The sequence below is a fragment of the Cnephaeus nilssonii genome, assembly GCF_951640355.1.
Source record: "Cnephaeus nilssonii genome assembly, chromosome: 4".
Taxonomy (NCBI): domain Eukaryota; kingdom Metazoa; phylum Chordata; class Mammalia; order Chiroptera; family Vespertilionidae; genus Cnephaeus; species Cnephaeus nilssonii.
Window position 1 is genome coordinate 80,471,826 of NC_137075.1, and position 278,591 is coordinate 80,750,416.

General features: G+C 40.4%; 1 protein-coding gene and 1 pseudogene across 6 annotated transcripts; one reads left to right on the forward strand and one right to left on the reverse strand.

The window, feature by feature from the left end:
- Window positions 1-23,984: 23,984 nt before the first annotated feature.
- FUT8 (fucosyltransferase 8) lies at window positions 23,985-240,747 on the forward strand. Of its 5 annotated transcripts, XM_079767554.1 has the most exons (13): window positions 25,222-25,717; window positions 56,825-56,905; window positions 68,724-68,826; window positions 81,681-81,773; window positions 121,555-121,977; window positions 157,565-157,680; window positions 157,794-157,956; window positions 170,610-170,724; window positions 188,633-188,870; window positions 223,415-223,661; window positions 228,102-228,278; window positions 233,177-233,327; window positions 238,632-240,747. In XM_079767554.1, exons 5-13 carry the CDS (start codon window positions 121,775-121,777, stop codon window positions 238,947-238,949), a joined length of 1,728 nt encoding a protein of 575 aa, XP_079623680.1. In that variant the 5' UTR covers window positions 25,222-25,717; window positions 56,825-56,905; window positions 68,724-68,826; window positions 81,681-81,773; window positions 121,555-121,774; the 3' UTR covers window positions 238,950-240,747. The 5 variants fall into 5 exon arrangements, with proteins under 5 accessions (XP_079623679.1, XP_079623680.1, XP_079623678.1 ...); XM_079767553.1 differs by lacking the exons at window positions 25,222-25,717; window positions 68,724-68,826 and adding an exon at window positions 23,985-24,532; XM_079767552.1 differs by lacking the exon at window positions 68,724-68,826.
- On the reverse strand, window positions 26,413-27,312 carry LOC307098762 (oligosaccharyltransferase complex subunit OSTC-like; annotated as a pseudogene). The gene has a single exon. The product of its transcript is annotated as an oligosaccharyltransferase complex subunit OSTC-like (transcript).
- Window positions 240,748-278,591: the final 37,844 nt, after the last annotated feature.

Genomic DNA, 278,591 nt, shown 5'->3' on the forward strand with positions numbered 1-278,591 from the left:
ACAGAAATGTATTATCAAATAAATAAATAAATGTGCACACACACAAAAAAATAAAATCAATGGAAAAATATCCTTTGGTCAGGATTAACACACACACACACTCACTCACTCACACACACACACACACACCTAAAAAGGTGGGCTGCTAAGGAAGAGGCTGAAAAAGAACTGATGCTTGTTTCAAGCTAGTTGTCTATAATCCCAGCCACCAGGAACATGGGCCCAGTGGATAAAGATAAAAAAAATGAAATCTGCAATAAAGTCAAATTGTTGGTTCTATTTCTGATTTTGTCTGATTTTTGACCTTTTAGAATAGAGTTGAAATGAAAATGTTTGTCTTATATCTACCTGCCCAGGATGTAATGGAGAAGAACAGACTCTATGAGAGAAATGGAGACTCCCCTAAAGAAATGCATTAAGTAAATGTCAGGTGATATAACCCTTGAATATCCTCTAGCCATAGTAATTTCACTTGAAAGCTATTTATTTAGGAAACAGAGGATAGAAAGCCCTGGAGTTTCAGATTAATACTCCCTCAGTGCACCTATGTTAGAGCATTTCCAGAACTCTAGCAAAATAAGTCTATGGGAGGAGTAGGCAAATGTCTGCGTGTCTACAGAGTGACTCTTACAGCATCAAAATTTTTCTTTGACTATTCCAAGTAAAGAATTATGAAAAAAATAGAGTAGTACTTTTAAAAACACTATAGTGACATTTTTAAACAAATGAAAATAATATGTAGAGACACAAGAAAGCATAATCATATGAGCAAAGTTCAAATATTTAATAGCTATCTAGTGAGCTCCAATTACCTTATGTACTAGGCCCTGTCCTTGAAGCCAAAATCATAGAGATGAGCCATGTAAACCAGGATCCATTCTCCACAGAACTTAAAAGCTACATGCTGTTCTGGGTTCAAGAGGGAAAGGCCTGATCATCTGAAATCTGTCTTTTGTAAGTAGGCTAGACATAAATAATAAATGGGATAGGGATGGAATGAAGTTGTCTTTTGAGGCAGGGCTTAGCAGCCTATGGCAAGGAAACAATTCATAGTGGTTCAGTAGTCAAACCATGGAGCACCACCAAGTAGGGGTGCTATACCCTAACGTCATCCCAGCCATTCCCAGCCTCATGCAACCTCATTCCCACCTTCATTTCCATTGGATTCCTGGCAGCTGAAGGATTTCCTCTAAGGCCCTCTGAGGCTTATTCAGTCAGGTTGGTCATATTTCCTGCCTTTCTTTATACAGCTATACCAGCTGGGAAGACAATGAAGGAAATCCGAGGCAGCTACTTCTGAATTCACTGATCCCACATTGGAAAGTGTTTCCATGAGGAAAGGCAGCCAATGTCACACATTTCCCATGTAGAGGCTCCATTTGCATCTGGAAAATTGGAAGCCATCTAGCTTGCTAGGTTACTGGCCTACACCACAGGGCATGGATAATAATGGGAGGGTCTGGGAATGTAGGATGGCTCGATCCTCAGTTGATATCCACTGGGTTCACACAATTGCCCAGCCATTGTAGAAAGAGGTGGGACCGTCCTAGCCCTTGATAGATTTGTAATCTAAAGTTACATGTTTTACATTTAAAAGAGGAATTTAAAATATGCAGGTTAATTCCACTCCCTAAATATTTATTGATTGCTATTAACTTGGACCATTAAACACTATCTTTTGGAAACCCCATCTCACTGCCCTCACTAATGGAGTATTCTCAATAATAGGCTTTTTCTCTTAAATGTTCTTCTATAGCTTTTCCCTTTAAACTAAGGGAATATTATCATAACTGAAATCTTGTCCCATTCAGCTAGAAATGAGCATTTAACTTAAAACAAATTGCAGGCCAAGCTTTAAAGAGCCACTCATTAGTATTAGTATTAGAGGAGCAAGTTGACTAAATGGCTGAAATTGGCCAGAACAGGCCCATTTTGCTTCTTATCCCATCTGACAACATTTGTCCTCCAAAAGCACATTTAATTACTGATCGGGGTAAGTTGAGAGAATGTCAGCCTGGTGCCTGGCACATGGAAAGCTCTAATAAGTGTTTTCTGTCCTGTTTCCCTCTTCCTTCTACTTTCATCTACCTCATTATGATTATGGCTTGAACTCTTTCAACTTTTCTTAACTTGAAGCTTATCTGTTTGGTATTCCTTTCCTGGTCTGACTCCACTAATAATGATGTTACCCCCTCCCATTTTCTCTGTAGCTCCACTCTGCCAGTGACTCCTTCTCTAATGTGTATCTTCATTCTTTCCCAATCTAATATTTCCTTACTAGTCAACTAATGCGCTCTATCTCAAAATCAAACAAAACTTTCTCTTATCCTTCTTTCTTTTTAAGTTACTGGCTGTTTTCTCCTACCTATTGTGCCATGCTTCTTGAAAGAGTAGTTTACACTCCTTCCCTTCAAGTCCTCATCTGAAATCTGCCCCATGGCTATTGTAACTTGACTTATGCAGCAACTAAAACTGCTTTCCCAAAGATCAGTAATGACTTCTATTCACCCAATGCAGTGGCCTCCTCTCATTCTCTTCTACCTCCTTGACATGTGATGTGCTTATGTACTCTCCTGATAAATTCTTCTGACTGCCTTTATCTTTATCTGTCACTCTTTATCATCTCCCACATCCATACCTTAAATGCTGATGTCCTCAAGTGTCCATTCTTAGTTGCTTCTGTTTGCTCTGGATCAACATCTGCTTCTCAATATGGATACGTACTAGAGGCCTGGCACATGAAATTCGTGCGCGGGTATGGTCCCTAGACCTGGACTATGGAGTGGGAATATAGGATAGAGGAGGGTGGTTTTAGACAATTGGGGCCAGATTGTGGGGGTTTTACTAAAGAATTTGGACTTTATCCTTGTGTAAGAGTGATTCAATGGTTGTTATTGAGTAGATACAATCAAATCTGTGTTTCAGAAAACTCTTTCTACTACCATGGGGAGGATGAAATGAAGGGCCATCTTCCCCGGCTGCCACCCTCTGCCGCCACCCACCCCTGGTTCCCTGTTTGCCATTAGGCGATCAGAGCCTGATGGACGGGGGAGGGACGGAGAGGTCGGCTGTTCCACCTGCTCGTCGGCCCCACCCCTGCCGCAGGTCGCCCTCTATGTGTGGGGCGACCGGTGGTGGGGGCCTTGGCCTGGCGCCACCTGCATCCCCTGCCACCCACTCCCAGTACCCTGTTTGCCATTGGGTGATGGGAGCCTGCCGTCCAGGGAAAGGGACTGAGAGGTGGTCAGTGCGCCTCATAGTGACTGGTCGAGTGGTCGTTCTGGTCATTCCGCCGTTAGGGTCAATTTGCATATTACCTTTTTATTATATAGGATAAGAATAACCTGAGGAACTCTTTTACAATACAAACCCAGATTAACTCTGATTAAATACATAACAATTACATCTGATTTCTGATCCCATCCAGAAGTTGAATTTAATCGAGTTGGGGTTGGACCTTGGCATTTATTATCTAAATGTTGCTCAGATGATTCTCAATTCAGCCAGGACTGAAAGTCAAAGCTCTAGAATATCTACTTTTATCTTCAGTTATTACATTATTCCTGATACATATACCTACATTTCCAGCTCTTTGCTGAGTATCTCAGCTTGAATGCTCCATAGCACTTCACTTTCTAGGTGGTCCAAATTAAGCTCATGATCCCAATTCTAAGAACCTCTTCTTCTTTGTTTGTAGGGCTCCCATGCTCGCATTCTCCCAAGCTGGAGACCTAAAAGTCATCCATAAAAATTTCTTCTGCTTTGCCCCTCATTCACTTATTTACCAGGCCCTGTAGATTTTATTGCTGACCAATTTTAAATCCATTCTCCCATTTTAGATCTTTATTGCAATAATTTCTTATCTGGCCTCCCTGGTTTCAGTCTTTTTCCTCTTCCTTTCATCCTCCCCATGGTAGTAGAAAGAGTTTTCTGAAACACAGATTTGATTGTATCTACTCAATGACAACCATTGAATCACTCTTACACAAGGATAAAGTCCAAATTCTTTAGTAAAACCCCCACAATCTGGCCCCAATTGTCTAAAACCACCCTCCTCTATCCTAGATTCCCACTCCATGATGTTCCCCAGAATTTAGTTGTGAATCATGACACGTATTCCTTCTTGCTTTTACTTATACTATTCTGTCTGTCTAGAACTGGATTCAATTCAGATGGTTCAAATAAAGAGGTGGATTACTGAGGTACAATACAGTCAAGGTAAAGGGAAGCCACAAGAATGGTTGAGACATCAGAGACTAGCAGAGTGGGAAGCTCTTACCTTTCCTAGGGTTGAGGGGCCACGGGCATAAAATAGTTTTACCACAGCTCAGTGACAGCTGGAGCCATGAGAAAGAGGGTCATCAGTAGGAGCTGCAGGCAGGGCGGGCTGCAGCCACTGTTAAACCAGAGAGGGGGTAGTGAATAAGCATCCCAAACTCTCTCTCCTCCTGCCCTTTAATCTCCAGAAAATGTCTTTGATGGACCAAACTCAATTAGAAGAATGGTCAGATGAGGCAGATTACAAAGCAGCGAAGAGAAAGTCAGAGAATGAATGGTGGTTTGATGAAGGAGAATATTAAATGGTGAATAACTACATAATTCCCATTTATACACAGTAAAATCCTTTGTATCTTTTAGGACACAGTTCAGATGTCACCTTTTATATGAAGCCTTCCCTCATTTTCCTACCCTAAAATCCAGCAATTATTTCACTCCTCTATGCTCACTTAGCTGTTGTTATGTCTGTGTTATTGCAACCATCAGGCTGACTTATGATACAATTATTTGTGTATCTGCATCCATCTCCTGCATCATATTTTGTGCTGCTGGAGGAAAGGGATGGTACTTCATTTGCTACAGAGTCTTGCAGGTAACAGCCACTCAATAACTGTTGGCTGAATTTAATTGCATTTTCATGTTATCTCCTTCTCAGCCTCTGAGAGGGAGATTCATATATACTTGTAAACCATAGTCTTCATACTTTTTACATTCCTACTTTTCATAAGATTTCCTTTTTGGGTCCTGCTTCTTTTTTTTTTTTTTTTTTTACACAAAGTGCCAACATTTATTGAGTGTGTGTGTGTGTGTATGTGTGTTTATAGGATCTCTTGTGTTTTTAGTTTTTCTTTTCTTTTTTATTGTTTAAAGTGTTACATATGTCTTCTTTTTCCCCAATCGACCCCTCCCTGGCCACTCCCACACCCCAGGACAATCCCCCACTGCCCCAGTGTCCGTGTCCATTGGTTATGCTAATATGCATGCATACAAGTCCTTTGGTTGATCTCTTACCCCACCCCCCCCACCCTCCCTTGCCTTCCCTCTGAGGTTGGACAGTCTGTTTGTTGTTCCTTTGTCTTTGGATTTATTTTTGTTCATCAGTTTATGTTGTTCATTATATTCCACAAATGAGTGAGATCATGTGATATTTCTCTTTCTCCGAGTGGCTTATTTCATGTAGCATAATGCTCTCCATGTCCATCCATGCTGTCGCAAATGGTAAAAGTTCCTTCTTTTTTATAGCATCGTAGTATTCCGTTGTGTAGAGGTATCACTGTTTTTTAATCTACTCATCTGCTGATGGGCACTTAGGCTGTTTCTAAGTCTTAGCTATTGTAAATTGTGCTGCTATGAACATAGGGGTGCATACATCCTTTCTGATTTCTTGGGATATATTCACTAAGTGGGATTACTGGGTCAAATGGGAGTTACATTTTTAACCTTTTGCACTCGGATGTCAAGTGTGACTCGACACGGTTAACATTAGAATAAAGGAATCGAGAAAAAAGCAAGCGAGTGCAAAGGGTTAACTTTTTGAGGAAACTCCATACTGTTCTCCACAGTGGCTGCACCAGTCTGCATTCCCACCAGCAGTGCACGAGGGTTCCTTTTTCTCCACATCCTCGCCAGTACTCATCATTTGTTGATTTGTTGATGATAGCCATTCTGACAGGTGTGAGATGGTACCTCATTGTTGTTTTGATTTGCATCTCTCAGATGATTAGTGACTTTGAGCATCCTATATAATAAAAGCCTAATATGCAAATCTACTGAATGGTGGAACAACTGGTGGAACAACTGGTTGCTATGATGTGCACTGACCACCAGGGGGCAGACGCTCAACGCAGGAGCTGCCCCCCCCCCCCCCCCCCCCCGGCCTGCAGGCCCCAGGTGCATCAAGGCGGGTGCCAGCAAAGGCCCCCAGATTGCCCCACCAGTCACCCCACAGATTGGCCCTGATCACCAGCCAGGCCTAGGGACCATACCCATGCACAAATTACATGCACTGGGCCTCTAGTGTTTTCATATTTCTCTTGGCCTTCTGTATGTCCTCTTTCGAAAAGTTTCTATTTAGGTCCATTGCCCACTCCTTATGCTTCTTGCTTGATTTTTCTCCTCTGGCCTATATTTCTTAGGTTAGATACTTCAAACTGAAGCTCACCAACAAATTGTTGGGAACACTATCATCAATTATCCTGGTAAGGGTCTGAACATCTCTATCTTGATTTTATGTCCTAAGTAGTGCATATAACTTTTTCCTTTAATTTATGCATGAAACAAGCTTTAAAATGAAGTCACAAAACCTAATTTTTCATCTTCATTGAACATTAAACTTTTCTGAATAGAAATTACGTTTGGCTTAACATATTTTGCAAATAGTAAAGGTGTGTACTTTTTTAAAAAAAATATATATATATTTTATTTATTTCAGAGAGAAAGGGAGAGGGAGGGAGAAATAGAAACATCAATGATAAGAGAGAATCATTGATGGGCTGCCTCCTGCATGCCCCACACTGGGGATGGAGCCCGCAAGCCAGACTTGTGCCCTGACCAGGAATCCAACCGTGACCTGCTGGTTCATAGGTTGATGTTCAACCACTGAACCATACAGGTGATGTGCTTCTATTCTTTATAAATACCAATGGCAAGTACAACTAACATATTTTTACTATGCAAACACTATTCTACATTGATGGGTTTGAGGCATGTTGGTATGTGGCTTTAGGATTTTTATATGAAAAGGAGTATTTTTAGACCCAATGAAAATATTATTTTACTAGAGGCCCAGTGCATGAAATTCATGCCTGGGTAGGGTCCCTAGTGGCTGCTGGCTGCCGGCCAGGGCCTCCCTTCCCGCTGTTGGCTGGCCGGCCCTGCCCCCTGGCCGATCTCCTGGTCAAACTCCTGGTCCAACTCCTGGTGGAGGGGACAATTTGCATATTAGGCTTTTATTATATATAATATTTGAGATATTGCTAATAATATAATAGAATTAATGGCAAAAATTCTAATTCCCATAGCAATACTGAGTTTTCATCTCAAATACTGTATTTTTCATCTTAAAAAGTTCAACTTTAGTCTTTTGAAAATATCTTTGTTTTCCTTTCTTAATGTGCTCACTCCTTCCTCTACTTTGTTGAACACGTGGATTATAGTTATAATAGCTGTTTTAATGTCTTTGTCTATTAATTTAATCACCTGTATTATCTGGACCTGTTTCTATTGATTTGTTTGGTTTTCCTCATTATGGGTTATATTTTCCTGCTTCATTCTGCATGTCTGGTTAAAAAAAAGTACCAGTAGGACAATTGGATTCCAAGCATTGTGAACTTTACATTGTTGGATGCTGGATTTTTTTTGGGGGTTGGGGGGATAGTTTCCATTAAATATTTTTCAGTTATGTTCTGGGATATAGTTAAGGTAGTTGGAAATAGTTTGATCCTTTTGAAGCTTGCATTTAAACTGGAATAGGCAGGAGTAGAGCAACCTTTAGGGCTAATTTGGCCCAATAATGAGGCAATACCTTTCTGAATACTCAACCGGATGCCCAATGTGTTAGGAAGTTTTTCCATTTGGGCTGTGGGGAATACGAACTATTTCCAGCCCTGTGTGAATGCCAGTAATTGCTCTTTGCAGGTGTTTCTCTCCCTGGGTGCAGGTAATTTCCTCAAACATGTGTGCTGCTCAGTACTCAGCTAAAGACTCAAGGGGAAGCCCCTGCAGATCTCCAGAAAACTCTGTGTATCTCTCTCTCTCTGTTTTCTTCTCCCTCTCCCTCGCCCTCTCTCCAGCTTTCTCCTCTCTGGTGATCTACCTTACTAATTCTAGCTGTGTTAGCCAATCTGAATTCTCAACTCCATCTCTTCAGCTCAAGAAACTGCCAGGCTTTGTTGGGGTTCCCTTGGCTGTGCTGTAACCAGGAATCTCTCCAGGCAGTAAACTGGGGGAGATTATGGGTTCACCTCATTTGTTTTTATTCTTTTAGAGGTCACTGTTTTGGGCTGAATGATATCCAATATCTGAAAACTGTTGTTTATATATTTTGTCTGTTTTTCATTTGTTTAAGGTAAAGGGTAAGTTGTGTCCCTGTTATTCCATCATGGCCACAAGGGAATGTCACAGTTTTGATTTTTAAATGGGGTATGAACCAATTTTATGTCAGAAAAATAAGAGCGAGTATGACCATGATCCAGTCATTTATCCTCTTCTTAGCTTTAGTTTCTTCATCTGTAAAACAAAGAGGTTGGTTTAAATGATCATAAGGTTCTTTTCTGACTCTAAATTTTGCAATTCTAGAATTAAGTGTAGGTGTATTTTTGCAGAGAGAACTGATATATAGTCTCCAAAGTGATAATTTAAAGATTCAGAACTATGGAAGCCCCATATTGCTATAGTAAAGTAAATTTAGAAGAGAAGATTTGTGTTTTAATAGATGAAGGAGTCTTTCGTTACAAACTGGGAGCAACAACACAAATCCCATAGCACAGACATGTAAAATGACCAAATAATTTGAAGAAGGGAAAATGTATAGGAATATTCTTAGTTTCATTATTGTTTACAGGGCCTATGCATTGTGCATTGGACATGGTAGGTGTTTAATTAATATCTTTTGACTATCTCGGCGGTATCTGAAGCCATTTTCCTAACAGAGAAAAGTAATTTAAAAAGTTTCCACTATAGCAAAAGTTGGAAACGACTTTTTTTGGGGAGAACTGGTCAGTGGTACAGTCATATAATGGAATGATATACAACAATCAATAAAACTGAAGTAGTGTATGTACTAACACAGAATGCTTTCAAAGATATAGTGTTAAATGAAAAAAATAAGTTCACTATAATTTTATATTTTATAGATTTTTAATGTTTTATATATTTTGCAATAAAAGTATTTAAAAGGAATTGAAAAAGCAATGTGTATAAAAGCATGTTACTATATATCTTACATATATTATATATAAATAAAATCTGTTTTAAGGCATTATATAATACATGCTGGTATAGTCAGAGAAAACATATAGAAAGGTCTACAGACTGGTGAAACTGGTGCCTCAGGGTAGAAGGATTGGGGACAGTGTGGAAGAGAGACTCACTTTTCCCTGTATGCCCTTTTATATTTCTTTTGAATACTTTTACTCATGTGTATATTTCATTTAGTTTCTTAAAATGCTGCCACATACATATATATATATTAATGAAGTAACTGAAGTTCTCTTAAAGGGTTCAATTTCATTAAGCAGAAATTTTCCCCATCTGTAGATTATGTGCTTAAAGAAGGTAGACCACGTCCATACTTTCTACTATTACTTCAGGAAAGTACAGAGCACCTCATGGCTATGATTAATTCCCTATTCCTTATGAACAGAATCATCACGATAAATATTTAAGTGACTGACATCAGGAGGATAATGCTTGCTTAAATATGGGTGCTTGAGAGAAAGAACAAGGCCACATGTTTCTAATGATCTTATGTACATTTTATGGTATTTAATTAACCTTTATAATCTAAACCATCCATCTTTCTGGCTTCTAGAGAAGCTACCTAACCCTCCCCCCCCCCCACACACACACAAAACAACAACACAGGGTGCAGGAGCTAGATAGCAAGGCTATATGAGTCACAGGATGTTAACCTGTGGCCAGTATGCTACTTTCCAATTCTAGAGGTAATGTGTACATGTGTTTGGAAGAGAGTGAAATCGAGCACACCACATGGGGACACTACATTTTATGTTTTAGGGAGCCAGTTATACCTCTGGCAAGCTATCTTAAAATAATTTCTAGCCATAACCTGTATTCCTGTGAGTGTCTGATGTTCTTCAGGTAAAACCCAGCCAAGTATTTCCTGGAAGACATGGGGAGATATTTGAAAACATATGTGCAAGTCCAAGATTAAAAATCCATGGCTCATTATGCAACTCAGAAAAACTGCTAGGATTTGCAATTATATATGCCCAAGGCACTTTCTTTGAATTCTGTTATCTGCTTTAAAATTTCTGGCTCTGTTTCTGGTTTTGAATTCTTAAAATGCCAATGCAGCAAATAGATAATGCCAGAAAGATGCCTCTAAGATCTAGCCAGCCAATGAGAGAATATGAAGAATAGGATTCCTAGATTTGAGAAACTTATTTTTGTTATATGAGAAATATTATTGTGTGTAAGTTACTATAGCACATGAATAATAGGAAGGAAAACATTGCTGTTGAGGGGAAAATATTATTTAAAAGAGCAATGATCAATGCTCTGTCTCTGGATCTGTTTTCGTTCATCTGTTTATGTTGTTCATTATATTCCACAAATGAGTGAGATCATGTGATATTTATCTTTCTCCCACTGGCTTATTTCGCTTAGCATAATGCTCTTCAGTTCCATCCATGCTGTTGCAAATGGTAAGAATTCCTTCTTTTTTTACTGCAGTGTAGTATTCCATTGTGTGTGTTTTTTAATACACAGGGTTTTTTTTTAATCCACTCATTCATCAGACTGTTAAACCTCAGAGGGAAGGTAGGGGAGGGCTGGAGTAAGGGGGAGAGATCAACCAAAGGACTTGTATGTATGCATATGAGCCTAACCAATGGACACAGACACCAGGTGAGGTGAGGGCATGAGTGGGGGATGGTGGGGGGCAATGGGAGGATAAGGACACATATGTAATACCTTAATCAATATAGAAAAAAAAGAAAATCACAAAAAATAAAAATAATAAAAGAGCAATGATTTTCATGGATTACATTGACAGGAAGAGTCCTACTTTCAGCCCCAATCTGAGCCAAAGGTCAGGAATTTAACAAAAGGAGACCACTACTAGGGGTGCAGGTATAGCAAATAAAAATGCAGGATGCCCAGTTAAACTTGAGTTGTCTTACACAATATTTGGGACATACTTACACTAAAAAAATGATTTGCTATTTAGCTGAAAGTCAAACCTAAGTGGACACTCTGTATTTTATCTGCCAATCCTAATTGCTACCCAGAGTAGGAGTAGATGCATTATATGTTGTCTTTCTTTTACCTCTTGCTTCCCTCGTGGCAAGATAAATCGCTATTGACACCCTCCACATAACTAGGACCCAAAAAGAGGTAAGAGCACAGCTGAGTTCTCACTATGCTGCAGAGCCAGATGGAGGAACAGACTATGGAGTGAATTAACTCAAGAACAACTGGGAGATAAACCCTTTTACCGCCTGCCCCCCCCCCACCCCGCTCTGCCCCCAATAATCCAGATGGAGGTGACCTTATAATATAAATGATGGAAGTTGAGCCTTTTAATTTGGATATTAGAAGAAAAGGTGACTCCAGAAGGCTGAAGGACTTTAAAAAATTCCATAGTATGGAAATTCTTGGAGTGAGTGAAGGTGGAGGTTCCATAAGCTAGGTCAATGAATGCTGGATATGAGATGGGGTGCACCTGCTATGTGGCATCAGGCTGAGGGAGCTCCTGGCTTACGCCATGCTATCTTCCAGAGCTGGAGAACATGGGGTTGAAAAGACACATGTGTGCCTGGTCAGTGTGGTTCAGTGGTTGAGCATCGACCTATGAACCAGGAGGTCATGGTTCGATTCCTGGTCAGGGCACATGTGTGGGGTGTATAGGAGGCAGCCAATCAATGATTCTCATCATCTCTCCCTCTCCCCTGCCTCCCCTTCTTCTCTGCAATCAATAAAAATATATTTTAAAAAAGGGAAGGGTAGTGATTGGTATGCATAGGTGGATTTGTTCACGGAGTTGCAGAGGGTCTGGGAGACCATGTAAGGATTTTGGGCTTAATTCATGAAGTAGTGGGGCTCCTTTTGGGGTTTCTGTGCAGGAAATGACATGATTATAGTTGTGCCTTAGGAATATTAATCAGGCACCTCTTTATAGAGTGATTATGAAGGGAAGAAAGTGAAGACAGGGTAATCAGCTGAGAGGGGATACAGTTAGGGCTACTGCTGGTCCATATGGCATGTGTATGCGAATTACCAAACGCACCTTCCCTGGGGGGATGCAGATGATGGCACTCATTTGGCAAAAGACTGCGCCAAGTAACATGGTTTGATAACTAAATCAGAGGCTAGATTTTGCCCTTCAATGTCCTGTTGGTCAGTATAGTAGTTGGTTAATTAATACTAATGGCTTAATGCAATAAAATATTTATTTCTTGCTCATGTCCCAATCCAATGCCTGTAGGGTAGCTCTCCTCCTAGTGGATGTTCAGGGATTTAGGGTTCCTATTTTTACCTTATAGTGAGACCACCTAGAATATTTACCCTCCATGATCACCAAGCAGGAGAAGAAAGAGCTGGAGGTTCTCCCAGAGGCACTTTTGACCAGACTTGGAAGTGACTGCCATCACTTCTGTCCACATCCCGTGGCTAGAACATGCTCCAACCTGATTACCAAATAGGCTGGGAAAGCTAAAGGAGGACAGGAACTTGAGCTGCTCCAGGTTTCGAAAGCACTGGAAGATGATTCTAGCATCTTTGGAAAAGATTGTAGGGATAGTAGAGGAAATCAGATACACTCTTTTCAGTTTCCATTTTGACTATAATAAAAAGAATAACTTTTCTCTTGTGCAAAGCAATTTAATGAGCATTTACATCTAGCAGTTTGGGTTTTCTAGAACTGTATTTGTGCAAAATGATGACTCATAAATACAGGAGGGACTTGAAGACATTGTGTGGTCCATGCTACTCTGTTAGAGCATGACAGACATAAGCCTAAAGCCATTTTAAAAACATAGACATGAGTTAGTTTCTACCTGTTAAAATTTGTCCTACTCCATTGACTGTGATACTGGAGTTCTAGATGTGATGAATATAAAATTTACCCCAGGTCCTTTCATGAGCAAAATGGTTAGTGATCATTGTGAGACAGCGAAGGAAGGATAAAAACTTTCCTACCACAAAATCAAAATAATCTGTGTGCAACTCTGTTTACCAGAGCTTCAGTTAGCCTCCCTGTTACCAAGTGAAGCTCATGGAGGACAAAGATAGTCTTTGAATACTTAAAATACTATTGCATGGTCTCAGATAATCAAAATAGACCCTTGACCAATCAGAATTTTGCCATACTGGTGAACATCAGCTATGATTTATAGCCAAGGATATTTTACGTACAAGGTCATGAGGAATCATAACTATAAGGCAGAGTTTAAATAAATATTCCCGACTTATCAGTATGGTATCCATGTATCTTAGACTTTCCAGGAAAATTCAGATTTTAAGTATTAGATTTAGTTTTACTTCATTTGGTGAGAAAAATATGGTCCCCACAGCCATTTCTATATGGGATGAGCTGGTAAATGCAATCATTCTAAGTTGTGGAGGAAAGCTAATCAAGTACATCTTTGTCTTAGAGGCACACAGAATATTAAAAGTTAAAGAGCTGCATAAATGATTTTATTAGGCCCTTATTTTAAAAATGAAAAATATTCCTATAAAAGGGAAAACAAAGCTAATTGGATTTCTTCAATTATATAGCAATGTGGACATAAGTTATATAAGGTTTCCTCTGATGCTTGAAAAAGTAGCTATTAGAAGGTATTTGAACTTTCTTGGAATCCATTTGCAGTATCTAACAATATATAAAGACAAACCTTCTTTTATTTAATCAAATCCTCTCTGTTGAAAAAAAAAGTCCACTTTCTCCCGTCATTCATTTACTCACCCATTCATTCAATAACTATTTGTTGAGCATCTCCCGTATGCTAGGCACTATTCTAGACACTGGGGATATGGTAGTAAATCCATCTGATTCAATGATTCTTTGTTAGGATTTTGCTTTTTTGTAAATGAAATGTTGAGCCTGACAGATGAACAGAATATTGGGTTTGGGATAGAACACCTGAATTTTAAATGTGATTATACAAAACCATCCTATCTAATGAAAGAGTAATATGCAAATTGACCATACCTACGCTACACCCACAAGCCACTCCCACAAGTCACACCCACCAACCAATCAGGAGCGAATATGCAAATAAACCCAACCAAGATGGCTGAGGCCATGGAGAGCAGAAGGGAGGCTTGGGTTTCCTGGCGATGGAGGAAGCCAAGCTTTCCGTCTGCCCTTGCCGGCCAAGGCCTCCACTTAAGGCTACAAAGTTTCAATTATAGAAGGTAAATAAATCCCAACAGAAGTGTCTGCGGCCATGGAGCGAGCAGAAGGCTTGGCTCTGCTCCAGGCTACAAAGTTTCAATTGTAGAAGATAAATAAATCCCAGACACCAGGGCCTCCACTTGGGTTGCTGGGGGGTGTGGCTGGCCTGCAAACCATCACAGGCCCTTTGCCCAGGCTGCTCCATGCCCCAAGGGAACCCCCATCCTGATCCAGGACACACTTCAGGGCAAACCAGCTGGCCCCCACTTATGCACCAGGCCTCTATCCTATCTAATAAAAGAGTAATATGCAGATTGACCATCACTCCAACACACAAGATGGCTGCCCCCATGTGGTCAAAGATCCTGCCCCCATGTGGAGACAAGATGGCCACCACAAGATGGCCAGCAGGGGAGGGCTGTTGGGAGGGACCAGGCCTGTAAGGGAGGGAAGTTGGGGGCGACCAGGCCTGCAGGGAAGGGCAGTGGCGGGGGGGACCCTGGCCCGCAGGGGAGAGCAGTTGGGGGGAACCAGGCCTGCACAGGAGGGCAGTTAGGGGTGACCAGGCCTGCAAGGGAGGGCAGTTAGGGGTGACCAGGCCTGCAGGGGAGGGCAGTTAGGGGCAAATAGGCTGGCAGGGGAGCAGTTAGTCATCAATCAGGCTGGCAGGGGAGTGGTTAGGAGGTGATCAGGCTGGCAGGCAGAAGCGGTTAGGGGCAATCAGGAAGGCAGGCAGGCAAGCAGTTGGGAGCCCAGCAGTCCTGGATATTGAGAGGGATGTCCCAGATTGGAGAGGGTGCAGGCTGGGTTGAGGGACACCCCCCCCCCCCATGCACGAATTTCATGCACCAGGCCTCTAGTGAATTATATTAATGGTATCAAATAACTAGTTACCCAAACCCCAAATACCATTTATCTTTAGTTACTTTTCACTTAATCAGATGGCACATCCTTCACAATTTGACATTTGCCCCCAGCTATCCATTTTATCTTCCACTTATTTCTTGTGTAAATTATTGCATCCAAAGCCATGCCACATTTGTTTGTGTAGGTCATCTACTGCATGTAACAAAGACATTAGTGCCCAGCAAACATCCATGTGCTCCTTTATAGTTCCCAGACTCCCTTGTTGTTAATTCAGAGCTACATGACTTCTATTTATACTACTTATACCAGCATATTAGAGATTCATAAACTCTTTGTTTCAACATATGGTAGCATTAGCTTTTCATAATACTTGTCTAGAGATTAGCTTTTAAAATATTTGCCTCTCTGCCCTGGCCAGTTTGCCTCAGTGGATAGAGCGTTGGCCTGTGGACTGAAAGGCCATGGGTTTGATTCCAGTTAGTGGCACATACCCGGGTTGCGGGCTCGATCCCTGGTAGGAGATGTGTGTGAGGCAGCTGAACAATGATTCTCGCCCATCATTAATATTTCTACCTCTCCTTCTCCCTTCCTCTTTGAAATCAATTTAAAAAAACAAAAAAGCTCGTACCTCGGTTTCGGGCTCCATCCCTGGCTCTGGGGTGTGTCTGGGAGGCAACCAATAGATGTGTCTCTCTCACATTGATGTCTCTCCCCCTCTTCTCACTCTCTTTAAAAATCAATGGAAAAATGTCCTCGGGTGAGGATTAACAACAACAAAAAAGTATGCCTTTCATACGTGAAGACAGTTTTGTCCCATTATCATAGGGCTTTCACTTTTTTCCTGATTTTAAAAGGAGCAATTATTATTGCACTTACATAATTCATTATTTCTCCTGAGTTCACCTTGTGTAAGGGTGTTGACTCATTTAGTTGGTGAGAAGCTAGATAGTCAATTTGGAGAGTAACTCCAACATAGTCCACCTGACTTCATAAACAAAACCAGAACCAATGTTTACTGGAAATAACACATTGGAGAATTTACAAAGGCCAATATGAAGTCTGAGACTGAGTTGAATTGCTAAGTGCTGAGGGTGGGTAAGGGTGGTAAAATCTGTATGTGAATATTAGAGGGATGAAGAAAGTTGTAGAAAATTGAAGGGGAAAGCAAGAGTTAGAAGTATAACAGGGCATCTGAAATGTCAATTCTTATGTCTGCTCCCTCCCACTTCTACTAAAGAGTCTGCAATGCTCAAGCCCATAGTCCCTGCTGAAGGGGCAGCAACCATCACCTTGCCACAGAAGTCTGGAAGAGAATTAATACCTGACTGAAGGCCAGATGACCTATGATGTGACTTAGTAGAAAAAGATTAAGACCCAACAAGATTTCCCTCTCTGGAGAACGTGTACCAAGAAACTGAGAATTAGATAAGATTGTGTCATGCCATGAAAAAGATGAAATGATAAGAAAACAAAAATTACGAGCAAGCAAAAATCTAAAGATGGAATAAAGAATGGGAGTCTGGCCCCACCAGTGTGGCTCAGTGGTTGAGTGTCGACTTATGAACCAGGAGGTCATGGTTTGATTCCCAGTCAGGGCACATGTCCGGGTTGCTGGCTCAATCCTCAGTAGGCGGCAAGCAGGAGGCAGCCAATCAATGATTCTCTCTCATCATTGAGGTTTCTATCTCTCCATCTTTCTTCCTTTCTGAAATCAATTATATATATATAATTGATATAATAACCAACCCCTAAGTTTGGTTATTATGTATATATGTATATATGTGTATATGTGTATATGTATATATGTATATATGTATATATGTATATATGTATATATGTATATATGTATATATGTATATATGTGTATATATGAATGGGAGTTTGTTGGTATGGAGAGAAGAGCAGAAAATGACCTGGGGGAATGTGAGAAAGATGGAAACCTGGAGGAGCAGGTCTCCAGTTGCCTCAGTATCTGATGGCAGTTCAGCCCCAGGTAAGTTTCAGTTAATGTGTTTTGAACTGAAAACAGTTCAAAGTCCTCCTTTCTTTGAAGTAACTTGAGTTACTTGGTTCCTTGCACCTTAAAGAGCTCAAGTAAGTTGGATGGACTTTTCAGCCATTTGACATGTCAGTGTAAGAGCCCAGACAAGTAGGAGTATATTTTAAACTAAATGATCAGCCTTGAAATAAATATGTTAGCTCCACTTGACTTTATGTGAATTACAAGTCTACTTGTAAATTGTGTCAACACAATTTATAGTGGGTTGTTTTTAGGACCTTTACTCTTTGTTTTAAATACCAACAGTTGTGTTATGGCATGTACCACAGACCTGAAATGGCATTCAGCTTTTGGTCCCGGAAACCTTGTCAATCACCTATTTCTTTTTCATGTTATCTTGACTCTGGATTTAGATCAGATAGTAACAATAGTGTCCACAAAGGTTTGCTTTAGTTTAGGGTTTTGATAGAGCTATAAATGGTCCAAGAAGTCACCTGTCAGACATCATGTCCAGGCAACAGAATGGAGAGAAGTGGTAAGAAGGGTATATCCCCTTCCTTTCTTTAAAAAAAAAATATATATTTTTTATTGATTTCAGAGAGGAAGGGAGAGGGAGAGAGAGATAGAAACATCAATGATGAGAGAGAATCATTGATCGGCTGCCTCCTGCATGCTCTACACTGGGGATTGAGCCTATAACCTGGGCATGTGCCCTGACTAGGAATTGAACCGTGACCTCCTGGTTCGTAGGTCCACACTCAATCACTGATCCAGAGTGTCCGGGCTCCCCTTCCTTTTTATTATGTTTTTTAAAAACAGAAGTCCCACACAACATTTTTGCTTAGATATCAATAGCCCAAATTTAGTGGCCACACCCATGCAAGGTTACTGGAAAGCATTATATTTTAGCTGAGTGGTAATAGGACCATCTAAAACTTAGGGGTTGGTTATTATGGAAGAATAAAAGAATAGATATAGGTAGGTAATTTGAAGTTTCTGTCACAGGTACTTTACATATAGTTGGTATTTGATAAATATTTATTGATTAATTTTTATAAACTTGAACATATTCTTAGAGGTATCACTCAAGTTGTTAATAAAGATCATGGATCCAATAATTTTCCCTCTTCTTATTGTTTACTTTATAGTAACACTAATGGCCCAGTGCACAAATTCGTGCACATTGAAAGGAAATTATTTAGAAGAAATATTTTAATATCGCTATTCTCCCTTTCTCTATAATAGAAGTGTCAACCAAATTAACAATCGACAATGACAGATGGAAACATGTGTGCAACTGGCACCAGTGAGAGCTTTATATGTATCGCGCATAAGCAAGTCAACTTAGCCTTTTATATTATAGAATAAACTTGCTTAATTAGACCTGCTTTCTGATTTAGCAAAACTTTTTCCAGCCCAGTGAAGCACCCCAACTTCTCTTTCAGGTAACTGTCAGCAACACAGCAGTAAATATCAACATGAAGCGGATTATTATTGTAGATCATGCAGGGAGAACAAAGGGTAAAATATTTGACTGCAGCAGTGTTTGACTATAATCTGCGCAGTGAGAAAACCTGAAGTCATTTTCAAGATCCACCATTTCTTACTTCTTTTCAGTTGGGTCAAGTTTCTAAGCTTTCTAAATCTCCGTTTTCTGGCTAATGAAAAGAAAATAGGATTCTACCGAGTCTCCTATCTACCTACTCCAGGACTTCTGAGGATCAAATGAGATGAGGCACGTGAAAAAGCGTCACAGACATTTGGTTATAGTGTGAAGTGTTTCCACCTGGCTATAAAGCAAGTCATGTTCCTGGGGTGAAGAAACTGCAAGGAGGCTAGTCGCTAGGAAGAGGAAGTGGTGTTGCTATGTGACATCATTACCCGGATGGTTGGACAATTAGCATATTAGCCTTTTATATATATATAGATAATAAAACATATCATTGCATTAATTGCACCTCAAATAAACCCATCAGGAATTATTGGGGATTAATATTGGAAGGATATGGGAGAAACCCTTGGAAGAGACAAACCTAAGCAGAAAGAAAGACAGAGATTTGTCAATGGCCAAGAAAACCTGGAACTGAGATTTCCAGTAGGTGTCATAAAGATATATTCTTCACCTTCTCTGTTTCCCTCTGTCCATTGACTTTATTCTCTCAATACAAAATGTGTATTTCCACTTGGCAAAAAACATGTCCAGTGACATATTTCATATTTTATATCTAGGTGAGGCTTGAGATGACCTCTCTTCCAAAATCTAAAAATCTTGGAGGAATGGCTACACTGGCCCATCTTGGGTCAGGTGTTCTGCTCTTGACCAATTAGCTGTGGCCAAGGAACAATTAGTAGTAACATGGTTTCTTTTGCTGCCATAATGTAATAGAAGTGTAGAAATGGGAGGAGTTCCTATAGGAAAGGTGGATGCTGGCTATACAGTTGTGTAGGCTATCCTATAATTATACATGATGAAAAAAAAACACAGGTCAGTGGTCTGAATTATATGAACGATAAAGGAGAACAGGATCAATCTTAATGTAAAAAATTGACTTAGCTATGAATAAACATCATTTGGTAGAGCTGCAATATATAGAATGTTTACTATGTTAGGCATTATGCTAAGTGTTTTTTTATATGTTGAGTCATTTATTCCTCACAACTCTATGAGCTAGAGACTATTGTCCTCTATAGATGGAAAAACCAGAGCTTAGAGAGCTTAAGTAACTTGTCCAAGATCATATAGCTAGTAAGTAAGCTATATTTGTCTTAAGTTCGAAGTTTTTAACTACCAGGGCAATATACTGTCTCATTACTTCCCTACCTTGAGTGGAAAATTATGGTCATTTTTAATGAAACAATTAGTAGTTTTTATTTTTTCCCTCTCATTTCTGCCATGGCAAGCCATATGAACTTGATAAATCTTATACTGTGTCTGGGCTTTAGTTTCTTCATCTGTAAAAAGATTGGGTTGAATCAAACTACTTTTCCCCCTTGTTAGTGCAGGTAATATTTTATTTCTGAAGACAAGAGGGTGAGCTTTATATTTTTTTAATTTCAATTCATCGAATTTTTTTGAGTGCTTATTGAGCTAGATTTATGTTAGGAAACCTGATGAAATTAAAGATGTACAAAGATAAACATATATTTCTGCTTACCATGTTATGGAGAAACAAACAAACTGAATTATTAGTTTGCAGAATTAGAAGTCTAGAGAGGAATAGACTTCAAGAGCAATATAGCCATCAGCTCAATCATATCATCAAGGGTTTTTTCTCTGTTTGATAAATTACTCTTGTGTCAATCTGGGTTATACGCTGATTTGCTCATACCTGGTAGGAAAGAGAATCCTTTTCTCTAAGTATGGATCAAAAATCTTTCCCTTTGTCTGATTGGGCCAGTTTACTACAGGACTATAATGGTTTTCAGGTGTTTTAATTAGAATAGTCTAGGACCTAGCATAACTTATTTTCTAGGTCATACTGCAGTAAAAAAATAAAGAAAGAAAGAAAAAAAGAAAGAAAGAAAGAAAGAAAGAAAGAAAGAAAGAAAGAAAGAAAGAAAGAAAGAAAAGTAAAGAAAAGAAAAAAAATCCCTAAACAACAAAGATGTATTTATTACTCAAACCAACCATCCTGACTTGATGAGAGTGAGAGGTGGGCTGTTCTACATTATTCTTTCTTGGGGACCTAGGCTGACAAAAGCTTTATCATCTTCAACAATACTGTTCTTGAGGCTGTGGCAGAGTAAACACTGTAAGAACTTACACTTGCAATTAAATGTTCTACCTGGAAGTAACACATATCACTTCTACTCACAACCCACTACATACTAGCGACTATAACTAGTTACATGGCCCAGCCAAGAACAAGAGGGGGCGGGGCAGGGATGTACATGTGAAAATGTGACAGGGTAAGCATTACAAATCTCTGTCATACCAGGGAATTCATTTACTGATTGACTCAGGCTAACTGAGTTGCCCTTTTGTAGCTGGAGGTTGGATAGTTACCTAAAACAAAACAAAACAAAACAAAACAAAACAAAACAAGCAACTCAATAAGGAAAATTTAGGAGTGGATGTTGAATAAGAAATCAAGTGTGAACTATATGATACTTTATCCCAAAGGAGAAGAAAGAAATTTCAGCCAAGGAGGCAAGTTACAGGGAGGGATAGTTTGGCAAGTTTCATCAGCCTCTAAATCAATCACTTCATTTATTCTTCTGATTGGAAAGATTGGCTCTGGCTATTTAATGAGTGGGTGTAGATCAAGCATGTCAAACTCTTGGCCCGAGGGCCACATGCGACCCATAATGAATATTTTTGCGGCCCAGCCAACATAACAGTATGTAAGAAACATTTTAGTAAAAATTTCATAATTTAATTTTTACAATATCCTGTTATATGTAATTATTAATAACGAACTACAACTTTCACTAATGACTGATTACTATAATCATGTTGCATTCATTTCCATTACTCGCCTGCATCATTTCTCTCCACTAATACTAGCAGCAAATATTTTAGCAGCCGATGGCCACGTCATTAGTTTGTACTGACTTGTTTGGTGTGCGCAACAGGAAATATTTCGCTTTTGGAGAACAAGAAAACTAGGTTTATTTGTGTTACACTTATTAATTGGTGCAGTTATTCAGTGTCTGGTAAGTTAATGTTCAAGAAAAAATATTAATTTTTATTAAAATGTTCTATTATTTTATGTTAACGATTACTCATTTATTTCAGCCCTTTGAATTCAGCATGTCTCTACCAAAATAAACCTACATTTATATGAAAATTGAAGCTTTTGTTTTTTTTGTGGCCCACATAAACTTAAACCTTGTTTATTTGGCCCGTTATTAGCCTTTGAGTTTGACATGTTTGGTGTAGATAGACAATTTCAACTTAAAGAGATGGCTCAAAAGTAGCTTAAAACCTTTATTGAATTTGAAAATATAGGCTGTTTTCTTATATTTCGTTGTTAGTTACTGTCAAGCTAGCTAGATTTATAGTTTAGGACTGGCAAACAACTAAAATTTACCTAGTCTAATCCCTTTATTTTACAGATGAGAAAACTTAGAGCGAAATGGGTAAAATAATTTTCTCGAGTTCACACCTTCTTGTATGTAGCAAGAACAGTGCTGTCCTTTGGGTGTTCACAACTTTGGAAATGTGGTAGTGTTCACTAATTTTGACCTCAATAAAATGGCTACTCAGGCACTCAACTTTCATTTTGGTATTTTCCATTGTCTAATGGTTGACTCCTTGTTCCACCCACAAGACCTGCACAGCTCTGGTTGATGACTAAGAATTTGATGCAGGCTGTGTAAAAAAAATGTATGTATTTAGAAGTTTCTATTAGTTCTCAGTATAATGTTATAAAGAATATTTTTTGCAGTGTTTCGCTGAGCAGAACTTTGTAAGTTTTTGCATCAGCAAAAATAGGTCTCAAGCCTAGTTGGTGAGGGGGTGGTGGTGGAGGAAGTGGTGGGACAATTCTACTTTCTTAAGCAAATACCTGAAACTAGGAGTGATGTGAGGCACAGACAGACAGCTGGGCTGAGAAGAGAGAGTGAGAGGGCCCAGCAACAGAGGGAGGCTGGAGCTTGTGGAGAAAACAAACTTTAACAGAGATGTGTTCTGGAAGCCAGTGACATAGATAGAACCTTTGGGGGACACTTTCTGTCAGAAATTTAATCTGTTAAGAGAAATGCAGAGTTTTAGTAATATTCCTCTCTGGAGAGAGTAAAAGAAATGTGTTTTTTAAAAGCAGGGACTGTTGTGAATTTTTTGTAAATTCATTATTGGCCTGGAACTTAATGTGTAGTTCTCAAAAGTCAGCTATTGAACTAATACTTCCAGTTCTGAGGTGGTAGCTAAATTGTAGGCATGCTCTGAAAAGGGCTTTGATAACAGTGTTCTGTCACAGGCTGAGAAGCACATTGACTCAACAGAGCATAACTGAAATCGCTTAAGATCTAGTTTCTGAATATGTGCTAGAGACACTAGTTATTTGGTATTTTAATATATATTATACTGCGCTATAAAAATGCACTAAATCTTGAACAAACATTCCTTGGGCAGATTTTTCTTTTCTTTTTGAGCAGGAGTTTGAGAAGATAATTATTTTAATCCCTAGGTTTCTGGAAAGAAAAAAAATGAAGGCCAGATTTAAAAAAAACGATGTTTTCAGGCAAATGTAAAGCTTTGAATTTGGAGATCTTGAAATATTCTACAACGTAAGCTTTAAACATTCTTGCTAAAATACTTCTACTAGTAAAACTGCTGTTAAACTAAAAAGTGAATATCTGCCTCACTTCTGACTTCTAAAAATTATCTAGAGTACGACTGATAAGCCTTTGGCCTGTGATACATCTTACTCTGGCATAAGCCTAAAATTTCTGTTCCTTTCCAACAACCATAGCCTGCAACCCTTATAGCGGATTTTTGTTCTGTTTACTAGTATAAGCTTAGTGCAGAAACGGCCTCAGTGGAGGAGAGCAACCACACATTCAGTAAATGATTGTTGAATGACTAAGCTGAGCTGGAACACAATTCTGGCTCTGCCAGTGTATTTTTTGACCTTAGACTAGTCACTCTACTTTTTTTTCTTAATTTTCCCTTTTTACAGGGAGATCATAATAAAAATAACTGTAAACTACTTCGTGGAGAGCTTTTATTTTAAAGGGCTGCCAATAAATACCGGAGTGACAAGGTCTCACAATCCTCCCTCAGAAGTTAAGTTTATTGAGGGATAGGGTACCTTTTTCTCCTTTGAAATCAGCAGTATCTTATTTGTGTTTCTGGAGTACAGTTCCTGGCCTTTAAAAAAAATGACTCCGTAAATACTGTATATTTATGAATGTAGTCCACTGCCTCTTAAATCTCTTTTCTGCGATCCTTTTCACACTCAGCATCTTAAAGGCCGCCGCTATTTGCTCTAGGACATGTACCCAAGGCATTTACTTAAAAAACACCCACGTCCAGAGGAAGAATTCTTCTGTTTTAGGGCATCATTTCGCTTTTCCGCAGCACGGCACCTCGGGCTTGGGATCTGGGTCCGGAGGCACAGGGAAGAGTTCGGTAAAGGAAGCTCATCTTCCCGCCTTCTGATTGGTCGGCTGGCACTCCACTCACGCAGCTCGCGTCTTTGATTGGCCACCGTGGCACCCCCCCCGCCTCGGCTCGCGACTACTTTGTGTGCCTGGCCAGCGCGCTCAGGTCCTGGGTCCCAGCTCGCCGTCGGGGCTGGTGTGAACTAGCTCTTCGGCCCACTGCTCTGCATCGCGGGCGGCAGGACTTTCCCGAGTCCGAGCGGGTAGGAAGCATCCTAAGGAAAAGCCCACCCCCCCACTCCGTTCCGTGTTCTCTTTCCCGCACTGAATAAACTTCCGCCTCATTTGAGGGGCTGTCGCAGCCGCGGGCCGGGGGAGAGGCCAGACATCGCATTCGTGCCCTCGTGGGGGATCTTTACCTCCGGCGAATGTGGAAACATAGCTCTCACGAGAAAGTAGGGCTTCGCCAGTCCATTTTGGGTGCGTGCCAGTCTCTGTTCGCGTTGCAAGCTGCAGCCGGGCAGCAGCGATCATCCCTAACAAGTGGCAAAGAGTCTGCTTCCAATCTCTAGTACCTAAGGTGCTCCTTGGGGCCGCGGCCGAGCTGGCACGGGCCAGTCGGTCCCAGCGGTCGAAAATACGGAATTCCCTGGAGGTGGCGCTCCCGGGAATGGGAAGCCGCCTAGCCTCGCGCCCCCCTCAGCCTCCGGCCTTCCAGCGGTAGAGGGCGGCCTACGCGCGCGTTGGAGCCGGCGCCCGCGCGCGCAGCTGCTGCACTGCTGGAGCTCTCCCGGTCCGCTGTGGCCCGGGGCGCTCCTGCCCCAGGATGCTGCGGCGAGCGATCCAAGGGCGCAGCGAAAAGGGGGCGGGGAGAAGCCCTGGCACATGCCTGGGTCGCCGTAGGTGGCAGGGGCCGGCGCATGCGCGCCCTCTCCCCGGAGCCGGGAACGCTGAGGGGCGCGCGCCCCCTTCCGCGCGCTCACGCTTGCGCTATCCTGGGTTTCCCCGCCTGCTCTCGTTGTCGGAGCCGCCCCGGCGCGTGCGCGCGCTGTCTCCGGCCGACCGGAGTGGTCGGGTTCCCTCCGCTCCAGGCCCCCGCCCCTCGCCGCCCCCTCCCAGCCCCCAGGCCACCCGTCTCCTTCCTCGCCTCGCGGAATGGGGCCGGCGCTGCTCGGGGTCGCGCGCCCGAGACCCGGCTCGCGCTCGGTCTCGCGCTGTCAGCGACTGTCCAGCTCGCGCCGCCTCGCGCTCTCCCTCAGTCACTGGCGCCGGAGGCTCCGTTAAGCGGCGGCGGTGGTTCCTGTTTCCGTTTCTTCCTCTCCCTTCAGTCGGTAGTAGCATCCTCCACCCAGCCACTCCTCCCACTCCCCTAACGGAGGGCAGCTGCGGCTGAGGCTGTGGCGGCGGCGACTGGGGAACCGCGCAGACCGCCTCTGCTCCCGCCTCGGGTAAGGGGGTGTTTGGGGGCCGGGCCCCGCGCGCCTCGGGGTCTGAGGCTGGGCAAGCGCGGGATCCGACGGGGCTCCGGGGAGGTGACTGGAGGCTGTCGCTACTCTTTTCCCCCCAGGCGATCCCCGGGCCTGTTGCTGCAAGTGCTGCTGCTTATCCAGCCGCTCCGGGAAAAGTGGGGAGGGAGCCCCCGGGACGCTCCGGCGGGTGCCTTTGCGCGGCCGGGAGGGCGCGGGCAGGGGGTGAGGGGCGCCCGCCGCCCGGACCGGGACCCGGAGCGGTGCGGCCGCTGCCCTCGTGTCGCGCATCCTTGGACAGGGCAGGGGCTGAAGCCGAGGAGAGGGGAAGAGATGGGGGCGGGGTAGGAGGTGTCCCTCTTCTCCACACCTCCCTGCCCTTTCGCCGGCAGTTCTGTCCCTGTAGTCACCGACTGGGAGGAGGAGGAGGATGCCTGTGCGTTAGGGGCTTTTGAGAGGGGATCTTGGGCTAGGAATCTGGGAGTGGACCTATACAAAGATCCACTCCCAGCGAGGGGGTAATTAATGCCTGGGCATTTAAGGGCATGAGTGCCCCTGCACCTCCACACCCCCCCGCCTCTCCCCATTTGATGTGGAAACGATGAGCTGGTGGCTTTTGAGTATCTAAACTTACTTGGGAGGTTAAGTGAGTCTTGACTAGTTAAAGGAGGTTTGTCCTGAAAGAGTGGATAGATTGTAGGTCGCAGCACCTGTTCTCTCACAGTGGGCACTGCAATCCTTAGGAACACAGAACGTCAGGGACGCAGTGTATTTCTTAAGTTCAATGACAGTGTCGTGGTTAGCTATCCTTGGTGAGCTTTTAGCGTTTTGCCATATATTAGCTTGCATGCTTATTTATTTATTTATTTATTTATTTTAGTTGTAGAAATGGGAGTATATTTTCTTTAAAAATTAAAAACTGAAAAAGACTTTTAACATCAGTGGTGTGCCAGTATAGGTCGGCAGGAAAATAAAACACTGATAAGCTTGTCTGTTTGATACCAAGAAGGTAACTCTAGTCCGAGCTTGAATATGCTTCCTATGTTTTCTGCTGCTTTTCATTCTTTTCCATATTTCATATCAGAGGATTGATACAGTCTTTAAAACTTCATTAACAGGAACAAATCCATTATCCACAATTCTTCTCAAAAGGCACTCGAACCCATCAGATAGCCAGGCAGGTGCATTCTCACGAATACTCTATCCATGAAAAGAAACTCAATAAGACACAGACGAATCCAATGAATAGAAGAAGACATCTATTGAGTTTTGGAATGTTTGGTGCATTTGGATTGGTCTAGGTTTATGAAACCTAACCCTCCCAGTGTAAACAGGATTCGAGTCCTTCTATAATACATTGTCCGTTTACTCTGTAGGCCAAGAAAGCTACTGGTCTCTAATGCCATGTTCCTCAGTCTTAGAGCCAACACTCTATTTCTCTGGTGATGAGGAAGTAAGACCACTACCACTAGAGTGTACATTGTCATGGCCGAGGACATGTGCATACAGGATGGCTTCTTCAGCTTCAGGTTGGGTCATTCCAGCACTAAGAATGGGGGTCAGTACAAAGTCTCCATGTTGGTGGTGACAAGAGCAGCTCTCCGTCTCCATATTAGCTTTTTGATTGAGGCCTTGGGTAAAGGCAGGGAGAGGTGTCATTCTACTTCTTGCATTTTAAACTTTTCACAGGTAACTGACTCAACTTTATCTTGGCTCTCTTTAGAAACTAGGAAAGGTTTCATTATACTAGTTTTTTTTTTTTTCCTTGTTATTCTGGGGTTAAGTGCATTTTTATTTTTTAAATTTAAATACTATGTTTTTATGCATAATTCTTTTAAAGGGTACGTCATATAGAAATCATTTTAGGAGAGAAATTATTTAAGCACCACAGAGCTACACTGAAATAATGGCGTAAGTTGTATTCTTCCTTCAAGTTAAAAACAACCTAAAATGTTATGCCAAAATAATAAGGACCTGTATGTTGCTAGCCTTGTGAAATACACTATAAAATGTGATAGAAAGTCTTGATTACTTGATTTAGAAATACAATAGTAAAAATAAGGTGGGAATTCAAACATTTGAATTGTGATTTTACAGTTTAATATTTAAAAATGTAGGGAGTTAGAAATGAGTAGAAGGAAAATAGAAGGGTAGTTTGGAAGCATGGATTTTCTTTTTGCTGCATTATAAATTGAGAATTCTACTTGAATTGAAGAGCTGAACAGCTGGAATGAAACTTGCATAGACTGCAGAAACATGCTAACATGTATCTTTGATCAAGTATTGAGCTCACATGAAGAATATATTGTGGCTTATTAGGATAGTGGTTCAAAATAATGTCCATAAAACATACCACTACATAGATTTATTTTAGGATGTTCTTAAATTTTAAGAGTCACTTGAAGTTGTTTTCCTACAAGTCAGTTCTGTTTGAGATGTATAGGATTGAAAAAAATAATTCTGATTATATTCTGAAATGTTTGGATACAAATTTTAACTACATATTTTAAGGAGTTGGAATGTATTTAAAAGTGGTGAATTTTGAAATTTGCTAGTGGTTTGGAAAAACGTGTGTTCCTTGTTTATTTTTTTTTAAGTGCAGTTTATTAGTAGGTTGGTCTGGAGGGGGAGCTAGTGCCAAAGCAAAGCATAGCTTAATATGTTTGAACTTTTAAAATACCCCAAATCAGATTTTTATGACAAGAATAAACATACATTTTATTTTATTTTTTTTAGAGAGACTGGAAAGGAGGGAGGGGGAGAGAGAAAGAAAGAGAAACATTGATGTAAGAGAGATGCATTGATTAGTCGCCTCCCACATGCACCTCTGACCTGGGCGGGGATTCAACCTAGATATCAGCTCTTGAGTGGGAATTGAACCCATGACCCTTCGGTGCAAGTGCCCGTGTTCTAACCATGGAGCAACACTGGCCAGGGTGAATCATACATTTTTATTGAAAATAGTAAGGGAATTGATATGGCATATATCTGTACATAGTTGTTTGTGGAGTATATATATTGTGTATTACAAATTAGTTAAAATATCTTTTCGTGATCTGAAATAATGGAAAGTTTAATGTTTAAGGTTTGTTGAATTTCTCATTTAAAATCTCTTAAAAATATGTCCCAAACTTAGAGTGTGTGATAGTAGTTTCTTAACCTTCTTGTGCAGTCATCAGAAGGGAAGGAGTATATCTTGACTCTTTGTGCATGTTACATGTTCTTAAATTTTTTCATTGTACTATATACAGTCTTAAATGTCGAAAAAGCTTCAAGTAGAGTCTTATATGTGCAAAGATATCACTTAAGTAGTAACATAGATATTTATCAAAAGTAGGGGTACTTTCAATAAAGAAATAGATCCTTGAGACATCTGTAGAGCAAGGATCCCAAGATCACTTATTAACCTCTGTCTCCTGAAATATATAGAGCAGTGAGTCCAGCTGATCTACTAAATTCACGTTGTGCCTTTGAATATGAAGCAGTTTCTTTCTTTTTTTTTTTTTTATCTATGGTACTTTATTTAGATGTTTCACCATTCACATTCTTCAAATTATAGGCTACAAATTGGTAATGTGTATATTAAAATCATTAGAATATTTAGTTTCTGAGGATAGTGGTTGAGCTGTGTGTTCTCCATTACTCTTCATTATGTAAATAGAATCTCAATGCTGATAAAATAAAAAAATAGATTCTTTGAAAGGAATGATAATATCTGTAAGAGAATAGTGAGGTGTTTACCATACTTAAGGGGTTAATGCTATAAATTAAACAGTTTTATGAGACATGCCAGAATATTTTTATGTAACTTTTATAATGACTTTATTTTTTGGTGCCGAATCCCAGGAATGAACCATTACCATTTTAATTGTTATTTTTGATTTAGTAAAAACTGCATTTAGTAAATCTCTTGGTTTAATTAAATGGTAAATCATACTTTAGCACATTTATAAAAAGTAAGAGTCTCCATTTATAATCATAAGAGTAAATATAAACATGTAAATAAATTTATTTTCTAAAAATGAAAACAAAACTAAGATTTTTAAACAACTCGGAAACCAAAGATGTTACTATTATAGTACTTTTATAACCTGCATCAATACTGACCCTTTGGTACTTTTCAGCTGAGATACCTACTTTGTCTTCTATTGTCAATAGTAGTATAGTGAGGGTAGCATTTAGAGGACCAATACAAGATTTCCTTTTAAAAGATTTTCTGCTTATATTTCTTTTTTAAAAAAATATATCTTTATTGATTTTTAGAGACAGAGGAAGGGAGAGGAAGAAAGAAATGAAAACATCAATGAGAGAGAAACAGAACAGCTGCCTCTTGCATGCTCCTCACCAGGGATTGAGCACGAAACCCCGGGCATGTGCCCTGACTGGGAATTGAACCAGTGGCCTCTTGGTGCATGGGTGGACTCTCAACCACTGAGCTACACCGGCTGGGCTGGCTTATATTTCTTTACCATAAAGTATGTGATTTCATTTTTGCAATTTGAATTGTTATTAAATTGTAGTTTGTTATAATGAGATATTAAGCATGTTTAAAAGTAAAAGATATTTACAAATGATATTTTTGAAAACCTTTAAAAAATTCCCAATATAAGAAAATTATATAGGAATATATATACACTTAAGATGTATTTTTTTAACAGATTAGTCTCAAGTCTCAACCTTACTTTCTCTTTATGTTCTATTCTCATGCCTACATCTTCCCTTCAACCACCCTCCATCATCCCACAGTTTCTCTTTGGAGTAATTAAGAATCAAACCAGTGAAATGAACTATATCACTTCCCTGACATAGATTTTTCTTCCGTGATTAAATAACTTTATATCAATCTGTACAGTATTCTAAACATATAGCCCGTATAAACTTTATATGATACTGTACTTTTTTTTTTTAATAGAAGAAGAGCAAATAGGGCTGATGGGATTATATCATGTATTTCAATATAAGAGTTACTTATCTATATATATAAAAGGCTAATATCCTAAGTGTCTGTCCGGGTAATGACATCACGTAGCAACGCCCGGCTTCCTCTCCCTAGAGTCTAGCCTCCTTGCAGTTTCTTTAGCCAAGGAATACGACTTGCTTTATAGCCAGGTGGAAACATTTTACACTTTAACCAAATGTCTGTGAAGTGCCCATGCCTCATCTCATTTGATCCTCACAGAAGTCCTGGAGTAGGTAGAGAGGAGACTTGGTGGAATCCTATTTTCTTTTCATTAGCTTGAAAATGGAGATTTAGAAAGTTTAGAAACTTGACCCTACTGAAAAGAAGAAATGGTGGATCTTGAAAATGACTTTAGGTTTTCTCACTGCGCAGATTATAGTCAAACACTGCTGCAGTTAAATATTTTACCCTTTGTTCTCCCTGCATGATCTACAATAATAATCCGCTTCATGTTGATATTTACTGCTGTGTTGCTGACAGTTACCTGAAAGAGAAGTTGGGGTGCTTCACTAGGCTGGAAAAAGTTTTGCTAAATCAGAAAGCAGGTCTAATTAAGCAAGTTTACTCTATAATATAAAAGGCTAAGTTGTCTCCCACATGCGCAACACATATAAAGGTCTCCCTGGCACCATTCACATGCATGTGTTTCCCTCTGTCATTGTTGATTGTGAATTTGGTAGACACTTCTATTATAGAGAAAGGGCAAATAGCGATATTAAAATATTTCTTCTAATTAATTTTCTTTCAATGTGCATGAATTGGTGTACCGGGCCACTAGTACTCTTTATAAAAAGCAGAGCTAGCCCTAGCCGGTTTGGATAGAGCATCAGCCTATGAACTGAAGGGCCCCGGGTTGGATTCTGGTAAAGGGCACATGCCCAGGTTGTGGGCTTGATACCCGGTAAGGGGTGTGCAAGAGGCAGCCAATCAATGATTCTCTCTCATCATTGATGTTTCTATTTCTCTCTCCTTCTCCTTTCCTCTCTGAAATCAATAAAAATATATTAGAAAACAAAACAAAACAGCAGAGCTATAGCATTACTTTCATTTAAATTTTCTTTTAAAAAGATGTAATTTGCCACCCTGGCCAGTGTTCTCAGTGGTTAGAGCATCAGTCCTTGCACCAAAGGGTTTTGGGTTTGATTCCTGGTCAAGGGAACATAACTGGGTGGCAGGTTCCATCTCCACCCCAGTTGGGGCTCGTGTAGGAGGCAACCAGTTCATGTCTCTCTTTCACATTGATGTTTCTCTCCTCCTCTTTCTCCCCCCTTCTCCCTTCCCTTCCACTCTCTCTAAAAGTCAGTAGAAAAAATATCCTTGGGTAAGGATTAACAAAACAAAACAAAATAAAACAAAAATATTTTATTTGCCAAAACCTAATACCTTACTCAGATACTACTTTTAAAGATTACCTTTTGTGATAGAGTATTTTTTTTGGTCAGAAAATGACATGTGAAAGGAAAAGGTTTTGAATTTTAAGGATTTTTATTTTAATTGAAAAATTATACCAGTATGAGGCAAGTACTAATGTAGTTTAAACTTACCTTTGCTATATTATTCTCTTTTCTTTTGTATTGGTTCTATGTTATAACCTCTTTATTGAAGCACTGGAATAAAACTTTTAAGATCACTACTGAGCCCTAGCCCGTTTGGCACAGTGGATAGAGCACTGGCCTGTGGACCAAAGGGTCTGGGGTTCGATTCCAGGTAAGGGCACTTACCTCGGTTGCAGGCTTCTCCCCAACTGGGCCCTGGTCAGGGTGTGTGTAGGAGGCAACCAATCCATGACATTGATATTTCTCTGTCTTTCCCTCTCTCTTCCACTTTCTCTAAAAATCAATGGAAAAATATCCTCGGGTGAGGATGAAAACAAATAAACAAACAAAAGATTACTACTGAAATGCTCCCTATATTTGTTGTATCTTAGAACTTGGGTTTTTCATATTTATTTCTGCAATGGGATTAACTGAAATAATATGAAACATATTTATGTTAAGAAGATCAGACTTGCCTTAGGCTCTACAGCAGCGGTTCTCAACCTGTGGGTTTCGACCGCTAGCAGGGTCGCCTAAGACCATTGGAAAACATAGATATTTACATTATGATTCATTAACAGTAGCAAAAGTACAGTTATGAAGTAGCAACAAAAATAATTTTATGGTTGGGGGTCTCCCTCCCTCCCTCTCTTTTTCTCTCTCATCAGTGAGAAAAACAAAACAAAAAGCCAAAGGGGAAATCTATAATAATAAAAGTGTAATATGCTAATTAGACTGGACATCCTTCTGGATGACCTTCCGGATGAAGCTGGGGCTGTGAGGGAAACGCGGGTCCTGGGTGCCAGAGGGAAGCTGGTGCTGGCAGCAGGGGGAAGGAAGGCCTACACTTGCACAAATTTCATGCATTGGGCCTCTAGTCCTCTCTAATAAAATGGTAATATGCAAATTAACCATCACTCTGCTACATAAGCCACGCCCACCAGCCAAGCCACGCCCACCAGCCAATCAGGGCGAGTATGCAAATTAACCCCAATCCAAGATGGCTGCAGCCACAGAGAGCAAGGTTTCCCAGGTAACAGAGCAAGCCAAGCTTTCCATAGCCGTTGCAGGCCTAAGCCTCCACTCAAGCTACAAAGTTTCAATTATAGAAGGTAAACAAATTCAAACAAATGGTGGCAGAATGGAGCTTGAGAGAGCCGGCCAGGGTTGCCGGCGGCAACAGGGGAAGCAAAGCTTTCCGCACACCCTGGCCCGGCTCACCCGCTTAAGGCTACAAAGTTTCAATTGTAGAAGGTGAATTAACTGCCACAGAGATGGCTGCCGCCCCGGAGGGAGCAGCAGGCTTGGCTCTGCTCCAGGCTACAAAGTTTCAGTTGTAGAAGGAAAATAAATTCCAGATACCAGGGCCTCCCCTTGGGTTGCCAGGGGGCATGGCCGGCCTGCAAACCACCACAGGCCCCTCGCTCAGGCCGCCCCACACCCCAAGGAAACCCCCACCCTTATCTGTGACACCCTTCAGGGCAAACCAGCTGGCCCCCACCCGTGCACCAGGCCTCTATCCTATCTAATAAAAGAGTAATATAGCCGAAACCGGTTTGGCTCAGTGGATAGAGCGTCGGCCTGTGGACTGAAGGGTCCCGAGTTCGATTCCGGTCAAGGGCATGTACCTTGGTTGCGGGCACATCCCCAGTGGGGGATGTGCAGGAGGCAGCTGATTGATGTTTCTCTCTCATCAATGTTTCTAACTCTCTATCCCTCTCCCTTCCTCTCTGTAAAAAATCAATAAAATATATTAAAAAAAAAAGAGTAATATACAGATTGATCATCACTGCAACACACAATATAGCTGCCCCCATGTGGTCAAAGATCCTGCCCCCATGTGGACACAAGATGGCCACCACAAGATGGCCAGCAGGAGAGGGCAGTTGGGAGGCACCCGGCCTGCAAGGGAGGGCAGTTGTGAGGGACCAGGCTTGCAAGGGAGGGCAGTTGGAGGTGATCAACCCTGCAGGAGAGGGCAGTTAGGGGTGACCAGGCTGGCAGAGGAGGGAAGTTGGGGGCAAACAGGCTGGCAGGGGAGCAGTTAAGCATCAACCAGGCTGGCAGCGGAATGGTTAGGGGGTGATCAGGCTGGCAGGCAGAAGCGGTTAGTGGCAATCAGGAAGGCAGGCAGGCAAGCAGTTGGGAGCCAGCAGTCCTGGATTGTGAGAGGGATGTCCGACTGCCCGTTTAGGCCCGATCCTGGTGGGATCGGGCCTAAACGGGCAGTCAGACATACCTCCAGGAGTTCCAGATTGGAGAGAGTACAGGCTGGGCTGAGGGACAACCCCCTGCCGTGCACGAATTTCGTGCACCGGGCTTCTAGTCAATAATAAGAGACAAAATCACACTTAACAGTTTTTCTTGTCATAGTCTTGATGAGCAGTTAGTGTAAATAAAGTTCATGTTATAAAGCAGAGATTTTCAACCTTTTCATCTCATGGTACACATAAACTACTAAAATTCTGCAGTACACCAAAAAATACATTTTTTTACTGATCTGACAAAAAGAAAGAGGTATAATTTTGATTGATTCACACCTGATGGCTATTGTTGTGTTGGCTGTTGTCATTTTTTAAATTTGACAATTTAAGGGAAAAGAGGGCAGTGCCCCTGACTAAATGTGCAGGTATTGCATGTTTTAAAAATTTTTGTGGCACACCAGTTGAAAATTGATATTAGATGTAAATGGGGAAAGCTAATGTTTATTTTAGAATCTTGAGTTGAGATATATTACATGATATGAACTTTAAATGCTATAACTTTCTGATTATAAATAAATAAAAGAAAAATGAAAATGGGAGATTCTTCTGTTTGATTTATCTCAAAAATACTGTATAACTAAAACAAACCTGTTTTGTGTCTATGTAAATCTTATTCAATCAAGACTGTTAATGAACCATGAATGAATTTTAAATTTTTACTAATGTTGTGGCTGGTTATTTATATCATATCCCCTAAATGAGATATCAAATCTCATTAATACCTAGAGCCAGAATAAATTTGCCTTACTAAAAACAATATTTACAGACTATCAAATTGTAAAAGCATACCAGAGTTATTAAATAATGTAAATCAACATTTCATAAGCTAGTTTTTAAAATCTTTTTTATAACTATCCTATCTAATAAAGAGGGAATATGCAAATTGACCATCATGCCGTTGCAAAGATGGTGGTGCCCACAGAAATAGGGAGGGAATATGTTAATTGACTGCCACACCCTCAAAGATGGTAGCGCCCACAGCCACAAGATGGCGGTGCCGAATCCCCTCAGCCCCGCCGGGGCGGCAGGCGCGCGGTACGGCCAGGCCCGCCCCCAGGTGGGTCTGGCCGCTCCATGTGCCTGCCTCTGGAGTGCCCCCATCCCCTCAGTCCCCCAGCTCCCCAGCTGCCCAGGGCTGGCCCGAGGCACAGCCAAGCCTCGGATGTCAGCTGCCTAGAGGATGCCCGAGACACAGGCAAGCCTCGGATTGTGGCTGCCCAGCCACCTAGGGCTGGCCTGAGGTGCATGCAAGCCTCAGATGGTGGCTGCCCAGCAGCCCAGGGCCGCCCGAGGCTCAGGTAACCAGGGCTAGCCGAGGCTTGTGCTGCCGGCAGTGGCAGCAGCAGAGGTGTGATGGAGGCGTCACCTTCCCCTGATTGCCAGGTCGCCTCCCGCCCCTGAGGGCTCCCAGACTGTGAGAGGGGGCAGGCCGGGCTGAGGAACCACCCCTCCAGTGCATGAATTTTCATGTATCAGGCCTCTAGTAAAAATATAATTGATTATAATATCTTGATTGGTGGTAAAGGTGGAAAATATAATTTGTAGCTTTTATATTATTCTAGAGGCCCGGTGCACGAAATTCGTGCATGGGGTGGTGTCCCTCAGCCCAGCCTGCACCCTCTCCAATCTGGGACCTCTTGAGGGATGTCTGACCACCCATTTAGGCCCTATCACGGTGGCCTAAACGGGCGGTTGGACATCCCTCTCACAATTCAGGACTGCTGGCTCCCAACTGCTCGCCTGCCTCTGCCTGATTGCCCCTAACCGCTTCTGCCTGCCAGCCTGATCACCCCCTAAACACTCCATTTCCAGCCTGATCGACGCCTAACTGTTCCCCAGCCGGCCCGATTGCCCCTAACTGCCCTCCCCTGCTGGCCTGGTCACCCCTAACTGCCCTCCCCTGCCAGTCTGGTCACCCCTAAATGCCCTCCTCTGCTGGCCTGGTTACCTCTAACTGCCCTCCCCTGCAGGCCTGGCCCCCCCAACTGCCTTCCCCTGCAGGCCTAGTCCCCCCCAACTGCCCTCCCCTGCAGGCCTGGGTCCCCCCCAACCATCCTTCCCTGCAGGCCTGGTCCACCCACAACTGCCCTCCCCTGCTGGACTGGTCTCCCCCAACTGCCCTCCTCTGTTGGCCCGGTCACCCCTAACTGCACTCCCTGCTGGCCTGATCGCCCACAACTGCCCTCCCCTGCAGGCCTGGTCCCCTCCAACTGCCCTCCCCTGCAGGTCTGGTACCCCCCAACTGCCCTCCCCTGCAGGCCTGGGTCCCCCCCAGCTGCCCTCCCCTGCAGGCCTGGTATCCCCAACTGCCCTCCCCTGCAGGCCTGGGTCCCCCCCAACTGCCCTTCCCTGCAGGCCTGGTTCCTCCCAAATGCTCTCCCCTGTAGGCCTGGTCCCCCCAACTACCTACAACTTCCCTCCCCTGCCAGCCATCTGGTGGTTGGCCATCTTGTGTCCACATGGGGGCGGCCATCTTGTGTCTTGGAGTGATGGTCAATTTGCATATTACTCTTTTATTAGATAGGATCCATTCTTGCAGACCTCAGCTATGCTTGGGGTAGTCAGTGAGGGGAGGAAGATTGAGAGAGGCAGAGGATTGTACTGGCTGATGAACATGCCTTATTTGGAGGTGAGGGAGATTCTTTAGTTTTTCTCTCTCCTTCCACATTCTTTTTCTACCTGTTTGTCATCTTTCCTCTCCCAGCAGTGGTAGCAAATGTGGAAGTTGACCATCTTTATAGGATTTTTTTTCTTAGAGTTCATAGAACATGTCCTGGTAAAACATTAGCTTTTTATATTACAATATATTTATTCTAATGGTTTTATTTCCTATGGAGGCAGTAGGCAAGAGACTAGAAGAACCACAGTAGGTATAGGGTTAAAAATTTTTTTTTTGCAAGAAGGGGTTAAGGTGGGAGTGGAGAATGCGCACTGGGTCCTTTGTCATTTTTTCAGCATGCTTTTAAAAAAATTAATTTAGAGAGAGAGGAAGGGAGAAAGAGAGAGAGATAGAAACATTGATTGGTTGCCTCCTGCAGTTCCCCTTCTGGGGATCGAGCCTGAAACCTGCATGTACCCTGACTGGTGACCTTTTGGTGCATGGAACGATGCTCTACCAACTGAGCCACACCACTGGGCAGGGGGTAATATTACTTATTAAAAGAAAGATTTTGTACCTCAATATAAAAAGGGGTATGGGAGATGTTGGCTCATTGTTAAGGTGCCTGCATCACTCACATTATGTTCTACTTAATATTTTTTGTTGTTCACTTAATATTTAATGTTATAATCCCCTCTTCCAATGTCCTGGAATGCATTCTCTTTCCTCTAGTGTTATTTCTGTCTTCATCTATGGAGTTTCTGACTGTAAGGAATTGGTTTTTAGAACCAATTAGGAAGGTGGTAATTGAAATTATTAAGGTCAAAAGGTCCCTTAGAACATCTCTTCACTTTCTTCTGTGCCTCATTACAATAATATAATGTAAAAAAAAAAAAAATACTGGCCAGTGTGGTTAGAGAGCCCGCACACTGAAGGGTCGTGTGTTTGATTCCTAGTCAAGGGCACATACTTGGGTTGCAGGTATGATCCCCAGCCTGGTCAGGGCGTGTGCAGGAGGCAACCAATCGATGTGTTTCTCTCATATCTATGTTTTTCTCTCTCTTCCTCTCTTTTTCCCTCCCTCCTTCCCTCCCTCCCCCTCCCTCCTCATCCCTCCTTCCCTCTCTCCCTTCCTCCCTCCCTATCTTAAAAAAAAGCAGTGGAAAAATATCCTCCAGGTGAAGATTAAAAAAAAAAATACTGTCTTTGATGAGAACTAATTCCTGAAGTAAAATTAATAACAATGTTTTCCAATCATGGGAGTATTCGCAGGTTTAAGCCAGTTATTGTGAAAACTTCACAAGGAGAAAGCATGTATCTGATAATTAGGCCCCCTAATCATTTGGGATCTGACTGATTCAATTGCTCTAGGACATGGAATTGTACTTGTACATGAAAGAGAGATATATTCAATAGAGATTGTTATATTTTTCATGCCTTGGTTTCTTTGAATAACTACTTAATTCATACAGTTAACAAATGTCAAAAGATTGTAATTTTGAGAAAACCTGTTTAAAATTAGAGTTTAAGGGTAAACATTTTGCTTTCTTTTTAATAAGGTTTAGTGAAACTCTAGGGCTTAGGAAGGTGGTAATTGAAATTATTAAGGTCAAAAGGTCCCTTAGCCTTGGTAAACTGAACCTCAGCAGTATGAGAAATGTACATCCTGCTTCCTCTGACATAGTTACAGATATCTGGGCCTCCATTAATTAAAACTCTGTTTATTTTAAGGTCCAAACATAGAAGTATCAACTTGGTACTTCTCATAGGTAGGTGTAAAGCATTCATAGGATGAGAGACAATGTTATTTTTAGTTGGTAAGTAAACAAAGAATATACTGTCAGTGCTGAGTAAGCTGGAGATGTATGCTTACTAAGGTTGCAAAAATAATAACTAAAGAAACTTGCTAATATGCAATTAGGAATAGTTCCTCTTAATAAAAGACTCTATTAGTGTTTAAAATTATAATGGCATAAAGATATCATGAAAATGAAATAACCAAGGAATTTTGTTTTGGAGTAATTTGTCAGACCAGATAACAGATAAAAGGGCATATCTTCTATAACTTACTTAGAGAGGTACAGATATTACATAAAAGGAAATAATGATCAATATCTAAAGTATTTCATAGGAATTTTGCAAATTTCCTATGTGTATGTATATTTGTGTCAGACCTGTCACTTCTATTTCCATGGAAAATGTAAGGTTGGAAGGTAAGATACTTAACTTTTGGAAATTCTGAAGGGAAAATGATCTGAAGTTTGGAAAAAAACTGGTTTTCTTGTGTTTTAGTGATACTTTGACATATTCTGAGTTCTACAGGCTTAACATTAAAATCTGAGTTCCTTCTTAGGATTTTTAAAAAATAGTTTTATTAAAGTATAATTTACATACCATAACATTCACAGTTCAAGTTTTAATAAATTTATATAGTTGTGCAACAATTATCACAATCCAATTTTGAAATACTTTCATCCTTGAGAAAGCTCCCTCTTGCCAGTTTGCCCAATCCCTGCTTCTATCCTCAGCCTAGGCAACCACTGATCTGTTTTTTGCCTCTATAGTTTTGCCATTTCTAGAAACTTGATATTAATGGAATCATACAATATGTAGTCTTTTGTATCTGGCTCCTTTCATTTAGCATAATCCTGTTTAGTAATTTGAATGAATGGATAAGGTAGAAAACTTAGAATCAGGAGACTTGGATACTAGTGTTGGCTTTGCCATCAAATGTATGAACTTGGGTAAGCCACTTGCCCCTCTGGGCCTCTGCTTCTTTCTTCATAAAATGAATAATTTTGATTTTCTTCTATTCCAATTTTCAGCTGGGTAGATACTCACTGACTTTTTCCTAGAATGTATTTTAACTCTTCCCTTAAAAACAGTCACTATGTTGTGTTTTTTGTTCTGAGTAAAAAACGAGGTGTATGGTCTAATAGATAATTCAACAATGGACAAAGTTGGGATTGTTTTGAGGAATCAAGATGGCTAATTAATGTTTTCATTGAGCATTTCTTAGTTTCTGTGCAGAACTTTGAGAATAGAGAAAATCTTAAATGCTGAGTTAATAATAAATATTTTTGAAGAGAATAAAGGCCAAGTTGAATACTTCTCAGAGGTAGGGCTTCAAAAACGATTGAAGCTTCTTATGAACATAAGAAAAGACTATGCTTTTTAGTTTTGCTTTTTCTGTTTGTTTTGGGAGTAGAAGGTCGGTTGAACTGATTTTAGTTAAGTTTGAACCAAGTTGGCTCAAGACAGCTGAATGGGATTAGACTGTTTTCCAATATGAACCAAAGGAAATATATGGCTACCATTAGAAAGACTGTCCTAGGGCTCATCTGGAGGCAAAGCCAGCAGGTAACATTCAGATGACAAACTAGGAAAAATTACATATTTAGGGAATTTAAAAATAGGCATGTGCATGTGTGTATAATGTGTGTGTAATAGGAGTAGACAACTGACTAAGGTGGTATTGGGTATATGCCAAAGGGGTGATGTGTATTTTTAGTATAGTATAAAGAAAGACAGGGCATTGAATAACAACTAGCTAAATTTAAAAATGAAAGTGTTTTAACTACTTGCTAATATTCAATAATTTGACTCTTAGAAACCATCAGTTTCTTGTATTACCTAATAGTAAAAAGTATGGCTGTAAAATGATTGAACTTTTATTTTTACCCAACATACTAGAGTGTATGAGTGGTAAGCCACAGAGCAGACACTGTGGAGGAGAGGAATGTATTTATACTTTTAAAAAAATAAGTTTTTATTGATTTTTAGAGAGAAAGGGAGAAGGATAGAGAGATAGAAACATTGATGAGAGAAGAACATCATTGATTGGCTGCCTCCTGCATGGCCCCCATTGGGAATCAAGCCCGAAACCCAAGCATGTGCCCTGACCCGGATTGAATCCGGTGACCGGATTGAACCAAGAGCAATCACTGTTGGTTCCTGGGTGAATGCTCAGCTGCTGAGCCATACCACCAGACTACAAATATATAGTGTGTATATGTGTGTGTGTGTGTGTGTGTGTGTGTGTGTGTGTGTGTGTATGTGTATATACACAGTGGCTGCACCAGTCTGCATTCCCACCAGCAGTGCACGAGTACATATATTAATGATGGTGTCATTATAGCAGTGTAAGAAAATTTGTTTCGTGCATTATAGTCACACTTTTTGTTCAAAAGTGGTATTTCTAATTTAGATAAATTACCTTATGATAACCAGAAATAGCCCCAAATCAAAGCTATATTTAATGAATGAAGATTTGTGACTTTTGACAATATTATACAGATTGTGTTGAGACTTTAAAGAAGTTCCAAAAGTTGAATCCCAAAGCTTTTCATGCAATGGCAGCTTTCTAGGAATAAGTATAGAGCTTTTTTTTTTTTTTAATGTTTTTATTGATTTTAGAGAGAGAGGGAGAGGGAGACAGAAAAATTGATGTGAGAGAGAAACATTGATCAGTTGCCTCCTGCATGCACCCCGACTGGGGACCGAACCTGAAACCTGCGCATGTACCCTGGCTGGGAATTGAACTGGTAACCTTTTGGTGCACAGGATGATGCTCATTCAACTGAGCCACACTGGCCAGAGCAAGTATAGAGCTTTTTAAGGTGACTGTTTTTGTGGCAACAATATTATTTTGAATGTATGCTATGTCATATTTATCTTTAAATGTCCCACTGAATTTATAATACATATAAAGTACCTAAGCATGAATTATGTAATGGGAAAATTTTCAGTTGTAAAGGAAAACAGACACTTCTTTCTGTAACTTCTGAAGCTTCAAGATACTAAAGATGATCTTCATTTATATTTTCCTAGGGCATTTTATTTTTAATCATAATAAATGAGCAGCTGTCAGAAGATATAGCCATTTCTAGGTTTAGAATTGCTATTCTTTATATAGTTTTCTCAAATACTTGTCTTCTAGAAAATAGATATTAAGGATTTCTTAAGTAATCGATTACTACTTTGATATTTAAGCAAAGCATAAGAGCAAGACTAGAACCACATTAGAGCATTAAAATGATTAATTTGAAAGCTTTGTAACATAGCAAAGAAAAAGATGGAGTAATACACAATGAGAATGACTACAGAACTTCATTATCTATGATCAGAATACAGTTTAGAAGGCTGTCTTTACAAAAGAATAACAATGAAGTCAAATAGACTAAAGAATTTGTGCCCTTCTGCTAGTAAAGTGAAAATTAGATGAACAATTATTTTGGAAGTGTGCTCCAAAATACTTATGTTGGTTTGCAATTCTTTCTAATTGACTCACTTCAGGGGCTGTTTCAGACCTATTCTTCCTCCTTCCTAGTCCCGATTCCAGTATACAACTGGTCCCAACTTATAATGGTTCAACTTAGAATTTTGGAGTTTTTTCATGGTGCAAAAGCAATACGAGTTTAGTAGAAACCATACTTCAAATTTTGAATTTTGATCTTTTCCCAGCTAAGCAATGTGTGCTAAGATACTCTCTGGTGATGCAAGCTGCAGCTCCCACTTAGCCATGCAATCACAGTAATCACAAGGGTAAACAACTGATACCCTACAGTGTACGGTGTTGCCAGCATTTTTTGGATATTTGTTTTGTGTTCTTGCATCCCATCATATCTACAAAATGCCCATCTGTATTGTCTGCTTCTGATGAGAAGAAGAAGGCAGTTGCTCTTGATATGAAACTCAAGATACGTGCCCAAATGCAGGCTCATGTAGGTATTCTGTACAAGTTTGAAGTGCCGGTAGGCTAGGATAAGGTATGATGTTGGGTTGGTTAGGTGTATTAAATGCATTTTCAACTTAAGGTATTTTCAACTTATGATGGGTTTACTGGGACAGAACATCATTATTATTTTCAGATTTTATAGGTTGTTTCACTTTTTTTTTTTTTTTTTAAAGAATAAGAAGATTACATCAAATAGAATCTTCTTCAGTTTTGGTTTTCTTTATCTCTAAATTATATAATTGCTCTTTGTCTCTATCATTTGGTTTTAGGAATGTGTCCTTTAGACTTTCATGACTACTTCATGACTATTTCTTTTATCCATTTTTGTTTGTTTGTTTGTGAGTGGAAGGGACGGATGGGGGGAGGGGGAGAGAAAGATAAAGATCACAGTGAGAGAGACACATCAGTTGGTTGCCTCCCACACATGGAATGGAACCTGCAACCCAGGTACGTGTCCTTGACTGGGAATTGAACCCGAGACCCTTCCGTGGCTCAGGCTGATGCTCCAACCATTGAGCCATGGCCAGGGCTCTTTTATCCCTTTTATCTGTTGGAATATATAGGTTCATTAGTTAACACCTTTATTATTTTATTTCAAGCTTTCCTAACAACATCTTTAATGGCCTACCTCCTTCCCCGCAAATCCCAAAACACCTTTCTTTATTCTTCTCTCCTTTCCATGTTTTTTCTTTTTTTTATATTACACAACAGCTCAAAGGAAAAAGCGGTATGTCTATTGTTTCAATTTTGCTATGTTCTTTTTTACTAAAACTATTCTATCATTACCAGTGTCCTTTGAATTGCTAAATAGGGATTTTTGGGGGTCTTAATTCGTACTGTTTAATTCTTCAGATTTGAATTGTGAACCCCTTTTCATCCTCCCTTCTCCTTGTAACTTTGTAGTTCTCCTTGGCCTTCTATATATTCTAGCTGCTTTTTCATTTACAAGGTCAACTTGTTTCTTAAGTATTTGCCTTGCACATTTTTCTTAATTTAGATTCTTTTTCTTGTAATGTTATCTGGTCCTTTGGCTTCAGTGAGTACCTCTTTCAGATGACCCCTATACTGTAAGTGTCTGAAGTTCAGTTTCCAGCTGGAGAGCTCCATCTGTTTGTCATGCCGTCAACCTCAATATGCTGACATATGAATTGTCTTTCTCCTAAAATGTATTCTTTCTAACTCTCCTTTCTCAATTATTGGCTTATCCCTCCCATTTCCCAAACTTGATTTATGAGTCACCTTTGAAGTCCCCATTAGATCCATTCAATTGTCAAACTGTGAATTCTGTTACTACAATGTTTCATCTGCTCTTTCCTATTTCATTTCTTACTACAGAAGTTTAGGTTTTCATTACCACTAACATATAAATAATTATAACTTGATAGAGGGAGAGGAGGCAGAGGCAGTTCTAGGGTATGGTGGGAGGAAGCTGTATTGAAGGGAAGTGGCATTTAAGTTTAGCATCAAAAATAAGTAGGGACATTACAGGCAGACAAACTGAAGAAAGATTTATTATTTTATATGCTGTCAACTCCTAAGACTTTTGCTTTAATCCTTACTGCATGTGCATGTTTTTCCTTTTGGCATATACTGTTGCCTTTCTTCAGATATTAACGAAGATCAGTGAATGAACAATGGAAAGCCAGAGTGTACAAGTAACATATGTCCTTATTACCTAGCTTTGAGTGAGTGAAGTGGTTAAATGTAAAGCAGTGAAAAGTTAGCATTACCTGCATTGGAAACTTAAAATCCAACCAAAATTTACATTAAAAGTGGTCTTTAAGGTTCTTGGCACTTGGAATATAAATCTTTAGTAGGCAGCTATTTTCAGTCTAGTTATATATGGCTTTGTTTTTTATTTCTTTCTCTTTTCATGCATGTGTGATTCCGTACAGCTTTATATTAATTATGAATAATACTGAAAATAAATTAATGAAAGCCACTGCTAGTAAAGAGATAATTTTCTATTTTTGCTCCCTTAGAGAAACAAAATGTTACTGCTTTAAAATGGGAAGCATTAAAAACAACAACAGTTCTAAAATGGCTTCAACAAAAAGATGACTATGACTTATTGGCTCCATATGTAGGAAGAACAAGTAGAGCAGTCCAGGCACAGCTAGGTCCAGAAATTGAAATGATGTCTTCAGGATAATCTCCATTTCCTAACTTCACTTTTTTTCTCTGCCTTGGTCTCATATTCTGCTTATGTTAGAAGCCTTCTTTCATGGCAGAGACACATGTTTCAGAACACTGAGAACTTAAGTTTCTGGAGGAAGGTTTCTAATTGGGCTCATCCTTAGGCTTATCATTGTGGGGATTAATGACATTGGCATTGTCATCAGAACCACATAAAATATGGCAGGTCAGTTTCTCAAAGGAGGGGAATACAGTTGTCCCCCTTATCCACAATTTCACTTTCTATGGTTTCAAGTTACCCACTCTGAATGGTGGTCTAAAAATATTAAATGGGAAATTCCAGAAATAAACAATTCATAAGTGTTAAATTGTATGCTTTTCTGAGTAGTGTGTTGAAATCTCTCTCTGTGCTGCTCTGTACTGCCCTGTCCTGCCCAAAACGTGAATCATCCCTTTGTTTAGAATATCATGCTATATACACAACCTACCCTTTAGTTATTTAGTAGCTGTTTTGCTTATCAGATCTACTGTTGTGGTATCATAGTGCTTGTGTTCTAGTAACACGTATAGTAGCCTAACACTATGTCACAGTGCCTATATCATCTCATCATGTAGATATTGTATCATCTCACATCATCACAAGAAGAAGGATGAGTACAGTACGGTAAGATATAGTCATGTAGAAAATAATGATGTGGTCAACTGACTACTAGCATATAACAGTGGTCCGATAGGTTGTAATGGATCTGAAAATTTCCTATCCAGTTGCTGTAAAATCATAGTGCAACATATTACTCACATGTTTGTGGAGATGCTGGTATAAATCTACTGAGCTGTTAATAGTATTAAATTATAGCACAGACCATTATGTATAGCACTTGATAAGAAATGACTGTTACTGGTTTATATATTTACCATACTATACTTTAAAAAAATATATTTTTTATTTAAAAAGAAAGATTTTTTTATTGATTTTTAGAGAGAGAGAGAGATAGAGACAGAGAGATTGAGAGAAAGAGAGAGAGAGAGAGAGGAAGAGAGAGAGACATCAAAATGAGAGAGCAACATTCATCAGCTGCCTCCTCCATGCCCTTACCTGGCAAAACCCGGACATGTGCCCTGACCGGGAATCAAACTGGCAACATTTTGGTGCACAGGACACGCCCAACCAACTGAGCCACAGGGGCCAGGGCTATGTACTATACTTTTTATTGTTATTTTAGAGTGTACTCTTCCTACTTATTAAAAAAAAGTTTGCTGTAGAATAGTATGCCATGTTACGCCAGCCGCAGTGTCATACATCTTGTGTTTACCGTCAACTGATTGCATCATTTTCTCTTGTGCTTGATTTAATCTTGTGTTGTTTTGTTCATCATGGTCCCTAAGCATGGAAAATCCACTACTAGTGCTGCCAGTAAGAGGCCTTATTGAGTGACTGAATTGGAAATGAAATTAAAAGTGATTAAGGACTACAAAGGTAGAAAATCAGTGATGGTTATTGCGAGCCAGTCAGGCATATCTGTTTAAGGATCTGCTTCATTGAAGGCAATGAGAGGAACAAAAATTCGAGAAGTGCCTGTTTCAGGCATGGAGAAATTTCTAATGACCTAAATAGAAGACCAGACAACAGAAGCCTATCCCTCTCAGCACCATGACAATCATGGGCAAAGCAAAAAATTTATTTGTGATGTTGACAGAAGGAGGCTGGATCTGATTATGATGTTGAATTTACTGCTAGCTGTGGGTGGTTTAAATGATTAAAGCATTGTTATTCATTACAGAATGTGAAAGTGAGTGGTGAATCTCTAAATGCTCTCATGAAGGCAACTAAAGAATTTTTGTGCCCTGACCAGGTAGCTCAGTTGGTTAGAGTGTCAGGATTGCGGGTTCAGTCCCAGTTCAGGCATGTATAATCAACCAATGAATGCATAAATAAGTGCAACAACAAATCGGTATTTCTCTTCTCTCCCTTTCTCTCTCTCTAAAAATCAATAAGTAAAATTTGGGAAAAAAAAGAATTTTTGGAAACTCTAAAAATTTTGTGGAGGAAAATTACCCTGAGAGCAAATACTCAACATGGATGAAACCTACCTATTCTCAAAACAGATGCTTGAAAGGACTTGCATCCATAAGGAGGCCAAGTCAATGCCAGGTTTCAAGGCTCTGAAGGACAGGATAATAGTCTTGCTTAGGGGCAGTGTTGCAGGCTGCAAATTGAAACCCTTTGTGATCTGGCACAGTGAGAACCCCAGGGCCCTTAACACATTGCAGACCAGTAGTTTTATTGCTAGCTTTACCCAGGGGCCAGGTAAGTTTCTATTGAACGAGTACAAAAAACGTTTTACATAAATGTTAAACGCAAGCTTTAAAATTAAATACCCATTGCATTTTGAAGTTATTTAGTACATGTTCTTACAAGCTAATACCTTTTTAAAGAATTCTCGTGATTGGTCACAAGCCTTAGAACAGAAAACACGAGGATTCTCGTGATCCGTCCGCAATGTTAAGAACCTCAATATGCACACACTGCCAGTGTACTACAGGAGCAATAAGAAGTCATAGATGATTTGACTACTCTTCCAAGATACTTTTCTGAATTGCTATGCTAGTGAAATGGAGTACTGTTTGGAGAATGACATACCTCTTAAGATTTTGCTTATTATTGACAGTGCTCCCGGACATCCTCCTTGTATTGGTAATCATCCCAAAACCAAATTGTTCTTTCTCCCTTCAGACACCATCTCTTTGATCCAACTAATGGATCAAGGAATTATTAGTATAGTAGCGTTTAAGTGCTATTACCTGGCACTTTAAGTAGCGTTTAAGTGCCCAGGCAGTTGCTGCATCTCAACTGATGAAGACACTGAGAAGACATTGATACAATTCTGAAAGGCTTACATCATCTATGACTGCATCAAGAACCTTGCTTGGGCCCAGTCGGTGTGGCTTAGTGATTTGAGTGTCAACCTGTGAACCAAGAGGTCACAGTTTGATTCCCAATCAGGCAAATGCCTGCGTTGCAGTCTCGATCCCCAGTGTGGGGCGTGCAGGAGGCAGCCAATCAATGCTTCTCTCTCATCATTGATGTTTCTATCTCTGTATTCCTCTCCCTTCCTCTCTGAAATCAATAAAAATACATATTGAAAAAAAAAAGAGCCTTGCTTGGGCTTAGGGTGATGTCACCAAAGAGTGTATGAATGACAGCTGGAAGAAGACACCCACGGGGTTAATCTATGACTTCAAATGATTTGCCAAGGATGAAGAGGTTGTAAAAAGTTAACAAGGCTGTGGTTGAGATGGCAAACAACTTTAACCTGGTGTACATGAGGATGACATTGAGGAGCTCCTAGGGGTGGTTCCTGAGGAATTGACTGAGGAGTTGTTGAAATTGGAACAGGAACACATAGCTGATGAAGATGCAAGAGAAAAGTAAACTGTAGGAGAAGAAAAAAAGAACACTTAAGAAAATTCTTGGTGAAGAGTTTATCAGAAGCTTTGCAGACCTCAACAAGGGTCCTTAAAAAGTTTGAAAACACGGACCCCTAACCAAAAGGTTTTCATTAATAAAGAGAAATGCTTGTGCTGTATTGTCTGCTTACAAACATATATTATGAAGAAAAGTAACTATGTAAACCACCATAGATATACTTCTGAAAAGAGTGACACCTCCTCAACAAGAGTTCTTGGGAGGTACTCTAGAAGAAGGCATTGCTGTCATAGGAGATGTCAGCTCCATATGTGTTATTGACCCTTACAGTCAATAACAGTGGGAGATGTAGAGGTGAGAGACAATGATACTGGTGAGCCTGAATCTATGTAGGCCTAGGCTAATGTGTGTGTTTGTTTCTTAGTTTTTAACAAAAATGTTTAAAAAGTTAAACAAATAAAAAATTTTAAAAATAGCTAAAAGCTTATAGAATAAGGATATAAAGAAATTATTTTTGTAAATCTGCACAGTAAGTTTTGCATTTTAAGCTATGTGTTATTATAAAACAATCAAAGTTTAAAAATTAAAGTTTGTAAAGTTAAAAAAGTTACAGTAAACTTAGGTTAATTTACTTTTGAAAAAATAAAAGTAAAAAAAATAAATTGAGTGTAGACTAAGTGTACAGTTTTAGAAAGTCTACAGTAGTGTACAGTAATGTCCTAGGCCTTCACATTCACTCACTACTCACTCACTGACTTACCTAGAGCAACTTCTAGTTCTCTGTGCTCCCTTTATGGTATATGCTCCATACAGGTGTACCATTTTCAAATTTTTACACTATATTTTTACTGTACTTTATAATGTTTATATATGTTTAGATATCCAAATACTTATCATTGTGTTATAATTGCCTAAATTATTTATTCAGACAGTAACATGCTTCACAGGTTTGTAACCTAGGAATAATAGGCTAGACCATATATATAGCTTTGGTGTGTAGTAGGTTATACAATCTAGGTTATGTGAGTGCACTCAATGATGTTCCCACAACAACAAAATCACCTAATAATGTATTTCTCAGAATGTATCTTCATTGTTAAGGCACACATGACTGTATTTTGAGAGAGAGAGACCTCATATTCACATAACTTTAATACAGTATATTGTTATAATTGTTCTACTTGATTATTAGTTACTAGAGGCCCAGTGCATGAATTCGTGCATGGGTGGGGTCCCTTGGCCTCGCCGGCGATCAGGGCCATCTCGCCCAGTACTGATCAGGGTGGGGTTGGCCGGCTGGGGTGAGTGACCATGGGAGGTTGTGGGAATGCACTGACCACCCGGCCGGCTGGGGGAGAGACTGCGGGAGGTTGGCTGGTCATGGGAGGTTGGCTGTGGGAGCATACTGACCACCAGGGGGCAGCTGCTGCGTTGAGCATCTGCCCCCTGGTGGTCAAGTGAGTCATAGCGACCATTTGACCAGTCATTTGGTTGACTGGTGGTAATGGTCACTTAGGCTTTTATATATATAGACTAGAGGCCCGGAGCATGATATTTGTGCACTTGGAGGGGGGGGGTCCCTCAGCCTGGCTTGCGCCCTCTCAAGTCCAGGAGCCCTCAGGGGATGTCCAACTGACAGCTTAGGCCCGCTCCCTGTGGGCCTAAGCCATCAGTCTGACATCCTTAGCACTACTGCGGAGGCGGGAGAGGCTCCCGCCACCACTGCTGCGCTCACCAGCCGTGAGCCTGGCTTCTGGCTGAGTGGTGCTCCCCCTGTGGGAGCGCACTGAAAACCAGTGGGCAGCTCCTGCGTTTAGCGTCTGCCCTCTGGTGGTCAGTGTGCATCATAGTGACCAGTTGTTCCGCTGTTCAGTCGATTTGCATGTTAGCCTTTTATTATATAGGATTGTTGCTAATGTCTTACTGTGCCAAATTTATAAATTAAACTTAAGAGGTATGTACGTATAGGAAGAAACATAGTATAAGTAGGGTTTGGTACTATCTGTAGTTTTAGGCATCTACTAGGGGTCTTGGAATGTATCCCATGAGGATAAGGGTTGGGGGATTACTGAATTATTAACTAGAGAAATAGGGAAGGAATATGAAATAGGCAAAAACAATCTCTTGTCAATACAGAGGAGGAGGAAAGACAAGAAGGCCTGGCAGACACAAGAATGAAAAACTGTCATAGCCAAGGGGAACCTAAAGAGACATGACAACTAAATATAATGTGGGCCTGTCTGGTGTGGCTCAGCGGTTGAGCCTTGACCCATGAACCAGGAGGTCATGGTTAGATTCTCTGTCAGGCCACATACCAGGGTTGTGGGCTCCACCTCTAGTAGGGGCCATGCAGGAGGCACCTGATCAATGATTCTCTCATCATTGATGTTTCTATCTCTCCTTCCCTCCCCCTACCTCTCTTTGAAATTTAAAAAAAAATTATATATATATATAAATTTACATATATCCTGGATAAAACTAAGAAGATATGAATAAACTATGCACTTTATTAATAATATATTAGTATTGGTTTGTTAATTTTAACAAATATACCATATTAATCTAAGATGTTAATAGGAAAGGAAACTGATGAGAGGGCAGTATATTGGAAGTCTGTGCTATTTTCTAAATTTTTCTTTAAATATAAAACTGTCCTAAAAGAAAGACTATTTAAAAACATGAGAAAGTAGTTAATTTTTTAAAATTATGAAAAATGTAATAATATAAACTGTTGGAGGATAGATAATTTGACTTAGTAATATTTGTATAATTAAGCTCTAGCATATTGCCTAGTACAGTGATGGGCAACCTTTTGAGCTTGGTGTGTCAAACTTCGCCAAAAAACTGAGCATAACTCGGGTAGTGTGTCACTTTGAGGAAAAAACATTATTTCGCAAATGTTTCATCCTCAGGAGCAGCAAATGTTTCATCCTCGGCATGCGGCCGCCTCAGCGGCCACGTGTCATCAGAAATGGCTACGCGTGTCAGTGCTGACACGCGTGTCATAGGTTCGCCATCACTGGCCTAGTACAAAACAAGCACTTAGTAAATGTTGAGTGATAATATTATACTTAGGTTATTTTGTGGAAGGAACGATAAGTAGAAGGAAGTTGAAAATGAAGCTATTTAATTTCCTAAATTTTTATTAATTAAAAAGCTACAAAAACTCAATTTAATGCAAGTTGAATTAATTTGAATACATTTTATACCCAATGAATTGAAAATGTTTTCATAAACTTTGTTATTGCTTGTGAAGCCAATTTGAAATCTTCAGTGTTATAAATGACTAGAGGCCCGGTGCACAAAATTCCTGCACTGGGGGGGGGGGGAGGTGTTCCTCAGCCCACCCTCACCCTCTCCAATCTGGGACATCCCTCTCACAACCCGGGACTGCTGGTTCCTAATCACTCGCCTGCCTGCCTGCTTGCCTGATTTCCTCTAACCACTCTGCCTGCCAGCCTGATAGCCACTAACCGCTCCCCTGCCGTCCTGATTGACACCTAACCACTCCCCTGCCGGCATGATTGACACCTAACTGCTCCCCTGCCAGCCTGATCACCCCCAACTGCCCTCCCCTGCACGCCTGGTCCCCCCCAACTGCCCTCCCCTGCTGGCCATCTTGTGATGATGTGGGGGTGGCCATCTTGTGGTGGCCATCTTGTGACAACATGGTGGCCATCTTGTGATGACGTGGGCAGCCATCTTGTGACGACATGGAGGTGGCCGTCTTGTGATGACATGGGGGTGGCCATCTTGTGATGCGAGGGCATGAGGGTCAATTTGCATATCACCTCTTTATTATATAGGATTCTGAAAAGGCATTGTATTTAGTTTAGTTTATTAAACTATTTCATTCCATTAATAGGATGCTTGCTAAAATACTAAATGTCCTTTAATAAGTTGAATTAAATACTTTAGAAAAAAAATTTCAAGTATATTAGCATCATTAGCCATTAGGGAAATGCCAATTAAAACCACAAAGAGATACCACTATGTACCTATTAGAATAGCAAAACAAAAACAATCAAACAAAAAATGTTGACAATACCAAACTGGCAAGGAAATGAAGCAACTGAAACCCTTACATGTTGCTGATGGGAATGCAAAATTGTATAACTACTTTGGATAATAGTTTGGTAGTGTCTTATAAAGTCAATCATATTTAGTATAAAACCCAGAAATCCCACCTATAGGTGTTTGCTCAAGAAAAATGGGACTGTGTTACCTCAGAAACTAGTACCTGAATGTTTATAGAAGCTCTATTCTAATTGTCAAAACTCATTGATTCCATTTATATGACATTTTTGAAAATATAAACCCATAGTGATGAAGAACAGATCACAGGTTCAGAAGTTGTGAGTGGGGAGAAGGTGAGCTATAGAGATAGAACGAGGAAGTTTTTTGGTGTGATGTAACTGTTCTGTATACTGAGTATGGTGGTGGTTAGACAAGTTTATACATGTGTTGAAATTTATAGAACTGTATACTTCCTCTTCCCCCAAAAATCAATTTTACTATATGTTAATTTAAAAAAGTAAAGCCAAAGACATATATATGTGTCTGCTTTTTAAGGATTTGGTCTGACTACTGTCTAAATAATATTATGTAAGTGCTTTCTGATGTTTTTCCTATTAGATCTTTTTTAACTTTCAAGGATTTGCATGCAGAGTGACTGATAATGCCGAAAATCTTTTATATTAAAAGAATTAGTACTATAATCATTCTGTACAAAGAATTTGAGTGGTCACCCTGTACAACTTCACATTTTTTAATAGATAATAATTGTCATTTATTGAAATAATATTGTCCAGTTGTCACCTTGCTAAACATTTTTAACTACACTTTGCTCATAATTATGGTTAAATATTATTTTCCCTATCTTACACATGAGAAAGCTGAAGCATAGAGTTATTAGATGTCTTGCCTAGGATCACACAAGAATACAATAGTGCTGGAATTTCAACTATCTCTGTTAGGCTCAGAATTCTCTCTCTTTTTAAAAAAACAACACATTTTATTGTAAAATAAAGCACAGGTTTAGAAAACCACACAAAAGAAATGTATTTAATGTATTATAAAATGAATACCATTATAACTACCATCCAGGTCAAGAAGCAGAACTTTGCCAGCTGCCCCAACAGCTTTCCATGTACTCATCCCAATCATAACTGCCTTTTAATCTGTAAGTCCCCCCTTCTCATCTCGTTCTTTTCCCTTATAGTTTAGCTATTGAGCCCCGGACTGTTTGAGTTGTAGAGCTTCCTACAATTTGGATTCTGCTGATTGCATACTAATGGTGCTATTCAGCATGTCACTCTGTTCTCTGTGTATCCTGTAGATTTTCCTGAGGATCCAGATGCTTGATCAGAATCAGGTGTGATTTCTTTGTCAAGTTCGTATGTAGATTGTGTTGTGTGGAGATACTTGATATCTGCATTGAGGTTTTTATTTTGGTGTGTGTGATATTAGGAATTAACGGTATTTAATGCCTAGAACCATTAATTCATTGAGGGTTGCAAAGTAGTGATATTCTAATTTTTTTTCTTTTATTTATGACTTAGTTTACTTTCATAGAATACTCTCCTCACCTGCTATTTTGTTATCGAATAGTCTTTTGATTTAAGGGCTCTATAGAATAGAATTTGCAGAGGGAGTGAGTGATTCCTATGTAGAGGAATGCTTTCTCTTATGTGATCAGATTTTCTAACAGGTACTATTAATTAATCTTATCTTTGCTGAAAACCTGACTCTCTGCAAGGCTGCAATGCTACCATGGGTGTCAGGGACATCTCTGCTCTCATTGACAAACAAGGAGGCAAATATATTCTTAAGATCACAGTTTGGAACTCAGAATATTACTACCTCCCTCCACCCCCCACATATGTGCGCGCGCGCACACACACACACGCACACACACACACACAATTTTCCTGTATTTATAAATGGTAGCTAGATATAGTTGATGAATTACTATTTAAATGTGGGCTGGTCTGGGAACAATTACCATTTTTAGCATTGCTTTTGTATAAAAGGAAATGCATTCTGAATTCTGAATAGGTTTTGGAATCACCTGTTCATTCATGGTGGCCTGCCTATTTTTACATATGGGATCCTCATTGCTTGTCAGATGCCAAGCGTGAAATGTTCAGCACATTTACTAGCTTGTAGCCATCAGGGATTATATATCTGAGATTCGGGTTAGGCCATGTACTGCAGATAATTTACATTATTTGTGTAATTGAGACTGAATGGTACTATTACTAATATTTTATTAATGAATGATTGAAAATTAACTTTTAATCTAGATGGTAACTTGGTAGAGTGGAAAAAACTAAGGTTTTGGAGTCAGATCTGAGTTCAAATTCCAATTCCACCACTTATTAACTGAATTTGTTTCCTCAACTGTAACATGGAGATGATAATTACAGGATAGTTATGAGATTTTAAATGAGTTAATAGTAGCCCATGTAAAGTGCTTAATAAGGCATTTGGTACACATTAAACACTCAGTAGCATACCATTAGATCCTTAATTCCTTGCAGTTAGTTCTTTAGCAACTTGACATGCGTAACAGTTATCGTTTTACTGAGTTACAGCATAGAATTATGTTTTAAAAGGCTCATAGTAAATAGGTATGATAATATATTTTCATATCTCTTTGGCTATGTTAATTGAGGGTGGCTTATTTTATTTTTTCCCATTTTCACGGTGCATATAAAAACGTTTATTAAGTCCTGTACATCAATGTATGTAAAAACAATGAATAAAATAATGTGCTATTTATTTTTCAAATTATTTTATATAGTAATGTTTGCTTTGGCAGGAAGTCTTACTTTATGGGGTTGTTGGTTAAATTTTTATTTCCTGTTATGATATAATAAACATTTTTTAAAAATATGTTTTTATTGATTTTAGAGAGAGTGAGTGGAAGGGGGAGGGAGAGAGGGAAACATTGATGACATCCATTGGTTGCCTCCTGCATGCCCCCTACTGGTGATTGAGCTCACAACCCAGGATATGCTCTGACCCTGGAATCGAACCTGCTGGAGACAAAGCAGGAGACAAAGCTCAACCAACTGAGCCACACCAGCCAGGGCAAATAGTAAAGTTTTGAAATGTATACTTCTGAAATTCAAATATAGCTTATCAATGGCCAATACTGAGCTACAAGGTTATTTCAAATGAAAGTGAAGTAGAAACCTTAAAATGTAAATTAATTTGATAACTGTTCTTTTATGAACTTGATGATATAAATGTAAGAATTTAACTAGTATAATATGTTTATAGTCCATTTTCAGGTTAACAAACTAAGCACAATTAAAAAGAATAATGTTCTGCCTTAACCGGTTTGGCTCAGTGGATAGAGCGTCGGCCTGCGGACTACAAGGTCCCAGGTTCGATTCTGGTCAAGGGCATGTACCTTGGTTGTGGGCACATCCACAGTAGGGGGTGTGCAGGAGGCAGCTGATCAATGTTTCTCTCTCATTGATGTTTCTAACTATCCCTCTCCCTTCCTCTCTGTAAAAAATCAATAAAATATATTTAAAAAAAGAAGAAGAATGTTCCTGGCCTTGAACACTGAAAATGGTTTGTGAGAAAAATTTGTCTTATTTACAAATGCTTCAGTTTAATACTATTTGGCTAGGCCATAGTAAATATGAGAGGCCTAGATAAAATTTGTTAAATGGGTATTATGCTTAGACGATAGAGAGGTAGCAAGACAAAAAATAGGAGATAGGTCCTCTAATCAAATGAGATTATACATATATAATGTAGCAAAATATTCCAGCAAGGATTAATGGAGTACACAGAATTATTATATCAGCTCAGAAAGGAATGGAGGGGCTGGATTTTGAGAAAGTTGACTGAAGTGCATTGATTGACGAAGAGGATAAGGGAGAAAAAGTCTCTGTTCTAAAAAGAAGGAATGGTGTGTTGCAGGGTGACAGCTGAGAATGATAAAGTTGTTCTGTGGAAAGCAAGCAAATTAAATTGACTTGAATGGAAGTTTGTGTAGAAGATAGTCAGAAATTAGGGTGCACAGCTAATCTGAGTGTGGGGATGTAGAAAAATGTTAACATTAATTTGAAAGGAGAGACCTTTCAGATTGCTCTATATTTAAAAAAGTAGACAAAATGAAAGAATTTCGTGTTCACAAAGCAAGTTTTATAGGTGTCGACTTATTTTAAGGTGAACTATGAAACAGATTAAGACACTGAATGTTACTGCATTTAACTGTAATTTGCAAAATGAAAGTCCATTCATTCCTTATTGAGATATGAAAAGCACTGCTTGCAAAAAAATTGAATGTACAAAGAGTTTACATGTCATGATTGGCTACATAAGGAAAGAAAAAAGATTTTAAAAAAACTATATAATAAGGCTAAAATTTGAGTAGGGCTGAATTTTGTCTATTTTTCTTTTATTCTAGGTCACAACTTTTGTTAAGAGAGCACTCTTAACACGAGACACCGTGCTCTGTTGCCCTTATTGATTAATTGAACAAATTCAGGTTAGTACATTTTATGCACAGCACTTACCTGTGCCAAGTATATGTTAATATTTTGAGAAATGAATAATTTTGTGTTTGAAGCTACATATGTATGTACCATTGAAGTAGAAAGGCCAAGTGGATCGAGACCCTATTGAATTGTGTATTAGTTAACATTTTCTGACTACCTACTATGTGAGATGTGTGGTGCATATAATGAAAAACATTTTACTTAATATGTAATAGTTTTGTACTTTAAAGTAAGGGGCTGGATGAAACAAGTTGTGGGTGAATATGGTACATTGTATTTTTGGTGTTGTGTGGTGTATTTGGTGCTGAAAAATACTTAAAAAATAAAAGAATACTTTTATTGATGTTTAGAGAGGAAGGAAGGGAGAGGGAAAGAGAGAGAAAAACATCAATCGGCTGCCTCCCATACACATCCCCCACCGGGGATCAAACTCACAACCTGGGTATGTGCCCTGATTGGGAATCGAACCAGCGACCTTTCAGGGCACGGGATGATGCTCAACCAACTGAGCCACACTGGCCAGGGCTCATCTTAAAATTTTTGACAGTAGCTGACTTTTTTTTTTTGACAGCTGACTTTTAAAGGTTTCATTCTTGTACAGATTTAAGTCATACATTAAAATTTTTATTTGTATTTAGTGTTCAGTCTGAGTTTTGACAAATATATAATCATCACCACAATCTTCTAAATTCACTTATGTCCATTTCAATCCCCAGAAACCACTGATGTGTTGTTGTGTGTTTTTTTTTTGGGGGGGGCCCTATAGTTTACCTTTTCCAATATGTCATTTAAATGGAATCATTTAGTATGTAGCTTTTAAAATATGGCTTCTTTCACTTAGCATAATGAATTTGGATTCATCCATGTTGTGCATACTAGTAATTCTTTATTTTATTACTGAGTAGTGTTCTACTGTGTGGCTATACTACAGCTAGCTTTTCCATTCACCAGCTGATGGACATTTGGGGGAGTTTCTAGTTTTTGGTGATTATTGCAATCATACTTTTTTATTGTAATACTAGAGGCCCGGTGCACGAAATTCATGCACGGAGGGGGGTTGTCCCTCAGCCCAGCCTGTACCCTCTCCAATCTGGGACCCCTCAAGGGATGTCCGACTGCCCGTTTAGGCCCGATCCCTGGGATCGGGCCTAAACGGGCAGTCGGACATCCCTCTCACAATCCAGGACTGCTGGCTCCCAACTGCTTGCCTGCCTGCCTTCCTGATTGCCCCTAACCGCTTCTGCCTGCCAGCCTGATCACCCCCTAACCACTCTTCTGCCAGCCTGTTTGCCCCCAACTTTCCTCCTCTGCCGGCCTAGTTACCCCTAACTGCCCTCTCCTGCAGGGTTGATCACCTCCAACTGCCCTCCCTTGCAGGCCGGGTGCTTCCCAACTGCCCTCTCCTGCTGGCCATCTTGTGGTGGCCATCTTGTGTCCACATGGGGGCAGGATCTTTGACCACATGGGGCAGCTGTATTGTGTGTTGCAGTGATGATCAATCTGCATAGTACTCTTTTATTAGATAGGATAGAGGCCTGGTACAGGGGTGGGGGCCAGCTGGTTTTCCCTGAAGGGTGTCCCTGATCAGGGTCGTGTTACCTTGGGGCGTGGGGCGGCCTGAGCGAGGGGCCTGTGGTGGTTTGCAGGCGGGTCACGCCCCCTGGCAATGCAAGCGGAGGCCCTGGTATCTGGAATTTATTTTCCTTCTACAATTGAAACTTTGTAGCCTGGAGCAGAGCCAAACCTGGGGCTCTCTCCGAGGCCCGCAGCCATTTGTGTTGGGGTTATAATTGAAACTTTGTTGCCTTAAGCGGGTGGGCCCGGCCAGGGTGTGCGGAAAGCTTTGCTTCCCCTCTTGCTGGCGGCAACCCTGGCCTGCTCTCTCAAGCTCCATTCTGCCACCATTTGTTTGAATTTGTTTACCTTCTATAATTGAAACTTTGTAGCTTGAGTGGAGGCTTAGGCCTGGCCAGGGCTGGCAGAAAGCTTGGCTTCCTCTGTTACCTAGGAAACCTTGCTCTCTGTGGCTGTAGCCATCTTGGTTTGGGTTAATTTGCATGCTCGCTCTGATTGGATGGTGGGCGTGGCTTGTGGGTGTGTCGGAGGTATGGTCAATTTGCATATTTGTCTATTATTAGATAGGAAAATATGCATAACATATACAATTTACTATCTAACTTTCTGATTTCCCATCTGAACAATGAACATAAGAATATTTATCTAAGGGTTGTAATGAGGATTAAAAAGAATAAATTATATAAAAGGGTGAAGCAGTGGAGATAGGCTGTTAATAAATGTTTATCTTTCTTTCTCTTTATGCTTTTTTTAAATGACCACTGGAGACTTCACTTTTCTATTGCCTATTTCCCTAGTGAGTCTGTTTGGACACAGAAATAGTGCCCACTATTACCTTGGAGCCCATCAAGAAGCAAATTACTGCTGTGTTAACCTCTTGGAACTTTTCACGGTTTGAAAGAAAGTTAACCAGGGCACTGTCAGCATAAGACTATAATAGAAAATGCTGGGCATGAAAGGCTCTGGAGGAGAGTTCTAACTTGGGGAAGGCAGAATTTTTTATAGGGCTTTAGCAGGAGGGATTAGGCATAGTTCAACTAGTTTGGGGAATAGTTTGTCAATGATGGCTGTTAGAGAATTGATTTTGTAGATTATCAGCTGTTGTACAGTTTGGATTTTATCAAGTAGGTTGGGGAAAAGCAGCTGTGGGGAGCAAGGGCATGAGAAAGCCAATGTAAAAATTCTCAAGTTTTTAGTGTCTTCACAGTAGATTTTTCTATCATTGGCTCTTGCAGTCTTCTCCCAACCACCTCCTCCCTACTCGCCCATCCCTAGTAGAAAGACCCCTTGATTTTGCTCATGATTTTAGACTGCTTCTGGCTCTTGATCTCAGAAGGCAACATTTTTATGAAACTTCAAAGAACAAGGAATTAAGTATTTTGTAGCACTGGAAAGTTCTCTCAGTTTTTGCTCCCTGCTTTCTTTTCACTGTTTTGGATCCTGTTGTATAGGTACTTTGCAGTAGGGGAAATAGTAATGCATGATAATAAAAGCTTCGAAGTAGACATATGGCTGGAAGGGAGATTTGAATAGGATTTTGCAGCAGCTATTAAGTTGATATATTTTCAACTTAATTGCAATTGACTTTTTAAATTCTGCCTTATCTTTTTGTGATGATTCATGTAGAAGTCACATGAGATCATTTTTGATAGCTGGTTTGCAAACTTTGGTATGTGCAGCCAACCTTCCAAAGCCTTCCTATGCTTTTTCAGGAAGCTTGTGACTGAATGGTTAGTTATTTTTTAAATGCATTACTGGTTTCGAATACCTGAAATTAAATGGTCCTGCCCTGGCCATTGTGGCTCAGTTGGTTTGGCATCGTCTTGTGCATCAAAGGATTGCTGGTTCAATTCCTGATCAGGGCACATGCTCAGGTTGCGAGCTCGATCACTGGTAGGGTGCATGCAGGAGGCAGCCTATCGATATTTCACTCTCACTTTGATGTTTTTTTTTTTTTTCTCTCTCTCCCTCTCCCTTTCTCTCTCTCTAAAAATCAATAAAAACATATATAAAAAAAGAAATTAAATGGTCCTCTTTCATATGTAAATCTTATTATCTGATAGTTCACCTCTTGCTTTGTACTGGCTCCCTGAATTCCTCTTGTAATGCTTGCTTAGTTTTTAATTTAAATACAGTTAGGTAACATCCATGGAAAACATTGACCTATGCAGACATTAGTGAAATATGCATATTTGGCCACCATATTTAGGACTAGAGGCCCGGTGCACGAAATTCGTGCACGGAGGGGGGTTGTCCCTCAGCCCAGCCTGTACCCTCTCCAATCTGGGATCCCTCTCACAATCCAGGACTGCTGGCTCCCAACTGCTTGCCTGCCTGCCTTCCTGATTGCCCCTAACCACTTCTGCCTGCCAGCCTGATCACCCCCTAACCCAGTGATGGCGAACCTATGACACGCGTGTCAGCACTGACACGTGTAGCCATTTCTGATGACACGTGGCCGCTGAGGCGGCCGCATGCCGAGGATGAAACATTTGCTGCTCCTGAGGATGAAACATTTGCGAAATAATGTTTTTTCCTCAAAGTGACACACTACCCGAGTTATGCTAAGTTTTTTGGAGAAGTTTGACACACCAAGCTCAAAAGGTTGCCCATCACTGCCCTAACCAATCTGCTGCCAGCCTGTTTGCCCCCAACTTCCCTCCTCTGCCGGCCTGGTCACCCCTAACTGCCCTCTCCTGCAGGGTTGATCACCTCCAACTGCCCTCCCTTGCAGGCTTGGTTCCTCTCAACTGCCCTCCCTTGCAGGCCGGGTGCCTCCCAACTTCCCTCTCCTGCTGGCCATCTTGTGGTGGCCATCTTGTGTCCACATGGGGGCAGGATCTTTGACCACATGGGGACAGCGATATTGTGTGTTGCAGTGATGATCAATCTGCAGATTACTCTTTTATTAGATAGGATAGAGGCCTGGTACAGAGGTGGGGGCCAGCTGGTTTGCCCTGAAGGATGTCCCGGATCAGGTGGGGGTTCCCTTGGGGTGTGGGGCGGCCTGAGCGAGGGGCCTGTGGTGGTTTGCAGGCGGGCCACACCCCCTGGCAACCCAAGCGGAGGCCCTGGTATCTGGAATTTATTTTCCTTCTACAATTGAAACTTTGTAGCCTGGAGCAGAGCCAAGCCTGGGGCTCCCTCAGAGGCCGGCAGCCGTTTGTTTTGGGGTTATAATTGAAACTTTGTTGCCTTAAGCGGGTGGGCCTGACCAGGGTGTGCGGAAAGCTTTGCTTCCCCTGTTGCCAGCGGCAACCCTGGCCTGCTCTCTCAAGCTCCATCCTGCCGCCATTTGTTTGAATTTGTTTACCTTCTATAATTGAAACTTTGTAGCTTGAGTGGAGGCTTAGGCCTGGCCAGGGCAGGCGGAAAGCTTGGCTTCCTCTGTTACCTAGGAAACCTTGCTCTCTGTGGCTGTAGCCATCTTGGTTTGGATTAATTTGCACACTCACTCTGATTGGATGGTGGGTGTGGCTTGTGGGCGTGGCTTGTGGGTGTGTCGGAGGTATGGTCAATTTGCATATTTGTCTATTAGATAGGATTAGATAGGATTATTGGGGCATTTCTTTGCAACTTTTCAGAATAGAAAAAAGAAGTGTTATTTTTTTCCAATCAAGCTCACCAATAGAATTTGTTGTTTTTCAAACTAGCTTGAATGGAAACAGCATGTATGAAGAATAGTATGTCTGCTATTTCTACATAGCTATGAAAAATATATTTGATTCACTTTAAGGCTGTCAAGGTAAATGGGTCATGTAATCAATATTTTAGTATTGTCATGTATAATTAAATACTTTTCTATAAATTATGAGACATTTATGTTTCTTTGTTCTGCAAAGTATCACAAAATTTCAATAATATGGCTTTCTCTTTTTGATATTTAGAGTAGGTTAGGGAACAAATTTATCTATGACTAAATGGTAAGTCACTGGCGAGAATCTATTCTTTGTAATATATTACTTTGCTCCTTAAACCTCATTCAACTCCACTTGTTACATTTGCTAATATGAAGCAAATGTTACTATCCTAGCTTTATTTTATTTAATGGGAAATATCTTTTTAAGTATCTATATCTTTAAACCTTGGGAACCCTGAAAGGCTTCTTTATCCTTTTTTTTATTTCTTTTCAAGAAAATAGTATCTTCATTTACTCTTAAAAAACTTTTTAAATTGATGAGAGAGAGAGAGAGCGAGAGAGAGAGAGAGAGAGAGAGAGAGAGAGAGAGAGAGAGAGAGAGAGAGAGATTTGTTTTCCACTTAGTTATGCATTCATTGGTTGATTCTTATATGTGCCCTAACTGGGGATTGAACCTACAACCTTGGTGTATTGTTGATGCTCTGATCAATTGAGCTACGGCCAGGGCTATCTTGATGATTTTGTAGAAATTCCTGCTACCCACAGATAGAATTAAAAACATGCAATGTAATATAGCTGTTTAGGACATTTTTTAAATTAACAAATCAGTTATTTTAAAAGTTCCATATATATGTGATATTTTTTCCCCACTTTTTCAGCTTTATATAGGTACTAGAGGCCCGGTGTACGACATTTGTGCACTTGGTGGGAGGGGGTGATCCCTCAGCCCGGCCTGCGCCCTTTCACAGTCCAGGAGCCCTTGGGGGGATGTCTGACTGACAGCTTAGGCCCGCTCCCTGCTGGGAGCGGGTCTAAGCCACACTTGGACATCCTCAGTGCTGCTGTGGAGGTGGGCCGCTGCGCTCGCCAGCCATCAACCCGGCTTGTGGCTGAGCGGCGCTCCCCGTGGGGGAGCGCACTGACCACCAGGGGGCAGCCCCTGTGTGGAGCATCTGCCCCTTGGTGGTCAGTGTGTGTCATAGCGACCAGTCATTATACCGTTTGATTGATTTGCATATTACTCTTTTATTATATAGGATAAATGACACATAAAATTGTAATATATTAAAAGTATATGTATATCATAGTGACTTTATATACATACTAGAGGCCTGGTACGTGGATTCGTGCACCGGTGGGGTCCCTTGGCCTGACCTGCAGGGATCAGGCCAAAACCGGCTCTTCGCCATCCCCCAAGGGGTCCTGAATTACGAGAGGACGCAGGACAGGCCAAGGGACCTCACTGGTGCACGATTGGGGCTGGGGAGGGATCACGGGAGGGCTCCAGGGTGTGTCCGGCCCGTCTCGCCCAGTCTCGATCGGCTGGACCCTAGCAGCAAGCTAACCTACTGGTCGGAGCATTTGCCCCCTGGTGGTCAGTGCATGTCATAGCAACTGGTTGAACAGTAGAACAAATGGTTAGACACATAGCATATTAGGCTTTTATTATATAGGATACATTGTGCAAGGTTTCCTACCATCTAATTAATTAACGTATCCATCACCTTACCTATTTATCTTTTCTTTTGTGAGAACATTTAAGTTCTCTCTTAGCAAATCTTAAATATTTAATAGTATTATCAACTATAGTAACCATGTTTTATATTAGAGCCTCAGATTTTATTTATCTTAAGCCGAGAAAGTTTGTACCCTTTTACCAGCCTTTTCTTATTTCCTCCACTGCACAGTCCCTGACAACCACTTTTCTATTTCTTTGTTTCTATAAGTTTGACTTAAATTTTTTTTTTTTCCAGATTGTGCATATAGGTGATAACATGTAGTTTTTGTCTTTTTCTGTCTGGCTTATTTCATTTAGTATAATGCCCTGAAGGTCCATCCATGTTGCTGCAAAATAATATTGAATGTAAACTGTACTAGAAAAATAATATACAATAAAAATATTTTCTCCTATTCTGTAGATTTTACTTTTGGTAAACCCCAAATCACTATAAGACAAGGAGCTTACTTCCTATGTTGTCTTCTTGAGGTTTTAGGGTTTTTTGTTTTATGTTCAGATCTTTAATCCATTTTGAGTTGATTTTTGTCTGTCAGACAATGGGGTCCAGTTTCATTCTTTTGCCTGTGGCTGTCCAGTTTTCTCAGCACCATTTATTAAAGAGACCATCCTTTCCCTTTGGATATTCTTAGCTCCTTTGATGTAAATTAATTGACTGTATATGCATGTGTTTATTTCTGAGCTTTCTATTCTGTTCCATTGATCTGTATGTGTGTTTTTATGCCAGTATCTCAGTTTGAAATCAAAAAGTGAGATGTCTCTAGCTTTGGGCTATTTTGGGTCTTTTGTGGTTCCATACAACCTTTAGGATTTTTTTTCTACTTTTTGAAAAATGTCAGTAGAATTTTGATAGGGTTTGTATTGACTCTAGATTGCTTTGGGTAGTATGGACATTTAAACAATATTTGTCCAATTTGTGAGCATGGATTTATTTGTGCTTTCCATTTATTTGTGTCTTTATTTTCTTTCATCAGTCTCTTATAATTTTCAGTGTACAGATCTTTCACTTCCTTTGTTAAATTTATTCATAGGTATTAGTTTCCATGCAGTTGTAAATGGGATTGTTTTCTGATTTTTTTTGATATTTTGGTGTTAGTGTATGTAAACTGACTACCTACTATGATTTTTGTATATTGATTTTGCATCATGCCACTTTAGTGAATTTGTTCTAAGTTTTTTGGTGGAGTCTAGGATTTTCTATATATAATATTATGTCACCTGCAAATAGTGACAGTTTTGCTTCTTTTTCTGATTTGAATACCTTTTATTTCTTTTTTAAGAATAATTCCTCTAGCTGGAACTTCCAGTGCTGGGTTGAATAAAAGTGGTGAAAGTGGGCATCCTTATCTTGTTTCTGATCTTAGAGAAAAAGCATTTAGCTTTTCCCTGTTGAGTATGATGTTAGCAGTGAACTTGTCATATATGACCTTTATTATGTTGAGGTACATTCCCTTTATACCCACTTTGTTAAGAGGTAGTTTTTTTTGCTGTTGTTATCATTAATGTATATTGAATTTTGTCAAATGGTTTCTGTATCTGTTGAGATGATATATGATTTTTATCTTTCATTTTGTGTGTGTTGTATTATATCAATTTACATATCTTTTTCCCTGGAATAAATTCACTTAATCATGGTGTGTGAGCCTTTTAATGTATTGTTGAATTCAGTTTGCTAATATATGGTTGAGGATTTTTGCCTCTATGTTTGTCAACAATATTGGTCTGTAGTTTTATTTTCTTATAGTGTCCTCATTTGGTTTTAGTGTCAGGTATGCTGACCTTGTAAAATGAATTTGGAAGTGTTCCAGTCTCTTATGTTTTTTGGGAGAGTTTGAGAAGGATTGGTGTTAGTTCTATAAATGTTTGGTAGAATTCACTAGTGAAGCCATCTGGTCCTAGATGTTTCTTTGTTGGGAGGTTTTTGATTGCTGATTTAATCTCCCTACTAGTAATCAGTCTTTTCAGATTTTCTGTTTTTCCTGACTTAGTCTTGGTAGATTATATGTTTTTAGAAATTTGTCCATTTCTTCTAGGTTGTTCAGTTTTTTGTGTGTAATTGTTCATTGTAGTCTCTTAAGATCCTTTGTATTTGTGTGGTATCAATTATAGTGTCTCTTATAGTTTTGTTTGAGTCATCTATTTTTCTTGGTAAGTCTAGCTAAAGGTTTGTCTATTTTGTTTATCTTTTCAATAAATCAGCTTTCAATTTCATTTAGCTTTTTGTTGTCTTTTTAGTTTTTATTTCTTTTACTTTGCCTCTGATATTTGGGATTATCATGGTTATTTTTTGTTCTACTAACTTGGGGCTTCTTTTGTTCTTTTAAAATTTCTTTTAGGTGTAAAGTTAGGTTGTTTATTGGAGCTCTTCCTTTTTTTCTTCCTGTGGGTGTTTATTGCTGTGAACTTCCCCTTAGAACTGTTTTTGCTGCATGTCTTAAGTTTTGGTAATGTTGTATGTCCATTTTCATTTGTCTAAAGCCTTTTTTTAAAATTTTCTTTTAATTTCTTCTTTTACCGTTGGTTGTTCAGAAGCATGTTCTTAAATCTCCACATATTTGTGAATTTTCCAGTTTTCTCCTTGTAATTAATTTCTAGTTTTATACCATTGTGGTCTTAAAAGATGCTTGATAAGATTTCAACTTTCCTTTTTTTTTTAAAAAAAAAAATTCTTTATTGTTTAAAGTATTACATATAGTATTACACATGTCTCCTTTTTACCCCATTAATCTCTCCCCAGCCACCCCCACCTATCCTACACATGCCCTTACTCCCCTAGTGTCAGTGTCCATTTGGTTATGCTTATATGCATGCATATAAGTCCTTTGGTTAATCCCTAACTCTCCCCTCCTCCCCTGCCTTCCCTCTGAAGTTTTAATGTTCCCTGTCTTATGTTTAAGTCCTTTATCCATTTTGAGTTTATTTCTGTGTATGGTGTGAGTTGATGGTCTAGTTTCATTTTTTTGCTTCTCTGTCTCTGGATCTATTTTTGTTCATCAGTTTATGTTGTTCACTAGAGGCCCAGTGCATGAAATTCGTGCACAGGGGTGTGTGTCCCTCAGCTCAGCCTGCACCCTCTCCAATATGGGACCCCTCGAAGGATGTCCGACTGCCTGTTTAGGCCCGGTTGCCCCCAACTTCCCTCCTCTGCTGGCCTGGTCACCCCTAATTGTCCTCCCCTGTAGGCTTGAACGCCCCCAACTGCCCTCCCTTGCAGGCCTGGTTTCTCCCAACTGCCCTCCCCTGTTGGCCTGATCGCCCACAACTGCCCTCTCTTGCAGTCATGGTCCCTCCCAACTACCCTTCCCTCCTGGCCATCTTGTGGCGGCCATCTTGTGTCCACATGGGGGCAGGATCTTTGACCACATAGGGGCAGCCATCTTGTGTGTTGGAGTGATGGTCAGTTTGCATATTACTCTTTTATTAGATAGGATAGAGGCCTGGTGCACGGGTGGGGGCTGGCTTGTTTGCCCTGAAGGTTGTCCCGGATCAGGGTGGGGGTTCCCTTGGGGCCTGGGGCAGCCTGGGCGAGGGGCCGGCCACGGCCCCCGGTGACCCAAGCGGAGGCCCTGGGATCTGGGGTTTATTTATCTTCTGTAATTTAAACTTTGTAGCCTTGAGTAGAGCCAAGCCTCATGCTTGTTCCATGGCCGCAGCCATTTTTGTTGGGATTTATTTATCTTCTATAATTGAAACTTTGTAGCCTTAAGCGGAGGCCAAGGCAGGCCAGGGCTGGCTTCCTCCATTGCCGGGGGCAACTCAAGCCTCCTGCTCTCTCCAGCTCCGTGGCTGCCACCATTTTTGTTGGGATTTATTTATCTTCTATAATTGAGACTTTGTAGCCTTGAGTGGAGGCCTGGGCCCGCCAGGGTGTGCGGAAAGCTTGGCTTCCTCCATTGCCAGGGAAAGCCAAGCCTCCTGCTCGCTCCGTGGCCACAGCCATCTTGGTTGGGTTAATTTGCATACTTGCTCCTGATTGGCTGGTGGGCGTGGCTTTTGGGTGTAGCCGAGTGATGGTTGATTTGCATATTACTCTTATTAGATAAGATTATATTCCACAAATGAGTGCGATCATGTGATACATATCTTTCTCCAACTGGCTTATTTCGCATGGCATAATGCTCTCCATGTCCATCCATGCTGTTGCGAATGGTAAGAGTTTTTTCTTTTTTACAGCCGTATAGTATTCCATTGTGTAGATGTACCACTGTTTTTAATCCACTCATCTGCTGATGGGCACTTCGACTATTTCCAAATCTTAGCTATTGTAAATTGTGCTGCTATGAACATAGGGGTGCATATGTCCTTTCTGATTGGTGTTTCTGATTTCTTGGGATATATTCCTAGAAATGGGATTACTGGGTCAAATGGGAGTTCCATTTTTAATTTTTTGAGGAAACTCCATACTGTTTTCCACAGTGGCTGCACCAGTCTGCATTCCCACCAGCAGTGCACAAGAGTTCCTTTTTTCTACATCCTCAGCAGCACTTGTCGTTTGTCAATTTGTTGATGATAGCTATTCTGACAGATGTGAGATGGTACCTCATTGTCATTTTGATTTGTATCTCTTGGATGATTAGTGACTTTGAGCATGTTTTCATATGTCTCTTGGCCATTTGTATGTCCACTTTTGAGAAGTGTCTAAGTCCTTTGCCCATTTTATGATTGGATTGTTTATCTTCCTTTTACTAAGATGTATGAGTTCCCTATAAATTTTGGAGATTAGGCCCTTATCGGAGATAACATTGGCAAATACGTTCTCCCTTGCAGTGGGCTTTCTTGTTGTTTTGTTGATGGTTTATTTTGCTGTGCAGAAGCTTTTTATTTTGATATAGTCCCAATTTGTTTATTTTCTCCTTAGTTTCCATTGCCCTAGGACTGTGGTCGGCAAACTGAGGCTCGCGAGCCACATGCGGCTCTTTGGCCCCTTGAGTGTGGCTCTTCCACAAAATACCATGGCCTGGGTGAGTCTATTTTGATGAAGTGGTGTTATAAGAAGTTTAAGTTTAAAAAATTTGGCTCTCAAAAGAAATTTCAATTGTTGTACTGTTGATATTTGGCTCTGTTGACTAATGAGTTTGCCGACCACTGCCCTAGGAGTTGCATCGGTAAAGATATTGCTACAACATGTCTGATATTTTTCTGCCTATGGATTCTTTTAAGATTTTTAAGGTTTCCTGTCTTATGTTTAAGTCCTTTATCCATTTTGAGTTTATTTCTGTGTATGGTGTAAGTTGATGGTCTAGTTTCATTTTTTTGCATGTATCTGTCCAATTTTTCCAACACCATTTATTGAAGAGACTGTCTTGACTCCATTGTGTGCTCTTGCCTCCTTTGTCAAATATAAATTGAGCATAATGGCTTGAGTCTATTTCTGTTTTTTTTTTGTTTTGTTTTGTTCCATTGGTCTATGTGTCTTTTCTTATGCCAGTACCAGGCAGTTTTGGGAACAGTGGCTTTGTAATATAGCTTGATATCTGGTATTGTTCTTCTTTCTCAAGATTGCTGCAGCTATTCGGGGTCTTTTTTTATTCCATATGAATTTTTGAAGAGTTTTTTTCTAGGTCTGTGAAACATGCTGTTGGTATTTTAATGGGGATTGCATTAAATCTATAGGTTGCTCTCGGTAGTATGGACATTTTAATGATGTTGATTATACCAATCTATGAACATGGTATATTATTCTATTTGTTTTTGTTTTCCACTATCTCTTTTTTCATTGTCTTGTAGTTTTCTGAGTACACGTCTTTTATATCTTTAGTAAAGTTTATTTCTAGGTTTCTTAATTTTTTTGGTGCAATGGTAAATGGAATTTTTGTTTTTGTTTCTCTTTCTGTGAGTAATAATAACCTTAAACATAAATGGACTAAATGCTCTAATCAAAAGACACAGAATGGCTGAATGGATAAGAAAATATGACCCATATATATGCTGTTTACAAGAGACCCACCTCAGAACAAGGGATTCACACAGACTGAAAGTGAAGGGATAGAAAAATATATTTCAGGCAAATGGAAAAAAAGCTGGGGTAGCAATACCTATATCTGACAAAATAGACCTCAAAGTGAAAGCGATAACAAGAGATAAGGAAGGCCACTAATACTAAAGGGATCTATACAACAAGAGGGTATAACTCTGGTAAACATATATGCGCCCTCTGGTTCCTTTCGTTCTTTCTCCTTACCCGAGCATATGTTTTTCATTGATTTTAGAGAGAGAAGGAAGAGACAGAGAAACATCGATGTGAGAGAAAAACATTGATTGGTTGTCTCCTGTACATGCCCTGATCAAGGACCTGGGATCAAATCTGCAACCTAGGCATGTGCCCTGACCAGGAATTGAAAAGACCACCTTTAAGTGTATGGGAATGATGCTCCAACTAACTGAGCTACATCAGCCAGGGGCCCCTGCTTTCTTTTGATAATCATTTGCATGGAATGTCGTTTTACATTTTTTAAATTTTCAATCTGTGTGTGTCCTTAAATCTAAAATATGTCTCTTGTAGACAGAATATAGTTGGGCATTGTTTTATTTATTTTTTTACATAAATGATGACTTTTATTTCCATCAAGAATGATTACCACACCATTATTTAAACATATCTGAAAAATCCTGAAAAAATTTAAACTGAAGGGGGCATTGCTTTTATTTTTATTTTTAATTTACTCAACCAGTCTTTGTTTTGATTGGAGAATTTAGTCCACCTACATCTGATGTAATTATTGATACCTATTGTCTTACTATGGCCATTTTGATATTTGTTTTCTGGTTGTTTTGCAATTTCTCTTTTCTTCTTTGTGCCTTCCTTTGTGATTTGATGATTTTTCTGTAGTGGTATGCTTAGATTACTTTCTCTTCAGTTTTTGTGTATTGATTATAGGTTTCTGCTTGTGGCTACCATGAAGAGTATATAAACATCTTATATTTATAAGTCTATTTTAAGTTAATAACAAGTTATGCTCAAATGCATACTACAGTTCTATATTTTTATTCTGTCCCTGAACATTTTATGATTTTGATGTCATAATTTATAACTATTTTTACCACTTTTGTCTTTTAGCTTTCATATTAGATTTATGTGATTTACCCACTCCATTACAAATTAGATTACTCTGAATGTAATTATGTATTTATTTTTACCAGTGAGATTTATATTTTAATGTGTTACTAATTAACATTTTTTTGTTGAAGCTTGAAGAAGTCTTAACATTTCTTGTAAGGCTGGTGTAGCGTTGATGAAATTTTGTAGTTTTTATTTGCCTGGACAACACTATCTCTAATTTTGAAGGACAACTTTGACAGAAGAATGTATTCTTGGTTGGCAGTTTTGTTTCTTTCAGCACTTTGAATATATCATGTCAGCATCTTTTGTCCTGCAAAAATTTTTTAGATTTTATTAAAACTGTTGATAATTTTATTTCCCCTTTTTAATAACACTAGGGGCCCAGTGCATGAATTTGTGCACCTTGAAAGGAACTGTGGGCTGCAAGACTGTGGTGGGCACAGGGGTGGGTCTCGGCCTATCGTCCGTGCCCCTGCCCGGCCCCTCCTGCCGTAGCCCCTGTTCCCTATCTGCTGGCAGCCCCACTCCCACCACTGCTGCTCCCATGCACTGACAGCTCTGGCCCTGCTCACACCCACTGATGGTGCAGAGCGATTGGAGCCAGTGTCAGCAGTGGGTGTGAGTGGGGCCGGCACCGTCAGCAGGTGCGAGTGGTGGCTCTGGTGCCGGCTGTGGGTGCGAGTGGAGGCTGCTACCTCCCCAATTGCCCCTCAGGAGCAGGGGGAGGTTGAGGTGGAGAAGCCCTCAGGAGCGGTTGGAGCTGGCAGCCGCTGCTCGCACCTGCTGATGGCGCTGAGCAATCAGGACTGGTGCTGAGCACTAAGTGATTGGGACTGGCGCCGGGCACTGGCAGCGGGTGTGAGCGGTGACTCCGGCGTTGGCTGCGGGTGCGAGTGGGACCGGTATCAGCAGCAGGAGCAAGGAATTTTCAGTAACCACCAGAGGTTCGCCCTGATGACTGCGATTGGTGCCCCGCCTTGGTCTGGCGCTCCCACTCACCTGCTCCACCATCCCACCACGGCCGATGCCGGCCATGTTCCATGCTCTGCCATCTGCTGCTGAAGCCTGCCATGGTCCGTGTGCACCCCTGTTGGTCAGCGCAGATCATAGTGACTGGTTGTTCAGTTGTTTCTATTGTTTGGTTGTTCTGCTGTTTGGTCTATTTGCATTTTAGGGACATACACACACACACACACACACACACACACACACACACACATACACACACACACACACACACTAGAGGCCTGGTGCATGACGTTAGTGCATTTGGGAGGGGTGTCCCCTCAGCCCAGCCTGTGCCCTTTAGCAGCCCAGGAGCTCTTGGGAGATGTCTGACTGGCGGCTTAGGCCCGCTTAGTCAGACATCCTTAGCGCTACCGTGGAGGCAGGAGAGGCTCCCACCACCGCCGCTGTGCTCGCTAGCCATGAGCCCGTCTTCTGACTGAGCAGCGCTCCCCCTGTGGGAGCGCACTGACCACCAGGGGGAAACTCCTGTGTTGTGCATCTTCCCCTTGGTGGTCAGTGTGTGTCATAGTGACTGGTTGTTTTGCTGTTAGGTCGATTTGCATATTACTCTTTTATTATATAGGATAGATGTTTTTTCTTGCTGCTTTTAAGATTCACTTCTTGTCTTTAACTTTTGAAATTTTAATTATAATGCGTTTTGGTTTAGATTCCTTTTATTTGAAACTCTATAGGATTCCTGGATATCTTTTTTTCCCCCTAGGTTAGAGAAGCATTCAGGCATTATTTTTTTTTGGAATAAGCTTTCTGCCTCTTTACCTTTCTCTTCTCTTTCTGGAATCACTATGTGTATATTGGTGAACTTGATGGTATCCCATAATTCCCTTAATCTATAATCACACTTTTTTTATTCTTTTTTCTTTGATTGGATGAATTCTACTGCTGTCCTTTTTTCTGCTTGAATTAGTCTGCTGTTGTACTCTTCCTCTTGATTTTTTTCATTTCACTTACTGTGTTTTCTGTATGGTACTTTTTTTTTTTTTAGCAACTATCAATAATAACTTTATTTATTATTATTTTTTTAATTTAATAAGTCTTTATTCAGATTATTACAATTGTTTCTCCTTTTTTTCCCCATATCTCCCCTCCACCCAGTTCCCACCCCCCTTCTGCCCTTACCTCCCCCCTGCTGTCCTTATCCATAGGTGTATGATTTTTGTCCAGTCTCTTCCCGTACCCCCCACACAGACATCCCTTCCCCTCTGAGAATTATCAATCCACTCCGATTCTATGCCCCTGATTCTATTATGTTCACCAGTTTATTCTGTTCATCAGATTTTTAATTCACTTGACTTTTAGATTCACTTGTTGATAGATATGTATTTGTTGTTCATAATTTTTATCTTTACTTTTTTCTTCTTTTTCCTCTTTTTAAAGAATACCTTTCAGCATTTCATATAATACTGGTTTGGTGGTGATGAACTCTAGCTTTTTCTTATCTGTGAAGCTCTTTATCTGCCCTTCAATTCTGAATGATAACTTTGCTGGGTAGAGTAGTCTTGGTTGTAGTTTCTTGCTATTCATCACTTTGAATATTTCTTGCCACTCTCGTCTGGCCTGCATAGTTTCTGTTGAGAAATCAGCTGATAATCATATGGGTGCTCCCTTGTAGGTAACTTAATTGTTTTTCCTTTGCTGCTTGTAAGATTCTCTTTTTGTCTTTTGCCCTTGGCATTTTAATTATGATGTGTCTTGGTGTGGTCCTCTTTGGATTCCTTTTGTTTGGGGTTCTGTGTGCTTCCTGGACTTGTAAGTCTATTTCTTTCACCAGGTGGGGGAAGTTTTCAGTCATTATTTCTTCAAATAGGTTTTCAGCATCTTGCTCTCTCTCTTCTTCTGGCACCCCCATAATTCTGATGTTGGTACGCTTGAAGTTGTCCCAGAGGCTTCTTACACTATCTTCAACTTTCTGAATTCTCTTCTCTTCTTGCTTCTCTGGAGGAGTGTCCTTTGCCTCTTTGTATTCCAAATCTTTGACTTGATTCTTGCATTACTCTAGTCTGCTGTTGGGTCTCTGTATAATATTTTTTATTTCAGTCAGTGTATGTTTAATTTCTAGTTGGTCCTTTTTCATATCCTTGAGGGTCTCATTAAATTTATCGGTCTTTTCCATGAAATTCTTGAAAAACCTTACAACCATGGTTTTGAACTCTATGTCCATTCGTTTGTTCTCCCCCATTTCTTTCGTTTGTGATCCGTTTCCTTGCCTCCTCATTTTTGCTGCTTCCCTGAGTTGGTAGGGTAGCTTTGTGTACTAGGTGTCCTATTGGTTCAATGGGTCAGCTTCCCAGTTACCTGAGGTGGACACTCTTGGTGCACCCCTTTGTGGACTGTGTCTACAGCCTTGTTGTAGTTAAGTCTTGATTGTTGTTGGTGTCACTGGGAGGAATTGACCTCCAGGCCAATTGGCTGTGAGGACCCGCTGTGTCTATAACGGAAGAATTGCTGTGCTGGAGACACGTTTATGGGGCAGGACTTGTTCCAGTAGGGCTTTGGTGCTCACTGAGTCTGCCTCTTGAATGTGTCCCTTATGAGAGTGGTTGAAATCTGGTGTTGTCTCACACCGACCACTAGATACACTAGTTTCTGGATCTTCAGTGGGCTGCAGGTCAGCTACTGTCTGAGGCCACTCAGCAGGAGCTACAGCAAGAACTGCAGTTTTCTCCCTTTTGCTTGGACGTTGGTGGTTTTGGAGCAGTCTGACTGGAGTTGCAGTTCATTTGGTTAAGCTTCCACAGAACAGGCCATTTATATGCAAAAGCTGCTGTGTGGAGCCTGGGTGGGTTTGTAGAATGTGCGGGGTGGGCTCTCAGGGCAGGGCGGGGTCTCAGGGCGTCACTAGGCTAGGGCGTGGCAAACGGCGATGGCTGCCGTCAGCCGTCTCCACCTTTCTGCGTTTCCAAGTCCCTGCGTCCTGCGTTCCAGTTCAGTAAACAATGATTGCTGTGCGCACCTCTGCAAAAAAAATCACTCTCGCTTTCCGACCCGATGGCTGAGAGTCCAGCTTCTCCCCGTAGGCATCTGGGTCCCCGCATGTCCCCAGAAAATGGATTTCAGAGTGATTGGGAGCTTGTCTCCCTTCAGGTTGAAAAAAAGCTGCGCGCCCAGTCGCCTGCCACCAGCCCGAATCGTGCGCCTCCGTACCTCAGCTTTTCAGCGTTAGTGCTCCTTTCTCTTTCCTTCTTAGTTGTAAATCATTCACTCAGCCAGCTTTCCTGTGGATCTGGGTGGTAGACGTTTTGTCTTTTAGCTGTAGTTTTGAAATTGTTGTGCGAGGTGGCAGTTTAGTTGTTTACCTTTGCCACCATCTTGGTTTCTCTCTTTCTATGGTACTTTTAAAAAATATATCTTTTTATTGATTTCAGAGAGAAAGGGAGAGGGAGATAGAAACATCAATATAAAATGTGTTAACATAAAAACATTCAAACCTGTAAAGAATTTTTGTGGGTTTATTTGAGCCAAACTGTTGACAATTGCCAGGAAGCAGAATCTCAGTGTATTGAAATAATGCTCTGGAGAATGGCAGTTTTTCACCTTGTTTTATACATTACATTCAAAAGAGCAGACGTAAGTGGGTTACATGAAATCCATTGGTGATAGATTAGGGAGGTGGGAGAAAGCAAAGTGGGGAAACCTCTGGGATTGGATAAAAAATAAAATGATAGTCCTAACTGGTTTGGCTCAGTGGATACAGTGTCGGCCTGCAGACTGAAGGGTCCCAGGTTCGATTCCAGTCAAGGGCATGTACCTTGGTTGTGGCAGCTGATCGATGTTTCTCTCTCATTGATGTTTCTAACTCCCTATTCCTCTCCCTTCCTCTCTGTAAAAAAATCACTAAAATATATATTTTTAAAAATAAATTGATAGACATACTTCTTTTACTCAGGTGGATACAGGATAGTTAACAGTCAACAATTAACATGATAAAAATAACAATGAAGGAATTTATGGTCTCTGTCCTGTTTGGTGTGTCCAGGAGTAGGGGGGGAGCGAGTGGTGGGGGGGGGGGGGGAGGGAAGTTACACTGACATTACACAGGTATTTTATCTTAGATGCAAAAAGACAATAGGCTCAGTTAAGGTAAAGATTGACCTTGTTCAGGGAAGATACCTACCTGGGAAGTGACTGTCCACCATAACTGCTTTTAGTTAAATTTTAAATTTCAGACCATCCGTTGTGGTTACTTTAGGTCTTTGAGTTTGTAATACTGCCATGCAGGCCTTCCCTGCACTTCTGAGGTGAGCAAGTGTCCTCTTTTCTCCACAGATGTGAACTTCTGCAAAAATGCCAAAGCAAAGAAATGCAGCATCTTTTCTAATGTACATTTTTAGTGTTAAAAAATTAAGAACTCCAAAACCCAAGAAAGATGAGAATGCTTTTTGCATTTATATGACAATTCTGATCTATTAGTTGCAGAGCAAAAACAATAGAATATTAATTAATTATATAGCTAAAAATAGCTTTTAACTATGAAGAAGTCATCCTACTAAGTTCTTCAATTTATTAAAGCCACTGTTGGTTATTATGATTTAAAAAAATATATTTGGACAGTTCTAAGAAAAGCTTCAGAACAGCTGTAATTACAGCTGCAGATTTAGTCAAAATAGTGGTTTTTAAAGTCGCCTTACTCCTCTTTCGGATCTCTTTCCCTCACCCCAAATAACCCAAATTTAGTTGTAAAAGTTTTGATAAGCTTAGGATGCCCGAAACTGGATTGCCATGTGTTTTAACTTTTTGCAGATTTGATGATTATATGTGACTCTTTGTTAAAGTTTCCAGAACCTTTTAGTTCTCCTACTATACAGTTAAGTGATTTTTATCAGTTTGTTTCTGTGTTGAATTTTATAGGTATAGGCCTATGCTCTATCTGAGACTAGTTAAATCAGATCTCTGGCATTAATGTTCTAGGCATCACCATCATCATCATTGTTTTTATAAAAAAATATTCTAGGTCATTCTTATGTGTAAACAGCATGAAGAACTCTGCTTTGAAGGAGAGTCAGTAAGCTAAGAAGCTCCATTTTATATTTATTTACTTTACCTTCTATCATTTTAAACACTTGTAGGAATGATGAAGCCGAGCTGGTCAGAACTCTTAAACTGGTTGGCAGTTATTTTGTTGCCTTGAAATTTTCTTTACACTAGACTGGACTAAAAAGTACGACTCCTTGAACCTTTCTTCATAGATTCTATTTCCTATTGCTTTCATCATTTTTGAGATCTTTGAATTCTCCCTAATTTCTCAATACCTTCCTGAAAGTAATTCAAACTCAGTATAAAACTGCTTTAACAAAACTGAACAATGGCAGAGGCAGAAGAATAAAGTTCCTTCTACTTTTCAAACTCTGATTTGTACTACTTAAGGGTGAAACATTTGTTTCAGACTTTTTATTTGTCCTTTATTTATGTTTTTGGGGCTAAAATATCTTTTCTACTGTGGTATTTGTTTCAATATACAGTAGGTCCTCAGGTTACGTTGGAGATCCGTCCCTACGGTGCGCGACATAACGCGATTTTCGCTGTAAGTCGGAACCCACATAAGCACCTACGTCACTCACATGGAGTACATACACAGCAGTAATGAAGTGAAACAGTAAAAAAAAAATTAAAAGAAAGATAAAAATTCCTGACCTTTACTTGTGGTAAATAAATAATAAAAAACATAAAGCACATATGTACATATGTCGAAATGACGGAACTTTTTTTTTTTTTATAAATAAATGGGAGATGGCGAGGTAACCACGAAATGACGTACGTCGAACTGTAACCTGAGGACTGCCTGTATTACTTTCTTAGATTGTGTTCCCTCTTCCTTCTTTCCCAACTGTACTTCTTGCATCTGTTTTCCCATCTTGCACCTATTTTGGGGGAGTGGCAGTAAATATTTTTTTCATGGACTGTCATGTTTTGGAAAACCAGTTTTCCAGAGGGATCAAGTTCATGCTGAATTTTATTCCATCTAGCCATGATGTATCAGTAAGACTCTGGATAGGGAAACAATCCACACTAGGTACACTAACAAAATTTAGGATAGGCAGTGGGTTTCATAGGTGTTGGAGGGTTGAAAAAGCAAAAGAGGAACACTGGAGTAACACAGACAACAATTATAGAAAGCAGCAACCACCTGTAGGGCTGGGGGATCAAAGAAGAGCTTGGAGTAGATTTGGAGCTCAAAACCTCTGGAGGAGGTTACTGCCTGGATGTTGCTGATACTTCTGTGAGTGTCAGAAAACACTGGTGGCTGTCACCAACAGCTGTCAGTGGGATTGAGGGCCTATGCTGTAGCTATACTGACTAGGAAAAGCAAGTTTCTCTTTCTAGTACCCTTATTGGTAGTATGAGAAAGCTAGTTGGCAAAAGAGAAAAATGGTTTCTAGACTTCTAATTTTAGCATTACTGAGCTGAGTATTATGGGTGAATTTGGAGCTGAGAGACAGTAGTCGAATAACCAGCACATACAGCCTTCTTCTCTCTGCTTACAAGAAGGTATAGGCTTTTGGTTTTTTTTGGTCTCTTTCTCAGCCACTGGGACCCCACATGCTCTTAGTGTCTAGCATTTGGAATGAGAGGAATTATTATTATTTTAAAATTAACTTGTTTAGTTAATGTGATCTGGGAGCATGAGACAGAACCACTTACTCTAAGGCAACTCTGTCAGCATTTCTTAGGACCTGAGATTTAATCATTAGATACTCATTTCTCTGGGTCTTGAGAAGTTTCTGTGTTTCAAGGTACTTTATTAAAAAAAAAAAAAAACAAAGAAAAAATTGTGGCAGGAATAATGATGCTATAAATCAGAGGTTAAAGATTGGTTGCTTATTGGCCAAACATGGGCCTGCAGTGGGAACTATTCTTTGAACAGAATATTATACCTTCTCTCTCATTCTAATATTCTTCTTCCTAAAGAGCTTCTCAAATTTTAATATGTATATGAGTTATTTGGAGATCTTGTTAAAATGCAGATTCTGATTAAATATTTCTCTGGATAAGGCCAGAGATTCTGCATTTCTAACAAGCTCTCAGGGAAGTCTGAAGTTATTGGTCTCTAGACCAGACTTTTCTTCTCCCTTTCCTGCTTTGAGAACCACTGGTCTGGCTTGAAATCACTGTTGGACCTGGGTTTGAGTGGTTGATTGGTGAGTGATCATAAAGTAAGAGTTTTTGTAAGTCCGCCTAACCTTCTAGAAATATTTTGATAAATCTCAGTAGAGGTGTTAATAGTTGTTTCTTTCCAGGTGGGAATAGTCCAGCATACGCCTCTGAATAAGTTGACTTTTCTTACATAATATGATACTGTCCTAGATACAGAGTGTCTGTAATTGTGTATATGTTTAAGGGAAACTGACTAACAGGAGATAGGATAGAAGGACAATGAGCAAATCCATGCATCAGATATCTTGTCTTGATTAAAAGGGCTATCTGTGGATTTCAAAAATTGCATTTGGTTTGAATTTCATTCTACAGTTGACCTTTGAACAGTGTGGTGTTTGGAGTGCCTAACCCTCTGTGCAGTCAGAAATCTGCTTATAACTTTTTACTCCCCAAAACTTTAGCTACTGTTGACTGGAAGCCTTATTGACAGAATAACCAGTTAATTGACACATATTTTATACGTTATATGTATTATATATTTTATTCTTACAATAAAGTAATCTTGAGAAAAGAAAATGTTATTAAAATCGTAAGGAAGAGAATATACATTTATAGTATTTATTGAATAAATTATGCATATAAGCAGACCCATGAAGTTTAAACCCATGAAGTTAAAACTGTAATTGTTATTTCCCTTCTTTGACACTTTCATATACTTAAACTTGTTTTCAAAATATAGCTTCTTGTCTTGAGCCAAATAAATGGTAATCTATCTTAATGGAACTTTGAATGTAGCTCAAATTTATGAAGTTGTTAATTTTTCTTTGCATTTGGATTTTATTATACCAAGGCATATCTGATTCCATGAATAAAAAGTTAATCTCTTTTTCAGTTGCCATCCCTTAAGATCCTGTCTCTGCCCCCTCCCTCCACCACTACTGGGTCTTTCCTTTTGTGTTTACAGATAGATTTTCAAAGGTTCTAGGCACTTTTCTTTTTGTCTATTGATGCTTTATATGACTGTTATCCTTAAAATTTTAATTCAGGCAATGGATAATAATTCAGGCTATAAATAGAGCAATATTGGTCTCTTTGTTAGCTGAGGTGAAAAGAGTTAAAATGAAAGTTAAGGATTCGGAGGACTCCTACAAAAAAGAAGGGTGAAAAAGTAAGTTCAATTTTAGGATCCTATACAAAGCATTTTGATTGGCATACAGAGACCCTTGCATGCACATAAATGTCCATATTTGAATATTTATAGAAGGTAATCTGTCAAAATTACTGTTATTTTAATTTGCTAAGCTTGGCTGATTGCTACAGTTATATGTTAGTTGAATTCTAGATGAGGAACTGTAAATATGATTTGGTGTGGAACATGCTTTTTGTCTTTGAAGCTGTTTGGGATATTCCTGTCCTGGACCCTGTCCCCACCCCTTTAAAAAAAAAGTACAGTGGGGTCTTTTTGTATTACCTGATTCATATTCCTATTTAGGGAAAAAAATGTAAGTGGGGTAATAATGGTAAATATTAAAGAAAACTTTTAAAATTAAAAATAACCTGTTGATATTGAGTGATCAAGAATTGTTTAAATAGAGTTAATTATTTGTCCTGTCTTTGTTTCAAAGGAGTTATCCCTGGAGAGTTCAAACCTGGGGACAAGTACCTCATTTGAATGGCCTTATCAGGTTTTATAAGAGATACATAGTACTAGAGGCCCGGTGCACAAAATTTGTGCATAGGAGGGGGGATGTCCCTCAGCCAGGCCTGCGCCCTCTCGCAGTCTGGGACCCCTTGGGGGACATCCCTCTTGCAATCCAGGATCCCTCGCTCCTTACTGCCTGCCTGTTTGCTCCTTACTGCTCAGCTCGCTGCTTCTTAGCAGCAGGCTCCTTACCGCTCGGCTCACTGCTCCTTAGCACTGCCGCGGAGGCAGGAGAGGCTCCCACCACCACTGCTGCACTCGCCAGCTGTGAGCCCGGCTTCTGGCTGAGCGGCCACTCCCCCTATGGGAGTGCACTGAACACCAGGGGGCTATTCCCGCGTTGAGCATCTGCCCCTGGTGGTCAGTGTGCGTCATAGCGACTGGTAGTTCCAGTTGTTCTGCTGTAACGGTTGCTTAGGCTTTTATTAATAGACTAGAGGCCTGTTGCACGAAATTCGTGCACGGAGAGGGGAGTTGTACCTCAGCCCAGCCTGTACCCTCTCCAGTCTGGGACCCCTTGAGGGATGTCCGACTGCCCGTTTAGGCCCGAACGGGCAGTCAGACATCCCTTTCACAATCCAGGACTGCTGGCTCCCAACTGCTCGCCTTCCTGCCTTCCTGATTGCCCCTAACCACTCTGCCTGCCTGTTCGCCCCCAACTGCCCCTCCCCCCCTCGTCGGCCTTCTCTCCCCCAACTGCCCCCTCTGCCAGCCTGCTCTCTCATAACTGCCCTCCCTTCCTAGCCTGTGCGCCCCTAACTGCCTCTGCCTCGGCCCTGCCACCATGGCTTTGTCTGGAAGGACATCAGGAAGGTCTCCTGGTCTAATTAGCATATTACCCTTTTATTGGTATAGATGTTTCATGTTAATAACAAAGAAAATATATAAGTATAGATAATTAATATTACCCTTTTCTTTTGTCTCATTTTGAACAGTTGATTATTTCAGTGAACCAGATCAAGCAATAATATCTTTCTTTGGAAATATCATGTGGTTTTGTCAGCTTCTTATGTTCTAGGAGAAGAAAGGTAAGCCATTTTTCACAGTTAATATTGAAATAACTTTGTTAATAAATCAAAATGTTCTCTTTTTGAAAGTTAGAAATCCCTTTTCTCTTTAGAAAACACTGTATTGTTTGTTAATGCTCTATCACTTTCTCAAAAGATTCAACTGAGACTACATTATTTCAGCTCTGGAAATGGTACACTGACTTTCTAAACATTATGACTTTTTTTGGAGCAGGACTACATTCTGTGCTCTATTTGCTAGGCTCCCTTGTCTCTTTTACGTAGCCATTTTCACCCGAATAGTTTGTTTTTGCATATGTAACCACCGACATGATTAAGTAAGTCTTTTTTGGTTTTTGCTTTTGACATTTTTTCTTTATCTCTTGTGAACGTTTTTTCTTTATCTCTTGTAACATAATTGGATTCATTTTGTTGGTTATTATTTTAGCTAGAAACTATGCCAAATACTAAGTCCCAGGTTTACTTAGACATTGACTTTGTTTTGGGGTTTTAGGAATATATTTTATATTTAGCAGATTAAGAGTGGAACTTTTCTTTTAGAGCATTCTTTTCTTTCACAAGCATCCATCTTCCTTATTATTTGACATCTGTTTTTTGAGCAGATTAATCTTTTTTTTCTAAGAGCTTTAATATAATCTTTCACTTGTTACTGTGGTCACTTTTCCCATTTCTTTTTGTGACCATTCCCAAATCATCTCCCAGGTATCTCACTAAATTCCTCATTACCTTTGTAGGGAAAATTGTCCAAGTCTGTAGAGCAAGATTATTAATAATTCCTTAGGATGTTACCGTAACTCCTAATTTTGTAATGGTTCATCATCTGTTCACTGTATAAAGGGCTCAGAAATGTCTGTTGTACCTAATGCATTATAGATGTGGAAATAATAAAATAAAAATTGCAAATATGTAAAGTGAATTAATGCTAATATTAGTTCCTTTGGGTTTGGCCATTTTCAAATTCTTGTAATGTTTGAAGGCATATTTTGCAACATTCTTTAAATTCCTTAAGGTGAATTAGATGTGTTCATCTTATTTAACCAGCATGCTTTTGATTAAGTAAGTTAAAACTCAGTTGAATAAAATTTAAGTCAGTAACATAAAAAGCAATGAGTTGGCCTTGGCTGGTGGCTCAATTGGTTGGAGTGCCATCCCATGTACCAAAAAGATTGGGGGTTCAATTTTTGGTCACATACCTAGGTTGCGGGTTTGATCCCGTTTGTAGCGTGTTTGGGAGGCACTGATCAATGTTTCTCTCTCTCTCTCTCTCTCTCTCTCTCTCTCTAAAATCAATAAACATATCCTCTGGTAGGATTAAAATAAAATCATTTTTAAAAAGTAATCATCTGTTTTACAGTGTGATATTGCAAAAATATTTTAGCTGTATTTTTTGCTATAAGAACAGATAGCACTCTACAGTGGATGAAGATTTCCTAAGGATATTAAATTTGACATAGGTTTATTCCACAATGATAGCAAATGTTGGGAATTTGACACCAGAGGAAGAATCTTAAAATTTAAATTGTTTAAAAGGGATTATAATGCTACTAGAGGCCTGGTGCACAAAATTCTTGCACTTGGGGATTGGGGGGGTCTCTCAGCCTGGCTTGCACCCTCTCACAGTCTTTGAGCCCTCAGGGGGATGTCCAACTGCCACAGAGGTGGGAGAGGCTCCCACCACCGCTGCTGCGCTCACCAGCTGTGAGCCCAGCTTCTGGCTGAGCGGCGCTCCTCCTGCGGGAGCGCACTTATCACCAGGGGCAGCTCTGAGTTGAGCGTCTGCCCCCTGGTGGTCAGTGCACATCATAATGACCCGTCGTTACGCTGTTCGGTCGATTTGCGTAGTAGCATTTTATTATATAGGATTTTAGGACTTAAGAAACAGGCTTTCTTTTTCTTAAATTAATTGAGCAGTAAGGGTATCAGTGAATTGCAGTACATACTGATACATTTTTTTAAAGTCCTTAAGGGAAACAATATTTAGGTGTTTATTTAGAAAATAGTTTATAATAATGATTTCTACAAAATTTGATTGTCCATATGTTTTCATTGATTCAGAAAGAAAGAAGTGTATTGCTTAATAATTTGCATTTTAGCTTTATATAAAGGTAAACACTATGATTAATCATATTTTAGGCAATTTGTATGCCATTGAGACAAATTGAGATTTGCATTTTCCCCCTCTCTTTAATCTCATAAGAGTGTTATCACTTTATCAGTAAATGTGAAGGTAAAGATTGAAAATGGAGATTATTTTTGTGTGTGTGTGTGTGTGTGTGATTTTTGGTTCAGCATATAAAGAGCTTTTAGAAGTTATCACTCTGTTCTAACAACAAATAGGAAACTGAACAAACTGAAAATTCAACAAATCTTCGTAGGTGTATTATATGTTAGTGTAAGAAAACATTCAAACCTGTAAAGAATTTTTGTGAGTTTATTTGAGCCAAACTGTCGACAATTGCCAGGAAACAGAATGTCAACATATTGGGATAATGCTCTGGAGAATGGTGATTTTCATCTGTTTTTATAAGTTACTATCAAGGGTGGAGATATAAGTGGGTTACATGAAATCCATTGGTGATAGATTAGGAAGGTGGGAGAAAGCAAAGTTGGGAGTGGGGAGGGGAACCTCTGGGATTGGATAAAAAGTAAAATGATAGACACATGCTTTTTTTACATAGGTGGGCATAGGATAGTTAACAGTCAACAATTAACACCATAACAATAACAATGAGGGAATCTGTGGCCTTGGTCTGCGCCTTGGCGCCATTTGTTGTGTCCTGAGGGGCCCAGAAGAAGGAAAATTACAAGTTACCCTGACATTCCACAGGTATGTTATCATAGATGCAAAAAGGCTCAGTGAAGATCGAAGTTGATCTTTGTCAGGGAAGATACTGGCCTAGGACATGACTACCCACTATAAACTTTTTAATTAAAAGGTTTTAATGTCAGATCATCCTTTGTGGTTACTTTAGGTCTCTTGAGTTTGCAAAGCCACCAAGTAGACCTTCCCTGAGTTAGTCAGGTTAGCACAAGCATGTCAAACTCAAAGGCTAACTAACATGGGCCAAATAAAGAAGGTTTAAGTTTATGTGGGCCACATAGAAACAAAAGCTTCAATTTTCATAGAAACGTAGGTTTATTTCTGTAGAAACATGCTCAATACAAAGGGCTGAAATAAATGAGTAATCGTTAACATAAAATAATAGAACATTTTAATAAAAATTAATATTTTTTCTTCCACATTAACTTACCAGACACTGAATAACTGCACAAATTAATAAGTGCAATGCAGTGATGGGCAACCTTTTGAGCTTGGTGTGTCAAACTTTGCCAAAAAACTGAGCATAACTCGGGTAGTGTGTCACTTTGAGGAAAAAACATTATTTCGCAAATGTTTCATCCTCAGGAGCAGCAAATGTTTCATCCTCGGCATGCGGCCGCCTCAGCAGCCACGTGTCATCAGAAATGGCTACGTGTGTCAGTGCTGACACGCGTGTCATAGGTTCGCCATCACTGGTGTAATGCAAATAAACCTATTTTTCTTGTTCTTGGAAAGCGAAATATTTTCTGTTGTGTACACCAAACAAGTCAGTCCAAGACTAATGACGTGGCAATCAGCTCCTAAAATATTTGCTGCTAGTATTAGTGGAGAGAAATGGTGCGCCTGCACATAAGGCATAAGGCGCGTTAAGGGTAATGAATGCAACACGATTATAGGAATCAGTCATTAGCGAATGTTGTAGTTCGTTATTAATAATTACATATAACAGGATATTGTAAAAATTAAGGTACGAAATTTTTATTAAAACATTTCTTACATATTGTTATATTGGCTGGACCGCAAAAATATTCATTGTGGGCCGCATGTACCCCGCGGGCTGTGAGTTTGACATGCTTGGGTTAGCATGTGGCCCCTTTTTGTCTGCTCGGAGAAGTGAGGTCAAAAGGCAAACTGCTGCCCCTCAAATTGGAGAGATAGGAGAATACAGAGAATGACAACTTACCCCAACAGAAACCCAGGAGAGGAAACCAGTATTGGGTAGGAAAACCTAAACTGTAATTGGTTAAAAACTCTAGGGGGACCCAGTAATGGGGGACTGCCACACTTTCATAATTCTACCTCCAGGTCTTCACAGTTGAGTATCAGAGAAAACACTCTAGTGCTTTCTGTAGAGGGAAGCGAAAGTAACCATTTGGAAATATGCCAAGGCATTCTCTTTTTCTTAATAAGGTCTACCATCAGGAGAAAGTATTTTACCAGGCTTAACCTGTTAGGGTGTTTTCAGAGCCTAACTGACCTGGAGAAAGGGAAGCACTAAACTCTAGCCAGTTCTAGCCATCTTGTTCCTCTTAACTGTGGGGGGATAGGAGTGGATGGGAGACTGTACAGAACTTAAGTTCACAGCCTGGGAGCACAGGCTCACTAAAAGACTGAGACCTACTTATAGACTATAGAAACTTCTCCCCTCATTACTAAATACCTATTTGCTTCAGTCTGTTTTACTCAGTGCATTATATCTGGCTTCCAATAACAACAAAAAATATTACAAAGCATTTAGCGAAAGAACAGTTTTTAAAGAGACAGAGCAAGCATCAGCATCAGAATCAGACTCAGATGTGGTAGGGATATTGGAATTATTAAACCAGGAATTTAAAACAACTATGATTAATATGCCAATGGCTCTAATGGAAGAAATAGAAAACATGGAAGAACAGGTAGATAATGTAAGTTAGAGAGATGGAAATGCCAAGAGAAAATCAAGAAGAAATGCTAGATATTAAAAACACTGTAACAGAAATAAAGAATGTCTTTTATGGTCTCCTTAGTAGACAGGACACAGCTGAGGAAAGAATATATCTGTGCTTGAAGATATATCAATAGAAACTTCCCAAACTGAAAAGCAATGAGTAAGAAGACTGAGGAAAAACAAACAAACAGTAAAAAAATATCCAAGGACTGTAGGACAACTACAGAAAGTGTAACATATGCATAGCAAGAATACCAGAAGGAGAAGAAAGAGAAAAGGGAACAAAAGAGTTATTTGATGTAATAATGACTGAGAATTTCCCCAAATTAATGTCAGATTTCAAACCACAGATCCAAGAAATTCAGAGAATACCAAGGAGGATATGTACCCAAAAAACTTCAAGTAGGCATATCACATTCAAACTGCAGAAAATCAAACATGCAGATGATTTTGAAAGAAGCTAGAGGGGGAAATCTACATTTTCTATAGAGGAGCAAAAGTAAGAATTAGGGTTTTGCAGTTTATTAGATGACTGTAAACTGTTTGGCTGCTTAACTATGTGTCCATCCCTGAAATCTTTTAGGGGTGATGAAGGAGGACCATCTGTCTTCAGTAACTGCTTCCTGCTGACAAGGGCTATGGACCTTGCCTGTAGAGACTATGGAAGTCTCCTCCTGCCTGATCTAAAGAAGATGAGGGAATGGGATTTGAGACGGGAACTCGGAGGCTATTAGCTGATTCTTCCAAAGTAGGGCTAGGCTGGAATTCCCAAAGCATCATCCTCTTATATGGAATTACTGTGTTGTTCCAGAAGCGAAGTTGGTAGATTGCTTCATATTTCATTGACTCATTTATTTAGTCCTGAAAATAAGTCAGTTCAGTTACATTGTTGAGTCTTACTTGAGGAAGTGGTGATGCAGAATGGGCTTCCAAAGTGAGACCTAAATTGTGTAAACAAGCAATCGGGTATTTACTAAGGAGTATTGAAAACAGTCGAAACTGGTTTGGGTCAGTGGATAGAGTGTTGGCCTGCGGACTCAAGGGTTCCAGGTTCGATTCCGGTCAAGGGCATGTACCTTGGTTGCGGGCACATCCCCAGTAGGGGGTGTGCAAGAGGCAGCTGATCGATGTTTCTCTCTCATCGATGTTTCTAACTCTCTATCCCTCTCTCTTCTTCTCTGTAAAAAATCAATAAAATATTTTTTTTTTTTTAAAAAAGGAGTATTGAAAACAAAAGAAAAATATAAAGGTTAATGATCACAGCAAATTATAAACCAGTTTCTGAGTCTATAAGACTGTCAGTCGAGAAGGGTTAAAGTTTCTTTTGCTGGAATGAAAGCAAGCAGTGACAATCTGATAGATCATTTTTTTTTTCATATTTTGATTGATTTCAGAGAGGGAAGGAGAGGGAGAAAGAGATAGAAACATCAGTGATGAGAATCATTAATCGGCTGCCTCCTGTATGCCCCCTGTTGGGGATCAAGCCTGCAACCTGGGCATGTGCCCTGGCCTACTGGTTCATAGGTTGATGCTCAACCACTGATCCATACCAGCTGGGCTGATAGATCATCTTTATATGTAGTTTAAACATCTCTGGTGATGTCATCAGGTGCTCAGTTCAATTTTATATGGTTGACACTGCATTAGTAGTTCTCAATGATTCCAAGTTAAAGGATTGGGGAAAAAATGAAACATAAGTTTGGAGAGTTGTAGCCAAATATTTAAGGGAACCAGAAAAATTCAGGGTCAAGTTCAGTTTATAGGTGAAAAATAAAACTTTAACTAGAGTCTTATATCTGCAACTGTGTATTATAGATTGTATTGAAATACAATTTTCTCCCTAAAATAAAGACTAGGGGCCTGGTGCACAAAATTTGTGCACTGGAGAGGGTGGGGGGCGTTCCTCATTCCGGTCTGCACCCTCTCTCAGTCAGGGATCCCTTGCTCCTTACTGCTCTCGTGCTTGCTGCTCCTTACCACTTGGCTCTCTGTTCCTTAGCGCTTCCGCAGAGGCAGGAGAGGCTTCCACCACCACTGCTGCGCTTGCCAGCCGTGAGCCCGGCTTCTGGCTGAGCAGCACTCCCACTGTGGGAGCACACTGACCACCAGGGGGCAGCTCCTGCATTGTGTGTCTGCCCCTTGGTGGTCAGTGCGCATCATAATGACTGGTTGTACCGTCGGTTGTTCCCCTGTTCAGTTGATTTGCATATTAGGGTTTTATTATATAGGATAGGATAGCCAAATCAAGACTATTTACTGCATTAAGCCCACTTTCAATTTGACCTGATGATTTGCATAAATATAACAAGAACAATAATTGATCACATAGGCTTTCTTAAATCTGCTTTGCTGGAATATAATAAGAAATCTCAAGATTGAGCTTTAATTAGCACCTCAGGGCAAAGAAGTTGCCACATAGTTGCCATCAGGGTTTTCCAGCAATACCTATAGATTTGGGTGAATTTCTCAAGTTCGAGGTCCCCCAAAAAGTCTTGAGGTTCTTTCTTTGCCATCTCCCAGGAAAGCAACCTTTATTTCTTACTTGGAAAGACTGCCATGAACCATGCATTCCTAAAGCTTTCTGGTGACATCCAGAGTCCAGGCATGTCTCTCTCAAACATGCCATTCCAGTCAAGTCTTGGTTAATAAAACCACAATTGGAAATTGGTTTTATGTGTCCTATTATGAAGAAAACAAATTCTTATTGGATTCATGCAAACAAACATATTGCTATGAAAATAATAAAACATTAAGAGTTGCCTAATTCTGGAAGAATTAGGTAGGGAGAAAAATATAAATGCCTCAATATTGCTTATGAGGGTATAATTTACCAAATTGCTCTAGGGAAAAAATTAAGCTTCCTTATTTTTAAAAATAAGCAACGTTTTGAACAAAGTCATAAAAATATTATTCTCAGTTCATTCAGTCGCATATAATCAGTTTTTGTTTATTGTAATTATTTCAGTAATTTCTTGATTCCAGTTATTTCTTAGAGTTTTATAAATCTTTGTCTATTTTGAAGATATGATCTGCTTAGAAACCTGTACTTTTAGAGTAAGTCAGAGTCCTTTTCATGGATCTTTCTAAGGATGTAGCATATTTGCAAATGCATCAGAATAAAATAATGACTGTTCATAAATGGCAGAACTTAAAATGACATGGTTACAGGTTTGATTATAATGCAATTGAAAAGAGTCTTTTTTTTTTCCTGTAAGACATAACATTCCAAGATAACAATTTCTTGGTGAATAATAATTACTATGAAATAAAAAACCACAAAGCCCACATTTTTAGATTCAACACACAATTTCAGTGTATAAAGAACAAATAATATGTGAGATTTTATGATGTTGTACATGGTTCATCAGAGGTGTGCATTGAGCATTGGAAACGATTCATAAATACCCCAATGTGTGAGCCACAAATATCACTGCCCAACATTCCCACAGGGAATGGTCACTCTTGGCTTGCCCGGTGTCACTGACAGGACAGCTGACTACCCCTGTGAGTTTTGTCTTTGAACTTGTCTCTGAATCTTTGCAACTTTCTCCCTAGGGCAGGCTGAAATCTCTGGAACATCCATTTTAATAAAAATAAATGTATACAAATAGAACATAGTTATTATTCTTTTTGGCAAAGCTTCCCATATAATTTCAAGCATATCAAAATAGGCCTCATTAGTTTAAAAATTCTCCTTTGCAAGAAGAAAGAACAAATCCTTGAAGTATTCCATGGGCCCATTGAAATAATTCAGTCATTTATTGGTTTCAAAAAATTCTCTTAAAATTCAAATTTTGGAAGCCTGTCAAACAAACTTAACCAAGAGATCATAGCAAGAATATATATTGTTCCATAACATTCCTTTGGTGGAAGGGAACAGGTTCTGATTTTAAAATAGACAACTGATTAGATATCCCTTTGTACAGAAGCTTTACTCCTAAGGAGAAGACCATTAGTTGGGTGTGGTTAAGAAGAGGTCAGGTGGCCCCCAGTATCTACAAGGGCCTTACTGGCTTCCCCTTTTATGATAATTTCAACTTCTCCCAAAGTATTAGTAAGGAGAATGGGAAACATATTAATTGTAATAGGTTAGAATAGCTAGCACTATATTCTCTAAAAGTTAAATTCCTTTGCAAACACATCAGGGTCCCAGAGAAAGGAAAATACATAATAGCTGTTTCTCCTCTGCCTGAAACCAGTTTTTCTGGCTTTCTGATCTGTGCTGCTCCTGGGAGCTTCTGTTTTGCAATTAAGATAAGCTTCCTATTCATTCAGCTTAATTTTAGAGATGGCATTTTCTAATTTTGCATGCAGAAATTGATTTAGGCATCAAAAGAGCTACATTTTGGACATCTTAAGTTGATATCACTTCTAGTTAAATCTTCCCATTTCTGTAAGTACTTGCAAGTAAAGGCTTCCTGTTAATTGTATATCTGCAGAAGTATTAATGGGGGCTAGGGTCTGGGAGTTTCCAGGCTTGGAGGCACAATTTCCCATGTTGATTTTAGTTTTATTTTGAGATCTGTAGAGTCTGAACAGATTTCTTTGGATATTATGTAGCAGGTTGAAAGTGTGCTGTTTGTGGGTTGAGCTCCAAGGGGTTGTCACTTCCTGAGCCATTTCAAACCCTCTTACGTGTCTTGGTTTCTCTACCTGGCTGTCTAATATAGCCATGAGGACTCGGAGTGCTAGGTAACCAACCTTTATCTGCGCATGTCGGGATGAGTCAATTATTTAATTACAGTTCAGTTGGAATTCCCTATGGGGCTCCTGCATGACATGAAGTATACCCTCTGATACCTTCACAGAGATTCTTAGTCACCTATAATTACCCAGGATTTGAGCTGGAGGGAGGAATTGCCCCTTATCTTCAGAGCCAAATGAGTACAGATTCTCATTTATGCAGTAAAGGTTTTGTTCAGTTCCTCAGAAAGCAATTCCAATTGAAAAGCCAAAGTAAAAAACCAGCCAGCAATTTTTTTTATCCTTTCCTTAGTTATCTGAACCCTTATCTATAGTCTAGGTTCTCTCAACCCTTAACCTTTAGCTCCACCTTGAGGATTTAAAAAAAACAGCTCAAAGAAAGTCAGCCTGACGTCATCTCCAGACATACTAGGAAAAGAAGGAAGAAAAGGGAAGAAAAGATTGTCCTTCCAGCCAAAAGGCAACGACCTTTCTCCATTGGAACTAGTAACTTGATGGGGAAAACCTCGGGGAGAGCTTCAGGGAGGGCCTGGTGTGATTTTCAGTGTTCTTGGGCACATGGACCTTGTCTTGCAGTCAGTAGAGTGCCTAGTGCAAGCTTCCCCGGTCCGTGATAGACTTATTCTGTCATGGGAGTCTTCAAGTGGTGACTGCCCTAACAGCTCTTAAATGCTCGTCCTGTGCCACACAGTGTGGCAGTCTGCAGAGAGAGAGAGAGAAAATTCCAAGCCTGATGAAAAGATGCAAGGAGGATGAAAACACAATGACGTCTTTCAAGCCAAGGTGACGAGGACAATTTTCTTACCAGTGATGTCTTATCAAAGATGTCGTTAGTGATGTTGACTTTGAAATGGCACCAGGTTTTACCTGCAAAGTTGAAAGTTATGGAGGGTCCTTGGAGCTTAGGAGAGGGAAAGGCAATGTTAATGTGTCTGCACCAAGAGAGGGGCGTAGAAGAGGGGAAAGGCAAGCACAGGCATGCTCCTGGGTCGCCATCTGGAGGTCCTGTCTGATGTACCAGAAAATGTTACCTGAAACGGGATCTGGCCCTGAGTAGGTCTGCCTAGGGCCGGCTGATAGTGTACGGGTTCTTGACTTCGAGCGGGAAAGATTTCACAAAACAAGTCCAGGTGATATTTAAGAGGACATTATTAAGGCTAGGAACAGTGAAACAAGGAAGGGCTTAGGATAGAAGAAGAAACAGGGAAGGACTAGGTGGGGAAATGAGCCTAGGCAGGGCTGCTTTTCACTAAGAAGTCAGAGAAAAGGGGCCTTTGGGGACAGGGTCGTGGGGTGAGACTGGATCGAGCTGCCGCTGCTATACTGGTTGCAAGTCTCCTGGGGACCCTTAGAGCTTAGGAGAAAGACAGCAAAGATATAAGACCTGGGCATGCTGCAACAAGAGCGATCCAGGGGTTATTAAAGCTGCACAAAGTGATAGAAAAAGTAACAGGGGAGAGCCTAGAGTATTGTTGGCAAATGAATTTCTGCTACCTCCCTGAGTAGGGGGTTTAAGCTATCTCCTCGCTGGTTGGTGGGTAGTGTTAACCATCCTCTCTTAAGTGTCTCTGGTTTAGGGAAGATAGGATTTTGCGATTTACTAGATGGCTATAAACTGTTGGGCTATTTTCCTATTTTGCTTGTCCTGGCTTAGTAGCCTGTCTCATAGTATTATTTGAAAGTGGACTTGGATTAATTATAAATTTATAATGCAAATTTTGGGGCCACCATTAAAGGGAAAAAAGAAGTATAAGTGACATGCTAAGGTGAGAAAATGGAATTATATAAATCCCCAATTAAAGCCAAAAAAGACAGAAAAGGTATGAAAGATAAAAATAGCAACAAAGAACAAGGCCAATAGAAAACAATAAAAATATAGTAGATATTTACCAAACTATATCAATAATTACTTTAAATGTCAGTGGTCTAAATACACCAACAAAAAGACAGAGACTGTCTGAATGGATGAAAAGGCTGGAGGAAGATATTCTGAGACAGTAGACTTGGACCCAGCAATGGAATAATACCGTGTGGCCAGGAAGCCAAGTTAAGACAGGTGAAATGTGGATAAACTGATTGCAAGAATGTCACCAGCCCTCTACTTCCAGCTAAAACAAAAAAGAAAAGAAAAAAGGCAAAATTATATCTTCCTTCTAACTGCTTGCTTTTCCTACCTTGATGTGGATAATTCCACAAGCCTTCCTTTTTTCAAAATGCCTACCTTTTTTAAAAAGCCCATCTTTTCCTGCAAGGCCACTTTGTCCCCTTATAAAAACAGCCAAACAGAGCTAGCTCCAGGAGCTAGTTGAGAGGACCTTCCTTTCCTCTGTGCTTCCTCCTTTGTGCTTGAGCATAAGCTTAATAAAAACCTGTCTGGAAATTTCTCTGGGGTTTCCTCTTAATTTCTATCTTGGGGAAACCAAGAACTCTAACCCCAGTAACAATACCATGCTACCACTAATCAAATGAAAGCTGAAGTAACTAGCTCTATTAATACCAGACAGAGGAGACTTTAGAGCAAGGAAAATTTTCAAGGATACAGAGGCGCATTATGTACTGATAAAAGGGTCAATTCTTCAAGAAGACTTAACGATCCATAATGTGTATGCTACCATTAGGAGGCTAGGAACACTGAAAGAAGGAAGGGCTTAGGATAGTAGAAGAAACAGGGAAGGACTAGGTGGGGAAACCTAGTTATCAAAATATGTGAGACAAAAATCTGATAGAATTTCAAAGAGAAATAGATGAATCTGTTGATAACAGAATGGTACCAGGTGTTAGACTGGTGGAATCAGACCGGACCTGGGTTAGCAGCCTCAGTACTTGAGTCCTGGCTAAGAAAAAATTGAGAGCCAAGATTCAAACTATAAGGGAAAGTTTATTTAGAAAGTCACAGAGGTTTTTCCACACTCTGGCCAGGGTGGAGTGAGTGTCCTTTCCCCATGGCCGGGGTCTTGTTTTATATATGCAAATAAATCACTTGTTTGGGATCCCTCCCCCCAAAAAAGAAAAAAAGAAAGTCACAGAGGTAAAAGAAGTGAGTGGTAGAAGAAATAGGCTCAGGAAACAAGTTACAGAGGCAAAAGAAGGACCCTTGGAGCTTAAGGAGAAAGAGAAAAATACTCCTGGGGGAAGGGAGTAGGGAAAGACGTGGGCAAGCTCCATAGAGAGAGCCAGACTGGGTCCTCTCTCTTGAAGGTATGTAACTGGAGGTCTTGGAAGGATCCCAATAAAATATTCAAGAGCTTTCCAGGTATGTCCTTTTAGGGTTTTGGTCTCTACTTGACTGGTCAGCAGCAGGTCAGGGGGTCATTAGTCAATGCAACTGGTCCTGATATCAGCCATAGCATCACTTGTCCGGTTTTGCTGCTTTTCTGGGCCTGGAGCTGAAACACTGAGGCCTAGATGTTAGGGTTAATGCTTAAGAGAGTAATCGTGGTAAGGCCCACATGTGAATCACATGAGGCCATTCTTCAGCCCCTTGATCTTCCTTTACACTCTGGCCTTCACATTGCATAACTAGGGGAGGAAAGGTGAGGGGAGGGTCCAAACTGCATGACCAGTGTTTGGAAAGGTTGAGGGGTCTAAACTGTATGACCAGTGATATGCTAGGGGAGGAAAGATTACTCTGTGGGCGAGATCATTGATTTTCTAGTTTTGCCTGTTGCTAGGCACTGGGGCTTTCTGACCTGGTGACCTTCTGTATCTGGCCCATCGTTTTTGCTCTGCTCATTTCTGTGTAACTGCCTACCTCAAATGTACTCTATAGTTGGATATTCAGCACTCTTCTATCATAAATGGCCAGATCTAGCAGGCAGAAAATCAGTAAGTTTGAACTCAGCAGCACCATCCATCAATTGGACATGATTGATATCTATAGACTACTTTATCCAACAACAGCAGATACATGTTCTTCTCAAAAAAAATGAAAATAGAATTATTAAGAAACTTCAAAAAATTTTTAGACTATTTTTCTGTAGGATTTGCATCATAAATAAGTGATCAGAGAAAAGAAAGATGAACTAATTTTTAAAAATGCAACAAATCGTCACCTTCTTCCCCTCTACCTATTTACCTATGCTAGGGTAAGAGTTTTAGAACTGATTTTTCTTTTTGTAATACTTATATTTTATTTTTCTTGCCTCAAGTTTGGAATAATGAATGAAATAGGTATGGGAGTTACATACTTTTACAAATGAAACCTAGTTGGCAATCTTTCATTTATGGACTACTAGCAATACCTCATCAGCTGTTTGGTTCCATGTAACAGAATTTGAAAGCTACTGTGAAATATGAATTCCTCATAGCCTAGCCAATATTTGATAATTATTTACCTTTGCTCTTGAATAATAGAGCTCGAGATGTGTCACTGCCTTATTATTTTGAGTGCTCTAGAGGAAGAGCAGAAGCAGATGAGGATTAGGAAAAATTTGTAATGGAAGAGAAGGTTACCTGTTGGGAGAAGTCCTCGTCCCCACCTGTTGCTTGTGTGGGTAGATTTCTTGTGATATCCAGAGAAAAGGAATTTTCTGAGCTCATATGGGAGGATGAGATATCGTAGAAAGCTTTATTTCTGTGGAATTAAACCCTTGAGTTTCCAAGGTCCCATTTCTCTTTGTCCCGCCAAGGAAGAAGTGTAGATATTGCTTCAGAAGGGCTAGAATCAGGGTCAGTGTCCAGAGATTTCATTCCATATTGGAGCAATGTCCAATCCAGCATCAGGCTAGCTTATCTTGTGTTTCCCGGTACAGTCCATTAGTCCATTGCGTGTGATGTCCACACGGCCATGGGCCATATGGGCAAATGCAAGAGAGCCAAAAGCCTAGAACAACAAGAGTCACAAGAGAGCAAACTCTTTTGTTTAGGGGATTATGCACTCCCAAATTTCCATGTGCTTGCTGTGGCTCTGCCTATTCTGGCCAATGATCTGTTCCCAGGTGTGACTGACAGACACCTTCTTTATGCCAACCCAACTTCACTGCACATGTGTCTATCTCCCCTTTGTTGGGCCACTTCCCTTGGTGTTTTGCAGGGAATGGACCAGTGGTTCCTTGGGGAATATGAAATTGCAGCTTCCTGGTGAAGCTGCCCAAATGACATTCTGGCTTTCTCTTTTTTCCTTTTCTATCTATATATATAAAAGCCTAAGCGACCGTTCGACCGTTCAACTGGAAGCTATGAGGCGCACTGATCAACAGGGGGCAGATGCTCAACCCACAGGCATGGAAACATGGAACAGACTAATGAATCTCAGAGGGAAGTGGGGAGAGGGGAGGGCAGGAAGAGATTAACCAAAGATCTCATATGCATACTAGAGGCCCGGTGCACGGATTCGTGCATCGGTGGGGTCCCTCAGCCTGGCCTGTGAGGATCGGGTCAAAACCTGCCCAATGCACGGGTCGCTCAGTCTGGCCTGTGGGGATCAGCCGAAACCGACTCTCTGACATCCCCCAAGGGGTCCCAGATTGCGAGAGGGCGCAGGCCAGGACGAGGGACCCCACCGGTGCACAAATCCTTGCACGAGCCTATAGTTATTAATAATTATCTAATTATAATGGTGTCAAGAATATCCTGACTGAATTTGGAAGACAATTTTATAAGTTAGCAGAAGACAGACACTTTGTATGATAAATTGCTGAATTTTTTAAAGCAGAGATAAAAATTACTTAGGTTTGATTTTTTTTTTTTTAATTGAAACAGTGTTTTGAAGGGTACCAAAGTTTTTGCCTTTTGCAATATTGATTTTAAGCTGGTTATTAAGAAACAAAAGACTTAGAAAGAACCTTTGACCCTCCCCCCTTTCCTGCCTAAAAGATTGAGAGGGGAATTTTCTCATGCTCTCTTTGGCAGACTAATTTGAATTAATTAAGGTAGATAAGAAGGTGCCCAAACAGGAGCCTGTTTACATTCCCTGTGTCTGATTGTTTCTGGGTTGTTCTTCTTCAACTACTTGTAAATTGCCTACTTCCTTTGAAATCTCTGACCCTACCCCCCCTTTCTCCTTTGCCCAAAATGATGTGTATATCCAGTTTTACCAGACCATCTTTGGAACTTTCAAGAGTATATGAATTCCCTGTGCCAGTATATTAAAATTTGATTTTCTCATGTTAATCTTTTTGTTAATTTGATTAATAGTCCATCTAAAAAATTTAGAAGGTGGGAGGAAAAGCATTTTGCTTTTTAGTCCCCATAGTTTCTTTCCCATTTTAAAACCACCCTTTTCTTACCGCTCTTCCTGTCCTTTAGAGTTATGCTTGTGGGGAGCGGGATCATAGGCTTAAATTAGTAGAATGTTGGGGATACTGGGTAAAATGGGAACAAGTATTTCAGCTTGTTTCAAGAATTGGCACCTGGTTCAAGAGGAGGCTAATTCGTTGCAAAGCTATTCTAAAGACATGAGGTAATCACGGTTTTTTCCTATTGGATTATTGGGTTAATATCGGGTAGACATCTATTTGCATGCTAAGTGCTGTTATCAATATTATCTTTTTGTCTGCTGGGGATGGGGATTCTTGATAGTTACCCTACAGGGATTACCAACATAGATGATTATCTCAAGGAATTAGAAATTTTGTTAAAATTGATTCAGTGAAATTGTTCCTTTCTTTGTAGGAACAAAACAAAACCAAAAACAAAAATTAAACAACACATCATTCCCTCCTTGGATCACAAGTAGTGGTTTGAGGTAAAAAAAATCTATCAATGTGTAATCCCAGGGTTTCTGTTTTGTCTTTACTGTGACTAGCTATAAAAACCTTAATTACTTCTTAACTCAGTTTCCTCATCTTCAAAGTGTACATAGTGCCTAGCTTACAAAACAATGATAAGAATTAAGTGAGTAAGTGTGTGCAAGTACCTAGCTCATAATTAGCATGCAGTAAGTGTTACTTCTTTTCCCCCTTCCTTTTGGCATCAGTAATATCTGGATTTCAGTCCTTGAATTCACTTGTTACAAGTTGTAGGAGCAAATTATTTACTCTCTCTGAAAGTCATTTGCCTTTAAACATATGGCCATCAATACCCTTTTTATACAGTTGTGGTTGGAATTTAGTTCCTAGTATAGTCTAGGAAGTTTTTGTTGAATCTGAATTTGAATGTTAAACTGCTAAAAAGTTATATAAGTATGTGAGTTTTGCTGGAAGATCTCTTGGATACCAAATCCACAATATATATTTTTAGGAATATATAGTAGGAGAAATATAAACAAGAAAAAGTAAATCTATCGCTCTCCCCACTTTTTTTTTTTTTTTTTACATGGAGGACTCTACAGTAGGTTACTTAATTTTAACTTAATGTAATTTGTTGGGAAAGTAGGGAAATTATGGATCCAGGGATTTATTTTACTTGAAATAGCTACCTCTAGAAGGACTATGCATAGGGCACTAAGGAAGTCAAACTCTTGAATATACCTCTTTGTTTTTATTATTTTTATTTTAGGTGGCTTTCGTTTTTAAATGAGAAACTTTAGTATACACAAATGATTTTGTGGGCAGATCTTGGAAAATTTATCAGTACTGAAAATTTTCTAGTTAGGTAATTGCCAGAGAAAGAACTAATACATCAGTATTAAAGTTTAGTTTGGTAAATTAAAGTCAAGACTCAAGAATGAATCATGTTAAATGACTTATGAATTAAATCAATATTATTATTGAATTTAACTGTGTGTTAAATCAATATAATTTCTTTCACATAATCATAGAATTAAAATTGAAGTCTGTGGTATATTGTTTTGAAGGTTTGGAGAGTGAAGAACTAGGGCATTTGTAATTTTAAGGATGTTATAATTCCATGAATTTTAGTTAGATTTGTTTGAATCTGAATCATTTTCATAAATAGCAAAATATCTCTGCATTCATATTTTGTAGAAGTTGAGTCAGCGCTTGTGTTTATTCAGATAAATGTAGATTTTAACTTATTTTATATATATTTCCCAAAGTTTAGGAAATAAGTGGGCATGCAGAGTATTAATCACTTTTAAGAATTAATTTTCTCTGACACGCTACAACTCTTTATTAGATGTTTGTTACCCACCCTAAACATTTTCTCTTGCATAGTGGGGTTTTTCTCATTAATCTTCTAATTTACTACTCATATAGACTATGCTTTCCTCTTTTTTTTTTTTTTTAAAGGGAGTTATTAAGAACATAGGACTTTGGAATTAGATATACTTGGGCTCAATAAAAGCTTCTTAAAGTTGTTTGTTAACACGTGTTAACGTTTTATGTAACTAATGAGGGGAATAATCAAGAAGACAAAAAATTGCTTCCAAGAGTTTTTGAATATCAGAAGTTCATGTATTCATTTAGGAAAGGGATGCCTAGATAAAATTGCTAACATAGGAAGTTGCTGGGGCTGACCAGCAGACCCTGCACGATGGATGAATAATTACTCTGACACACGTTTCTGTGAAAGAGAGGCTAAGGGGCTAGTTGGCATAAGGAGCCTAAAAAGCCCCTATTGCTTACCTCTTTAGGCTTTTTATTGTAACAACAGCTTGAACTAAAATTAACCTCTAGATACAATCATCAGGGTAAGCATCATTGAGAAAGCACATGCGTCTGTTGTGTCCTTTAAGCAAGGACATGTCTAAGTAAACACCTGGGGGCTCAGACTTGTTTGGAAAAGTCAAGGCAGGGGCAGGTGCCTTCAGCCAACTCCTGTCCTATGCCTCCCCACATAAAGTGGTTAACTTTCTAAAGTTCAGGGAAGCACTATCACCTTTGGGGTTCATCCTCAGAAAACTTGGAATATATTAGATATCATCATGGTCTTTCTCATCATATTCAGTATTATCAAACTGGATTTCAGCATCAAATGTGTCTATCTCTTTGATGTTAGCATGTTTCGGAAGCTTGCCATATGCCTGCAGATTTACGTCTTCGTCTGTATTGTATTTTAAAATTATATCTGGCAGATCAACTAATATAAAGTCTGAGATATTTATTCAAACCATTTTCTCAAATTTTTTTGATATGTCATAACCTTTTTAAACCATCAAAACATACTGCTTCTAATCTTTTCCCCAACATTTTGACTACCTTAACATACTCTTACTAGTAGTTCGCTTTACACACCAAATCCTTTTTTTTCGGATTTATTTTCATTCTTACCCTGCACCTGTTTTTACCTCCTTTACCTTTATTTGTAGGCCTGGCAATGCCTTGCAGTATCTCGGAATTCTTTTCTGTTGGCACACAAGACAAAGTCCCTTGTGGTGTGAAGTGGAATTTGCATGGGTGGGAGAGTTTCATAGACTGAGATTTTCTGAGACATGCTCAACGGTAGCAAATTTCTTTCCTCCCCTCTTCCCTTTCCATATGTGTTAATGTTTTTTAAGGTGTTCTAGAGCAGGTCTAGAGTAACCTTTACTCTTGTGCTTTCTTAGTCTAGTTGCAAAGTAGACCTGTTTTCTTGGATCTTTACTGAACGCCCTACGGATTCAATGAGGAGTCTTTATCTTGCATGTGAGAACTTGAATGATTCTTGGCCCTGTGTAAGCTCTAGGAATTATTCAGTTTTAGCTACCTATTAATTTTTCTTTCCAATAAGTTGTTTTTGCTCGACTTCATGGGTTTTCACCCTATATACGTGCAGATTGGTATTCAAGGGTCCTTCTCTCCTCTACCCTCCACCCCTCTCTCCCACCCTGCCATAGGTATTGGTGTAGCTCTCTCACTTCAGGTACTTTTCTCCTCAAATAATTGTTACCTTGGCCTTTCTGTACAGTGATATCTGTCTTTTCAACTAGCAATGCACTGAATTCTATCTGGGTTTCCTCTCCTACATACTGCAGTCCCAAAAATGCTTTCAGAAAGACACCCCAGGTAATTATAGAACTCACCTATTTTGTTTCCCTTTTGTAGGAGTCAGTTTTGAGCTGCTTGTTGTCCAAGGTCAGATACATAGTTTGTTTAGTTTTCTAGTTGTTATTGGAAGTTAGTTAATTTGGATCCTATTTCTTCCTCATGGCTGAAAGTAGAGATCTCTTAACACTTTAAAATTGAACAGTGGTATTCTTAGCAAGTGATACAATCTATCAATTTCAAATTGTGCTCAAATAATATTATTTGTAAAAATCCATTTTTAAATGTTGACTAAATTAATCTTTATAACAATATTTCTGTTATTCTTTCACACATAGTTGTAAATAAAACCTGCTTTGGTCACTTTTCATCTAATATTAGTTGGAAGTTAGCTGATGCATTAAATTAATATTGGTGTGTAACTCTAATGATTTATAATAGCTTATTCTTTTTGGTACTTTTATGCCTCACTGAAGATTACTGGCTGTTTTATGGTACTTAAAAAACCCCCACACAAACCAACAGATTCAATATAACTAAAAAAACAACAAATCTTACTTAGAATAGGAACATTTTATTAATAAAAATGTCTTATATTCCATCTTTTGAGGTATAGCAAAATAGTATAAGTTTAGTACTGTTCATTATTATTTTAAAATTCTTCCAATTAGTTTAAAAATGTAATTGGAAGTAGAATGTAAACATATAAATTGGTGTGAGGTTAATTGAGAATGTCTCATTAAGATTGGAATTATGAAAAAAGGATGTGTTTGGTGAAGAACACACTGGCTTAATGTGTTTGAATGTATTCATGGAAAAGTTAATGACTTATATATAGTTGACTTAATTGATCATTGAGCTTTATTCTTTATTATTAGTGCTTTCAGTATTTTAATTACTATACTAGGTGCAGGGTATCCTTCCTGATAGTGTGTCTGTGATGCTCTTGGAAGTGAGACTTGAAATTCTTAGAGGAATGTTTGAAAATAAGCCAGTAGTATATTGTGATTTATATGTTATGTGCTCAGGTTTAACAAAGGAATTTTTAGCTCTGGTATCAGAATTGTACATTATAAATCTTTAAAAAAGCACTGAAGAAATTTATGGCTGTAATTTACATCTCTCTTAAGGGATGAGGGTTAGGGTTGTAATTATAGGTGAGAGAACTATAAATGCATCAATTCTGACAGATAACAAAAAAAAATCTAATTTGATTCTATTACTTTTTATTATTTCTTTAAAAATGTTTCTGATACCTTTAAAAATTACTGCTTCCAGATATGCCTATTGATTGGTGTTTACGCTTTACTTTTTTTTGGATAGTATAAAATATCTAGATGTAAAATATATTCAAGATCTTTTATATACTAATGAATATTTACTTGTGAGAAAATTCAAACTGATAAATGACATTTACTAGATCTGTTTGCCAAAGCTGCTTTCGTTTTTGGTCTGTTATTACTAAAATTAACTCATCTACCTGTAGTGTTGCCTAGATAAGCAACATAGATGCACTACATTTCATTCTCCTAAATTGCTTACCATTGAAATTCATCATAGTGTGTATGTAACTCTGTCTCTGCAGAGTAATAACTCCTTGGTGAGCCAAGTCATATTGCTTTGATTCATTTGGAGTTTAGAACAACTCTCCATAGTTAAATAGATCTGGGCTCCTTCTGGTTTTATGATCCTAGGCAAGTTACTTACCCTCTGCTGTTGTGTAGTTTAATAGTTGAGTAGACTCTCGAGCCAGTATGTGAGGATTTGAATCTTAGCTCTGCTATTTTTAAAGGCTGTGTGACTTTGGGTGAGTTACTAACTTTTTAGCATCCTCTTTCTCATCTGTACATTAGGGATAATAATAGTATTTATCTATAAAACACTGTGAGTAAAACTGACACATAGTAAACAGTCAGTAATTGTTTGTTATTATATTCAATAAAATGAAGATAAAGATAACATTATAGGGTTGTTATGATGCCTAAATGAGTAAAATAAAGAAAACACTTTGCACAGGGACCTAGTACATGTTCAGTAAATGATGATACTACAATGGGATTGATGACATTTATGATGATGTAGTAGATATATCTGTGGAATACCTGGGTCCTCACTTTTTAATGAATCCTATGACACCAAAATAATTGACTTGACACATTTAATTTAGTAGCTTTGGTAAGACACATGTTTAGATGTCTAAGTAGAGAATTTTATAATTTATTTTTAAAATATATATATTTTAAAATAATTCTTTATTGTTGAATAAAGAATATGTCCCCCTTTTTCTCCCATTGACCTCTGCTAGCACGCCACTGCCCTCCACCCTAGGCCCTCACCACCTCACTGTCTGTGTCCATGGGTTATGCAAATATGCATACAGAGTCTGGTTGATTACCTCCCTCCCACCCACCCTCTCCTGTCTTCCCTCCGAGATTCTGCACTTTGTTCTATGCTTCCAAGTCTCTGGATCCACTTTGTTCATCGGTTTATTTTGTCACTTTGATTCTACATATGAGTGAGATCATGTGATACTTATCTTTCTCTGACTGACTTATTTCACTTAGCATGATACTCTCCAGGTCCCTCCAAGCTGTCTCGAAGGGTAAGAGATGTTGCCTAATTTATGATTTTTTTTTTCCTTTTAGGTATTTCATGTTTTTATTTTTATTTATTTATTTTTTAATTTAATAAATCTTTTTTGTTCAGATTATTACAGTTGTTCCTCATCTCCCCCCCCCCCCCCCTCATAGCTTCCCATCACCCGGTTCCCACCCCACCCTCTGCCCTTAATGCCCCCCATTGTCCTCATCCATAGGTGTACGATTTTTGTCCAGTCTCTTCCCACACCCCCCACACCCCTTTCCCCCTGAGAATTGTCAGTCCACTCCCTTTCTATGCCCCTGATTCTATTATATTCACCAGTTTATTCTGTTCATCAGATTTTTAATTCACTTGATTTTTAGATTTACTTGTTGATAGATATGTATTTGTTGTTTATAATTTTTATCTTTACCTTTTTCTTCTTCCTCTTCTTAAAGACTACCTTTTAGCATTTCATATAATACTGGTTTGGTGTTGATGACCTCCTTTAGCTTTTTCTTATCTGTGAAGCTCTTTATCTGACCTTCAATTCTGAATGATAACTTTGCTGGGTAGAGTAATCTTGGTTGTAGGTTCTTGCTGTTCATCACTTTGAATATTTCTTGCCGCTCCCTTCTGGCCTACATAGTTTCTGTTGAGAAATCAGCTGACAATCGTATGGGTGCTCCCTTGTAGGTAATTAACTGTTTTTCTCTTGCTGCTTTTAATATTCTCTCTTTGTCTTTTGCTCTTGGCATTTTAATTATGATGTGTCTTGGTGTGGTCCTCTTTGGATTCCTTTTGTTTGGGGTTCTGTGTGCTTCCTGGACTTGTAAGTCTGTTTCTTTCACCAGGTGGGGGAAGTTTTCAGTCATTATTTCTTCAAATAGGTTTTCAGCGTCTTGCTCTCTCTCTTCTTCTTGCACCCCCATAATTCTGATGTTGGTACGCTTGAAGTTGTCCCAGAGGCTCCTTACACTATCTTCAAATTTTTGGATTCTTTTTTCTTTTTCCTTTCCTGGTTGAGTGTTTTTTGCTTCTTTGTATTTCAAATCTTTGACTTGATTCTTGCGGTCTTCTATATAATATTTTTTATTTCAGTCAGTGTATGTTTAATTTCTGGTTGGTCCTTTTTCATATCCTCGAGGGTCTCATTAAATTTATCGGCCTTTTCCATGAAATTCTTGAAAAACCTTATAACTGTGGTTTTGAACTCTATATCCAGTCATTTGCTTTCCTCCATTTCTTTCATTTGTGATCTGTTTCTTTGTCTCCGCATTTTCGCTGCTTCCCTGAGTTGGTAGAGTAGCTTTGTGTGGTAGGTGTTCTATAGGGCCCAGTGGCTCAGCCTCCCCCAGTTACCTGAGGTGGACACTTTTGGTGCACCCCTTTGTGGACTGTGTGCACAGCCTTGTTGTAGTTAAGTCTTGATTGTTGTTGGTATCACTGGGAGGAATTGACCTCCAGGCCAATTGGCTGTGAGGATCAGCTGTGTTTATGCTGGGAGAACTTCTGTGCTGGGGACACCCTTATGAGACAAGACTTGCAAAATTGCAAAAGCCTCTGTGCTCAGCTTGGATGGGGCAGAGTCTCAGGGCGGAGCAGACAGCCTTGGCTTCCTGTCAGCCCTGCCCCTATGAGGCCCCCGGGTCTCAGTGTCCCGCGGTAATCGCTGCAAGCACCTCTGAGAGAAAGCCGCCCTCGAGTTTCACCTGCTGCCAGACAGTTCAGTTTCTCCCCTAATGAGTCTGGGTTCCCAGAAACTTGCCCGGAACTGGAGTTCAGCGCAGTCGGGAGCTTCTGTCTCCCTCCCTCTTTAGAAAGCCAGCCACGCACTCAGCCGCCCATGCACTCAGCTGTCAGTCCTCTCTGCGTGCCTGCGCCTCCGGACCTCTGCCTTCTGCAGCTCCCCTGAGTCTCAATGTGCTTTCTCTTTTCCTGACAGTCCAGATTCCCCCCGAATGGGTCTGGGCTCCCAGAGTTTGCCCGGGACTGGAGTTCAGCACAGTCGGGAGCTTCGTCTCCCTCCCACTTGAGGAAGCCAGCCACGCACTTAGCCGCCCGTGCACTCAGCTGCCCATCCTCTCCACACGCGCGTGTCTCCATACCTCAGCCTTTTGCAGCTCCTCTGAGTTTCGATGTGTTTTCCTCTTTCCTTCTAGTTGTAGAATTTCCACTCAGCCAGCTTTCCTGTGGTTCTGGATGGTGTTCGTTTTGTCTTTTAGTTGTAGTTTTGATACTGTTGTGCGAGGCAGCAGTTTAGGTGTTTACCTATGCCGCCATCTTGGTTTCTCCCCTATGATTTGGTTTTATTTGGATAATTCGGAATTCTAGGCCTACAAAGACTACAGGTCATGTGTTTCATTGTAATTTATCAAATGTGGTTCTTATGTAGTTTTTCTTTCTCCCCCATTGTAGATCTGTTCACTCTTTTCCATATATTTGTGACCATTTACACTTTGTAGATGGACAGGTTGTTTTCATGTCTTGGCCATTGTAAATAATGTTGCAATGAACATGAGGGTAATGGTATCTCTTTTAAGATAGTAATTTTTTTTCTTCAAATAAATGCCTAGAAATGGAGTTGCTGGATCATATGGTAGTTCTATTTCTAATTTTTTGAGGACCCTCCATACTGTTTTCTAGAAGCTATACCAATTCATATTCCTACCAAGTGCACAAGGGTTCCCTATTCTCCACATCCTCTTTAATACTTGTTATCTCTTGTCTTTTCATGATAGCCATGCTAAGAAGTGTGAGGTGATATCTCATTGTGATTTTTATGTTCATTTCATTGATGATTAGTGATATTGAGCAGCTTTATATGTACCTGTTGGCCATTTGTATGTTGTCTTTGGAAAAATGTCTGATCAGATCCTCTGCCCATTATTTATTTATTAATTTTTATTGTCTGAAGTTTTACATATGTCTCCTTTTTCTCTGCCTATTTTTTAAAATGGATTGTTTGCTTTGTTCTATTGAGTTGTATGAGTTCTTTACATATTTTAAATGTTAAATCCTTATAATATATATGACTTGGAAATATTCTCTTTCATTCCATAGGTTGGCTTTTCATTTTTATGGTTTCCCTTGCTGCACAGAAGCCCTTTTTAAAAAAATATGTTTTTATTGATTTCAGAGAGAGGAAAGGTGAGGGAGAGATAGAAACATCAATAATGAAAGAGAATCATTGATTGGCTGCCTCCTGCACACCCCCCTACTGGGCATGGAAACTGCATCCCAGGCATGTGCTCTGACTGGGAATCGAAATGTGACCTCCTGGTTCGTGGGTTGATGCTCAATCACATTGTCACATAACTAGAACCACACGGGCTGAGTAGAAATACTTTTTTGATGTAGTCCCACTTGTTTATTTTTGCTTTTGGTGTTAAATAAGAAAAAAAAATCATTGCCAAGACTGATATCAAGGAGTTTGTAAGATCTACAGTACAAAATCTATGGGATTAAGGAAAGTCTATTCATAACTTTTTTATTTACTAATAAATAATTGTAGCTTTCATAGATGCTGGTCACCATCACTAAGGCTTTACATACATATTTAAGTTTTATACTAATTTATTCATTTAAAGTAGCAAAAAAAAAATAAGGCTAATAGTCTGATACAATCAAAATATAATCTCCTACATACATATAAAAGCCTAAGCGACTGTCCGACTGTCTGACTGGTAGCTATGACATGCAATGACCACTAGGGGGCAGACACTCAATGCAGGAGCTGCTGAGCTGCGGTGACTTGGCAGCTGCCATTCTTGGGTGACGCACTCAGAACCAGAGAGGAGGGAGCCCGATTCTGGGGTGCGTCACCCGAGAACCACCCTCTCACAATCTGGGACCCCTCGGGGGATGTCAGAGAGTTGGTTTTGGCCCAATCCCCGCAGGCCAGGCTGAGGGACCCCACTGGTGCATGGATTGTACTGGGCCTCTAGTAGTAGTATAATAATTGTAGCTAATATGTTTTAACTATAATTGATCCAAAAATGAATGTTATTAACTCTAATTTACCAAGAAGTTAACGTAATTTAGACATAGTCACATAACTAGAAAGTAGGAGAAATGGGCAAACACTCTTCTAGTTGATTCTAAAACTCACTGTTAGACATCCAATGACTATATTGTTAAATATTAACAATACATTACACAACCTACTGGTATTGCTGTTTTACCAGTTTGAGTGAAGTATAGAAACTTTACCTCTCTAAGTCCCATTTTCCCTTTTCAATTGATCTAAATATTTCCCCTACATATATTTAATGCCATAATCTAGTGTTACATTTTTTGCATCAGAGACCTCACTGACATGTTGTTCCTTAAGTTCCTGGATCCCTAGCACATCTGCTTTTTCACCTTTTGCAGTCTTCTTGTATTTGTCTTATAGAGAATGTCCAGGGTTTCTAGCTGTTCTTAGTGGAAGGGATATGGAGAAGTACATCTTCTCTGACTTGGTCTGGAACCGAAAATTGCTTCATTGTGTCTTAAATGTAAAAAAAATGAAGTCAAATGAAATTTATATTATCTATTTTTACTAACAGTGTGCCATTTGGGAGGAAATGTTTGAGGCTTATTTAAATCTTTGGATTGAATTATACTTGACATATCTTAGTTATATAGTTGCCTGTCCTTGGTTTAAAAAGTATGTGTAGAAAATTTCTTTCCTTACAATTCTTATAGTTAGCAGGTTCTTCTTAATAACAGTGTTTTTAAAAAAATACCTATCATTGATTTTGGTTCTGCCACTTATTGGTTTTACAACCTTGGAAAAGTTATTTAATCTCAATATGTCTTAATTTCCTCCACTGTAAAATGGGGATAATAGTCCTTACATCATAAGGTTGTTGAGAAGATTAAATAATATTATAATTGTGAAGCAAGAGAAAAGTACCTTGCATTCAGGAAGCATTTAATAAATGTAGTTATTGTCATCATTAAACTTAGAATGATACAGGTTTATATGATAGGAAATATTAAAGTCATTTTAAGGATAAAAAAATTCAGGCTCACAGAAGCTAAAATTCCCTACCTCATTCTTTGCTGGCCCAAATCTATATTGGTATTGCCAGGATGTACACCCAGTTCTTTCTGACCTTACAGCTTACACTTTCCAAGAATCATGCTACCTATGAACATTATCCAATTCCTCTACATACTTCATTTTAACCTACATTACATTGTGTGTATTTGTTTTCATACTTAACATTTTAAATTGAGCAATAGCTCACCAATGATTATACCACAATTTATCTTATTTTAGGATATATAAATTGTCTCTATGCCACCCATCTATCCATCTGACACTATTGGTGAATCGAATGCTAGTGAATAATATAATTTTAATATTCTTTATAAATGTGGTAATGAAGATCAGCCTTTATAGGGATATCATGCCTCTTATATGAAGATGGAAATGTGTGTTTTTAAAAAAATAGTTCCCACTAAAATTTATAGCATAAAATGCTTATTATACTTTTGAATATGTTGTTCTGTAGAACAGTTTTAACCCTGTTTGAATATGAATTTTTGAATCTATATTGTTCTTTAGAAAAAATTATCTAGAAAGATTGTGAATTTTATTCATTATTTGTATTGTATATGGCTTGGGATTTTTGCAATACATTTATCGCCTTCTAGTAACTATTAAATGTAATGTTTGTTTAAGGAATCAGCAGCTTATTAAGAATTGGCTTGGCCCTAGCTGGTTTGGCTCAGTGGATAGAGCGTTAGCCTGGGGACTGAAGGGTCCCAGGTTCGATACCAGTCAAGGGCACATGCCCAGGTTGTGGTCTCGATCCCCAGTAGGGGGCATGCAGGAGGCAACCGATCAATGATTTGCTCTCATCATTGATACTTCTATCTTTTTCTCTTTCTCTCTCTTGCTCTCTCCCTCTCCCTTCCTCTCTGAAATCAATAAAAAATATTTTTAAAAAGGTTGGCTTGAATGCAAGATTTTGGTTCAAAATTATATTTGGAAGTAATTCTTTCTGAGCATCTACTGTTGATATTTCTTGCATATAAAAATAAATGAATAAACATGAAAATGACTTTGAATCTTAGTTCAGTTCTTCTAAGGCTTGATTTTATTTTTATTTTGCCTAGGATTTTGACTATAGATATTAAATATGTGTGCATTTGGGTGATAGTCATGCATTCACTTTTTCTTTCACCAGTATAAATAAGGGACTTGCTCTTTTTTAGGCACTATGTTCTAAGTCCCTGCTCTACTAGTACGTATCTTTTAGTATAGGAAAGAAATCCTCCTATGTAATAAAAGGGTAATATGCAAATTAACCATCACTCCATCACAAAGATGGCGGTGCTCATAGCCACAAGATGGCGGCGCCCAGTTCTCTCAGCACCGCTGGAGTCCCCCAGTCCCGGCCTGGCGGAATGCTTGCTTTGAGGCAAGCATTCCACCCCGGCTGCGAATGGGCCTCTGGCCAGGCCGGGGCGCGGAACGCTTGTATCGTCGCCCTGGTGACGAGACAAGCGTTTCGTGCCCAGCTGCGGATGGGCCTTTGGGCCTCGGAGAGCCTCTGGGCAGCAGGCGTAGAGCGGTCAGGCCCCACAGAGAGCTACTGGCGCATGGATTTGTGCGCAGGGTTACTAGTAAGTCAATAAGTGTTGTGATAGGGAATAATGGGTGATGGTGAGTGCTTTTAAAAAAAGATAAGGTGTGTGTAACATTCTTGCAGAGTCTTGTAGTCATTCTTTCAGGCTCTCAATTTTGTTCTGGAGCCTACCCTTAGGAATAAATTCTGATTAGCCTAAGCCATAACAGTAATCTCATTCCCCTTTTCAGTGTTTGGTTTTGCAAGGGACAGGTGACTTAATCTTAGCTAATAAAATGTACACATTTCCTCTCCCTTAACCTTTTGCACTCGGATGTCGAGTGTGACTCAACACGGTTAGCATTAGAATAAAGGAATCTAGAAAAAAGCAAGCGAGTGCAAAGGGTTAAAATGAAACAGACCAGAAGACATTGCCAGTTGTTCTTTTACACATAATTACATGTGGCTGGAATTGAGGCAGCCAACTTGCTACCTTGAAGAGAGGTTGCCTGAGTAAAATAGCTGACATGCTGAGTGCATAGAATAGAAAGACACAAAGATTTTTGACTGTTTCACAGAGTGATTGATTAGCTACATTTTTCTTAATTGAGTAATTAAAGTTTTCTTATTTTTAATGCCATTTTGAGTTGGGTTTCCTCTTACTTGTATCCTGGCATGTTATAATTGATGCAAGTTGTCAGAGATTGTCTCTTAAAAGAGTTGACATTTAAGTAGAGATCTGAATTATAAGAATGAATGAACCAAAGGAATTGCAGTTCAGGTAGAAGAAACAGGAAGAAAGAAGACCCCATGATAGATAAGAACTTGGCCTTTTCTGGAAACTGGCAGAAGATGATATACCTAGTTTCTAGTGAACAAGGGAAAGATAATAGTAACTGATATATTTTTTTCTTAAATATGTTTTTATTGATTTCAGAGAGAAAAGGAGAGAGAGAGAGAGAGAGAGAGAGAGAGAGAGAGAGAGAGAGAGAAAGAAATAAGCATCAATGATGAGAGAGAATCATTGATGCACTGCCTCCTGCACACCCCCTGCTGGGGATTGAGTCCACAACTCAGGTATTTGCCCTGACTGGGAATTGAACTGTGACCTTCTGGATCATAGGTTGATGCTCAACCACTGAGCAACACTGGCTTGGCGTAACTGATATTTTTACACTGTGGTACAGTTTACAAAGCACTTTTACATATATTATTTCATGTGATGAAGATATATTATTATTCCCATTTTATTGTTGGGTAAACTGCCCAACAATATGTTTATAGCTAGTGATTGATTTGCAATGGTTGCTCTTTCTATTATTCATGCTGCCAATCAAGTACATATTAGTGTACTTGATAACCAGATAAAATGGTAAAGTATGTATTTTATTTTAACTTATTAATATTACCATTTGGGGGGCAGTATTAATTTATTCAGGACCAAAGGAAATGTTGCCAAAGCAAGATTTTTGGATCCATTTGAATAGTATAAATTAATTGCATCAGTAAATACAACCTGGTGTGTTATCTTGAGTTAATGTGAATGAGATACTCCTGATAGAAACCTCATAAATGTGATTATGTGTTTGTACTTCGCAAATAGGTTGATTAATTTCTAAGATATCGACTGGTTTCAGGGAATAAATAAGAGTACTTTTGCTCAATGTATTCAGGATGTCTGGCATTTTAAATTCATATGTGTATACACTGTGACCTTACTGATAAGCAGTGTGAAAGTATGATAGATGACTCTGTAAGTAATGAAAGAAAATTGAATTTTATAATCTTGGTAGGAGCTGTGCAAAATTTTTTTTCTCTCTTCTCCCGCCCTCCCTTCCTGTCCCTTCTTGTGCCCCTCTTTCCCGAACCTTTCTCTCCCACCATCCCTCTTCTCTACATTTCAGTTTAGTTGGTTTCACCTAGCACTTTTACATAAGTAAAAGTTGATTTCAACTAGCATTAAAAGGCCAGATTAATTTGTGCTACTGTAGGGTATTCCCAAAAATGTATACACACACTTTGAATAATTATAAAGGCAGTGCTTATTAAAATACATTTCATTTTAAAAATTGAGCTGTTAGCTGTTAAAGTGTATATACAGTTTTTTGGGGACACCGTGTATTTTTACTTGCTTTTTTCCTACTCTCTTAAAATAATAAACATACAATTTTATCAACTATTATTTTTCCATATACTAGTATGGAGGCTGTATAGTAAGAAAGATTTTAAATAAACTATAATACATAGTTTGAAAATGAATTGAGATCAAATGAGAAACTAAAGATATAGTGTTGGGTGTATGTTAATCTAGAATTGAATTATATATATATATATATATATATATATATATATATATATATATATATATATATATGGCTCTTTAAATAATTGTACTTTATAATTGACTAGAAGCCCAGTGCACGAAATTCGTGCACGGCGGGGGGTTGTCCCTCAGCCCAGCCTGTACCCTCTCCAATCTGGGATTCCTGGAGGGATGTCCGACTGCCCGTTTAGGCCCGATCCTGGGGCGTGGGGCGGTCTGAGCGAGGGGCCTGTGGTGGTTTGAAGGCTGGCCACACCCCCTGTCAACCCAAGGGGAGGCCCTGGTATCTGGAATTTATTTTCCTTCTACAATTGAAACTTTGTAGCCTGGGGCGGAGCCAAGCCTGCTGCTCCCTCCGGGGTGGCAGCCATTTATGTGGCAGTTAATTCACCTTCTACAATTGAAACTTTGTAGCCTTAAGCAGGTGAGCCCAGCCAGGGTGTGCGGAAAGCTTTGCTTCCCCTGTTGCCGCCGGCAACCCTGGCTTGCTCTCTCAAGCTCCATTCTGCCGCCATTTGTTTGAATTTGTTTACCTTCTATAATTGAAACTTTGTAGCTTGAGTGGAGGCTTAGGCCTGCAACGGCTATGGAAAGCTTGGCTTCCTCTGTTACCTAGGAAACCTTGCTCTCTGTGGCTGTAGCCATCTTGGATTGGGGTTAATTTGCATACTCACCCTGATTGGCTGGTGGGCGTGGCTTGGCTGGTGGACGTGGCTTATGTAGCGGAGTGATGGTTAATTTGCATATTACCATTTTATTAGAGAGGATAGTTAGCTTTTCTTTAAAAGTTTTATTTATATTTCCCTTTATTAACCTTTAGCCTTTAGAACATAACAGTCTACTTAACCTCTGTTATATTATAGTAGTCATTTATTAGATTTGTTGAATAAATGATTATATTTTTCTGTTAATTCTTTAGTTTATTCCACTGCATCGAGTCACACTGGATAATAAAGTGTATTTTTGTCATATTTTTGTATTTTAGTCATTTAAAAAAATGTTGTTCCATTGTCCTAGCATTATTCTGATTAGAAGTCCCTGGACATGCTTTTTACCTTTTATGTATTTTCCCCTGTGACTATTTTCTCCTCCAAAGTATTTGTATTTTAAAATACATTGGGGATTCTGTACATGCTCATGACTGAGCTTATTTTCAGTATTAACTTAAGTTTGACTAGTATTATTCCAAGAAATCTTTATTCAAGCTGAATGTCAAAATGGGGAAATGCTTGTAGATTTCCAACTGGCCCTGAAGCCAATGATGTAAATTGCTTTCTTACTAATGCTGATGGATGACTTTTATTTGAATTTTATCATCTGAACAGTTTTCAGTTCATGATGATAGAAAGCTGTAATATACTGTATCTGAAGATAAGTGCTATAAACAGTGGCTGCTTTAAAATTTTTCTTTTTTATCAACAATCAGATTTTTTCTTTCTAGATAGTTTTCTCTTTGGAAAAAAATTTAAATTGACATAACATTGTATTAGTTTCAGGTATACAATATAATGATTCAATATTTGTATATATTGTGAAATGATCACAATATGTAAGTCTAGTTAACATCTGTCGCCATTCATAATTACAAATTTGTTTTCTTGTGATTAGGATATTTTCTATTCCTTTGTCTTCAAGTTCACTTAACTTTTCCTCTACAGTTCTACTTTTAATCCTCTCCAGAGACTAACATTTTTTCAAATTTTTTTGTTATAGTTTTTATCCCCCGACCCCCGACATTGTATTTATTTTTAAATTTAAATCCTAGTGCATATTTTTAGTAGTTGTTTTAGTGTCCTTGTTGGTTAACATCATCTCTGTCTACTAGGTCTGTTTTAAAATGACTGCTTTTTGCCCTGACCAGTTTGGCTCAGTGGATAGAGCATTGGCCTGTGGACTGAAGGGTCCCAGGTTTGATTCCAGTCAAGGGCATGTACCTTGGTTGTGGGCACATCCCCAGTAGGGGCTGTGCAGGAGGCAGCTGATCAATGTTTCTCTCTCATCGATGTTTCTAACACTCTATCCCTTTCCCTTCCTCTCTGTAAAAAAAAAAATAAAAAAAAATCAATAAAATATATATTTAAAAAAATAAAATGAATGCTTTTCTTATTGGTTGTGGGTCATATTTTCCTCCTTTTTGGCATCAGAGTAAAAAATGCATTTTTAGAAAAGTAATTTATAATTTATTCTACATATTTTTATTGATGGGTAATTATGAGTTCCCCTTCTCTCCCCCACTTTGGAGCTATTGCAAACAGCTTTGTAATGAATAGCTTTATAATTCGTTTTGTTCACATGTTAAAATGCATTTTAGTATAAATTTTTGCTAGTGGAATTTCTCATCAAAGGGCATGTTTATGTAAATATTTGATATATAATGCCATATTGCCTTTACATAGGGTATACATATTTATATTAGTTATATTAATCCTGAATTATTTTGGAGTTTAGGAGACAAGCCTCTTATGAACATAGTTCATAGCAGGACAGGTCAGATTATTAGTCATTTGGTTCTATAGCAAATTGTCACATGCTCATTTTTTTGTGCTTAGCATTAAAGCGAAGCCTCTTGAATGTGATTCTTAGAAATATCATTTTCACATGCTAAAGAAAGTGGCTATTGCGCTGGCTGGGTGGCTCAGTTGATTGGAGCATCGTCCATATTGGAAAGATTGTGGGATCAGTCTATGTTTCTCTCACATTGATGTTTGTCTCATATTCTCTCTCTCACTAATATTAATAAAAACATATCCACAGGTGAGGATAAAATAAAGTGGCATGGCAATTGGTCATTTTTTTATAAGAACAAGAACAGTCAATCTAATCTACATAATAGTAAAAGCATAATATGCTAATTAGACCAGACATCCTTCCAGACGTCCTTCCAGACAACTTTCCTGACGAAGGTGCGGCTGCGAGGGAAGCCTGAGTCCTGGGTGCCAGAGGGACTGGCAGCCGGAGGAAGGAAGGCCTACCCTTGCACGAATTTCGTGTATTGGGCCTCTAGTAGTGTTATAAGTGGTATTGTACCAGTCAGTATGTTAGATACTGCAAAAAGAGGCTTTTTGGGAAGAGGCTTTTTTAGAAATTAGAATCCACTAGAATATTACCTCTTGAGGGCAGAGATATTTGTCTGCTTGTTCATTACTATAACCCCCAGTGCCTAGGACCGTGGTCGGCAAACTGCGGCTTGCGAGCCACATGCGGCTCTTTGGCACCTTGAGTGTGGCTCTTCCACAAAATACCACGGCCTGGGCGAGTCTATTTTGAAGAAGTGGCGTTAGAAGAAGTTTAAGTTTAAAAAATTTGGCTCTCAAAAGAAATTTCAATTGTTGTACTGTTGATATTTGGCTCTGTTGACTAATGAGTTTGCTGACCACTGGCCTAGGACAGTGTCTTTTATGTAATAGGGACACAATAAGTATTTTTTGAATGACTGTATAAATGAATCATGGTTTTGTATAGAATCAGGTAAAATACATGGTAGATTTGTGCTAGATACTTTTCATTATAAATATTGATAAGAACCACGCTGTACAATTTTTATAGTGCAGTTTTGCTCGCACAGAATATTTTTCAACCTTTTTTTTCTGGAAAAGTTTTTGAAAGATTGTTTTCACTGGGTATAGAATTCTCAGTATGGTAGCTTAATATCTTCACAGGGAATAAGCAGAGAGAATGTGAAGTTTCAGTCTTTTGTGACCTTATCTCAGAAGTGAAATGCTATCATTATATTCTAAGAAGCAAGTTATTAAGGTCCAGTCCACACGCAGGGAGAGGAGATTACATGAGGACATGAATACAGGACACAGGGATCATTGGCAGCAATTTTAGAAATTGCCTACAATAATACGTAGTATATAATTATGTAAAATATAGTTGTGTCTATAAAATAATGTAGCATTGTTAACATATGGCATACTAATTATGTGTAGAATGCTTCCCATATATTATTTTAGGTCTCTCCCAATATTCTGTGTGAGAAGTAGTATGTATTATATCCATTTTACAGATAAAGAAAATTGAAGCTCCATGAGATTGCCTAGCTATGATGTAGCAGAACCAATACTCTAAGCTTTGCCAATTCTAGCACCCATAGTTTTAATCTCCATATCTTGTCAACATCAAGGTAGGATTACTTTTGCCCTAGCGAGATAGCTCAGTTGATTAGAGCATTGTCAGGATACATCAAGGTTTTGGGTTTGATTTCTGGTCAGGGCACATACAAGAATAAACCAATGAATGCATAAATAAGTGGAACAACAAATTGATGTTTTTTTCTTTCTCAAATCGATAAATTAGATCATATGATATTCATCTTTCTCTTACTGGCTTATTTCATTTAGCACAATACTCCAGGTCCCTCCATCTGTCACAGAGGGCAAGAGATATGTCTTTTTTATAGCTGCATAGTATTCCATTGTGTAAATGTATCACAGCTTTTTTTATTCACGCATCTGCTGATGGGCATTTGGGTTGTTTCCAGACCTTAGCCAGCTATACTAATAAAAGGGTAATATGCAAATTGGTCACAACACCCTCACAGTAACAACGGAATAGCAGGCTGCGTGGGGCAACCAGGCCGGCAGGGGGGTTAGCGAGGGACAACTAGACAACTGACCAGCAGGCTGTGTGGGGCGACCAGGCTGGCAGGGAGGTTAGCGAGGGACTACCAAATGACTGGCCAGCAGGCTGCGTGGCGTGACCAGGCCCACAGGGGGGGCAGTGAGGGGCGACCAGGCTGGAAGGGAGGGCAGTTGGGGGGGCAACCAGATTGGCGGGGGGGGGCAGTTGGGGGTGACCAGGCCGGCGGGGGGGGGGGGCGGGCAATTAGGGGCAATCAGACTGGCAGGCAGAGGTGGTTAGGGGTGATCAGGCTGGCAGGGGGGACAGTTAGGGGCGATCAGGCAGGCAGGCAGGCTGGCCACCGGTCCTGGATTGTGAGAGGGATGTCCAACTGTCGGTTTCGGCCTGATCCCAACCGACAGTTGGACATCCCTTGAGGGGTCCCAGATTGGAGAGGGTCCAGGCTGGGCTGAGGGGACCCCCCCCCACGTGCACAAATTTCGTGCACTGGGCCTCTAGTTGTAAATAACGCTGCTATGAACATAGGGATATATATATTCTTTCTGGTTTGTGTTTCAGGATTCTGGTTTGTATTTCTAGAAGTGGCATCTCAGGGCCAAATGGCAGTTCCCTTTTCAATATCTTGAGGAGTTTCCATATAATTTCTTGAGGAGTTTCCACTGTTTTCCATATACTATCATTTCCACTATTTCCATAGTGGCTGCATCAGTCTGCATTCCCATCAGCAGTGTACTAGGGTTCCCTTTTCTCCACATCCTTGCCAGCACTTGTTATTTGTTGATTTATTGCTGGTAGCCATTATGGCAGGTATGATATGATACCTCATTGTTATTTTAATTGGCATCTCTCTGATGATTAGTGACATTGAGCATTTTTTTTCATATGTCTCTTGGCCATGTGGAAGCTAATGAACAAAATAAACTGATGAACAAAAGAGATCCAGAGTTATGGAAACATGGAGCAGACTGACGAATCTCAGAGGGAAGGGGGTGGGGGGAGGAGAGATTAACCAAAGAACTTACTAGTATATGCATATATGCATAACCCATGGACACACAGAATAGTGAGGTGAAAGCCTGAGCTGGAGCAGCGGGTGTGGGGTGGAGGGGGTCAATGGGGGAATAAAGGGGACATCTGTAATGCTTTTAAAAATCAGGATACATTTTTTAAAAAGATACAATAAAAACATATAAATAAAAATTTTTAAAAATTACTTTTGTTGAACCTCATGTCAAATATTATAGTAAATGCTTTATATATATTAACTCCATTTAAGTAACTCAATTAAAGCCCCTGAACTTAGTGATGATGTATTGCAGCTTCCAGATTTAAGAAATTGTTTTGAAAAATTACATTTTTGTTATAGACATTAATCAGATATAACCCAATGCGTCTATAAATACCAAAAGAAATGAATCATTTAAATACATACTACCTTTAAAAATGTGGTATCACTAATTAAATAAATGTGTGGAAGGAAGCCTGACACATTTTAATCCATTTAATATTCTGCAGATAAAGGGTAGTACGTGAATCCCAAATAGGAATGAATTAATAAATACTTGAAAACAATCCACTCTGAGAAGAAATCTCAACAACACTAGTATATAAATTATAGTCAGAAATTATCTCATGCAGTTAATGTTTAAATATTTTTTACTAATAAATTTGAGATATTTTCACTAATAAATGCTTCCACAAATAAATTAAGTAGCTTTCATATCAAAGGCTATACATACTTTCTTCCAGATGAGGAAAATAAGACAAGTAAAGATAAATTATTTTCTCATGGTTAAAAGGTAACATTAGACTGCTGATCTTATGGCCTTTTAGGCCAGTATTTTAATCATTTAAGGGGGTTATCTTGGCAAGATTTATGTTGACAATAATACATACTAAAGTTTATGAATAACTTTATTTTTGAACTGTTTTCCCTACAAAAATAACACTATCTCACTGTCTACATTCAGATTTGCTTTCTTAAGTGGGACATAAAATGCAATTAAAGCTAATGTGCTTGGATTCTATGTCATTTGTCAAACTAATATATGTTATGTATCGTAAACTCCACTCACTGATTTACTTACTTACTCATTTAAAAGTATTTATTAGTATCACTAAGTACCAAACACTGCTCTAAGTACTTGGCATACATCAGTGAACTAAATGGACAAAAGTCATGGAGTTTACATTTTTTTAGGCATGGTTCAGACAATAAACATATACATAAGCAAGCATTTATTATGGATAGGGAAAATTTTTATAACTGCTCTTTTAAATCATGCTAAGGAAAATTACATAGACAACGACTTGGTTTTTAACTTGATTTATTTTTGTTAATGCCATTTTTACTAGAACAATAAAGTTTGGGGAAACATTCTCTCCAAAAAACAGAGTTAAAATGATGCTATTAATTAAGAAAGTGACCATTTTTGCTCCTACAATAATTTCTTGCTTTTTACAACTCATCTAATAGCAATAGTGCTGCGAAATATAGTAATTGAATATTTTGGCTTTTTGATGGTGGTTTATAAAAACCTAAAGTACTTTGTGTAACAAAATTTATTTTTCTGTAAACCTTTGTTTGTATTCAATTTATGTTATACTTTCGCTGGCTTTGAATATTTATGATAATTTTTTGGTTATAATTCTAAGTAAAATGTTACAGCACATCTTTTTATTATTTAAATGATTCTTGTTTGGAAACTCTTTATTTTCCTTTATTACAGTTATCTTCCTAAGTAAACTTTTACTGTGAAGAGAAAGATTTTAAAAGTTTTAATATCTTATTGGTATAGCTTGGAATTAAGTAGGGTATATTTTCAGTATACGGTATGATAGCATTTTATAGTGTTAGATATGTTGTCACAAATATTATTAACTCAAATTTTAATACTTAACTTCTTTTGTTAACGTAATTAAATTCATCCCTTATCATCAGAGTGGATTCATTTCTTAAATCTGTTTTTAACCAGGAAGCCCTGAATATCTGCATTTTTTCTATATATCATGAAAAGTAGACTGAATCTTTTACCTGGGACGTTGAATAGACTTACTTATTCTTACATTTTAGTAAATAGATGGGGGTACCTGTGATTAGAGGAGAAGGGCTTTAGAAAGAATTTTGAGACAGAATAGCAAGTGGTCCATCAAGAGAGTGTTCTCAATAGACTTAAGAATAGTTATTAAAACAACAAACAAAACAGCAAGTTTTCACTTGGATTATTGCTTTTTTACTTAGTTTTCAAACAATTCTCAGTGAATATAATTCTTTTTTATTCTTTGTTTTAGCTAGTGTGATCCAGTAACAATGAGGAAAATAGTGTAGGAATAAATGGGAAGGAAGTAGAATGTTTCTAGAACCTCATTTGAAGAGATTTTCTTCTCTTTAAATATTTAATCATTTAAAATCAATTGAGATTTGAGGTTCAGAAGTAGAAAAATGGCAGCTCTGTGCTCTAATTTTCTAAGCCTCTTATCCAACTTTTTTATCTAGTCTTTCATAACTGTTTAATTAGTGGTCAAGTTTCCATCATAATCAATCTTGTATATAGAAAATATTTATTTTCTCTCTTTTGTTTGCCTGGAGATAAGACTTTTTTTTTAATGTAGCCCTGGAAGTATCAGATATATCTTTGCTTGCAAGTTTTTTCTTTGGGGAGAAAATTGCTTTGTTTCCAAAGGGAATTCTAAGCCTAATCCTGGAGAAATGACAAATGAAACCCATAACCAGGCTTGAGAAAGCATGTGCATTTGTAGTTTAAGATGGATAGTTACTAAGATTTAACTGATATTAGACTTCTATTGCAATTGTTGGTATTTTTACTAGTAAATAAATTTGAGGAAGGAGTAATCTAGCCTAATCCATATGAGCCTTTGTTGTGATGTTTGGAGTGGTTGCCAGCTTTTTAATGGCCCTGATAACCTTTGCTTGGCTAATATGTATGTCATTTTTAGAATTTATCCTAAAAGTGACAATTTGCCTGTCACCTGCAAACTTAAGTGGTAAAATGGCTGCTGAGCAGGGAGATGAAGGGAGAATGGAGTTGAGATCTTATAGGAATGAATTCACTCATAAAGAGAACATGTTTCTTTTTGAGATAATGGGAAGATTAACTAAAATGATATGGTTGAATACATTTTGTTTAGTTTGATTGATTATTCAAATGTACAATCTTTTATTCTTCAAACATGACCTGTTGCACAATGATATAAATAAGAAAGTAAGGTGATAATGGAGCTTAGAGGACTTTCAGGCTTAGAGTTAATTAATTTATCTGGTAGAGCCCTGGTGTACATGGTTGATTTAATATGCAAACTTAAAAGCTTTTGCTTTTTACTTCTTATTATTGGCACTTAAGTTATTTGCCAGCTTGTTGGCCAGTCAACACCAATGTGTTTTCTTTAACTCCATGAATCTCAGCATATGCTATTTCTATATATCCTAAATAAATACGTGTCTTACTCTTTCCACAGCATAGAGAGTCTATGAAGCACAGGACAATAAAGCTTCCTACTCATACCAGAAGACATCTTTGAAAGATTCACTACAGGACTACCAGAGACACTAATTTGTCTGAATCATCATGTGTTGAAACAGCAGAAGGCTACTACCTTTGCACTAACAGGAAACAGTTAAGATGTTTGCGATTCTTTGAGCTCCAGAAAGCCAGGGGAGTGAGTTGAAAATCTGAAAATGCGGCCATGGACTGGTTCCTGGCGTTGGATTATGCTCATTCTTTTTGCCTGGGGGACCTTGCTGTTTTATATAGGTGGCCATTTGGTACGAGATAATGACCACCCTGATCACTCTAGCCGAGAACTGTCCAAGATTCTGGCAAAACTTGAACGCTTAAAACAGCAAAATGAAGATTTGAGGCGAATGGCTGAATCTCTCCGGTAGGTTCTAAAAAACTGAAGGAAGAGTGATGAAATATTGTAATTTGCTTTTAGGTGCAGGGCTTCATTTAGCTATTAAAAAATACTTAATTTCTATAAACTATTTTTGCAAAAATTTAACTATCTTAATAAGGTACTTTTTATACCAATATCTCAATAGTGAATTTCTCAATAGTGGCCAATCTTATTTTACATATGAATTTTAATATAGAAAAACTATGCCATTTAATTTATATACTTACATTTAATTTATAATTATCTTTGGAATTTTGATACATTAAATGTAAACTTTATATGATTTAAATTAGTGTCTATTAAATTTTTTATCATATGGACTATAACAAAAACATTATCATTGAGAGGCTGAGCTACTCTAAACTATAACACTAAAATAAAGAAACAAAAAATTTATCCTTAAATAAAATAACTGGATCTAGAATCTAGAAAATTATTGTCATTGCTACTTCTAGTCTATTAAAAAATATGACATATATCTGTTAGAAGACAGTCCAGATGACCTTGTGTCCAAGTTTGGTGATTAGTTTGGACCATCAGCTGGTTCCCTCCCATATGGCTTATCCAGCAGGACAGCCCAGGTTTCTTACCTTAAAAAGGCAAGAGCAGGAACTGAAAGTCCTCTTGAGGCCACGCATCAGAAGTTGCACACTGTCACTTCTGCCATATTTTGTTAGTCTGTGTTAGTCAAAGGGCCACTCTACATTCAGGAAATGAAGGGAGGAATTGCAGAGACTTTGTAGCCATAATTAATCCACCATTCTCATCTTCAGAAATAATGTTGGATAGATTAAATTAGGACAAATCATAGTGGTCCCGAACAACCAGAGTTTAGTTTAGACTTGGTTGATAGATAATAGGGAGCTATAGTGTCGCTGAGGAATGACACAGTGAAAATGTTTGAGGAAAATTTAGATTTTTGAAATGGATTTGAGGCATGTACCTGACTGTAGTGAAATTAACTGGGAGACACAGTATTATTCTAGGCATGAGGTGATGCTAATCTAGATTAAATTAATTATTGAATATGTTTGCTTTTGTACCAAGATATATGAGCTTATTTACTCATGTTTCCTACTTGATTTTATTTGGCTTTCCCCAGATAACCTTTCTTACTTGTTAATTGCCAGGATATTAAGTATACATGCAATAAGCTTTCTTTTTAAAATTTAGAAATCATCACATTCTTGGCCTGCTATTCTATAGAATACTTTTTCATGCTTCATGTTTGTTTTGTCTTAATGTTTAGTAATTGTTTTGTCTTAATGTTTAGTAATTGTTTTGTCTTAATGTTTAGTGAAATTGCTATTAGTTCACAGAATCTTTGCATTTGGGAATTTGAACCTGCCACTTTGCCTCTCAGTTAGAATTGAAATTTAGCAGAAAACATCTGGAAAATTATCGAAACTTGTTCAGAAACCCCTTGAGTAGTGAACCTTAAACTGTACAGATGGCAGAACTAGACAGGATTTATAAAATATAAAGAGCACTTAATTGACAGCTTTCCTCTTAATTTAAATCCTCATTTTTCTAGATTCATTAATTTTGAGAATACCACTTTAAAAAATTCAAATTTGACTTCATGGCCTATTAATAAGGATTTTTTGTTTCTTTGTTTCTTTTGTTTTTTTTTGTTTGGTCCAGGAAGGTAGAAGAATTTTTTTCTGGAATTTAGTTGTCAGCCCTAAACTGTAAATTTACAAACCACAAAGAATGCATAATTAACTTATGATTACCTGTTTTTCTAAGTTATGTAGTAATCTTTCCAAGCATGAAGCTTCTGGTGGGAAAATTTGTCCCAGGCAATAGAAATATATGGAACAGTGATGATGGGTAGAAAGAAAACTGATGTGGTTTTTCACAACTCATATGTTACTTGCTCTGTTTGAGAAGCTGGTATTGGAAAGTGGGGGGATGTCTTTGTTTCTGTTGATTGATTGGAGAATTTACTCTTGGCTCTCTTCTGTGTAACTGTTCATCTCTCATGTCTAGAGTGATGAGCAACTGAATGGATTGGAGTGCATAGAACACTTGCCATCTATCTAAAACCTTTCATTATATATGGTTTTATTTTTGCAACTCTGCATCCATTATTCCTATTCTATCAAGAATATCTTTCCCTGGTATGGCTCAGTGGTTGAGTGTCTACCTATGAACCAGGAGATCATGCTTCCATTCCTGGTCAGGGCCCCTGCCCGGGGTTGCAGGCTCAATCCCCAGTAAGGGGTGTGCAGGAGGCAGTCTATAAGTGATTCTCTCTCATCATTGATGTTTCTATCTCTCTTCCTTTCCCTTCCTCTTAGAAATGAATAAAATTATATTTTTAACAATGAATATCTTAATTTTTTTAGGTGATAATATTGTAGTGAGATTTTTAGTCAAGATCCCTAGCTTTCCCAGCCTGATAATTAGGTATTTCTTCCTGGAGTTTGTATTAACGTTTTAATATGTTGCTGGATTAAATTTGCCAGTGTTTTATTTTGGAGTTTTTCTATGTTAACAAGACATGTTTAATGTAATTTTTCCTTCTTATAATGTCTTTTGGGTTTTGCTATCAAGGTTACACAGGTTACACAGTCCAATTCTATTTTCTAAAAGGGTTTGAATAAAATTGGTATTCATTCTATTTTAAATCTTTGTTAGAATTTCATAAGTGAAACCATCTGGGCCTGTAGTTGTTTTTTTTGGGGGGGGGTGTGAATTTGGGTTTGGAAGGGAAAGGGAACATGTGAGAAGGTTTTAAATTATGATCTTTTTAGTTGTAATTATACTATTGGATTTTCTATGTTTTTCTTCCATTAGTTTTTGTAAGATGTATTTTTTCAAGGAATGGGCCCATTTTATCAACATTTTCAAATTAATTAGCATAAAGTTGTTCAGTAATGCCCTTTAAATTTTCTTCTCCTTACCTGTAATATCTGTAGTAATTCCCCTTTTTCATTCATTTGTGTTTTCTCCTTTTATCTTGCTAAGAGTTTATCTACTTACATACCTTTTCAAAGAACCAATCTCTAGTTGTTTTTCTCCTCTTGTATGTCTGATTTATTGATTTCTACTCTTAGTTTGATAATTTTCTTTCTTATAGTCTTTTTGGGTTTTATTGCTGTTCTTTTTGAAGTTTATTCAGAAAGAATTTTACATCATTGATTTAAAACCTTGCTTCTTTTTAAATATCTCTCTAATCAGAGCTTTAAGTTGTATCCCACAAGTTTGACAATGTCCTATTTTAAATGTCATTCAATTAAAAGAATTTTAAAATTTCTATTATGGTTTTTTTTCTTTGACCCACAGTCTATTTTGGAGTGTGTTGCTTAATTTCTAAGTGGGTTTATTCAGTTTATATTTCTAATTTTTATTTCTATTTTGTTCTTCAACCATCTAACCTTGTATTCTGTATCATTTTAATTCTTTGAAATTTATTAAATGGCTCAGCAAAAGACATGTTGGTGAATGTTTTTGGGAAAATGTATATTCTGCTGTTGTTTGGCCTGCTCTTCTGCAGACCTAACAATTACGTTGGTTTGGTTAATTGTGTTGTTAATATTTTCTAAATTAATATAGATTTATTTACTTCTATAATCTGCTTCTTCTATCAGCTAATGAGTAAAGTCTCTGACATTGGGTGTATATGCACCTCTGTATTTATTTGGTGAATGTAAATTACATGTATTTTATTTTCTGTGAATTGACCCTTCAATTATTATTAAGTGTTTTTATTAACTGTCATAATACTTTTTTGGATATAAAGTTTAATATATTTGGTATAAATATTGCCATACCAGCTTTCTTTTGGTTATGGTTTGCATGGCATATTTTCCTTATCTTTTTAATTTTAACCTTCTTGTGTCCTTAAGTGTTTCTTCTAAGAATAGGGCTGGATCTTATTATTTTGTCCAGTGATAACCTTTTCTTGTTCACTTACATTTAATATAATTGCTAGATTTAAGTCTGCCACATTATTTCCCCCCCCATTTGACCCATCTTTTAATTTCTTTTTAGTTTTTCTTTGTTGCCTTCTTTTGAATTGATGGAATTTTTTATTGTTATTCTATTTTTTCACTTATAATAGACTTTTAGTTATACATTTTAATTTACTTTCTAAATTTATTCTTTTAATCTCATATCACAAGGCCATGAGAAATTTCAGTCTGTTTTAACAGTTGCTCTCTAGCCTCCTTTGAAGCCCCAGAATTCATTAAGTGGTCCATGGAGAAAACTGGGTATGTGTTTAGTGCGTCTGCAGTTTCCAAATTTTCACACTTTCTGTGGGACCCAAGCCTGTGCTTCACATTGTATCTGGAATCAGCAAGTGTTCCCTAAGCAAGAACATGGCTTATTACAGACTACTGTCCTGTGGAATTTTAGTTAATATAATCATGCACTTAGATACCTCACATGGCTTTTTTAAAAAGTTACATTTAGAAGTTATCTGTTTGTTTGTTTTTGTATTGTTGTTGTTATTACAGCAAGAATAGGGTTTGCCATTACATACTACATTCTACTTGGAACTAAAAGTACTCTACCTGGATTGAAAACGGTTGAACTGATGTTGCTGCCATAGAGGGATTTCCCTTAGTTCCTGAACCTAGATCCCTGGAGCTGTTCTGGTTCTTGCCCTTTCTAAGATCTGGTTCTTCGGGTTTTAGCTTTTTCTCCCATTGTACCTCCCTTCCCCGCCACCGTCCCCCCCCCCCCCCCCCCCCCCCGGCCTCCAGTTGAGTGGTAAAGAAAAGGAGAAATTCAGTTGAATTGGAAGATTTTAACCATCACCGTAATCTCTGCTTCATTGACTGATTTAGTGAATCTATTAAGAGAAAGAGTTCAAGATGAGATTTAGAGAGATTGAGTTTGATGTGTTTGTTGAACCTATCTATTCAAGTAGAAAGTTGGAAAGTGAGTCTAGCCGAAACCGGTTTGGCTCAGTGGATAGAGCGTCGGTCTGTGGACTGGGGGGTCCCAGGTTCGATTCTGGTCAATGGCATGTACATTGGTTGCCGGCACATCCCCGGTGGGGGGTGTGCAGGAGGCAGCTGGTCGATGTTTCTCTCTCATTGATGTTTCTGGCTCTCTATCCTTCTCCCTTCCTCTCTGTAAAAAATCAATAAAATATATTTTAAAAAAGAAAAAAGAAAGTGAGTCTAGAACTCAGGATGAGAAGGAAGGATACCTTTGAGGATCATTCACATAGAAGTGATTGCCAGAAAATGTGTTGCATGAAGTAAAAACTCCTCCATTCATCTTAGATGATCCACAGTTGTCATGGAGAGGAGTAAATGTGAGAATAGTATTAATACACCCTTACTTATAGGACCAGCAACAGTCTAACATGAAAGGATATTTCATTTTTCTATGAATTTGCACCTGTAAAAATAAACTGCACCTGTTTTATGGTTATAGCAATTGATTATGTGGCACATTGGCATAGGATCACATTTTTTTCCCCCACTATTGTCATTGGTGGGGGCTGAACCTTAGTAAGAAAACAGTGCATTGAAAATGTATTGCTGCTGTTTTCATCATCATGTATTCTCACCTTAATTTTCTTATACCCAGACACACACACACACACACACACACACACACACACACACACACACAGCATTGCTATATAATATTTAAAATCTTAAGTAACTAGTTGAAAAAAATTTAAACTTTTAAACATGGAAGAACATTTTTTTTCCAGATATTGATGCCATATAGGCAAAGTGAATTTACATTAAATACTTTATAAATTGTAAGTATTTGAGTTTAGGGACTTGATTGAATATTCTTTACATTTTATCCTTTATTCTTTTATCCTAGTATTTATGATAATGGCTCCAAGCATTTCTTAATCATTGAAGTCCCTCCCTATCCATGGTTTCACTTTCCATAGTTTGTTACCTATAGTCAACCATGGACAGAAAATATTAAATGGAAAATTACAGAAATAAACATGTATGGTTTTGAGTAATGTGATGAAATCTCATGCTGTCCTGCTTTGTCCAGCCTGGGATGTAAATTTTGTCCTACATATGCATACTGTATATACTACCTGCCCATTAGCCATTTCAGTTACCAGATTGATTATCAGAGAGAGAGATAGAGAGACCATATTCACATAACTTTTATTACAGTACTAGAGGCCCGATACATGAAAATTCATGCAAGAGTAGGCCTTCCTTACCCCGGCTGTCATCACCAGCTTCCCTCTGGCACCTGGGACCTGGGCTGCTGGCACTGGCTTCCCTCTGGCACCCAAGACCTGGGCTTCTCTCCTCCGGCTGCCCGCACGCACCTGGGGCCTGGTCTGGCTTCCCTTGGGCCACCCGCAGGCACCCAGGACCCAGGCTGGCTTCCCTCCAGCCCCAGCTTTGTCAGGAAGGACGTCCGGAAAGACGTCTGGTCTAATTAGCATATTACCTTTTATTATTATAGACTAGAGGCCCGGTGCACAACATTTGTGCACTGGAGGGGCATCCCTCAGTCCGGCCTGTGCCCTCTCACAGTCCCGGGACCCTTTGGGGGATGTCCGCTGAGGGGTCCTTAGTGCTGCCGTGGAGGCGGGAGCTGCGTTTGCCAGACTGTGGGAGCGCACTAAGCACCAGAGGGCAGCTCCTGCATTGAGCATCTTCCCCCGGGTGGTCAGTGTGCATCATAGAGACCAGTTGTTCTGCAATTTGGTTGATTTGCATATTAGGGTTTTATTATATAGGATACTGTTATACGTATTTGCATTTTATTAGTTATTTTTGTTAATCTCTTACTATGCCTGATTTATAAATTAAACTTTTTCGTAGGTATGTGTGCATAGGAAAAAAACATAGTGTATATAGGGTTTGGTAATACCCCCAGTTTCAGGCATCCACTGGGGGTCCTTGAACATATGCCCTGTGGTGGGTAAGAGGGGGACTACTGTAATTTCAGGAAATATGCCCTTGGTGACTCATCTGTTTCAGTGTCACTTGATTTATAGGTGACACATAATCTGCTAAATGTTTAGAAAAAAAACTTGCCTGGACTATTTATCAAATTTTCTTTAGTAAACTTTCATTTCATTATGAAGTTATGTGGTTGTGTGTGTGTGTGTGTGTTTTGTTTTTTTTTCTAAAGTTCTACATTAGTCTTCTTTTTTTCCAATTGAAACCGCCCCCCCCCCCCCAACCATTCCCACCCTGGGCAAGCCCCCACCACCCCAGTGTCTGTGTCCTTGGTTATGCTAATATGCATGCATACAAGTCCTTTGGTTGCTCTCTAACCCGCCCCCTGCCCCCCTGCCATTTGTCTCTGGATCTATTCTTATTTATCAAATTATGTTGATCATTATATCCTACACTAGAGGCCTGGTGCACAAAATTCGTGCACGGGGCTGGTGTGTCCCTCAGCCCAGCCTGCACCCTCTCTAATCTGGGACCCCTCGAGGGATGTCCGACTGCCCTCTCACAATCCAGGACTGCTGGCTCCCAAACGCTCGCCTGCCTGCCTGCCTGCCTGATTGCCCCTAATCGCTTCTGCCTGCCAGCCTGATCACCCCCTATCCACCCCCCTGCCAGCATGATCGACACCTAACTTCTCCCTTGCTGGCCTGGTCACCCCTAACTGTCCTTCCCTGCTGGCCTGGTCACCCCTAACTGCCCTCCCTTGTAAGCCTGGTCGCCCCTAATTGCCCTCTCCTGCCAGCCTGGTCACCCCCAACTGCCCTTCCCTGCAGGCCTGGTCGCCCCTAACTGTTCTCCCCTGCAGGCCTGGTCCCTCCCAACTGCCCTCTGCTGCTGGCCTGATCAACCACAACTGCCCTCTCCTGCTGGCCATCTTGTGGTGGCCATCTTGTGTCCACTTGGGGGCAGCCATCTTCTGTGTTGGAGTGATGGTCAATTTGCATATTAACTCTTTATTATATAGGATATGAGTGAGATCATGTGATATCTATCTTCCTCTGACTGGCTTATTTCGCTTAGTATAATGCTTTCCAGTTCCATCTGTGCTGTGGCAAATGGTAAAAGTTCCTTCATTTTTATAGCGGCATAGTATTCCATTGTGTAGATGTACCACAGATTTTTAATCCACTCATCTGCTGATGGGCACTTAGGCTGTTTCCAAATCTTAGGTATTGTAAATTATGCTGCTATGAACATAGGGGTGCATATATCCTTTCTGATTGGTGTTTCTGGTTTCTTGGGATATAGTCCTAGAAGTGGGATTACTGGGTCAAATGGGAGTTCCATTTTCAGTTTTTTGAGGAAACGCCATACTGTTTTTCATAGTGACTGCACCAGTCTGCATTCCCACCAGCAGTGCAGGAGGGTTCCTTTTTCTCCACATCCTCGCCAGTACTTGTCGTGCTGTCACTCAATTAATATTTGACAAAGGAGGCAAGAGCATACAATGGAGTCAAGACAGTCTCTTTAATAATTGGTGTTGGGAAATTTGGTCAGATACATCAAAAAAAAAAAAAATGAAACTAGATCACCAACTTACACCATACACAAAAACAAACTCAAAATGGCTAAAGGACTTAAATGTAAGACGGGAAACCATAAAAATCCTACAAGACTCCATAGGCAGCAAAATAGCAGACATATGTTGTAGCAATATCTTTACAGACACAGCTTCTAGGGCAATGGAAACTAAGGAGAAAATAAACAAATGGGACTACATCAAAATAAGAAGCTTCTGCACAGCAAAAGAAACCATCAGCAAAACAACAAGGAAGCCCACTACGTGGGAGAACATATTTGCCAATGATATTTCCAATAAGGGTTTAATCTCCAAAATTTACAGAGAACTCATACAGTTTAACAAAAGGAAGATAAATGATCCAATCAAAAAATGGGCGAAGGATCTAAATAGACACTTTTCAAAAGAGGACATAGAGCAGGCCTAGTGATATATGAAAACATGTTCAAAGTCACTTGAGAGATGCAAATCAAAACAACAATGAGATACCATCTTACACCTGTCAGAATGGCTATCATCTACAAACGACAAGTGCTGGTGAGGATGTGGAGAAAAATGAAGTTGTGTGTTTTTTAAGATTGTCATATAGACATTTATAATTCATTTAGGTAAAATCATGAAACAAAGTAGTTTAGTTTGATAGATCAGTATTCTAAACAAAGCTATCTGAAGGGGAATAAGTATAAAAACATTTCAGCATATTAGAGTTAGCTTTTAAATTACAGTAGCCAGAAGGAAGTATAGTATAAATTAGCACACTATGCTTTTCTTGTTATTGTTTTGCTGATTGAAATAAAATAAGTTTGATTTTAACCCAGTCCTTTTGTGATTTAAAAATGTATGCAAAAGCTGTTGCTTGGCAGAGATGATTTACATTAGAAATTCATGAGTTTCTAATAAAGTTTAGAGAGAAAGGTGTACTTAATAAATATAGAATGCTATATGTGCAAATAAATAAAGACAAAAGGGACATTCAAAAGTATAGTTTAGTGTTAATTCTCATTTACATTCAATGGCACTTCAAAAATATTCTCTTTTACCACATGATATGTACAGAAGCTGAGTCATTTTTCTGCAAGTCAGTGGCAAAAGCAGAAATAAAATCTTCTGAGGAATTATTAAGTTGTATCTAATTTTCAGTACACTGCCAACAACTGTCATTTTTTATACCTTCTTAAATTTCTCTTGCTTTAAGAATTAACTCAGTACAGTATGTTTTTCTAGCCTACAGAGAATGACAGAATATGCTGTTTCATATTACAATTACTTTTGGTAATTATTAAGTGTGATCAGAGGTTTCCATATATCAATATTAGAAATGGCCATTTGAAGCATTACCTCTTTTATAATACACACACACACACACACACACACACACACACACACACACACACATATCCTATATAATAAAGAGGTAATATGCAAATTAACCCTCATAAGATGGCTGCCTACAACCAGGCCCCCAGGGCTGTTAGTGAGGGACAACCAAACAACTGAGCAAGCAGGCTGCGTGGGGCGACCAGGCCAGCAGGGGGGTTAGTGAGAGACGACCAAACGACTGAACAGCAGGCTGCGTGGAGTGACCAGGCCGGCGGGGGGGGCCATGAGGGTCGACCAGGCTGGCGGGGGGCAGTTGGGGGCGACCAGGCTGGTGGGGGGGACAGTTAGGGGCAGTTAGGGGCGACCAGGCCTACATGAAGAGGCAGTGAGGGTGAGCGATTAGGAGCCAGGAGTCAGACATCCCCCAAGGGGTCCCGGATTGGAGAGGGTGCAGGCTGGGTTGACAGGACCCCCCCATGCACGAATTTCGTGCACTGGGCCTCTATATATATGTGTGTGTGTGTGTGTGTGTGTGTGTGTGTGTGTGTGTGTGTGTGTGTATACATACATGCATTTCAGAGAGGAAGGGAGAGGGAAATAGAAACATCACTGGTGAGAGAGTATCATTGATTGCTTCCTGCATGCTCCCCACTGGGGATTGAGGATGTGTCCCCAACCGGGAATCGAACCATGACTTGAACCATGATCTCCTGGTTCATAGGTTGACACTCAACCATTGAGCCACTCCAGCCAGGCTGAATCATTACCTCTTTAAGTTATATAGATATACATGTATAAGCATATAGGGATTATGTTTAATATTTCTTGATATAAACTATAATAATCCCTTAAAATCTGTATAAATAATTACAAATGGCATATTTGACAGAGATGTTTGCTAGGATCAGTACTTGTACCATTTAATGTGGATCATGGTTCTTTGGGAATAACCACAAACTATAAGTTTAGATTAAGTTCTCAATTTATTTGGCCAGTGTTACATAAGCTCGTAGAATACAAATAGATGTAATATTACTAATTGTACCTTCCCTTGGTGATTTAGAGTCTCTGATGGAGTCACAAACTGTCTGTGCAGTTGTCTACCCAAGGTAATGACTTGCCAGACCTAAGTCAATTTCTTGTTATACCATAATCCTTTTATACCTGGGGCTAACATCACCTTTTTGGTAGAATGTAGACAACAAACAATTTGTACATTTCCATTTAAGGGAATATGTACATACTATGGGATCTATTAGTTTTGGAGTGAAATATAACATCATGATCCTTGAGAAGAAAGCAAAAGGTATCTCAATAAGTATGGCTCTGGCTTCCCAGCATTATGGAGAATACACCTCTTCACAAACGTGCTGTATTGTACACACACACACAACCTAAGCCAGTTGATCAGTTATTATTATTTGATTATTATTTTTTAATATATTACTGATTTCAGAAAGGGAGGGAGAGAGAGAGAGAGAGAGAGAAACATCAGTGATGAGAGAGAACCAATGATTGGCTGCCTCCTGCATGCCCCCAACTGGGGATCTAGCCCACAACCTGGGCATGTGCCCTTGACCGGAATCAAACTTGGGACCCTTCAGTCCTCAGGCCGACGCTGTATCCACTGAGCCAAACCAGTTAGGGCTATTTGATTATTTTTAACTAGAGGCCCGGTACACTAATTCGTGCATGGGTGGGCCCCTCAGCCTGGCCTGCGATTGGGGCCGTCTGACTCAGTTCCAGTTGGGGCCAATTGGGGCTGGCTGGCCGGGGGGAAGGACTGAGGGAGGTTGGCTGGCCGGCCCTGATCGGGGTCGATTGGGGCAGGGGAGGGACCGTGGGAGGTTGGCTAGCTGCAGGAGGTTGGCTGTGGGAACACACTGACCACCCGGCCTGCCGGGGGAGGGACTGTGGGAGGTTGGCTGTGGGAAAGCACTGACCACTAGGGGGCAGCTCCTGCATTGAGCATCTGCCCCCTGGTGGTTAGTGCACATCATAGTTACTGCTCGACTGGTGGTAACGGCTGCTTAGGCTTTTATATATATAGACTAGAGGCCTGGTGCAAAAATTTATGGGTAGGGTCCATAGGGCCTGGCCGGCGATCAGGGCTGATCAGGTTCCCCACCTCCCCGCTTCTCCCCACTCCTTCCCTCGCTGCCTATTGGGGCCTGCTGGCCAGGGGCAGGGGCTGCGGGAGGTTTTGATCCCCAGTTTGGAATGTGCAGGAGGGAGCCGATCACTGATTCTCTATCATCATTGATGTTTCTATCTCTATTTCCCTCTCTGAAATCAATCAAATATATATATTTTTAAAATGCAAGGTTTTTAGATGAAGGTAGGGCAAGGGGGCTATTGAAAAAAAAAAAAGGACGGGGGCATTTGAGTCTTGCTAACATTTCAAATAAGGTAACATAAGGTGGTCCTTGTTTGACAGGTGAGGAGTGGCAGTGGGTGGAGCAGGGCACTGCAGGCTGAGGAATGGGCTGTAATGACTGGGAATGTCTGTGACAGTGACACCAAGTGTGTGTTGGGGCCATCACTGGGATCATTCATCCCCACGAAGTTTTGATTCTGGATGGGAGGAGAAACACGGAGATCAGCGGGCCTTTCTTAGCCTGGAAGGTGATGTGGGTGGCAGGAGTGGGCTGCCCTGCTTCCCTACAATTGTAAACACTTAGTGTAACTGGACATGAACGTCAGTCATGCAGCCAAATCAATGCCCTGCCAGCCCTGGTGGCTGTGTCCTGCCACTCTCTGGCTGTGCTGTGGCGCTATTGGCCAGGGAGGCCAAAGCCACGCCCCTGAGCACACAGGCAGGAAGCCGGAAGCCAGAAGCCTGAGCTGACATGGTGTGGCCCAGCAGTGCTGCATCTGCCATGGAGTGGGACAGGGAGCAGCTATTGGCGCAACTGGCTTTGGAGTCAGAGGGGCTGTGCTTACTGCACGTCACCGGGGAGTGCTGCAAGCTGTGGGACCAAGGGGCAGGAGGGTGGGGGGCGCCACCATGGTCATCGCACATCAGCCAGGCTGGGTGGGGCCTGGGGAGGCTTTTCCCTCCTGGAGACGCTCTTCCCAGGGCGGTGGCGTCCGGCTGCCTTTTTCCCCCCAATTTTTTTTATTGGAAAAATAGCTCTGGGCTTGCAGTTCCTGGGATCCCTGGGCCATAGCGTGCACCTCCAGGCCTCGCTGCACTCCCCTCCCACTCCTCCTGCGTTGAGTGTCAGCTCAGCCTGTGTCTTCTCATAATCCAGGACCCCTTAGGGGATGTCCGACTGCCGGTTTAGGTCCGATCCCAGCAGTTGGACAACCCTCTTGCAATCTGGGACCCTTCGGGGGATGTAGGAGTGTGCCAAGCACCAGGCGGCCAGGGAGGAGCCCGAACCGGGGCCAGGCACTGCACTGCTCATGCTCATCCTGGCCTGTTGCGCCTGCTGCTACCACTTGGTAGTGCTGTGGCGGTGGTGGGAGAGGCTCCCGATGCCACTGCAGCTGCGCTCACCAGCCATGAGCCTGGCTTCTCTGGCTAAGTGGTGCTCCCCTTGTGGGAGTGCACTGACCACCAGGGGCAGCTCCTGCGTTGAGCGTCTGCCCCTTGGTGGTCAGTGCGCATCATAGTGACTGGTCGTTCTGGTCCTTCTGTTGTAACCGTTGCTTAGGCTTTTATATAAAAAGACTAGAGACCCGATGCACAAAATTCATGCAAGAGTAGGCCTTCGCAGCCCCGGCTGCCTCGGCCGCCCTCGCAGCCCCGGCTTCGTCCAGAAGGTCATCCAGAAGGTCATCTGGATGGTCGTTCTGCTGTTCAGCCGTTCGGTTAATTTGCATATTATGCTTTTATTATTATAGATAGCTATTGGTAGCTTCTAAAAACTAGAGGTCAGTGAGGATGGTAGACTTTTCCCATAATTTGCTTACATTTTATATGGGATAGTGAAGGCAAGACTCAGATTGAATTCTGCTGCACACAAATAATAGTAAGCAGGTGCAAAACAGTCACACAATCTGTTCTTTAACTGTGACCAAGTCCATGTTCTCTGTCTGTTGAGGTGCTCTTGTATATCTTGTATAAACGGTTCTTTTGAGGTAGTTGTGACATTCTAATAATAGGATTTGGTCTACCTTTGGCTCAGGTGTCTGAAATAGCCCCTGGACACTATGGTTTTGGAACTTAAGCCTAAGGCTCCATTCTAAATACTATAAACTACTGAATTTGCTAGATTCAAACACATTGTTCACAAAATTCTTCTATAACATTTTCCAAGTTCTCTACATTTTCATATATATTAAATTGATTTTACCAATGAAATAATATTTCTAGAGTCTATCTAGCCAATAACAAACTGCCTTTGACTGGAAATGAAGCTGGCTTAATACTGATGTTGCCTTTGGGATATGGGATAGTCCCTCAGCTTTACTGAGATATCATTGACACATAACATTATGTAAGTTTAAGGTGTGCAACATGATGATTTGATTATATATATATATATATATATATATATATATATATATATATATATACTGCGAAATGTTCACCATGATAAGGGTAGTTAACATATCCATTGCCTCACATAGTTACCGTGTGTGTGTGTGTGTGTGTGTGTGTGTGTGTGTATGTATGGTAAGAACTTTTAATATCTGCTCTATCAGCAACTTTATACAATCCTACCTATAAAACAGTAATATGCAAATCATCACTCCGCTACACTCACAAGCCACGCCCACCGGCCACGCCCACTGGCCAATCAGAAAGGGAATATGCAAATACACCTAACCAAGATGGCTGCAGCCTCGGAGAGCAGTTGTTGGAACTGGGATATTGGAGCCGAAGATCAGAGGGGAAGATCGGAGCCAGCGGGGGTCCCCCACAGGTGATCAGAGCCAGCTGGGGCCCCCTGCAGGCGATCGGAGCCAGCTGGGGGTCCCTGTCCAGGGCCCGAGCCTCAGCCAGAGGCTTGTATAATATAATACAATAAATACAATACAATACTGAATTGTTAATCATAATCACTATGTTGTACATTAGATCCCCAGAACTTATTTATCTTATAACTGGAAGTTTTTTCTCTTTGATAACTTTCCCCACTTCCCCCATTCCAGGTAATATACTCTCTGTTACTATAAATTCAACTAAAGACTCCATATATATGCCTGGCTGGGTGGGTTAGTTGGTTGGAGTGTTGTCCCATACACCAAAAAGGTCGTGGTTCAATTCCTGGTCAGGGCAAATACTTAGATTGTGGGTTGAATTCCCTGGTTGGGGCACATAAGGAGGCAACCAATAGATGTGTCTCTCTCACATTGTGTCTCCCGCCTCCCCCAATTAACAAAAAAAAAAAACCACACCCAAAACTTCTTTTTTTTTTAAGATGTTTTGTCATTGTATAGAAACACAACTGATTTTTGTATGTCAGTTTTTATTTTATTTTACTTTACTGAATTCATTGATAATAGTTTTTTGGTGGAGCCTTAAGGATTTTTAATATCAATCCTTCATATGCAAACAAAGACAATTTTACTTCTCCCTTTTCTATTTGGGTGCTTTGTATTTCTTTTTCTTACCTAATTTCTCTGGCTAGGACTTCTCCTATTAGCTATACTAAGAATAGAGGAATATGCAAATTGTCCAGGACACCATCACAGTAATGACTGTACAGCAGGCTGCGTGGGGCGACCAGGCCAGCAGGGGGGTTAGTGAGGGACGACCAAAGGACTGAACAGTAGGCTGTGTGGGGCAACCAGGCCGGCAGGGGGGTTAGTGAGGGACGATCAAAGGACTGAACAGCAGGCTGCATGGGGCGACCAGGCCAGCAGGGGGGTTAGTGAGGGACGACCAAAGGACTGAACAGTAGGCTGTGTGGGGTGACCAGGCCGGCAGGGGTGGCAGTTTGGGGCAACCAGGCCTGCGGAAGGGCCAGTTAGGGGCAGCCAAGCCAGCAGAAGGGGGCAGTTAGAGGCCATCAGGCCAGCAGCAGAGGTGGTTAGGGGTGACCAGGCTAGTACAGGGGGCAGTTAGGGGTGATTAGGCAGGCAGGCAGGTGAGCAGTTAGGAGCCAGCAGTTCCAGATTGTGAGAGGGATGTCCAACTGCCGGTTTAGGCCTGATCCCTGGGATTGGGGGTAAATCAGGAGTCAGACATCCCCTGAGGGTTCCCAGATTGGAGAGGGTGCAGACTTGGCTGAGGGGACACCCCCCCATGCACGAATTTCGTGCACTGGGCCTCTAGTGTTAAATAAGAGTGGTGAGAGTGAGTACCCTTGTCTTGTTCTTCATCTTAGAGGAAAAGCTTTCAGTCTTTCACATTGAGTATGGTGTTGTCATATGGCCTTTCATATGCTGAGATATGCTCCTTAAGATCCCAATTTGTCAAGTGTTTGTTTTTTTAATCATGAAATGATGTTATATTTTGTCAAATGCTTTTTCTACATCGATTGAGATAGTCATACAATTTTTACCTTTTATTCTGTCAATATAATATATTACATTTGTTGCTTTGCATATATTGAACCATCCTTGTAGGCCAGGGATAGATGGCAGTTGATCAGAACCTTTTAATCTTATTGAGTTGGATTTCTTTATATTTTGTTGAGAATTTTTCATCCATATTCATCAGAGTATGTAGTTTACTTTTCTATAGAATCTTTACATGGCTTTGGTATCAGTGTATGCTGGTCTCATAAGATAAAATACTATTTAGGATTGTAGGGATTTTGATTGCTTGACATATCTAGGTTAAATGATAAAACTTTAATATTTCTCCAGATATCCAGAAAGAAGGTCATGTCATTCCAAAGGGGTGGAAATCACTCTCAGTAAACACCTTCCTGGAACTGGAGACCAATGTAGCAATGTCTATTCATTTCTGGAAGAAAATGTGTTCCTAGCCAAGATATCATTCAAGTATAAATTCAACAGGCAGACATTCCTAAATTCCCATGAGTTCTTCTTGAAAAAATATCACTTATGAAATCCAGCCAATTAAAAGATAAAACAAATTAGTAACAAAGTTGGCAGTGATGTCATATTATATAAAAACACTAGACATTTATACAATTTATGATTATAGAATCCAATACATTTGTTATAACATGGACAGTGTGAAAAATAACATCAATAGTATTTGTAGTTGGAAGGAAATATGTATATTCTTTTTCATGTACTAGTTAATAACACTTATAATTTAAAATGTGCTTAAAAGACATAATTACTCCAATCTATTTAATATTTTTTCATGAATTTTTAACCTTAGATCTTTTAGAAACTACTTATTTGAAATTGAGGAATTCATATATTTTCACTGAAGTTTTACTTTTATTAAAGTAAAATTAAATATATTATATTTTAAAAGCACAAATATGATCATCCAATTTTTATAAAAGCTTCTATATTTTTCACATGTGCATTGAAATAGCTAGAATTGTGTTAATTTAATGTAAAAGATAGCTATTTCTATGTGGTAGTACTTGAGGTTGTTTCCTGCATAATCTTTAATATATTTCTTTCAAAGAGTATGTATAGACTTTTACAAAAATTAGTAAAGTAGAGATTTATAAACTTAGGGAAAGTTATTTATAAAATAAAAATTTTCATAGATTTAAGAAAAAGTCATGTCTCTCACAGATGGAAAAAAAGTGAGATACAGGAATGACATGACTTAAAATATTTAGTTTGATTTTTAACCAGACCAAGATTCTTTATCTTCTCCCCTTTTTACTCTTTTACACAAGTAATAATAGATGGAATTAAGATGTTTCTAGGGTTGTGGTATAGATCCACAGTTTATAACAAAGAGAAAATAATAGGCTCGTGTGTACACACACGTGTGTATATGTGTATAAAACAGGCTAAACTTTTTTAGTAAGGCAAACTTATTTATTTTAGTTATGTTCTGGTAATATTTTGTGACTAAGATTATATTGTTTGGTAACATTTAGAAAACTTTAAATAGTCATAAAATGTGGTAACACAATTTTAACACAGAATCTCAAGGATTCTTGGATTGTTAAAATATTGCTAAATGTAAATATTACTGGGGCTTAGATTTGCACAATTAATTTGTGTTTATGCATGCCTGAGTTTATAAAAGCAAATGTGCCCATGTGTTAGTTGTGTCATTAAACATCCGTAATTTGCTTGTTTGGGGAGAAAGTAATCAATCTGAATTAATTATAATTGTGAATTATGTATCATATTTGATGATAAATACAGCTGTACTGCTTTTGAGTTCATGTAAACCGACATAAGTCTCACAAGTTATTTCCAAGTAGAGAGCCCACTGGACCTGAGGTAATTAATAGATAAGGATAATTGGTAAATAGAGCCATCCATTTATATACCAATAATTGGTATGTTTGTGTTCTGAAGAAATTTGTTTTTGTAAGTTAATATGCTATCATCAACTGTCACCCCTGTGACTATTTATACAATTAATAATATACTGTTTATATATTATAAATTATAAGTATTAAAATATATTCAGATATTATATAATTATATATTAAGTAATATACAATTAATATTAACTTTAAATACAAAAGTATTTAAAGTTAATTTTTTATGGTTTAAGAAAACTGAACCTAAAAAAGAAAACTGACCCTATTCACTCTTGTAGCTTAATTTCCCACTACTCTTGTCTTCCACCTTATCCTCCCTTTTCATTTTTAGTTTCTAGTCTTCTGTGTACCATATACTCCGGCCATATAAGATTATATTCATGTTTCCTGAATACAGTGTGCTCTTTCATACTGCTGTTCCTTTGCTCATGCTCTTCCTTCTGTTGAAATGTCTTTCTCTTCATCATCCTACCACCTCTTCCTTAAATTTTAGGATGGCTCAGGTGTGGCTGCTCTTGTTAAGCTCCTAAGCTACACCAGGTGTCTTTTTTATTTTTTATTTTTAATCCTCAACCGAGGATATTTTTCCATTGATTTTTAGGAAGAGTGGAACAAAGAGGGAAAGAAAGAAATATCGTTGTGTTTCTCTCACATTGATATGTTGCTTCTGCAAGAGCCCCGACCAGAGCCCAAGCCGGGGAGGAGCCTGCAACCAAGAATGTGGCCTTGACCGGAATCGAACCAGGGACCTTTTGGTCTGCAGGCTGATGCTCTATACACTGAGCCAAACCGGCTAGGGCCAGATGTCTATTCTTGCTTTAATCCAAAATCTCAGACAGAATCGTAACTGTTATTACATGTAGTTTAATTCCTCTTTCACAATTTGTGTCTCACTTTTACAACAGATTATGAACTCCTTAAGGATAGTAGCTGTTGCTGATTTACGTTTGTGTCCTTTAGGTGCATGGCATGCAGTTGGAAATTTTTTTTTGAATGAATGTGATTCTTAGTCCTACAGAGGACATGTTATCAGATTTTCTTTTCACTTTCTTCTCCTTTCTATCCCACTTCTTCTTATCACTCTCCAACCCCTCTTTCATCTTCTCCCTCTTTCCACTCTTCCCTCCTTCTCAGTTTTGTTCTTTTCTTTGGAATATATAGAAAAGAGGCAATTTCAGTAGTAAGTGTTTGCCAGGAAAAAGGTGTCATAAAATCTACCAATGGATACAAGTTTCTTGTTCTTACAGATAATTTAGGTGGGTTTATTTATGCTAAAACATCATTTAAAAAAAGAATACTGATTTCACTAGAAACTTCCTCATTAAACATCAGTTTATTAATAGCATATTTAACTGTATGCACATAAAAAGAATAAGGAATCATTGATCTATATAAATTTGAAAATAAGAATTTGTCACAGAGATAATTCCACACCGTGATGCTTCTCAGATCTTTGATATTCACTCTTTGCTTGTTAAGGTCCTTTCCTTAATGTGTTGACTCAAAGTTGTTCACTTTCACTCATTTAGTTTGAAGACCTCTCTTCTCATTTCTTTCCTTTCTTCTCACAGTAATAAAGGTATAACTTAAACTTTAATAATTTTTTGACACAAGAAAAGATTCAAATTTTTTAAAAGGTGACCCATAAATATTGTAAATACATACAAAAGAGTATACAGTGGCAAATAAGTTCCCCCACTAACCTACCCTCTAAACCCCTCGCCATAAACAATTGCCTATTCATTTTCTTATACATCCTTTCATAGATATTCTCCCTGTGAGGAGAAAAGCAAATACATGACATATGGATCTCCTCACTTGTTAGAGTAATCTCCAAACTATGCATTCAGTAGAGTTCATGGGCAGAAATTTAATATTTTAATAGCCATTTAAAACATGAAAAACATTAATTCTAAGACTTTGGAATTGGAAATGACTTTGAAATGAGTCTTTTTAACCCAACATAGCCAGTTCATTCATCACATGGGATTAAAAAGAGACAGAAAAGTTTAAGCTTTTGTTAGAATCTTTTATTTGTTTTTACTATTTGTAATACTTTATTTTTTTAAATAAATCTTTATTGTTCAGATTATTACAATTGTTCCTCTTTTTTCCCCCCATAGCACCCCTCCACCCGGTTCCCACCCCACCCTCTGCCCTTAATGCCCCCCCCACCGTCCTCATCCATAGGTGTACGAATATTGTCCAGTCTCTTCCCGCACCCCCCACACCCCTTTCCCCCCGAGGATTGTCAGTCCACTCCCTTTCTATGCCCCTGATTCTATTATATTCACCAGTTTATTCTATTCATCAGATTTTTTTATTCACTTGATTTTTAGATTCACTTGTTGATAGATATGTATTTGTTTTTCATAATTTTTCTCTTTACCTTTTTCTTCTTCTTCCTCTTCTTAAAGAATACCTTTCAGCATTTCATATAATACTGATTTGGCGGTGATGAACTCCTTTAGCTTTTTCTTATTTGTGAAGCTCTTTATCTGACCTTCAGTTATGAATGATAGCTTTGCTGGGTAGAGTAATCTTGGTTGTAGGTTCTTGCTATTCATCACTTTGAATATTTCTTGCCACTCCCGTCTGGCCTGCATAGTTTCTGTTGAGAAATCAGCTGACAATCTATGGGTGCTCCCTTGTAGGTAACTAACTGTTTTTCTCTTGCTGCTTTTAATATTCTCTCTTTGTCTTTTGCTCTTGGCATTTTACTTATGATGTGTCTTGGTGTGGTCCTCCTTGGATTCCTTTTGTTTGGGGTTCTCTGCGCTTCCTGGACTTGTAAGTCTATTTCTTTTACCAGGTGGGGAAGTTTTCTGTCATTATTTCTTCAAATAGGTTTTCAGTATCTTGCTCGCTCTCTTCTTCTGGCACTCCCATAATTCGGATGTTGATACGCTTGAAGTTGTCCCAGAGGCTCCTTACACTATCTTCATATTTTTGGATTCTTTTTTCTTTTTGCTTTTCCGGTTGGGTGTTTTTTGCTTCTTTGTATTTCAAATCTTTAACTTGATTCTTGCGATTCTCTAGTCTGCTATTGGATCTCTATACATTATTTTTTATTTCAGTCAGTGTATGCTTAATTTCTAGTTGGTCCTTTTTCATATCCTCGAGGGTCTCGCTAAATTTATCGGCCTTTTCTAGAAAATTATTGAAAAACCTTATAACCGTGGTTTTGAACTCTATATCCAGTCGTTTGCTTTCCTCCATTTCTTTCATTTCTGACCTGTTTCTTTGTCTCCGCATTTTGGCTGCTTCCCTGAGTTGATAGAGTAGCTTTGTGTGCTATGTGTCCTATAGGGCCCAGTGGCTCAGCCTCCCCAGTTACCTGAGGTGGACACTCTTGGTGCACCCCTTTGTGGGCTGTGTGCACAGTCTTATTGTAATTAAGCCTTGATTGTTTTTGGTATCACTGGGAGGAATTGACCTCCAGGCCAATTGGCTGTGAGGATCAGCTGTGTCTACGATGGGAGAACTTCTGTGCTGGAGACACCCTTATGAGACAAGACTTGCAAAAGCCTCTGTGCTCAGCTTGGATGGGGCGGAGTCTCAGGGCGCAGCAGACAGCAATGGCTTCCCATCAGCCCTACCCTAAGAGGCCCCTGGGTCTCAGTGTCCCGCGGTAATCGCTGCAAGCACCTCTGAGAGAAAGCCGCCCTCGAGTTTTGTCCAGTTTCTCCCCGAATGAGTCTGGGTCCCCAGAGTCTCACTGGGAACTGGAGTTCAGAGCCATAGGGAGATTTTGTCTCCCTCCCAATTGAGAAAGCCAGCCGCGTACTCAGTTGCCAGCCCTCTCCACGTGCACGCCTCGGTACCTCTGCCTTCCGCTGTTCCTCTGAGTCTCAGTGTGCTTTTCTCTTTCCTGACAGTCCAGTTTCTCTCCATATGAGTCTGGGTCCCCAGAGTCTCGCCCGGAACTGGAGTTCAGAGCCGTCGGGAGCTTTTGTTTCCCTCCCGGTTGAGAAAGCCAGCCGTGTACTCAGTTGCCAACCCTCTCCACACGCACGCCTCGGTACCTCTACCTTCTGCAGCTCCTCTGAGTCTCAGTGTACTTTTCTCTTTCCTTCTAGTTGTAGAATTTCCACTCAGCCAGCCTTCCTGTGGTTCTGGATGATGTCCATTTTGTCTTTTAGTTGTAGTTTTGAAATTGTTGTGTGAGGCAGCAGTTTAGGTGTTTACCTATGCTGCCATATTGGTTTCTCCCTCGCTAGAATCTTAATATCTTGACCTGCAGAATATTTCTTATATCTTAGCAAAACAAACAAACAAATAAAATGATAGAGACAAGTGGGAAAATCCTTGAAGTGTCTCTCTCCTTTTTAACAAATTCGGAATACTATAATGGAAAAGGTTTCACTGTCTAGATGGCAGCATAGAACCTAATATGTCATTTATCCATTTCCTAAGTGTGGCTTAGTGTCTGGAATCTGTCAGGTATATGGGAGAAGTATAGTCCTTTTGTGAAGTGGGAACACAGTAAAAGCCTATGAGTCTTACCTTTAGACAGAAGGTTTCAAGACACTACTATGTAACTTTAGGATTCAGTACTTCAATGAAATCTTACTGTAAACATTGTTTTCCTAGTCTTGCCATTAGTTGGAAATAGGTTTTATACTTCAGGCTGGATTATATACCTGAGGGCAAAGGATAGTAATGTTCTTTCACTTCCTTCTGCTACTCCATCTGCCTTGATAAAGTTTTCTTGCAGCGAAGAGGTGGTGTTACTACTGTCTTTTGGGAATGTTTACACATTTGTCTTTTCATTGTGGTGGGGGGCATTTTCATATTAACTTGGGCAAATGTTGTATCTTGCTGGTTGAGTTATTTTTACCTATATTTTTAAAAAACACACAAATATATACACTAATAAAAGAGAAAGATGCAAATTGACCATACCTCTGTGACGCCCACCAGCCAATCAGGAGTGAGTATGCAAATTAATCCAACAAAGATGGCGGGTTAATTTGCATACATAGGCACCAAGTGACTGGGGGCGGGGCGGTTCCAAGCAGCCTGGGCTCCGGGGACAGGCATCAAGCCTGCAGCCTCCCGGAACCATTGCTGCCCCCAGGAGGTGAGGGCGGCCCCACCAAAGCAGCCTTCCTGGGACCATCGCCGGCCCCGGGAGGCCAGGGTGGCCCTGCCAAGCAGCCTGGGAGCACAAGCCGCGGCCCAGCACAGGCCCGGAGTAAAACATTGACAGCAAGTCCTTTCAGTATAATTGGGGCATTAGAAGCCCACAGAATGATCATTTCCTTTTCTATGAAACACATAATTCTGACACACTATTTACAATTAAATAAGTTCCATATATTTTGACATTTTACAGCCATGGAAAGTTACATATAATGATCAGTAAAGTAAGAAGATGAAAAGAATTTGTAGGCTTTTAAAGATATAACTAATTTCTATCTAGAAGACACACCAATTGAAAAAGTGATGGTTTTATTGTCCTATAGGACATTAGCCAGATTGTATCTAATTTAGCAGTTTTACTTTAGGCTGCAGGCTCCTCCCTGGCTGGGGCCCAGGTCAGGGCTCATGCAGGAGGCAACCAATCAAAGTGTCCCTCTCACATTGATGTTTCTCTCTGTCTCTCCCTCTCTCTCTCTTCCACGTTCTCTAAAAATCAATGGAAAAATATCCTCAGGTGAGGATAAAAACAAGAAAGAAATGTCATATTCTATGAAAGAGACATCTTGAAAATGCCTAAAGATAGTTGTCATTTTTTTGTGGTGAAGGGACTGGAGTCCATGTTGATGTAAACACCTTGGCAACTGTGGTGGCCAGCAGTGGCAGCAGCAGTGGGGTGATGGAGCAGTGCCTTGCCCTGATCAGCTAGATTGCCTCCTGCAGAGGGAGGCCTACTGACAGCTTAGGCCTGCAGGGAGCGGGTCTAAGCCATCAGTAGGACCTCCCCTGAGGGCTCCCGGACTGTGAGAGGGGGCAGGGTGGGCTGAGGGAACCCCTCCCCCCCGTGCATGAATTTTATGCACCGGGCCTCTAGTCCTATATAATAAAAGCCTAATATGCAAATCGACTGAATGGCAGAACGACTGGTGTAATGATGGGTCGTGATGACGCTCACTGACCACCAGGGGGCAGACACTTAATGCAGGAGCTGCCCCCAGCCTTCAGGCCCCAGGCCAGCCAAGGTGGATGCCAGCAGGGGCCCCCCGATCGCTCTGTTGGTCACTCTGCAGAGGGAGGTGACTGGCGGTGGTGGCAGGAGGCAGGGCCGGCCGGCAAGCAGGTGGCGGTGGGGGGGCGTGGCTGGCGAGTGGGCGGTGCCAGGCCTGCCAAGGCGGGTGCCAGCAGGGGGGCCCCCCAGTTGCCCAGCCGGTCGTCCCACAGATTGGCCCTGATCTCTGGCCAGACCTAGGGACCCTACCCATGCTTGAATTTTGTGCATCAGGCCTCTAGTGTAGCATATAACATAAAATAATGGAAGTAAATACTTTGTTGATACTTTCTAAACTGTTAGGGTTGCTGAAGGAGGAATGCATGAGGCCAAAAGGTATAAAGAATTATGAATTCATTAGGTCATCTAGAAAACCTGATGGGCTGAGCCCCCAAAATGGTGCCAGCCCCCAAAGGCTGGGAGTCAAAGGTTTGTAAAGGACTCTAGGCAGGCTTTTTCTGGGCAGAGAATCTCTGTGCAGGTCCAGATTCTGGGAAACTCTGGAGGGGAGAGATAATGGTCTTAGCAAGTAGATGTGGTCTAAGCAAGTGGAGTGTCCATTGTGAAGTGGCCTAAAGGTCATTTCCCAGGGGAGGGGGTATTGATTCAATTATTTTCTCAGACCTAACATTCCAGCCTTTTTGTTTGATGCAGTAGGGACGAAGGTCATATCTCTCGTATTTACTTCCTGCTGAGGGGGGAACATTGAGATCACAGGGGAATGGACTTTGATAGTAGTTGGCAGCAGCATAATTTCCCCAAGAGACTGGTTGGTGAAGGCTTGAAAACGGTCCTATTGGGTGACTTGGGAGGTAAAAGCTAGTCCTGAGGCTGCCACAGAGTCCCTTGTCTGGTTTTGCTGCTTTTCTGGGCTTGGAGCTTAAATACAACTGAGGCTTAGATGTTACCTTCAGGGAGGAAAAGATTAGGGGTCTAAGTTGCCTGACTAGTGATATGAAAGGGGAGGATAGGTTACCCTGAAGGTGAGGTTCTTATTTTCCCAATTTTGCCCCTTGCTAGGTATCTGGAGCTTTATTCCCTTGTGAGTTTCTACATCTGTACCTGGCTCATAGTCTTTGCTCCGGGGACCAGAGGGATGATGAAGCCTAGGCACAGAAGGAGGTTGTGATGGTGTGTAGGGATGGTATTTCCTGAGTACAAGTAGGGCTTGTAACCTGGTGTAGATAAACTGTTTTATGATTTTAGTATTATTGAGGTAAAAGCTAGAAGAACAAGAATTATGACAAATGGTCTGGTGGAGGGAAAGAGACATTAGTTTGGAGGGTTGTAGTCTAATATACCAAAATGAGGTTTATTCTCAAATCATTTACTCTTAAGTGTCCTTGGTTTAGGGAAGATAGGATTTTCTAGATGGCTACAAACTGCTTGGCATCTTGATTTTCTAGATGGTTGCAAACTGCTGTTTTACTATCTCAGTTTCCCTATTCTGCTTGTTTTAACATTTCTCCCTACAAACCTTCTTTAACTTTCACAAACCTTCTTACAACTTTCACAAACCTTCTTATAACTTTCACAAACATTCATACAACTTTAACTCACTTTCTTTTTCCTTCAGGATGCATGCCCATGCCTATGCCTTCTATTGTCAACTCTTAGAAACCTTAATTTTCCAATGATAACCAAAAAGTAAACAGCCAACATTTCTTAGACTGACATTTATGAACATTCTCACTTTTAAGAAACATACCTTTAATAAAGCACAAGAATTACATTAACAGTTTCAAATCTACTTTATAGATTTTTCTGTAACAAAAGCTAAAATCAGGTGAATTTAAAACTTATTGAAATATTTAGATGTTTATCATTTAACCCAGCAATGCTCCAAAGCTTTTAAGATGCCAAAGAACACAGTGGAAAATTATGTATAGGCATATGAGGCTGGAGAAAAGGCTGAGGGGGGTGGGGAGCAGGCCCCACAGCCTGTTCTAGGACTGCAGTTTCCAGGCCTCCAGCCGCTTGGATTTAAAACTGCCACATTTTTCCTTAGAGATAACATGCTAAGGTTTGGGTGATAATGAGTTCAGTTTCTGCTAGTAGCTGCACTGTTAAGTAAGCATTTGCAGTTTTAGTAAAGAAACGGTTCTTTGGTAGCGGGGAGGGTAAGAAGGCACTGAGGTGAGAGCAATTTTTAGAGCATTAAAGGGGTGAGAATGCTGGCCTTGGCATCTAAAGGCTCAGTGAGGGTCTCCTCGCCGTATCCTAGAGGGGCTTTGTGAGAAGACGAAAGTTGGGAACTCAGAGGCAAAAGTACTCAGCGAGCCCAAGAAAGGAGACCATTTCTTGTCCAGAGAAGGGGGCAGTCATGGAGGAAATGAGGAGATAAGGCTTTTACAATCCAAGGAATGGCTGGGCCTTATAGGCTGAGAGAATGAAACTGAGGTGGTTGACTGTGGTTTGGGACAATTGGGCTTTATGAGGGGATGTGCAGTAACTCCAGTTGGGCACCAAGGTAGAACAAGGAAAGAGTGGATAAAGTGGGTGTCTTGTAAGATGCAGTATACTGGTAGAGGTGAGGTGGCTAATGGTTGTGAGATTAATCTAGTCAACCCCCATAATAGAGACTGAGGAGGGGACAAGGGTCCCAGTGAATTTGGGAAGGGCAGAATAAGTGTCCTCAGTGTCAATTAAAAAGGACATTGGCTTACCTGCCACCACAATCATTACCCGAGGCTCTGTCCTATTGATGTAAGTCTGTGGGGCCCTGTCAGGGCCTGGGCAGCTTCAGTCTTTGGTGGCCAGACCCAGGAGGTCTGGGAGCTCCAAACTGGATTCAGAGGGTGGCCTTGCTGAGATCCGACCTGAAGGGGCCAGACTACTGTCTAATTTCCAGTGGCCTTCCCTTCTGCAACTTAGGCGGGGCCCAGGTGGAGGTCCCGGGTCTCAGCACCAAATGTTAGGGTCGCTGAAGGAGGAACACATGAGGCCAAAGTGGTAAGGGATTATAAATTTATTAGGTGACCTCCTGCATTCCTCCTTCCATGACCCTAAGGTAAACAAAGGCTAGTTTTTGGGCAATACATTGAATTGTTCCTTCATAAGAATAGCTGTGTTGAATACATTAGTTATTTAAATGAATGTGGAGTAAGCTTTAAATTTTCCTATTTCAATATGAAAACATTTAAATTTATCTTTGAACTTTATTAATAGTCTGTGTGGCTTTTTCTTGGCCTATTACTTGTCCTTGTTTTCAATGAAAGGCAAAAATAGTTTAGATTGAAGTATTTAAGAACATGAAAGGGGCATAGGATTCTACTTCTGAAAGCTTAATACATTTTTGTCTATGAACTACAACTTCCTTGTTCTGACAGTTGTGTTATACCTCATCCAGGCAGCAAGATGATATACAAAAAAACACACGTCCAAGTCTTTCTTTGAAAAGGTTAACCCTCAGTTGTTGATAATACTCACCTCACAGGGGTTTTGTATAGCTTAGTTAACATTAGCAAAGCAGCTTTATACCCTTGGATGAAAGGCAGTTATTAAGGTTGGGTAGTACTATTATGATGGTAATTTTGCAAGCCAATGATCATTTTTTCATTGGTTACAGGAGGGGAAAATAGCTGAGGAGAATCTTTTGATCTTATTCTCTCAGGTAGTGTAGTTTAAAGCTAGAATTCTTTATGAAGTAGGTCCCATCTTTACTGTGTCAGCTGAAAATTAGTTGTTGCCTTTTTCTTAAATTATTCTGGTACATTAACCAAGAAAAATGTGCACTGTTAAAACAGGCTTTTGGCGTGTGTGGGTGAGTGTGTGTGTGGGTGTGTGTGTAAGAGAGAGAGAGGGAGGAGAGAGAGATATATTGAGAGAGATAGAGAAAGAGATAGAGAGAGAAGGGATGGGGAGTGAGAGGGAGAAAGGAGTATGAAATGTATAATCTAGTGGCAGTGCACTTTACTACTTTACTGATATGGTTAACACTGCAGGCAAACAAGTCACAGATTGATTATAACACATCTTTGCTTGACTTGGTTGTAACTAAAATGGTGTAAAATCTATTGCAATATAATATAATATATATGAAAGAGCCATTATTTCTTTATTTTTGCTATTCGAATAGGGACAAAATGGTCTGTGATTTTGTTTGGCTTTTGCTGATTACTAATGAGATTGGATGTCTCTTCATATATATATATATTTTTTACCATAAGTGTTTTTCTTTAATCCTTTTTAAATAATGGGGTAAAAAAAATATTTTTAACTGGGAATAAACAAAAGGTCATTGCTTCTAGATCTCACCCTTTAGCTCTTCAGGAAGTTTCCAGTTTCTTATTAACTGAGGGATTAATTATGAAAATTTTTCTGCAGCTTTGAGCATTTGCAGCCTTATGTGCAATTGTTTTTTTGCTAGCTCCATTAAAAAAAAATCATTACTCTTTTTTAAAAAAGATTATTCTTTGGAGAGGGAGAGTGAAACATGGATTGGCTGTCTTTTGCACTTCCCCTACTGGGGATCGAGCCTGCAACCAGGGCATGTGCCCTGACCAGGAATCGAACCATGACCTCCTGGGTCATAGGTTGATATTCAACCATACTGGCAGGGCTGTTTCTTTATTTTTTGAGTGAAAAAGTGGAGTAAGGAAAATGTCCACTATTTTAATAAAGAATAATATATCTTAACTAAAATGAATCTTGAAGTTAAGTGGAGAACCTACTACATTTATGTTATTTTTTAGGTTTTTATTATTGATAGGATTACAGATATCTCCCATTTCACCCACTTTAATCCCCCTTCTCGCCCCCCCCCCCCCAGGTCTTCACTACCCTATTGCCTGTAACTTTGGACTATGCATATCTATATATATATAAAACCCTAATATGCAAATAGACTAAATGGCAGAAAAACCGAACAGTCGGTCGCTATGATGTGCGCTGACCACTAGGGGTCGCGCACGGAACATGGCAGGCATTGGCAGAAGTGGCAAAGCACGGAACATGGCAGGCATCTGCCGCGGTGGGATGGTGGAGCAGGTGAGCAGGGGTGCCAGACCAAGGTGGGGCCCTGGTCGCTGTCATCAGGGCGAGTATCTGGTGGTTACTGAAAATTCTTTGCTCCTGTACACCACGATCCCGCCGGGCGCTCACACCTGCTGATGGAGCTGGAGCCACTGCTCACACCCGCTGCTGGTGCCCAGCGCCGGCCCCGATTGCCCCTCAGGGCTTCTTCACCTCCCCCTGTTTCTGAGGGGTGATTGGGGACAGCAGCCACCACTTGCAACCCCTGCCAGTGACCACCACACTCGCACCCACTGCTGGTGCTGGCCCCGCTCGCACCCACTGCTGGCGCCAGCTACAATCGCTCCACGGTGTGGCGATGGCGGGAGTGGGCTGCTGGCAGACAGAGGATCGGGGACTGTGGCGGGGGCACGGATAATAGGCTGAGACCCGCCCCTGTGCCCACTGCAACCTTGCGGCCCACAGTTTCTTTCAAGATGCACGAATTTGTGCACTGGGCCCCTAGTCTATATAATAAAAGCCTAAGCAACCTTTACGGTGGAACGACCAGAACAACCAGTCACTATGATGTACACTGACCACCAGGGGGCAGACGCTCAATGCAGGAGTTGCCCACAGGGAGAGCTCTGCTCAGCCAGAAGCCGGGCTCATGGCTGGCGAGCACAACGGTGGTGGCAGGAGCCTGCCTACACGGCATTGCTAAGGAGCAGTGAACTAAGCAGTAAGGAACCAACAGACGACTGGTAAGGAGGGAGGAGTCCCAGATTGCGAGAGGGCACAGGCCAGGCTGAGGGACACTCCCCCCCCACCAGTGCACGAATCTCGTGGATCGGGCCTCTAATCCTATATAATCAAGAGGTAATATGCAAATTAAACCTCACACCCTCACAAGATGACTGCCTATGACCAGGCTGCCAGGGGGGTTAGTGAGGGATGACCAAATGCTTGTAATTGTTGGCCTTCAAACTTTTTTGGTGACCTGGACATTCTTTGTCTTTCACATCGAAATCATCACTTTTAAAGTGTTTAAACCAGCGTTCACAAGTATCTTGAGATGGAGTATGTTCAACATAAGCTTCCCGAAGTATTCAGCAGTACTTTTCTTCAAAATAAAGTAATGAATTAAGACTTCCCACAAATGCTCTTTTTTTGTCACTAAATTCGATATTTTTTAAGTGTAAAAATATCTATGAGAGAGAATCATTGATTGGCTGCCTCCTGCACTGGGTATCTAACCCGCAACCTGGGCATGTGCCCTGACCGGGAATTGAACCCTGACCTCCTGGTTCATAGGTTGATGCCCAACCACTGAGCTATGCCAGTTGTTCTTAACTTTAAAAGGAATACTTCTGCTTATTTGAGCAATGGAATGTGATATTTACTATGAATTTTTTATAGATACTCTTTATCAAGTTAAGATTTTACTTACCTTCCATTCCTTGTTAAGTGTATTATAATAAACAAATTTTGTCAAATGATTTTTTTTCTGTTTCTATTGAGATTGTAACTTTATTTATTTTCTTTAATTTATTAAGACAATAAATTTACATTAATAGCTTTTCTAATCATAAACCAACCTGGTATTATTGGGGTAAAGTCTAGATAGTCATGATGTATTTTTAAAGCATTGCTATATTTATTAATATATCACTTATGATATTGAAAATAAGTTTTTAATTGAACTGACCTTTAATTTTCCTTTTCTTGACCTTATATACTAATTGCAGGAATGAAATTTTAGAAATTCCTCTCTTTTTATATTTCCAAGAAAAACTTTATTCCGGTAGGTATTTTATGAAAATTTATAAAAGTCAGTACAGTCATGCTGGTCAGTACCATAAGCTGGGCTTTCAGGCTGCCCAGGGTCACTGTTTGGATTCCCAGGTCAGGCAGAGCCAGTGGCCATGAGCCACAGCAGGGCGAGGCTGCTGGCATGGCTCTCTGCCTCAGTGGGGCTGTGGATGGACTTCAGAGTTGGCCACAGCCTCTGGTTGGGCAACCTCGTGAGGCAGAGGCTGAAGGCTATGCTCACCTGTAGGGTAGTGCTGCTGGCTTGGCTTTCTGTCCGGTGGGGACTATAGCTCTGTGGCTGTCTTGGGTCCCTGGCCAGGTTTCCTTGTTAGGTTGGGCTGAGAGCTATGCTTCGCTGTTGGGTGGAGCTGTTGCCTTGCTTTCCTGTTTTAGCAGGCCATAGGATGTGCTGTGTAGCCACATGGCATCTTTGGCCAGTTACTTGCTTCCCTACTTGTTGGGCTGTAGGATGTGCTACATGGTTGCCTTGCATCTCAGACCAGGCTTCCTCCTTCAGTGGGCTAGAGGCTATGCTCTTTCAACAAGACAGCCTTCTGGCAGGTGACCCAAACCAGGCAGAATTGCCAGTTAAACTTCTTATCCAGTTGGGGCCACTGGCTCAGCTATGCAAATGATCAGAGCCACTAATTGGAATCTCCTCTGAGGCCCCACCTCTGGCAGGAACACAGTTTGCCAAGATCCCTGTACTTGTTGTGAGCTCCTCCCCCTTCTCTATCTCTAGCTGACTTTCCCAGTTATCTCCATGAGGCATACTTAGTGGGCCTCCCAGGAATCATCCAGAATGCTAGAGAAACTTGATGTCCAGCTTGCGCGCTCCTTTCTTACCGGAGAAACTGCAGGTCCAGGGGGACCTCCTCCATGCAGCACTGCGCTGACCTGGGGGAGGAGCAATGTGGGCAAAGTGAAGCTGCTCCTCCTTCCCTTCTTAATGCTGTTTTCCTCGGGTTTTGTAGTCCAAGGGATTGCTTTAGCCTTACCCCTGTGTGCTGGGATCTTTACAAAGGTATTGTGTCTATGAATAGTTGCTAGTTGCTCTTCCCCTGAGAGGGAACCACCTATTTGCCATCTATGTGACATCAGTTTCCTGGTTCAAGTTTTATCAAACTCTTGTGCCTAGATTTTCAGTTGTTTCAGGCATAATAGTATGATCTCTGTTATTGCATCTAGGTCAGAAGATGCTCTATATATTTTTTGCAGTGAGTATGATTAAAAAAAACAAAAAAAACATAATTCTCTAAATATTCACATAGAGACTGTTCTTGCAGATTGACTCTTCTCATTGGGGTTTGGAAAAAACGGTCCTGTGCATTTTTGTTTTTTACATTGAAATTTCCATTATTTTTTAATTTACGGTTTATCCATAGTTGGATTAGATTATTGTATATACTAATGTAATATAAATCACTGATGCACTTATGTTTTATTAGAATTAGATTATATTTAGTACTTAATGGAACACTGCTGAAAAGATCTTATGCTATTTTTCATGCTTGTTTTCCCCTCTTATTACAATAATATATGAAGAAATGAGATAAAAAGGAGAACTTAGACATATTTTTCTATTGCCTGAAATTTTGTATCACTAATTTGTGTTCTGGAAAAAAGGGCATCCTTGTCCTATGGCATATTGCTGCCAAAATAAATTTCCAGAGTTAATAGTTTTATTCTGTTTTAAAATTATTTCTTAGAAACCAGTCATCTAATTCAGAAAGAGAGGAAGGGCCAAGTTTTAAAAACTATATACTAGGAAATGCCTCATTTATAAATGTATATATATTTGTGCTCACAAATTGGATAATTGTGCGCCTAACAACTCTATTCATTTTATCATTACTCACTTTGTGTGTATAAAAATTAAGGCTTTTTAAGTCAAGTTCTGTGGCCTGAGACACTCGTGATTGGGGCATGGTTATATTTCATATTTCTGTTCAGTGCTAATGCATGCAGTTTCATGGAAAATTATAGAATACCTTATTTACTCTGGTATAGCTATAACAAGGGGTTCTTTACTTAACATGTATTCTGAAATGGTATAAGTCAGTGGTCGGCAAACTGCGGCTCGAGAGCTGCATGTGGCTCACGAGCCGCAGTTTGCCGACCACTGGATAAGTAATTAAGAGTTAATTTGGCTTCATCTGTTTTATAAAACATGTTAGAAAAGCTATACAAAAATCTGTATTGGAGTCTTTGCATCAGAGGACTAAGTTGACATCTGAATTGAAGTTCTTCCAAGTATAATTTAAAAATTATGTTTCCTTAAAATGATTGTGATGGTTAAAATAGATATCCTAGACATTTTCATGTTACAGCTCATCTCTAAAATGACTGAGCCCAGATACAGTAGTCCTGATTAAGGTTATTGACAGACACTGTGCTAAGTAAATAAGTTTTAGAAGAAAAATTAGTCATTATTTAGTCTAAACAATAATTTTGCAAAACTATACACACACACACACACACACACACACACACACACACACACACACATATATATATACTAGTAGCCCTGTGCATGAATCCGTGTGCCAGTAGCTCTCCGCCTGCTGCCCTGCCCTCCTGTAGCTCCCCCCATACCCCCTCCCCCTTCCCCCCGCCATAGCTTGCTGCCCTGCCCACTCCTGTAGCTCTCCGCTGCCCGCTTGTAGCTCACTGCCCCATCCTCCTGCTGATCCATGCTTCACGGCGTAACGACCATTTGCATATTACATCTTTATTATCTTTATTATCAAGGATATGTATTAGTTTCCTATTGCTGCTGTAACAGATACCACAAACTTTGTGGTTTAAAACAATATAAATTTATTCTCTTACTTTTGGGGGCAGGGAGCAGAAGTCTGAAATGAGTTTCACTAGGGCAAAACCAACCTTTTTAGCAGGGCCACAGTCTCTTTAGCAGGGCCACAGTCTCTTCAGCCTTTCTAATGCCGTGACCCTTTAATACAGTTCCTCATGTGGTGATGACCCCCAACCATAAAATTATTTTTGTTGCTATTTCATAACTGTAATTTTGCTACTGTTAATGAATCATAATGTAAATATCTGTGTTTTCCGATGGTCTTAGGCTCTATAGCAGCGGTTCTCAACCTGTGGGTCTTAGGCTCTACAGCAGCGGTTCTCAACCTGTGGGTCGTGACCCACAGGTTGAGAACCGCTAGCAGGGTTGCCTAAGACCATCAGAAAACACAGATATTTACATTATGATTCATTAACAGTAGCAAAATTACAGTTATGAAGTAGCAACAAAAATAATTTTATGGTTGGGGGTCACCACCACATGAGGAACTGTATTAAAGGGTCGTGGCATTAGAAAGGTTGAGAACCACTGCTCTAGAGAAACTCTATGGGAGAATCTGTTTCCTTGACTTTTCTAGCTTCTAAAGGTGCATTTCTTGCATTTGTTGCTCATGACCCCTTTCTCTATTTTCAATGTTAATAGCCACACTAACTTTTCCTTTTTTGTAGTAAAATCTTCATCTGTGCTCATAAATTGGGCAATTGTGCACCTTACACTTGTAATTACAACTTCATGATTCTTCCCCAGACCTGCAGTCAAAGAATTGAAAGGATCAGCATTTCCAATACTTTGTGATAGGAACACTTGTGATGACAATTTTACCTGGATAATGCAAGACTGTCTCCCCACCTGAAGATCCTTAACTTTAAATTTTCTTTTAAATTTAAAGAAAGCCTTCCAGGAATAAGATGTAGATATCTTTTATGGCCCAAATGGAGGACAAAATACTGCCAAAAGTCACATAAAACAAAACATGTTAGAAACCAGTACAGTTGGGAAAGAAGTTTTATGGATGGATTGATAATATAGGCAAGAGATCCTGGAGTTCCTCCACTATGTTCCAAAATTTTGTATTGTTGGCTGATGTTTCTTTTTTGTTTGTTTCTGATACAAACAAATGGGACATTAATCTTTAATTTTTTTCTGATATACTTCATCTTCTACTCTTGTCTTACCCTATAAAACCAATACTTAGTAATATAAGGTCATGCGTTCATGAATTGGAGCACAGATTTACACAGCCTGATATTATGCTTAGTTTAGAAATAATTTACATTTGGTATTTGAACATAGACACATGTTCAGATATGTACTTTCATATTTCCTTTAAACCTTTTCGTCACCCTCTCCTTCACCTTTGTTATTCTCAACACCAATAATGGATTGACCACTTTGCCACTGATGGCAAAGTTTTTCTAAGCAATATGATAACAGTTTTTTTTTAGGAGAGAGTTCTAAAGGTTCCTTAAGTCCTAGGAGATCTCAGAGCTAGATTATTTTTTGCTGTTATTGTTCAGTATCATTCCAGTGTTTACATTTTATTGTATACCTTTGGAGAGAAAATTTTACTTGGTACTTCTAATTTATTATATGGCTCAGTGACTTCTACAGTTTCTAATAAATATGTTTTAACATGTAACTTCATTAAGCATGTATTTTGTTGCATAATTTATGAGGTAGAGGTTTATATTATTCTTTCCTGAACTACAGGATACCAGAAGGCCCCATTGATCAGGGGCCGGTTTCCGGAAGGATTCGTGCTTTAGAAGAGCAGCTTGTGAAGGCCAAAGAACAAATTGAAAATTATAAGAAACAAACTAGAAATGGTAGGTATACAGTATATTTCTCTCCTCAGTATATTGATATTAGCACCAATAATTGAACATTTTCTTTCATCAAAATATTGGAAATGCTGATCCTCTCAATTCTTTGACTGCAGGTCTAGGGAAGGATCATGAAATTCTGAGGAGGAGGATTGAAAATGGAGCTAAAGAGCTTTGGTTTTTTCTACAAAGTGAATTGAAGAAATTAAAGAATTTAGAAGGAAATGAACTCCAAAGACATGTGGATGAATTTCTGTCAGATTTGGGGCATCATGAAAGGTACCCTTTTTACTTTACATTTCATTTGGGCTTTAGTAAAGATTATAATCTAAGAATGGGAAGCTGGAACTTTTGGTAATTTCCCTGTTGAATGGTAAATGATACCTACCATAGTTAGGAGTAGGAGAATACCTAAGATCTCAGATGTACTTCATCAACTAAAAATATATCACGGGATGATATTATTTAAAACATATTTCTAGTCTGGCCCATTGTGACTCAATGGTTGAATATTGACCCATGAACCAGGAGATCAAAGTTCAATTCCTGGTCAGAGCACATTCCTGGGTTGTTGGCTCAATCCCCCTTAGAGGGTGTGCAGGAGAAAACCGATCAATGATTCTCTCTCATTATTGATGTTTCTGTCTCTTTACTTCTCTCTTCCACTGTCTGAAATCAATAAAAAATATATTTAAAAAGTAAATAAATAAAACATTTTTAGAAATCTCTATACCCTAAGTAAATTCTGAAGTTAGTGTTATCAGCCAACAATACTTTGGAAATCTTCCTGTAAATTTCCTTCATATACAATTGATATTTGAAGTGGAGTCTGCAGTTTTATATTATAACTAGAGGCCCGGTGCACGAAATTCATGCACAGGGGTGTGTGTGTCCCTCAGCCCAGCCTGCATGCTTTCTAATCTGGGACCCCTTGAAGGATGTCAGACTGCCCTCTCACAATCCAGGACTGCTGGCTCCCAACTGCTCGTCTGCCTGCCTTCCTGATTGCCCCTAACCGCTTCTGCCTGCCAGCCTGATCACCCCCTAACTGCTCCCCTGCCAGCCTGATTGCCCCTAATTGCCCTCCCCTTCAGGCTTGGTCACCCCTAACTGCCCTGCCCTGCAGGCCTGGGTCCCCCCCAACAGCCCTTCCCTGCAGGCCCAGTCGCCCCCAACTTCCATCCTCTGCCAGCCTGGTCATCCCTAACTGCCCTCCCCTACAGGCATGATCACCCCCAACTGCCCTTCCTTGCAGGCCTGGTCCCTCACAATTGCCCTCCCCTGCTGGCCATCTTGTGGCAGCCATCTTGTGTTCACATGGGGGCAGCCATCTTGTGTGTTGGAGTGATGGTCAATTTGCATATTACTCTTTTATTAAATAGGATAATTGAAACTTTGTAGCCTTGAGCAGAGGCCAGGGCTGGCCAGGGCGGGTGGGAAGCTTGGCTTCCTCCATCGCCAGAGGCAATCCAAGCCTCCAGCTGGCTCCAGCTCCGTGGTCACCGCAATCTTTGTTGGGATTTATTTATCTTTTATAATTGAAACTTTGTAGCCTTGAGCGGAGTCCAGGGCTGGCCAGGGCAGGGAGAAGCTTGGCTTCCTCCATTGCCGGGGGCAACTCAACCTCCAGCTGGCTCCAGCTCCGTGGCTGCCGCCATATTTGTTGGGTTAATTTGCATATTTGCTCCTGATTGGCTGGTGTGTGTGGCTTGTGGAGGTACGGTCAATTTGCATGTTTCTCTTTTATTAGACAGGATATATTGTAACTCAGGCTGAGGCTGGCAATTGCTAGTATGTTTCTAATTCAGACATTAAAAACATAAAATAGCCTCTTTTAAGGGTTTCTAATTAAAGATGAAGTTTTTTTTATAAAAGGGATCATTCTGTTCCATTTAGTTGCTAGAAAGAAGAACCTGAAATCTGCCTAATTCTTCTGTTTGCACGTTTTTGAAAATATGCAGTTTATATTACACTAGAGGCCCGGGTGTGTGAAAATTCATGCACTGGAGGGGGGGGGGGGATCCCTCAGCCTGGCCTGCCCCTCTCACAGTCCAGGAGCCCTCAGGGATGGGAGGCAACCCGGCGATCAGGGGAAGGCAACGCCCCATCATACCTCTGCTGCTGCCACTGCTGGCAGCACAAATCTTGGCTGGCCCTCATTACCTGAGCCTCGGGTGGCCCTGGGTGGCTGGGCAGTTGCCATCTGAGGCTTGCCTGCACCTTGGGCCAGCCCTGGGTGGCAGGGGGGTTGAGGGGACTGGAGGACTCCGGAGGCAGGCGCGTGGAGTGACCGGGCCCACCCAGGGGTGGGCCCAGCCTTGCCGTGTGCCTGCTGCCCCGGTGGGGCTGAGGGGACTGGGTGCCGCCATCTTGTGACTGTGGGCACCACCATCTTTGAGGGTGTGACAGTCAATTAGCATATTCCCTCCTTATTGGCTGTGGGTTCCACCATCTTTGAGGGCAGGACAGTCAATTAGCATAGTCCCTCCTTGTTGGCTGTGGGTACCGCCATCTTTGTGACAGCATTAGGGTCAATTAGCATATTCCCTCTTTATTAGATAGGATAGAAAAGAAAACATTTTGATGCTGGTGTGTTTATGCAGAGCAAAATGTATCTGAGAATCATTATAAATACTGTGAAAGCTGTCCTTAGCCCTATTATATTTATGTTTATATTCCCAGTAGGATTGTAATGGCAATTACTGTCTCATTAGTGAACAATAAATGAAAAATTGTTCTATTAACACAACCTACCACTGTGAAGAGGAAAAGAGTTATCCTATAACAATAAGATTCATATATATTAACATCATTAGCAATATTGCAGTGATTTTGAAATACTGACCTGCTGTTTTATTTAAGTGAAATTAAAGTCTCTCAGTTTATTTGAATCATTTTAACATTAATGAATCTACAAAAGTAAGACAGTTTGAAATCAAGGGACATTGAATTATTATGCCATTGGATAGACCCTTTGAAATTTTTAGCCTAGTTTGCAATCAAGTAGTAGTTAGAGCATTAGACCTAATTCTGCCCTTAATGCTTCTCTACCTTCAAGCTAATTCTGAGTACCAAGATTCTGTTCATTGGAGCTGTGTGTTTGCATGCTGTACTTATTGCAGTTTTATAGGGAAATCCAACTCTGAAGAGGATTTGAGTTCGGTAGACTATGGTATTTAAAGAAGAATTTTGATGGTTGACTTCTGATGGAATGTTTAAAGTTTGGGTGATTTAATTAAATTCCTTGAGAATTTAATTTTTACATCTTTTCTAAATCAAAGTAATTATTTAAAGAATTGTTTTGTACATATATTTTGTTACCAAATGTAGAAACACCATACAAATGAAAAACGTTAGGCCCTGGATACTTAATGTATGGTAAATGAATGTTACATTTTTGTAAGTTGAATTATGATTCCTGACACTACCTTTTAGTATATGTTAAATAATAACATTGAACTAGATTAAATATTATAATAATACTAGAGGCCCGATGCATGAAAATTTGTGCAAGAGCCTTCCTTCCCCCGGCTGCCAGCACTGGCTTCCCGCTGGCACCCGGGACCTGGGCTGCTTCCCTCCTCGCAGGCACCTGGGACCCAGGTTGGCTTCCCTTAGGCCGCCTGCAGGCACCCAGGACCTGGGCTGGCTTCCCTCTGGCCCTGGCTTCGTCAGGAAGGACATCTGGAATGATGTCTGGTCTAATTAGCATATTACCCTTTTATTACTATAGATTTCACAGAAAATAATGGAAAGGTACCCAACGTACAAAGACCAATTTCTTTTACTGTCATTTGCAAAAATTATAATGAACTTGGGATACAACTTCACAGAGTAGTAATTTAACTCTAGGCAGCCAGATTAGAATGCAGTGGCACAAATAATGAGCAAAGCACCATCAAACACTAGAGAAATAACCTTTAATGAATGTTCAAGTACAGAAGAGTTGTGTGTGTGTGTGTATATATATATATGCGTGTGTATGTGTGTGTATATATATATATGTATATATATAGATTATGCCATTTTACTGATAATTTTCAGGGTTTTTATGTGTAAGAATTAAGGCAGACATTTAGGTTTGCCTCTGATGATTTACACAAAAATCTTTATTTCATTTTTATACTTGCCCAAATGATAGTGTCTAGGTTGTCTCTGGACTGAAAGCTTATGTTCTCTGAGAAATCAGAGGTTAAGTTTATCAGTTTTCTTGTTCAGATTTCTCTATGAATCACTCCTCATTTTTTTGTTCAAAAAGACATCAATTATAGGGGGAAAACTTAATGGCTTTTAAACTTTTTGAAGTTTCTTCAGAAGGGGTTCTTTCTTTCTTTGGACTTTGTCTGATAGAAACACTGATTCTCTTTTTTTTCCTCTCTGAATCAACTTTATTGCAGCATAATTTATGTATGATAAAATGTGCATATTTTAGTCTATAGTTCTATTAGTTTTGACAAATGTTCATAGTTTTGGAACCACCACCCTAGTCAAGATTGAGAACTTTGCTACTGCCCCAAGAAATTTCATCATGCTGCTTTGTAATCAGCACCTCCCCCACACCAGTCCCTGGCAGTAACCAGATCTGTTTCCTGTCCCTATAATTTAGCCTTTTAAGAATTTTATATAAATGCAATCATACACTAGGTAGTTTTTGAGTGTGGTTTCTTTCACTTGGCATAATGCATTTAGAATTCATGCATGTTGTTTTTGTGTATTGTTAGTACATTTCTTTTTATTGCTAAGTAATATTTCATTGTATGGATGTATCACAGCATATCCATATACCAGTTGAAGGGCATTTGGGTTGTTTTCCATTTTTTGGTGATTATGAGTACAGCCACTATAAACAATACCACACATATTTTTCTGGAAACATGTTTTTATTTATTTTGGGTTAATATCTAGGAGTGGGCTTGATTGGTCGTAAGTTGAATGTATGTTTAATTTTATAAGATACTGCTAAACTGTTTTCCAAAGTGATGGTACTATTTTGCAGTCACCAGCAATGTTTAAGAGTTCCTGTTGCTCTGTATTTTTGTCTGCACTTGGTATTCTCAGTTTTTACATTACCCTTACCCCTTACTACCATTCTGATAGCTGTATAGTGGTATGTCATTGTGATTTTAATTTGCATTTTCTTATTAATGATGTTGGGCATCTTTTAATGTGTTTATTTGCCATACATCTATCATCTTGGTAAAGTGTTTATTTAAGTCATATGCTTAATTTGGGGGGGGGGGTGTTTGTTTTATTATTGAGCTTGAAGCATTCTTCATTTATTAATATATTAGAGGCCCGATGCACAAAATTCGTGCAAGAGTAGGCTTTTGCAGCCCCGGCTTCATCTGGAAGGTCATCCGGACGTTTGTTCCACTGTTCGGCTGTTCAGTCAAGTTGCATATTATGCTTTTATTATTATAGACAAGTCTTATTGGTGCATTTTAGAAAGCTTATTTTGAGGGCCATGTGAAAGAAAGCCTGGTGCCAGGAAATTAGAAGAATTTTGCAGAAGTGCACCTAAGTGATAATAAGCTTCTGGACCAGGGTAGTTGCAGTAGGGATAGAGAGAAAGAGATAAATGTGTGAAAAAATAGAAGCTACCGGACTTGCTAACAGATCTGATGTGGGGAGATGGTGGAGTCAAAAGTAATTGAGGACTTGTATTTTGCTAGGAGAATAGCTTTCATAAATGGAGATTATTGTTTCTTGTGTACTAATTTGGCTTTTCTCTGTGATAAATTGTAATCCTCTCAGAACTGGAACTCCAGCTTAAACATCTTCTCTATCCCACAGTGCTAAGCACTCACTATTTAGTTAAGAGTTCAGTAAACTCTGTCTTTTTTATTGGTGGGAAGGCAGGTATGTGCATTCTTTGACTGATTATTCCATATTCTACTTTGGCTTTTTTGTAAAAAACAAAATCTTGTTCCATTGAAGGATTTATGAAAATTATTTAACTAAAGAAAATTATGTAATTGAGGTCAAAATATTCTCCAGCAATTGAGATTCCTGAGTTGTGAAGAACACGTCATAGGAGAAAAACCATTTGTCCTGAATAAACCTGAAAGCTCTAGTTAGTTTCAACAGTGGGTTCTACAAAAGAGAGTATTTGTTAGAAGTTCACTAGTGTATAGAGGAGGAAATAGAGGGGGATCATCCTGATAGGAAGCATGGGATTAGAAGAAACCTGACATTGAAGGATTTTCTGTATTAGATACTCTTGACTTCATGTTTGACTCACTTTGGAGGACTTAGTGATTTCTGTATTTAAAAGTAGTCTTAAGACACAGTTACACATGAATCCCCAAAAATAACAGTGTTTCTGATTTGGAGTGTAATTCTTATGCTAAGCAATGGAGAAGGGACTTTATTTTAATTGAATGTGCATGTTAAAAAATATTGTTACTGCCCGGCTGGTGTTGCTCAGTGGTTGAGTGTCGACCTGTGAACCCGGAGGTCACAGTTCAATTCCCAGTCAGGGCACATGCCTGGGTTGTAGACTCGATCCCCAGTGTGGGGCCTGTGCGAGGCAGTGGATCAATGATTCTCTCTCATCGTTGACATTTCCGTCTCGCTACCTCTCCCTTCCTCTATAAAAATAAATAAAAATATATTTAAAATATACATATATATATTGTTACTGAATATATCTAATCACTCATTTACAGTTCATGTGACATTAACTTTAATAATTATCAGTTACTTCATTTTGGGATTTTCTTGCTTGAATTACATCTGTTTGGTGCTGGCCCTCAGGGAATTTCTCTCTAACATTTTGAATCAGGTATAAGCAAAACATCAGTGGCATAACTGAGATAGAGTAGGACATTTAAGAGAAGTTTTGTGAATATTTAAAATATAAAAATAGGAAATTTAACAGAAAATACAAAGAACATAAATGTAGCCCAGCTTTTGAAATAAGAGGATTTGTTGCCTGGCATAGCTGGCTTGCTGTCAGAGGCATAGATTCTGTTCTGTTCTACCATTGTTTTCAGACACCTGCACTGTACCCTCAACTGACTAGACCTAGTCTGCTGGTACTTTGCCTGAGTTTGTATTTCCCAGGCTTTGACCTGGCCTCATACCAGGCTTTTAGATTTACCATCCACCTTCTAAATTTTTTGTATCTTCATAGTCAAAACCAAGACAGCAAGATTTCCAGCTTTTGGGTCACTTTTAGGAGATTTGATTTCAGAGTGGAGTCACTGAAAACCAAGTAGATTTGTTTTCAGTTACTATGTTTCCCAATAATGGGCCAAAACTGAAACTTTCTGTTTGACTATTCTCACGTCTTTGTCCAAAAGATGATAAACTGTGCAGGATGGTAACTTCTAAATCATTATTGAATCTTCCAAGAACTAGTTTGAATTTGATGTCATTTTCTGGGCTTGTCTTCCTTACATGATCTCCAATGGGGAGTCCAAGAAAAAAATACTTGAAAGCAAACTTAATTTTAGTTGACTGTTGTGTTTTTTTCATTTGTATGTTTTGTTTGCTTGTTTGTTTTTGGTGTTTGGCTTTCTAGTTATAAGCTTGGCTGTTCCACTTTCTAGACAGATTGGGATGGATATGAATAATTGCCAAGGCTTAGTACTGATGTAACTTGGTAAAAACATTCACTTTTATGTTTTCAATGTTCTAATTTATTAAAAAATACAGAGATGGGCTTTCATTCCCAATGGTAATGGATTGACTACTACAGTATGAAAGCATAAACTATGCCAACTTGTATATTTCAAAGAATTTTTCTCTCCAAATTAGATCTAAAGTAGTTTTAACCTGTTTGAGGCTATATGATTATTATTGTCAATGAAATGTAGTGCTATTTGTCTTATGTTTATGTATATGTTTAATGCTGGTAGACTTTTTTAAAAATATATATTTTATGGATTTTTTTACAGAGAGGAAGGGAGAGGGATAGAGAGTTAGAAACATCAATGAGAGAGAAATATCGATCAGCTGCCTCCTGCACACCTCCTACTGGGGATGTGCCTGCAACCAAGGTACATGCCCTCGACCGGAATCGAACCTGGGACCCTTCAGTCCACAGGCCGACGCTCTATCCACTGAGCCAAACCGGTCAGGGCTATACTGGTTATTTATCCCACTTTACTACAGAAAGAAACAATATTGCCATTTAAAGTTGAGATTTACAACACGTTTTGTAATCACTTCTTATTGTATGGATAGGAAAAAGCAAATGACCACATTTGGATATGATGAAATCCATGAGCTATAAATAATAATGAGTGTGATGAGAATGGTAGGAAAAAGGCTTATAAAAAAGACTGCTTATGTGTTTCCATGATCAACTCACACAGTTTCCTGTGGGTGATGACTTTTCCCCCAGTAACTGGAGGCTACATAATAGTTCATAGGAGCCTCAGTTTTGTAATTTGGAAAAACTTAAAAGTTGAACCTCTGTTCAGTGTATGTGTAAGACTGCAAGTTAATTTCTTAAGGAAGCAGTAAGTTGTAGGTTTGTGTTTTTTTTCCAACTAAAATTTTTTTATAAAAAGAAAATGTTTTGTATCTTAGGTGAGAGTAAGAAATATTAAAAAGATAAAATACCAAGTATCTTGCCCTGTTTAAAAGGGTGCACATGGAAATAGTAAAGCTGTGAAGTATCCTGTGTGTGGATAATATTGACACATTAAACAGACACCTAAAAGGCTTCATAACACATGACCCTATTGTCCTAAACCTTGTGAAAGCTGTTCTACTGTAAGTTGGGTGAATATTCTAAAGTGTGGCTATGATTCTTAATTTTATATTAATAGTTTTGCTTTATTCAAAGGGCCTGTTATCAAGTGTTCTCTGTTAATTGTATATAGTTCTAGTGGTTTTCTATGATAGTGAATAAGACTTTAGTTTTCCTGCGGTGAAGAGTGTTTTGTTACTAAATGGTTTAACATCTAGTTAAGTAGTAGGAGTAAAAGAGAACTGGGACTATGTCACGTATGCTTAGATAAGTTGCAGTTGTTGAGGGCTGGTTTCATCATCTGCTAAATGAGTCCTCGCTGATCAATCTCCTTCAGGGTATATAAGGCAGTGGGTTTTGGATTATTTTTCTGACTGGCTTTCCACATATTACTGTCACATCCAATGGGTCCTTCCTTTTAGTTGTAGAATTATTAGTAGGTACTCTTTACAAACAAGATAAAAACTCTGAAACAACTCTGAGGCATCCTAACTATATAATAAAAGCCTACTATGTGAATTGTTCCACTGGGAGTTCGATTGCTCGCTATTACATGTGCTGACCACCAGGGGGCGGCACGCAACATGGCAGGCTTTGGCAACGCAGGGGTGGCAGTGGAGGCACTGCCAGCCCCAATGGGCCCCAATGAGAGCAGGACCATGGCGGGATGGTGTAGCAGGTGATGGGGCGGTGCCAGGCCACAGCGGGGTGCCAGGCGGGGCTGCCAGGCTGGGGGCATGAGCTGAGGCTGTGAGCCTCGGGGCGCGAGCTGGGGCCGATCCCCACAGGCCACCCCAAGGGACCCCACCTGTGCACGAATTCGTGCACTGGGCCTCTAGTTCTAGTATAAATAGTAATGTCTTTGTCTGTATAGGCTGTTATAATAATAATACCAAATACTTATACACTACAAAAATTTATTTCTCAGTTTTGTTTGGAGTCTGGGAAGTCCAAAAACTAGGCACCAGAAAATTCTGGAGGCTGGTGAGGGCCCTCTTTCTGGTTCATCCACAGCACAGTGCCTTCTCATTGTGTCCTCATGTGGTAGGAGAGGCTGAGGAGTTCAGTTGGGTCTCTTTTATAAGAGCATTAATCCTATTCACAAGGGTTCTAACCTCATGACCTAAGCACTTCCCAAAGACCTTGCCTTTTAACCTTTTGCACTCGGATGTCGAGTGTGACTCGACACGGTTAGCATTGGTAGCAGCTCTTTTTATACTCTTTGAATGTATCAATAATTTGAAATATAAAAATATCCAAATAAATAAGTTTGTATGAAAAGAAACTCCAGTTTTTTATTCTACTGCTGCGCTTTGTAAAATCTGGGGTATTTAAAAAATTCAATCCCGAGTAGAATAAAGGAATCGAGAAAAAAGCAAGTGAGTGCAAAGGGTTAATACTATGATATTAGGTTTTAGCCTTTTTTAAGATATGAATTTTCGGGGGAGACACAGATATTAAGTCTATAGCTAATCGCCACCAAATATATTACTACTTTGTGTGTATTAACATTAATCATTTTACTATACTTATTTTAAAATGAAGTAACTTAGTCTCAGAGATGTCGAAATAACTTTCCTAGGACACAGAGTCAGTTAAGAGGTAGAGCCAAAATTGGGAAATAGGTCTGTCCAACTCCCAATGCTCTTTCTCTTCCTATTTTGCATAGTTACATTGAACAGAGTCCACATTTTTGTACTCCTGATCCCATACTTTGATGTTTGTTAGTGCAGCCGTTAAAAGCCTAAATTTCAGAATCACACTGCTTGGATTTGAATTCCCACTCTTTGTTTCTGAACTTTATGATTTTGAGCAAATTCTTTAATCTCTTAGTGCCTCATATTCCTTATCTAATTTATAAGGCAGCTGTGAAGATTACATGAAATAATGTAAAGCACCTAAAATAGATATCTGGCCCATAGTAAGAGCTCAATACCTGTTAATTGTTGTTCTTATTATTTAACATTACATCTATTTTCTCTAAGTATTTTTTGAACCTCCAGCTAATGCTTTATGCTTTTTACTTAATATCATTTTATAGGTGCTTTCTAGAAGTGTATGTATGATAAACTTTATTTATATATATATACTTTTTTGACAAATAGAAATAAATTTTTAACTTTATAATTTTCACAAGCAAAACACACATCCTTATAAGCATTCCTTGAACAGCAGAGTTAACACAAAGTTTGGAGAAAAGTGTAGAGAAGGGATGAAGCTGGAGCTGTAACTAGTTAAAGATAACTCCCCAAACTTTTCTACCACAAAATTGGATTTGTAAAAGGTAAAAAAATTATCAATTGTCTCATTAAAATTCTTAAAATTTTCCTTTGCTACTGTTTTATTCACTATCTAGTCAAAGATACCTACTGGTGCTAAACATTTTCTATGTGGCTGGTTCTATTCTAAATGATGATTTTAAAGAAAACAGTTTAAATAAACATCCCTGCTCTCATTGGGCTTAAATTTTAGTAGGGGAATAAAGATAAAATAAAGAAGTAACAGTGTTTATTAGAAGATGATAATTACTTAAAGAAAATAAAGCAGGGAAGAAAGAAGGAAAACCAAGAAATGGTGATGATGATTGGGTGTTGGAATTTTTAAGTGAGTAGTATGGGAAAGCCTTAAGGAGAATGCGACATATAAGCAAAGATTTGAAGGACATCTGGGTGAGCCATGTGGATGGGTGTCTGGGAAATGAGCATTCCAGGAGAAGGAAGAGCAAATGCAAAGGCCCTGAAGTAGGAACATGCTTGGCATATTCAAAAGTTAGTGTTATTGGCTGAAGTAGAGTAAGCAAGGAAGAGAGGGCCATATTGTCTGGGGCCTTGTAGGTCAAAGTAATAACTTTGGACTTGACTGAGATAGATGAAGATCCTATTCAATATTAAGAGCAAAGGAGTACTGACTGACGGTTTAATAGGATATGGCTACTCTATTGAGAGTAGACTGTAGAGGTAGGCAAGGGTGGAAGCAGGGTGTACTGTAGACCTATTCAAAGGTTACTGAAATAATTCAGATGAGAAAAGATGGTGGATCAGTTGATGGCTCAATGCTCACTCATAGCAAACCAGGGGTGATATGTGGTTAGAAATTGACTAAATATTTGCTGAAAGATTGGTGGGGAGTGTTAGATAAAGAGAAGAGTCTTTTTTTTTTAATGGTAAAGGTAAGTCATGGCTTTTATTTAGTGCATTATAAATAAAACCATTTGCACCAGCCCTGAATTTTCTCTTGTTCATGTACTAGGTATTTTAGTTTACTTTGTAGGAAATCCACCATGTTATAATTGAAATTACTGATGCTACAGAAAAATGGGAAAGTATCTTAATAATTATTTTATTAGTTTACACCAAGAATTGTGAAATTATGACCCAGGGGCCAAATCTGGCTCATAGCTTGTTTTTGTAAATAAAGTTTTATTGGAACACCCATACATACATTCATTTACATATTGTCTATGGCAGGCGTCCTCAAACTATGGCCCGTGGGGCCACATGCGGGTGTTTTTGCCCTTTTGTTTTTTTACTTCAAAATAAGATATGTGCAGTGTGCATAGGAATTTGTTCATAGTTTTTTTTTTAAACTATAGTCCGGCCCTCCAATGGTCTGAGGGACAGTGAACTGGCCCCCTGTTTAAAAAGTTTGAGGACCCCTGGTCTATGGCAGCTCTCCTGCTTTTAAACAATAGAGGCCCACAAATCCTAAAATATATACTACCTGGCCCTTTATAGAAAAATATTTGCTGACCCTTGGTTTAGATTACTGTTTAAGAGCTGTGTCAAAATTTTTCTCTGATCTTTTTCCAGCCACTCAGCGTTAAAGTATAAAGATAAAATTTAAGAGAGGATAGGAAATGACAGTAGAGAGAACACAAAGGAAATGTTCAAATACTGGCACCAATTTAATTTCTTTATTTTATGTTAATCTCCTTGTTTGTTTGTTTGTTTGTTTGTTTGTTTATTGCTATAAGTATCTACTTCCCCCTAGTCTCTGTAGTACTCTGTGTTGGAAAATAAGTACAGGTGACTGGCTGGGGTTGGGGAGAGGTAGGTTTTTCTTACCAGTAAGACTAATTGTTGGATTTCACAGCCTTGATAGAAAATAAAAAATTAGTACTAGCATTGGTGTGAGCATCAATCTTTATGAAGAATTTGACTCTTCTTATGTTTGTGTAATCCTATGAGAAAGTACAAAAAAGTAAGACGTCCAATGTTGTTTTCTTTTATAGGTCCATAATGACGGATCTATACTACCTCAGTCAAACAGATGGAGCAGGTGATTGGCGGGAAAAAGAGGCCAAAGATTTGACAGAACTGGTCCAGCGGAGAATAACATATCTTCAGGTAAGAAGGTTAGGTTAAGAAATAAACTTGAGTGAAAAAGAAGGGAAATCATAATAAAACTAAAAATGAGAGTTGCTGTTCGTTTCTAGTCTTCCTAGCCCTTGCTCTTTTGAGAGTCCTTACTCATTTTACATATTTATTCAGACGGACTCTCTGTGATGCCTCAAGTGGAATACAAAGATGGCTAAAACAAGGCCTCTGCCCTAAAGGGGGCTACTTCTTATACACACCTGAACATGCGCGCGTGCGCACAAACACACACACACACACACACACACACACACACCACACATAACTATGCAAAATAGAAAGGTGTACATTTTATATGAGAAATATAGATGAAATCCTCAGTGGAGAAAGAAGATGTTAGGGATAGTTTTTTGAAACAGGTATTATTTGAACTAAGTTGTAAAGGGTAATTAGGTAGGATTTAGACACTGAGTGGAAGAGAAGAGAACACTAGTTGGAGCATATGATGTGAGTAATGACCCATAGCTGGGAAAGGGCACGATAGGAACCCAGTGAGATAATGAATATTTTAGTTTGCCTGAAGTTTGGGGTTATATGAAAGGAGGGATGAAAAATAAGCTGGAAAAAAAGGTAGGTTTGGGAGCCAGATTGCAGAGGTCCTTGGGTGCAGGTTAAGCTTTATGATATACTAGGGGCCTGGTGCACGAAATTCGTGCACTGGTGTGTGTGGGGGGTCTCCTCAGCCCAGCCTGCCCCCTCTCACATACTGGGAGCCCTCAAGGGATGTCCTACTGATGGCAGTCTGGCCTCCCTTTGTGGGAGACGACCGGGCTGATCAGGGAAAGGCACCAGCCCCATCACCCCGCTGCTGCAGCCACTGCCAGTCACCGCAGCCACCAAGGTGTTTTCATCAACACGGATTCCGGTCCCTTCACCATGAAAAAATGACAACTTATTTTAGGCATTTTCAAGATGTGTCTTTCATAGGATATGCATTCCTTCCTTCCTTCCTTCCTTCCTTCCTTCCTTCCTTCCTTCCTTCCTTCCTTCCTTCCTCACCTGAGGATATGTTTCCATTGATTTTTAGAGAATGTGAAAGAGAAAGGGAAAGACAGAGAGAAACATCAAAGTGAGAGGAACACTTTGATTAGTTGCCTCCTGCATGAGCCCTGACCTGGGCCCCAGCCAGGGAGGAGCCTGAAACTTAGGTACATGCCCTTGATCAGAATCTAACCCAGACCCTGTGGTTGGCAAACCTAGGCATTATCCACGGAGCCAAACTGCCTAGGGCAGGATATGACATTTCTTAGTCCTCCAACAGCAGACCTTCATTTTTTCTCCAGGAGTGTGGTGGAAAAGCCCTAGATCACCTTTTTGGATTCTTATACCCAAGTTACTAAGAATATTACCAGTGGCATACAGGGAGCTTAGCCAGTGAGCGGTCAGAAAAGGTGTTTCCTCTGTAGTTTATACCTATCTCCTCCGATCTCCGGCTACACCCCTGCCAAGGCATAAAGCCTCGGGGACTGGGCAGGGGGCCCCCAGTTCCCTCCAATCGCTGGCTCTGTCCCTGCCAAGGCCTAAAGCCTCCGGCCCTGGGCAGGGGACCCCCAGCTGGCTCTGATCGCCCGGCTCCGTCCCTGGCCAAGGCTGCAAGCCTCTGGCTGAGGCTCGGGCCCTGAGCAGGGGACCCCCATCTGGTTCCGATTGCCCGGCTCTGCCCCCGGCCAAGGCCAGCAAGGGCAGGCGGAAAGCTTGGCTTCTTTCATTGCCGGGGAAACCCAAGCCTCCCTCTTGCTCTCCGTGGCTGCAGCCATCTTGGTTGGGTTTATTTGCATATTTGCTCCTGATTGGCTTGTGGGCGTGGCTTGTGGGTGTAGCAGAGGTATGGTTAATCTGCATATTACTCTTTTATAAGATAGGATAAGTAGTAAGTGGTTACTGAAATGTTTCATTTATTGCATAAAAATCACTTTAACATAAATAGCAAAGAAAAAATCAATGTTAAACCCCAAGTTCCAGATGCTTTTAAATTTATTCTCTTCGTTTTTTATTGTTCTTTTTTAGTTATTAATATTCATACCCAGTCTTACATATTTGTGGGGATAGGATTTATTTATTTATTTATTTTTCTTTATCTGCCAGAAGTTTTTGAAAGGTTTTTACACATACCAGGTAAGAGTGACATGATGAGAGTGCTTTAGTGATATTAATGTGAAAGTAGTATTTTGGTTAACTCTGTTAGTATTGGAAGAGACTGGAGCAAGGAGACCATTTACAGGGGTCCTCAAACTTTTTAAACAGGGGGCCAGTTCACTGTCCCTCAGACCGTTGGAGGGCTGGACTATAGTTTAAAAAAAACTATGAACAAATTCCTATGCACACTGCACATATCTTATTTTGAAGTAAAAAAACAAAACGGCAAAAACACCCGCATGTGGCCCCGCGGGCCGTAGTTTGAGGACGCCTGATTAGGATATGAGGACCATACAGCAAGTGAGAAATATTGAGGTATGTGGTCTTTTGCATTGGAAGTGAAGAGGCAAATTTGAGAAAGACTGGGAAGATAGAATTGATAGGCCCTTCGAAGTAGCTCAAGAGATGAAGTGACTGGGGATATGGAGGCATCATTAACTGACAGGAACTTACAGATGGAATAGTTTTCAGGGGAATACAGTATTAGTAAGTAGAATTTTTCAACACTTGAGTTGAAATTACCATGGCTATCCTTTTCAATACTATTGATCGTATACTTTCTGTGTACAATCACTGCTTTCCTTTTAAGGTTAAAAGCAGCGAATTAGCCAGGACTGGGTTCTGTATATTTTAAGGTGCACATTTTCTTATACTTAAATAGAAAAAAATAGAAAAATCAAGTGTTTAAAGAGATCATTAAAACCAAACTGATCTTGGCATGCTGTCTTGGTCTCCTACTCCAGAGGCCATTCATGAGAGGTGTCTGTAGAATGAGAAAAGCTTGCCTCCTGTAGGGAAGAGGTAATTATCTCCTATCAACTAGAACCTCATTCAATGAACTGTAAACAGCTGGTGGTGCAGAGCTATCATCCTCATTTAAAATGGAAATAGCTATGGTTTCTGAGTTTCTTACATTTCCACGTTTTTATTAAATTTTTACACAACAAAATTTTATATTTAAACTATGCTTTGCTCATGCATGGTTCAGCTTCCCACACTGTAGCAAGAAACTGCTTTAGTTTGTGTGTGTTTTTCCCCTCTTGGTTTTTAAGTGACCAAGTGCTTTCACCTGTAGTGCAAATTTGATCCTTTATGTGCTGATTTCCCTTTTTCTATATTGGAGAATTTCACTTGTAAGTCATGTTAATGAATTAAAACTACATTGGCTTTGTTAACCTTTTAGGCTATAGCAAAACAGCATTTTATTTCAACCTTAACTTCAATTTCAAATATTACTATTTAACAAATATTTTATGCTTTTTTTTCATCAGAAGAAAGAAAAGTGATTTTTAATATTCAAGAAGACAGTGGAAGTCTTAGTAAAAAAAGGTTTTAGAAAAATAATTTTCTTTATTTATTGTTGTTAATTATTTAATGTATTCATGGTCATTTTAGCTATATTTTTAACATCTTAGATGTCACTCATGCTTCATCTTCTCTGGATAGAGGTGAATAAGAGTCCTTTCTCTCATTCCCCCAAAATTAAACATACATATTTTTAAGGAATGCCTTCTATAACTGGAATATTTATTCCCAGTGTATTTTTAAGCATGACAGCTCTTTTAAAAAGAATGCTTTTTCACTAGTTAATGAAATGGATTAGAAAATTTAATCAGAATAGTGGAACTATTTATGTGGATTTTAAAGTGATTACATTATCTTGGCCAGTGTTGCCCCGCTCCTCTCTTTCTCTCTAAAATCAATAAAAACATATTTAAAAAATAAATTTTTAAAACAAAAATATTATAATAATTTGTATCTAAGTAGGAAATAATAGGGGGAAAGTATAATAAAAGCAAATGTTTTTCTCTTTGGGAGACTTTAGTCATTTAAGTACCTAATTATATTCCTGTTAAATAATTCAAGACTTTATAATTTACTTTTAAGGAGTGATTTGGATGGTTGAAAACATTTTCAATTTTACTAGATTTTTACTCATACTGAAATTTATTATACATACTGATGTATGTATGACTCATACATCAACAAGCATTTTTTAAACTCCTATTTTATTTAGAGTAGAGCGCATCAATTGAGATGATCATATGGTTTCTTCTTTTCTCTTATTGACTAGAGGCCCGGTGCACGAAATTTGTGCACGGGGGTCCCTCAGCCCAACCTGCACCCTCTACAATCCAGGAGCTCTCAGGGGATGTCCTCCTGATGGCTTAGGCCCACTCCCCATGGTTCTCTGCTCTCTGCAGGGCCTGGAGGTTTCCCTGCAGCCATGGAGATGAGGCCCCTATGTCGTGCTGTCCACGCTCTGCCTGCTGCTGCCATGCGCCATGCGAAGGAAGCCCCAATGCCCTGCAGTGTGCTCTGTCTGCCAGGCCTGGGGGCTTTGCCGACAGGGACACACTAAGGAAGCCCCCCCTGCTGTCTGGGCTCTGTCTGCTGGGCCTGGGGGTGTTCCCGCTGCCTCTGCTCTAAGGAAGCTGCCATGCCCTGCTCTCCGGGCTCTGTTTGCATGGCCTGGGGCTTCCCTACTGCCACGCTTAGGAAGCCAACATGCCCTGCTGTCCCGGCTCTGTTTGCAGGGCCTGGGGCTTCTTCGCTGCCGCGCTGAGGAAGCCGCCATGCCCTGCTGTCCGGGCTCTGTTTGCAGTGCCTGGGGCTTCCCCACTTCCACTGAAGCCTCCATGCCCTGCTCTCCGGCCTCTGTCTGCAGGGCCTGGCGGCTTCCCCGCTGCCGCGCTGAGGAAGCCGCCATGCCCTGCTCTCCGGCCTCTGTCTGCAGGGCCTGGCGGCTTCCCCGCTGCCGCGCTGAGGAAGCCGCCATGCCCTGCTCTCGGCCTCTGTCTGCAGGGTCTGGCGGCTTCCCCGCTGCCGCGCTGAGGAAGCCGCCATGCCCTGCTCTCCGGCCTTTGTCAGCAGGGCCTGGCAGCTTCCCCACTGCTGGCTGAGGAAGCCGCCATGCCCTGCTCTCTGGCCTCTGTCTGCAGGGCCTGGCGGCTTCCCCGCTGCCGCGCTGAGGAAGCCGCCATGCCCTGCTCTCCGGCCTCTGTCTGCAGGGCCTGGCAGCTTCCCCACTGCTGTACTGAGAAAGCCGCCATGCCCTGCTCTTGGCCTCTGTTTGTTGGTCAGACAGGCCAGACACTCCAGCAGCGGGGCTGAGGTGACTGGGCACCGCCATCTTGTGGCTATGGGGGCCGCCATTTTGTTGCGGAGGTACGGTTAATTTGCATATTACTCTATTATTAGATAGGATGTGGCATATTACATTGATGAATTTTTATATGGTGAACCACCTGATTGGATAGAGATTATATCTGAATATATAGAGACAGGTCATTATACTATCCTATATAACAATCCTATATAATAAAGAGCTAATATGCAAATGATCCTCCCACCGTTGTGCCCTTACGCTGGGGCCAGGGGACCTGAGGCAGTGCCGGGGAACCTGAGGCCGCACCCCCCACCCTGGCGCCAGGCTGGGGGACCTGAGGCTGTGCCCCCCTCCCGGCGCCAGGCCTGGGGACTTGAGGCTGTGCCCCCCCGATCTTGAGGGGCTTGACGGGGGTGGGGCCGGCTAGGTCAGGGTCTCATGCGATTTCGAGGCTCCCGTGGGTGGGTGGGCACTTGACTTTGGGTCCCGCTGCTCGTCCCAGACTCTAACAGGAGGGAGATTTTCACATACATTCTACTGATTTTCTTTCATCTCTGACACTTCTATTATAGAGAAAGGGCTAATAGCAATATTAAAATATTTCCTCTAATTAATTCCCTTTTAATGTGCACGTATTTCGTGCACTGAGCCAGTAGTATCACCTATAAAAATCCAACACTTTTACATGCACACACACCATCATTTCTTCTATCGAGTTAATGCATATCAGAGGCTAGCTAGGATTGATGGAAGAAGTGTAGTTAACATTCTGCCAATAAAATAGCCCTGTGGTTTTGGGTTTTTCTCTTCTTTAGATCTGCCTGAGGTTTCTGGGTTTTTGTTTGTTTGCTTATTTGGAGGTGTGTCTTTTGTTTATTTGTTTGTTTTATTTTAAATTTTGGTCTGAATCATCTTCCCCTGGAGTGATTAGAGTGGCTGGGCTTGGATTTGGAAGTGTCAGGGCTAGTAAAGGAGACCATATCTTGAGGCTGTAAGTATCATTGGAAATAAAGAGAGGGTTTTCTTTTTTTTTAACTTTTTTTTTTTATTGATTTTTTACAAAGAGGAAGGGAGAGGGATAGAGAGCTAGAAACATCAATGAGAGAGAAACATCGACCAGCTGCCTCCTGCACACCCCCTACCGGGGATGTGCCCGCAACCAACGTACATGCCCCTGACCAGAATCGAACCCAGGACCCTTGAGTCCGCAGACCGACGCTCTATCCACTGAGTCAAACCGGTTTTGGCGAGAGGGTTTTTATAGTATGCCATATGAGAGGCTATGTGTTTAAAAGGTTAGGGATAGGATAGATAGATACTATCTACCTATGTTTAAAAGGTTAGGGATAGGATAGATGCTATTGGCTTTGCAACCAAAGGATCCAGTACCTTGCCCTTTGTACTTTTCTAATAGGTGAAAAAGTAAATAAAGCTGAACCCTTAGAGAAAGTTGGTAAATATGAGTCGTTCCTATGTTCAAAGCCTGTATTCCATAGAGGCTTTAAATAATCTCTTTAAGTGATCTTTGTTAGAGTTCAAACAAATGTTATGTTTTCCTTTTACATAAAAAGATAGTTCTATATTGTTCTTAGGATTTGAATTGTTGAATAAAAGTTGGCTTATCATTTTTAAAAGGAATTTATATGAGCAAATGTCACTGGGAACACAAAATCATTAGTTTTCCAATAAGCAAGTAGCATTATAGATGTGAGTTAAATGTGCATTAAATGTTTGAAAATGTGGTAGGCTTAAACTACAGGCTTTTGTTTCTGGATAAGAAGTAGTGAAAACATGATATGCTATTCTTCCTGCTAATTACAACAAAAAGAAGTCCTGTACAGAGTGAATTTCCTGTGCTTTGTTTGTTTGTTTTGCCTCCTATGTATCTTAGAATCTTCCAACCAGTGGATGGAACAAAAAACAAACAAACATTTAAAAAAAATTTTTTTTATATTTATCTACCCTATTCCAGTGGAACATCATGAAAAGTTGCTTCTCTGCCCTCCTTGGGTGTCACAGCTGTGGAGATTGAGCACATAGCTTTGTCACCATACCTGCCCTGACATAATGAAGGCACCCCTCCCTCTCTCAACTGGTATTAGCATTGCAGAGACTTTGGACAAAGCCCACCATTGCCACACTGCAAATTGAGGCAGTTCCCTTCCTACTCCAGCTTGAGTTGAGGGAGGGTTAGGATGAAGAGGGAGTTAGAGAAAGGGATTTTTTAAATCTGTGTTTGAAATCCCAGGCAGACCTCTGAATGTCATGCATGAAACTGATTAGAATCACTACAGAAAGAGGTTTGATTGTTGAACTCTGGTATAATATACCATTCAGGCTTCAGAATGGCCACTAGGTAGCCCACAATTGGGGCAGAACAAAATACCACTGAAAAGGCTTTTAACATATAATTGACATTTGAGCCATAGTCCATAAAAGTAATCTAGGAATCTAAAGTTTGACTGCCTACTAAAATGGAAAGCAGAGTTTCATAACATAATACTCATCATCATACCAGGAAAATCTTAATTTAGATAAAAAAATATAATCAGCAGACACCACAGTGAGATGAGACACAGATGTTGGAATTATCTGACAAGGATTTTAAAGAAGCTGTAATAATAAAAATGCTCCACTAAGCAATTGCAGAGTTGAAACAAATGAAAAAAAAAAAAAAAGAAAGTTTCAGAAAAGAAATAGATACAAGGAAAAAAAATGAAAATTTTAGAACTAAAGAATACAATAACCAAGGTAAAAAATTGTCTCATAGTAGAATAGCTATGGCAGAAGAAAGAATTGGTGCCCTTGAAGTTAGATCAATATAAATCATCAAGTCTGATAACAGAGAGACTAAAAGTTGAAAAATATAAACATAGCCTCAGGGACCGTGGTACCTTTGGGGCAATAATAATTTTCTTGTGTTTGTATCTAGACTCCCATAAGGAGAATGAGATAAGAGTGAGGATTTGTAGAAATAACTGAAAACTTTGTAATTTAGTAGATCATTTAGACATAAATTTAATAAGGAAATAATAGATTTAAATGTCATTTGAGACCAGATTTACTTAATAGACATTTATAGAACATTTCATTCAATACACATTTTTTTTTCATGTGTACATGGAATATTCTCTAGAATAGATCACATATTATGCCACAAGCAAACCTCAGTAAATTCAAGAAGATTGAAATCATATCAGGCATCTTTTTCTGACGATTGTGGCATTAAACTAGAAATCAACTACAGAAAGGAAACTGGAAAACACACAAATACACATGCTCCTAAAAAAGCCAATGGATCAAAAGTGAAATCAAACAATAAATCAGAAATTGTCTTGAAATAAATGGAAATGAAAACAACTTTTCAAAATTTATAGGATAAAGCAGTTAGTAAGGAAGTTCATAGTTGTACAGGCCTATCTCAAGAAACACAAAAAGTCCCAAATAAACAATCTAATTTTACACCTAGAAGAACTAGAAAAAGAACAACATACAAACAGAAGAAAATAATTAAGATCAGAATGTAAATAAATGAAATAGAAATTGAAAAACACAATTAAAAAGAACAATGATACTAAGCTGGTTCTTTGAAAGGTTCAACAAAATTGACAAAACTTTAACCAAACTTATTCAGAAAATAATAGAGAGAGCCCAAATACATAAAATGATAAATGAAAGAAGAGTTTACAACTGACAAAACAGAAATACAAAGATTTATTAAAGGATACTACAAACAATTATATGCCAACAAATTTGACAATCTAGAAGAAATGGATACATTTCTAGAAGCATATAACCTCTTAAGACTGAACCAGGAAGAATTAGAAAATCTAAACAGACCCATTATTACCATTGAAATTGAAGTGATAGTAAAAAAACTCCCAACATACAAAAGTCCAGGACCAGATGCCGTCAGAGCTTACAGGTTTTATAAACAATCTATAGGTAACATCACCTTTAGTGATGAAAGACTAAATGCTTTTTCCCTAATATTAGGAATGAGGCAAGGATGACTACTATCACCACTCCTATTCAACACAGTATTGGAAATTCTATGCAGTGCAATAAGACAAGACAAAAGAAACAATGGCATATGTACTAGAAAAAAAAAATCCCTATTTGCAGGTAACATGATTGTCTGTCTACAGGTAAATCCCAAGTAATTTACTAAGCAACAATAACTACATGACAATAAACTCATAAAGCAAATAAGTGAATTTAGCAAAGTCAGGAGATATATGATCAGCACACTAAATCAATCATGTATCGACATACTAGCAAAAACAATTAGGCCCTGGCTGGGTGACTCATTGTGTAGACAAGTGCTATAAGTACCAGTAGTACCACGAAGAATAGCACTTTGCAGAATGGAAGAGCTGGCAAAACACTGACTTTTATTTAAAACTAGAGGCCCAATGCACAAAATTTATGCAAGGGCCTTGGCCCCTGCCCCCGCCCACCTCCACCATGGCCAGGGGCCTCTGCCACAGCCCCCACCCACTGCAACTTTGTCTAATTAGCATATTATGCTTTTATTATTATAGATTATTATAGATAACAAAACATCTGCAGCAGCCTCTGCACAGGAGCAAAGTTTCAACCAGGCTTTCTCTGTTGTGTCTGCTATCTTCTTCATCTTTTAAAAAAATGTATCTTTATTGTTGAAAGTATTATAGATGTCCCCCTTTTACCCTCATGACCCCCTCCACCCCATCCTTCATCTTTTGATCCTGTGTAAAACAGGGCTAGCCATTCTGGAGCTTGCTTTTACTTTTCTCCTTCTTTCCCCCTTCTCCCTTCTTCCTCTTTTCCTGTTTCCCCGTTTTTTCTCTCTTTCTCCCTCTTTTCCCCCCTTTTCTCCTTCCTTTCTTTCCCCTTTTCCATACTACTTCCTCTTCACCCCTATTTTTTTAAAGAGTATCTGCCATGCCATCCCGTGTTTTGGTTTTGAGGAAGGAGAGCCTACTGGGTCCTGTTAAGTAAAATGATAGTGGAGGAGCTTTCTGAAATTCAACCTTAATTTTTTAAGCATGCTATTTTTAACATGACCAGTTAAGCTGGTTCTGAGATCTGGGTATCAGGCTGTAAGCTGATAGAGAAAAATTGATGAGATGTGCATTTATGTAGAATTGGCAGAATCTAGCTCCTCCAGTAACTAAACTTTTCTAGCATTGGAAGGAGTTTTATTTACATTAGATTCTTGAATGGGTGAATTAGACTTGGATGCATCTCATTCTTTCTCTGCCTTTCTTTTGTGGTGTGTGTGGTAGCTGAAAATATTACCAAGTTTGCTCTAGTGTACACATCTATTGACCCTGGGGTAGAGGTTTTTTAGAGACCTCTTGGAACACCCAAAGATATTGTCTCAAAGACCCTGAGTGGAAGAAATGCACCACATTTATTTCTTGCATTCTACTGAATTTGTAGAATTTTTTTTTTTTTTTAGTGGCTTTAAAATATTCAATAGAGACTTTTAGGCAAAGAGCAAAACAGGCCAATTATTGCAGTACTTACGAAGATAAGCTCTCCTCTGTAACTATATAGTAACTATCTGTCTTTGCTTCATCTGCCAGGACAACAGTCTGTAAAATATGTATCTTGATATCTTTTCTCCATTAAGTTTTCACACTTAAAGGTTTATAAATACCCACAGGGAAATGGATTTCCTAAAGCACTTAGTAACTTACTTGTGCCGCAGCTATTGTGTTGTCCTTACTATTTGCAACCCATTGTTCTCTGCTAGAGGGGTGGAAAGGACATCTTAACTTTGCTATGAAAATATTCCTGTTTAATATGTTAAGAGACAATAATTTCCGGTCTTGGCTTTTAAAAATAAGAATGCTTTTCAAGGTGTGTGTTTTTTCATGATTATTAACTATGCCCAGAGTCTTCATTTTAATTACCACAATGTAGTACTTCAGTTCTCTTATTTGCTTTATTACCTTTTCTGCTTTGTTTCTGAAAATAATTTTAGAGAAATAAAATCAGATTGTTTCCAATATGCTGAAATGCTTTCACCACTGTTGATGAATCTTTTCTTCATTACCAACATAAAGCTAGATATTGTAATTTTAAAAAACAAGTTAAAAATTGTTTAGTCAAGGCAAAGAACATGTTAAAATTTAACTTACCTGGCTCATTCCTTTGTTTCTTTCCTGACCTCTCTTTGTTGGAAAAGGAGCTATCTATCTAGGGCTTAACTCTTCCCTACGGAAGGAATGTTGTTAGAGAGGAGCTGAAAGGATTCCCAAAGTTCCAGTTTTTAATCTTTAAGTGTAAGTTCTTCAACCATAAAAAGATTAGAACACATAGGGTAAAGCTCCTTGACATTGGTCTTGGCAGTGATGATATATATATATATATATATATACACACACACACACACACACACACACACATCACTTCATGTGTATATATATACACATCATTCATGTGTATATATATACATATATATGTATATGTATATATATATATATATATATATATATATATATATATACACATAAATATATATATATATATATTCATGCACACATATAAACACCAAAAGTACAGGCAACCAAAACAAAAATCAACAAATGGGACTACATCAAACTGAAAAGCTTCTGCACAGCAAACAAAACAATGAACAAAATGAAAAAGTAACCTATGGGATGGGAGAAAATAAATATTTGCAAACCATATATCTGATAAGGGGTTAACATCCAGAATATATAAGGAACTTCATATTAAAAAAAACTCACCATAATGAAAATATGGACATAGAAGTGGTCAACAGATTATTAAGCATCAATGAAATGCAAGCCACAATGAGATATCACCTTATACCCGTTAGAATGGACGCTATAAAAAAGACAAAAGATAGCAAATTTGTTGAGAATGTGGAGAAAAGGGAACTCTCATATACTGTTGGTAGGAATGTAAATGGGTACAATCATTATGGAAAAATATAGAAGTTCCTAAAAAAAACTTAAAAATAGTACTACCATATTATACAGCAATCCCACTTCTGAGTATATATCCAAAGGAAATGAAATCACTATCTTGAAAAGATATCTGCATCCCTGGTTTCATTGCAACATTATTTACAATAACCAAGATATGCGAACACCTATGTGGTATACCATCAATAGATGAATGGATCAAGAAAATGTGTGTGTGTGTGTGTGTGTGTGTGTGTGTGTGTGTGTGTGTGTGTTGTGTGTAAGGGAATGTTACTCACCCATAAAATAGAAGAAAATCCTGCTATTTGTGACAACACAAATGAACCTGGAAGACATTATGCTAAGTGATACAAGACAGATGGACAAATACTGCATGATCTCATTTACATGTGTAATCTAAATGAGTCAAATTCATAAAAACAGAGTAGCACAGTAGTTACCGCAGGGAGGTGGAGGAAATGGGGAGGTGTTGGTCAAAGGGTACAAGGTTCAGTTATGTGGGATATGTTCTAGAGATCTAATGTACAGCCTGGTGACTAGTTAATAATACTGTATTACATACTTGAAATTGGCTAAGAGTTGATTTTAAGTATTCTAACCACCAAAAAGAATGGCATTGTTTTTGTCAGTGTACATGAAGTTCAGTTGAACTAATAGTTTATTAAGCATTTACTACTTGCAAGAGATGCCTGGAAATAGTATGTTTAGCTTATTTTGACGAAATTTTTGTTGTTTTTAATTTAGCCTGTTTGTGCAATGTTTTACTTTATAATTACTGGGCAGAGAAATGAGGGAAATTATATTGTGGCTGGAAAATTTTCCTCTGTAGAGGCTTTTATTTGTGTGTACAGAAAATGTAAATATCATGGCAAAAGGCTTTATCTATGATTTAATTTAAAAGCCATGGAATCAGTGCCATTTTGTAATATTACATCATTAACTTACAATTACTACTAATTTACTAAGTGAAGGCAGTGGAAACCTCTAAATCCTAGCAGTGCCAAAGTAATATAATAATGGCTGTTGTTTACTAGTCAATTCAAAGTTATTATTTTTTTAGCAAAGTAGAAATTAAGCTGGCTTCCTAATTTGAAATATGTCCAACAGTAACTTTTAATATTTTAAAGTAAAAGAGTAAAACAGTTCGACATTATGATACCTTTAGTGAATTAGTAATCATTTAGGTTTAAGAGATGCTGCTTCCCTTAATGTGCCATCTTAGTTGGAGTCAGATTGATTTAAATGTACTTCCCAATGTTGATTTATTAGTATAGGACAGTGAGAGCCAATATAGCTTTCAGTTCTGTTGAGATAGGGTCATTCTTGGGAACTAACAGTATCAGAAGAAATGCCTCAGAGATTGTTTAAAAAAAATACAAAACTGAAGAAAAGGAAACTGAATACAGAAGAACCCTTAAGTCCTCACTTTTTAATTCATATATACTATGGTGATAGCTTTGTTGCAGAATTATAACTGTAAAAATGTTACATAATACTTAGCTTATAAGGGCTCATGATTGGGCCACCTTGTAGCACTAAATACAAAAGGTATTGTATTTATCCACTGTGAAATAATATTTCTTAAGATTGTGAGGATAAATGAGATATGTTTGAATTAGCTTTGGGCATATAGTATGTCATTATTTTCATATTACCTTTGAGAAGGAAGGATGGGTGAGCAGGGGGCAAAGATTGTGGAGGGAGGTCATTTTTGTCACAATTTTAAATTAATAAATTGAAGCAAAATCACAAAATTGAATTAATAACAAAGCCTGAATTAGAGAAAACTGTCTCTCAAGCCTCTCTTTGCAAAGTTCTTTAACTAGAGCATGCTGTCCCAAGTTTGACAAATTTGCCTCATATTTTTAAAACTTTAATAGTCATCACCTTGCAAGGAGCAAGAATGTATATGCCTTTTGAGGAGTCTGACTTTAAGACCCTATATACAAAAATCCCACGTTATAAATACGATTTATAAAGTTCATAGTTTTACTTTGCTCTTCACAATTATTTTTTACAATATGGACTTCCATTGACTAATGAAAATAGTACTTTTTTCTTAACAATTTATAAACACAATAAATTATATCTTTCAAGGTTTAGCATAAATGCAGTTTTATTCATAACTATTTACAGTCCACCTGAAAGTGATTTTTCCCCCAATGGAAGTCCCTACTGTTCCTTAATTTCTTATTTATCACAATTTCAAAACATTCAAATAGTCTATTATTGTAGTTATTGATACATATGATTTCTTATTCTATTGGATTATCATGTCCCATGTTTCCTTGTATATATTAAGTGTTTAATAAATATTTATTAAATGAGCAAAAGTTTACCCTGGTCAGTGAATGAAAAAACTCAAGGCAGAAGAAGAGAAAAACCAGTGAGATTCTCTCCCAGTGGACTAAAGTGGGGGTTACATTTTTAATCTGTATTTTCCCTTCTTTCACTCCCAAATAAGAATTACTTCCTAGTGATCCTCCTTTTAAAAGGACTATATTGTAATCTATATATTGCACATAACAATTGTGTGTGTGTGTGTGTGTGTGAGAGAGAGAGAGAAAGAGAGAGAGAGAGAGACAGAGACAGAGACAGAGACAGAGAGAGAGGAGGGAGTGTCATAAAAGGCAAGGGAGGGGAAAGATAAAAAGAATCACAATATAGAACAAAACAATATGCCTGTGTTCTTGCATAACTGGTAGAGAAATATAAAAAGGAGTGTGCATTAGAAACAAAACTAGAAACACACTAGAAACAAAAACAGATTTTATAAAAAATAGCTACCCTATTAAAGCATCATTAAAACTTCTTTTAGTATGGAGGCCCTTCTGTATGTTCTTTTTTTCCTTTTTATTGACTTATTGGGGTTACATCCTATCTAATAAAGAGGGGATATGCAAATTGACCATCATACGCTGTCACAAAGATGGCTGCACCCGCAGTGCAGGCGGGGTTTCCGTAACACAAGATGGCTACACCCACAGCGGAGGCCGAGTTCCTGTAATGAGCCTTAACGAGCAATCGGCAGGGACCTGAGGCTGCGTGGCACTGGGCCGGGACAGGGGACCTCAGGCTGCACCCCCCACCCGGTGGGGCTTGACAGGGGACTTCAGGTCATGCCCCCTGCCCCGGCACCAGGCCAGGGGACCTCACGCCACGCCCCCTGCCCTGGCGCCAGACTGGGGCACCTCAGGCTGCGCCCCCCGCTTGGCAGGGCTTGATGGGGGACCTCAAGGTGTGCCCCCCCCCCTGGTGCTGGCCCAGGGGACCTCAGGCTGCTCCCCCAGCCCCAGCCCCAGGCCAGGTGACCTGAGGCTGCGACTCCTGCCCAGTGGGGCTTGACAGGGCACCTGAGGCTGCACCCCCCACCAGTTGGGGCCTGACGGGGGCCCTGAGGCTGTGCCCCCTGCTTGGCACCAGGCCGGGGGACCTGAGTGTGTTTTGGGGGACCTGAGGCTGTGCCCCCCCAGCTGGCACCGGACCGGGGGACCTAAGGGTATGCTGAGGGACCTGAGGCTGTGCCCCCCGCCCGGCAGGGCTTGACGGGGGACCTGAGGCTGCGCCCCCCACCCTGCGGGGCTTGACAGGGGCCCTGAGGTTGCACCCCCTGCCTGGCACTGGGCCAGGGGACCTGAGGCTGTGCCCCCCACCCCACCCAGCAGGACTTGACAAGGGTGGGGCCAGCTGGGTCTGGATCTCTCCCAATGGGTGTGGGGCTGGCTGGGTCTGGGTCTCATGTGATTTTTGAGGGGCTGCGGGTGGGCGGGGACTGGACTCTGGGTCCCATGTGCACCCCAGACTGACAGGAGGAAGATTTTCAGATACATTTTACTAATTTTCTTTCATCTCTGACATTTGTATTATAGAGAAAGGCCAAATAGCAATATTAAAATATTTCCTCTAATTAATCCCCTTTTAATGTGCACGAATTTCATGTACCGGGCCACTAGTTGGTTAATAAAATTATATTTTTATTATAGGTTTCAGGTGTATGATTCTATAATATGCTATCTGTATATTGTATTGTGTGTTAACCACCTCAAGTCAAGTCACTCCTTCTATATATTCTTGCTTATGAATGAGACATGCTTTCAAGTTTTTGGCAGACATCAACCAGGGTCAGTGGTAACTGACAAAAACTAGCCCCTTCCCTCTGGTACCCATCACACTGTTGTCTGTGTTCATGAGTTTCAGTTTTACATACCACATACTAGTAGATTGTCAAATTTAAAAAGTGACACCAGTCAACACAACAATAGCCAGATGGTATGAATGAATCAAAATTATACTTTTTTTTTCAGATCTGCCAAAAAACATATATTTTTTGCTGCAAAATATTAGTAATTAGTTTACGTGTGCCATGAGATAAAAAATGTTAAAAATCGCTGGTATAGGTTCTGCTTTGATAGAAAAAGGCTAGCCTGCATGGCACGTTGGAATGTGAAAAATCTCTTCTGAAAGTAACTATTGCATATTCCCTTCTCAGCTTTTCCTTCAGAAACATTTTATAGCCTCGCTGTCTTAGTCTTTGTTTCTAGGGATCTCTTCTTGACAAAACAGATAATATCCTTAGAAAACAGTGATAGATTTGTGATTTGTTGACTGCTTTATTCAAGGCTCATATAAATTGAGAACTAGTTACTTTGCTTCTTGATGTGTGGGAGAGAAGATTTTGTTCCTGAAGGAACCCATTCTTTCTCCTCCCTTTCAGACAAAACAGCTTCAAAAACTTCTCAGGCTAAGGAGTCCTTGTCAAAACAATTTTTATTTAAAGACCCAAGATGCTTAGGGATGTTTAGCAGCATCTCATATGAATTACAGCAGAATTAATATATTAAAATGGAAAAAAGAAATTCTCGAATTAGCTAAGACCATTTTACCTACTGTTAGATAGTATTAAGTGTACATTATCCAGATAAAGCTGGATTCTTTGCTTTATAAAATATACTGCATCAGTCCTGGCTTATATGATTTATGCACTTTCTATTCACCTAAGAGCAAATATAAAAATAGGTAAATGAATCTCCTAATTAAAAAGTGGCATACCACATTCTCAAGACAGTTAATATAGAACATGTCCTGCATTTTATTGTGAAAATTACTAGTAACTATCAAAATTGGTGTGTTTTTTTAAGTCCCATGACTGATATTTTATAATTGTTGAACTCAGATATCCTTTTACTCAGTGGCTTTACTTCCATAGTGATTTTGTTCATGACATCTAGAACTCTGGAGATAGGTATAATTAGTAGGTATATTATAATTTTTCCTTTAAAATGACTTCAATTTCATCAGGGAAGGTAAGCTCAGAATGCTGAATTGCAGCTGAAATAAATGAACTGTTTTACTTCCTTCATAAATATCTCAGTGTACGCAGCTTTGAGTTCAGAGATGATCACACTTGCATTATTCTGCATGATAGAGAAGTGAAAATAGTATTCGTTTAAATGTTACTGCTTAATTTCACGTTTGTTTTGTGGTGTTTCCTGAGTAACTGTTCTTTTTCACTGCCATCTCCCTAAGTGTGCACATAAAATATTCAAATTTGATCTTTAAAGCTCGATTCTTTGCCTTATAAAATATACTGGATCAGTCCTGGCTTATATGAGTTATGTACTTGTCATCTCTGAAGAGAAGTTGCTCTGTATAGCTTATCTTCACCTTGATTTCTCTTCCTCCCTTACAGAATCCCAAGGACTGCAGCAAAGCCAAGAAGCTAGTGTGCAATATCAACAAAGGCTGTGGCTATGGCTGTCAACTCCATCATGTGGTCTACTGCTTCATGATTGCATATGGCACCGAGCGAACACTGATCTTGGAGTCTCAGAATTGGCGTTATGCTACTGGTGGGTGGGAAACAGTGTTTAGACCTGTAAGTGAGACCTGCACAGACCGATATGGCATCTCCACAGGACACTGGTCAGGTAAGAAGCCTGTGTGCAGCATGTCAGATTCTCTGGGTTGAACTGCCACATAACCAGATCATCAGATTTCTTTGTACAACTTCATGGCTCATAGTCATCTTTTTCTCTGGATCCATGAATGCTGTACATTATCCAGATAAAATCTAGAACAATATTTTATTTTAAAAGTGTTTCATGATCTATTTCATTTTTCATGTTTATTTCATCTGGATTTAGCAAAATCACTAAGCTTATTCAAGGAATGCAATTTACTCTTTTGATGATGATGATGATGATGATGATGATGATGATGATGATGATGGTGGTGGTGGTGATATACCTTTCACTTTTCAGAGTGATTCCACACTATTGACTTCAGTTAATTCTTATCATTATCTTGTAAGTAACATTAACCTGAGGTCTTAAAACTTCAGCATGCCTGAGACTCACCTGGAAGGCTTGTTAAAACAGTAGGTCTGGATGGGGCCTGAGAATTTGCATTTCTGACAAAGTTGCCAGACCCAGGGACTAAACTTTGTGAACCAGTGAGGCACCTTTATCTCTGTTTTACAGTTGAAGACAGTGAGGCCTAATTTGATTATGCAATTTTACATTTTATTCAGGAAACATTTGATAACAAATAGTGTGATTAAGGTACTATATTAGGCATTATAAGAGATATAAAGATCAATAAGAAATTTCTCTCCTAAGTTCTAGAGGGAATAGAATATATAGTTTCTAATTGCAAGTCTATTTCTACAATGGTGATCTTTAAACAAGGTCTCAAATTGGGCTACCTTTGTTAAAAATACTGCCTTTATCATTTTGTAATTTTGAGCAAATTACTTAATCTAGACCTTAGTTTCCTCATCAGTAAAATGAAAAGTAATAATTTACTTACCTCTTTGAGTTGTTGTAGGAGTAAATGAAATAATACATGTGATATACTTAACACAGCACCTGATATATGAGCTCTGGTAATTGTTAGCTATCATTAATAGCCTTTATTCATTGAACAAATACACATTGAGTGCCTACAGTGTGGAAAATACTGAACTAAGTTATTAGGTGAAATGCTGAGAAAGACAATAGACTCTCTGCACTCACATTTTGTGGGAAGTCAAACTTTTCAAAAGGCTGAGAGATTTCAGTTAATATAATTTCTCACTGAGCTGACCATCTTTTTTCACAAGTTAAAACACTAGATGTGGAATAAGGAGCCATGTCATTGGCAAAATGATAACTTTAGTTCCTTTGTTTCTTTTTGCCTCCTTTGGAAAATATCAGATAACTAGTAGCCCTGAGCACAAATCTGTGCTCCAGTAGCTCTATGTAGGGCCTGGCCACTCCACACCCGCTGCCCAGAGGCTCTCTGCGGCCCTGCGGCCCAGAGGCCCATCCGCGGCTGGGCGTGGAACACTTGCCTTGTCGCCGTGGCGACAAAGCAAGCATTCTGTCAGGCCGCTCACGCTGCCAGCTCTCAGTGGCCGCCCCCGCGGGACTGGGAGACTCCGGCGGGGCTGAGAGGACTGGGCGCTGCCATCTTGTGTCTGTGGGCACCGCCATCTTTGTGATGGGGTGACGGTTAATTTGCATATTACCCTTTTATTAGATAGGATACTTGACACTTCACAGAAGTGATCAGAAAAGCTAATTGGATAATTTCTATAAAGTGCTTTAAAAGGTTCTATATGGATTTAAAGTATTATCTTGTGATGTGAGTTTTGTCTTCATTAGGATGATTTAACCCTTTGCACTCGCTTTTTTCTCCATTCCTTTATTCTAATGCTAACCGTGTCGAGTCACACTCGACATCCGAGTGCAAAAGGTTAAGAGCCTATTCTATTATCAAAAGGTGAAAAGTTGGCCTCACTAGACTTATCAAATTTAGTGTATAACTAGGCCTTGCCTGTATGCTACAACTAGTTATTTGGTTTGTTTGATCTTTAACCCTTTGCACTTGCTTGCTTTTTTCTTCTACTCGGGATTTAATGCTAACCGTGTCGAGTCACACTCGACATCTGAGTACAAAAGGTTAATCCCTACATATTTTTTGTATGTACAGGATATAAAAATTAAAATGACTTGAATTTAAAACATTCAGAATTTCTAATGTTACAATTAAATAGGTTCTAGAAATCATCCTTTATTTATGTGGAATCTAAGACTAATAGATAGTAAGTTACTTATACAACTTATAAATAACAGAACTCTGGTTAGTACTCTTGCTTGTACCTACCTCCAGTCTAAGTCCTTCCCAATATACATATGCCAGGCACCTTACCTAGCAGAATAATGATCAGAAACATAGAAACTCCTAAATGTTTTGGAACTAAATAAAATGACTAATTGTAATATCTCTACTCTCTTACTTCCCCTATCCTGTAACTTTTTCCAAACCTTCCATATAATTTCCAGTACTGAAAAGTTGTCAGTGGTATTTTACTCTGTCATTTGCAGTTCTTGATAAAAGAAGTTATTTTATCATGGTAGCACAGGATTATAAGTTTATTAAATAGATCTTTCCTTTATTACTATAAGTATTGTATAAAATCATATATTTTTCTTCATGCCAGTCAATTAAACTGCCTTTTGGACACATTTAATTAAACTAGTGATTATTTTCAATATGCTTGCAGAACTGATCATAACTAAAATAATTTAGATGATAATCTTGAATCTAAAAGAAGGAAGAGATTTATGTTTGAGCATAGCAAAGTATGGTTGCCATCCACTTCTGTTTCTGTTTATATACATTATCTATGTATACACCTTTTGGAAAAACTAGCCCATTTCTAGATTTAGAGAAAGAGAATGAAATTTAATAAGGTCTTTGACATTAATTCTTTAGTTAACCATACATCAATTGTATCTGTTATTGTTCTGACTTGTACAAAGAATCTTGGGATATTTCCCCTGGCACAACTGTCACGAAATTATTATTGTTCATACGTACTTGACATGATGTGCCTGCAGGTGGAATTTAGTGTTCAATTTCTGTTCAAATCTGTCACCAGTACAGGAATTAGTATGCACATCTGATTATTTTAGTAGCTAAATCATACCTTGAAGGTGGAGTTCTGTTTTTCTTCTTCATTATTTTATATTTGTATATGAAACCATATCCTATATAGTAATTTGGTTAAGTGAAGCAAAATATTAAAAATTATGTTTCCCATTAAAAATTATCATAATCTTTCCCATTATCTATTGATGTTTATTCTAACGTTGCTGATAAATTAGTCAATTTAATTTCTTATATCAAAAATGTTTCCTAAACCTAAACTAACTATATATAACAGGTGTGATTCTTCCTAATAGATTACTTACGATAATTCAGAATGGGAATCTTGGTATTTAATGGTTTGAAGTATCTTCCAGCAGTTACCAATTTGTTTAAAGTATATTGACTGTTGTAGGCTATGTATGAGGACCAGCTTCCGAAATGCTTTTATAGTGGATAAAAACACTCTTGAATAGATGATTTGGCAATAGAGAACCTCAACCATTTAAACTTAATTTTCTACTGTTGCTTTGCTTTCTTTTTTAATTCTAAAATTTGAACATTTACTTAGATTAGAAATTAAACCACTTTGGCTATTTTGTATTTCCTTCTCATCTTTTCCCACTGTCTTAATAAATATCTAATACATTGAACTGAATTACTTAGTTTGATAGTTCTAATTGAAAAACTTTCTTTTAAATGAAAATAATGAATAGTAAGAAACAGTGTTTGTAGATATGATAAAATCTAATGCCCTCGAAGTGTCTGATTTAAGTACCTGTTTAGGTAGATTGCCATTTGCTATAGTATTTAGTTATCTAAACTGGACGGTTACTTTTTCTCCATACCTCATTTTAAAAAGCTTTTGCTCAAAGAGTTTTATTTGGAATCTTTATATGGAGGAAGCCTTAAAATAATAATTTTAGAAAAGAACTTGCTATGTGCCAGGCACCATGCTGGGCTGCATAAAGAAGAGAGGCACAGTCCCTGTCCTGTCAGGAGCAGGCTATGGGGGAAGGCAGGCAGCTGAATGAACAATTAACATATATTGAGATATAGGTAAATTGATAGTACTCTATCAATAAATTTAGTTAAATCCATCCCCTCACATTGTTACACATTTTTTCTTACAATGAGAATTTTTAAAATTTGCTCTTAGCAACTTTAAATTTATAATACAGTATTGTTAACTATAGTCACCATGCTGTACATTACATCCCCAGAACTTATCTTTTAATTGGAAGTTTGTATCTTTAAACCACCTTTTCCCTTTTCCTGAATCCCTGCACCTCCCTGCCTCTGGCAACCACTAAACTATTCTCTGTGTCTATGAAATTATTATTACTTTTTAACTTCCACATATAAGTGAAATCATACAGTATTAGTCTTTCTGTTCTGACTTATTTCACTTAGAATAATGCCCTCAAGGTCTGTCTATGTTGTCACAAATGGCAGGATTTTCTTTCTTTTTCATGGCTGAATAATATTGCAAGATAGATGCGTGGACGGATGCATGGATAGATAGATAGATAGATAGATAGATAGATAGATAGATAGATAGATAGATAGATAGATAGATAGATAGATAATGTGGCTTAGAATCTATAGACATAATATGCTAGTTAGGATAGGCTATGGATATGCTTCTATGTAGTATTTTTACAGTAATATTTTCAACCTTTGGTGATTAATTAATAGAAACTTGAAATAAGTGCATGTAATATTTTAGATTCCTTATGCTGATGAAACATCTTGATTTCTCTGTTAGGTAATGTGAGAGAAGGGAAAAGTACACTGGACTTTCCATATTTAATCTCAGTTCTATTGTTTTTAGCTTTTAAAACTTCAGTAATTATAGTTTTTGAACCCCAATTTAGCTCTGAAAAAATAAAAAACTCATGATACTCAATACCTACCTCCCTATCCACTTTTATAGGGCTCTAATCACAAGGGAAAAATGATTAACAGATATATAAGGTATTAAGATGATTTTCACATACAGTTTATGTTCTTTATCTGTGTTCAGTAAAACACTTTAAGAAGCACTGTTCTATTGAATTTTTAGCTGTTTATTTTACGTTGAGGGAGCCTCCAGATGGCAACAGGGCCTGGGTTATTTACACAATGCCAACCACTTGACCACAGCACAATAAATGCAATAAAAGAATCACATAAAACCCACCTTTCCTGTATTCCAGTCTAAATCTCCAACGATTACTCTGTAAGCTATGTCAGGCACTTTTACTAAGTTGTAGATTTTTTGCCTGCCCTGTGTAGCTCAGTGGTTGAGCATTGACCCATGAACCAGGAGGTCATATTTCAATTCCCCATCAGGGCACATGCCTACTTTTGAGCTCAATCCCCCAGTAGGGGTCATGTAGGAGGAAGCCAATTGATGATTCTCATCATTGATATTTCTATCTATCTCTCCCTCTCTCTCCCTCTCTCTGATTTCAATAAAAACATTTTTAAAAAATTGTAGCTTTTTAAAAAAATCTCTTAAGATTGAATATTTTTAGCAATATATTCTTCCCTTTTTGCACAAAGTTCTGGTAGAACCAGTTTAAAGATAAAAAGAGGTATGATTTAGGAAATAGGAATATGTAATTAGCATCCAAGTCATTATGGAGTAGAAACAATTTCATTTGAAAAGTTTTCTAAATCCTTTCAGAACCTATTTAAAGTTGCTGCCTTCTATATATATAAAAGCCTAAGTGACCGTTCGACCAGTCACTATGACGCACACTGACCACCAGGGGGCAGATGCTCAATGCAGGAGCTGCTCCCTGGTGGTCAGTGCACTCCCACAGCCAACCTCCTGCGGCCAGCCAACCTCCCATGGCCCCAACCCCAACTCCAGCCGGCCGGCCTTGATTGGGACTGGGCGAGATGGCCCTGATCGCCCCAATCACCAGCCAGGCTGAGGAACCCCATTCGTGCACGAATTCGTGTACTGGGCCTCTGGTATAATATAATTCAGGTGCTCTTATTTCCTGTGGGATGTCTGGGCCTCAAGCTTTAATACGTGCCTCAGAAATTATCAGTGTTTTTGTAAATACTGATACACCTTTTATGTTACAAGTGGGTTTCTTAAAGAGTTGCTACACATTGAGTTATTAAATATCAAGTCATGTTTTAAACATTCTAGTGGTGCTATATAAATGATTCCCAAAGGAAATTCTTTCATAAAGAATATTTTTTCTAATATAGGCTAGCAGTCTCCTGATTCATCACTAGTTTCCTCCTTCCCTTCTTTAAATGTTTTAGATTTTTCTGTTTTCCTGAGACACACCTATGTAAGTCTTTGAGGCTCAGTCACATTTGACTTTTGATTCAAACAAAGTATATAAAAATAAGAATGCAGTCATTCAGTAGCATTTTGATAAGTCTTATTGTTTACAACACATAGATCACATTCAAGAATGTTTAGAATGATTCTACAAATAAGATAATTTTATAATATTCTAAATCACCCTGTATGTTATTACTACTTTAGTTTTATGGGAACAGAGCAAAATAACAAAAGCATAATTGGGTCATGGGATTTCAGCCAGGCTTCTTTTGAGAAACTTTACAACCAACATTAATGAAACTTGGAAATACCTGATGGCTTTTTTTGTGAAATTCATTCAGAATTGTAAAATGAAAAGAGGTAAATTATGATAGAGGAACAAGCTGAAGATAACCATTTCCTTTGCTCATCCTCCCACGGAGAGACAGCTTTAGCTCCCCAGCTTCCTCAGCCCACAGGAGGGTCATTCCCCCTTCTCTTAGGTGTTATTTAGATTGCTTAAGAAATCCCAGCGTCTAGACTGATAAGGCACCAGAAATATGCTTCTGTCAAGGGCACTTGTCCATTTCCCTAGTTTGAGGGACTGGATTCCTTCTTAACTTGAGCCATCACTGACCCCTGTGAGAGAAACCTCCTGACAAGCAGTTAGTCTTCAGTTAGTTCTTTAGCTCTCCAAGGTGATAGGATGATGATTTGGGGAGGGAAGGAGGGAGGGAGGGAGGGAGGGAAGAAGGGAGGGAGAGAGGGAGGGAGGGAGGGAGGGAGGGAGGGAGGGAGGGAGGGAGGGAGGGAGGGAGGGAGGGAGGGAGGGACTTGGAATAAAACATGCTGTCTTGGAGCTTTAATATGTATGTACTACTAAAAGAAACAAGAATAAATTCCCGTGAAGGTTCTACTCCATGGGAGCTGTCAAAATTAATGCTTATGAATCTGAACATACTCAAGACATGTTAATTTCCAAGTAACTTGCTTAAAAGTGGAGAATGGACTTCAATGAAGACATTTTTTCAAAATACTGATAATGGCATTTGAGCAAATCTTAAGGACCTGAATATTAGAAATACATGAAAGTGCAGAAGGCCTTGGACCATGCCTCTGGTACCTGTCTATTGACTGGATGGAACTACATGTGCCAGGCCAAAAGAGATTGTACTTAGGTAAGCGACCCAAAATACGTATAGTGTTGGAGCACTATGGTTTGCTCCTCTCCTCTCTAGTTTTTGGCTAAGTATTAAATTTGAAACTATTTTTTTTCTGGGAGAATATAGTATGTCTAGGTTGTGCCTAGGAATAAACCAGCCTAGAACGGGATTTTAAGGCATGGTGGAAAGAGCAGATAAAAGAGTAAATCACCAGTATTTTCCTTTTTCTGCTGTCACTGCCCATCTTGCTGTGTCCACTGAAATTGTACAATAGGATAGCAATTGGGGGATAGGCTGGATTAGTAGCTGCTTCTGCTGTACCTCTGGCCAATTTTGATCCATGCAGTTCAGAATATCCAATAATAGGATTGGCAAAAGTATACATTGTACTCAGTGTCCCCTTTTTCTAGATTATGGCCCATAGCAACCATGGGGCCACTACATTTGAGATTTTAGAATGTATAGGGCAATCCATCTGCATCCTTTGGAAATGTCTAGTCATTAGTACCTGGATTGAGTTCAGAGGGTTAGATAGCCTTTTTTTTTTTTTCAATTTTTTTATTAAGGTATTATATGTGTACATATCTTACCATTGCCCCCCCCACCCCACTCCCATATATGCCCTCGCCCCCCAGAGTTTTGCATCCATTGGTTATGCTTATATGCATGCATACAAGTCCTTTGATTGATCTCTTATCTCCCCCACCTCTCCCTAACCTTCCCCCTGTAATTTGACAGTCTGTTTGATGCTTTACTGTCTCTGTATCTATCTTTTTGTTCAAGTTTATAATGTTCTTTATTATCCATAAATGAGTGAGATCATGTGGTATTTTTCTTTCATTGACTGACTTATTTCACTTAACATAATGTTCTCCAATTCCATCCAGGTTGCTTTTTAAGAATATGGTACCAGCCCTGACCGGTTTGGCAAGGGTCCCAGGTTTGACTCCGGTCAAGGGCATGTACCTTGGTTGCGGGCACATACCCAGTGGGGAGTGTGCAGAAGGCAGTTGATCGATGTTTCTCTCTCATCGATGTTTCTGACTCTCTATTCCTCTCCCTTCCTCTCTGTAAAAAAAGTCAATAAAACATATTTAAAAAAAAAAAGAATATGGTACCAACTTATTAAATATGTTAATATTTAATCACCCTGTAGGTTAATAAGTGGATATTTCATTCATTCACCTGTTATTTTTTTTTTTTCAAAATTGATTTCAGAGAGAAAGGGAGAGGGAAAGAGATAGAAACATCTATGATAAGAGAGAATCATTGATTGGCTGCCTCCTTCACCTCTACTGGGGATTGAGCCTGCAACCTTGGCATGTGCCCTGACTGGGAATCAAACCGTGACCTGGTTCATAGGTCGATGCTCAACCTCTAAGCCACACTGTCCAGGCTCACCTATTGTATTTTATTGTATATTTGTGGCATGATTTATATATTCCTTCACTGATGGACATTTAAATTATTTCAAGTTCTTACCATTATAAACAGTGATGAAATGAATATTTTTGTGCATGTCTTCCTGCGCATGTGTTGTTTCTCTAAGGCAGTGCTTATGAAACTTTTTCACATCATACCATATAATAAAAGATATTTTTACTGCCCATAATTACCTGGGAGGTGGTAATGTATAGTAAAGCCACAAAGATCTCTCCGGCAGTGTGTTTCAGGTAAAATCTTAGGCTCTCGTAAAGGGGCTGCCAAACTGTGGTCCTCAGTGAAACTCAGCCTGCCGCCTATTTTTATACTAAATGCAGTTTTATTGGACCACAGCCATGTCCCTTTGTTAGCTTATTGTCTATGCTGCTTTCATGTGACAATGGCAGAGTTGAATAGTTGCAACATAGGCCATATAGCCCTCAAAACCTAAAATATTTACTATATGGCTTTTTACAAAACAAGTTTGCTGATGCCTACTCTAAAATAATAATTATTGAACAAATACATAGTTTCAACCATTGTAAATTTGTGAATAGTATTCTTTAAAATTTGCTTGCCTCAAATTAATAAGCTCCTAATCTAAACAGGAAATTAACACAATCATTTAAAAATTCTCCCTTATAAGACAAAATGTGGTTAGTGATGTTATAGAGATTTAAACAAGAGCCCCAAGGGGTTGGGAGGTACAGTCAGTCCAGCCAGAAAAATTAGAAGAAATGGCACTTGAACCTGTCTTGAAAATGTTGTAAAATGACCAGAAATCTTAGGTATAGAATTCTGCACACTCAGAGTACTTGGCGGATGATAATAAAAATGCTTATGTGCCTGTCGTATCTTATGTAGAATAGTGCCCAAGTGTCACAACTCCTAGGCATTATTTTTCCTTCTGCCTCTGATTTCCTAAATTATGTGGGAGAAAGTATTAAACCATCTGCTTCTCAGTTATCCCTTAGTAGAATGTGACTAGAAAAAACAGTCTGATAGACTTACATTTCTCAAGGGACTCCAAAACAGATCTGATAGAGGGTGCTTAGGTACAAGTATTTTTTTAGCTGTAAAAGTATGAATATGATAGTGCTTTAGTTAAATAAACCTTGTGTTTTATATTCATTCTGAACTGTCATTGAATAGATTTATGATAGGTTTCTTATTCATAAAAATTTAACATGTAATTTTATAACATAATAGCAATAATTTGGGGAAGACAGTAAATAAATACAATCATGCCTTTGAAGAATATCTGCAAAAGATAGTCAAGTTAATAAAGAATTGCTTGTTAGGAAATTTTTTAATTGAATTGAGGAAATGACATAGGATTGACATGGTTATTGTTACTCAATCCTTTTTTGTAAAGAGTGGTAAGTATATAAACAATGAATGTTACCCTGAAATATTTGTTCTTTTTAAATTAAGTACATAGAAAAGTTTTAAATTACATCAGGAAATGCATTTTCTGCTAAGATAATTTAGAATGTGACAGTTAAATAATTAATCAAAAGATTGGATATGAAAGAACTTTTCTCCAAAAAAAAGAAAAGGGGATAAGTTACACCATGTCAGTTGAACAATATTCTGAACACCAAAAATAAAAGCAGGGAAGCATAAAGATTCCAGAATTTTGTAGTTTTTGCAGGACAGCATCCATTGTGTGAGTAATAAATGTTATGTTTATATTCATGGCAGTTTTAAAAATCTGATAACAGCTTTTAGATACTTTTTAAAATGTCATTCTATCCTATATAATAAAAGCCTGATATGCTAAGTATCCGACTGTTCATTCGACCGGTCGCTATGATGCTCACTGACCACCAGGGGGCAGATGCTCTGACCGGTAGGTTAGCTCGCTGCTAGGGTCTGGCCAATCTGGACTGGGCCAGACGGGCCAGACACGCCCTAGAGCCCTCCTGCGGTCCCTCCCTGGCCCTGATCGTGCACTGGTGGGGTCCCTCGGCCTGGCCTACGCCCTCTCACAACCCAGGACCCCTCGGAGGATGTCTGAGAGCTGGTTTTGGCCTGATCCCCACAGGCCAGGCCGAGGGACCCCACTGGTGCACGAATCATGCACTAGGCCTCTAGTTAATTATAATATGTAATTATTGAACTAATTAATGTATATAAGAACAAATAAAAAACAAAGAACAAATCAATGTTCTGTGGTCTGCTGTGGATATGTAATTTAAATTATGCCTCTCTTTTGATTAAATGAAATCTCTTTTATGACATTTTTCTTAATCTAAAAAGAAATATACATTACTGATAAATAGTAATTTTAATTTCAGTGATTTTATATGAAATGGCTATGATTTTTAATAAAAATATATATTTAATGGCATTTTCAGTTGTTTAACAAAAAAACTAATATATGTTTTTCTGTAATATGCCCTTAGCTACTTATTTATGCATGCTCCTCTATTAAAGTAATGAAATTGGCTATGTAATTGAGTAAAAATGGAGTGGCCACAGAGGCATAAGAAAACACTTATGTGCGTTTGCCACACCATTTAAAAAAAAATGTTTTTATTGATTTCACTGACAGGAAAGAAGAGGGAGAGAGGGATAGAAACATCAATGATGAGAGAGAATCACTGATTGGCTGCCTCATGCACACTCCCTACTGGGGATCAAGCCTGTAACCGGGCATGTGCCCTGACTGGAATTGAACTGTGACCTCCTGGTTCATTAGTCAATAGTTAACCACTGCGCAACACTGGCCAGGTGACACACCATTTCTTAAAGACCATCTTGTAGTTCTGTCTCTCGGAAATGAATTGCTTGGTTCTTTAGAGTATGCTGAGCAGATTAAAGAAAAGGGCAGGAGAGAATCATTTGGAGAAGGTTTGAATGCAGTCTTTGCATTGTGGCTAAAACACTATCTAGCCATGTCATTCTTTAAAAATAACAAGGAAAGAAATCATTCCACAGCTCTGTTTTGATTAAATTACCTATCGTCAAGGACAAACTAGCATTTTAAAGCTATTGCTTTTTTAAGTAAAATATAACATGTTGTTATCCAGTTTTATGTTTAAATTAACACAATACTATTTTTTATTGGGTACCACAGGTAAGAGATACTAACAGAAAAGGACTGTTCTGTTTGTGGATTTTTTTTTTAAAGGGCCATTGCTCCTTCCTCTGTCTTTTTTCCACTCTATGTTTAGGTTAGTGACCACCAGAAATAAGGAAGGAAATGCTCAGACTCTTTTATTTCCTTACTTATAATTTTACAATCTCTTTTGTGATTGGAATGTGGGACAACACATTTTTACAACTGCCGCTCAATATCCTAATTCATATAGAGATTTGGACACATTTTTCTTTAGCAGCACTAATGGAAGAATTCACTTTCTCCCAGTGGCCATCCCATAGAACAGTAAAAATGATACTGTTCTCTCTCTCCAAAATTAATTAAAAGAGATTCTGCAAAATTAATTAAAAGAGATGTAATTGTAGATCATTTCTTCATTTTGAATAGTTTTATGCCCATGCTATGGTAACTTGACCCAGGTTATTGATATGATGTGCAGAAGCTACAGTCCATGAATAAAACACACCTCAAGAAATAGTGTTTCGTTGCATGATGGTGTATAGCTATAACCACCAGCAAGCTTGCCCTTTTTGACAGCTGGCTTTATTTAGCATTTTAAAAATTGCATGCTATTTGCCTCTGGTGCTTGGCATTCTTCAATTAAAATTGTAAATGTTTTCTTATCATCCCCTAACAGAAATCTCACTTATGCCCTGAATCTAGCCTGAGACACCTGTTCTTGGGGCCATTTTTTTTTTTTTTTAAGTTCCATATGAAGTATATTTCTGTGCCATGTCATGCTGGAATGAAAGAAAGCACATATCATTATATTGGAACCTGATCAATACTTAGATGGGCTTAAGTGAAAATTTGAGGCCTATTAAGGATATGAGATATTATTACATGAAAGCCATTTCAATAAATATTGTATTAACTAGAGGCCTGGTGCATGAAATTCGTGCACGTGTGTGTGTGTGTGTGTGTGTGTGTGTGTGTGTGTGTGTGTGTGTCCCTCAGCCCAGCCTGCACCCTCTCCAATCTGGGACCGCTCGAGGGATGTCCGACTGGTAGGATGGGGCCCAAACGGGCATTTGGACATCCCTCTCATAATCCAGGACTGCTGGCTCCCAACTGCTCACCTGCCTGCCTTCCTGATTGCCCCTAATGGCTTTTGCCTGCCAGCCTGATCATCTCCTAACCACTCCCCTGCCAGCCTGATTGATTCCTAACTGCTCCCCTGCCAGCCTGATTGCCCCTAACTGCCCTCCCCTGCAGGCCTGGTCCCTCCCAACTGCTCTCCCCTGCAGGCCTGGGTCCCCCACAACTGCCCTTCCTTGCAGGCCCGGTCGTCCCCAACTTCCCTCCTCTCCCGGCCTGGTCACCCCTAACTGCCCTCCCCTGCAGGCTTGATCACCCCCAACTGCCCTGCCTTGCAGGCCCGGTCCCTCCCAACTGCCCTCCCCTGCTGGCCTGATCACCCACAACTGCCCTCCCTTGCAGACCTGGTCCCTCCCCTGCTGGCCATCTTCTGGCGGCCATCTTGTGTCCACATGGGGACAGCCATCTTGTGTGTTGGAGTGATGGTCAATTTGCATATTACTCTTTTATTAGATAGGGTAGAGGCCTGGTGCATGGTGGGGGCCGGCTGGTTTGCCCTGAAGGGTGTCCTGGATCAGGGTGGGGGTTCCCTTCGGGCGTGGGGCGGCCTGGGCGAGGGGCCTGTGGTGGTTTGCAGGCTGGCCACGCCCCCCAGTGACCCAAGCGGAGGCCCTGGTATCTGGGATTTATTTATCTTCTATAATTGAAACTTTGTAGCGTTGAGCGGAGGCTAGGACAGGCCAGGGCAGGCAGAAAGCTTGGCTTCCTTCATCACTGGGAAAACCCAAGCCTCCTGCTTGCTCAGTTGCCGCAGCCATTTTTGTTGGGACTTATTTATCTTCTATAATTAAAACTTTGTAGCCTTGAGCGAAGGCCAAGGCAGGCCAGGAAGCTTGGCCTCCTCCATCGCTGGGGAAACCCAAGCCTCCTGCTCTCTCCAGCTCCATGGCTGCCGCCATTTTTTGTTGGGACTTATTTATCTTCTATAATTGAAACTTTGTAGCCTTGAGTGGAGTCCACGGCCAGCTAGGGTGTGCAGGAAGCTTGGCTTCCTCCATTGCCGGGGAAACCCAAGCCTCCTGCTTGCTCCATGGCCACAGCCATCTTGGTTGGGTTAATTTGCATACTTGCTCCTGATTGGCTGGTGGGCGTGGCTTGTTGATGTGGCGGAGGTACAGTCAATTTGCATATTACTCTTTTATTAGATAGGATATTGTTAATTTTAAGAGTTTTTATTTTGTTAACAACAATTTGGAGGTAATAAATAGGGAAAGAGGCTTGCTATATCACTTTGATTTCTTTTAAGCCCTGAAATTCCACCAATTAGCAAAGAGTAAGAAACTGTTATGAGGGCAAATTTAATGTATCTGTTTGCCATAAAAGAAAGAGGATTTTATAAAGGCTACACTTCTATTTATATCGAATTAAGGTCTTCATATCAATATTGACCAGAAAATTCTTACAGTTTTGTACTTGAAAATATCTACATTGAAGTAGAAATTAAATACATTCAGATAGAATAAGTTTCTTACCAGGGGAAGAGATATCAGGTAACCTGTGACTCATGCTCTATTGAATGTAAGCTGTTTCTCCAAATACTAGTAGCCTTACAGTTGGACTGAAAAAGCCTTTGATTCCATAGAAAACTCTCTTTGTGTTTCCAATTTGTGATCAGCTTAGCCTTTGTTGGTTGGTTTAGAGGTTTCATTGGAACCCTTTCTTGGCCTAGCTCCCTCTACGGTCAAAGGAAACACCTTATCTTTTCCCATCATTAATAATTTTTATAAGTTTCTGTGGTATTTTTTCAAAAATTTTAAAGACTGTCCTACAAAATAACCCTGGAGGGTGGATAGCATGATTTTTAATTAATATATGACAAGAAAAGAAGGATTAGAGATGTATTAACTAGATAGTGGTGTCAGAGATCACAATTTTCCAGATTTAATTTCATCTGGATCATATTGTCATTCTGTTTGGCATAATTATTTTAAGATAGTTTTTTTAAAGATATAAAACAATGACTACCTATTGCTGAAAAAAAACCAAGAAGTGTAGAAAATGTAACAAGGAAAATAAAAATACTTTAAATATATGTGTATGTGTATTCTTTAAGTTTTTTTGAATGCATGTTTTTTTTAATTAATATGCGTTATTTCTTAGAGCAATGCTAGGTTTACAGAAAAATTTATTAGAAAGTACAGTGTGCCCTGGCCAGGTAGCTCAGTTGGTTAGAGTGTTGTCCTGATATGCCAAGGTTGCTAGTTTTATTCCCCCATCAGGGCACATAAATAAGAGGAACAGTAGATCATTGTTTCTCTTTCTCTCTCTCTCTCTCTCTCTCTCTCTCTCTCTCTCTCTCTCTCTCTCTCTTTCTCTCTCTCTCTTTCTCTCAAAATCGGGAAATAAAAATTTTTTAAGAAAAGAAAGAGAGTACAGTGTTACCATATGCTCATATGCTCCCTCATCATCATCTTCCTTCTCCCCTCCTTCTCCATGGCCCAGTCCCCCTATTATTAACATTTGCATTGGTGTGGTACATTTGTTACAATTAATGAGCTGATATTGATTCATTATTATTAACTAAAGTCTATAGTTTAACATTAGGATTCAGTCTTTGTGTTATATAGTCCTAAGGGTTTTGCCAAATGCATAATTTCAAGTGTCCACCATTACATAATCATACAGAATAGTTTCACCGCACTAAAAATCTCCTGTGTTCACCCCTGTTAACCTCTCTTGCTTCCCCCTACCTGTAGCAATCACTAATCTTTTTTTGTCTCCATAATTTTGCATTTTCCAGAATGTCATATAGTTCAAATCATACATTATGAAATCTTTTTTGACTGACTGCTTTTTTAAAAAAAAGTTCCTCCGTGTCTTTCTCTGGCTTGACAGCTCATTTCCTTTTATTGCTGAATAATACTGAGTTGTATGGATGTGTCACAGTTTGTGTAACCATTTACCTATTGAGGGACATCTTGGTTGCCTCCAGTTTTTAGCAATTATGAATAAAAGCTGGTATAAATATTAATGTTTTTGCATAGGCATATGTTTTCAACTCATTTAGGTTAATCCTTAAGAGGTGATTGCTGGGTTGTATGGTAAGGCTATGTTTAGCTGTATAAGAAACTGCCAAACTGTCTTCCAAAGGGGCTGTCCTAGTCTGCTTGGGCTGCCATTCACTGGGTGGCTTAACAGGCATTATTTTTCAGTTCTGGAGGCTAGCAGGTTCGGTTCTTGGTGAGTGCCTTTCCTGGCTTGCAGGATGCCTCTTGCTGTATCCACACTTGATAGAGTGAGGAAGCTCTGGAATCTCTTCCTCTTCTTTAAGGGCACTATGCACATCATAGAGGCCCAATCCTCATGACCTCAGCTCAACCTAATTACCTTCCAAAGGCCCCTCCTCCCAATGTCAGCACATGGGGGATTAGTGCTCCACATAAAAATTTGGGGAGGACACAAATATTCAGTTCATAACAATAGCTTTACCATTTTGCATTTGCATCAGCAATGAATGAAAGTTCCTGTTGCTCTATATCCTTCCCAGCATTCCATGTTGCCACTCAGTGTTTTAGATTTTAGCCATTCTAATAGGCATGTAGCGGTATCCTGTTTTAATTTGCAATGTGCTAATGATCTATAATATTAATCATCATATGCTTATTCACTATCTGTATGAATTGGTGAGTTGTCTGTTCATCTTTCATCCATGTTATAATAGGGTTCTTTGTTTTCTTATTGTTGAGTTTTAAGAGATCTTTTTATATTTGAATATAAATCCTTTAGCAGATTTGTTGATACTGATTCTTTCCTTGGTCATGTTTAGCCTACTGATAAGTCCATCAAAGGCATTCTTCATTTCTGTTACAGTGTTTTTTATTTCTAGCATTTAGTTTTGATTCTTTAGTAGAGTGTCCATCTCTTTTCCTTACTCATCTTTTGTTGCATATTTTCCACTTATCATATTAATCATAGTTATTTTCAATTCCCAGACTGATAATTCCAAAATCTCTGCCATATTTGAGACTGGATCTAATGGTTGCTTTGTTCCTTAAGTCTATTTTTTTTTTTTTTTGTCATTTAGCATATCTTGTAATTTTTTTTTTTTGATGAAAGCTGGACTTGCTGTATCTGCTAAGAAGAAACTGAAGTACATAGGCCTTTATTGTCAGGTTTATGTTTATCTGGCTAGGAGGTAGGCTGTGTTAACTGTTAACTGTAACCATGGTGTCAGATGCTAAGTTTTCTTCTAGTATCTTTTTTATTGCACTGTTGTTTTTAGATTTTCTTGAAGACTTCTTAAATAGGCAGTTCTTTTAGCTGTAATCCTTTGTTACTACTCAGTAGCCCTATATTGATATGGTGATATAGTATGGGGGAAGGGAAATATTCCATAATCCCATGATTAGGGGTCTATCTTTTAGAAAACCTGAGGTTGTATATGCCTTCTCCCAGATTGTTAGGATTTGGTAAAACCTCTTCAGTAGGTTAGGCTCTGGTAAAATAGTTTTCCTTGAAGGCAGGTCTTACAGAGAACAGAGAGCTCTGTTGCAAATATACTGAGCTAATATGTGAAAATTATCTGAAAATGAAAAAGTACAATATGTTTTATTATAATTGTAGTAATGATCACAAACAGCAATAACAAGGGATATGAAAATATTAGTTTTAAATAACATTTTTGTATATTATGTTATATAAGTATCCTAACTGATATTCTTATAAATTATTTTCATTATTTATTTTAAGTTAATATACTATAATGTGAAACAAATAAAATTCTGAAAGAAAGGATAAACTTTGTTCTAGCAATAAAACATGCCTAGCATAATTTTCAGTTTCATCAGGCTCAGTACATCATGTAAAAATTAACTATAAATTCTGATATTTAATAACTAAAGTAGATTCTAGAGTGTTTGTAACTCTCAAAGATAATTCTTTTGGCTTGGAAACCTAGATTCAGCTCCCTGGAAAAGTGTACAATGAAATCATAACAAAAAAAAAACAAACCCAAAAAACAAAAGCAAGAATATTATCTTCTTTCTGAGTAGTCTGCTAGTTAGGTACGGCCTTTATTTAAGAATTTTTCTAGTTTCTTAGGTAACACATACCTGGAAAATGATACATTATTACTTGCTAAGCTGTATTTATGTAATACCTTTATTCAAATTTTGTATCTTAAAGCAGTAAAACTGATGATAGTTTCAAATCTCAAAATTCACCCTTAACATTGTGTTTGTAATGCTGAGTGGTGGGCTCATCTACTAACTGAATGATTATTTCCTCAGGAGATGGTGGCATCCATGCTAATTATAATACTTAATATATTTATCCATTTAGTTAAACACTTATTTTGTGCTTTCTATGTGCCTGGGATAGTTGTGGTTGCTGAGGCAACAAGATGAATAGTTTAAGGTTTATATCCTCATTTCAGACTTGAGTAGGAGACAGATATAAACAAAAACGTAATTATTATAATACAACTTGGTAAATGCAGTGATAGTACATGCATGGATGGTTCTTAAAATTACGCTATTTTCTAAGAGTTGAAATCCTAAAATTTTAAATCTCTGAAAGCCAAAATTTTGTTAAATACTAGTTATTAACTTACCACAGCATCTAGTAGCATCCATTTGGGGAATAGAGCCCTTGCTGTCTTCTGTGTATCATGTAACTACTCCTTATTTCTCTCTCTCTCTCTCTCTCTCTCTCTCTCTCTCTCTCTCTCTCTCTCTCTCTCCATACATACACCTTATCCTTTTATCTCCATACTGCAAGAAAAAGACATAATAGTTTGTTGGTACACAAAGAAAAAGCATTCTTTAGAGCCAAAATGTAACACAGTCTTTTTGTGCACTGAAGCCTAAGAAGGGCATTTTGGGTCATATCACTGATTCATTCAGTTCAATACTCTGATTTAACAGTAGTTCTTAGTGACATTTTGTGAGAGTTATAGTTGCCATTCTTGTGTCAAAGTCTAAACATTCATGTTTTCCCCCAAACATATCATTTCTGGCTTTTATCTTTGCTTGGAATAATGAATTCTGTGAGCATTCTACTTATAGTATAAAATTAGACTTAATTTTTTTCTTAAACTACTTCTTTCAAGCACCAATGAAAGATTCCTAATTCTAAGATTTGGTGAACACATTCTTGGACACCATGTCTAAATCTTTCATGATTCGACAGGTTTTTAACATATCCACTTTCGACTGTCATCTTTTTATATAGAAGAGAATTGTCCTATTGTCATTTGGAAGATCTCCTTCTTCTTAAGTAATATTATGTCTCTTTATTCTTGAGATGTAGTAGCTGAACTGCACAAATTTATTCAGATACTAGAGGCCCAGTGCACAAATTCATGCACCTTGAAAGGAACTGTGGGCCATGATGCTGCGGTGGGCACAGGGGCAGGTCTCAGCCCATCCTCCGTGTCCCTGCCAGGCCCCTCCCACCGTGGCCCTCGGTCCCCTGTTTGCCGGCAGCCCCGCTCCCACTGCCGCCGCTCCCAAGTGCTGATGGCACCTGCCCCGCTCGCACCCACTGAAAGTGCGGAGCAATTGGGGCCAGCGCCAGCAGCAGGTGCGAGCAGTGGCTGCTGCCCCAATTGCCCCTCAGAAGCAAGGGGGAGGTGGAGAAGCCCTCAGGGCAATCGGGGATGGCAGCCGCCGCTTGCACCTGCTGACACACCCGAGCGATAGGGGCTGGTGCCGGGTGCCGGTAGCAGGTGCAAGCGGCGGCTCCCACGCCTGCAGCAGGTGCGAGTGAGGCTGACATTGGCAGCAGGTACAAGCGCCCAGTGGGACCGCACCGTGCGGGAGCAAAGAATTTTCAGTAACCATCAGAGGCTCGCCCTGATGACAGCAACCGGCGCCCCACCTTGGTCTGGTGCCCCCGCTCCCCTGCTCCACCATCCCGCCTGCTGCTGACGCTCGCCATGTTCCATGCGCATCCCCTGGTGGTCAGTGCATGTCATAGCAACCAGTTGTTCGGTTGTTCTGTCATTCGGTCTATTTGCGTATTAGAGTTTTATATATATAGATAAACACAATTGTGATAATCCCCATTCATGTATGTTCAATTTAATCTATTGAATTAACTTAATTACTTTGTATCACCTCTAAAAGTCCTTTCTCTGATATTTATTTATTTATTTATTTATTTATTTTTAATGGAATTTATTGAGGTGACATTGGTTAATAAAATTATATAGATTTCAGGTATACAATTCTATAATACATCATCTGTATATTGTATTGTGTATTCACCACCCCAGTTCAAGTCTCCTTTCATCACCATTTAAACCCCCATGCCCTCTTCTGTTTCCCTCCATCCTCCCTCCCATCTGGTAATCATCATACTGTTGTCTGTATCTGTGAGGTTTTTGTTTTTTGCTTATTCCCTTCACCTTTTTTACCCAGCTCAGCAGCCCCCTCCCCTCTGACAGTTGTCAGTCTGTTCTCTGCATCTATGAGTCTGTTTCTATTTTGTTTACTAGTTTATTTTGTTAATTAGATTTCACATAAGAGTGAAATCATATGGTACTTATCTTTCTCTGACTGGCTTATTTTACTTAGCATTTTTAATATTTTTAAAGTTCCACTGACATGAATAAAGCTAATGATTATAATAAGGCTGAAATTTGTTTCGGAAAGTATAAAATATTTATATTTATTGTATGATCCATTTTAGGTGACATCAGTTATTATATCCTGAATTTGGGATCTTATCATCCATCAGGAGTACTTTAATTTTTTTAAAAAAATATGTTTTTATTGATTTTGGAGAGAGGGAGAGAGAAATAGTAACATCACTGATGAGAGAGAATCATTGATCGGCTGCCTTCTGCATGCCCCACCCATGATTGGGAATTGAGTCCACAACCCAGGCATGTGCCCTGACCGGGAATCGAGCCATGACCTCCTGGTTCATAGGTCAGCTTTCAACCACTGAGCCACACTTGCCTGGCAGGAGTACTTTAATTTTTAAAGTATTTATGAAGAAATTGAAATTTATTTTTTCTTATTCCTAAATATACCACTGAACAAATTAAAGGAGGAAATAATTTTTAATGATAGAAGTATTTCAGATTACAAAATATTTTTGCTTTAATGTTTAATAGTTGAAAATAAGTATGTAAATAGATAATAGGGAAAGTGGTTATAAGTTTAATAAACCGCTTTATGGTAACTTTGCTTCCAGATCCTTTGTTCTGAAGTAGGCTGTTTCTTCTTCATGAAAAGCTTATTATAAATTATTAGGAAATAAGCCTGTCATAGGTTGGTTTTAATTCATATTCTCAAGTTCTGAAGGCATTATTAACTCTTAACCATGAGCTTTAACTTGACTAAAAAGCACCCAAATTGTTTCATATAAATAATTTAAATTTGAGATAAGCTGCTTTAGCTTTTATTTTTGTTTCTTCCAGGATCCCAGTACGAACCCAAAATGACAGTGAATAAAATTGTTTTGTTAAGCCACAATTCACAGCTAACTAATTGGTTTATATGGGCATGTATGATCAACATTTGAAGTTTATGTCCTTTACTGAATATTAAATTCCTAGATCTAGTGCATACTGCAGAGTGATCTAGGTTTTGGCTTCCTCTGAAACTTTAAAGTAATAGAGTAAGTATGGAGTAACACTTCAAATTCTGGAATCATAATGTCTGGGTTCAACTCCTGTTTCTGACTGTTAGCGGGGAGACCTTGAAAAGATTACTTAACTTCATCTTGAATAGGGATAAGAGAATACTCACCTCATCACAACTTTGTGGGTTAATTAGAAAATATATAGAAAATGTTTAATGTAGTACCTGGCATGTAGTGTTCAGTAAAAATTCTTAAAGTTGCTGATAGGGAGGTGGGACTAGGACAGGGTGGATGCAGGAATTATTTTAGAAATGGCTTATAGCATGGGTCATGGAGAAGGAGTAAAATACATGGAAGGAACAGACTCTGGACCTTCATCCCTGCCCAGGATTTTATGATTTGGGATGAAAATAGAATTACTGTAAAATGATGGCTTCTGATTTGGAGCTCTACCAGGTAAGACTCTGTGGCCTGTTGATAGATAAACGTCTAAAAAGATGTTGTATATGATGAGGAATCCTATCTAATAATAGACAAATATGCAAATTGACCATACCTCCGACACACCCACAAGCCACACCCACCATCCAATCAGAGCGAGCCTGCAAATTAACCCAAACCAAGATGGCTACAGCCACAGAGAGCAAGGTTTCCTAGGTAACAGAGGAAGCCAAGCTTTCCGCCTGCCCTTGCCAGGCCTAAGCCTCCACTCAAGCTACAAAGTTTCAATTTTAGAAGGTAAACAAATTCAAACAAATGGCGGCAGAATGGAGCTTGAGAGAGCAGGCCAGGGTTGCCACCAGCAACAGGGGAAGCAAAGCTTTCTGCACACCCTGGCCGGGCCCACCCGCTTAAGGCAGCAAAGTTTCAATTATTACCCCAACACAAATGGCTACCGGCCTTGGAGGGAGCCCCAGGCTTGGCTCCACTCCAGGCTACAAAGTTTCAATTGTAGAAGGAAAATACATTCCAGATACCAGGCTCCGCTTGCGTTGCCAGGGGGCGTGGCCGGCCTGCAAACCACCACAGGCCCCTCGCTCAGGCCGCCCCACGCCCCAAGGGAACTCCCACCTGATCCGGGACACTCTTCAGGGCAAACCAGCTGGCCCCCACCCCTGTACCAGGCCTTTATCCTATCTAATAAAAGAGTACTATGCAGATTGATCATCACTGCAACACACAATATAGCTGCCCCCATGTGGTCAAAGATCCTGCCCCCATGTGGACACAAGATGGCCACCACAAGCTGGCCAGCAGGAGAGGGCAGTTGGGAGGCACCCGGCCTGCAAGGGAGGACAGTTGGAGGTGATCAACCCTGCAGGAGAGGGCAGTTAGGGGTGACCAGGCCGGCAGAGAAGGGAAGTTGGGGACAAACAGGCTGGCAGCAGAGTGGTTAGGGGGTGATCAGGGTGGCAGTAAGAAGCGGTTAGGGGCAATCAGGAAGGCAGGCAGGCAAGCAGTTGGGAGCCAGCAGTCCTGGATTGTGAGAGGGATGTCCCATATTGGAGAGGGTACAGGCTGGGCTGAGGGACAACCCCCCTCCGTGCACGAATTTCATGCACCGGGCCTCTAGTAGTAGATAACCTTCTTGGCAAGGTGGTGACAGAATTTTTTTGCAAATTTTGGTGAAGGTTCTAAAGAAGGTTGGGGTGATACTTTCTCTGTTTTAAGCATAAACTTAAAACGTCATGGAAACCATAGTGTAAAGCAGGGGTCCTCAAACTTTTTAAACAGGGGGCCAGTTCACTGTTCCTCAGAGAGAAGGAGGGGAGTCGGAGAGTGAGGCGCACATTCCACACATGCGCACTGCGGCCCTGGACGAGTCGGCTGCTAAGCAGGACAGGCAGCGGCGGCAAATACACCCGGTGGGCCAGATAAATGTCCTCGGCGGGCCGCATGTGGTCCGTGGGCCATAGTTTGAGGACCCCTGGTGTAAAGTATCAAATCTGTACAAAGTATTAAATTTTTTAAGCAATAACAAGCAAAAGACTACGTCTCCTCATCTCACACATCTCCTCACCATTTGCTACATTTATCTTCTCCCTTTACATTCCTCTCCTTCCCATGCTCTGTTAGGTAAGGTTTCATGTCTTTTGCCTCAAAGATCTTTTTCTTCTTTTATGGATATCCCCTGCTCTTCCCCCTGTTAAACCAAAAAGGGTAAAATAGAGCCACTTTTTGAGTAATGTCTTTACAGTATTTATCTTAGCTATGCCACCACAGGCTATAGATTGTCAAGTATTAGCTCTCTTTCTAGTTAGGTAACACAACCCAGAAGAGGAGAAAGGGAGGGTCAGGTGACTTTTACCAGATTGGCAGCAGCAGTGACAATAGGAGCTGTAGCATGGCACATAAAGCCATCCCCTACTGCTCATCTTCTTTCTTCCATGGTGGAGGAGGAGGCAGCTGGGAGAAAAGACGTATTCTGCAGTTTGAGGAGGCAGGAAGAGTTAAAGATGGGAATGGTGGCAGGTGACCCTTGGAGCTGCTGATACTTTGTGGATTTGTATGAGGGACATTGCTGCTCAAGTCCCTGCCTTAGTAGGCCGAGATGTTTGTCTGTTTTATCAGCATTTTGCATAGTGCTGCACAAGGTGCTGCACTTGATTAATTGTCTTTTCTCCTCAAATTCCACAAGTCTTAACTGTTTTGTTATTATTTCCTTTTTCCAATATGACTCTGTATTTTTTTTTCTCATGGTATAGCCAGAATTTCTAGTGATAACTCTTGTATCTTAAGATACTAGGATTGACCTTTATGCTATCAGGAAACCCAAATTAGGCCTTCCTGATATACCATAATTGGATCGTAACTTACCAGAGAAATTACAAGTACTGTAAATCTAACACGAAATGTTGCATTCCAACTCTCCAGCTATGTGCTAATCACAGTGGCAGCTGTAAAATTCCCCCAAAGCAATAGGGAACGCAGCATATGCCAAGTGACTGATCTGCCCTGTGAGATCCTGATGGCACACCTGCTCACCAGTCACGTCTTTCAGGAATTTTCAAGGAATTAAAAGGCCATTATTGCCGTGAGGTCCTCCCTCCTGGCTATTTCTTTCAAGGAGATATGACATGTGATGAAGGAATAAGAGGAATATGAAAGTGGGATTGTGATTTTTCACAAGAGGTGGTAAGAGAGGTTGGGGTTTGGCTCTTCAGTACATTTGATGAAATAAAGCCTTGTCTTTCTTTCCACTCCTCTACTCCCTTGTTTCTTGCCAATAAGGAAAGCTATTCTAGGATTCTTTAGGATCCTTTGGGGTTGGAAGAAGATTCTAAGTTAGAAGAAAATACTAAATTATTAAAACACAAACAAAAAAAATCCCCTAAACCTCTAGCCATGGAGTTCTTAGGGCCTATGCAATGTAAATCATCAAAGAAACTGTTGATAGTATTCTCTTTATGAGCAAGCTGTCTGCGGACCATATGAAACCGTTTGGCAAAGTAACATACTAGTATCTGTATATAAAAGTTAAATGCCTAAATTTGTTTCAGAAACATTAAGAATGACTTCAGGGAGCCTTCTGTTTAGTGGAGTGATGCAAGCAAACCTCTTTGATCTTTTTACTTTTGACCCTGTCCTGCTTGCCTTATTCTGGTCTGCATAACTCACTAAGATACCACATATTTTACACTAGCTGTTCTTTTAGTCCCCTTTCCAGAGTTCAGTCCGTCAGAATCTCATGGAGGTCAGTGAACCCATGAGTCTAGTTGCCTTTGCAAGGCATTTCTCTTTCTAGTAAAAGCAGCAAGCACCTCATAAGAATGCTGCACAATTATCCCCATCGTGTGATATGCTAATTCTTAAGAATGTTGCTAACACTGCACTGTGTTTCATATGATTGAATTTAAAACTTTCACTCGGTTGAGGCTTCAAACTGGCAGGAATAACAGTCTTTGAGTTGTTGCTTAAGTAGAGCGGTGATGGAATTCATATGGCAGTCAGCAGTTGCTTGTTCAAGTTCAAGAAGAGATCAGCTGCAGTGGTTGAAAACAAAAAGTCTGCCAGATGTTCAAGTTTTAATAGTATATCTTTTCTCCATATTTCAAATGAGAACAGAGATCAGTCATTAAATGAGGGTATAAATATTAATGTCATCATTGTTAAACCCAAAAGAACAGACCTCGCACATTTATGTGATTTTTTTTTAATGGGTATCATTTGTGTGCAAGTAAAATCAACAAAGCTCCCCCATGCCTCTAGAGGTCTCATGACAGCTAGTTAGATTGCAATCTTGCTCTCCTTTTACTTTTGTCTCCTCTAACAAGTTTCAGAGAGTTTAGTAAGAATTTAATCAGAGTCATATTCGGCCACACAGAGTTAAAGAAAATATAAATCCTAGAAGTCCAGATAGTCTTTGTGGGTATAACTTAAGGATACCAATTTTTTTGCCATAATATGAACAGGAAGTGTTACTAGTTTAGACAACTTACTGCTATTCTGTGCTTTTAGTGTAGAACAGAATTTTGGGTCAGGTGAAGTTAGTGATGATAATTCTATCAGAACTTTCAGATAGCTTGCAGTCACTGCTCTTCAGTTTGAACATTTGTTGAGTATTTTGAAAAATAGCTGCTCATTGTTCTATTGACTATGGTAAACAATATGAATAAGATTTACTTTGAGTATATATCTTATATTCTTATATCTAATATATTTGGATATATCTTTGACTCACTGAAATGGGGCTTACTTTGAGTATATATCTTATATTCTTATATCTAATATATTTGGATATATCTTTGACTCACTGAAATGGGGCACTTTTATATATTTTTCAGAGGCTGTGTTATTTTGGCAAATAACTTCTTCCTAGATCAAACTGTAGCCAGCTTCTTGAGAATTATGCAGCAGAATTATTATGCATTAGGTTTCATGCTTAGCTTTCTTCAGACAGTACCTCAACCTTAAAATGACTCAATGAGTAAGATACTTTTATTAATCCCATTTTGATGATAAATAAGGTGCTATTATCAATGCCATTTTCCAGATAAGAAACTGGGGCAAAGTTAAATATAACCTATTCAAGTTCACACAACTTAATGATAGAGGATTTGAACACCAGTTTTTGTGACTCCAAAGCCTATATTCTTAGTCACTATGCACTACAGTCAAGGTACTATATGAATAAGCATTTACCTTATTATATATTATTTTTAAATAGTTTCCTTTTGTTTGTTTGTTGTTGTTGTTTTTTTGCTTTCAGAGAGGAAGAGAAAGGGAGAGAGAGAGAAACATCAATGATGAGAGAGAATAATTGATTGGCTGTCTCCTGCACACCCCACACTAGGGACCGAGTCTGCAACCCAGGCATGTGCCCTGACTGGAAATCGAACCAGGTCCTCCTAGTTCATAGGTCGATGCTCAACCACTGAACCATGCCAGCCAGGATGCCTTATTATATTTTGTTTGCTGGCTCTCCCTGCTCCAGCCTCAAATAGGGCCATGAGTCTCAGCAGTTGGCATAGTCCTTGGAATGGCTGTTACGTGTCATGACACCTAGCAACTATAACCATTCAAGGCAGCCCTTAGGAAGGGAATTACAATTTTATTCTTGCCTTGGCTCTTCACCTATGTGGCTCAGTTGGTTGGCCATGTGCACCAAAAGGTTGCCGGTTCAATTCCCAGCCAGGGCACATACCCAGGTTGCGGGTTCAGTCCCGAATGGAGGAGTGCAGGAGGCAACCCATCAATGTTACACTCTCAAATCAATGTTTCTATATCTATCTATCTATCTATCTATCTATCTATCTATCTATCTATCTATCTATCTCTGTCTCTCTCCCTTCCTGCCTTTTTCCCTCCCTCCCTCCATCTCTGTCTCTCTCTCCCCCTCTCCCTTCCTCTCTCTAAAAATCAATAAATATATTTAAAACAACAACATTCTACCCCTCTCCTCCTATTTGGGGGAAGTCTGGACCTATGGAAGATTGAGGGAAACCTCTTTATGAGGCTTGAGTTCAGAAAGCAAACAGCTTTCTGGTTTCATAATCTCCAAAATGTTACTAATAATCCCCTCCTCTCCACAAGTGAAATTTAAGTTCTAGATAGTGATGTCTTATTAGATTTTTTTTTTCAATTGGCAACACTATTCCAAACCTCTTAGCCTTGACAGTTCTGAGCTCTGTGAGTTCTGTCTTCAGGAGAGTTCCCCCTCCTGAGTTCTGCTTCTCTCACAAGTCAGTGATACAGTTGCTTAGTAGCAACTGAAGAAAGAAGACTGTAAATGCAGAAGAAATCTCATGGACTAGGAGCCAAAATCTTCCCTACCCTTGAAACATTTTTTTGTTATAGCAGAACCTGTTCATTTATGGTGGATGTTAAGCTTCTGAAGCCCTTTCTATAGAGTCTACTGAAGAGTAATAATTGAGTAGCTCTGGGGCCAGTATGTCTGTCTTATGTCACATAGAAAGATGACAGAGTAATGCTTTTAAATGGGGCTCTTAGGAATTGACTAGGAGGGAAGGTGCTTCTGTAGAGGTACTTGCATGCAGCTGTGGAAATCCTTCCTTCCAAAGAGCTGTCTGTGGCCCTGGCAGAGAGCTCTTTGTGTATAACAAGCCTTTTGAGTATCACCTGCCCAGAGCAAAGAGAAATCACTTTATAAAACAGGATTATCAACATGAGGAGGTAGTCTTGAAAATGAGTCCCTGAAATAATTAATAATGATCATGTCCATTCCAGTTGAACTGGGCACTCAATTTTGTAATGCCTAGGCTACTTTGCACTGATTCTTTACTAATGAATAGTGTATGACTTACTTATGCATGTCTTATACATATAAAACATTCTCTTGCTGGAAGGTTGATATAGTACTTTTTTTAACAGTAAAGTCTTAAGAGAATGCAGGGCACTCCTGATTGATCAAAGGGGCCATACTTAAGTGATTTTAAAAATCCTCTCTAATAAAATGGTAATATGCAAATTAACCATCACGCCACTACATAAACCACGCCCACCAGCCAAGCCACGCCCACCAGCCAGTCAGGGTGATTATGCAAATTAACCCAAACCAAGATGGCTACAGCCACAGAGAGCAAGGTTTCCCAGGTAACAGAGGAAGCCAAGCTTTCCATAGCCGTTGCAGGCCTAAGCCTCCACTCAAGCTACAAAGTTTCAATTATAGAAGGTAAACAAACTCAAACAAACGGCAGCAGAATGGAGCTTGAGAGAGCAGGCCAGGGTTGCCGCCGGCAACAGGGGAAGCAAAGCTTTCCCCACACCCTGGCCGGGCTCACCCGCTTAATGCTACAAAGTTTCAATTGTAGAAGGTGAATTAACTGCCACAGAAATGGCTGCCGCCCTGCCCCGGAGGGAGCAGCAGGCTTGGCTCCGCTCCGCTACAAAGTTTCAATTGTAGAAGGAAAATAAATCCCAGATACCAGGGCCTCTGCTTGGGTTGCCAGGGGGCTTGGCCGGCCTGCAAACCACCACAGGCCCCTCGCTCAGGCCGCCCCACGCCCCAAGGGAACCCCCACCTGATCCGGGACACCCTTCAGGGCAAACCAGCTGGCCTCCACCCGTGCACCAGGCCTCTATCTTATCTAATAAAAGAATAATATGCAGATTGACCATCACTGCAACACACAATATAGCTGCCCCCATGTGGTCAAAGATCCTGCCCCCATGTGGACACAAGATGGCCACTACAAGATGGCCAGCAGGGGAGGGCAGTTGGGAGGCACCCGGCCTGCAAGGGAGGGCAGTTGAGAGGGACCAGGCTTGCAAGGGAGAGGGCAGTTGGAGGTGATCAACCCTGCAGGAGAGGGCAGTTAGGGGTGACCAGGCTGGCAGAGGAGGGAAGTTGGGGGCAAACAGGCTGGAAGGGGAGCAGTTAAGCATCAACCAGGCTGGCAGCGGAGTGGTTAGGGGGTGATCAGGCTGGCAGGCAGAAGAGGTTAGGGGCAATCAGGAAGGCAGGCAGGCAAGCAGTTGGGAGCCAGCAGTCCTGGATTGTGAGATGGATGTCCGACTGCCCTCCAGGAGTCCCAGATTGGAGAGGGTACAGGCTGGGCTGAGGGACAACCCCCCGCTGTGCACGAATTTCGTGCACCGGGCTTCTAGTACATATATAATATTATATGATTTATGACAACTGTGTGTGTGTGTGTGTGTAGGTTCCAGAAAGCAGAATGTAATGTAAGTAATGAAGTTAGCTCTAGCGTCTGATCCTAGCCCATTTATTAGCTGTACTAGTATTATCTTTGAGAAGTTCATTTAGCCACTTTGTCTATTTCCTGTGTAAAATGAGGGAGTTTAAATAAATCTATGTTTTCCAAACTCTGAAATTTATAACAGATTACTACAGATTATTTTAGGTGGCACGTGAGATAATTTCAGGCAGTTTCCTGATAAAGTACTAAAAAAATATTGAATCACAGTTGAGAAAGTTATCCCTTTCTCAGTCTTATTTATTATGTCCAAGACAAAGTCTCAATTTGGTATCATGATATGTGTAATAGTTCTTTAACGCTGGATAATTGTTTGGGGTTGGGGACAGAGGTGGATGGGGAGAGGCACTGTAAATCCTTCATTTCACATGAGTTTCCATATGTGGGAAGTAAATTCCATTCCTTAGAAGGGAAAGTACAGAAGTGCTTGTTTGCTCTTTGTGACTGCCTCATTTCCCTTCCACTTGCAGTGGAAGTAACGTGCTATACAACTGGTGAGCTTGGGCAGAGGCGCCAAATGTGACTGGCTTCTCTCATGGCGTGACCCATTCTCAGAACACATATTCCTCCTCCTCCACTGTGAAGTAGGGCTTGGTTGACAAACTCTGCTTAGGACTTGGTAGGAACTATTAGGAAACCTATGAGACCATAAATAGAAAGAAAAGGAAAATAAAAAACCTACATTCTCTAATTCATCCTATTGTTAATCAGATTGATACATTTTGATTGCCATTTTATTCCTCTCTTCATGTCTCATTTAGGTTTAGACTTATAGGAAATATAAGGAGAAAAGCAATTATTACCCCTTAAAATCTCACTAACAGTCTCCTTTTTTAAAATAGAAATCTGGCTTGAGCACCGTGCCCTTTAATAAGCAATAGTATATATTTAATAACATGGTTTTGTTTTCAATGAAGTTATATTTATAGTTACCATCTATAAAATAAGTTCATTTAAGTTTTAAAAAGTGAATTTTTAAAACATTAAATAGTGCAAATGATACATGGATCTGATAAAAACTATAAAGGTGGTACATAAATGACTAAAATTTAGGAAGTACTGAATAAGATTATCTCTAGGATCTATTCCCAATTTAAATTGTTTTGGTTGTGTATTTCAGTAGATAAAAAACGCTATGTGGTAAACTAAGTAAAAGAAGGGACGTTCTAACAGAAAATGTACTGTTATTTACTTTCATTTTGGAACATAACATTATTGAGGAAGCTGAACTTTGATACTATGCCTGTATTTTTATTTATATATATAAATACCCTTTTCTCTTAATATTTTACTACGCAGTGAATTGATATCTTTTTGATAGTATGATTTTTGGTGATGATGTTTGAAAGCATTCTAGTTCTGGGTGAGATTTTTGAGCAGGAAATCACGGAGGCAAGAAAGAGTCATCACTGTATACTCTGCCTAGTATAGTGTTTGCCACATAGTAGTGTTCAACAAATATTTGAACAAATGAGTGAACAAAGAATAAAATAAAATTAACTAAATTCTCTGTCTTGAAGGTCTAGGCATAGTTTTCATTTCTTTCTGAAAGCTGTCAATAAGGCTATCTGTAAGGAAATGATGCCTGGGGCAGTCATGTAAGAACAATTTAACTTTACTGAGAAGAAAATCACAAAAGGAAGGTTGCCCTACTAATTTTGCTTTTGTTTATGATCATATATGAGAGGCTAGGGTCTTCCTTTTTTTTTTTTTTATAAAAAGAACTACCTTTCTCCCTTCCTCATTTTCTGATTCATGTATTACTCTCTTATCTCCACATCAGGGAAAGCACCCCGATTTTCCTGGCCTTAAGGAGACTATTAGAGTTTAATTGAAAATGTGGCTCACTCTTTCCCCACACACGCTTAGTTACAGTTTCCCATATAATAAGTTTGCCCAACTTTTTCTTAACTGGCACTCTAGGTGAACTGCCATACTGATGATAAATTTATTTATTGCCATTTTTTCTTGCAGCAAATGTCATGTTTCAAGGGCTTTGTTCTAAGAATCCTGAAATGAGTTTTACATATCAGAATATTAGCCAAACGTTTTTAATTCTTAGTTATATCACTGACTTTCTAATAACTATATAGTTGGTTTGAGTGATTTCATTCCCAGATCATGTAATGTATTTTAGAACATTCTGCATAATGCAGAAAAACAGAATTTGAGGACTGTGTATTCATTCTGGTGAATACATTTTAAATGTATTCTAGGATTAGTCTCTACAAGTACATTCTTTAATGGTTTAATGATTAACTGTGATTCTAATTCATTATATATAACTAGAGGCCCGTTGCACGAAGATTCGTGCAATAGGCCTTCCTTCCCCTGGCTGCCAGCACCGGTTTTCCTCTGGCACCTGGGACCCAGGCGGAGAAGCCAAACCTCGAGGCTTCTCCGCTCCTGCCACAGCGAGGCTTGGCTTCTCTGCTCTGGCCGCAGCAGAGAAGCCAAGCCTCTTCATTCTTCAGTCATCTTCAGTCTTCACTCAGGCTGGAGCCTTCAGTCTTCGTTCCTTGCCTGTGTATGCAAATTAACCCACTATCTTTGTTGGGTTAATTTGCATACTCCTGATTGGCTGGTGGGTGTTGCAGAGGTATGGTCAATTTCGATATTTTTCTTTTATTAGTGTAAACTAGAGGCCCAGTGGACGAAAATCGTTCTTGCCTCCCAGTAGGATCGGGCCTAAATGGGCAGTCGAACATCCCTGTCACAATCCAGGACTGCTGGCTCCCAACTGCTTGCCTGCCTGCCTTCCTGATTGCCCCTAATGGCTTCTGCCTGCCAGCCTGATCACCCCCTCACCACTCCCCTGCCAGCCTGATTGATGCCTAACTGCTCCCCTGCCAGACTGTTTGCCCCTAACTGCCCTCCCCTGCAGGCCTGGTCACCCCTAACTGCCCTCCCCTGCAGGCCTGGTCCCCCCCCAGCTGCTCTCCCCTGCAGGCCTGGGTCCCCCCCAACTGCCCTTCCCTGCAGGCCTGGTCGCCCCCAACTTCCCTCCTCTGCCGGCCTGGTCACCCCTAACTGCCCTCCCCTGCAGGCTTGATCGTCCCCAACTGCCGTCCCTTGCAGGCCTGGTCCCTCCCAACTGCCCTCCCCTGCTGGCCATCTTGTGGCGGCCATCTTGTGTCCACATGGGGGCAGCCATCTTTGACCACATGGGGGCAGCCATCTTGTGTGTTGGAATGATGGTCAATTTGCATATTTCTCTTTTACTAGATAGGATAGGGGCCTGGTGCATGGGTGGGGGCTGGCTGGTTTGCCCTGAAGGGTGTCCTGGATCAGGGTGGGGGTTCCCTTGGGGCGTGGGGCGGCCTGGGCGAGGGGCCTGTGGTGGTTTGCAGACCGGCCACGCCCCCTGGTGACCCAAGAGGAGGCCCTGGTATCTGGGATTTATTTATCTTCTATAATTGAAACTTTGTAGCCTTGAGCGGAGCCAAGCCTCCTGCTTGCTCCGTGGCTGCAGCCATTTTTATTGGGATTTATTTATCTTCTATAATTGAAACTTTGTAGCAGAGGCCAAGGCAGGCCAGGGCTGCAGGAGCTTGGCTTCCTCCATCGCCAGGGGCAACCCAAGCCTCCTGCTCTCTCCAGCTCTGTGGCTGCCACCATTTTTGTTGGGATTTATTTATCTTCTATAATTGAAACTTTGTAGCCTTGAATGGAGGCGTGGGCAAGCTAGGGTGTGCGGGAAGCTTGGCTTCCTCCATTGCCGGGGAAACCCAAGCCTCCTGCTCGCTCCGTGGCCACAGCCATCTTGGTTGGGTTAATTTGCATACTCGCTCCTGATTGGTTGGTGGGCATGACTTGTGGGTGTAGCGGAGTGATGGTTAATTTGCATATTACTCTTTTATTAGATAGGATGACAAAATCTTAACTTGAGTTATCTTATATGTTCAGGTTAATACTTTTTGTTAATGAAAATTTAATTCAGTACATTTTATATTTATGAAATCTCTCTGCCTGGTATCTTTGTGTCTTCTAGTTATTACTATGTGATCTTTAATATGTAAATTAAACTTTAGGAATGCTGGCTATCACATTTTGGTTCTTCTCATTCATTATAATATTGATAGAACAGTAATATTAATGACATTTAGAAGTTGGATTCTGAAACTAATCACCATCTACAAAAATTAGTATCTAATCTCTATTGTAACTTTATATCAATATCCAGGTAAACACAGATTCTATTGTTATCATAATCTTGAATATATAATAGGCCTATTTTGGCCAAAGAAAAAAAAGACTTTAGAATAATATAATTTTTTTCTTAAAAAGATATAGATCCTTGGTTTATAATTGTATAAGGTATCTTCAGAATCATTTGCTCTGTCATGAAAGTACTGCAAGAGCCATTTGCTATAATGACAAGCTGCACGTTTTGAGAATACTTTATGTCTAATTTAAAAAACACACAACAATAATTACAAAGAACAGGACTTGGCCTGGGTGGCTGTGTCCACTGGCAATATGGTCATTCTCTGATGAGCTGCTTTGACTTCTGGATACCATCCTTATCTGGTGTGGAGGTGTTGCTTTGGCAGCATATTATGATAGAAAAGAAAAGCTATGGACTTGAGAGGCACACCAACCCAAATGTGAACTTGAGCTCTGCCACTTTAGTACTAACAGGTTGGGCAAGTTACTTAACTTCCTTGGTAAATGAAAATTATACTTCTCTAGGGATGCTATGAAGATGAAAGCACCCAAAGTGAGTTCTTATTAAATGGCAGTAGTTGTATGAACAGTACAGTGTGGTGATGATGATGTTTTGATATTCTTTCAGGTGAAATAAAGGACAAAAATGTTCAGGTGGTCGAGCTTCCCATTGTGGACAGTCTTCATCCTCGTCCTCCATATTTACCCCTGGCTGTACCAGAAGACCTTGCGGATCGACTTGTTCGAGTTCATGGTGACCCTGCAGTGTGGTGGGTGTCGCAGTTTGTCAAATACTTGATCCGCCCACAACCTTGGCTGGAAAAGGAGATAGAAGAGGCCACCAAGAAGCTTGGCTTCAAACATCCAGTTATTGGGTGAGAATCTGATTTGTTCCTCATAAAGTGATATGGAGTAGCAGGTATATATACCTTTACCATATATTGGGAACTTTACAATCTATAGTTTAGTTTTCATTGCTCCACTCAAAAACAGGTTCTAAAGTTCACCTGAGGCCCCAGGGAGATTAGTCTTCCTTTGTTTACTTAGAATGGCTGAGTCATCATACTTTGTCACCCTTGTTTTATTTATTTACTTGACAAATGTATTAAGCCCATATTTCAGAATTTAGTTGTCTCTCCAGGGGAAACCAGCAAGATGTCATTTTATTGGGAGTATTTTGGATATTATACATGATCGTGTCGTACCCCAACAGGCCATGAGATGAAGCTGTCACATATATAGCTTTCCGATTGCACCTTATTCTTAGGCTTCATTAATTGCCACGGGTGATTATTTTGCTTTTTTGATGTTCTGTTTTCTTTTCTGTCCTGGAAGCTATTTTGAGAACAAGGATATCATTTGTACTGTAAAGTAATGCTAAAATTATTATTTAAAATGAATCTTGACCCACTTGGAAGTTACAATGTATATATGTATTCAGTATGGTGCTTATGTTACGGGAGATATATTAGGAAATCCTGGGAGTAAGAAATATCTAAAAGAGCATTTGCTGACAAGTGTGCGCTCCTATACACGCAAATAAAAAGTTATGGGAAAAAGGAGTTTTCCTGGGTCCTGATGCCAGACTTCACACTATGGAAAATGTTCTTTGCACAATGGAAAGAATACTGGACTGGGAGTTAGGTGGCATGGGTAATAGTCCTGACTTTTCTCTATTTCTGGGCCAAGTTACCTAATAGTAGTATTGGGTTTTGATTTTTCCATCTGTAAAAACAGAGTACCTACTATACTTAAAATACCTGTCCTTAAAATGATGAATTTGATAATATTAGGATTAAAAGAGGATTTTGGTTCTGTGGGGAAAAAATGCACTGTAAAATATTATCACCTTTCAGAGAGACTAATACTGAAAATAGACTTGTAGACTAGACTATGGCATTCTGTTGCTTATGCTGTTTGTGATAAAGTAAGCTATTGATTAATATTAATACACTAGAGGCCCAGTGCATGAAATTTGTGCAGATGGGGGTGTTTTCCCTCAGCCTGGTCTGCACCCTCTCCAACCCGGGACCCCTCGAGGGATGATCCCGGCAGTCGGACATCCCTCTCACAATCCGGGACTGCTGGCTCCTAACCGCTCACCTGCCTGCCTGCCTGCCTGCCTGATCGCCCCTACTCCGTTTGCCTGCTGGCCTGATCACCCCTAACTGCCCTCCCCTTCCAGCCTGATTGCCCCTAACTGCCTCTGCCTTGGCTCCTGCCACTGTGGCTTTGTCTGGAAGGAGGACCCGATGACCGGAAGATGTCCAGTTGACCCTGTCTAATTAGCATATTACCCTTTTATTAGTATATATTACTGATTCACTCACTTATTTGCAAAGCATGTATTGAATACCTGCTACTGTGGGGGACAGCGATTAATTTTTTTCAAATGGATCCTTCCGGTTCATTTTAGCCTGTGGGATAAGAGACTTACATAACTGACATTATATGGGGTAGAACATGATAAATACCACAAGAGAAGTATTAAAAGCCTTAAAAGAGGTCAGGGAAGGGAAACATACTTCCGTCTGGATCAGGAAAGGCTTCACAGCTGCAGTGTTTGAACTGGATCTTAAAGATGGAGAAAGATAACACTGTAATACTTAAATTATCAGAATACTTCCAACTACATTACCTCATTGATCCTGTAACACAGTCCTGTGAAGTGGGCAGAGATAATTATTTCAGAGGTGAGGAAAGAAAATCTCTGCCGAAAGTTCCAGAACCTTCTTAACTTTGGCTATCCTGTAGTTTTACATACCAGAAAGCAACCCTTATTAATTTTCAATGGACCATCCACCAGATGGAGAGTTGGCCAAGTGTAGAAAATTGAAGTAGCACAGACAACTAAGTTATTTGCAAGTGAGGTGGTATGCTGTAATGAGAGAGGAGTGCACTAGGACTTAGGAATCTGGGGTCCCATCTAGCGTCCACCACTAACAAATTTATGTGACTTTAGGCAACTTACTTGCTCATTTATGGGCCTTCATTAATTGTTACCCTTTCCTCATTTGTTTTAAACAAAACACTAGATTAGATGATATTTGTTTTTACTAACATAATACTAAGCATTTTTGTGTCTACCTATCATTTATTCATTTTGTTTGTTGAATTGTGAATAAATAAAAGAGCTTGATGTCTAATAGTGAAAATTAGTCAGGTACACAAATAACTTTTACTTTTGTGAAGACTGGGTTGAAATGCTTTATGTCTTTTTTTTTAAAATATATTTCTTTATTGAATTCAGAGAGGAAGGGAGAAAGGGAGAGAGATAGAAACATCAATGATGAGAGAAGATCATTGATTGGCTGCTCCTGCATGCCCCTTACTGGGGATTGAGCCTGCAACCCAGGCATGTGCCTTTGGCCGGAATCGAACCTGGGACCCTTCAGTCCGCAGGCTAATGCTCTATCCACTGAGCTAAGCTGGCTAGGGCAAAATGCCTAATGTTATATGTGCTCACCAGAATGTCTTCAGAAGCATCAGTTTCCTTAACTGTCAGGTGAAAGAGTTACATTAAATGAAATGACTTCTATCCTTCACAGGTCTAACATTCTGATTATTCCGTAGATATTTCATTATGGTCCTCCATCAAAATATTGGTCCAGGCCTAATTTCAGGAGGACTGGGCGAATTGAGAAGATTGCTAGTGTAGTACTCTGCCACTGCCTCAGACACTCCGCTGCCTTTGATTCTTCTTTCTGTTACATCTCTCCTTTGTTTTTGTTTTTATTTTCATAACTCCCACCCCTCCTTCCCTTGTGTTAGTTTTCATACATACAGAAGTTACTGGCCCCTATTCCAAATGTTAAAGCTAAAGAGTCCAGCTGGTGTGGTTTAGTGGTTGAGTGTGGACCTATGAACCAGGAGATCATCTTTCGATCCCGGTCATGGCACATGCTCAGGTTGTGGGCTCAATCCCCAGTGGGGGCTATATATAAGACAGCGGATCAATGATTCTCTCTCATCATTGATGTTTCTATCTCTCCCTCTTCCTTTCTCTCTGAAATAATTAAAAACATATTTTTTAAAAAAGCTAAAGAAAGTACAAGGTGAAATCAGTATCAAATAGTGTTTCTTCTCGTGAAAATTTTCACTGAAATTTAATGGAATTGTTCTTTTTGTCCCTCTTCGTCTCTTTGGAGCACAGTGAACAATTCCAATTTTCTGAGAGAAGCAATGATTAAGAAGGATGAGGGAAGGAAAAGATGATAGAAGTGTTCATATAATATGGTATTCACATCTGGACTGTAGCCTGGAAGGCAAAGGAAAGAATAGCCATGAAGATGCCAGAGTAACTTCAATGAAATCAAACCCTCACCCAGATTCATAATAAAAGGTGGCCTTTGCTTGACCTAAAGGGAAACAAGTCTCCTTTTTCCCTTTTCCCACATATGAATAGTGGTGTAATAATTTGGGGAGAGGAGGAATACAGAAAAGGCAAATTTCAGGAGAGTTGTAATTTATGAAAACAAGCTATGGTTACTATTGTTCTTATTTTCATTAAAATCGCTTTGAAAGCAATAAGATGGGAAGAGAATACTGTGGAAGTCAATGCAGTCTTTAGTGCAGATGGTGTAAACCTCTGTGTCCCCAATTTTATAATTTTGGAGCTTTTCTTAAATAGAACAGATAAGCTAGATCAGTATCTGCTTGTGTTTGATAGAGTGTGAAAGACAGGAAAAGGAAATTCATTATGCCTACAATAAAAGGGTTGGAAGAGCTCTATGAACTTAAAAATAATAAGGAGCCTTCAAAGGTTTGCCTGCTTTGACTGTGCCATTGGAACAATGCATGCAAAGTCTGTGTTTTCTTCAGGAGACTTTAAATTCTACAAGTTGGCAGTTAAAGAGTGACCAACAGGGTAAAATGAAGAAAAAGAAAACTTGGCATGAAAACGTTTAATACATTTAATGTTCTATAAGAAAAACTGTTGTCAAAAATCTTGTTATATCCAGTTTTTTTCTGGAAGGCTAATTGGCATTTTGTTGTCTAGTATGGAATAGAACTCTGGAATCTCCCACTTATTCCTGATATGCCAGTTACTTTCTCTATAAGAAAGCACTCTTTAAAGACTTTACCTACTTTTTAAAATTCCCCTTGTATTATGTTAACATACAAATATATTTAAGATATATGGGTTTGAATTTTTTAATATTTATTTTATTTTTTCAATGGCAAAAAATGAAAGGAAGACAGGTTTAAATGTTCATAATGCCACCATGAATAGGGATGTAAAGTTGAGTACCCTAAGAGCACCCAGTGGGTCAGAGTATTAGCAGCAGAATCTGACTTTGTCCCTCTGCCTCCAGAGTCCATGTCAGACGCACAGACAAGGTGGGAACAGAAGCTGCCTTCCATCCCATTGAGGAGTACATGGTGCACGTTGAAGAACATTTTCAGCTTCTCGCTCGCAGGATGCAAGTGGATAAAAAAAGAGTGTATTTGGCCACGGATGACCCTTCTTTATTAAAGGAGGCAAAAACAAAGTAAGTTAGATGAAGTAGTGATTCTAGAGTGGGGCTTTTTTCAGTTGAAAGGAATCTTTAATTCCCATGATTTGTGATTCTTGTTATACTATTACTGACTATTGGGGTTTTTAAATTCAACAACTGTGCACTTGTGTAACTTGTTAATATCATCAAAACAATTGTGAGGTGCCAGCAAAGTTACATTTCATTCTGAAGCCTCTTTTCTTGGCTTGTAGGCAGCGTCATCTCTCTGTGACCTCACATGTCTTCTTTGTGTGCTTAGAAGAAACAGCAAACTTTTTGGTGTCTCTTCTTATAAAATAAGGCACTAATTCCATTATGAGGATTCCACCCTAATGCCCTTATTTAACCCCAATTACCTCTCAAAGACCCTATCTCCAGATACCATCCACACTGGGGGGGTTAGGGCTTAAACATGAATTCTGGGGGGAACACAAATATTCAGTCCATCCCACTAACCAACCTTTACCAATAAAACACACAGGTACTTTTGCCTTTTTGCTCTCATATTTTCACTAACAATTACAGGCAACTGAAAACATAAATAAGATATAAGTTTTCATTTTATAAAAATTTCTGGAATTTGGAAGTTATATTAAAGAAACAAAGAATCAAAAGGTAAGTTTTGTAAGTTCAGGAGAAGGATTACTAATATGTATTGAAGAGTAACCATCATTTATTGAACTTGTCTAGATTTCAGGCACTGTGCTAGGTGCTGGGCATCCATGCTAAGCAAGGCACTCTCAAGGAATTTCCAGTCTAGGTGGGGATCAGACAATTGCTCTATAGAATGAGTAGTGCTATTACAGAATTAACATTGGGTGTTATGAAAACACATAAAGCACTGATCCTAATGGGGAATTTATTATAGGATCTGGATGAACCTAGAGTTGGCCTTTATTTACTACCAATAAATATGGAATGCATTAAATATATGTGGAAGTAGGGAATGGGGAGAAGAAAACTGTAGTCTTGGCTCTGCTCAGATAACAAACATTCTGGGTTGATTCTGAATTATGTTTACTTCAGTTCCATCAGTCTGAAAGCATTTTATTAATCATTGAAGCTATTTGACTATTTAATTAATTTATTTCTCAGTCCCTTTTTTATGTCACAAATTGGGGTTGGAAAGAAAAACAAATTTAGAATGAGGACTATAATGCAGGTGTTTCTCCAAATCATTAGATAATAATTTAAATCTTATTTCTACCTCCTAAGAATTCAGATTAACCTGATGTAAATTGCTTTTTTTTCTTAAGTCTCTATTGACTACACACACACACTTATAAACAAGAATCAAGAAATTCACCAGCCAAGTATAAGCCAAGTTATATAATTATGATTCTTACATAAGAATTAGGGATTAAATGAATGTTTGGGCACAAAACACAATAGAAAGTTTTCACAAGTACTTTTCCAATTTGATATCTAAACCTGTTAGAGAGAAGTAGAAATTGTTCACCATGCTCCTTTATTTTAAAATACCACACTGAATTTACAGCTTAGTTGAAAAAAATATTAAAAAATTAATTTTATCTACTCTTTTATTTGTTCTCAAATACATTATAAGCTTTTTTTATTTTTTCCTTGATTAACAAAATAATTCATGCTCATTAGAAAATATGGAAGTTGGTAATTATACAAGCAAGGAAAAAATAATGCCCACAATTCCATTACTCAGTGATAGTAACTGCTTCAATTTTGACATATTCCCTTCAGTCATGTACATAGTTACACTATTTTAGTAGTTTATTACATTCTATATAATTTGAAATCTTTTTTGATTAATACAGCAATAGATCAATTTTCTCAAGTCACTAAAAAATCATTATAAATATCTTTTTTAATAACTACATAGCGACTCTATGGATATTCCATTGCTTACTTGACCATTCCCCTAATATTGGATAATTAGGTTACCCACAGTTTTTTAATCTTATAAATAATGTTAGGATATGTACCTAAAATTATCCTCATTATTTCCTTAAGCTGCATTTCTGGACTCGGACGTATTTAGATAGAAGTATCTGCGAATCTACAGCTTTGATCCATAACACCACATTATATTTTTACACCAAACAACCCTTGTACTGTATTACAGTTGGCAGTACTTAGATTATGGCAGTAGTAAAACTTGAATTTTCTTTCTGTGGTCAGCAGCTAGTAACTCCTTTTCCCCTTACAGTCTAGGCAGCAGATTCCTTCATATTCTATTACTAGAGGCCCGTTGCACGAAAATCCGTGCACTTGGGAGGGGGTCCCTCAGCCCAACCTGCATCCTCTCACAGTCCGGGACCCCTCGGGGGATGTCCACCTGCTGGCTTATGCCCTCTCCCTGGGGGATAGGGCCTAAGCTGGCAGTCAGATATCCCTCTGGCAGCCCGGGAGCCCTCGGGGGATCTTTAGCACTGCCATGGAGGCGGGAGAGGCTCCTGCCACCACCGCTGCGCTGGCCAGCCATGAGCCGGCTTCTGGCAAGCGCTCCCCCTGTGGAAGTGCACTGAACACCAAGGGACAGCTCCTGAGTTGAGCGTCTGCCCCCTGGTGGTCAGTGCACGTCATAGTGACCGGTCGTTCCTGGTCATTCCGCCTTTAGGGTCAATTTGCATATTACCCTTTTATTATATAGGATTATATAGGATAGGATAAACGTAGTAGCCTTTTATGCATATTTTTCTCTTCAAAAATCGTTTTATTTTCTGAGTCATGAAGAGGAGTATCTCCTTCTGTCTGGAGAAAGAGTTCAGAAAAGAAAATTTGATGTTAGCTCTTTGTTGGTGATGTAAAAATAAATTTTTATGAGGTAGAAGAAGAAAAAAATATTTTTCCTTGACAACCTCTGCAACTTCACAATGGAAGAATTGCTCTGCTGACATGCTTGTGAGCAAGAGACAAAAAAGAAACATGTTTGTACAGAAAGTTCCATGCTCATTACTGGAGATGCAAACTCTCCCTCCAACTTTTCTCTGTGTTTCTTTGTTTGTTTGTTTTTCCACTCTCAGTATCCTTCATCAAGTGGTTTACATATAGAGATAAGGCCTGAGGAACTTAGGCACCCTTTTGGTTTGGTTCCAGGGAGGGACCTTTAAGTTAAGAACGGCATTAATGTTAGTGTCCCTTCTCAGTGAAAGGATCACTCTTTTGTTTCACTGAGCACCCAAACCATGCTGACAAAATCGGTCTTTATTCAAGGATAAAACCTTTGCTGGTGTGCTTTGGCAATTCATCCTCTCCTCCACCCTTCAGCCTTTTCATGTTTATTTATCGCTGTTTCTGCCCCATGCTGGGGTATGCAGCTTTGCAGGAATAACATTAAAAGTCTTTTTGGTTGTTTTCTTTTTAGAATAAATGTGACAGTTCCTTCATCTCCCTGATTTGGAGCTGAGGAGGGCAAAATGTCAAAAATAATGAGGCCAAATGGATCCAAACACTGAACACCAGTCTGAAACAGTGCTCAGAGACTTTACCTTCACAGTTGTTGTTAGAGGCAATGAGAGAGAGAGCTTCATGGTGGCTGTGAAATCCAAAGCAGCTGTTAAGGGATTAGGAAAAAGTCCCAGGCACAGATAGCATTCCCTTGTTCGTGTATTTATTCACAGTGTTGTGTGGAATGCTACGTGCTGTGATGCAAATAAAAATTAGGCTTAGTCCCAATTTGGGGGGAATACTGTGTGGAGACAGACAGTAAAGTGACTCATAATGTTTCAGGATTTATAAATAAGAATTATTATTTTTCAACAAATACTTAGTGATCCTCTATTACATCCCAGATTGTCTTATAGGTGCCAAGAATAATAGAGTTAATGAAATAGATGAAATGCCTCTCTTCAGTTAGGGATGGTGGAGGTGGGGAATGAATGGATACAGGCAGTAAATAAGCAGTGTATATGTTATGTGCAATGATAATAAGAGCCGTGGAGAAAAATTAAGCAGGTAAAAGGGATACCAGTTGCCAAAGTTCATACTAATAAGGCTATATTTGAGCAGAGATCTAAAGGAACTAAGGAATAAAACCAGATGGATGTCTGGGGAAAATGTTTAACAGTCACAAGCAATATGTATTGAGCATTTGCTACATGCCAGATACTCTTCTAAATAGTTTATATTGCTTAGAGTATTTACTTAATGCTTACGAAATATATGAAGTAGGTATAATTATTATCTCCTTTTCATGTAACTTCTCAAAGTTTGCATTTTAACTCTGAAAATCTACCTCAGGCACTGAGAAAATGTATTCATTCTATACTAGAGTATAATTACACCTCTAATTCAGACTAGAGTCATTTGAACATACGGTAGACTTTTTAAAGACATCCTGTTTTAATAGTTTTAAATATCCTATCTCAAGACTACTAAAATGTTACTTGGGTGGACATCTATAAGAAATTTGCCGTCTTAAATGTATTAGAATGGTTTACATTATTGTTATTGGTTAAGATGGTGCTTCAAGGATGGTGGTTAGAGGATAAGTCTGAATTATCGCAAATTCTAAATTAAAATTTTTAATGAAATATAATCATGATATTTATATTCTAAAGGAAAAGTTCAGTGACCAAGTATGAAAGCAGCTTGTAAGACCTCGTAGAGCTCACTCATTACAAAGAAAATAGAAACCTTCTGTTTTCAACTCTTTCATGAATTGAGAAGGGACTTTTTGATACATCAGTGTGTATTTTTTATGGTATGCCAATGACATTTAACATGCAGGGTACTCCAGAGTGGTTTCTGTCCCACTAGTGGTCAAAGAAGCTTCATTAACTACTCTCTTGAATGTTATCATTTTAAAGCTCTCTTTACTGTTAGAAAGAGAGGAACTCTTAGTCAAAGGAGGTCTGCCACCTGCTGATAGGATACTGTGATTTCAGTGACTATGTATCAATTTATTTCTTTTTCAGGTACCCCAGTTATGAATTTATTAGTGATAACTCTATCTCTTGGTCAGCTGGACTACACAATCGATACACGGAAAATTCACTTAGGGGTGTGATTCTGGATATACACTTTCTCTCCCAGGCAGACTTCCTAGTGTGTACTTTTTCATCCCAGGTAAGTGATAGTAGGGTATTTTTAAGAGGTCAGTACTTTTTGGTCATATTAGGGTCAGGAAGTTCTTGTTTCCTTGTTTGTTTGTTAATCCTCAACCGAGGACATTTTTTCATTGATTTTCAGAGAGAGTGGAAGGGAGGGGAGAGACAGAGAGAGAAGCATGGATGTGAGAGAGACATATCTATTGGTTGCCTCCCACACATGCTCCAACCAGGGCCAGGGACGAGCCTGCAACCGAGGTATGTGCTCTAGACAGGAATCAACCTAGGACCCTTCAGTCCGCAGGTTGATACTCTATCCACTGAGTGAAACTGGCTAGGGCTTTTTTAAATGTTAGTTATCATGATTCTGATGAAATTTTTCTAATATTTGCAAATTATAATTTTTGTGAAAGCATGAGAAGATTCCCCCAAAGCATAGCTGTTTAGGTGCACTGAATATTTAGTTGTTTGCAAGCAACGGTTGAATACATCTCCATTGAAGCCAGCTACTAGAGTTGTTTAAAGTGCTCGGCTTGTTCACAGCATTAAACCGAAACAGCAGGTAATTAAGCTTGCTTAATATTTTCTGATTTTGCACACAGTCAATATTTAACCAGAATCCACCCATTTCTACTATCAATGCACTGATACTGAGAGGCTTAAATGCCCAGCATTTTGTCTCAATTGCTTTATAGAACATAAGAAAGAGTAAATGTAATTCCTCTTCAAATCTTATTACATTTCTACCAAGCAAGAAACTGTACATTAAATTTAAGCAATACCATATTACAATCATGTTTTGAGAGTAATTGTTGTAGATAACTATGTGTTATGGGTTAGGTGTATCTGTTTTTATGAGTGGTACAAGCAGCTCATATTTCCCAGTGGAATATCACCATAGCAATATTTATTGTGGATTTTATTCTGCTCTTTCATTTATGTGCATATTACTGGGTAGTTCATTCAAAATCTGCAAAACAACCATATGTGTCATATTTATACTAGGTGTAGAGGGGATTCCAAAGGAGATGAAGATACAAATACTCACATGAAATAACTACCAAGAAATATAAATTATGTAAGAATAATATATGCCTAAAAGCTTAGATGAAGTTGAGAGGAGAAAATGTGAAGAGGAAATCCACATCATTTTCATGCAAATATAAATAAATGGACAGTTTTCTATTGTGTGACAATGCACATTGTCACAGTGGGATGGTGATATGATTGTTGGAAAGATGCCTACTACAGCCAAGGCTATACGAGCTTCTTCAATATGGAATAGGAATACAACTTATTACCCCAAAAAACAGCTACACAGTACAGGAGTCACATAGGCAGCAATCCTAGTCAGGAGGAAAACTTCCTTGGCCTTCAGGTTCCCATGAAGCATCCACTGCTGATGTTTCTCCCCAATTAGGGTCACGATCCTATCTTTGAGAAACTCCCTTTTCTATTCTTGGTCTCTCTCAACTGTTTTGACAGTCTGACTCTGTGTCTACCTGGGCAACAGGTGCAAATAACTAGTACCAACCTCCACACATTTTTGAATGGGTATTCTTAGAAAGTGTAAATCATTCTATGTACCACCTCCTCTGTGGGCCTAGACTGTGGGCCTGCCTAAGGTTTGTTCCTTTCGTCAAAGGTTTCTCTGCCTGGGCACCATTGGCATTTGGGGCCAGAAAAGTTGTCGTGAGGCACTGTCCTGTGCATTTTAGGATACTTAACAGCATCCCTGGCCAGTAGCACTCCCACCTCAAGTTGTGACAATCAAAAGTGTCTCCAGACATTACCCAATGTCCTGTAGGGGCAAAATCGCCCTTGTTGAGAACCACCGCTCTAGTCATAAAACTCTAAAATCCAATGAATATAGCCCGGCTGGTGTGGTTCAGTGGTTGAGTGTCAATCTATGAACCAGGAGGTCACTGTTTAATTCCTGGTCAGAGCACATGCCCGGTTTCGGGCTCGATCCCCAGTAGGGAGCATGCAGGAGGCAGCCAATCAGTAATTCTCATCATTGATGCTTCTATCTCTCTTTCCCTTTCTCTCTGAAATCAATAAAATTGTATTTAAAAAATAAATAAAAATAAAATTCAATAAATATATACATGTTTGAATATTACAAACTTTACGTGTCGGTAGGCCCTGAGATTCAAGGGAGGTGCTTGATGCTTTGCTTTCCTTCTTCCAGCATTAAAATCACCATAGGACAAAATTACTTATTTTCCCCCTTTGACACTTCCCTTTGTGACACTTAAAAGCATTCTTGTGACACTCTTCATTGTCTAATTCCAAGTCCACATGTAGCATAACTGGCCTCACTACACCTGAATTTGATTTTGGAAAGTGCAGTGGGAGAAGAACAGATATTACTTTGCACACTAGAGATCCTCTTGGCCTTGTCTATTTTGACAAAAAAAAAAAAAAAAGGATATCTCAGCTGCTCTGAGAAAGCTTTGGGGACTCATGCAAACTAGGCTAGTTGTTCCTCAGGGATAAAATTCAGACTAATGGACCTTTCTCTCCTTTTTAATTGTTATTTTTAATACAGTCATATCTGTGTTTTATCCTTTATCAGGATTTTTGTTCTTACCCATTACCTTGTGCTTATTGGTGTTCTAAAAATGATATAATGCCATGTCAAAACAGAATGAAATAAAAGATACAAAATGCGGCCAGCCACTGCTTTGCAAACCAAAGGGTTTGCCTCATCAATCATGCTACCTGTCAGGTATCAAACCTAAGTACTGATCAGGTGAAAGCTTTCATTTACCTGCCACATGATTTGGACTTGTAAGACCCAGAGAGGAAGCCTAGAGTGATTAAATGCAAGCAACAACATTATAGTAATTCTTCTAGCTTTTGCAGTAAATTGCCCCACTGTTAATATAAGAAAAAATTTTAATTACTCAGAATGTTATATATGGAGCTTAAGGATTAAAGTCCCCCTTGTGGACTTGCATCTCCACTGCTGGCTGGCATTATGCATGGAACAGTATTCATTCAACAGATAGTTATTGAGTGCCGATGTGGCAGGCACTGCTCTAGATTCTTATCCTAAGGCAGTTTAGTATGTGGTTGAGAGCCAGAGAGAGTGCTAAGTGTAGCTCTGCCAATTACTAGCTCCTTTTTTCTTTGCTTTGCCCTTTTTTTTTTTTAACTTTTTGGAAATTTACTTAATCTTTCTGTGGCTTAGTTTCTTCATCTATAAAATGTGAGTAATAGTAGCCACCTTATAGGGTTCTTGTGAGTTTTTGAGTTGAAAAAGATGCAAGCAAGCACACTATTAAAACAGTACCTGGACCATTATCAGTGCTCATTAACCTCAGCTGCTATGATTATCACCTATATGAGAAGGATAAAGGGTCTTATATTGCTCCATCTCAGTGTCTGAAATTTCTACCATTTGTTATCACTTTGGCTTAAGAAAGTACATGTCATCCAGCAGACTAACATATCAACAATTATTGATACAGAACATAAACTGATAATAGGATTATTCTCCCAAAAGAAGGCTTCTAGGATATGGGACTGGGGGTAATGTTGTTTTTATGACTGGGATATTTAATAGTGGAGAGGAGGAAGTACATTAGGGTTCATTGCCACAGTGGGCCTTGTGGTCATCCCAAGGTCAGTCAATACAAGATCATGTATTTCTGGCTAAAGATGATTGAAGAGTACCTGGACAGGCCCTGAAAAGAAGACTCCCAGGTTTGCCCAAAGCCAGGTTGGCCTTATGTTTTATCTTTCTGGTGTTACAGTCCAAACATGGAGAACAGCGTCTACAGGAGAAAATATGCTTAGCAGTTAACTAGCATACACGGACTGCCTGTGTTCAAAACCTGAATCTACCACTTAATAGTGTAACCTTGGGAAAATTTCTTAATTGACCTTTGACATCTGTAAAATAAACATGATAGAATTGTATAGGGCTATTGAGGGGATTAAATTAGATAATACCTAAAAACACTATTTGACGGCAAAAACTCAGTAAATATTAGCCTCTATTATTGTTATTATACTTTGCTATTATTAGAGCTGCTTTGTTTTAATTTTTTAGTTTCTTCCTTTCCAGAGTCTTTCCTTGATTTTGCTTGTCCTCTCTGGGCCTTTGGCTGAATTTGAAGTTCAAGTTCCAAAATCCTTTTAGCCTTATTTGTTATAGTCTCAGTATTCTACCAGTGTTTTCAATTGTACCATGACATTCCCAATATAAAATTAGTTTGTTGATGAAGTAGCAGGTTTGAATGGAAAGTTATTGTCCTGGCTCTGTGTCTAGTTCTATGTCTATTGGTACAGGGACAATAAAACTTCATTAGCTGAGATAACTAAAACTGGAGATTTAAGAAAATTTGACATGAGTTGAGTTCTCTGTCCACAATGTATATTGGAAGAATTTTCTAAGCAAAATGATAGCATTCTCTCTTATTTCTTCACTATTCTTAGAAGAGTTTCTGCAACCTATTTATGCTATAATAAATGTATTTATTAATTGCTTAAAATGTTATACTTCCATGAAGATTGTTATAGTTTAACTTAATCACCAATCATTAAGCTCAAGGAATGATGCTCAGGTTGTGGAATTTCAGCTGACATCCATCCAGTGGGCATAATAGGTATTCTTTGGACAGAAATCTTTTAAATAGCCTTAAATGCATCAGATAAATGCATCTTCCCCAAAGGCTAAAATGCTACTATCTACACAGCACACTTAAAACTCTTTAGAATTGAAATGGTAGATATGTTTCACTCACTTGCCAGTGCTAATAGATTGTCAGTAATTACGTGAATTTCTATTGAAAAGAGTCCTGAGGTCAAGTTCAAATTAGCAGAAAAGAGTATGTGATTGATTAATACTGAATGAAGGAAAGGGAGCAGCAGCATTTTTGTAAAGTATTTATAACCCTAATCCTAACCTTAAAGTCTTCAAGGGCACAAACTATATCTTACTCATTTTATACCACCAGTGCCCAACATGGAGTACTATGTGGTTCTTAGTGAATGTTTATTAAAATTAACTGATTCATATTCTTAAAGTACTTTGCATTATATGTTTTTTCTCCCAGAGACCTTAATTGTAATATTTTATGTTAAAAAACAAAGAAACCACAGATGCAAGCGCAGAATGAAGAATGACTTATGTTATATGCTATACCATCACTTGAGAGCAAATGGACTGGAAACTTGTGACTAGAATCCACTACTTCTCATTCTCTCAGTTCTAGTGCTAGTCTAGTTCTGGTCTCTTTGGCTCAGGGCTTTTAGATTGTTCTGAAGGGGATCTTACATATACTAACAATTTTTTTTAACATTATTTCCCAAGGTCTGTCGAGTCGCTTATGAAATCATGCAAACACTGCATCCTGATGCCTCTGCAAACTTCCATTCTTTGGATGACATCTACTATTTTGGGGGCCAAAATGCCCACAACCAGATTGCCATTTATCCTCACCAGCCTCGAACTGCAGATGAAATTCCCATGGAACCTGGAGATATCATTGGTGTGGCTGGAAATCACTGGGATGGCTATTCTAAAGGTGTCAACAGGAAACTGGGAAGGACGGGCTTATATCCCTCCTACAAAGTCCAAGAGAAGATAGAGACAGTCCAGTACCCCACATATCCTGAGGCTGAGAAATAAAGCTTAAGATGAAGGAGAAGGACAACTAAACTCAGTTCAAACTATTTGAGCCAAACAGTAGATGAAGAAGGCCCTGTCCTAACAACACATGGTTAAATGAGTAGACACCCTCAGCATCAGGAGCAGCTGAGAACTGACAGATGTTTTGTTGGTGGAATTTCTCTTTAACAAGGGCTACAATGCCCAAAACCCCTGCACAGTCGAATAATGTACTCACATATAACATGCAAGCAGGTGGTTTTTGACTTTGCTTCTTCTTTCAAGATTATGTCTCCATGAGAAAAACACTGCCACATTGTAATTTAAGTGACACAGACATTTGTGTGAGACTTCAAACATGGTGCCTATCTCTGAGAGACCTGATGAGAAGACTTGAACAGCTTCCCACCGCTGGGAGGTGGATTCTTAGCCAGTGGTAGTATTGCAACCACTCAATTCACTCCAGTCAGCAGATTCAGAATGAGAATGGATGTTCTTGTCTGGAATTTTTTTTTAAGTAATTACATCAGTTCATCCACCTCATCTTTAATAAGTGAAGGAGATACATTGAAATAAAATATTCTCATTCCATTAGGAACTTTTGTAAAACAATGCCATGAACAGATTCTTTAGTACTCAATGTTTCTGGCCATTCTCTTTGATAACAAAAAATAAATTTTAAAAAGAGAAATTTTGTAAAGTTTCTAGAATTTTACATCATTGGATGATGTGGTGGTCAGCTCTATAGTAGAAAAATCTATGATAAAAAGAGGAGTTTTATAGTTAACTGACAACTAACCTGGTCTTAGTTCAAAGAGTCATTGAGCCATTTTCACACTGAAACCAGTTTAGTTGGTGCACATTGCAAGGCTGCTAAGAACACTCTTCCATTCTCTTAGTTTGGACATTGTTTGTTTTCGTTGAATTAAATAATCATACTGCTTGCCCTTAGAGTAACTGTCACCTCCATTTCCAAAACTAAAAACCAGGTTTGTTGGTAACCTGTTTTTCCTGTAGCTCTTGTCACTTTTTTGAGTTGTGTCCTTTCTCTCCCCCACCACACCCAGGAACCAATTTGTGCCCTTTTCTATCATATCCTGCTTTTGAGAGTACCAGGAATCTTTGGGGTTGGAAAGCTGGCTCTGTTTCTGAAATTTAGTCTTACAAGATGTAGAATTCAGTAAACAAAGGAGAGAAGAACCAGTGTGAAACCCAAAATGGACTTTGGATTATCTCTTCCAAATACTTCCGTTTAGTAATTTCATCTTAGAATCACTTCAGAAGACAGGGCTCTGATGCTCTTTAAGCTTTCTGCATGAACATCACTTTTCTCCTCATAAAAACACTTTCTATGTTCTGTAGGTTGCCTCCTTTACATGTCTGGTAGAGCATTTCATAGCATGTGTTCTACCTTCTGGGAAAGAAAAGAAAATAAAAGATCCCTATAAGAACTAGTAGCAGGCCTGGTATTGAATATTAGGAATCCCAGACCGAAAAGCTATGTCCTTTACATCCTCACCAAGTGAAAATACCTCTACACAAAACCTCTCCACCCAACTTCCCTAAATTCTCTCTTCAGTCAAGGCTCCCAACTAGCAACACTACCTATTGTGTTAGTAAGCAGTTTTCAATTTAGTTTTAGCACAAATAAAAGTCATTTGAGCCCTAACTGGTTTGGCTCATTTGATAGAGTGTTGGCCTGCAGACTGAAAAATCCCAGGTTCTATTCTGGTCAAGGGCATGTACCTTGGTTGCGGGCACATCCCCAGTAGGAGGTGTGCAGGAAGTAGCTGATCGATGTTTCTCTCTCGTCGATGTTTCTAACTATCCCTCTCTCTTCCTCTCTGTAAAAATTCAATAAAAAAATATATATATTTAAAAGTCATTTGGAACAAACATCTCCAACTGAGAAGTACTTTTGAATATGAGTTATTTTCTAATTAGCATCTTACTTGTCATCAGAACATCAGTAACGGAGGGTTACTGATAATAACTGCTTCATATTTCTCTATCATGATTATGTTGTGCATTCTGTTGTATTTCTGTGAAGAGTACTGGTGTTTGTTAGCAGGCATTTAATTTCATTGGACTCAAACTGTAAACTGTCTTGGGCAGCAGCTCAAATCTCAATTCATTTTTTTTTACTTTAAGCTAGAGTCTTTCCCACACACGTACGGTTTAGGGGTCAGCCAGAGATGTGGACAGAGTCTATGCACAGAATTTGGGGTTCTCTTTCTTTGGCTCTCTTTCTTCTGAGGTTTCTCCCCTCACTTTCAGGAGCTGTGGTTGCTCTGATTCTTCAAACAGCCTATCAGCCTAAAAGCCATAAAAATGGAAACTCATCTTCTGCCATTTCCTTCTTTGAAGTTTTACCGTCTCCAGAATTCACCTGATTTTTTGTTTAGTCACCAATGCCTTCAGGCAGTTTATTTTTTTTTCTTCAAGAGTCTATAGTTGTTATCATTGGGAGATCTGTTCACTTCCTGTGAGACACTTAAACTCCACCATACAGGGAAGTGAAACTCTGAGGCAGAGACTTAAAAATGAAAAAGCGTAGCGGGGGAGAGAGAAGCTTAGTCCTATGACAGCCTTCATTTAGACTCATTTAGCTTTAATAGCTAAGGAGCCAGTAGCTTCAAGCAGGAAGGAAAAGGAAGAAACAACTAAATTGTTAAATTTGCAGGCGTGATGGGATAATGAATACTACTGACCACATCATACTGACAAGCTCTTCTGAGTCACTTTTTTGCAAATCATCATGTACGTGATGATGATTCCTCCTTTACTCGCTGCCATGTTGGAATGGCTGATGGTTCCTCATCACCCTTGTATTTTCCTCATAAAAACCTGGTATCTAAAGACTGCATGGTTTTGAATTGAGTGACCAGTGCTGCATTAGGAAGGTTTGGGTCTTTTCCTGGTTACAACAACCTTATATAGAACCAAATTATTATCCTGGACTCATTGAATGGAGGTACCAGAATTCTGTGTATTAATGACAAAGCCATTACAAGAGTGTCTTCCCAAGGGTTTCCTGGTCTTACCACTCAAGTCTGGTTTAGTACAGACTCCAGTCTGTTTTAGCTGGAAAGTTCATGCCTGTTGTGAAAGGGCTCTCAGCCCTAATTCTGCATTCGTGTCCCCAAATGTGAGAGACTGGTTGCTTTCCTCTCTGAGCTTTATTTTTTTTCTATTATATAGAGCCTAGCTTGTTTCCTGAGTTCCTGCTTAATATCATTGAGGACACCAACAGACTCAGCTTCTGAGGGGTTTGGGGTTAAAGAGAAAAAGCACCTGTAAAAATCTTTCTCATAGAGTGATTATTGTCATCATCATTTAGTTCTGAGAGAATATAATCACTTCATATTCAATAGGTGGTAAAAGTATTGGATCTGAATGATGCATCTAGAAGAATCTCCTCGGCCTCAATGAGAATAAATTTCCTTATCCAAGTGGTAAGAGACAAGTCCTCTTTGACCATAGCTAGCAGCCTGATGCTTCATTTGTGCTCCCAGGAGGCCACACAATAGCCAGGATCAATAAACCCAAACAGAATAGATGTGTGGCTTGGGTTTTTATGAATCTTGGAACTTGCTGTAACACCTTAATTTATGTCAGATACAGGCTCTGGGGAATTTTTTAAATGCAATGCCCAGAGGGAAGCACAAAGGAGAATTTGGCTCCATACTTACTGGTTCCTGGCAGCAGCCGTCCTCAGGAGAACATGGAGGGGTTGCTCCAGGACCCGTGGCAGGGCAAAGGCAGACCTGGGCAGGTTCTTTGGCTTCAGCTGTCATTGACATTGTGCATGTTTGAACACTTGCCCTTTGACAGTGTATTTATTTTAGGTTCTTTATACAAGTCAGATTCTCCAACTCAGTACCTGTTCAGCTATTCAGCCTTGCCCTCTCCAGTTCAGTTCAGTTGCTACCTGCTTTCTGCTCTCATCCTTAAATAAGACAATCTTGATTTTGTATTCCCACTACTTTTATAGAGTATGATCTCATGTGAATGGTTCCCTGTTACTATTCTGTTCCTCATGCAGTTGCACAGACTATAGTTTGGCTATAGGCATCTCCTAGATATAAAAGGAACCAAATATCTCCTTGGACAGTTTCAGGTAAGATACTCCTGGACCTGAGGTATAGTGAAGCTATGATACTGTGTGTTGTTGGCCGTTTAAACTGAAGATTTCAAAGATTTTTGCAAATCAATGTCACTACACTCAAGGGGAGCATAGCTAGGGCATCCTTTGTGTGAGACTATGTCAATCTGAACAGAGTTCGCACTTTTTAAAAGCAATGTATTGAAGGCCACGGCCACAGCCATTTGACATTTGGGAAGAAAGCCAGGAAGAGAGTTCACTCGTACTGACCTCCTGTCATCTGTAACTGTTCTCTATAACCTCTCCCCCGAGTCAATGTCCCATGGAGTCTATTGTTCCCTAACTGCCTGTGTGGGTAGGGAAGAGGCCATTAACAAAGGAAAAGGCCTCATGTTTGGTCATAACCCAGCTGGGTCTGAGGGCATCTGTGGAGGCTGGGAATGTGCAGTGCTTTGTACAAAAAGCACAGATAGTTTAGACTGTGGGTGTGCTCAGCAGCCTGAGGAATGCTGGGACTTTGAGTTTCTGGCTAGTTTTACCTTCCCTAGTGGATTGCAGCCCCTCGGGATTTCTGGCCCAACAAAGGGAATGCAGGGGAGTCAGTACAAAAGCAGAAGACCTAGTTCTCAGTTTTGTGTCTCCTTGCCATAGTGCCTACAGGCAGGTAATGTCCCGGTGTCTCAAATTCTCAAGGGAAAGATCAACAGTACTCACCAAAGACCACTGAAGTCAGATTGAGAACACCTGACTGTTCTCAAGTATGCTCAAGTCTCTGGCTCTCATTGAGAGAGTGATATCAGGACGCTTGGTGGTCTGTAAGAAAGCATGGTGAACTATGAAGTGCTGAATTATTGAAGATGAGCAGACACTGACTTTTTTAAAAATGAGAAGATTGCAAACATATAGATAAAGTTGACAAGTCATGAATAAAGTTTTAGACTGGATTGTTTAAAAAGTGATAACCATGTAAGAACCAGACATATCAGACTATTGTTTTTATATGAGAATTATAATAATAACTAACATTTATTGAGCACTCTGTGTATCTGGAGTTTTCCTAAGCACTTTACCCAGTTACTTGATAGTCACAATAAGGTGGGTACCATCATTACCTTCTGAAGCACAGAAGTCTTAAACATTTATGGAGTGGTACAGCCAGGATGCCGATTGTTTTGCATTTAACTGTTTCAAGGAACACCATGTGTATGCATTCTGCTTCTAGGATTTCAGGATGGCATTAAGTATGTTAGTGTGGACAAGACGGTAGACTCGGTGGAGAAGTTATAATAGAGAACAGTTAGAGATGACGAGAGGTCAGTAGGAGTGCTGAACTCTCTTCCTGGCTTTCTTCCCAAACATCAAATGGCTGTTAACTCTATCCTGACTTGCTCTTGTAGTTTATTAATACTTTGAAAAAGGACATTGATGGAACAATGTGATGTAGTTAAAAGTATAAATTCATCAATCTGCTTGGGTTCAAATCCTGTGGCTTGAGCAAGTAACCTTTCTCTACCTTTTTACCCATTAATTTTAGTAACTATTTCATAAGGCTTTTGTGAGGGTGAAATAACATATGAAAATCTCTTAGTCCAGTGCCTGGCACAAAACTCAACTAATAGTGGCCATTACCACTATTCTTACTGCATCATTATCATTTTTTTTTAGTGACTAAAAGCTGAGATAATAGCAAATTACATTATTTGAGAGAATCAGGATCCCTAAAAGTTTTTTTTAAAGTTGAAATGAAAGGGTGAATCTAGCATATACTCAGGGCAAGAATCACTGCATAGATAATGAGTGCTGGAGCACTTAACATACTGCACAACTTACAAATGTAGTTTATTCTTAGATCCAGAAGGTCAGGTGCCCCAGTTCAGCCTGTGGGAGATGGAACTAAAGACTTAGAAAAGTTATTTGTCCATAAACGTAGTATTGCCAGTAGTGTGCTGTGACTTCCCCGACACCTCAAAACCAGCAGTCTCCAGACAGGGAAGGTATTAAATCTCACCTTGAATCCTGTACTTGGTATTCCATGGCAGCATCTTCAGATATTGGTGAGGCTGCTATGTGACAAAGCAAGTAGGATTGTTTGTGATTACAGAAGTGTGCAGAAGCAGCAACAGTGAGAGCAAGTTTAACTCAACATATGAAAGAACTTCCTAATAAATTGTGTTGTTGATAATAACACAGGCTAATATGGGGACAGCTTCCTGTCCTGGCAAGGTTGTCCAAGCAGAATTGGATGCCAAAGGGAAGGAACCTTAAGCATATAACAGGTTAGATAATCTCCAATTTCCTTTCCAGCCCTAATCTCCAAAAGGGTCATGGATTTATGGTCACGTTGTAGAGACTGAGATTCCAACAAGGTCCTAAGAGGTGCCGAGCTGAAGCTATGTGGGTCAACAGCCGGGTAGAAAGAGGAACAAGGCCTCTCTGTTTGCTACACCAGACCCGTGACCAGGTCTTTCTGTAGATCTCCATTTCAATCAGGGAACTCAATTTCTTACCTAATGAAACAGGCTTTGTAAACCTACCTGTTTAAATTTTGAAACTCCTCTTTTGTTTGCTTTCTTTCCCACCTTTGTTTCCCGGCAAAGCTTCTTTCATAGAAATACAGCTCTTTTTTCATCTAAACTAAGGGAAGAGGACTTTGTGGAGACTAAGGCCAAGAGAACCGAGGAGTCAGTTTCCTTGGAGGCCAAGAGTGGGGGTGACATCCCCTCTGGACTAGATCTGACTTTTCCTTGCCGTTCATGAAATTAAGACAAGTGTGAGTCCCTTCTGAGCTACTTAATTTTTTAAAGTGATATCCATAAACATTGGAGATTGCAAACACCTCACTGCATACTGCTGGTCACCAGCTTGCCAAGAATGAGAACATCTCATGTGTGTTAAGATTAAAGAACACGGGGTTTCTAGTTTCAAGTTTTGGCTTCTCACCTTTAACAGGTTCGATCTAAATGAGGTCATTGCTCTTTCAAGAAATTCTTACTGATAATTCAAATAACCATATTTCTATAAGTCAGTAATTGGCAAGCTTTTATTCACTGTCTTTTTTTCTAAATAGAGTTTTACTGGAACACAACCACACCTGTTCATTTACATATTGTCTGGCAGCTTTCAGGCTACAAAGCAAAGCTGAGTACTTGCAACAAAGACTTACTGGTTGACCCACAAAACCTCAAATATTTACCATCTCTCCTTTTAGAGAAAAAGGTTTGCTGACCACTAGTAGTATAAGTATTCCTAACTGTTAAATTTAAATTGATAATCCAAATGGGCTCAACTTCCCAAAATACTGTTTAAATTATTAGATAAAAATTGGGTTGTGATAGGGCCTCTATATGGTACCTTTGTGCAAATAGGATAAAGGTTCTCCTTTAGAGAATTATTGTACTACTGGAAGCCCGATGCATGAAATTCGTGCCAGGGGCTCGGACCTCGCAGCCACAATGGTTTGCCTTGGTCCTCGCAAATACAGCGGCTTGCCTCAGCTTCGTTTGGAAGGTCGTCCGAAAGGACATCTGGAAGGACGTCTGGTCTAATTAGCATATTATGCTTTTATTATTATAGATACTTATTTTTATAACAAAACTCTTATTGCTATCTGCCATAAAAGTACTTCGTAAAAATAGACAAATTTATAACATCTGCAATATGAATTGCACTCCCCTGTACAACTGTGTGCAACAGCCCCAGTACAGTACTGTGATCTGGTAAAAACACTACTTGGAGTCAACAGAGCTGGGTTTTGCTTCCAGTTCTGAAACCTGATATCTTGAGCAAGCCACATAATGTCAAGGCTTCAGTGTCTTACCTTTAAAATGGAAATAGCTTAAAGTTGTTTTGAGAAATTAAATCAAATAGTAGATGTTAATATTGCTTTGTGAAGGTTCACAGCTCTACAAAACCAATCTCCAACTATGTTTTGGACAGCGTCTGTAGTTCTAGGCTTGTCATAGGTCTGAAGAGAAGGAAATCAGTGTAAAGAGCTTATAGTCTAATCAGAACCTAGAAAGAACAATCTAACATGAAACGTTATGAACATTTGAACTAGTTAGAGCACTAGTAATACTGCTTTGCATTTACTGACCTACTGTATACTAGATGTTGTACTAAGCCCTTAACATGCTTTATCTCACATGTAATCTTCACAACAGCCATATCTCCAAATCTCACAGATAAAGAAAAATAACAACTGGCATTCCTTATTCATTTACTGTGTTCCAGACACTATTCTAATGCTTTACATATTTTAACTCATTCCATCATCACAAAACCCTATGAGATGTATACTATTACTACAGGCCCGATGCACCAAATTTGTGCAAGGGCTTTGGCCCCCGCCGCCACAGCGGCCACCTCTGCCTCGGCCCCTGCCCGCTGCAGCTTTGTCTGGAAGGAAGGACGTCCAGAAGGATGTCCAGTCTATTCAGCATATTACACTTCTATTATTATAGATTATTCCCATATTTCATTTGAGGAAATTTATTCAGAGATTAAGTGAGTGCCTTCCAATCTTTTCCACATGATGGCATACATAGAAAATTATAATATTTGTTTGGCATTCTGAGATAAATTTGAGGGGACTTGAGGCATCTACATGGGGTTTGGTGAAAGTTTCAGTACATCTGTATTACTTTTAACAGTGGGTGATTAAGAGGTGTTGTAGTCATCCAAGACTGCTCTCTGGTCATGGGTACTTTGTGTAAAGTATGCAACAAAATAGCAATTAGGACATTCAAGAAACCTCACAGGGACCCATACAAATAGTGTTCAAATGTAACTTCAACTATTATAAAATAAGTAGTTACAAAAATTGCCTTAAACTTTTATTATAAAACTAGTGGCCCAGTGCACAAAATTCATGCACATTAAAGGGGATTAATTAGAGGAAATAGTTTAATATTGCTATTTGCCCTTTCTCTATAATAGAAGTGTCAGAGATGAAAGAAAATTAGTAAAACATATATGAAAATCTTCCTCCTGTCAGAGTCTGGGGTGTGCTGCGGGACCCAGAGTCAAGTCCCCACCCACCCACGGTGCCTCAAAATCGCATGAGACCCAGACTCAGCTGGCCCCACCCCCATTGGGCAAGATCCAGACCTGGCCAGCCCCATACCCGTCAAGCCCCACTGGGTGGGGGGCACAACCTCAGGTTCCCTGGCCCGGCGCCAGGGCGGGCGGCATGGCCTGAGGTCCCCCAGCCCAGGCCGGGGTGGGGGGCACGCCTTGAGGTCCCCCGTCAAGCCCGGCCGGGCAGGGGGCACAGCCTCATGTCCCCCGGCCCGGTGCCAGGCAGGGGGCACAGTCTTAGATCCCCCAGTGCCGGGATAGGGGTGTGGCCTGAGATCCCCAGGCCTGGGGTGAGAGGAGCAGCCTGAGATCCCCCGACCCAGCACTGGGGCAGTGGGCGCACCTTGAGGTCCCCCGGCCTGACGCCGGGGCAGAGGGGGCAGCCTGAGGTCCCCTATCAAGTCCCACCAGGTGGGGAGGGCAGGCTCAGGTCTCCTGCCCAAGCCCAGCACCATGAAGCCTCGGGTCCCTGCTGATTGCTCCTTAAGGCTCGTTACGGGAACTCGGCCTCTTCTGTGGGTGCAGCCATCTTGTGTTATGGAAACCCCACCTCGACTGTGGGCGCCGGCATATTTGTGACAATATGATGGTCAATTTGCATATTCCCTCTTTATTAGATAGGATAATTTAAAACCAATAGTATTTTGTGGTGCACCTACAATCTACGTGTGCCTAGCAAGCCCTCAGTTAAATAGCTTGCAAGGCAAAGGGCTAGTAGGTGGTTGAGTAGAACCAAGACTTGAATCCAGGACTGTCTGACTCTTAAATTTATTCTTTTAGCCTCTATACAATCTTGCCCTTTTGCAGTGAAGAGCCAAACTGTGTGACCAATACTTCATTTATTCTTAGAGTATTTGATTATTTGAAGTTTGATCATCCAGGCTCACTCTAAGGGTGATCTTATTATTAACTATTGTTTTTAATTAACCATGTTCCCTACCCCAGTGGTCGGCAAACTGCGGCTCGCAAGCCACATGCGGCTCGTGAGCCGCAGTTTGCCGCTCTGTTGACTAATGAGTTTGCCGACCACTGCCCTACCCCATTCTCCAAAAATTTTAGAACTAGCATTCCATACTTCTTTCTATTCACTCTCTACCCCCATTCATAGCAGGGAATAGATGGGCAGGCAAGACAAATGAAGATTCTGTGAGCTGATAGGCAGCAGGCTGCCCCTATGCTCTGGAGATGTCCTCTCTCTCTCTCTCTCTCTCTCTCTCTCTCTCTCTCTCTCTCTCTCCCTCCCTCCTCTTCTCTTTAGGGCTCTGTTTACTTGCATCCACTGGAAGGTGAGTCCTAACAGAGTGTTCATCCCCAGCTCAGCCTGCTGGGCTCACAGAGATGCTAGATTGTAATAAATGGCTACTTAAGCAATCACCTGACCCCTAAATGCAGAAGGAACTCTAGAAGTGATTCTATTTGCCTTCTGTGCTTCACAGGATACACCTCTGAGCACCTCTGGTCTGCTGTGCTTCAGACCACCCATCATCCCCATGCAGGTGGATACTCTGTGACTGAAGTTGATGTTGGAAATCATATTATTACATCATATATAAAACCACTGGGTTTGCCTAATTTCCAAGCCCACTTGCATTTGATTTTCCATACTCCAGGCTTCTGCAGAGTGGGGACAGCTGAAGGAGCCAGAATACAGATGGTATTTTATTCCTGGCTCTGTCTGGCATGCTGAACGGCTGCTGTGCAGGTGGTGAGATGTGGCAGGACATCTGGAGTGAGGTTAGTGACCCATTAAGATGTCCCGAGCTCTGATTAGAGAGTGCTTAGAGCCACCAGAGCTGTCAACCCGCAGTGTCCTTTTTATTAAGGTTCTGGCTCTTAAACCCTGGAGGCCACTTATCCTTCCCACCTCTAAGAAAAGACAGCGGTAAAGCCTGAGGTCATTGCTTAGCAGAAGCCCCAGGAGCTGATTGGGCCAGAAAGGGCCTTGGTCAGCAGGCTTTCCAGTGTCAGAGTCCTCTACGGACAGGTGAGCTCCTGTCCTGTGATATGTCGAGCTCCTCGGCTAAAATGGCTCTCAGAGGAGCAGCTTCTCAAGGAAGAGTGAAGATGCTACAGAAACCTGTCGGCGAGGTAGGGAGGCCAGGGGGAAATCAGGCTGTTAATAATTGTGGTCACGTTGGCTGTTTCAAGGGTGACTTTTTTTGAGTCCATGCTGGGGTATATGCCCTCCCAAATGAGAAGAATTCAGTTTTCTATTCTCACTGTGATTTGGTCTCTCTTACCTCAATACGCTGTTGTCTATAAGCTCTTCACCCAGCTTCAGCTTTTCAAAGACAAAATTTTATCTTCCTCATCATCATGTTCTCAATGTAGGCACAGTGACTAGCACATAGTAAGTGCTTGAACTTGTACTGTGCTGGAATAGTTACAAGTTAATGATGTAGTATCTTGGATTTGCTTTCAAGTACTATGGGAGGAAGGGGGAGTTGGGTGGAAGTATAGATGAATTGAGAGTGACCATGAGATGAATGATATATCGGGGGGGGGGGGTTGTTACATTATTCTTTCTAGTCTTGTTCAATATTTTCCATAATAAAATGTTTTGTTAATATATAAATTCAGTATTAAAAATGTTGAAAGTTGTGCCAAATACTGGCTCAGTGCTCTCCAAACAGTCTCATCTCTCATCTCCCTTCCTCCTTCCTCCCTCTCCCCCACCCTGCACATGGCTAGTTTGTACTTTGTAATTGAGTCATGTGACTTAGGTTCTGACCAATAGGATATGGAAAGAAGTAATGTCAGTCTCTCTCTTGCAAGTGTGGCTCTTATTCTGCATGATCCTCTACACTTTCTCTCATCCCTTGCCTCTAGGATGGATGCAAAAATTAGTGAAGAAGTTAACACGCCTCGGCAATGGTGGAGCCTTGGTGAATGAGCCAGGACCTCTGAATGCCTGTGCGGAGCAGAACCAGCTCCTATACTCTGCTGAGACAGACTGTGATGTGACGAAGAGATAAGCCTTTAGTGTGTGTGTGTGTGTGTGTGTGTGTGTGTGTGTGTGTGTTTAAGTACAGTATTGAATTGCCCCAAATCTGACAAACCAGGTTTTGAGCCCAGCTTAACATGGGAGGAGGCACTTAGTAGTTCTTTGACCTTTTAGGGCAGTGGTCGGCAAACTCATTAGTCAACAGAGCGGCAAACCGCGGCTCGCGAGCCGCATGTGTAGGGGGAGAGACTAGTGGAGCAGGTAATAGAAAAGGCATTCAGAGCTATAATTAAGTACTTCTGATGGTGACGATAATAAAATGAACATTTGTTGAGTAACCACTGTAACCACTATACGGTATGTGCTATTTTAAGTACTTCATATGCATTCAGCCATTTATTTCTCACAACAACCCTATGAGGGAGAAACTGATATGGTGGCCATTTTGGAGAGGAGGAAACTGAAAGAATAAGTAACTTGACGGAGCCAAGATACAAATCGGGTTTGACTCCAGGCTCTGTCTCTTCCCCAGCCTGCAACATGCTGCCATATTTTGGATGTGGCCATGGGGCATGAGTACCAGCAAGAGGTAGTATCTGGGCAGTGTGTCCTATCACCTATAGTGCTGGGCCCCCATTCTGGGGAGGGGTGCAGACCGAGTCTGCTCTTCCCCTGCCCCGGAAAAGGTGTCCCAGTGAACGGAATTGAACTGTAGTATCCTTGATCATCTGGGATAAAAGCAATTGTGAGGGCTTCATTCACTCTGAATGGTTCTCTGATTTAATTTTCTAGCCTCTCCACTCAGCCGTGGCCACTCCAGATTTGCCACAAGGAGAAAGTATCTATTACCTGCTCCACTAGCCTCTCCCCCTCCCCCACACCCGCACCTGGCCCATCCTTTGTGACTCTCCTCTCCTTGGTCCCAGCCCAGAACCTATATCTCTTCCAGGCAACTCAGAGCACATATTAGGGCTGGGAGTCGTATACATGTTCATTAATCCTCCACATGACAGCAGGAATGAGTCAGTCCCTTGCTTTCTGACCTCACTTGCCTGCCGATGCTGGATGTTGCCGGTCCTCAACAGCCAGCAGAGCCAAGGACCCAGTCACCATCAAGCTCTCGCCAGTGCTCCGCCTGGGATGGGTTTCAAACTGCACCCCATGGAAAGGCTTCAGGGGCCACCTGAGATGATTGGGAAGGATATGGAGGATGCTGAGTGAGTGAGGCTCTTAAAACCCCCAACCCAACTTACCTCACAGCAGTTCCGCTTTATCTGCTCCATGTAAGATTGCAGTTAGAGAATTGTCCCACCTTGAAATACTAGAGAGAAGAATATCCTTGGTTTGGAAGGTCCTTTGAGTCTCCAAGCCTTTGAGCCTGACTTTTATGTCTTAAACCTCTCCGCTACCATCCTTCCTGTCTACCAGGAGCAGAGGTGGGAAAGAAGCCCAGCTGACTGTTTCAACTTTAACTTGCCCACTCTTTAGGCCCTGGAGCCAAGGGACATTGCGGCAGAACAAGCTCATGGGAGCAGAAAGGAGCTCTGGGTTGCAGCCCCACCTTCCCCCCTTACACACACACATATACACACAAGTCCCACATTCTGAGTCTTACACAGAATAGGTGCTAATGAGAATGGCATGAATAGATGGATGAGCCCATCTCTACTGGCAGTTTCAGTGTGTGTGTGTGTGTGTGTGTGTGTATGTGTTTAGGGGGGTGGCATGGGGCGGGGGGAAGGGGGATAAACTGACCTTGGATCACAGAATGGCCACAATATTTATTCAAGATTCAGAGAGGCAATTTGGCATCGACATTAAGAATGTGGGATCTAGACTAAGACTCTGGCTCTGCCACTTTCAAACTCCGTGACTTTATTCTTGTAAAATATGAGCAGCATTTCCCATAAGGCTGTTGGGAGGAATGAAGGAGTTAATGTGTGTGAAGCACTCGGTGCCTGACGTGTTAGTGCTCAGTAAACATTAATAAGCCTTAGCTCTCATCCCTTGCCCTGTGCAAATGCCGCCTCCTGACTCCTGAGCAGAATTCATTACTCTCCTCTGTCCTCGCGCAGCACTTGGCTCAGCCCTGATGGAACTGTGAGGACTTGGTTTGTTTTTTGCAAACTCCAAATCAAACCAGGTGGTGGGGACAATAAAGCAGATTCTTTGATGTTGGGATTCATAGATGCCATAAGGGAAGCCCCTACTCCCTCCATAGTCATTATGGTTATATGCCTGTCTCTCCCTCAACCTCTGGCTCCTTTTCCACATTTTATTCATCTTCATATCCGAGGGCCTGGTGTACCGCAGTTTGGTGGAGTGGCTGAGCAGCGTTGGCTCCGTCTGGAGGAAACCCTGACCATTGTCTCCTGGCCTTCCTTGTCTGCCTTGCTTCCCACAGGCTTAGCATCTTTCTTTGCCCCAAAGGAGGATGAGGTTATGAGTCTGGGCTAGATCCAGGGCCCCTCTGCTGGGCATGGCTGTGGGAATTGAGAGCATGCAGAAGAAAATAACATGTGCTGAGCTCATACCACATTCCTGGAACTGTGCTAGGCTCTTTACAACACTTAATTCTCACGGCAATTTAGTGGAGGTAATATTTTCATTAGTCCCATTTTTCTAGATCAGAAAACCAAGTTTAGCCAACTTTCCCGAGACACACATCGCCGCTGTGTCGGAGGCAGAACTCAAGCCTGGGACTGCTTCTGAGCTTGTGCCCTTTCCACTGTCCTTGCAGGCTCCATAGAAGCCAGCGGAGGTCTGCACCCCATCCCACCTCCCTGTTCTCCTCTCCGCCTCAGGCTTTTCTTTATTCTACCTTATTATCCTCCCTCGTATCATTTTTCATCTGGAGTTGGCTTATTTATCACTTGGCCGTGTCTCCTTATTAATATAACCGGAGCTTAAACATTATGCGTCCCCGCAGCCTCGTTTGCCAGCATGGTGCTGAGCACTTAGGAGCTTGGCAATTAGACTGAACTCAGAGGGGCTGTAACATCTACATCTTCAGCTGTTTTCTTAGGGAAATGGGGTGAAGAGGAAAGGGTATGCGATGGGGCAGTGCATATTGCATGCATGGGCAGAGGGACCGAGATGGGGAATTGGGATATGATACCACCAGGTATTTCTCCCTTGATGGACTCGGCCTTAACTCAGTGCCCTCCGGTGGCCTGGGGTTGAGCCTCCAGCAGACCCTGGGAGCATGTCTGCCAAACAGCCCCCTTCTATCTTATTTCCATGCCTGCCATCAGCAGCAGCAGCCACGGCTCACTTATTGACTACCTGCTGTGAGCTTTATACACTTCTCATTTGACCCACACCACAATCCCAGGAGCTAGGTATTAATGTACTCCATTGTATAGATGAGGAAGCTATAGCTCAGAGAATGTAAGTAATTTGTTCTAACTCACAACTAGCAAGGGGCAAATTAAGGAGAAAGGGCAGAAAGACCTGAAAATTATGGAAGAGAGGTTGAGGTGAGGGGCAATTGGCCCTCAGAGTGGGCCCCTTGAAGCTGCTCCTGTGTGGGCTCCTGCCCAGATGAACTGGCAGAGTTTAGGGAAAGGCAAGTGACACTGTTAGAAGCCTTAGAGATAGAGCAGAAGACAAAAGGATTCCTATGCTCAAATTCAAGCTTTTAGAAACATGACAGTGAAAGTTTCCCACCTACCCAAGACCTGCAGCCACTCCCTTCCTTTTCCTACAGGTAACAAATGTTATTGGTTTCTTACATGTCCTTTAGAGAACATGTATGCATAGATAACCAAACAAGTTATGCATTCTTTCCACTCATTTTTTACACAAATGGTAGTCTATCATACTAAGTTTGTGCCCCCTTTGCATTTTTATTCTAAGTTCTTTTTTTGGTGATTTTTCCATGTTAGCACATTTAGATATTACAATAACTTGTAGCTGCACCATCATATTTAACCAGTCCCTGAGGGTGGGTATGAAACTCAGTGACACCTTATAGAGGCGGCCCCAGATACCAGGATGGCCTGTACTTCAGCTCTGACCTCCTACCTCTGGTCTCCATAAACTCCACTCAGACCTTGGCCTTAGCTTCTGCGGCCGAGGGCCTCTGAGAGACCCCGTGCTGGTTATAGCTCACACCTATATGGTCACAATCTTCCTACCTCTTTCTGTTTTGGCAGTGACTGGGTCTGGTGTGGTTCTGAAGATACTTTTGTCCAGGACCTAAAGGCTCCTACCATGTGCCATGTGCTTAACAATCTGTTTCCTCTGTGAGGCTCTCTTTCTGCATCACTGTTTACTTCTGCACTGTCTGCCACCCTCATCTTCTCTCTTGAGACGTTTGAGGCCCATGAATCCCAGAGCGTTCTCAATAGTCCCCCTTCGTCTTCATCACCTTGGAGTACCTGGAACTAGGACTCTGGTGTTGTCACCTAACCTCACGCCCTGGGTGACAAATGGAGTGTAGGGACAATGAGAAGCCAGGCCAGGGGTACAATGGTGACAGGAGGTGGCAGCTGATCTGCAGGGCTCTGCTAGATGGTTAGGAGTGTGGGTGTACGGGGTTAGGTGAGGAGGGCTCAGCCTATGCAAGTCTTCATGAGAATCTCTTTGGAAGCAGTTCGGGGTGGGGTTGGGGGTAGTTAGGAGCTAAGCCAATACATGAAGTCCTTACATTAAGCCTGTAAAGAGAGAAGAATCCTTTGGGTCATTGGTTAATTTCTTGATTAAACTGATATTGATTGACTACCTATTACATGAAAAGCACTCTATTAGATGGTTCTGTGACCTCTATTTTATCGTTTTACACATTATGGTGTTGCCTCTTTTGGTGGGGCTACTAAGTCCTACTGTCCCGTTCATTGCTGTTGCCACAAACTCTTTTTTTTTTTTTTTTTTGGCCACAAACTTTTGTGATCTTTCAAAGCCTGGAAGATTTTCCCCTGGGGCTCAGCCTGCAAACCAGAGTGCAAGTCCTTGAACGTCACCCTTTAAATCAGGGCAGTCACAGAAGTAGACATCTGATTAGGATGGCGCGTAGAACGAGCTTAACCAATGTTGTCTCAACTGAATGATCAGGGTCAAGGGAAGTCCTCCTGTAGAACCACATGGAGTACCACGTGCCCTCACTCACTGGAGATAATGGCCTTGGGAACAATTACCAGCCTAATTTCTTTTTACATCAATGTGGATTTGATGTCCAGTAATATATGTGTTGTTCCTTTAATGGCCTTTTAATGATGAAGAGGATCAAAAGCATTTTAGATCTGAACCTGCACCATTAGTTTCCATTTCAGAAATCCACCGTAATTACCGCAGCTGCTTCTCCAAACCCTGCAAGAGCACTGAGTTCCTGTGAACCTATCTGAACAGTTCATCTCAATCCACACAGAGCCAGGTCTGACGCAGGTCCCAGGGGCTGGTAGCTGAAGATGGAGAAGGTTGGGGAGGGGAGCAGGAGGAGTAAAGGGCTGAGGCATTCAGGGCCTGGAGTGTCCAGATCTCTCAGAACAGGGGTTCTCTCAGCCCTGGTCCTCTCCTCTCTCCTTACAGAGAGAAATAAGAAGGTGCTATAAAACTGCGTATTGGGTTCTACAAGTCATATTGGAAAAAAACCAATGACAGTGAAAGGAATTCTTGGTGATCCTGCATTCTCCCCCACCCCACTCGTGAAGGTTTGGCATGGTAGGGGAGGGTGGGGCACGGGATGCAGGGTGCCAGGCTGGGGGAAATGAAGCTGGATAGGCAGAATTTGGGGGAAGGAGCAGACAGGGAAAGATCTAAGGGAGAGTGATGCTCTCCCGGGGGAGGGAGATGTCCCGATAAAATGGTTATTGTGCTGTTTAATCTTTTGAATCCCTATCCCCAAGATCCATTGTCTGCCATTCTCAGCGCCCTGGGAGGCTGACCCATGGACTGCATAACACAGGCTCTCTTGCCCTCTGGCTTTGACCAAAGGGAGGTCTTGGCAGGAGATCTGAGGTTGGAAGGAAGGAGAGTTCAGGGCATTTCTTCCTCCATTTCCTTCCTGCTTAGGGACTGCAGCTCTGGCCAGGTTGATCCTCTGCAACTGTGGTTCCTGTCAGGAAGCCCTTCTTCCAGCGCTCCAGCTCTTACTGGGCTCTAACATGTGTGCCTCTCCTCGCCTTTGGAATCAGGGTGGTCTAAGCTTCCTGTTTTTGCTAGTCCCTGGATGCATCAAAACCCCTCATAGATGAACCCCATTCATACCTCTGTAAATAGTAACTTCATTAAATTAAACATCCCAGCGAGGTGTGCCTTCTGTTGGCTGCAAGAACCCTAATTGATACAGTGGGTGTGTTAGAGACTGGCTAGTGTTGCCCAATCTTGTTTCCTTTCCCTGGACACACAGGGAGACTACATTTTCCATTCTCTCTTGCACTTGGGTTGAGGCTATGTGAGTGGGTTCTGACCAATGGGGTGACGTATGGTTCTTCCAGCTCTGTGCAATGGTCCTCACCCCCTTCCTCTTCCAAGTTCACATCATAAGCTATACGTGCAAGGTTGCAGCATCTCGAATTGGGAAAGAAGTTTGGATCCCTAAGTCCCTGCTTGGAGGAGAATTGCCCAACTGTCTTCAACTATGATGTGAGTGGGAAATAAGCTTGTTATTATGTTGTGCACTGAGATTTTGAGAGTGGTTTGTTACCACAATTAGGATTAGCTACCTTGGCTAATTCAGTGGAGATGTTGAATGAAGCAGCCACATAGAGCAATGGAGGACCCCAGGCATAAATATAAGGAAGCATGTAATCTAACCTGGGTGAGACGGCAATGAGGGTAAACAAAGCGTGTCACATTATTGCTTCATGAAAAGAACAGGGTCTTGGATGTCAGACTTGAGTTAAACCCAGGCTCCACCTCTTCTAGCTATGTGATCTTGGGCAAGTTACTTCACCTTTTTAAGTTTTCTTATCTGTAAAATGGGGGAAATATGCCTATTTCACAAGGGTCTTTTCTGAATAGATGACTTATTTTAATAACAGTTGGTACTGAGTAAAAGTTCCTTCTTTCTCCTCTCCCAGCTGTGAATTCTAAACTTAGTGCCTCTAGTAATCTATACTAATAAAAAGGTAATATTCTGATTACACCAGGAGATCTTCTGGGACACCTTCTGGACAAAGCCATGGTGGCGGGGCCGAGGCAGAGGCAGTTAGGAGCGATCAGGCCAGGAGGGGAGGGCAGTTGGGCGTGAGCAGGCCAGTGGGGGGGCCAGTTGGGAGTGAGCAGGCTGGCAGGAGGTGCAGTTGGGGGCGAGCAGGCTGGCAGGGGGCCATGTTGGGGGTGAGCAGGCTGGTGGGGGGCAGTTGGGGGCGAGCAGGCCAGCAGGCAGAGTGGTTAGGGGCAATCAGGCAAGCAGGCAGGCAGTTGAGTGGTTAGGTGCCAGCAGTCCTGGATTGCAAGAGGGATGTCCGACTGCTGGTTTAGGCCCAATCCCACAACCATCAGTTGGACATCCCCTGCGGGGTCCCAGATCGGAGAGAGTGCAGGCCGGGCTGAGGGACACCCGCCCCGTGCACGAATTCCGTGCACTGGGCCACCAGTTGGTAAATAATTCCAATTTGTGGGGCACCTATTGCCTAACCTATAATGATAGAGAACAGCTCATATTATCCTCCGGGGATGACTTTAAATGAAAAGTGTGTTCAAAATTCAGTTTCACAGTGGATTGTGGATGTGGAAGGTGCGCCAGGTAGCTTATATGAAGGGGAGACATTTCAGCTTCTGTTTACGTTTACTAGTGGATATCGCTTTGACTCCCCTCCCATCATGTTTACTGGTGAAGATGTCCCCGTTTATCCTCACGCTTACAGCAATGGTCATATCTGCTTATCCATTCTAACAGAAGACTAGTCCCCTCGCTTTCAGGCCAGTTAGTTTGTCTTGGCGTTATTAGTATGCTTTCCAGCTGCAAAGGAAAGAGACAACCACCAGGTAATTCTATGTTCGAACATGTAACAAGAATCCAGAAAAAAACAAAATGGTGGTTTGATGATACTTGATGCCACTACTATCATCCTTCCTCCTGAGAAAATGAGTACTTTGGTCATTGTCTTTGAACTTTAACCTTTGACTGGAAGTGGCCCACAGGCAATGAAGACTACTTCCTTTCACTGCATTTTTATTCACGTGCATTCTGGGCACATGTTGATCGCTGGTTCAGTCCAGGCAACGGACATGCTTGTACTAGTCATACAGCACTAATACAAGTGTCAGGAAATAGCAACTATAATTCCATTTTGTAAGCTTTTGGAAGAGTTCCAGGTCCTCATTTTGGGCATTAACAATAACGTCCGTGGTGGTTTGGGGGCATTCATTGCCGACAATGGATGTCGTAACAGGAAAGATTTTTATTTGCTCCTCCCACCCAGTGATGAAGGCATGATAGGGTCTGTGGAATGAACTTACCAGCCCTAGTAGGATTATGAACAAAGTAAGGGATCTGACATTACTTTAAAAGTCACCCCAACTCATTTCTATTTGGATTCTATGTACTGTGATCCTAAGGTTAGCAGCATGAATTAACATGCATCTTTAAAGGATGGTGATGGAAGATCATTATGTATCTATTGAATTGTTTATAGCTGCTGTCAAATTGTTTTGGTAAGGAAGGTTTTCAAGTAACGTTGGGACACAGGTACAATGTGCTCTCCCTGTGGTGAAAATAAATTCAGTTGTGTACAGTTCCTTAATCTCTCAAGTGAAGTAGGAGTAATATAGGGCATGAATAGTTTAATCAAGGCTTTATTCTGGAAGTAGGAAAGGGGCAGCGATGCCTACACTGCTGCAGTCCATAATTTGGGCTTCTTTGTATATTAACGAATTTTCTGAGTAGAGTACACTCTGTTACTCCCTGCTGGCCAGCAGCACGAGCCCTGCTGCCTAAACACTAATTTTACTTATGTTTGGACAAACCATAGACATTTTTGTTTGCAATTTTGTTTCTTTTGTTATGTTTTAAGTCAAGTTTGAATGTTACAATACTTTAATTGAAAAACTTTTGTCAGATTTTTTTCTTGTAAATTTTCTTTACTTGTAAGTATCTTCTTGTCCTTTTCCCCTGTACCCTAAAATAAGAAATACATTTTTGACAGAGGCTTAATGTTTTAAGACACAAAACAAAACACCATCCCACTTCCACTCCAACAACACTGAAGATAAGATAGGGTGTAAAGTTTTAAGTTAAGATGTGGTCTGCTCTCCATCCTTATTTAACAAACACATAGCCCTCACCACATACCATATAATACTTTAAGAGCTTTTAAATACTATATTAATTTATCCTCTGAGGTAGATACTATTATCATTCCCATTTTATAAATGAGGACCCTGAGCCACAGAGAGATTAAGTAATTTTCCCAAAGTCATGCAGCTAGTAAGTAGCAGATCGAGGGTTTACAACCCAGGGAGTCTGGCTCCAGAATCCTCACACTTAACCATCACATTATACCACTTCCCTGCATCACTGCTTGCCCCCTGCCCACTGCAATGAATTAGTTAGCCAAAGGGAATCACCCTTGGACCTTACCCATTCCCACTGAATCCGTTTTCTCTTCTTGGCTTGTGATTCTGTCCAAGGTCACAGCCATGGCTGGAGTCAGCTGACTAACCTCTGTGGCAGTCATAGGTGCAGCCAATGATGAGCTTCATTGCCCCTCTGGGCTGGGTAACCAGCCAAGGCGGTGGGTGGGACAAATCAATGAATCGCTGGGAGACAGAGGTCTTAGAAAGGTGGTCCTGGACCTTTGGGATCTCTCATCCTCTCTTTAGAGTCAGCAGGTCTGTGCTGCCGCTCAGTGTACCCCTCGGGAAGAGGAGGATGCAAGGGCGGTACTTAGAGTGTGGACTCTGCATTCACTGCTGAGGATGCTGGGACACGTTATTTAACTTCTCTAAGCACCAGTTCCCTGTCCATAAAGTGGGGGCAATTACAAAGGATTTCGTTCATAAAACTGTGGTAAAGGAAACAATTTCAGTAAAGTGCTAAGTATAATGCCTGGCATATAGCAAGTGCTGAGAAAATGTTAGCTGGTGTCACCTCCCCCAGTTAAACACAACTCTTCACCAGACTCGGAAGTACTCAGAAGCCCCAGGGTGGCTCTTCAGGCCGAGTCAAGAAAAGAACTAAAACACCCCAGTAGCCTTTTGTATGACGGGGCCAGGAGCTTTGCACTGCACTGTGCATTGTGTTGCAAGGCAGTGTTAAATTGTGGTTAAATCACTGTACTGTGGAACCAGTCAACACTGCCATTTGCCAGCTCAAGTTCACATTCTTGAGCCTCAGTTTCATTGTCTGTGAAATGGGAAGATGATGCTATCCTCTCTCATAGGGTTGTTGGAGGATAAACTAAGTTAATATATATAAAGTCTTTATAACAGTACCTGGCATGTTGTAGGATGCAATAAATATTAGCTATTATAACTGCATTCATTTGCATGAAACTAGTAAATCTTTTTGTTCTAGAAAAGGCTGGGGAAGAATTTTTTTCATTAGTCAGAAGAGATAACCCACAAAGTCCAGGAAAGGAAGTAAACCAGACCTTGAGGGTGGGAGTTTTTCCCCATCCCACAACAGGAAGACGGGGGAGGACCCCATGCCTTCCAAGGCTACAGACCCAAACATAAGCCTGGCGCAAAGACGGATTGACCCCAGGCAGCCACATGGAGATGGGGGTCCCCAGAGGCCCGAGTGATGAGGGCAGTGAGCTTTTTCTCGGGGTATCAAGTGAGTAAGGAAGTGAGCAAGAATGCCACTCCTTGGCCTTCCTTGGAGACGACACTCAGACTTGGAGTTCCTGGAGTTCTCTTCTCCACACTGAGAACGGAGCGCTCACTCTATAAGTCTTTCACCTCAGGCGTAGAGGGGCTTCCTTTGCCTCTCAAAGACCCCTATACAGGACATAAAGTGGGAGACGAGGCACACTGATAATCCCTGGCAGTCTATGCTACGTGACAAAGAGGGACTACAGGATCGGGAAACCTGGGTTCGAATCCACCTCTGCCACAAACTGACCCGTGGCCGTAGATAGGTCACTACACCTTGCTAAGCATCACTTTCCTCCTCCGGGAAATGCCAACCCTCAATGCATGGGATGACCTGTAAGTGACATCCTCTCAGCTCTGAGACCCCACGAGTGTTGGGACAGTAATTCGATGAAGAGTTCAAAGGAGGGACAGATCAATGGGCATTGAGTGGTCAGAGGTTTCATGGAAGCGGTGCACCTGGTGGCTCTGTGTAAGCAGAAGGGAGGAAGTTATTGTTCCCATGGGCATTAAACCCCATCCTGACAGCTGGCAACTTGGCCCCTTCATCAGATAAATCTCTCCGGGAGCTGGAGCCCACCTCCTCGCTCCACGGTGTCATACAGCCACACCAAGGCGACCAGCAGCGCCTCCGGCTGGGGAAGCTGACTGAAAAATCACCCGCCTGGAGGCCACTTGGGACAGTCTCCTTTCTAATTTCTATTTGTCTCTTTTAAGCGCTGCCCGGATCAATGGCAACAAATGTCCCCTGCACTGGAGAGAGTGTCTTGAAGCAAGACTGAGGCTCCTGACCAGGGCTGGGTCCCGCTGTTCTCTCTGAGGGATGCTGCTCATTCAAGAGTAGGGCTGTGGGTAAAAGGTCTCACCAGATTTCAGACATCCCCCCTTCTTATCATCATCCCCACGAAGGGTCACCGAGGAAGCTGTCGTGGACACTTGCTTAGAAAGAAAGCGAACCCTTTACATCTCAGCCCCTAAAATGGCTCAAACTGTGCAGCACTGTTGGCCTTCCTGCCAACTCCAGTTTAATGACACAAAAGACCCTGGCTCTCTTTCTCAGCGAATTTGATGCCCACGTAAGGTTGGAAGGGAAGGCGATAAATCAGATCCCGAGAAAATGGTATTATGCGATCATCGTGGAAAGCTGATGGAAATTAAACTTCGTGCCGTGTGCCTTTGCTCTGACCTCAATTTTTTATTCCCAGCTCATTTGAGGGGCTCTTCTCTACCTCCTTTAAAACTGTTACAGGGAGGTTATTCTTCATAACGGGCCACCTGCCTATCGCCTGAGTTAGGAAGGTGACATATTTCCCTTTTCTCCTAAAGGTCAAGCTACTTTACTCCCATGTGAGGGAGTCCAGTGTGCTTGTCTCAGATGACAGCCAGCCCTGACTGACAGACGTCACCTGGCTTCAATAGCTCCAAGGCAGGAACCTCCCCCTTCTAGGTGAGCAGCCAGGGGGCTTGGCTGCTTCAGGCTGAGCGATTGAGACCAAGTGGAAGTTTGGAGGCTCATGGTGATAACTGCCCCTCCACAAACCCTCCTGGTGGTGAGTTCATTGCAGCCCCATCCTTCCAGGCCTCAGTTCGTTCACTGACCTCCAGAGTCGCTTGGGAGCAACCCAGCCCCATTAACTGCAGTTCTCCCGGCTCCAGACCTTGTCGCTGCCCTTGCTCTTGCTGCCTTGCGACATGCAGGGTTATCATTTCAGATGCCACATACAGAGGACTTTCCAGCGTTGTTTTTTCCCTTTGCCACCAGGAGACCACAGTCAGGAACAGAGGTCTCCTTCTAGTCATCTATTTTTTTAATTACACTAGAGAGTTAAGAGCTTAGTTCCTCCAGTGCTATGGTATTTTCAGAAGATGAAAGGTCATGAATGCTGAGAAAACATTGTACTATAGCCGATGAGTGATGCGTAACGAGTGACGAGGCCTTTTTTCGTGATGAGAGGACTTGCTCCTCACTGTTTCATTTTCCCAGCACTCTCTTGAAGGACAAAGCCCACAGGCACGGGAGGACCCAGCTGGAAGGAACTTCAGAAATCAATCAGTGCAGCCTCTCGTTCTCTAGATGCGGGAATGAGGCTCAGCGGGCCGAAGTGACTTGCAGACTCAGAAAATATGGCCTTGGGAACGTGGTTCTCCGGGACCCTCCTCCTCCTCTCCGTGGCCTGGGAAAAGTTAGATACTCTTTATGTTCCTACTTTGGGGGTGTGGCTCTGCCATCTTGGAAAAATAGACATAAAACAGGGATGATGTAAAAATGAGAGTAATGTTTCCACTTCAGTCTCTTGATAAGAAAACGCCTCTATTCCCTCTCCAGCTCCACAAACTCTCTACCTTACGTTTTCTGGGCACCCATTTCAACCTGGACTGGATCCTGGCTGGCTGTAGGAGGGGTACTGCTTCTCTCCTACCCGGATGGAGACCCCAGGTACAGCCAATTGGAGCAGACAGAGATGCCTGACCCTACGGAGTCCCATTCATGGACCCATCACCTGCCAATGACATGGCCTGCTTTCAAACGTTAAAATTCTGGTTAGTTGTCAGTCAGCGCTGGACTTGGAAGGCAGCACAGAATTGGGTACTACAATGGCCATGGTTATTAACAAGGTCATTTTAGGGCTTTGGTTTTGTGCAGAAAAGTCTAAACAAGTGAGAGGATGGAATCAACACAGGGACACATGGGCACAAGCTACTGTGTTCCCAGAGAAATGGACAGTGAGGCTCAGCCCCCAGTGCTCTCTGGTGTCGTGAGGCCGTGCCTTACTTCACTGAACTTTCAGTCTTCTGTCCTGTCTTTTATTTGTGTGGGCCTTAGTCCCTTACAAGCATGACCTCTAATCAGAGCATTATCTTGTACCATCCACGTGTGTAAGTCTTATTCCTCAAACCAGGAACAAGATCTCAAAGACCAGAGGTTTCTGTCTCAGCCTTTTGAAGAATCTTTCCAGGTAACTTGAAACTGTGACAGCTGCAGAGAGGCTGGGCTATAGGCTTGCTGGAATTCCAGTTCCGTGAACCCTTTTGAACATTCACATCAATTGGTTAGGGGTGATCAGGCAGGCAGGCAAGTGGTTAGGGATGATCAGGCAGGCAGGTGAGCGGTTAGGAGCCAGTGGTCCTGGATTGCGAGAGGGTATAGGCCCGGCTAAGCGACCCCCCACCCCCCGTGCACGAATTTTGTGCACTGGGCCTCTAGTAAGGACTATAATAACACAGCCACCAGGGGCTCACGAAGCAGTTCAGGCCCTAAAAATGCTCCCTGGACTAGTTTTGAGGGCTCCAGGTGTTGTCTCACTTGGGTGCATGAGGAAATTTGCTTCTCCGGGGCCGCTAACAGTCCACCACCTCCCACTGGTCTACCTTCCACCTGTCCCTCGATTACCTTCTCTCCTCATTCAGTCCTTCCTCCATGCTGCCACCAGAGCTGTCTTCCAGGTGCACATCTTACACGATCCTCCTGTTTACCGTCCACCTGTGGCAGGTGCTGTCAGCTGCTGTTTCTCAGCCATCCTCAGAGCTGTGCTTCCTCGCTGGCATCACTGGCCTCTGTGAAAGATGCCAAAAGTGGCAAATATTGACTCTTTCAGATTTCCCTGAAGCTGGGGCATAGGACTGTAGCCCACTTCTAGCCCACTGGACTTGAGGGAAGCACTTCTAAAGGTTTCTGGGCAATATGTTCCTCCTTATTAGAAAAGACACAAGTGAGAGAAAGTCCCTTTTTCTTGCTTTGGGATTTTGTGTGTTGAAGCCACGATGCTTGGACCTCGACTCACACCTTGTGATTGTGGAGGGAAGCTGACCCGAACGCTATACCGATGCATTCCTGAAGCTTCCTACTGCTGCACCGTTTCTTATATGAGAACAGTAAATGTCCTTATAACTTAAGCCACTTTTCGATGGGTCCTTTTTTGTTACTTATAGGCAGAGCAACCAAGACTGTTCACAGATTCCTGTAGGATAAAATCCAACTTCTTAGCAGGGGACATAAGGCCTTCACATGTTTGCCCTATATCCTGCTCCAGCTCATTTCCTGCCAACCCCACCTTGCATCCCCATCCCCAGCTACACCAAACCATTTGCCAGCTGGCCCAAGCTTTATAATCCTCAGCCTGAACGTCCTTCCCCACTGAGTCACCACTTACTCACATTACAAGACCCAACTCAAGCTTTTGTTGACCCCGCACACCTTTTGTAGAGTGGACCATCCTTTTCCTGTGCCCCTCTGGACCTGTAACTATGTCTGTAGTAGTACCTGCAACACCGGTTTTTGTTTATGTGTCTGATCCCCCCTCTTCCAGCTGTAAGTTCTTTTGGGCAAGGCCATATACTCTGTGTGTGTGTGTGTGTGTGTGTGTGTGTGTGTGTGTATATATATATGAGGCCCAATGCACGAAAATCTGTGCAAGAGTAGGCCTTCCTTCTTCCAGCTGCCGGCACCAGCTTCCCTCCGGCAGCCAGGACCCGGGCTGCCTTACTGGCTTCCCTCCAGCACATGGGACCTGGGCTGCTTCCCTCCTCCAGCCTCCGGCAGGCACCCGGGACCCGGGCTGGCTTCCCAGGGGCCACCCGCAGGCACCCTCCAGCCCCGGCTTTGTCAGGAACGACATCAGGAATGATGTCCAGAAGATATCCAGTCTAATTAGCATATTACCCTTTTATTATTATAGATATTTTTTTCAGCTTGATATGTTCAGTACAGATGCTCAATAAATGTTCTTCTAAATAAATAAGTAAATAATCGAATGAGTAATTAAATTAGTTGATTCCAATTCTCAACTTTTCTTATTAACAGAATCACTTTAGGGTGTTAGCTTTGTTTGTTTTTAAGTGTGTGAGTCTGTCGACCGGTGCTGCTTAGCCTTCCTGTGCAAACAGATCACCCAGGAACCGTGTCAGCATGCAGATTCTGTAGCAGGTCTGAGCGAGCCTTCAAGCCTGCATGTCTAACAAGCCCCTGCTGATGCTGCCGGTCCGAGGAGCACATTCTGCAGAGCAAAGTCACCAGGGCAGGGGTTGCGCCTGTCCGTAAGGGGATGAAGCCCTAAAAAGCAGGTGGAGACATATTGAAGATGACAATTAGGTGACAAGGAACCTGCTTTGTATCATCATTCCCATTCAGGAGCTTTGGTCTCCTCTGGAGTTCACCTCCTTCAGTGATGGGCTGCACTTTCTGGAGCTTTTATGGCTCATTTTCTCCAGCTAGAATCCAGCCTCGGGCACAGACATTGCTCCCTCCATATTGTTGATAGTTGTCAGGCGCTCAGCTGAGCTGGGAGACAGCACTGAGGTGACAGAATAGCTGATTAAATCAACGGGCCACAGAAAATGAGAGTTAAGCCGTTAATCACCTACTGTGAGGGTATAAGCAAGAGTCTAAAACTAGAAAAGATAATAATTCTTCCCTGTTCTGTTTTCACCCGTGGAAACGCACACCAGTCCAGAGACCGTGGTCAGTATAAATGTGGGGGTGTCTAGCTGTTGAGGAAACTCCCGAACAAAAGACTTTAGTTTTATGGATCTTGAGGTTGTGGGCAGAGTGAGGGGGAAGGGCTAAGAGTGGAAAAGTACTGGGTACTGAGTCAGAATGGGGCAAGTGTCTTCATGGTTTTCCCTTGCACACCCACTTCCCACCCCGCAAATAGACCTCAGCAGAGACGGGCACCTGAAGAGGACCTCTGCCCAAGCCTCAGATAGACAAGGAATGCAGCTGCCTCTGAGCTGGGAAAATCAGTATGTGAGGAGCATGACCAGGGAGGGCCCTGAGTGCTTGCACCTAGAGACTGCGATGCAGGGGCTGTGCACCAAGGCTGCTGTGGGAGGGTGATTGCCCGCTAGGCCTGCCAGGCAAAGCCTTGTAATGGTCCATGATCACACAATCACACACCGGCTATTAACCAGGAGCTGGACTCCTCAATCGTTTATTTCACCAGTGTTCACTTGAAATTCATTCATATTCATTATCTCTCTCTCTCTCTCTGCCCTCTACCCGCCCCCCCCCCCCAACACACACACTCTCCACACCCTGCAATCCTACTCTGCCTTCTCACCTGTATTAGTTACTTATTATTGCATAACAAATTACCCCAAAACTTAGTGGCTTAAAACAACAAACATGTATTATCCCACAACTTCTATGAGTCATAAATCAAGGTATGGCTTAGGTAGGGGCCTCTGGCTCAAGGTCTTTCATAAGTCGGAAAACCTTCAGCCAGGGCTGCAGTCTCATCTGGACTTCAGGGGGACCACTGCTGAGCTCACTCACATGGTCATTGGCAGTGTTCAAGTCCTTGCTGGTGTTGGCAGAGGACCATGGGAGCCTCTTCTTAGGGCATCTTATGACATGGCAACTGACTTCTCTCAGAGCAAGTGGGCAAGTGGGAGAGCAAGCAAGAGTGAACACCCAAGATGGAAGGGAGAGTCTTTTATAACCAAACTAGAGGCCCGGTGCATGATATTCGTGCACTCAGGGGTGGGGGTGGTCCCTCAGCCTGGTCTGTGCCCTCTCGCAGTCCGCCAACCCTTGAGGGGTCCTTAGTGCTGCCTTGGAGGCAGGAGAGGCCGAGGGACCTCCTGGGTTGAGTGTGTGCTCCCTGGTGGTCAGTGTGCATCATAGCAACCAGTCGTTCCACTGTTCAGTCGCTTTGCATATTAGCCTTTTATTATATAGGATGTCAGAACTGACATCCCATGACTTCTGCTGTATTCTGTTGGTTAAAAACCACGTCCTTAAGTCCAGCCCACATGGGTGGGGATTACCAGGATCATTGAAGTTTGGATACCAGGAAGTGGGGGTGTTGGGAGCTTGCCACTAAGGCTCCCCCTTATCTAGTTATTCCTTTAGCACACAATAGAGTCTGTTTTCCCTGTAGCCAAGCTTGAGATTTTATTCTATTCTGTACAGTTGTCTTATTAGCCCAAGTATCTGAGGCTTCTCTTCATCCTGGAACTCCAATACCCTAGTATCAAAGAACATTAGGTCTCGCCCATTGCTTCTCTTAGAGTCCCCACTGTACGCATCCCAGGACTAGGGCTATGATAAATATTTGTTGATTATGATCAACTCTCAACTTCAACTTATTTAAACTTTCCTCTTTTAGTCTAGCTTTCCGGGGCTCTGGGATTTCTGTGTGAACCTTTATATTCAGAGCCTTTTCCTGCTACGCAAACAGACCTTGTCTGGGTCAATGATCCTTGCTGGGAGGGTAAGACAGGGTTATTGTTGATACTCCAGCGCTATCTTCTAATGCCTTTAAGGTTGGACTTTGGCTACTGAGGGAAGCAAGAATGGCTTGGAGCCCTTTAGATCAGAGAAAAGGTGAAAGGCAAGAGAACTAGCACTTTATGTTAAGTATCTCGTTGAATCCTCCCAACAAATGTGAGGTGGAATTTATCACCCCCATTTTGCAAAAATAGTTTGGAGCCCCACAATTAGCAAGGAGTAGAGCCAGAACCTGAACCCAGGCCCCAGAATCTCTCCCTCACCCCCTGCCTTCTGCTTCTAGGTGTAATTTCCAGGGTGATTCACGCTCCAGTCAGGGTCCTTCCTGGGAGGGCTATTCGCAGTATGCACCCTCACTCACTGTGACTTCTCAGTCCATTCATGTGTCCCAAGATGCCCAATAAATAACTGATGAGTGAACTCTCCCTCCTATGGAGTGGGAATGGCCAGGGGGCTCCCACACTCACTCCCGAAGGCTGGGCAGGACATTGAACCCATGTGGCCAGGGCGCCTGACTCCAGGCGTGGAGGAGTGAGTGAGGCAGGGAGATGCTGGCCTGGGTGACATGTAGCATAGAAATCTGTCAGCAGTTCTGACACCACAGGAGAAGGTCACTTGAAATATATGTGTATGTAAATGTATGACTTCGCTAAACAGATCCGTTTGCCCTTTTCTGAGGGGACCCACAGTGGCCTCAGATGCCTGAGTGGGACTCTTGTTGGGGGCGGGGGGGGGGGGGCTATTGTTGCAGGGGACACTGAACAGATCCAGAAAGGTATATGGAGAGAGTTAGCATAGCAGGCCTAAGATGCTATCTTTTTTTGTTTTTGTGTTTTTGAATCCTCACCTGAGGATATATTTTTTATATTTTATTGATGAGAGAGAGAGAGAGAGAGAGAGAGAGAGAGAGAGAGAGAGAGAGAGAGATTGGTTGCCTCCTGAACACACCCCAACCGGGGATCGGACCTACAACCCAGGTATGTGCCCTGACCGGGAATCGAACCCACAACCTTTTGGTATGGGATGATGCTCCAACCAACTGAGCCACCGTGTCAGGGCAAGACTGCTATCATTTGAAAGCCCTGCTTACAAGGTTGGCCTCTGGGAACTTGGCTTTCAGAAGGGTTCCCACCATAAGAGGACTCCCTGTGTGTGCGTAAGAGGGTGCTGTGTGGCCAACCTCCAGTAAAACTCCTGGGCACTGAGTCTGTCACACTTCCCTGGAGGACTGCATCTCCCATGCTATATAACTGGTTGTTGCTGGAGGAATTGTGTCCTGTATGACTAGCCAGGGATAGCGCTCTTGAAAACTTGTGCCCCATTTCCCTTTGCTGACTTGGCTTTGTATCCTTTTGCTGTAATGAATCTTAGCCATGAGTGTGACTAGATAACGAATTGTGTGAGTCCTCCTGGAAAAACAAAACAAAAAACATGGACCTTGGGGTGGGCTTGGAGATCTCTGACGCAGTAGCAAAGAGAAGTGGAGGGGAGGGCAGGGCATGAGCTTTTCCTGCCTAGATGTCTGCAAACACTCTTTATTTCACAGCTACCCAAACTTCTCCCTCCTGAACTTCCCCTTTCCCTCTCATGGTCTCTAGTTTTCTCCTTTCCATCCTTGAATACTCTCATTATTCAAAATAAATGCTTGAGGGTATTCCCTGTGATTCAGCCTAGTCTGAGCTCTGATACCCAGAGAATGAGACCAGGGCTTAGTAATATGAAAAAGTCTTGACTCCATTAAAAGATAATAAAACACTTGTTGGTGCTCCATTTAAAATTCTTCTCTTCTTTAAAATATCTGAAGTGGTGCCCTTCTCCTTTGAAAATGTAGATGGATGTCACTGAGTGGTATCACTGAACCGAAAGTGTCATTTGGCATAGACATAGAAGCCAGGATCACCGATGGGACTGTTACAGAAGACCAAAGAAATACCAAGCACGCTTCCTAGAGAAAGGGAGGGACCCCGTTTATTAACACTAGTGGACTCCGGGAATAATTTCCAAATCAGAGTGAAGAAACATGCAGAGAGCCTGTCTATATATATCCTGCTGGGGTCCTTGTCTTGCAGATATGCCCCCTGCCCCCTTCGTGGCCCTGCAGGAAGGCCCCCAGGCGTCAGGCCACATCCGATGGTCCATGGTCCGTCCTGGCACCAACATAACAACCCTCCCAGCACGCCCCCCCCCCCCCCCCCCCGACCCCATGGCAGTGCATTGTTCACAGTTCCATGGCCTCTGCATTTAGATAACAAGTTCTGCAAGACCAGTTTCGTCCTCAGGACCAGTCGAATGTCCCCAAGCCTTAGACTCCACATCCCACTACTCTCATCCCTGTCCCCCAGGCAGAACTTCTTGAGGTGGTTGGGATTCAAATTAACCACCTGAAGGTGGGTGGGAACAAAAATGGGAACAAGGCCAGATCCGGTGGATAATGGAAGCTTTTCTCACAACTTTGAATTCCAATTAAGGTGCAGGGGTCAGGGAGTCATGGATGGGTTTTCACAGAGGACTGAGACCTCCAATACCGTTTCTAGTTCAGAGACTATCCATATGAATACTCAGATATCTCAGACCGTTCCTGAAGAGGTACAGGGCCATTTCAGAGAACTCGATGCTGTAATTTTATGTCCTTTTATTGTAATTTCTGGGAGATGAGAGCCATTGAATCACCACTGAATCATCATCAGGGACCCTGCCTTGCTCAGCACTCTTCTCCCCTCCCCTGCCATCCTTGCTTTTTTCTTTAAAAATAGAGGCCTAGTCTGGGATGAAAAAACTGGAGTCTTCATTTTCTTTTCCACAACATTGTCATTCAAATTAAGTCATTTAGTGAAAGGGCCTATGATTTGCATTTAGAAGAAAAATCCTCATTTAACTAGGATAGTAGGGCAGTCAATCAACAGGAACTCACCTTAATGATTTCCCTTTCTCAGTAGAAGCACCCCACGGACTAACTTCCCTCCTCTGACACTGACCTTCTCCTATGATGAGGGCACATTTGCCCTCTGAGCAGAGGTCGAGCATGGGCTGATTAATTGTACTATTGTGAAATAATAATGCCATTAAAGCAATTTGAAAATGGTGAAATAAAAATCTTTCAAGAAGTTAAAGCTTAACTCAACATCTGTAATAGGATCTTCCTCTTCTGATACAAAACAACTTTCACAGATGAATTTCATTTCTTAAATATTTTATTGTGTGCTTAATATGTGCCATATACCATGCTAAGTACTTTATCTGTATTATTTAATTCTCACAACAACCATTCTTTTGTAGGACCAATTTATTGCTTCCATGTGATGGTGAATTGCATGTGTTAATGTGACTGGGTCATGGGGTGCCCTGATGGTTGGTGAAACATCATTTCTGGCTTGTCTTTAAGGGTGTTTCGGAGTGAGGGTAACATTTGAAGTGGTGGACTGAGTAAAACCGATTGCCCTCCCCAAGCTGTGTGGGCCCATTAAAGGTCTAAATAGAGTAAAGGCTGATGAGTAAGTATTCTCTCTGTCTGCCTGCCTTTGAGCTGGGCCATCAGTCTGCTCTTGCTTTCAGACTTGGACTCAGACGAACATACAGGGCCGGCTCTCCTGGGTCCCCAGCTTGTCAACTGCAGACCTTGGGACTTCTCAGCCTCCATAATCACGGGAGCCAGTTCCTTACAGCAAATAATCAACTAATCAATTAATATCTCCTTTTGAAAAATATATCTCTCTTTATGAAAAAAATATATGTCTTATTGGTCTGTTTCTCTGGAGAACTCAGGCTAACACACCCCATTTCCCAGAAGTGGAATCTGAGCACAGAGCTGAGATGACCGTGGCTTTGGTACCAAAGGACCCAAACTGTCTGATTTCAGAGTTCACAATGTGTGGCTTAGCTCACCAACATTAAAGAAACGCAAATAGCAATGAAGATTTGGTTCTTTTGCCTCTGAAATTAGCAAATATGAAAGACAGTTAAACAACACAACTGTATTGGTGAGAGATGAGTAATGGCTACGCCTGTGCAATGTTGGGAATACCAACCAGTATAACCTTTCCAAGGGTAGCTTGAGGATATCACAGCACAAAATGTGTAGGCCCTGTCAAAGCTGGCTCCCCAGATATCCCCAATGCAACCTGCTGGCTGAGTTTATTGTTTCTTACCTCCATGAAGGAGACCACTGCCTCGAAAATCTTTGGCAATGTCTCCAAAAGGGGAATGTAAGGTCAGAACTTGCTGCTAATGGAAGTTTGGTTTAAGGTGAGTCTTTCAATGGAGGCGAGGAGAGGCATAATCCTTGTTGAGGATTGGCTAAGAACCACTCTACAATAATCCAGGGTTGGTGGAAACAGCAAGTGAGGATTTTGAGGGGAGGGATTCAGAGAACTTCAGGGCACATTCTATTGATGTTTTCACTGAAGAGCTGATGGGTTTTTGAGAAGTTCCTGTAATGAACAATCAAACCATTTGCTTATGCAAGACAGTGAAACAAAATCAGGCCTCTAATCAACAGGGCAGAGATGGGGTTTGTTGATAGTTTTGGTATAAATTATAATGAAGTTAAAGTAGATTTTAAAGGTTAATGAAAAATAAGGATCCTTCAGGTGGTTAATTTGAATACATTACATAAACTACTGCTTGAAACTTCTTTAATGGATATTCATCACAACATCATTAATAATAAACAACCCAGTCCTGGCCGGTTTGGCTCAGTGGATAGGGCGTCGGGCCTGCAGACAGGGTCCTGGGTTTGATTCCTGTCAAGGGCACAGACCTTGGTTGCAGGCTCCATCCTCGGCCCTGGTCGAGGCACATGTGGGAAGCAACCAACTGATGTGTCTCTCTCACGTTTCTCTCTCTCATCCTCTCCCTTCCACTTTTCTAAAAAAGTCAATGGAAAAATATCCTCCCGTAAGGATTTAAAAAAATATTAATAAGCAGCCCAAAGGTCCAACAATAGGGGAACTGGTTCAATCATGCATGGCACATCAATACAGTGGTGTTTGGCCATTCAGTCATTACAGAAATAATTATATGAAAGCATGACTCTACTTGTATGATGCACCACCCTGCCTCGGTGTCATTTTCTTAACCTTATAGTCACCCAGGCTGGCGATGCAGAGAGGCACTCTCGAGGATGGCTAGAAGTGGCCGAGTGAAGGCACATGTGGAGCTGGTGTGGATGGGCTTTGCTCCTCCTATAGGCAGCTTGGTCTAAATGAGAAGAAATTACAATTCTCTGGGGTGCCGGTGGTATAAAGCCCTAGTGTTGGCAGATGTGTGCTCTGACCACATGCAACTCCTGGGCAATGAAAGTGCTCCCCGCCCCTCATCCAGCCCCTCCCAAGCAGCCTTTCCCACGCTCCTAGTTCATTCCCCTTGCATCAGGATTGTGTACCTCTCTTCCCTCTCCTCTGTACTTGCTCTTTTGGTTACTTAACTTCTACTTAGCATTCTAGAAGCTTGCATGCTCTTCCTACATATTTATATCTATCATAGTACTTATCATATTATGATGTGTCTCTTCCTCCATCTCCCATCCTATTGTGAGCTACTTGAGAACAGGGTCCTTGCTTAATGTTCGTTATTCCTGGTACCGGGCACATAATAGTCATTCAATATATTTTGTTAAATAAAGGAATACATTAGGTCACTTGAGTAGTTATCCTTTCCTTTTATGAGCAGGTCATAAGACTATTTCTCAAGTGTATTTTGTATTAAATTTTTTCTTTATCCGGAGTCTGTACAGAAAGGGGAGTCCTTTTGATAGCAGACCCCAGCTAGTCCCCTATAGAAGAATTCAAATGGCCCAGCTCTCAGGCTTCCTGGCTTGTAGGTCCCAAGGTAGCAAGTCTTCCTTGTCTAAAGCACTTGATGGTGTCTAATGTATGAGAGGATTTTCCTGTAGGTCTGAGATAGGGGCAAAGAAGAAGAGTCAGGCAGGAGTTATGGTCTTCCTGGTTTCTCTCAGAACCTTGGATCAGACACAGAGCAACAAATCTGAAACTGAAAAATAAATAAATAAAATAAAGAGTTTCTCAGGAACCTACACAACTTTAGAGAGAGAAAGGCCCTTGAAGAAGAGCTTTGGAGAAACAGGAAGTGAGGAGAAAGCTGGGGATGGGAGGTGATTCACTTTATTCTTCTGTGGTTGGGGGTAGGATAGAGAGGTAGTGTTAGGGGGAACGTGGGTACTGAGATCCCTGTTTTCTTTGCCACGTTGGGGAAATGACCCCGATGTTTGAATGAACTATGGCCTAGGGTCCAGGAGGTGGAACAGAGAGATCAGAATATTTGCCAGCATCACTGGTAGTGAACACAATGCAATGAAAGTGGTTTGGAAAACGGTCTTGTAATATTCCATTGTCAGGTTTGGGGGTTGGGCTTATCCTTGTTCCCTCTTCAATGTCCTTCTTTGTGGAACATTTCTCAAAGGGACAGCAGGTTGAGTTGGGATTGAGGTTTGTCATATAAAAAGGAAATTAGGGTCCCACTTCTCTCTTCATTCTCTTGCCTTTTAGGAATTCTGCATATTGAAGAGGCCTTTCATCTATCCTACAGGAAATTATAGGGCTAGTTACTTTATCATTCTACTGTGCTACCATTCTATCTCTCTTCCCCTCCTCCCTTCCAAAACAGTTTGGTCAGAAGAAATTGGAATACTGCTCCATTGCCCAGGACATACAGCAGGATTCCCGAGGCTCCAAGAAAACCCTAACCTAGCCAACATTTAGAAACAACAGAAACGATGGACAGAACACCTCCGGGTGCTGCCAAATGATTTACATGATATCACTTTGAGTTTAAGATTTCCAAGAAGTGACCCTCCATTGGCTTTGGTGTCTGCTTCTCCTTATACATTTGCACTTTTTTGAAAAAGAGCCAGAATATGGAAATAATATATTCCTAGGAGTGGGATTACTGGGTCAAATGGGAGTTCCATTTTTAATTTTTTGAGGAAACTCCATACTGTTTTCCACAGTAGCTACACCAGTCTGCATTCCCACCAGTAGTGCACGAGGGTTCCTTTTTCTCCACATCCTCTCCAGCACTTGTTTGTTGATTGATTAATGATAGACATTCTGACAGGTGTAAGATGGTATCTCGTTGTCGTTTTGATTTGCATTTCTCAGATGATTAGTGACTTTGAGCATGTTTTCATATGTCTCTTGGCCTACTGTATGTATGTCCACTTTCTAAAAGTGTCTATTAAGTCCTTTGCCCATTTTTTGATTGGGTTGTTTATCTTCCTTTTGTTAAGATGTTTGAGTTCCCTGTAAGTGTTAGAAATTAAACCCTTATCAGAGATAACATTGGCAAATATGTTCTCCCATGCAGTGGGCTTTCTTGTTGTTTTGTTGATGGTTTCTTTTGCTGTGCAGAAGCTTTTTATTTTGATGTAGTTCCATTGGTTTATTTTCTCCTTAGTTTCCATTGCCCTAGGAGCTGTATTGATAAAGATAAATATCACATTATCTCACTCATTTGTGGAACATAGTAAACAACATAAACTGATGAACAAAAATAGATCTAGAGACAGAGAAGAATCAAATAGATGGTCAAACTTCAAAGGGAAGGTGGGGATGGGGGGTGGGTAGAGATCAACCAAAGGATTTGTATGCATTCATATAAGCATAACCAATGGACACAGACACCAGGGGTGTGAGGGCATGAGGGGAAGTTAGGGGTGGCTGGGGAGAGGGCAATGGGGGAAAAGGAGACATACCTAATACTATATGTAATACTTTAAACAATAAAAAATTAAAGAAAACAAACACACCAAAAAAAAAAAAAAAAACCCTCATAGACAGACAACAGTATGGTGAGAACCAGAGGGAAAGAGGGTTGGGGGAAGGTAGGAAAGGGTAAAGGGGGATAAATGGTGACTGGAGACTTGACTTGGGGTGGTGAACACACAACACAATATACACATGATGTATCATAGAATTGTACACCTGAAACCTATATCATTTTATTAACCAATGTCATCCCAGTAAATTCAATAAAAAATTGTTTTAAGTGAAAAAAAAAGAATATGGAAATGAGAGAACCTAAATCAGTGAGGAAGGCATTCAGCTGCCAGTGAAAGAACAGCCTACCTACAATGGTTTACATAAACAGGGATGATTTTCTTCAAACAAGAAGCATGGCCCTCGCTGACGTTGGCTCACAGATCGCCTGCATTTCTCGTGGTGCTCACGTCACTGCTCAAGTCATCACTTCTCCATTCAAGAGAGAGAGAAGGCAGAAGGAAGAAAGAGGTGGTACTTTTTTATTGGGAAAAATAGTAATCTTCCAGGAGGCCCTAGCAGACATCATTGGCTGGAATGATGTCACATGGCCATTCCTGCATTCAAGGGAGGCTGGGAAAGGAGAGACTTGAGCCTTCCCCAACCTTGTAGGAGAGCCAGTCGGAGGAATGGGCCAGGAATGTGTGTGGATGCCAACCTTCCGTTTTCCTCAGGGGCCCACAGCCTTGGGGTGAAGGCATTGTCTGTCTTCCTTCTATTTATGGTTCATTGTTCTCCTTGCCAGTTCGCTTTCGCCCGCACAAACATATTCGCTCAGTTGTTAGACCCTGTGGATTTTACCTAATGGATTTAACAAGTCTTTTTCAAAATGAGAAAAGCACACAGTTGTCTAGGGGACAGAGGGACAGACGTGTGCAAAGAAGGCTGGACAAGATCATGGTGACAAGGCTTTGCAGGAAGATGGCCTCAGGTTGGTTAGACATCGGACCGCATCTGCCTACAATTCCTGTTGTCGCTCCGCAGGCAAGCAGACGCCAGTGCTGGCGTGGACCAGGCCCAAAGTTTATAGCTTTGGGGCTGTGGAGGGAAAGGCAGCACCCGGGGAGTCCATTAGAGGAGAAACTGGGCTCCTCTTCAAATCAACCGACTGCAGAACCCTCAGAGGCAAATTGCTCCCTTCTTCAGGACATCCTTGCAGGGCCCATTAGAGCGTAATGGGAAAAGGCCTCCTCCAGAGCATGCAGAGAAGGGCCAGGTAATGTTCACGCTGAGCGAGGAGAGGCCGGCTTCCCGTCCGGCGGGCTTTGCGGGAGTGTGGAGAGCGGGCTGAATAAGCCGGTCATTTTCTCAAGTGGGGAGCCACTCTGGCACTCTCGCCACCCATCTGGCCACAACTCTTCAACGCAACGCTTTCCTCACACCAGCGGCTCCTGCACCCCAGGATCAGAATTGTCCATCGCCATAGCAACCTCAAGAATGGCTTCAGACGAGAACTCTTTGATCCTCGAGGATGCAGGTGTGTTTTTCTGCTTTTTTCCTTCTCTCTGTTTTCCCCTCCAGGAGGCGAGGCAGGGCAGGGCAGTGGTGGAAGGATGGTGAGGTCAGGGCTGAGCTGTTGGAGATGCTCACTCCAACGAGCCACGGCCTGTGCCTCCAGGCAGAGGACGAACAGATGGTGTGCAGCTCGTGCCGCCAGCCTCTGAAGCATCTGCACCCACAGGTTCTCGGATCCTCTCGCAGGGAAGAGGGGGTTTGTGTTATGGCTGCAGGAAATGGGGGAACGGGATTGCTCTCCTAGGCAGGATTCCGATACATA

Excerpts from the sequence above, each read along its gene's own strand:
- FUT8 (XM_079767553.1), top strand. The coding sequence starts at position 121,775 with ATGCGGCCATGGACTGGTTCCTGGCGTTGGATTATGCTCATTCTTTTT. Across the intron at positions 170,725-188,632 it reads GGAGAATAACATATCTTCAG|AATCCCAAGGACTGCAGCAA; the intron begins GTAAGAAGGTTA and ends CCTCCCTTACAG. Across the intron at positions 188,871-223,414 it reads CTCCACAGGACACTGGTCAG|GTGAAATAAAGGACAAAAAT; the intron begins GTAAGAAGCCTG and ends ATATTCTTTCAG.